At 38.7% G+C, this 288,358-nt stretch overlaps 2 protein-coding genes across 7 annotated transcripts; one reads left to right on the top strand and one right to left on the bottom strand.

Moving 5' to 3' along the window:
• Window positions 1–127,807: 127,807 nt before the first annotated feature.
• Window positions 127,808–144,089, top strand: PLAAT1 (phospholipase A and acyltransferase 1). Of its 3 annotated transcripts, none has more exons than XM_037838207.1 (5): window positions 127,808–128,082; window positions 133,698–133,737; window positions 134,217–134,355; window positions 137,633–137,901; window positions 142,993–144,089. In XM_037838207.1, the coding sequence occupies exons 3-5, from the start codon at window positions 134,217–134,219 to the stop codon at window positions 143,092–143,094; spliced, it is 510 nt and encodes a 169-aa protein (XP_037694135.1). In that variant the 5' UTR covers window positions 127,808–128,082; window positions 133,698–133,737; the 3' UTR covers window positions 143,095–144,089. The 3 variants fall into 3 exon arrangements, with proteins under 3 accessions (XP_037694135.1, XP_037694118.1, XP_037694127.1); XM_037838199.1 differs by lacking the exon at window positions 127,808–128,082 and adding an exon at window positions 130,115–130,212; XM_037838190.1 differs by lacking the exon at window positions 133,698–133,737.
• Window positions 144,090–148,673: 4,584 nt separating this feature from the next.
• Window positions 148,674–280,131, bottom strand: ATP13A5 (ATPase 13A5). 4 transcript variants are annotated; one of them, XM_037838149.1, is made up of 30 exons: window positions 280,001–280,131; window positions 245,185–245,358; window positions 244,109–244,255; window positions 243,819–243,889; window positions 243,648–243,728; window positions 229,542–229,611; window positions 226,867–227,001; window positions 213,476–213,548; window positions 212,407–212,535; window positions 205,441–205,611; window positions 203,902–204,059; window positions 201,063–201,251; window positions 197,260–197,321; window positions 195,128–195,278; window positions 192,948–193,034; window positions 191,664–191,820; window positions 189,577–189,694; window positions 185,608–185,732; window positions 184,618–184,778; window positions 182,411–182,536; window positions 181,260–181,339; window positions 178,852–178,894; window positions 176,842–176,951; window positions 172,634–172,730; window positions 170,758–170,830; window positions 163,620–163,794; window positions 160,691–160,893; window positions 153,993–154,081; window positions 151,565–151,645; window positions 148,674–149,832 (listed from the first exon to the last, which is right to left on the bottom strand). In XM_037838149.1, the coding sequence occupies exons 1-30, from the start codon at window positions 280,058–280,060 to the stop codon at window positions 149,575–149,577; spliced, it is 3,654 nt and encodes a 1,217-aa protein (XP_037694077.1). In that variant the 5' UTR covers window positions 280,061–280,131; the 3' UTR covers window positions 148,674–149,574. The 4 variants fall into 4 exon arrangements, with proteins under 4 accessions (XP_037694077.1, XP_037694087.1, XP_037694097.1 ...); XM_037838159.1 differs by having other exon boundaries at window positions 243,861–243,889; XM_037838169.1 differs by lacking the exon at window positions 226,867–227,001.
• Between the last annotated feature and the right edge of the window lie 8,227 nt (window positions 280,132–288,358).

Genomic DNA, 288,358 nt, shown 5'->3' with positions numbered 1-288,358 from the left:
AAATTTAAAGAAAATGGACCACCCAGAGGAATCAGGGTTGCTCTCTGTGCTGGTTTGGATGTATTATGTCCCCCAAAATGCCATGTTCTTTGATGTAATCTTGTGGGGGCAGACATATTAGTGTTGATTAGGTTGGAATCCTTTGATTGTTTCCATGGAGATGTGACTCAATCAACTGTGGGAGAGAACTTTGATTGGATAATTTCCATGGAGGTGTTACCCCACCCATTCAGGGTGGGTCTTAACTGAATCACTGGAGCCCTATAAAAGTGTTCACAGACAGAAGGAAGTGCTACAGCCAAGAGAGACACTTTGAAGAATGCACAGGAGCTGAAAATGGAGCTGGTACACAACCTGGAAGCAAGCTGACGTCAGCCACATGCCTTCCCAGCTAACAGACGTTTTCTGAATGCCAATGGCCTTTCTCCAGTGAAGGTACCCTATTGTTGATGTTTTACCTTGGACACTTTATGACCTTAAGATTGTAACTTTGTAACCATATAACCCCCTTTATAAAATCCAATCCATTTCTGGTGTTTTGCAAAACAGCAGCATTAGCAAACCAGGACACTCTCCAACTAAAATGGATGGCTTGGAAGGAACAAACACATTTGGAAAATATTTTGTTCATATTCTCAATAAAATTCAAAAGGGAACTCTATCTACAAAGCTAAAAAAATCCCAACAAGAGTCCTAAAGGAGGAACGAGCTGGTACCAGGCATAATATCAAGTGTGATGTCCATGTTAAAATCTGTGCTAGAAACAATAACAAGAAATGGATATTGGTAAATATTGCATATCTGAAGTGTTAGGGCAAATGCGATAATGTTTTCTCTTAACCTCACACGCAGCTTGACATGGCATATAGTTTGGAGGGATATAATCTTTTCCCTTCACAACTTTGTTGACATTGTCCCAAAAGGTTAATATCCTTGATATGTAAAACATTCATGGAAAACAATGAAAAAACCAATAAAACCAAAAGGCATAACTAATCAAAGGATAGTTTATAGATTTCTTACTCTCTGAAAGCAGAGGCTGGGAAGGACTTTTTGTGAGTAGTTTATTTGGGGCATGGACACAGCGGGTAGAGGTGAAGAACAATTCCAATTGAAATAGGGGAACAAGAAATAAGGGTGTGTAATTTAGTCGGCCACCACTATGGGCAAGTGTGGTTCAGTCCCACTGGGACATGCTAAGGAGTGCAGAGAATGCTACTCAAGAATTGTTGGACACCATGCGTCTATTCATTGTCTTTCATATCCCATTGGTAGAAAGTTGTCCCAGGGACAACTGTTGGAGCTGGGCATTCCTGTTTGCTGAGTGGAGTCCCACTGCCACTCTACTCCACAGGGTCTGAGAAGCCTGGGGACAGAAGCACAGTATGCATTTGAGGCAAGATCCTGTCAGTACCAAATGAGTCACCTGCATGGAACTGTAGGAATCAGAGATGAGGCTGAGAGGCATCTGATACAGTGAAAGATCAAATTTCATGAGAAAATACACATGGAAAGTGTTTACCTTCACAGCTAATCAAAGAAATGCAAATCATCATAACATTCAATATCTTTTCCTTTGATAAATTTAAAATAATTTTCAAAATATTAATTCTTAATGTTTTAAAGATACAGTAAAAGGGGAAGGGTTTATCCCTCCTACAGCTATAGAAATATATTTTATAAACTTTCTGGAACCAAAATAGTATTATAGACCATGAATCTGGAATATCTTCATATAGCATCACAAACCTGTGAGTTCCTCTCAATATTTATTTCCCCCTTCTTCCTAGAACCTAGGTGTTTTGTTTGCTTTTTTTTTTCCTCTTGGAGAGTATGGCAGTGTTCCTAGTGCTAGGCTATGGGTGAAGATAGGTCCTAACCAATTCTGAAAATTTTATTTCTTGTTTTCCCAGCATCCCCCAAAGTAGGGTTGACCAGTTTTGGGAAATGAGGCCAAAAGGAAGTCTGCAGCAGGGCTTCTGAGAGAGCTTTTGCTTTTCTGATTAAAGTAGATAGATGGAACTGGTATGCTCCCAACCCCTCCTGCTTTCTGCCGCAGACACAGATGTGATGTGAATAGTTGTAGTAGTCATACTGCAACTATGCCCTCATGGTGAAAGAGACAGCAACTCTGATGTCATTGAACCACTGAAGTCAGCAAACACTCCCTCTGGAGTTCATTTCATATGAGAAAAATGAAATCCTGTTGTCAAAATCTTTGTTAGTTGGGTTTTATGTTTTTTGCAGACAATTCCATTCTTAACGAGTACACATTTTGACCAATAATCTTATAGGAATTTTCTAAGAAAATGATTAGAAAGTGATCAAAGATTTATATACAAAAATGTTCACCATAGTAAATTTCCTAATGTCCCTGTTGGGAGTTGAATAATGTACTTCACAGAACAAAAACATGTTATCAATCTTAATCTTCATTTCTATGGGTGTGATTTATTATCAGTTAAGATGTGGCCAAATTGAATCAAGATGGGTCTTAATCCATATTACTAGAGGATATTCAGACACAGATAAGCCAGAAACTAGAGAAGTCAGAAGACAGAGAAAGCCACAAGAGGTGACCAAGGGTATTGCCATGTGACAGAGGGAGAGTTGCAAGCCTAGAAATCCCAAATATTGCAGGAAGTCATCACCAGAATGCTACCAACTCCAAAGGAAAGCATGACCTTGCTGATGTCTTGATTTGGGACTTCCAGTCTCTAAAACTATGAGCCAGTAAATTCATCTTGTTTAAGCCAACCTATGCAAGTACCACACAATTGCGTGATATCTGTCATAGCAGATCTGACATACTAAGACAGTCCTTTTGTACACTGTATTCTCTTTATCAAGAATGTTCTTTTTTCTCCCACGTTTGTCTGTTGTGTTGGCCAAGACTCTTTCAAATCAATTTAAAAAGTTAATTTGTTAAATTTTTGGTTCCTATAATTGAAGAATTAAGCTATGTCTTCAGACATAACTGATTCCAAGTTTTCAGAGTTGTAAGAAATCCATCTCTATCTCTTGGTTCTGCTTTCCTCTGTATTTACTTTATTTTCAGATATGCTTTCTGATTATGGTGGCAAATATAGGCATCCTTACATCCACTTGCTTGGCCGTTTTAGGGCATCAGAGAACTTGTCATCCAATAGTTCTAACATATGTCTTTAGAATCAGTTCCGGAGGACTACCTTGAGTAACATGCAAATGACTAAACCAAAAGGATGAACTACCCTGATTAACCAGATCTGAAAAATGTTCTGACCCCTAGAGTGTGGGTTTGAGGTCAGCCTTATCCAAATCTCATGGCTTGAAAGTTTGGCAGGGAGGCAGGGGGAGGAGTAGTTTCCCAAAGGAGAATCAGGGTGATGATATTAGAACATGGAGGAATATATGCCGATCAGGAAAAGGGAAAAACAATAGATGTCTGCTGACTAATTCCTACTCATCCTTCGGGTCTCAACTTGGATATTATTGCCACAATGAAGTTTTCTTGGTCACCACCACTGCATGAATTTTAGACTAGTTGCTCCTATTCTTTTCTCCCAGTCCACCCACCCTGTCCTTTCTCTAACATGACACTTTTTATATTGTGTTGTAACTTCGTGTTCAATTCTCTTTATACCTCATTAGGCTGTAAGCTCCATTATGGCAGAAATCTTGGTTATCATATTCATCACTGTATCTCTAGTGTCTACCAGAGTACAAAGCACATAATCAATACCTGATATATATTTGATGAATGAATAAATGAGTGCATGAATGAAAATCAATGCCTAAATACACGACATTGAAGACAAGTGTCATTGAAAATGCTTTCAAGCAAACGAACATTAATAGTTACAACACGGAGGGAAGGAAGTCCCTGATCTCCGCCTACCATGCCTACCATGGTCTCTTCTTTTTCCAAGGGAGAAAGAATTGATTCTTTCACTGGTCAGAATCTGGCACATTAATTGGGCTACATTTACCAATATTCCTTGTGGTAGTTTGGAGCTGCTATGTACCCCAGAAAAGCCTATGTTCCTTTAATCCAATCTTGTGGGGGTAGATCTATTGTGGGTGGGACCTTTTGGTTAGGTTGTTTCCATAGAGATATGACCCAGCCCTTTCAGGGTGGTTCTTAATCTTTTGCTGGCATCCTCTATGAGAGGATAAAAGGCAGAGGAAACTCAGAGAGCTCGGGGAATCTTAAAAACAAAATGCCCTGGGAGAAGCAAGTAGGAGCCATGGAAACTGAGAGAGCCATTTTGAAACCAGGGCCCAGGAGAGAAGGACAAGAAGACAATGCCATGTGCCTTCCCATGTGACAGAGGAACCCTGGATGCCAGCAGCCTTTTCTCACAGAAGATATAGTCCTCTGATGCTTAGTTCGGACATTTTCATGGCCTTAGAACTGTAAATTTGCAACCTAATAAAACTCCATTGGAAAGCGAACTCATTTCTGGTATATTGCATTTTGGCAGACTTAGCAAGCTAAAACATTCCTTAAAGATCAGAAACTCTGACTTTTGCAGTCCCATCCTTTCCCTTTTGCAAATAAACACAGGATATGCCCTTAGATGCAGACCTAACCAGGTCTCTCTCTTCTTTTTCAACCCTCTGAAAGCTGAACTGAATGGTAAGTTATGTCAGGGCCTGCCCTGCAGATCTGGCCATTATTTTCTCTCTTCCTGAAAGTATGTAACTGATCCCAGAATTCAGAGTGAAATTGGAGCCCCCATTCTGATCTTAAGTCATGACAATGTCTGTCAGCATGAGGAAGGCCCTGAACTGGGAATTACTGAATCCCCATATACCTACCCATAAAGTAGGATTTTGTTTCCCATTCTACTATTGTTCTTTGTACCTAGTTTCCTATTTGGGGAATGCTATAAATAGAGGTGACCATGAAAGAGTAGGACTTGGACATTTCTTATTTGGAGCTATAATAAGCATCACAAATACTATTCTAGACTTATTCCTAAGAGGTATTCTAAGAAGTATCACTCACATAGAACTTTCCATTTTCTTATAGAACCCCTCAAGCATGAATGAGATTCCTTACTGAGTAGAAAACTCTAGAAGGGATGGGTCTGGACTGAAAAAGAGATTGTTCAATTATTATAGGGCACTGGTTAGTCTCAGTTTTATACTGTCAGTGACCAGTACAGTACTATTCATAAGAAACATGATTATATTCCCCTTAAAATAAGAAAACAATGTGGGATTTATTTATTCTTCATAGACATAACAGATAAGGGTGAGTTTTTTTTACATGTTTTTTGTATTTTTAATTTTTTGAACATGTTTTTTGGTATAATTTTAGTGAAATGTCATTTAGCAACTCTTGAGTACAGATTCAATGGACATTAAAACTTTAGGAGCCCAATCCATCAATTGATTAATTCAAAGAATATTAACTGAGGACTTACAATGTTTCAGGACTTTGTTAGACTCTGGGAATGCACAAATGGGTAAGCCATGACCCTAGTCTGGAGGAGCTAATATTTGGGTGGAGGACAGAAACACTTACATAATTACATTATGATATGATACTGGTGTATATACTCCAATTTCCCTCTGCCAGGATTTCCTTGCCTCATACAATCTTGCAAATTCTTTAAGGCTAGCTCAAATCTTTCTTCCTCCAAGAATTCTTAAGTGCTGTTCAGTGAAAATAAATCTCTCTTTTCTCTCTCTCCCCATCTAGATTATGTATTATCTAATATCTCTGTATCTGTCTCTCATTTGATTTTAGTTTCTTGAAGGACAGAAGCTGTAATTTAGCCATTGTCACATCCTCCAATTTGACAAGCAATTTTCTTTTTGATGTAACAAATGCTGAATTTTATTTTAAGAATAAAATACAATTTATTAAATGAATATTGTTTACATAGACACTGGACATCTATTCTTAAGTATTTCTTCATGTATAAAATATGATGCACTGAAAGATGCATGCCTCATCAATTTTAATTTTATTAGGTGTGTCTTTAGGTGACATCCTTCCATATAAAAATAAATTGCACAGCATCACAGGGTATGCACATCTTAAGCTCATTCACACAATTTCTCCAAACTGCCCTTGAGAAATTTAAATCTCTGCTCAATTCTAAACATTCAGTGGAATGCTTGGGTTTCTTAGGAAACAGAAAGATACCTAATTCTTTTGTTTTTCTAGAAGTAACTTCCCATTTGTTAATGTATTTTGATATATTATAACCCCCACCTAAATTGCTAAAGGAATAGTTTACTTTAGGTTTAATCTTAAAATATTCAAGGCTCTAGTGTTTTTTGAGTGTTTAAGGCATTTGACAAAATCCAGCAACCCTTCTTGATAAAAAACACTTAGAAAACTAGGAATAAAAGGAAACATGATAAAGGGCACATATGAAACAGTCACAGCTAACCTCATACTTAATGGTGAAAGACAAAAAGCTTTCCCTCTCAGATCAGGAACAAGACAAGGATAATCATTGTCACCATTGTTATTTAACATTGTACTGGAAGTTCTAACAAGAGGAATTAGGCAAGAAAAAGAAATAAAAGACATCCACATTGGAAAGGAAGAAATAAAACTTTCCCTATGTATGGATGACATGATTCTATGCATGAAAAGTCCTGAAAAAATCCACAACAGAGTTCTTAGAACTAATAAATGAATTCAGAAAAGCGATGTTACAGATCAACACCCAATAATCAGTAGTGCTTCTATACACCAGTAATGAACAATCTGAAGAAGAAATAAACAAAATTCCATGTACAATAACAACTAAAAGAATAAAATATGTAGGAACAAATCTAACCAAGGATGGAAAGGACTTGTACACAGAAAACTATACAACATTGCTAAAGGAACCAAAGAAGGCCTAAAAAAATTCCATGTTCATGGATTGGAATACTATTTTAAGATGTCAGTTCTACCCAAAGTGATTTACAGATTCAATGCAATCTCAATTAAAATTCCAACAACATTCTTTGCAGAAATGGGAAAGACACTCATTGAATTTATATAGATTAGTAAGGGGCCCCAAAGCCAAAGCCATCTTGAAAAAGGAGAACAAAGAACACACTCCCCAATCTTAAAACTTATTACAAGCGGCAGGGCAAGATGGTGAGTGGTGAGGTGTAGGTTTTACTCTTCCAGGGCAGTAGGTAGAAAGCCAGGAACTGCGTGGACTGGACACTGGAGAGCAACTTGACTTTGGGCATACTTCATACAACACTCACGAACACACGGAACAGCTGAGATCAGCGAAATCTGAAGGTTTTAACGGCCAGGGGACCTGTGCCCCTCCTTGCCAGGCTCAGTCTCATGGGAGGAGGGGCCATCAGCACTGGGAATGAGGAGGGAGAACTGCAGTTGTGGCTCTTATTGAAACTCAGGCTGCTGATCCAAACTCCAAACATAGATAGACTGAGACCAGACACTGGAGAATCTGGGAGCAGTCAGCCCGGTGGAGAGGAGATAGGGATAGCAAAAACAGCAAGGAAAACTCAAAAATAAAAGTGGAGACTTTTTGGAGTTCTAGTGAACATAGAATGGGGAAGGGCAGGGCTCAGGCAGAGTCAGGCTCATATGCAAATCCAGAAGGCAAGTTTCCTTGTCTGAAGAGCCGGTTTCTCTGCTTTCTTGATTGTTCCTTAACGGCCCTAATTTCTTTGTCTCTCAGCATTTCAATATCTCATTAGATCTACAAGGAGGGCCCTTCTTCTTCTTCTTTTTTTTTTTTTAAATCTTTTTCTCTTTCTAAAACAATTACTCTAAGAAGCTCATTGCAGAAAGTCTCAAAGACTTGCAATTTGGGCCCAGACAAGAGCAGAGCTAAGAAAGCTCTGAGACACAAGGCAATATGTCCAGTGGCTGAGAAAATTTGCTAAACACCACAACTTCCCAAGAAAAGGGGGGTGTCTCCTTACAGCCATCTTCCCGGTGGGCTGGAAATGCTCCTGCCCTGCACCAGTGTCACAGCCCAGAGTTGCCCCAAACAACCCTGTGTGACAGGAAGTGTTTCCAACAACACACACATACACTACAATATCGGGCATGGGCAATAGCCTTTCCTGCACCCTCAGCTAATTTTCCTGGAGTTGGGAAGGCGGAACTGTGTGAAAAGGGGGAAATTAACACGCCCCATTCAGCCATTCTTTCAGCAGACTGGGAACGCCTCTACACAGGCCTGCAGCCCAAAACCTCCCTTGGGGGATGGTACTCACCTGCGATGTAGCACAGTCATCCCCCAGCAGAGGACCTAAGAGTGCATGGCTTGGAAGAGGGACCTATTCACAAGTCCTAGGGACCATATGCCAATACCAAGGACTTGTGGGTCAGTGGCAGAGACAAACTGTGGCAAGACTGAACTGAAGGATTAGACTATTGCATCAGCTTTAAATCTCCAGGAACACCTGGGAGATCTGATTATTAAAGCTGCCCTCCCTCCCCAACCTCTCAGACACACGCCCCATATGCAGGGCAGGCAACACCAACTACACACACAAGCTTAGTGCATCAATTGGACTCCACAAGACTCACACTCCCACTCACCACAAAGACGAAGTGGGAGAGAACTGGCTTGAGGGGAATAGGTGGCTCGTGGATGCCACCTGCTGGTTAGTTGGAGAAAGTATACTCCATGAAGCTGTAGATCTGACAAATTAGAGATAATGGTTTCAATTGGTCTACATATCCTAAAAGAACCCTATCAAGTAAAGCAAATGCCAAGAGGCAAAAAACAAAAGAAAAAATTTAAAGCATATGAAAAAACCAGATGATATGGGTAACCCAAACCCAAACACCCAAATCAAAAGATCAGAGGAAACACAGTACTTGGAGCAATTAATCAAAGAACAAAAGTAAAACAACGAGAGCATGGCATAAGATATAAAGGACACAAAGAAGAGCATGGCACAGGATATAAAGGACATGAAGAAAACCCTAGAAGAGCATAAAGAAGAAATTGCAAGAGTGAATAAAAAAATAGATGATCTTATGGAAAGAAAAGAAACTGTTGACCAAATTAAAAAGATACTGTATACTCATAATTCAAGACTAGAGGAGGCTGAACAGCGAACCAGTGACCCGGAGGATTACAGAATGGAAAACGAAAGAACAAAAGACAGAATAGGGAAAAAATTGAAAAAAATCTAAATGGACCTCAGGGATATGATAGATAAAATAAAACATCCAAATATAAGACTTATTGGTGTTCCAGAAGGAGATGAGAAGGGTAAAAGTCTAGGAAGAGTATTTAAATAAATTGTTGGGGAAAACTTCCCATATCTTCTAAACACCATAAATACACAAATCATAAATGCCCAGCAAACTTCAAATAGAATAAATCCAAATAAACCCACTCCAAGACATATTTTGATTACACTATCAAATACAGTAGAGAAGGAGCAAGTTCTGAAAGCAGCAAGAGAAAAGCAATTCACCACATACAAAGGAAACAGCATAAGACTAAGTAGAGACTACTCAGCAGCCACCATGGAGGCAAGAAGGCAGTGGCATGACATATTTAAAATTCTGAGAGAGAAAAATTGCCAACCAAGAATTCTTTATCCAGCAAAACTCTCCTTCAAATTTGAAGGAGAGCTTAAATTTTTCACAGACAAACAAATGCTGAGAGAATTTGCTAACAAGAGACCTGCCCTACTTGAGATACTAAAGGGAGCCCTACAGACAGAGAAACAAAGAAAGGAGAGCAAGATATGGAGAAAGGTTCAGTACTAAAGAGATTAAGTATGGGTACATTAAAGGACATTAAGAGAGACAGGGAAAAAAAATATCTGACAAACATAAACCAAAGGATAAGATGGCTGATTCAAGAAATGCCTTCACTGTAATAACATTGAATGTAAATGGATTAAACTCCCCAATTAAAAGATATAGATTGGCAGAATGGATCAAAAAAATGAACCATCAATATGTTGCATACAAGAGACTCATCTTAGACACAGGGACACAAAGACATTGAAAGTGAAAGGATGGAAAAAATATTTCATGCAAGCTACAGCCAAAAGAAAGCAGGTGTAACAATATTAATCTCAGATAAAACTTATTACAAAGCCACAGTAATCAAAACATCATGGTAGTGTCACAAGGGCAGGTATATAGGCCAATGGAATCCAACTGAGAATTCAGAAATTAACCCTTACATTTATGGCCAACTGATTTTTGACAAGGGTACCAAGTCTACATAAATAGGAAAGAATAGTCTTTTCAACAAATTGTGCTGGAAAAACTGGATGTCCATTTGCAGAAGAATGATGGTGGACCCTTACCTCACACTATATTTGAAAACCAACTCAAAACATATCAAAGACCTCAGTATGAGAACCAGAACTGTCAAACTCCTAGAAGAAAGCATAGGGAAGCATCTTCAGGACCTTGTTATGCAATGCTTGTTTAGATTTTATAACCAAAGAATAAGTAACAAAAGAAAAGATAGATGGGACTTCATCAAAATTAAAAAAACTTTTGTGCATCAAAGAGGACATCATCATGATAGTAAGACAACAGCCTACCCAATGGGAGAAAAATATTTGGAAACCACATATCTGATAAGTGTTTGATATCCAGAATATATAAGGAAATCCTACAACCCAACAACAGAAAGACAAACAACCCAGTTAAAAAATGGGTGAAAGACTTAAATAGAAATTTGTCCAAAGAAGATACACAAATGACCAAAAAAGCACATGAAAAAATGTTCAACATCATTAGCCATTAGGGAAATGCAGATCAAAACCACAATGAGATACCATTTCACACCCACTAGGATCACTACTATTAAAAAAACAAAAATTTACAAGTGTTGGAAAGAATGTGGAGAAATAGGAATACTCATTCATTGTTGGTGAGTATGTAAAATGGTGCAACCACTGTGGAAGACAGTTTGGTATTTACTCAGAAAGTTAAATAGAGAGTTACCTTATGATTTGGCAATTTCATTTCTAGGTATATAACCCAAATAGTTGAAATTAGTAACTGGAACAGATATTTGCACACCTATCTTCATAGAGGCATTATTCCATAGAGGCCAAAAGTTAGGATCAACCCAATTGTCCATCAATTGATGATTGGATAAACAAAATGTGATTCATACTCACGATACCCGTTCAGTTGTTAAAAGGAATGAAGTTCTGATAGATGCAATAAACATGGATGAACTTTGAAGACATCATATTATGCGAAATCCGCTAGACACGAAAGGACAAATTTTGTATGATATCATTGATATGAAATAATTAGAATAAGTAAATTTATGGAGTCAGAAACTAGAATATAGTTTACAAGGGGTTGGGGGAAATAAGAGTTTCTACTTGGGACAAGGAAAAGTTTTGGTAATGGATGGTGGTGAACGTGATTACCAGTACTAAAATTTATATTTGAATATGCTTAAAAGGAGAAATTTTAGATTGTATGTATGTTACTTGAATAAAAATTTAAAAAAATCCATAGGATGGTAGAGCACAATGAACCCTGAAGTAAACCATTATAATTAATAGTACAATCATAAAAATGTTCTTTCATCAATTGCAACAAATCTACCACACTAATGTAAAGTATTAATAATAGGGTGGCATATGGGAAGTCTGTGTTTTATGCATGATATTTCTGTAAACCTTAAACTGCTCTAATAAAAAAAAAGGGAAAAAACTCAAATTGGAAAAATAGGTTCATTCTGTTCAACAAGAAATCTGCTGATACTTAAACATGGTGACGTTTACACAGAAACTGTAGCCAGAAATTCATTTAGTGTTCTGTTTTTCTATTTAAGTTCATTGAATGTTTTGAAACAATCTTTATTACATTAATCAGATTAGTTGCCATAGAGTTTCTAAATGCATGTTTTTTTTCTTGCAGTCCAAAAAGGACCACAGATGCAATATATTTCTAGTTGATGGTCTTAATTTTCATGAGAAATTTCTTGTTGGGACCATAAGAAAACAGTACATGAGGGTTTCAATTTTAATATCATTGTAGTAAATGTAAGTTGTTTCCATTGAAAATAGGTGCAATAAAAGTTTTTAGACAGTATTTGTTGTCACTCAAAATTTTGAAAAAGATGTGTTATTTTGCACTTATACAAGTTGAATTCAAGTTATCCTGTAATGTGAATGAGTAGATGTTTTATAACAATGATTAATTGTTGATTGTATTTGAGGGAGTCTAGATGAGGGTTACAGTGTAGGAAAGCAGGAATGGGCCTATGGGATGTCGGAGATAGGAGACGAGATTACGGGAAGTAAAGTTGTAGAAATGTGGAGAGGGCAAGTGCATACAGAGACTTAATGATAGGAAGAATTTAACACCAGATATGTAACAGATAGTGTGAGTTCCTGGTGAGAGGACCCATGAGAGGACCTGCTGACTGTGTTTATAGTCATTTAATCACACCTCTCTGGGCTTCAGTGTAAAGTGAGGTTTAGCATGAGACAGCTCTCTGAAGATGGCTTAAAGTTGAAAAAAATCTAAATTAATAGTTGTAAAAATAAGATGGTGAAATATACTTTGGAAAAATTAATAAGGCATAAAATGGATTAGAAAGAAGAGATCTTGGAGACAGGAAGTCCAGTTAGAAGCAGTTGCATTTTTGCCAGGAAAAGGAGGTAAAGGCAGAGATTAGGATGGAGGTAGGGAGAAGGGATAGGAATTGAGATTCACAAAATCAAAGCTGCTCCATCTGCCAAGATGTCAGGTTACTTCTGAAAGCCTTTTTGTTTACCAATGACTCATTCTGTTTTGAGTTGTCTTTGGACTTTATCTTCCAATTGTTATTACTGAGTACAATAATGAAGCAGTGATTTAGCACCCTCACCATATGTTAGGGCCTTGGAAACAAACATAAATGACAAAGATTTTTCTTCTTTGAAAAATTCTTTGTGATTTTAATTTTTCAAACACTCATAAAATTTATGTGAAAGGGTTGGTGATTAAAATAATTTAGTATTGTTGTTTTCTCCCACTCTTCCATGGATTTTGAGTATACTTTGACAAGAATTATGCTACTCAGAATACTATGGTGTGAAAGATTTCTCCAGGACTAAAGAATAGTTTCCTAACAATGGCTGGAAAATATGTTCACCTAAGCCCAGCTAAGGGTTTTTTATCTTTTGTCCAGAAAAGCAAGCTTGTAATATACAAATGTTCTTGAGAAAACTGGGTCTTACCTTTAAAAAAAAAGAGAGAGGCAATTGTGACTGAAATTTTCTTACAGTATTTTGCAAATTTCACTTTAGTACCAGATAGAGTTAACTTGTTAGAAGTGTCTCAACTAAAACAGTTCATTTGAGGTAAAATTTTGGACCTATTTCATTTTAGTCCATTCCTTGGTTTTCCAAAAACAAAAGATACTAGAATATGTGAATAAAAGGAGAATATTCAAGACAACAATAATAAGGAACCAGCTGCATTCAATTTTGGATTTTGGATTTTTAAAAGACAAGTTGTTAAAGAGATTAAGTGAGAGGAAGAAGGAGCAACAAACAAGATAAGATTGAACAAAGGTCTATGAATACTGATACTTTATATAATTATACATATACATTTTTGGATTCTGGGATGTTGGAATGGCTGGAAGGAGGTAAATGACATGGTGGAACTGAAGCTATAGCATCCCTTGGGATTTGCTCTATAACTGCTATTGAATTGTGCCTTGAAGGTGCACACCTTTCTGTATATACCTTGTATTGTGTAATAAGGAAAGAACTCAAATTGTGGAACTGTAACCCATAACAAATTTTGAAATTACCTATATGACTGCTTGTTGAGCTGTACATTAAGAGATGACACCTTTCTGTAAGTATGTTATATTTTACAATAATAGAAAAGGCTGAAGTTGTGGAACTTTGACCCATGACATTCTTTGAGATTTGCTAACTACCTGAGAAATCATACATGGAAAGTTATCACTGTTATATATATACGCTAAAGTTATACAATTAAAAAAAAATGGAAAAAAATCTGGTTGCTCTTCTAGGCTACTGTTACAAAATAGAGTTTTGGGTTATTAAACTGAGAGCTGAAATTCTTTTCAAATCATTATTGTTCCACTATTCACAGTTCACTGAAAACATGCATGAAGCCTAAGATTTTCCCAGTAGCAGAAGGTAAAATGATAATATTCAGTAAATTATGATCCTGACATATTTAAACAGAAAGATATTTTCTTCTACCTTTGTTACTGTTGATTCACTATCTTGCACCAATAATTTTTCTCCAGCAAATATCCTTTGCCTGGGTTTATAGAGCTTTCTTTGGCAATATTCCTTGAGTTGTTAGTGAGTCACTTGAAGCATACAAACTCCAGTGTGACAGAATCATGTTACTTAAAGAAGATACATGTTATACAAGTTCAAGACTTGAACATTTCAAGATTTAACAACCCATAATTAGTGTGTCCTTATTTCTCCTATATTCTAAAGCCAATACTTTTTATTCTCCCTTTGAGATTCAGGCTTAATTTGGATTAAAATTATCCTGGAATCCATGGGAACTTGCTTTTATGGAATCTCCTCTTAAAATCCTATGGAAGGGAGGTGGGGCAAGATGGCGGATTGGTGAGCTGTATGTTTTAGTTACTCCTCCAGGAAAGTAGGTAGAAAGCCAGGAACTGCGTGGACTGGACACCACAGAGCAATTTGACTCTGGGCATACTTCATACAACACTCATGAACACGTCAAACTGCTGAGATCAGCAAAATCTGTAAGGTTTTGCGGCCAGGTGACCCGCGCCCCTCCCTGCCAGGCTCAGTCCCGTGGGAGGAGGGGCCATCAGCGCTGGGAAGGAAAAGAGAGAACTGCAGTGGCAGCTTTTATTGGAAACTCATTCTAGTGATCCAAACTCCAACCATAGATAGACTGAGACCAGACACCAGAGAATTGGAGAGCAGCCAGCCCAGCAGAGAAGAGACAGGCATAGCAAAAAACAGCAAGAAAAACTCCAAAATAAAATTGGAGGATTTTTGGAGTTCTGGTGAACATAGAAAGGGGAAGGGCAGAGCTCAGGCCCTGAGGCTCATATGCAAATCCCAAAGAAAAACTTATCTCTCTGCCCCCTGGATCTTTCTTTAATGGCCCTAATTGCTTTGTCTCTTAGCATTTCAATAACCCTTTAGAACTGTGAGGAGGGCTTTTTTTTTTTAATCTTTTTTTTTTCTCTGTTTCTAAAACAATTACTCTAAAAAGCCCAATACAGAAAGCCTCAAAGACATGCAGTTTGGGCAGGTCAAGACAAGAGCAGAACTAAGAGAGTTCTGAGACAAAAGGCAGTAATCCATTGGCTGAGAAAATTCACTAAACACCACAACTTCCCAAGAAAAGGGGGGTGTCTGCTCACAGCTATCATCCTGGTGGACATGAAACACTCCTGCCCGTCGCCAGCCCCATAGCCCAGAGCTGCCCAGACAACCCAGTGTGACGGAAGTGCTTCAAATAACAGGCACACACCACAAAACTGGGCGTGGACATTACCCTTCCCTGCAACCTCAGCTGGTTGTCCCAGAGTTGGGAAGGTGGAGCGGTGTGAATTAACAAAGCCCCATTCAGCCATCATTTCAGCAGACTGGGAGCCTCCCTACACAGCCCAGCAGCCCAGAACTGCCCTGGGGGGACGGCACTCACCTGTGACATAGCACAATCATCCCTCAACAGAGGACCAGGGGGTGCACGGCCTGGAAGAGGGGCCCACTTGCAAGTCTCAGGAGCCATACGCCAATACCAAGGACTTGTGGGTCAGTGGCAGAGACAAACTGTGGCAGGACTGAACTGAAGGATTAGACTATTGCAGCAGCTTTAAAACTCTAGGATCACCAGGGAGATTTGATTGTTAGGGCCAACCCCCCTCCCTGACTGCCCAGAAACACGCCCCATATACAGGGCAGGCAACAACAACTACACATGCAAGCTTGGTACACCAATTGGACCCCACAAGACTCACTCCCCCACTCACCACAAAGGCAAAGCAGGGGAGAACTGGTTTGTGGAGAACAGGTGGTTCGTGGACGCCACCTGCTGGTTAGTTAGAGAAAGTGTACTCCACGAAGCTGTAGATCTGATAAATTAGAGATAAGGACTTCAATTGGTCTACAAATCCTAAAAGAACCCTGTCAAGTTATGCAAATGCCAAGAGGCCAAAAACAACAGAAAATTATAAAGCATATGAAAAAACCAGGCGATATGGATAACCCAAGCCCAAGCACCCAAATCAAAAGACCAGAAGAGACACAGTACCTAGGGCAACTAATCAAAGAACTAAAGATGAACAATGAGACCATAGTATGGAATATGAACGATATCAAGAAGACCCTAGAAGAGCATAAAGAAGACATTGCAAGACTAAATAAAAAAATAGATGATCTTATGGAAATTAAAGAAAATGTTGACCAAACTAAAAAGATTCTGGATACTCATAGTACAAGACTAGAGGAAGTTGAACAACGAGTCAGTGACCTGGAAGATGACAGAATGGAAAATGAAAGCACAAAAGAAAGAATGGGGAAAAAAATCGAAAAAATTGAAATAGACTTTAGGGATACGATAAATAATACAAACCGTCTGAATATAAGACTCATTGGTATTCCAGAAGGGGAAGAAAAGGGTAAAGGTCTAGGAAGAGTATTCAAAGAAATTGTCGGGGAAAACTTCCCAAATCTTCTAAACACCATAAATACACAAATCATAAATGCCCAGCGAAATCCAAATAGAATAAATCCAAATAAACCCACTTCAAGACATATTCTGATCACACTGCCAAACACGGAAGAGAAGGAGCAAGTTCTGAAAGCAGCAAGAGAAAAGCAATTCACCACATACAAAGGAAACAGCATAAGACTAAGTAGTGACTACTCAGCAGCCACCATGGAGGCGAGAAGGCAGTGGCATGACACATTCAAAATTCTGAGTGAGAAAAATTTCCAACCAAGAATAATTTATCCAGCAAAGCTCTCCTTCAAATTTGAGGGAGAGCTTAAATTTTTCACAGACAAACAAATGCTGAGAGCATTTGCTAACAAGAGGCGTGCCCTACTGGAGATACTAAAGGGAGCCCTACAGACAGAGAAACAAAGAAAGGAGAGAGAGACTTGGAGAAAGGTTCAGTACTAAAGAGATTCGGTATGGGTACATTAAAGGATATTAATAGAGAGAGGGGAAAAATATATATGACAAACATAAACCAAAGGATAAGATGGCTGATTCAAGAAATGCCTTCACGGTTATAACGTTGAATGTAAATGGATTAAACTCCCCAATTAAAAGATATAGATTCACAGAATGGATTAAAAAAAAAATTGAACCATCAATATGTTGCATACAAGAGACTCATCTTAGACACAGGGACACAAAGAAATTGAAAGTGAAAGGATGGAAAAAATATTTCATGCAAGCTACAGCCAAAAGAAAGCAGGTGTAGCAATATTAATCTCAGATAAAATAAACTTTAAATGCAGGGATGTTTTGAGAGACAAAGAAGGCCACTACATACTAATAAAAGGGGCAATTCAACAAGAAGAAATAACAATCGTAAATGTTTATGCACCCAATCAAGGTGCCACAAAATACATGAGACAAACACTGGCAAAACTAAAGGAAGCAACTGATGTTTCCACAATAATTGTGGGAGACTTCAACACATCACTCTCTCCTATAGATAGATCAATCAGACAGAAGACCAATAAGAAAATTTAAAGCCTAAACAATCTGATAAATGAATTAGATTTAACAGACATACATAGAACATTACATCCCAAATCACCAGGATACACATTCTTCTCTAGTGCTCACGGAACTTTCTCCAGAATAAATCATATGCTGGGACATAAAACAAGCCTCAATAAATTTAAAAAGATTGAAATTATTCAAAGCACATTCTCTGACCACAATGGAATACAATTAGAAGTCAATAACCATCAGAGACTTAGAAAATTCACAAATACCTGGAGGTTAAACAACACACTCCTAAACAATCAGTGGGTTAAAGAAGAAATAGCAAGAGAAATTGCTAAATATATAGAGACGAATGAAAATGAGAACACAACATACCAAAACCTATGGGATGCAGCAAAAGCAGTACTGAGGGCGAAAGTTATAGCACTAAAAGCATATATTAAAAAGGAAGAAAGAGCCAAAATCAAAGAACTAATGTATCAACTGAAGTAGCTAGAAAATGAACAGCAAACCAATCCTAAACCAAGTAGAAGAAAAGAAATAACAAGGATTAAAGCAGAAATAAATGACATAGAGAACAAAAAAACAATAGAGAGGATAAATATCACCGAAAGTTGGTTCTTTGAGAAGATCAACAAGATTGACAAGCCCCTAGCTAGACTGACAAAATGAAAAAAGAGAGAAGACCCATATAAACAGAATAATGAATGAAAAAGGTGACATAACTGCAGATCTCAAAGAAATTAAAAAAATTATAAGAGGATACTATGAACAACTGTATGGCAACAAACTGGATAATGTAGAGGAAATGGACAATTTCCTGGGAACACATGAACAACCTAGACTGACCAGAGAAGAAATAGAAGACCTCAACCAACCCATCACAAGCAAAGAGATCCAATCAGTCATCAAAAATCTTCCCACAAATAAATGCCCAGGGCCAGACGGCTTCACAGGGGAATTCTACCAAACTTTCCAGAAAGAACCGACACCAATCTTACTTAAACTCTTTCAAAACATTGAAGAAAATGGAACACTACCTAACTCATTTTATGAAGCTAACATCAATCTAATACTGAAACCAGTCAAAGATGCTACAAAAAAGGAAAACTACCGGCCAATCTCCCTAATGAATATAGATGCAAAAATCCTCAACAAAATACTTGCAAATCGAATCCAAAGACACGTTAAAAAAATCATACACCATGACCAAGTGGGGTTCATTCCAGGCATGCAAGGATGGTTCAACATAAGAAAATCAATCAATGTATTACAACACATTAGCAATTTGAGAGGGAAAAATCAAATGATCATCTCAATAGATGCTGAAAAAGCATTTGACAAAATCCAACATCCGTTTTTGATAAAATCACTTCAAAAGGTAGGAACTGAAGGAAACTTCTTCAATATGATAAAGAGCATATATGAAAAACCCATAGCCAGCATAGTGCTCAATGGTGAGAGACTGAAAGCCTTCCCTCTAAGATCAGGAACAAGACAAGGATGCCCGCTGTCACCACTGTTATTCAACATTGTTCTGGAAGTGCTAGCCAGAGCAATCCAGCAAGACAAAGAAACAAAAGGCATCCAAATTGGAAAAGAAGAAGTAAAACTGTCATTGTTTGCAGATGATATGATCTTATATCTGGAAAACCCTGAGAAATTGACGATACAGCTACTAGAGCTAATAAACAAATTTAGCAAAGTAGCGGGATACAACGTTAATGCACATAAATCAGTAATGTTTCTATATGCTAGAAATGAACAAACTGAAGAGACACTCAAGAAAAAGATACAATTTTCAATAGCAACTAAAAAAATCAAGTACCTAGGAATAAACTTAACCAAAGATGTAAAAGACCTATACAAAGAAAACTACATAATTCTACTAAAAGAAATAGAAGGGGACCTTAAAAGATGGAAAAATATTCCATGTTCATGGATAGGAAGGCTAAATGTCATTAAGATGTCAATTCTACCCAAACTCATCTACTGATTCAATGCAGTCCCAATCAAAATTCCAACAACCTACTTTGCAGACTTGGAAAAGCTAGTTATCAAATTTATTTGGAAAGGGAAGGTGCCTTGAATTGCTAAAGACACTCTAAAAAAGAAAAACGAAGTGGGAGGACTTACACTCCCTGAGTTTGAAACTTATTATAAAGCCACAGTTGTCAAAACAGCATGGTACTGGCACAAAGATACACATATTGATCAATGGAATCAAATTGAGAATTCAGAGATAGACCCCCAGATCTATGGCCAACTGATCTTTGATAAGGCCCCCAAAGTTACTGAACTGGGTCATAATGGTCTTTTCAACAAATGGGGCTGGGAGAGTTGGATATCCATATCCAAAAGAATGAAAGAGGACTCCTACCTCACACCCTACACAAACATTAAGTCAAAGTGGATCAAAGATCTCAATAGAAAAGAAAGTACCATAAAACTCCTAGAAGATAATGTAGGAAAACATCTTCAAGACCTTGTATTAGGTGGACACTTCCTAGAGTTTACACCCAAAGCACAAGCAACAAAAGAGAAAATAGATAAAAGGGAACTCCTCAAGCTTAGAAGTTTCTGTACCTCAAAGGAATTTCTCAAAAAGGTAAAGAGGCAACTCAATGGGAAAAAATTTTTGGAAACCATGTATCTGACAAAAGACTGATATCTTGCATATATAAAGAAATCCTACAACTCAATGACAATAGTACAGACAGCCCAAGTATAAAATGGGCAAAAGATATGAAAAGACAGTTCTCTGAAGAGGAAATACAAATGGCCAAGAAACACATGAAAAAATGTTCAGCTTCACTAGCTATTAGAGAGATGCTAATTAAGCCCACAATGAGATACCATCTCACACCGATTAGAATGGCTGCCATTAAACAAACAGGAAACTACAAATGCTGGAGAGTATGTGGAGAAATTGGAACTCTTATTCATTGTTGGTGGGACTGTATAATGGTTCAGCCACTCTGGAAGTCAGTCTGGCAGTTCCTTAGAAAACTAGATATAGAGTTACCATTCGATCCAGCGATTGCACTTCTCAGTATATACCCAGAAGATTGGAAAGCAGTGACACGAACAGTTATCTGCACGCCAGTGTTCGTAGCAGCATTATTCACAATTGCCAAGAGATGGAAACAACCCAAATGTCCTTCAACAGATGAGTGGATAAATAAAATGTGGTATATACACATGATAGAATACTACACAGCAGTAAGAAGGAACGATCTCGTGAAACATTTGACAACATGGATGAACCTTGAAGGCATAATGCTGAGCGAAATAAGCCAGGCACCAAAAGAGAAATATTATATGCTACCACTAATGTGAAATTTGAAAAATGTAAAACAAACGGTTTATAATGTAGAATGTAGGGGAACTAGCAATAGAGAGCAATTAAGAAAGGGGTAACAATAATCCAAGAAGAACAGATAAGCTATCATGGGCAAATTTAACGTTCTGGGAATGCCCAGGAATGACTATGGTCTGTTAATTTCTGATGGGTATAGTAGGAACAAGTTCACAGAAATGTTGCTATATTAGGTAACTTTCTTGGGGGTAGAGTAGGAACATGTTGGAAGTAAAGTAGTTATCTTAGGTTGGTTGTCTTTTTCTTACTCCCTTGTTATGGTCTCTTTCAAATGTTCTTTTATTGTATGTTTTTTTTAAATTTTTTTATTTTTCATACAGTTGATTTAAAAAAAAAAGTTAAAAAAAAAACAAGGAAAAGAATATGTAGAGCCCCCTTGAGGAGCCTGTGGAGAATGCAGGGGTATTGGCCTACCCCACCTCGATGGTTGCTAACACGACCACAGACATAGGGGACTGGTGGTTTGATGGGTTGAGCCCTCTACCACAGGATTTACCCTTGGGAAGATGGTTGCTGCAAAGGAGAGGCTAGGCCTCCCTATAATTGTGCCTAAGAGCCTCCTCCAGAATGCCTCTTTGTTGCTCAGATATGGCCCTCTCTCTCTAGCTAAGCCAACTTGAAAGGTGAAATCACTGCCCTCCCCCCTACGTGGGATCAGACACCCAGGGGAGTAAATCTCCCTGGCAACGTGGAATATGACTCCCGGGGAGGAATGTAGCCCCGGCATAGTGGGATGGAGAACATCTTCTTAACCAAAAGGGGGATGTGAAAGGAAATGAAATAAGCTTCGGTGGCAGAGAGATTCCAAAAGGAGCCGAGACAAACCTTTTTAGGTTCTAAAGAATTGGGGTAGCTGGTGGTAGATACCTGAAACTATCAAACTATAACCCAGAACCCATGAATCTCGAAGACAGTTGTATAAAAATGTAGCTTATGAGGAGTGACAATGGGATTGGGAAAGACAAAAGGACCACACTCCCCTTTGTCTAGTTTATGGATGGATGAGTAGAAAAATAGGGGAAGGAAACAAATAAACAAACAGACAAAGGTACCCACTGTTCTTTTTTACTTTAATTGCCCTTTTTCACTTTAATTATTATTCTTGTTATTTTTGTGTGTGTGCTAATGAAGGTGTCAGGGATTGATTTAGGTGATGAATGTACAAGTATGTAATGGTACTGTGAACAATCGAATGTACGATTTGTTTTGTATGACTGCATGGTATGTGAATATATCTCAATAAAATGAAGATTAAAAAAAAAAATCCTATGGAACATAACTTTTCCACTGATAACGCATCCCAGGTTCCATTTACTTTCGCTCTAACCCAAGCTTTTCTTTTTCTTGAATCTACTATTTCTTTTAAAATGGCAAGCATTAATAAATTCAATTCTCTTGTCAGCTGTTCCAATCCCCCATCTTGAATATTCATATTTTCCTGAAAGAAATGTACTCTTTTACTTCTATATCTTGGTAACCAAAATGTAGAAACCAAAAGAAAATAAATTTTAACATGTCAAATTTCACAGTTACTACAATGCGAAAGTTCAAGTAAACTTTACTAGCACAATTCAATTTCATCTCAGTTTGTATTCTTCTGCCTGCTTAAACGCAGAAAATCTAGCCAAGCCAATCTAGTAATTTGCCAAACAAATATAGGTTAAGACTTCCTCAATTCAAGGTTTTACTCCTCTCCTCCTTCTTCAGGGCATGGCATTTGAATACAGAAGAGATTTACATCGCTAGCAGAGCCAGGAGTGAAGCTGTATCTGTGGTCCTTGACAACTTCTCTAACCCAATATATTTCTTCTTGGTTTTGCACAGTGACCGCTCTGAGGGGAGAATATCCTTCCTTGGTTCTATGCCAGGGATGATGCTTAAAAGATTTCAGCTGTACATTTCCCAGCTAGTGACTGAAATATCACTCTCTTTTTGATGTAAATTTCCTTAATTCTTTTAAGAAACTCCTTGTTCAGGTTCAGGCAGGTAATGGCTCTCCCCTTGAGCAAATTTTCATATTCTATTTATGGGCGCAAAATTTTTTGACTTTTTTTTTTTTTTTTTAACCATTTGTGACTCACCAGGAAAAATTCAGGACTGAGATTTCCTCAGGCCTTTCCCATCTGTAGCCATTATTCTGTCCCCTAACTGCTCTCTCCATGTAAGTTAGTGCAGGGAGAATTGACGGACAGGGACGTTGTTTACAAAAACGCTCAGCTGTGAGCAGAGCAATTACCTGGTTCTTGGATTCACAAAATTTCATAAGCAAGTTTGCTCCTCTGTCACCTCTAAATTTTTTTTTATACAGTCCCCATTTAAAATTTTCAATTATCTAAGCATCTAATCCTCTTCTTAACTCTCTGCTAGTCTCTCCCCAGCCATGGCATATATATTAAAGAAGGCTGGAAATGTGGTGGAAATATTGATAAAAGTGTTTGGTAATTCTCCACCTCACATTTAAATCCTTGACTGTTTATCTTAAACCTCTCCCTCCCAAGTTTGTTATTTTTGTTCATTGGTCTTGGCAACTTTTTCCCCACCTAGCAGAGGATCTTGCATGCTTTAGGGTTCAAATGAGATGGGTCATGGAGACATACATGCTGGTCAGTGTAATGAGGATGTATACTTGGGCCCCAGCAGGCTAAGTTTCATAATGGAACCATGTAAGATTATTGGTGGAAGTGCTGGTGATAGCAAAGACATATCACAGAGTTTAGCCCAATGTCTAAGCAGGTGTTCTAGTTTGCTAATGCTGCCAGAACACGAAACACCAGAGATGGACTGGCTTTTATAAAAGGGGGTTTACTTGGTTACACAGTTACAGTCTTAAGGCCATAAAGTGTCCAAGGTAACACATCAACAATCGGGTACCTTCACTGGAGGATGGCCAGTGGCGTCTGGAAAACCTCTGTTAGCTGGGAAGGCATGTGGCTGGTGTCTGCTCCAAAGTTCTGGTTTCAAAATGGCTTTCTCCCAGGATGTTCCTCTCTAGGCCACAGTTCCTCAAAACTGCCACTCTTAGTTGCTCTTGGGGTGTTTGTCCTCTCTTAGCTTCTCTGGAGCAAGAGTCTGCTTCCAACGGCCATCTTCAAACTGTCTCTCATCTGCAGCTACTCTCTCAGCTTCTGTGCATTCTTCAAAGTGTCCCTCTTGGCTGTAGCAAAGCTTGCTCCTTCTGTCTGAGCTTATATAGTACTCCAGTAAACTAACCAAGACCCATGCTGAATGGGCGGGGCCACACCTCTGTGGAAATTATCCAATGAAAGATCTTGCCCGCAGATCAGTGATCACATCTCCACAGAAACTTCCAATCAAAAGTCTGCAACCCTATCAACACCAATAAGTTTCCAGCCCACACAAGACTGCATCAAAGATAATGGCTTTTTTGGGGGAAATAATAATCCAAACCAGCATGACAGGTAATTGTTTCTTTGGATGAATGATGAGTTTTGATTGCATTTTAGTGTAGGAAAAATAAGTGTTTCTTTTTGGAGCTAAATTGTGTCTCATATCTAAAACTGTTAGCAGAGAGGAAGCTTTTGATCAGAGAACTAGAATATCATTTTGCATAGAACATCAAAGCAGACTGTACCTAGAGAATGGCAGAAAGGCTATTTGAATGAGAGGACATCGTAAATCCACTCAATGCTAATAGCATGCATTGAAAACTCCTTTCAGAAGAGAGATTTTACACACAAAGATCCTCGAGGGAAGAGATGGCAGTGGAAACACCCATCAAGTAAGGAAAGGGTGTTTAGAAAATCACCCTTCTTACTTCATCCATTTTACTACCAGAGACTGCTGTGTTAATCCATTTACCACCACTGAGCGTGAGCCCAAAGACAAAATGCAGAAGTATTCCTTGGGGAGACCTTTCAACATAACTTCTGTAGAGGCTAATGTGGACAATGGGGATAGTCCCCATGTCACATCCAAGGTGTATTGACGGCAACTTACACATCAACATGTGGCTGCAGGTGGTTTTACGGATGTGAGTCATGTTCTAATTCTTTGGTCTAGAAAGCATGTTTTTTTCCGTCCCTCATAGCAGAAGTTCTGAGTTATGAACACATGCTGTAACTGTATCTGTGCCTCTTCAATGGCATATGAACTTGCTATTATCCTAAGGGTTGAAACAAAATAGGGTCTTACTTCTCTGAATGTCACTGTAGTTTATTAGCTCTCTGTGTATACAGGAAAGGGTGTTCATTAGAAATGCTTCAATAATTATAGGAAATCTTTACAATATTACTTTCTTAGCTTTTATAATTGCACAAAGGAATAAAAGCAAATGTCAAGTGCTTACTGTGCTATTAAATGTTATCAATTTAAATATCAACACCTTGATAATGAAAATAATTCCTTTTGTTTTTTCAGTGCTTTTCTCTTTTTATGGAGCTTTCACTCACTTTATCACATTTGGTTCATTTATATGATTGTTCTGAAGGTTAAACACCTTCCTACTCTATCAACTACCTGTTCTATCAAACGATTGAAGAAATCCTATTTTGGGGGAAAATATGGACTTATATTTGAGAACAATTTTTAGGTACGTTATACTCTGGTGATTTCAATGGAATCATAGTTATGTGAGACATTGAGTGAAAGAGAAAGAAGTTCTGCCTTGTGAAATGATCACTAATATAACAGCAGCTTTGGAGAACAAACTTCTTAGCCTCTGTTAAACTATTAAATGAGATCGTTTCCCATAGAGAGTGGTATAAGTAAAATTCATTCATTGAATTATGAGTGCAGATTTGCAGAAAGGAGATTTAGCTTTAAATCTCTTGAAGAAATGTGTATGATCAGAACATTCTCTATTAAGGTTTTCAACCTTTTTGATTAGAACCTGTTTTTAATATAAAATATCACACACATGTTATAATCATTGTGTTTTTATTATTCATTGACTTGGAAAATTGTAAGGATCACAAGTCTTTATAAATTCAGCAGTAAATAGTTTTACATTAGCTTCTCTTCAAATAATACCACTGTAGTCTACATGTGTTTTGGGAAAAAGTATCTGTGTCCATGAAGCTGTTAGGTTAGCACATAAGTATCATCTAGTTTATGTCCATGAATTAATTCACTTATTTATTAATTCACCCATTCAACAATTTTTAAAGCTTCTCTCTAGGCATTTACCAGGTGATGGGGGGATAGAAATTTTAATCACATCTACTCTAGAGGAACTAAGGGTCCACTGACATACAAGTAATCATAACACTAGGTAGATAGTGATTTCAGGCCTTCATTTTCAGCAAAATGACAGAGTAGTTACCCTGAACAATGTTCTCTCATCTGCCAAATCATAGTAATATTCAAGTTTGGGTTTAAAAGTCAGACAGTGCTCAGGAGAGAAGAACAAAGCCAAAGGCCAGCCAAAACAGGAAATCTATAGGAAACCCCTCTGCATAAATCAGGAACCCTCTGAATGAAAGGGTGACTAGCAACAATTTATTTTAAAGTGGACCTAGATTTGTTGTGGTCCCTTGCATTTGGAAAAGAATTTAGAATACCTTTCTGTAGGATTCCACATTTAATCTAAGATTCCCACAGATAAGATTCCAGACTTACAGTCAGAGCCATAAAGTCTTCACAGAAAACAAGGCAAATCAAAGCCAGCACAAAATAAAAGATGATTGTATCAGAACAATGGAGATTTCGAATATTGGAAATATTCATCCTAGTAAATTTATGTTTAATATGTATAGCAAAATACATAGGGAATGAAAATATGACTAAGGAAAAAAAACTGTGAAACTGAACATTTAAATTTAGGAAAAAAACAATGAAATTTTGGGGATAAAAATATAATTCATATTTAATACTTAATACATGGATTACACAAAGGCTTAAGTCTTCAGGATCTTGGACTGGTTTCTTAGCTATGACATTTAACATGTGAGCAAAAAAGAAAAATTATAGATAGACTGGACTTCATCAAAATTAAAAAAAAATTATGCTTCTAAGGATACCATCAACAAAGTGAAAACAATGCAAAGAATGGGAGAAGATATTTGCAAATAATATATCTGATAAGGGTCTAGTATTCAGAATAAATAAAGAACTCTCACAATTCAACAATTAAAAGACAAATAGCTTATTAAAAATGGGCAAAAAATGTGAAGACATTTCTCCAAAGAAGATATACAAATGACCAATAAGCTTATGGAAAGATGCTCAATATCATTAGTCATTAGGGAAATGCAAATAAAAACTACAATGAGACACCACTTAACTAGAGTGACTATAATCAAGGAGACAGATAATAACAAGTGTTGGAAAGGATATGGAGTAATTGTCACCTGTTTCAGTTTGCTAAAGCTGCTGAAATGCAACCTCCAGAAAATGAGTTGGCTTTTAACAATGGGGATTTATTAAATTACAAGTTACAATTCTAAGGCTGTGAAAATGTCCAAATAAAGACGTCAACAAGAGGATGTCTTCTCTGAAGACAGGCTGCTGGCATCCAGGGGTCCCCCATCTCATGGGAAGGCACATGACAACATCTGCTAGTTCTTCTCTCCTGGGTTCTGGTTTCATTGGCTCTGTCTTAGCTTCTGTGGGTCTGTCTTGCTTCTCTGGGTGTTTCTCTCTCTGCTCTCTCTCCAAATGTCTCTGCCTTTTATCCTCTCAAAAAGGGCTTCAGGAGGAAGGGCGGGGCAAGATGGCAGACTGGTGAGCTGTATGTTTTAGTTACTCCTCCAGGAAAGTAGGTAAAAAGCCAGGAACTGCGTGGACTGGACACCACAGAGCAATCTGTCTTTGGGCATACTTCATACAACACTCATGAAAACGTGGAACTGCTGAGATCAGCGAAATCTGTAAGTTTTTGCGGCCAGGGGACCCGCGCCCCTCCCTGCCAGGCTCAGTCCCGGGGGAGGAGGGGCTGTCAGCTCCAGGAAGGAGAAGGGAGAACTGCAGTGGCTGCTCTTATCGGAAACTCATTCTACTGATTCAAACTCCAACCATAGATAGACTGAGACCAGACACCAGAGACTCTGAGAGCAGCCAGCCCAGCAGAGAGGAGACAGGCATAGAAAAAAAACAACACGAAAAACTCCAAAATAAAAGCAGAGGATTTTTGGAGTTCTGGTGAACACAGAAAGGGGAAGGGCGGAGATCAGGCCTTGAGGCGCATATGCAAATCCCAAAGCAAGGCTGATCTCTCTGCCCTGTGCACCTTTCCTTAATGGCCCTGGTTGCTTTGTCTATTAGCATTTCAATAACCCATTAGATCTCTGAGGAGGGCCGTTTTTTTTTTTTTTTTTTTTTAATCCTTTTTGCTTTTTCTAAAACAATTACTCTAAGAAGCTCAATACAGAAAGCTTCAAAGAATTGAAATTTGGGCATGTCAAGTCAAGAGCAGAACTAAGAGAGCTCTGAGACAAAAGGCAATAATCCACTGGCTGAGAAAATTCACTAAACAACACAACTTCCCAAGAAAAGGGGGGTGTCCGCTCACAGCCACCATCCTGGTGGACAGGAAACACTCCTGCCCATCGCCAGCCCCATAGCCCAGAGCTGCCCCAGACAACCCAGTGTGACGGAAGTGCTTCAAATAACAGGCACACACCACAAAACTGGGCGTGGACATTAGCCTTCCCTGCAACCTCAGCTGAATGTCCCAGAGCTGGGAAGGGGGAGCAGTGTGAATTAACAGAGCCCCATTCAGCCATCATTTGAGCAGACTGGGAGCCTCCCAACACAGCCCAGCAGCCCAGAACTGCCCTGGGGGGACGGCACTCACCTGTGACATAGCACAGTCATCCCTCAACAGAGGACCCGGGGTGCACAGCCTGGAAGAGGGGCCCACTTGCAAGTCTCAGGAGCCATACGCCAATACCAAAGACTTGTGGGTCAGTGGCAGAGACAAACTGTGGCAGAACTGAACTGAAGGATTAGACTATTGCAGTAGCTTTAAAACTCTAGGATCATCAGGGAGATTTGATTGTTAGGGCCACCCCCCCTCCCCAACTGCCCAGAAACACGCCCCACATACAGGGCAGGCAACACCAACTACACACGCAAGCTTGGGACACCAATTGGGCCCCACAAGACTCACTCCCCCACTCACCAAAAAGGCTAAACAGGGGAGATCTGGCTTGTGGAGAACAGGTGGCTCGTGGACGCCACCTGCTGGTTAGTTAGAGAAAGTGTACTCCACTAAGCTGTAGATCTGATAAATTAGAGATAAGGACTTCAACTGGTCTACAAACCCTAAAAGAACCCTATCAAGGTCAGCAAATGCCACGAGGCCAAAAATAACAGAAAATTATAAAGCATATGAAAAAACCAGACGATATGGATAACCCAAGCCCAAGCACCCAAATCAAAAGACCAGAAGAGACACACCTAGAGCAGCTACTCAAAGAACTAAAGATGAACAATGAGACCATAGTACGGGATATGAAGGAAATCAAGAAGACCCTAGAAGAGCATAAAGAAGACATTGCAAGACTAAATAAAAAAATAGATGATCTTATGGAAATTAAAGAAACTGTTGACCAAATTAAAAAGATTCTGGACACTCATAGTACAAGACTAGAGGAAGTTGAACAACGAATCAGTGACCTGGAAGATGACAGAATGGAAAATGAAAGCATAAAAGAAAGAATGGGGAAAAAAATTGAAAAACTCGAAATGGACCTCAGGGATATGATAGATAATATGAAACGTCCGAATATAAGACTTATTGGTGTCCCAGAAGGGGAAGAAAAGGGTAAAGGTCTAGGAAGAGTATTCAAAGAAATTGTTGGGGAAAACTTCCCAAATCTTCTAAACAACATAAATACACAAATCATAAATGCTCAGCGAACTCCAAATAGAATAAATCCAAAAAAACCCACTCCGAGACATATACTGATCACACTGTCAAACATAGAAGAGAAGGAGCAAGTTCTGAAAGCAGCAAGAGAAAAGCAATTCACCACATACAAAGGAAACAGCATAAGACTAAGTAGTGACTACTCAGCAGCCACCATGGAGGCCAGAAGGCAGTGGCACGATATATTTAAAATTCTGAGTGAGAGGAATTTCCAGCCACGAATACTTTATCCAGCAAAGCTCTCCTTCAAATTTGAGGGAGAGCTTAAATTTTTCACAGACAAAGAAATGCTGAGAGAATTTGCTAACAAGAGACCTGCCCTACTGGAGATACTAAAGGGAGCCCTACAGACAGAGAAACAAAGACAGGACAGAGAGACTTGGAGAAAGGTTCAGTACTAAAGAGATTCGGTATGGGTACAATAAAGGATATTAATAGAGAGAGGGAAAAATATGGCAAACATAATCCAAAGGATAAGATGGCCGATTCAAGAAATGCCTTCACGGTTTTAACGTTGAATGTAAATGGATTAAACTCCCCAATTAAAAGATATAGATTTGCAGAATGGATCAAAAAAAATGAACCATCAATATGTTGCATACAAGAGACTCATCTTAGACACAGGGACACAAAGAAACTGAAAGTGAAAGGATGGAAAAAAATATTTCATGCAAGCTACAGCCAAAAGAAAGCAGGTGTAGCAATATTAATCTCAGATAAAATAGACTTCAAATGCAGGGATGTTTTGAGAGACAAAGAAGGCCACTACATACTAATAAAAGGGGCAATTCAGCAAGAAGAAATAACAATCGTAAATGTCTATGCACCCAATCAAGGTGCCACAAAATACACGAGAGAAACATTGGCAAAACTAAAGGAAGCAATTGATGTTTCCACAATAATTGTGGGAGACTTCAACACATCACTCTCTCCTATAGATAGATCAACCAGACAGAAGACCAATAAGGAAATTGAAAACCTAAACAATCTGATAAATGAATTAGATTTAACAGACATCTACAGGACATTACATCCCAAATCACCAGGATACACATACTTTTCTAGTGCTCACGGAACTTTCTCCAGAATAGATCATATGCTGGGACATAAAACAAGCCTCAATAAATTTAAAAAGATTGAAATTATTCAAAGCACATTCTCTGACCACAATGGAATACAATTAGAAGTCAATAACCATCAGAGACTTAGAAAATTCACAAATACCTGGAGGTTAAACAACACACTCCTAAACAATCAGTGGGTTAAAGAAGAAATAGCAAGAGAAATTGCTAAATATATAGAGACGAATGAAAATGAGAACACAACATACCAAAACCTATGGGATGCAGCAAAAGCAGTGCTAACGGGGAAATTTATAGCACTAAACGCATATATAAAAAAGGAAGAAAGAGCCAAAATCAAAGAACTAATGGATCAACTGAAGAAGCTAGAAAATGAACAGCAAACCAATCCTAAACCAAGTAGAAGAAAAGAAATAACAAGGATTAAAGCAGAAATAAATGACATAGAGAACAAAAAAACAATAGAAAGGATAAATATCACCAAAAGTTGGTTCTTTGAGAAGATCAACAAGATTGACAAGCCCCTAGCTAGACTGACAAATCAAAAGAGAGAAGACCCATATAAACAAAATAATGAATGAAAAAGGTGACATAACTGCAGATCCTGAAGAAATTAAAAAAATTATAAGAGGATATTATGAACAACTGTATGGCAACAAACTGGATAATGTAGAAGAAATGGACAATTTCCTGGAAACATATGAACAACCTAGACTGACCAGAGAAGAAATAGAAGACCTCAACCAACCCATCACAAGCAAAGAGATCCAATCAGTCATCAAAAATCTTCCCACAAATAAATGCCCAGGGCCAGATGGCTTCACAGGGGAATTCTACCAAACTTTCCAGAAAGAACTGACACCAATCTTACTCAAACTCTTTCAAAACATTGAAAAAAATGGAACACTACCTAACTCATTTTATGAAGCTAACATCAATCTAATACCAAAACCAGGCAAAGAGGCTACAAAAAAGGAAAACTACCGGCCAATCTCCCTAATGAATATAGATGCAAAAATCCTCAACAAAATACTTGCAAATCGAATCCAAAGACACATTAAAAAAATCATACACCATGACCAAGTGGGGTTCATTCCAGGCATGCAAGGATGGTTCAACATAAGAAAAACAATCAATGTATTACAACACATTAAAAACTCGAAAGGGAAAAATCAATTGATCATCTCAATAGATGCTGAAAAAGCATTTGACAAAAGCCAACATCCCTTTTTGATAAAAACACTTCAAAAGGTAGGAATTGAAGGAAACTTCCTCAACATGATAAAGAGCATATATGAAAAACCCACAGCCAGCATAGTACTCAATGGTGAGAGACTGAAAGCCTTCCGTCTAAGATCAGGAACAAGACAAGGATGCCCGCTGTCACCACTGTTATTCAACATTGTGCTGGAAGTGCTAGCCAGGGCAATCCGGCAAGACAAAGAAATAAAAGGCATCCAAATTGGAAAAGAAGAAGTAAAACTGTCATTGTTTGCAGATGATATGATCTTATATCTAGAAAACCCTGAGAAATCAACGATACACCTACTAGAGCTAATAAACAAATTCAGCAAAGTAGCGGGATACAAGATTAATGCACATAAGTCAGTAATGTTTCTATATGCTAGAAATGAACAAACTGAAGAGACACTCAAGAAAAAGATACCATTTTCAATAGCAACTAAAAAAATCAAGTACCTAGGAATAAACTTAACCAAAGATGTAAAAGACCTATACAAAGAAAACTACATAACTCTACTAAAAGAAATAGAAGGGGACCTTAAAAGATGGAAAAATATTCCATGTTCATGGATAGGAAGGCTAAATGTCATTAATATGTCAATTCTACCCAAACTCATCTACAGATTCAATGCAATCCCAATCAAAATTCCAACAACCTACTTTGCAGACTTGGAAAAGCTAGTTATCAAATTTATTTGGAAAGGGAAGATGCCTCGAATTGCTAAAGACACTCTAAAAAAGAAAAACGAAGTGGGAGGACTTACACTCCCTGACTTTGAAGCTTATTATAAAGCCACAGTTGCCAAAACAGCATGGTACTGGCACAAAGATAGACATATAGATCAATGGAATCGAATTGAGAATTCAGAGATAGACCCTCAGATCTATGGCCGACTGATCTTTGATAAGGCCCCCAAAGTCACCGAACTGAGCCATAATGGTCTTTTCAACAAATGGGGCTGGGAGAGTTGGATATCCATATCCAAAAGAATGAAAGAGGACCCCTACCTCACCCCCTACACAAAAATTAACTCAAAATGGACCAAAGATCTCAATATAAAAGAAAGTACCATAAAACTCCTAGAAGATAATGTAGGAAAACATCTTCAAGACCTTGTATTAGGAGGCCACTTCCTAGACTTTACACCCAAAGCACAAGCAACAAAAGAGAAAATAGATAAATGGGAACTCCTCAAGCTTAGAAGTTTCTGCACCTCAAAGGAATTTCTCAAAAAGGTAAAGAGGCAGCCAACTCAATGGGAAAAAATTTTTGGAAACCATGTATCTGACAAAAGACTGATATCTTGCATATACAAAGAAATCCTACAACTCAATGACAATAGTACAGACAGCCCAATTATAAAATGGGCAAAAGATATGAAAAGACAGTTCTCTGAAGAGGAAATACAAATGGCCAAGAAACACATGAAAAATGTTCAGCTTCACTAGCTATTAGAGAGATGCAAATTAAGACCACAATGAGATACCATCTAACACCGGTTAGAATGGCTGCCATTAAACAAACAGGAAACTACAAATGCTGGAGGGGATGTGGAGAAATTGGAACTCTTATTCATTGTTGGTGGGACTGTATAATGGTTCAGCCACTCTGGAAGTCAGTCTGGCAGTTCCTTAGAAAACTAGATATAGAGCTACCATTCGATCCAGCGATTGCACTTCTCGGTATATACCCGGAAGATCGGAAAGCAGTGACACGAACAGATATCTGCACGCCAATGTTCATAGCAGCATTATTCACAATTGCCAAGAGATGGAAACAACCCAAATGTCCTCCAACAGATGAGTGGATAAATAAAATGTGGTATATACACACGATGGAATACTACGCGGCAGTAAGAAGGAACGATCTGGTGAAACATATGACAACATGGATGAACCTTGAAGACATAATGCTGAGCGAAATAAGCCAGGCACAAAAAGAGAAATATTATATGCTACCACTAATGTGAACTTTGAAAAATGTAAAACAAATGGTTTATAATGTAGAATGTAGGGGAACTAGCAGTAGAGAGCAATTAAGGAAGGGGGAACAATAATCCAAGAAGAACATATAAGCTATTTAACGTTCTGGGGATGCCCAGAATTGACTATGGTCTGTTAATTTCTGATGGAAGTAGTAGGAACAAGTTCACTGAAATGTTGCTATATTATGTAACTTTCTTGGGGTAAAGTAGGAACATGTTGGAAGTTAAGCAGTTATCTTAGGTTAGTTGTCTTTTTCTTACTCCCTTGCTATGGTCTCTTTGAAATGTTCTTTTATTGTATGTTTGTTTTCTTTTTAACTTTTTTTTTCATACAGTTGATTTGAAAAAAGAAGGGAAAGTTAAAAAAAAAAAAAAAGAAAAGAAAAAAGACAAACAAGGAAAAAAAAAAAAAAAAAAAAAAGATGTAGTGCCCCCTTGAGGAGCCTGTGGAGAATGCAGGGGTATTCGCCTACCCCACCTCCATGGTTGCTAACATGACCACAGACATAGGGGACTGGTGGTTTGATGGGTTGAGCCCTCTACCATAAGTTTTACCCTTGGGAAGACGGTTGCTGCAAAGGAGAGGCTAGGCCTCCCTGTATTTGTGCCTAAGAGTCTCCTCCTGAATGCCTCTTTGTTGCTCAGATGTGGCCCTCTCTCTCTGGCTAAGCCAACTTGAAAGGTGAAATCACTGCCCTCCCCCCTACGTGGGATCAGACACCCAGGGAAGTGAATCTCCCTGGCAACGTGGAATATGACTCCCGGGGAGGAATGTAGACCCGGCATCGTGGGATGGAGAACATCTTCTTGACCAAAAGGGGGATGTGAAAGGAAATGAGATAAGCTTCAGTGGCAGAGAGATTCCAAAACGAGCCGAGAGATCACTCTGGTGGGCACTCTTACGCACACTTTAGACAACCTTTTTTAGGTTCTAAAGAATTGGGGTAGCTGGTGGTGGATACCTGAAACTATTAAACTACAACCCAGAACCCATGAATCTCGAAGACAGTTGTATAAAAATGTAGCTTATGAGGGGTGACAGTGGGATTGGGAATGCCATAAGGACCAAACTCCACTTTGTCTAGTTTATGGATGGATGTGTAGAAAAGTAGGGGAAGCAAACAAACAGACAAAGGTACCTAGTGTTCTTTTTTACTTCAATTGCTCTTTTTCACTCTAATTATTATTCTTGTTATTTTTGTGTGTGTGCTAATGAAGGTGTCAGGGATTGATTTAGGTGATGAATGTACAACTATGTAATGGTACTGTAAACAATCGAAAGTACAATTTGTTTTGTATGACTGCGTGGTATGTGAATATATCTCAATAAAATGATGATTAAAAAAAAAAAAAAAAAAGGGCTTCAGTAAAGGAATAGGATCCACCTTGAAAGGACTGGGTCACATATCCATGTACACAATCCAATCAGAAGGTCCCACCCAAAATAGGTCTGCCTCCACAGGGATGGATTAAAAGAACATGGCATTTTCTAGGGTATCTTACAGTTCCCAACCAGCATAGTACCTTTATACATTGCTGGTGGGAATGTAAAATGGTGCAGCCGTATTGAGGAACAGTTTGATAGTTCCTTAAAATCCAGTTACAGTATGACGCAGCAATTCTACTCCTAACCCAAGAGAACTGATAACATATGTCCACACAAATGTATATGGCAGCATTATTCACTGTGGCTAAAAAGTGGAAGCAATCCAAATGTCCATCAATCAATGAATGGATGAACAAAATTGGTATATTCATACAATGCAATATTATTCAGAAATAAAAAGGAATGAAGTACTGATACATGCTATAACATGGATGAACCTTGAAAACATTTTGTTAAGTGAAAGAAGCCATACAAAAAAGACCCATATAATATGATTCAATTTATATGAAATGTGAAAAATAGGAAAATCCATAGAGACAGAAGTAGATTGTTGCCAGAAGATGAGGGAAGGGAGAATGAGGAAAGACTGCTAATGGGTATGGGGTTTCCTTTGAGAATGATGAAAATATTCCAGTATTCAATAGTGATGATGGTTGCACGACTTTGTGAATATACTAAAAAGTACTAAATCATACACTTTAAAATAGTGAATTTTATGGTTAAGTAAATTATACTGCAACTAATAATCTTAATATGTAAGTTAAATTAAATTTAACATAAATGGAGAATTAGTAAACTGGAAGATAGAAAAATTATTCAAAATGCTTTTCAGAAAGAAAAAGTAATGGCAAGAATGAAAGTGAAAGTAAGCAAAGTAGAAGAGAGTGAGGTTTGACATACTTCTAACTGGAGTTACAAAAGAAGAACATAGAAACAATAAGGAGAGAGGGAATATGTGAGGAGTTAATGGCCCCCAATTTTTCAAATGTATGAAAATACCAGTCATAATTTCAGGAAACAGAACAAATCCTAAAGAGTATAAATAATAATAAAAAAGAAATCCACTAGTAGACATAGTATAGCAGAACACAAAGACAAAGAGAGAAAAGACAGATTACCTGTACAGAGAAAAAAGACAAATTTTCTTCCAAGAAATAAAGATTAAAATAATAACTGGTTTCTGAAGAAAAATTAAAAATGTAAGCAGAAAAGAATGGAATATAATCTTTAGGGATTGAGAGGAAATAATTTATCAATCCAGATTTGTAATGCTAAGAAAAAAATATCTTCTAATAATGAGGAATATAATAAGTTCCAAATAAAACACTTTCAGAAAAAAACTGAGAGAATGTGCCAATAACCAATTCTCACTAAAAGACATTCCAAAAGTTGGAGGTATAAGAAGGTATGATGATTAAAGAGATAGATGCATGAATAAATCTAAACAGATTAAAAGTATAAAACAATAATTAATAGTAATTTGTAAAGTTAAAAACAAGGCAAAACCAAGATTCAAGGCAAAACAAGTAGCAGATAAATCGGGAGGAGGCTGATCAGAGGTAAAGCCATCTGAGACTCTTGCATTTTTTAGGAAGAAGGAAAACATAATGATTAGCTTTAGACTTTACTTATTAAAAATTTTAAAGTGAACACTATGGAATAAAATAGAGAGTAGTAGACAATATAAATTCCAACTACTAGAGGGAAGAATGAAATGATGGATAAAAAGCTCTCCGTCTCATTTAGCTACTGCTCTGTAACAAACTACTCTAAAATTTGGTGCCTAAAGGCAACAATCATTTATAATTGCTTATGAGCCTGCGAGCTAACCAGACAGTACTGCTAATCTGGGCTAGTTTTAGCTGTTCTTGGACGGGATTTCTCATGCAATGCAGTCAAGTGCTTGGTTACCAGGAGCTAGCTAGTCTAAAATGGATTTAAGTAGCACAGCTCTTCTCTGCTCCATATATGACTCAGCCTTCAGGAGATTAGCTTGGTTTTCTTCACATCGTAACTGGATTAGTCCAATAGAACAAGTGAAAGGCCCCTTGAGGCCTAAACCAGGGGTTGGTAGACTATATGTAAAGGCTCAGATGGTAAATACTTAAGGTTTTTTGGTCCGTACAGTTGCAGCTACTCAACTCTTCTATTGTTGCAAGAAGGTTTCCAAAACCAGTATGTAAAAAATGAGTGTGGCTGTGTTACTATAGATCTTAATTTACAAAAATAGACAGTGGGCATAGCTTCTCTTTTACCTCTTGATAAAAGATGCTTCAAAATCTTATTGCCAAAGTGGTTTCCTTTCTGGGAAAGAAATAGTTGCATCCAATTTTTAGGAAACAATTTACCATAATTTCAATAAATCAACAAGTCAAGAAAAAAGGGGAAAAGTTCATAGAAGCAGCAAAAATAAGATGATATAAGTGAATTCAAATAGATCAGAATTCACAAATTCACAATAAATGTGAAGATAATCATCTCTCAATTTAAAGCTAAAAAGGCAAACTTGTAAGAACTGCAAAGAGCAATTTTAAAATCCATCTTCACTGTGGGAGATTTTAGCCCATTTCTCTCAGTAATTGATTAAGTAAATGATATTACTGAGTGCAGCAAATGTTGTCCTGCATACATATCCTGAAGTTATACTTATGCATGTACACCAAGAATAATGCACAAGGCAGTTCACAGCTGCATGTTACATAAAGCAAAAAACTAGAAACAGCCAGAATACCAAGGAAAGTGAAAATGAACAAAGGAAATATGGAAGAGACACATAACAGAATTCTACACAATAAAGGAAATTAAAGAACTCCAGCTATCTGCAAGAATCTCAGGAATTGAGACTAGTGTGCATTACAGAAGACCATATCCACACAAATTTCATTTCCCTAATGGTCAAAAACATGCAAAACTAAGCAAGATATTTTTAGGAAAAATACATATATGATAAAACATGTGGTGTCTACCTTACATATATGGTGTTTAACTTTGTTACGGATGGGAATGGAATGGAGAAGGGTATACAGGGAGATTCAAATATATCTTTTAAGGAGGGGCTCCAGTTTGTATTATCTCTTTCCAGTATAAAGTAAGTAGGCTTCTCTGTGTTTCCTCTCCCCTCATTCCCTGCTTCATTTACATAATTTATACGGTGGGGGTGGGGGGAGGCTGAACACCTCTTGGAGGGGGAGAAGGAAAGGGGTTACGCAGCCTGGGACAGGTGAGTCCATGGATTCTTGTATATAAAAATTTCCCTTTCACCTTGCAATTGCATTACCAAGAAAGTGGAAGGTATATCTTATTCTACAAGACAGAAAAACTTTTACTGTTGTTTTTCAAATTCTTATTGTAAATATTATTTATGCTTACTAGAATATAATTAAGTTTTTATTCTTTATTGATTCAGGTCTTTATACTTGATTTTTAATAAATGTGCATTTAGAATTTTTTTTTATCACTCAAAAGACTCTTCAAATGAAAGATCACAGACCATGTGTGATTGTCTAATTCATCAAGTAAATTGTGTTACTGCAACTTTACTATGGTGCAGATATTTTCCCTAACCTGGTGTCATTAAACCAGGTGAACCACCTATGAACATTGAATCCTCTAGTAAATAAAGATGAGTCTTGGGAACTCTAGACCTATCCCTATTATTTGTTTGGGACTCTCTAACTCAGTGATCTGGATTGGGTGGAGCAGGGGGAGAGAGGGAAATTTTCCAATCTCAATCACAGCCTCTCTGCAGTGGTGACCCCAAGGGGAATATGGTCCTCGTTTGAGAATCACAGAGGCAAGAAACCATGGTGCTGAGAGGTGACTCATCTCCCAGATGAGAGGGGCAGACCAAAGCTTCACTCCTGCCCTTGCTCTGTCTGTAATCTAACAAGTGCCCACTCGGCTTTTGACCTTGTGGGCTGGACCCTTGTCCTGATTCATGTTTGCTGTGGGACTTGGTGGCAGAAATGAATTTCCATGGCTTTGCCGTTGGGCATACCCTAGCCCAGGACTTTCTCCTGCCCTCTGGCTCTCCCTACCAGGGGGTATTTCAAGACACAACCCTGCCTGACCCAGCCTCACCCCAGCCATCGTGAGCTAACAGATCCTCTGCATGAGAGGTTTACACATTGTTAAGGCTATTTGTCCACAAATATTAAGTCATCACTGGTAATTATGAATGTCATCTGTGGAGCAAGACTGCTTGGGTTCAAATCTCAGCACTATCACTGTAACAAATTACTTAATGTCTCTGTCCCTTGGTTTCCTTGTTGTAAAATGGATGTAATAAAAGTACCCACTTCATAGGTTTGTTTGTGAGGATTAAATTAGTTAAAATTTGTGAAGCACTTAGGACATGCCTGTAGTGTAGTAAGCACTCAATAAATGTTAGCAATGCTTACTGTTTTAAAGAAGCTTCTAGGTGATAAAGGGGATTTTATACCTAGAGATAAAGTAACAACTTCGAAAGTTCTTTAATCATCAACGCTAGAGCAGTAGCTCTCAAACTTTTTTTGGATAACTTTAAACCCTTAAAAATTATGGAAGATCCAAAGAAAAAAGTTATATCTATTGTTTTGGGGGTTATAGCTATTGATACTTAGCTTATTAGAAATCAATGCTGAGTAATTTTGAAAATATTTATTAATTTATTTAAAATAAAATTAATAACTCCCTTTCATGTTACCATAAATGTTACATTTGTGAAAAGAAATATTCTCAAAAATAAAAATATTTGAGAGAGAAGAAAGGTATTGCTTTACATTTTTTTCAAATCTCTTTAATATATGGCTTAATAGAAGATAGCTGCCTTCTCACGTCTGCTTTGCTTTCAGTCTGTTGCAATTATCATAAGTCTTATAGTCTCTGGAAAACTCCATTGTATACTTGTGAGAGTATTAGTGTGAAAAAAAAAATCTTAGTATCAGAATGAAACTAGTTTTGATCTCACGGACCCCCTGAAAGGGTCTCAGGGAACTCTGGAGACCACATATTACACCTTGAAAACTATTGAACTAGAGCGCCTAAGTGTTGAAAAAGTACAGGCTTAAGCGTTGCACAGACTGGTTTAACAATCAGCTTTTCAGACATGAGACCTCAGAGCTATTGTGCTTGTTGGAGCTTCTGCCTGGAACACTCTATCTCTGCATCTTTGCATGGTGAGTCCTTTCTCATTCCTCTGGCTTTAGATAAATACTATCTTGTTGGAGAATCTGTCCCTGACTACCCTACCGAAAGCAGGTCTAGCCTGCTGTATTTTATACAGCATAGCTCTCTGTTTATTTGCTTGATAGAGCTCACCACAAACTGTAATTATACTTTTTCTTTGTTTGCTAATTTATTGGCTGTCTATCCCACTATAAGGTAAACTCTGTGAGATTAGACCCCTTTCTATTCTGTTCGCCATTGTAACTCCAGCACCTGCCTTGCCATGATCCCTCTCTTTCTCTTATCCCTTGTGGTGCTTTGGAATTGTATGTACCCCAGAAAATCATGCTCTTAAAGCTAATCCATTCTTGTGGGTGCCGTGTGACAGGGGAATCCAGGATCAGCAGCAGCGGGTTCTCAGGAAGAAAGCATTGTCTTGATGATGCCTTGATTTGGACATTCTCATGGCCTCAAAACTGTAAGCTTGTAAGCTAATAAATTCCCATTGTTAAAAGCCAACCCATTTTATGGTTTCTGCTTTCAGCAACCTAGCAAACTAAAACATACCTCATATTAAATCCATCAGAAAATCTTGTTGACTTCACCACAAAACTATACTCAGAAGCAGACCATTTCTCACCTTCTTTACCGCTGCCTCTCTGTTAAAGTCTCATGATTCACAATATACCCGGTCTATTAGATAGCCTTCTGAATGGACCCTCCCCTCCTTTGCCTCTTACAATCTCTACATTTGGCAGCCAGAGTGATTCTTTCAAAACATAGGTGAAAGCAAATAACCCCTCTGCTTAAAACTTCCAATGGCTTCTGTTTCTGTTTGCTAAAGTTTCCGGAATGGAATATACCAGAAATGGGTTGGCTTTTTCAATGGGGTTTTATTAGGTTACAAATTTGCAGTTCTAAGGCCATGAAAATGTCAAAATTAAGGCATCAAGAGGAGGATACCTTCTCTGAGGAAAGGCTGCTGGCGTCCAGGTTTCCTCTGTCACATGGGAAGGCACTCAGTGACATCTGCTGGTCCTTCTCTTCTGGTTCTGGTTCCAATGGCTGTCTCAAAATATCTCTGGGTGTTTCTCACTCAGCCCTCTGGGCTTTTACTATCTTTTATCCTCTTCACAAAGGGCTCCAATAAAGGATTAAGACCCACCTCAAATGGGCTAGGTCACATCTCAACTGAAATAGCCTAACAAAAGGTCCCACCTACAATTAGGTCTGCCCCCACAAGGATTTATTAAAAGAACATGGCATTTTCTGGGGTACATAACAGCTCCAAAACAGCCCAGCTTCTAATCCTACTGAAAGTAAAATCTAAAACCACAATCATTCCTACAAGGACCAACATGATCTATTTCCCATATCTTTCTTTACTTGAGCCATAATGATCTTCTTACTGTTATTCAAACACATCAAGCATACTGGGAGTCTTTGTACTCTGAAATGCTATTCCTCTAAATGATTTATTCCCTCACTTCCTTCAGGTCTCAGTTCAAATGTCATCTTGCTTTAAAGGCCTCCGTCACCACTAGCAACCAACCTAATTTTCAATACATCTTAATTTGTTTTAGTTTTATTCCCAGAGTTTATCAACATCCAACATGTTGTATACATATTTGTTCATATATCACCTCTCCAGTAAGAATGTAAATTTTCTGAGCACAGAGATTTCATCTTTTCTATTCACTACTGAATCCTCTGTGCCAAGAACAGGCAGTCAAATTTTTGTTGCATGAATGAATGTTTATTAAATGAACGAATGAGTGAATAAGGTCACTTAAACTTTGGGAAACTCAGTTTCTTCTTCTGGACAATGGGGAAATATCAAAGCTATTTTGCAACCAGTTGCAGAATCAGAATAACAGAAAAGTCGAGATCAGAGGTTCCCCCTAAATTCTCCTCCAGCACTCAGAGATTATCTTTATGGTGGCATTTATTACACAGGGTGAAAAGAGCTTGCTTATTTGTCTCTGTAAGCGAGCACTATGTCTTGTTCACGCTCATCCCCCAGTGCCTTACACACTGCCTTATCATGTAGCGGGCACTCAGAATTTGAGGAATGAATTCATGAATGAGCTGACCCAAGACTGCCACCATTATACTTTTTTTGGGTAGCAGCTGTTCTTTTTAGGAGCATATCCTATTCCAGTTCTGTCAGTTTTTACTTGTTATAAGGGAATTATTAATTAAACCCCAAAGCAAAATGACTTGCTCTCAGCAATATATATTCCTAATTGGCTGAGCTGGCTAAGTAAAATTTTCCCACTCCAGCATAGGCCAACTGATTCTGTGAATACACCTCAGTGAGAAAAATCTGGATGGATCCAATGTAATCTATACTGTTTTATTGAAATGTGATGATACAAGTTTCTTACCCAACAGTTTCAAGCCTATCAAACTATAGGTTCATATCAGGAAAACACTGTCAGATTTGCTTTTACTCTTATGAAAGAGGCAACCTGTTATAATGGAAAAATCTACTAATCCAGGAGCGCAAGTCCTGCCTGGCTCTGCAATTTAGTAGTCATGCGATTCTTAGTTAAATTATATAATCTCTCTGTGCTATAATTTCTGCTTCTGGTGGGACTGTGAGAGATGATCCCTGAAGTTCTGTGGCTCACCTATCCTTTTCTCCAGCCCCTAAATAAGTGCCTGGCACCTAGAGAATGCTTAATAACTAATTCAGAGGATTATGATGCATGATATTGAGAAATTATGATCTTCCATCTTTAATATTTCCATAGAGTATCAGCTCCTAGCACATGAGTGGAAGTCAGTACATGTTTAGTAAAAAGAAAATTATTCCTTTTTTAATAGGAAAAACTTTAATTTGAAAAAAAGTTTAAAATAATGTAATTCAAATTGTGGATAACCCACGTTAAAATTTTTTAATATATTACTTAAAATGAATAAACAAATATAAGAAAATCAGTAATTGTGACTTGTCTTTTCCCAATCTTCCCTCAAGAACCTGGCCGTGTGGGTTCTGGTAAATTGCTCTAATAAAAGGATTTTTCACACAAAGTGACAGCACAGAGGAGCATGCCAATTGAGCTCAAAACTGAAGATCTCAGGAGACAGGTTTTGACACAGGAAGTGAGGAGGTGAGATTTCGACTCACTTGGTGCTTTCAGTCAATAATACAAATGTCAAATCAATAAGGAAGCTCTCACACCAGCAAGACTAGAAGAAGATAACTCTTATGATGGTTGTTTCCTCCAGGAGAAGAGGGTCTCCTGTAGCATTGGTAAAAGTCATCTACTGTCCAGCCCAGCAGCAAACCATAGTCTGTGAGGTTGTGACCAGAATCACCAATTTACAGTGGATCTGTGGACAAGTACTTTTCTTCTTTATGTCTTGATTTCTTAACATGACATATGAGATATCTGTTGATGTCAATCTGTTACACAAACACAGTTTCCCTAATGATGACTTGCCCACTTGCAGAAATAAATCAGGTGGAATCTGTGGGGACATCAACACAAAACCATTAATCTTGCTGGAAAAAGAATTCCCTGTGCGTGCTCTGTAGACAGAACATGCCATCCCCTAAGAAGAGCACAGTTTTGGAATAAGCTACTTTCTTCTATTTCTGTGAATCCAACTACTGCTCCTCACTCAAGTTCCAGCTCTCAGGTCACCTCTTCCACTGAACCTGTGCTGATTTCCTGGGTGAAAGTGAGTTTTCTCTGCTCTTAGAACTCTGTTTGGTTTTCTCTTGTGGCATTGACAATTCCTTCCTTCCATTACAGTCATTTGGACCTGTGTTTTCACTTGTCCACTAGCCAGAGGCGCCAGCACTGCTGTGACTGTCATGGCCTCCCCGGCAGATTTTAGTACAGATGTTTGGCTAGTAATAAATTGTAAAAAAAAAAAAAAAGAAAGAAAGAAAGAAAGAGAAAAAAAGAAAAGTTGGTGAAAGGAATGAATGAAGCATTAATCTAATATTTCAAAATTATCATCTCCTTATATGAATAAATTTTGTTTGATTCAGCTTTAGAAACTAATGTATACAGAAGCCCTATGATTCAGTAGATGGAGTTAGTTCTGGAAGTTGGCAGATAATTCTTTCCACTCATTTACTAAAGACCCTTGGGGGGAAATACCTCACTTATAATTTCTCTCTTGGAACAGGAGAACTGAAAGGGTCCTTAAAGGTCATGTAATACATTTCCTGAGAGACACAGAGGAAGAGAGACTTGTCTGAATTGGCACTGTACATTACCGGTGAAGTCAGAGCTAGAGCCTTCTTCCTGACCCTGATCTATGCTGTAGAAATCAGGTCAGCAATTATTTTGGTGGGGGATTGGCTGAGAAGAGGTACAAGGGAACCTTCTTGAATAAAAGAAATATTCTTTATCTTGGTCAGGACAGTATTTACTTGAGTGCATACATATGCAAAAATTTACCCAGTTTTACATTTAAGATTTGTACATTTTACTGAATGGAAATTGTACCTCAGGGAAAAAGAAAACCCCTAAATGCATATCATAATGAAACTACCTAGTTCCTCATCCATTATCTTACTATTTATATTTCTTACATGTTTACAATTTTTCTGTTTCCCAAATAATATATATTTAGTGAAAATTCCATCCATGTCAGAGATGTGAAAAACTAGAAAATGAATATCTTTCAAAATATCATTCCCCAGAAAGAAAACATTGTTAAAAATGTATTATACCCTAGTTGTATTTTTATATGAGAAGCAGCAGTCTTGGGAGTGTGGCAGTGCTACGTGTTATCACCTGGCTCATAATCACTAGGAAATTGTGTGAACGGTCAAAAGTTGTAAAGTGATGGTTTCAGAGCTGACATTTCTGCCTTCTTCCTAAGCCTCCAGGTTTCCCTTTGGGGCCAGGACAATTTTTGGTTTGCTCCATCTTTTACTTTCCCCACACTCCAGAGATTTTGGCCCATTTCCCTTTCAGGAGACTGCTTTTCAAGAACTCAGGGCCCTCCTTCTGTGGTTCCCGCACCACAAACTGACTGTCCTGGTTTCCTAGCACTGTTGTAAGGAAGTACCACAAACTGAGTGGCTTAAAACAGTTGACACTTAGTGTCTCGTGGTTCTGGAGGTTAGAAGTCCGAAATCAAGGTGTAGGTAGGGCCGTGCTCCCTCTGAAGTCTGCAGGGAAGAATCTGGTTCAGGCCTTTCTCCCGGCTTCTGTCAGGGGCTTGTTGGCAATCCACGCCATGGCATTCTCTGTCTCAGCCTCCACGTGGCATTGTCCCCCCATGTCTGTGTGTGTCCAATTCTTCCCTTCTTATAAGGACCACAGTCCTATTGAATTAGCGCCCACCCTAATCTAGTTTGGCCTCATCTTAATAAATCTTTAGAGAGTCTGTTTACAAATACAGTCACATTCACAGGACCTGGGGTTAGGGCTTGAACATCTGTTTTGGGGGGATACACTTCAAACAAAACACTGACTTTAGAAAAACATTAAACTTTCACAAGTTCTTCCATGATGGAGGATCCTGGAGCAGGTCCATGTTAGTGCACTCCTTCACAGATTTGTCGCAAGACACTATAGGGAAGCAGCTAATCCAGGGAATTGACCAAGTTTCAGGAGCTATGAGCACAAGTCTTACAGCACTTCTCCCTGATAAGATAGATGTACAGGATTTATTTTTTATTTTTTATTCAGTTTTATTGAGATATATTCACATGCCATAGAATCATCCACGGTGTACAATCAACTGTTCACAGTACCATCATATAGTTGTGCATTCATCACCACAATCAATTTTTGAACACTTTCCTTACTCTAAAAAAATAAAAATGAGAATAAAATTAAAAGTAAAAAAGAACACCCAAAGCATTCCTTTCTCCCCCCATCCCACCCTATTTTTCATTTAGTTTTTGTCCCCATTTTTTTTACTTATTCATCCATACCTTGGATAAAGGGAGTGTGAGCCACAAGGTTTTCACAATCACACCATCACACCATGTAAGCTACATAGTTATACAATTGTTTTCAAGAATCAAGGTTACTGGGTTGCAGTTCGATAGTTTCAGGTGTTTCCTTCTAGCTATTCCAATACACTAAAACCTAAAAAAGGGATTTCTATATAGCACATAAGAATGCCGTTCAGAATGACCTCTCAACTTCAATTGAGGTCTCTCAGCTACTGAAACCTTATTTTGTTTCATTTCGATTCCCCCTTTTTGTCAAGAAGATTTTCTCAATCCCTTGATGCCAGGTCCAGGCTCATCCCTGTGAGTCATATCCCACATTGCCAGGGAGATTTACACCCCTGGGAGTCAAGTCCCAGATAGTGGTGAGGTTAGTGAGTTCACCTGCTGAGTGGGCTTAGAGAACGAGAGAGAGGGCCACACCTGAGCAACAAAGAAGTTGTCTTGGGGAGACTCCTAGGCACAATTATAAGTAGGCTTAGCCTCTCCTTTGTAGTAACAAGCTTCATAAGGGCAAGGCCCAAGATCGAGGGCTTGGCCTACTAAATTGTTAGTCCTCAATGTTTGTGGGAATATCAATAATAACTCAAGTGAGGATGTCCAACATTTCCACATTTTCCCCCAGTTTCTCAGGGGGTCCTACAAATATATTTTAATTCTCTGCCCAAATTACTTTGGGATATATCAGTATTTCACAATAACCTGTACAAACCTACCAGATCTCACTTCCTATTCAAAGTTCCATGTAATTATGGTGTTTGAATAAAATGACCATACAAGTTAAATTATTTGGTGTATAGGGTTTTAAATTCTCTCACACTACCACTCAGATTAGCAATGGGCAAGCAGTTTACTTTGTCTTTCTTTTATGTCCCACACACTGGATAGGGAAATAGAGAGGACAGAAATTAACTTTTCTGCATGAGCTTAAGTCTTTGTCGGCATTCCTTTTCCCTTCTCTTTCCTTCCTGAACAATTCAGTCCTGAAACCCTTACATGGGCTGAGCAAGGCAGGTGTCCCAGCTTGAAACTCCTGGTTGTGCCAGAAAGCTAAGGAGGTGCTCAAAGAATGATAGTGACATATCAAATGGACACAGAGCATCAAAATAAACAATGACAGAAAAGAATTATAACCCACTGAAAAAATTAGGAAACTGTATGTCCCTACTGACATAAATCAATCAATAAACAAACTGAAAGTATGATAAAAAACAGGATATTGACTTGGTTTTGAAGTACCTCCCCACAAAATGTCTGCTAATTAGAAAGGGAATAGAGAGTAACTTTACAGTGGGTAGTTCTAGCAGACTTTAATCAAATGCTCAAAATGAACATCATCAGTAAAGGAACACATCGAAATTGCATGACACCTGATCAGATGCAATGAGAACATAGCATCATATCTGGGATGTTCCCACTAGAGATAAATACCCTAGATCTAAATGTGGAGAAGTGTCAGAAAACCTAAATCAAGGGGTATACTACAAAATAACTAGCCTGTAATCTTCAAAAACTTCAAGGCCATGGAAGTGTTCCAAATTGAAATTAAAGAAACATAACATTGTGTTATTCTGAAATTTGTGACAATTGGTGAAATTTCAATGGGGACTGAGGATAAAATAGTAGAAAGTTATCAATGCTAATTTCCTGGTTTTAATGACTGTATTGTGGTTATGGAGGAGAAATTTGATTTTTGGAAATATGCCTTAAAGTACTGGGGGGCTATAGGGTGTCACGTCAGCAACTTATTCATAAATGATTCAAAGGGGAGAAAGGGGGTTTTGTACTGTACTTCCAACTGTTCTGTAATTTTGAGATTGTTTCAAACTTAAAAGTAAAATCCTAGTCTAGAGCAATGATTTAACAGTCTCTTCAGTAACATTCTACTTTAGGGCAAAATACATTATCTTCCTCCCCCTTCTTTCTGTTCTTTTTCTTAAGATTGTTTGGGAGTCTTAAGTGCTGGTGTATGTGGAGGGAAGGGGGACATGTAAGTCATGATTTTGAAGAAAGTAGGAGAATCAGATTCTCTTCACATCCTTGTACCATCTGCTGGCTCCTCTGGTCTCTGAGCCATTGTCTCTTGTCACTCGGTTGCAGCTAATGTCTACCATCATCTGGTCTCTCTCTCTTGGCTTGGTCACAGTCTAGTGATGCTCCCTGGCTACCTCAACCTTATCTCTTGTATCATTTTAGACCCTTCTACGTCTCTGCCATGCCCTCTCTTTGGCCTTCTGACACAACAGTCCACCCCCAGGATCTACCACAAGCTTACCCTGCCCGTCGCTGTAGGGCCCTATGGCAAGCCAGCTGCCTCTCACATCAGCTATTATTGAGACCTCCTTCTAGGAGGAAGGGCAAGCCTCTGTCTATATGAGCCTCTGGCCTCCTGGGCCTCCTGGGCCTTTTAATATTATCTAAAATTGCTTAGCATTTAGGTGGAAATAGTGTGGTGTATTTTAAATGAGGATTTAGAGCTACTCAGGAAAACTAAATTTCAAGGCCTTTTTCTGTCTAATTGTTGCCAAATTTGTTTTAATGTGGCTGCCCCCAGATTGGTATGGGAAATTCAGCCCTCCAGGAAATCTCTTTCCAGAATCCTAAACGGGAATTGGGACAGTGTTTGTTCTGCTTTCAGGCTCCACCATAATTTATCTAATGCACCTGTCTTCCTGCAGCCTAAAGCCCAGCCAGAGCTGAGAAGTCAGGAAATCTGGATCTGTCCACTACCCGCATCTCCATCCCTGCCCTGTATACCTTCCTTTCCCCACCATCCCTTTAAGCTGAGAAGGGCAGATTTTCCTCTAGGCCACATCCTCCTGCTTTCTCACTCCTGTCTCAAGTCTAAGCTTTTATGGTAGGCCAGGGTCTTTCATCCACACAATGAGATAAACTTTCAGGCTTAATTAGCCAAGTCTTCTGTCTTGGTATAGAACTCAACTTTAGGCCTGGGAGAAGAAAAGACAGCTTGCTATAAAAAGAGGAAGGCAGTAAAGGAGATAAAATTTTAGGCAGAAATGAAAAGATATCAATTTAATATTTGCAAAAATATCATGCCTAATACCTTTAAAATATAAATAGGGCTAGGATAGTCCTAATTCATTCTTGGGTTTCCATCCTCTGAAGATATCATTAGATGTAATCATCTTATATAATGTTTATTTTATGACTCTGTTATGGGCGTAATGTTCTCTTTCACTAGGACTTGTGGGCACCAGTGCTTACATTGGAGCCAGAGCCCAGGTTGGTCAAGGTGCAATGAATAAAGGGAAGAATGTGGACCGTGTTCGCTCTGCTGCCCCTGAACCATCTATCTCGGGCAAGTTGGTTAACATTCCTGAACCTTGGCTTTCCTTTTGGTTAAATGGGAATACTAAAGATAAAAATCTAAATTTCCAAAAAAATTGGAAGTAGTCTTTTATTAAAAGGCATAATTAACTTGAACAGACATATGAATGCCACTAACAAATGCATAATTCAGTGAAAAGAAAAGAGTTGGGCAAAGGGAGAATGGAGTCTAGTCCCCTCACTGTCACTAACAAACTGTGATTTTAGACAATTCACTTTATGGGCCTTAGTTTCCTCATGTGTTAAATGAAATAATAATATTCATCTGTGTCCTCGAGGATACAACAGCAATAAGAGATTTAAATGAAAATTGAATTAAAAAATGACTTAGTGGCCATGTAAATAAAACATTATTTAATTTACCAGATAATTCTATAAAATCATCCTTAGAGCCTATGCACAGGAACACATTATCTGTTGGTGACAACTAAAAATAGGCCCATATAACGTACAATTAAAGTCTCGGTTTCTTAATGAATTCTGCTGTAGAGCAACAAGTATAAGAGCAGTATTCTAATTGACTGTTTTATGGTTGATTAAATAAAGAAAAATAAACTATCAAAGTAATGACAAGAATGTTCAGACAGTGGTACATGTTGGGAAGGGAGGGGGCAGTGGAAGTGACCCCTATAGAAAATTTTTAAACAACAGATCAACCAGAAGTTGATCCATTTTAAAATATTACCATGTACTGGTGATTGTTAACAATGTCAGTGATAAGATAATACTCCCTTCCAGAATGGACCACAGCTCTGCATCCCCTCCCCCTTGTTATGTCAACGTGTTCAGAAATAAAGAAGGAGAATCCACAAGTTACAGGAAATAACTCATCTTTACACACACACACACCATTTAGCAAAGCTTGCTTTACCTTCCTAAGCAGGTTCTTATGAAATTTCTGATGGAAGATATGTTATAAATAAGTTCATACTCAGCCATGCTAACTTGCAGGAAAAGATAAAATCAAGAGAGGCAAATGTCTCCTGGAAATGTGAAGAACTGGCTTTGATTGAAGACGAAATGACATAGAACTCCTTTTATGTGGGTGACCGTCTTTATCTATGACTTGCTTTTGCTATGTATTTTAGTTTTGAAATATTTTCTTCATTGTTTCTCACCAATGAAACTATTCTTTGTGACTTCTTTGTGACTCCTGACAGTTAAGCCAGATAATGAATAATTTATAACTTGCTATTAACAGCCAAATTCTACTTTTTATATCTTGATATAATTTCTGTCTTTTTAAGTCACAGCTTATAGGATTTTAAACTGCTCCTTTAAATCTCCAGAACCTGCAAAATTTAAGTGCAGAATCTAGACATGTAACTGAAAACTTCATTATAGAATTTAAAAAATTTTTAATCTAGTAACATATATACAATATAAAATTTCTCCATGTAATCGCATTCAAATATATAATTCAGTGCTGTTAATTACGTTCACAATGTTGTGCTACCATCACTGCCATCCATTATCAAAACTTATCCATCGACCCAAATAGAATCTCTGTACAATTTAAGCATTAACCCCCTATTCCCTACCCCCACCCTGGTCCCTGATAACTTATATACTAAATTCTGACCCAATGAGTTTGCTTATTTGAATTATTTCATATCAGTGAGATCATATTTTTCCTTTTGTGTCTGACTTATTTCACTCAACATGATGTCTTCAAGGTTCATCTATTTTGTTGCATGTATCAGGACTTCATTCCTTTTTGTCTGTTGATGGACAAATGGGTTGGTTTCAACTTTTGGCAATTGTGAATAATTCTACTATGAATATCGGTGCACAAATATCTATTCGCGTCCCTGCTTTCAGTTCTTTTGGGTGTATACCTAGAAGTGGGATTACCAGGTCATATGGTAATTCTATATTTAACTTTCTGAGGAACTGCCAAACTGTCTTCCACAGTGGCTGAAACATTTTTCTTTTCCATCAACAATAAATGAATGTTCTTATTTCTCCACATCCTCTTCAACACTTTTAATTTTCTGTTTTTTTTGATAGTAGCCATTCTAGTGGGTGTAGAATGTTATTTCATTGGGGTTTTGATTTGCGTTTCTCTAATGGCTAACGATGTTGAGCATTTTTTCATGTGCTTTTTGGCCATTTGTATATCTTTGAAGAATGTCTATTCAAGTCTATTGCTCATTTTTTAACTGGGTTGTGTGTCTTTTTGTTACTGAGTAGTAGGATTTCTTCATATATTCCAAAAATTAAACTCTTATCAGATACGTGGTTTCCAAATATTTTCTCCCATTGTATAGGTTGTCATTTTACTTTCATGATAAAGTCCTTTGATGCACAAAAGTTTATAATTTTGAGGAGATCCCATTTATCTATTTTTGTTTTTTGTTGCTTGTGCTTTATAGTTTTGGCTCTTCCATTCAGAACTTTGAACCATTTTGAGTTAATTTTTGTATATGATGTGAGGCAGGGGTCCACCTTCATTCTTTTGCATATGGAGATCTAGTTTTCCCAGCACCATTTATTGAAGAGACAATTCTTTCCCATGTGAGTGGTCTTCACCCCCTTGTCACAAAATCAGTTGGCCATAAACATGAAGGTTGATTTCTGAACTCTCAATTCTATTCCATTGGTCTATGTATCTGTCCTTTTGCCAGTACCATGCTGGATTTTTTTGTTTGTTTTTCTTGCAATTTTATTGAGATACAGTCATACACCATACAATCATCCAAATTGTTCAAAGTATCATCATATAGTTGTACATTCATCAAGTCAATTTTTAAACATTTTCATTGATCCAAAAAAAAAGAATAAAAATAAAAGTAAAAAAGAACACTCTAAACAACCATCCCCTTCAATCCCCACTATTATTCATTTACTTTTTTGTTTCCATTTTTCTACTCATCTTTCCATACACTGGACAAATGGAGTGTGAGACACAAGGTTCTCTACAACCACAATCACACCGTACAAGCTATACAGTTATACACTCATTTGCAAGAATCAAGGCTACTGGGTTGCAGTTCGTTTCACGTATTTCCTTCTACCACGTGGTTTTGATTGCTGTGGCTTTGTAATAAGTTTTTAGATCAGGAAGTGTGAGTTCCCCAACTTGTTCTTCTTTTTCAAAATGACTTTGGTTATTTGGAGCCTCTTACTGTTCCATATAAATGTTCCATTTCTGCAAAGGCAGCTTTTGGAATTTTGATGTAATTTGTATATAGCTTTGGATGGAATTGATATCTTAACAAAATTTAGTCTTCCAACTCATGGGCATAGAATATCCTTCAATTTATTTAGGTCTTTTTGATTTTTTTAGCAATGTTTTGCAGTTGTCTGTTTACAGGTCCTTTACATCCTTGGTTAAATTTATTCCTAGATATTTGATTCTATCAGTTGCTATTGTAAATGGATTTTTGTTCTTGATTTCTTCTCCAATTGTTTATAACCAGTATATAGAAACACTACTGATTTTTGGATTCTGATCTTGAACCCTGCCACAATTAAATTAAATTGAATTAATTTATTAACTCTGGTAACTTTGTTGTGGATTTTTCAGGATTTTCTGTATATAAGATCATACCATCTGCAAATAGGGAAAGTTATATTTCTTCCCTTCCAATCTGGATGCCTTTTATTTCTTTTGCTGCCTAACTGTTCTTGCCAGAACGTCCAATACAATGTTGAATAACAGTGGTGACAGTGAGCATCCTTGTCTTATTCCTAATCTTAGAGGAAAAGTTTTCAGTCTTTCATCATTAAGTAGGATGTTAGCTGTGGGTTTTTCATATGTTCCCTTTATCATATTGAGGAAGTTTTTTTTAAGTTCAAAGTGTTTTTCTAAGATGACCCAGGACACTGGGTCATCAATTGAGATGATCATTTAGTTTTTTTCCCTTCATCCTGTTAATGAGTATTACATTCACTGATTTTCTTTTTTGAACTACCCTTGAATACCAGGAACAAAACCCACTTGATTGTGCTATTGGATTTGGTTTGTTCATGTTTTGTTGAGGATTTTTGCTTCTATATTCGTAAGAGATATCGGTCTGTCATTTTTTGTGGTTTCTTTATCTGGCTTTGGTATGAGGGTGATGATGACCTGATGTAATGAATTTGGGAGTGTCCCTTCTTCTTCAATTTTCTGGAAGAGTTTGAGCAGAATTGGTGTTAATTATCCTTGGAATGTTTGGTAAAATTCCCCTGTGAAGCCATCTCATCCTGTTGGGAGGTTTTAAATAACTGATTCAATCTCTTTACTAATTATTCATTTGTTGAGATCTCCTATTTCTTCTAGAGTCATTGTAGGTAGATTGTGTGTTTCTAGGTATTTGTCCATTTCATTGAAGTTTTCTAATTTGCATTTTCCTCTTATAGTCCTTTTTATTTCTGTGGATTCTGTAGTAATGCTCCCTTTTTCATTTCTGATTTTAGTTGTGTCCTCTCTTTTTTTCTTCATCAGTTTAGCTAAAGGTTTGTCAATTTTATTAATCTTTTCAAAGAAACAACTTTTGGTTTTGTTGATTATTTATTTTTTGTATTCCTTAGGTCATTTATCTCCACTCTGATCTTTGTTATTTCCTTCCTTCTGCTCATTTAAAAAATTTGGTTTGTTCTTAATTTTTTGTTTCTCCAGTTTTGAGGTTAACGCTATGAATTGAAGTCTTTCTTCTTTTTCAATTAAGCATTAAAGGCTATAAATTTCCCTTTCAGCATTGCCATTGCTGCATCCCATAAGTTTTGAAATGTGTTTGCATTTTCAATCACTTAAAATAACTGCCTAATTTCCCTTATGTGTCAGTTTGAATGTATTATGTCCCCCCAAACATCATAATCTTTGATGCAATCTTGTGTAGGCAGACTTACTAGTGTTGATTAGATTGTAATTCTTTGATTGAGTGTTTCCATGGCGAAGAAATGCACCCAACTGTAGGTGAGAACTCTGATTGGATAATTTCCGTGGAGGTGTTACCCCACACATTCAGGGTGCATCTGAATTAAATCATTGGAGCCATATTAAAAGCTCAGACAGGAGTTCACTGCTTGCTACAGCCAAGAGGGACACTTTGAAGAATGCACAGGAGCTGAGAGAGGAGCTGCAGTTTACAGAGACATTTTGGAGACAGCCTTTGAAAGCAGACTTTTGCTCCGGAGAAGCTAAGAGAGGACAAATGCCCCAAGAGCAACTAAGAGTGACATTTTTGAGGAACTGCAGCCTAGAGAGGAACATCCTGGGAGAAAGCTATTTTGAAACCAGAACTCTGGAGCAGATGCCAGCCACGTGCCTTCCCAGCTAACAGAGGTTTTCTGGGTGCCATTGGCCATCCTTCAGTGAAGGTACCCAATTGTTGATGACTTCCCTTGGGCACTTTATGGCCTTAAGACTATAACTTTGTAACCAAATAAACCCCGTTTATAAAAGTCAATCCATTTCTGGTGTTTTACCAAAAGGCAGCATTAGTAAACCAGAACACCTTTTAATTTCCTATTTAACCCTATGTTGTTTAAGAGCACTTTGTTTAATTTCCACATATGTTTTAATTATCCATTTCTCCCTCTGGTATTGATTTCTAGCTTCATATCATTGTGGCTGGAGAAGGTATATAGTATGATTTCAATATTTTTTAGTTTACTGAGACTTGTTTTGTGACCTAATTTATGTCTATCCTGGAGAATGATTCATTTGCACTAGAGAAGAATGTCTATTTTGCTGCTATTGGGTGAAATGTTCTATATATGTCTGTTAGGTCTAGTTGGATTAAAATATCATTCAAGTCTTCTATTTCTTTATTGATCTTCTGTCTAGATATTCCATTCATTATTGAAAGTGGTTTATTAAATTCTCCTACTATTAATGTATAACTGTCTATTTCTCCCTTCAAATCTGTCAATATTTGCTTCATATATTTCATGGCTCTGCTATTATGTGCATATATATTTATAATTGTTATGTATTCTGGTTGAATTGACCCCTTATCATTATATAATGGCCTTCTTTTTCCCTCATAAGAGTTTTTTGACTTAAAATCTATTTATCTGGTATTGATATAGCTACTTCACCTCTTTTTTAGTTACAAATTACATGGTATATTTTTTTCCACCCTTTCACTTCCAACTTACTTATGTCTTTGAATTTAAGTGAGTCTTTTGTAGTCAGCAAATAGTTGAGTCATGCTTTTTTTTTTTTTTTTCCTTAATTCAACTGCCAACCTCTGTGTTTTGAATGGAGAGTTTAATACATTTACATTTAAAGTCACTACTGATAATGCAGGACTTTCTCCTGCCATTTTCTTATTTAGTCTTACTTTCTTCTTTATTTTGCTTTTTCTATTGTACCATATTGCATCCCTTCTCAGTTCTTTCTGGATATATTTTTATTATATTTTCTGTGTGGTTAACCATGGGGTTAAAATTTAACCTCCCAAATATGTAACTATCACATATGATTAGACGCCAACTTGATTTCAATTGCACACACATTCCCTATTCCTATTCCTCTCTGTCCCCCTACCTTTTTTGCATTTGTTGTAAATTATATCTTTGTACATTATGTGTCTAAACCATAGATTTATTATTACTTTTATGCATTTGCATTTTAACACTTGTAAGAAGAAATGGGGTTACAAACCAAAAAATGCAATGCAATAATACTGGCATTTATAATTCATAGCGTTAACTCTTTTAGATTTCTGATAGAGTAAGTCTGGTGGTAATGAACTCTCTCAGCTTTTGTTAATCTGGGAATGTCTTAATTTCTCCCTCATTTTTGAATGAAAGTCACACGATATAAAATTCTTAATTAGGAAATTACTTTATCTTAGCATTTTAAGTATTTCAAACCACTACGGAAAGTGAAATTCAGTGGTGTTCACCGCAGTTTAGCAGCCTCTTCCTCCTGCTCTTCCCTGGATGCTGCACAGTGTTCTATTGAACTCGGGAGTTTCAAAATATGATTCAGACAGTTCCTGAATTTACAAATATTAATAGTTATTCTAGTGGAGGAATTATTTCATTTGTTGAAACAGTAATATATATTTCCTAACTTGGTGAAGCGCCTTGTTTTTATTTCAGACATCTTATTTTTCAGTTTGAGAATCTGCATTTGTTCACTTGTTATGTCCAGCTTTTCTTTTACATCTATAAACATAAAGCTGTTTTAACTACTTATTGGCTAATTCCAGCACCTCAGTCATCTCTGGGTCTGTTTCTATTGACCACCCTCTGCTTGCTTTTACACACCAACCCCAATTATAGGTCACATCTTTTGATTTCTTCAAGATATGTATCTAGTAATTTTTTATGTGTTGGACATTGAAAATGCTTAGGTTTTGAGAGGCTGGAGTTTTTTCTTCCTTTAAGGAGTGTTAATTTGTCATGGCAAGTAGTAATTTACTGGCAGATCAGCTTGATTCTTTGGGGCTTGTTTTTAAGCTTTGTTATGGTGAGTCTAGAATAGCCCTCATTCTAGAGCTGAGGTCTTTCTGGTCTCTTAATTGAAAGCCCACAATGTTCAGCATGGTTTTCTCATTCTGATATTTAGAACTCCTATGTCCCCCCCCCCACACACAATATTCAATTTCCAAAATCTCCCTTAAGCCAACAGCAACCCAGTAGCTGTTTTCTGCCAGGCCTCACCAAGTCTCACTCTGCACATATGTAACAACGGATTTGTCCAAAGGCAAGGACCTCACTGTACAGATTTCTGGAACTCCTTTCCCATGCAAATCTCTCCTTTCTGGTACCCTGCCCCTCAAGTTCCAACTGCCTCAGCATCCCCAGATTCTGATAGCTGCCCCCTTGGCTTCATGAAGCTGCTTACCTTGGGCTCCATCTCCCAGCACCTAGGTCCATACAGTGCTCCCAGGCTAAAGGCTGGTGATTATGGGGCTCAGAATGCATTTTCTTCTCTTAAAGGCCACATTCCTGTGCTGCCTGTTGTCCAACATCTGAACAGTCATTTCATTTATACTGTCCAGTTCTGTATTTGTTTTAAGCATGAAGTCTAGACTGCTACCTGTTACTCTGTCAGGGCTAGAAGCCAAAAACTAGATTTCTTTATAAGTGTCTTTATATTTTAAAGAATGCTTCTCATTGGTCTTTTTTTAGAAGCACTATCTATGGAATTATTTCCCAAAATGTGTTCTGTAAAAAAGTAAAATGGTTTGTGGTAAAATAGTTTTGAAAATGCATTTTTCTAAACAGCAGGATACTTCAGGCCATCAACAGCTGATATGGGCTATAAATTCTCAAGGGACTATATTATTTGCATTTTGCAAGTTCATTGGACTACAGAATCAATTTTTTTTTAAAGATTATCTAATGGGAGTAGTAGCCAATGGACCACTTTTTGGGAATGCTACCCTGTGGTTGCTATTTATTAACTGTATTAAAAATTTAAAGCATGCATGGTTATAATTATCTTTTAAATTAATTTTAGATGGAAATTAAGCTCTGTTTCTCCTTCTTCTCTCTTCCACTCAAAAGTATTCCAGGAAGTTCTCTAAAATATATGGAGATACATGTGTTCATATACATAAGAGTCCCATGTGGTATGTTTACAGGTTGGGTTCTTTAAACATTGTCTGTATTATAGAAAAAGGAGAGTTTCTAAAGAGAGAGGTACAATTTTACATTATAAAAACAGGTATTTCATTTTGACATTTTTTCCAAAATAAAAAGGAATTTTTTAGACAGTATGAAATAAAGTCATCATTTTTCATCTTATCATGCTGTTTGATAAATGAGATGCTGCTAAAGATGTGAGAGTGATGAGTCTTCAGTAGCAGCAGCAACTAGATCTTTTCTTTACCATTAATAATTAAATTATTTTAAGTGTTTCTTGCAAAGCAACCCTCCTCTTCCAACATACTAACAAAAAGCCCTGGGTACAGCTGATTAGTGTCTAAGATTTTTATAGAAACAGAAAGGTAACAGATGCAAGAAGGGTGAGATTGAAGAATGATTCAAGATTCGGAATGTAATTTGGCTCTTCCATTATCTCTGCCAAGCAGCTTTCCTCTTTGGACCTCAGTTTTTCCAACAGGAAAATGAATTCTTTGGATTAGGTGATTTCAGTTTCCTTCTAGCTATTCCATTCTATGAATCATTTTGGATAACACTACATTGACTAAAAAGTAGTAAGAATGTCAGATCTACAAAACGTAGACTTTCTGGCTAGGAGAAGGAGAGGTGTTATGATGAACAATAGAAAATATGACCACCAAGCAATTTGTGGGTTCATTTTACCTTTACACTTGTAAACAAGTTCAAGTTTGGCCTTTATCACTTAGAAAATAATTCCCCTCATCACGATCAGTTTGTCCTCTGTCAAAACCCCACATTTTAGTTCTTGTCAAGTGACAAAAAGCGAGAGCTTTTTCTTCTGGAACTTTATTCAGAGTTAGCTTCCTGCTGAAAAGAGAAGATTATAAGGCACAAGACATTTTCCCCAAAGAGACAATGGAGTTTTGCAGAGAGTCAGAACAAAAGATTTGTGAATCCTTAAATGAAACCACGAAGGAAAGAAATGAGTCATTCAGATTTTAGTTGGTAACAAAGGCAGAGAAAGAAAAGTTCAGTTGCTAAGTAACTTCTCCATAAGCCAAGTTCAGTACAAAGTAAAAAAGGATTTCCTGATGCTGCTTTACATTAACTTTAATTGCATTGTTGGGTTAGATTATAGCAGAAAGGAAAAATCAAATGTCAAAGACTTTCTTTTCCTTGGGGCCTATCTATCTGCACATTACAGATTGACACCCATAGGGATGCTCTGTATTCTTGCCCTGCAGGGCAGCCAGGTGATCTGCTAGGTGTGGTCCTGGGTCTGTGCTACGTTCACCTAGAGCTAGCGAGAGGAGTGCCAGAGGGCGATTCAGAAGGGAAACTGGGTGGAGATGCAGCAGGAATGCCAGACCTGAGGGGCGAGGTGAGTTCATGAAGGAGAGAAGGGGACTTGAAGTCTAAAGCAAGGAAGATTAGTAACAGAGTGGAAAGTGGAACATGAGACAGGTCAGGGCAAGTGGTTCAGGAAGGAACTGTGAGGAACATGCAGGGGCCTGATGCCTATTTCTGTATTTTACTAGGCTGGCCAGTCATGTTGCTTTTGTGGGACCCCCCATGTCTTCCAATCTTTACACACCTCTTTTGGTCTTAGAAATGGAGGCAGAGATGTGCTTTCCCTTTGCTGGATGATTGGTTTTGGCATCCTCATTTTTTAAATTAAACTATTTATTTTGAAATAATTATAAACTTACAGGAAAGTCACAAACATAGAACTCCAATATATCCCTTACTCAGATACCCAGATTTACTAAGCTTTAATATTGTGCCACATTTGTTATATCATTCTTTCTACTTCTACCCTATCATCCCTATCTATCTATCCATATATCAATTATCTATCTATCATCTATCTGTTTTCTAAACATTTTAGAGAAGGTTGCATGCATCAACAACATCCTCATTTTTGAACCTTCATAAAACATAGGCTTTGGCAAAGACCAACAGGTACTAGCTATGTGATCTGGGACAAGTTGCTTAATCCCTTTGAGCTTCATGTTCCTCCTTTATATGATGGGGATAATACAGCTAATAAAAATAAAATAGATGAAGATAATAACCTTAACCCCAAGGTAATATTTATTATGAAAATAATTGAATACCAGTAAAACACTTAGAAGAGTACCCAGCACACCAAATTTCCCCCTGACTTTGCCTACTTCCAGCTATTCTAAATAACTACTAGAATATAAGCTCCAAGATGGCAGGGATCAAGATCTTCAAATTTGCTGCTGTATCTCCAGCCTAGCAGAGTGCCTGGCATATGGTAGGAACTCCACAAATACTTGTTGAATGAATAAATGAATAAACCAATAAAAGAATTACTGAAACTCCTTCCTGACCAGGTTCAAGACCCAGGGACCCCCTGAGAGTACTGACTTACCTGATCGGTTCTCCTGGATGGCCTGTGCAGGTCCCTGTGAGGGAGGGTTATGCAGCTACCAAAATACTGGGGCACTCCAAGGTGAAGGGCTCTGACTGCTTGGTTTGGCCAGAGATTCTGGCACAAGCCTAAACATTCATACTATATGGCTCCATTTACGTAGGGAAATGAGTGTACTTTTTATTACTGTTTTCAGCATTTTGGTGCAAATTTTTTAAAAATATGTGTGTGGGAGTGTAACGTATCCTTATTTGGTATTCCCACATAAACATTTTTAAATTCATGATGCTAGGCCTATAGAATAGTAATAGCACTTTGTCCTACCTCCCATATTATTCCTCAAAGAGAGCAATGATGGCAGGCATTGTACTTCATCTATGCTTCTACAATAGGTAGTATATGTTCACATACAATTCATAATTCAGACACAAATTAATCATACTGGGATTCAGTCACTCAAAATCTGGTTTAAGTCCTTTACCATGAAACAAATGACACATTTGAATGTATCTCTTGAGGGGCTTCATTTCATATTCAAGGAGAAGAGAGCAGCAATGGAAAGAGAGAAGGAGGCAGGTCGGAGGTGGTGTGAACAAAAGGCTAAGGAGTTGAAGAGTGTGTTGGAGGAGAAAGAGGTAGAAGATCAGAGAGGAGTCAGAAAAATGAAGGAGGTGGGAAGGAAGACAGCTAGTTACAACCAAGCTCCCACAACATGCTGTTCATACTTCTTATTATAGCATATACCATATTTTATGCAATGTATCTTTTTTACAAGTTACTCTCCATCACTTGTTTATAGGTCCCAGGATGATGTGGACCCTGCCTTATTTATCTTTATAATCCACAAGTCTAAAACAGTCTTTGGCATATAGCAAATTACTTAAAAATGTTTTAAAGCAGTATGTAACTATATATTCACATACCATACAGTCCATCCAAAGTGTACAATGCATGACTCGCAGTATATTCACAGAGTTGTATATTCATCACCACAATCGATTTTAGAACATTTTCATTACTCCAAAAAGAAAACCCCATACTCCATATACTCCCTTATTATTGACACTCAGCATTGGTGTGGTACCTTTGTTATAACTGATGAAAGAATATGAAAAGATTACTGTTAGCTACAGTCCGTAGTTTGCATTATGTGTATTTTTCCCCATATACCACCTATTGTTAACACATTGCAATCATGATGAATATTTGTTCTAGTTTATGAAAGAACAAATATATTTGTACTATTAACCCAAGTCATCATCCACAAAAAGTTCACTATGCTATACAGTCCCATGTTTTATCCTCTAGCTTTCCTTCTGGTAACATACCTGACCGTAAACTTCCCCTTTCAGCCACATTCACACACATAATTCAGCACTGTTAATAAAACAGTAATGTGCTACCATCACCTATATTCATCTCCAAACATTTACTATCAACCTAATCAAAAATTCTGCACGAATTAAGCATTACCTTCTCATTCTCTATCCTCATTCTATCTCCTAGTGACCTCTATTCTAGAGTTTAATTCTATAAGTTTGCTTACTATAATTAGATCATATTAGTGAGATCATACAGTATTTGTCTTTTGTGTCTGGCTTATTTCAATCCAAATAATGTCCTCAAGCTTCATCCATATTGTCATATGCATCAGGATTTCATTTCTTCTTATAGCTGAATAATGTTTTATCATATGTATGTATCACATTTTGTTAATTCATTCATTGGTTGATGGACACTTGGGTTGCTTCCATCTTTTGAAAATTGTGAATATTGCCACTAAGAACATTGGTATGCAAATGTCTCTGTGTCTCTCCTTTCAGTTCTTCAGGGTATATACCTAATAGCAGGATTGCTGGGTCATATGGCAATTCTATACTTAGCCTCCTGAGGAACCACCAAACTGTCTTCCAGAGCAGCTGCACCATTCTACATTCCCACCAGCAGTGAATGACAGTTCACATTTCTCCACACCTCTCTAACATTGTAGTTTTTTGTTTTTTTTTTTTTAACAGTGACCGTTCTAGTAGGTATGAAATGGTATCTCATTGTGGTTTTGATTTGCGTTTCCCTGATAGCTATTGATGTTGAACATCTTTGCTTTTTTCAGTCATGTGTATTTCCTCTTTGGAAAAATGTCTATTCAAGTCTTTTGCCCATGTTTTAATCGGTTTGTTTGTCTTTTTATTGTTGAGTTGCAGGATTTCTTTATATAGTCTGGATATTAAACACTTATCAGATATGTGGTTTCCAAATAGTTTCTCCCATTGGGTAAGCTGTCTTTTCACTTTCTTAACAAAGTCCTTTGAAGCACAAAATTATTTAATTTTGAGGAGGTCCTATCTATCTATTTTTTCTTTCATTGCTTATGCTTTGGGTATAAAGTCTAAGAAACCTATTGCTTAGCAGAAGATCTTAAAGATGCTTCTGTATATTTTCTACTAGGAATTTCATGGTTCTGGCTCTTATATTTAGGTCTTTAATCCACTTTGAGTCAATTTTTATATAAGATATGAGGTAGGGGTCCTCTTTCATTCTCTTGGATATGGATATCCAGGTCTCCCAGTACCATTTGTTGAAGATACTGTTCTGTCCCAGTTAAGTGGATTTGGAAGCTTTGTCAAAAATCAATTGACCATAGATGTGAGGGTCTATTTCTGAATTCTCAATTCAATTCCATTGGTCAATATATCCATCTTGATGCCAGTACCAAGCCTTTGACAACTGTGGCTTTGTAATATGCTTTAAAGCCAAGAAGTATGACACCTCCAACTTCTTTCTTCTTTTTCAAGATGTTTTTGACTATTCAGGGCCACTTACCCTTCCAAATAAATTTGATGATGGGCTCTTTTATTTCTGCAAAGTAGGCTATTAGAATTTTGATTAGGGTTTCATTGACTCTGTAAATTAATTTGGGTAGAATTGACATCTTAATATCTTAATGATATTTAGTCTTCCAATCCATGAACACAGAATGTCTTTCTATTTATGTCTTCTTTGATTTCTTTTAGCAAGGTTTTGTTTTCTGTGTATAGGTCCTTTACATCCTTGGTTAAATTTATTCCTAAATATTTCATTCTTTTAGCTACTATTGTAAATGGATTTTTTAAAATTTCCTCTTCAGATTGCTCAATATAATATATAGAAGCACTACTGATTTTTGTGTGCCGATCATGCGTCCTGCCACATTGCTGAACTCATTTACTGGCTTAGTAGTTTTGTTGGTAGATTTTTCATTATATTCTATACATAGGATCATGTCGTCTGCGAATAGTGAAAGTTTTACTTCTTCCTTTCCAATTTCAATGCCTTTTACTTTTCTTGCCTAACTGCTCTAGCTAGAACTTCTAGCACAGTACTGAGTAACAATGGTGAGAGTGGGCATCCTTGTCTTGCTCCAGATCCTAGAGGGAAGGCTTTCAGTCTCTCACCATTGAGTGCAATGTTAGCTGTGGGTTTCTTATATACACTGTTTATCATATTGAGGAAGTTTCCTTCTATTCCTGTCTTTCAAATTGTTTGTGCAAAGAATGGATGCTGGAGTTTGTCAAATGACTTTTCTGTGTCAATCAATATGGTCATGTGATTTTTCCCTTTCATTTTTTAAATGTGGTGCATTACATTATTGGTTTTCTTGTGTTGAACTATCCTTTCATACCTGGAATGAAACCCAGTTGATCATGGTGAACAATTCTTTTAATGTGCTGTTGGATTCGATTTGCAAGTATTTTATTGAATATTTTTACATCTATATTCACTAGAGAAAATGGTCTGTAATTTTCTTTTCTTTTCTTTTCTTTTTTTTTTTTTTTTGTAGTATCTTCACCTGGCTTTGCTATGATGGTGTTGTTGGCTTCATAGAATGAGTTAGGTAGTGTTACCTCCTCTTAAATTTTTTGGAAGAGTTTGAGCAGGATTGGTATTAATTCTTGGAATGATAGGTAGAATTCATCAATGAAGCCATCTGGTCCTGGGCTTTCTTTGTTCGGGGTTTTTTAATGACTGATTCATTCTCTTTACTTCTAACTGGTCTGGTGAAGTCTTCTATTTCTTCTAGAGTTAGTATAGGTTGTTCATGTGTTTCTAGGAATTTTTCTATTTCATCTAAGTTATCTGATTTATTGACATACAGTTGTTAATAGTGTCTTCTTATGATCCTTTTTATTTCTATGGGGTCAGTAATGCCCCCCTCTCTTATTTCTGATTTAATTTATTTACATCTTCTCTTTTTTTCTTTTTAAGTCTAGCTGAGTGTATTTCAATTTTATTGATATTCTCAAAGGACCAACTTTTGGTTTTGTTGATTTTCTCTATCGTTTTTGTTTTATTCTCAATTTCATCTATTTTTTTTCTTTCCTTTTGCTTTGTTTGGGATTAGTTTGCTGTTCTTTTTCTAGTTCCTCCAGGTATGTAGTTAGGTCTTTGATTTTAGCTCTTTCTTCTTTTTAAATGTAGGCTTTTAGGGCTATAAATTTCTCTTGCAGCACTGCCTTCACTGCATCCCACAAGTTTTGATATTATGTTTTCTTGATTTCATTTTTCTCCAGATATTTACTTATTTCTCTTGCAATTTCTTCTTTGACCCACTGATTATTTAAGAGTGTGTTCTTTAATGTCCATATACTTGTGAATTTTATGGTTTTCTGCCTGTTACTGGTTTCCAGCTTCCTTCCTTCCTTCAGGGAGGGAGGGAGGGAGGGGGAGAGAGAGAGAAAGAGAGAGAGAGAGAGATGCTTTGTATAATATCCATCATTTTAAATTTATTGAGTCTTTTTTTGTGACCCAACATGTGGTCTGTGCTGGAGAATGATCCATGAGCACTTGAATGTATATCCTGCTGTTTTGGGTGTGCAATGTTCTGTATATGTCTGTTATGTCTAGTTAATTTATCATATTATTCAAGAAATCTTTGTCCTTATTGATTCTCTATCTATATGTTCTATCTATTGATGAGAGTGGTGTACGGAAGTCTCTAACTATTGTTGTTGAGATGTCTATTTCTCCCTTTAGTTTGTCAGTGTTTGCTTCATGTACTTTGGCATTGTGGTTAGATGCATAAATATTTATTATTGTTATCTCTTCTTGGTAGATTGCCCCTTTTATTAATATAGTGTCTTTCTTTGTCTCTTATGACAGTTTTGCATTTAAAGTTATTTTGTCTGATATTAGTATTGCTACCCCAGATCTTTTTTGTTTACTGTTTGTGTAGAATATCTTTTTCCAACTTTTCACATTCAACCTATTTGTAACCTCAGGTTTAAGGTGAATCTCTTGTAAACAGCATATAGATGGAGCACACTTTTTCTTTATCCATTCTGCCAATCTGTGTCTTTTGATTGGGGAGTCTTATCCATTAGCATTCAGTGATGTTACTGTATAGGCAGTACTTACTTCAACCATTTTATCCTTTTGGTTTTAAATGTCATATCTTAATTTTTGTCTCTTTTTTTATCCTTTTAGTTATCTTTACTGATAATCTTCATTTCTACACTCTCCTCCAACACTCTCTCTTCTGTCTGTCCTTTCAGCCTGCGGAACTCTCTTCAGTATTCCTTATAGGGTGGGTCTCTTGTTGACAAACTCTCTCAGTTTCTGTTTGTGAATATTTTAAATCCTCCCTCATTTCTGAAGGAAGCTTTTGCCAGATAAAGAGTTTTGCACTGGCAGTTTTACTTCTTCAGTATCTTAAATATATTGTACCACTGCTTTCTTGCCTCCATGGTTTCTGATGAGAAATTGCTTTTCTTTTGTCGTTTTCAGATTCTCTTTTTCTTTGGAATTTGACATTCTTATTAGTATATGTCTGGGAGTAGTTCTATTAGGATTGATTGTGTTTGGAGTATATTTTGCTTCTTGAAAATGTATGTTCATGTCATTCATAATAGTTGGGAAATTTTCAGCCATTATTTCCTCAAATATTCTTTCTTCCCCCTTTCCCTTCTTTTCTCTTTCTGGGACACCCACAATGCATATATTTGTATGCTTTCTGCTGCCATTAAAGTCCCTGGGAGCCTGTGCAATTTTTCTCATTCTTTTCTTTACCTGTTCTTCTGTCTGTAAGATTTAAACTGTCCTCTTCTAGTTAACTGATTCTTTCTTCTGTTTATTCAAATCTGCTGTTGCATGCCTCTAGTTATTTTTTTTATTTCTTCTTTTGCATCTTTCATTCCCATCATTTGTTATGTTTTTTTGTTTGTTTGTTTTCAAATTCTTCTTTGTTTTTTTACAGTGTCTTCTTAATATCCTTTATCTCATTAGCTCTATTTTCCTTCATCTCCTTGAATTGATTTAGGAGATTTATTTGAACATCTTTGATTAGTTGTTCCAAATTCTGTGTCTCCTCTGAAGTTTCAATTTGTTCATTTGACTGGGCCATATCTTTTGGTTTCTTAGTATGGCTTGTAATTTTTTAGTATGGCTGGTGTCTAAGCATCTGATTATCTTGATGAATTTACTCTAGAGGTCAGTTTCCCTCTCTTGCCTAGGGATTTCTTATTGACTGGCCCTGTGTTAAGGCACTTCTTTGACACTTGACTGAACTTATTACAGACTTTAAGAATAGCTCATGTTTAACTGCTCAAATGGTTTCAGCTCTTATTCATCTGATTCTTACCCTGGATATGTGGTACAATTTTTGATATTGCACTTCTTGTGCAATTGTTTCAGCCCTAGGAGAAAGCTTCTTTTTCCCTGTTCCTTCTCCAAGAATGTTGATCTGTTCTATTTGCTTTTGGTTTGCCTCTATAGTTTTTAACACTCCTTTTATTATCTCTAGCTGCTTCATCTAGAGAGCAAATTCTGGAGACGACTTTCCCAAATCAGTATCTCCCAGTCAAAACAGGGCCAGGGACCCATGCATAGGGTGTAGCTCAGTTCCATTGTGCCCTGGAAGGATTCCTGGAAATATACCAAATTTCTCTTTGACATATCCCTGATTTTGTGATTTCCTGACCTGCATAGCTGGTGGTGCTTTTCAGCAAACTATTCCCTGCAGTCCTAAGAAGTCATTGTGTATTTAACCCCTGTGGAGGTGGGATTGAAACAGAGGCTGCTGAACAACTTTTGTTCTGGGTGGGTTGAAACTGTAGTTTCCCTCAGAGCTCCCAGCATTCTGAATTCACTAATCAAAGGCCACGATAGGTGCTCAGCCACCCCCACACCCCCATTCTTGGGGAAGAGGACTTTTATTTCCAGTCAGGGACTGGATTCTAGGGTGGCCTGCTGCAAGAGGAGGGGATGGGTACCTGCCTCCGCAGTATGGAGAGTTTTACTCACAGCTCTTCATTGCAGGTTAACAGTGTCTTCCTTCTGCTTTTCCCTGGATGTTATACAGTGTTCATCTGGTCTCTGGAGCCCCTGAATGGTTGTTTCAGAGAGTTCTTGGCTGTTTGCTAGCTGCCCTGAAGGATGAACTGCATCTTGAAACTTCCTATTCCACCATCTTATTTGGAAACTCTACCCTCCAGAAATTCCTAACATTTTTGAATGGATGATTGATTGGATGGATGGATGAATGGATGATCAGAATTAAGAGAGAAGGAAGAAGAGTGGAGGTTATTATATAGGAGCTATTCAAGTTTCTAATTCCCCAGCTGTGCACAAGGATAACTCCAGCTGCAGAGTTCAGTTGGGTTCTTGGATTGAGGGATCCTCTCCTGTGAAAAGCAGAGGATGGAGGGCAGCATAGCATTCAGTCAAAGGGCTGAGTTCAGATGGTAGATGGGGAAGTCCAAATAGATCTCCAGTTAGGGACCAGAATCAATGCCCATGTATGGGTTTGGAGATAGGAAAGGAAGAAAGGAGAAAACAACCCATGGCAGATATTGCTATCTCCCTAGATTTGATATGTCTAACTTGGGAACATGGAAGGATGGGTAATTTTTATAGGGTGAGAAGTAAGATAGTCTCTTCTATACTCAGAACATTTCTTCAGGTTCATCTGAGAGGGCAGCAAATTCCAGGAGACATCTTCTAGCCCAAATACTCTAACCATCGAGGAATTCAAAGTCCTGAGGCTGAATATGATTGTGGCAAGAGTCTATAATGTCTTTGAGAACATTTTCAGGACATCCATCTCAGATTCTGGGGTGTGGGAGATATGCAGAACAGTGTCTTGACTTGCAAAAAGGAGCAGAGGATGGTGATAACAGAGTGGACAAAATAACAAAGGATGATGATTGGATCTCAAACTTCAAAACCACAGGGTTGATGTGAGGTTGTAGTCCTCTAGTTTTTAGCAGATATAAAGGGGATTTGCGTCTAATCCCTCTTTCTAGGTTCCCCATGGCACATTCCCTATTCTTTGATGCAAGACAGAGTAACTTTTATGTCCTTTTGAATATTCTAAGGCTACTTCAGGAACTACCTGGCTACTGAGGAGGTGGATGTACTTGGTGTAGGGAGCTTGGGGGCAGAATCAACAGTTTTGAAAGACAATGGTCTGTGTAGGGGAGCAGGATGTGTTTATATAGCCAAAACAAACATGCAGGATCTGGATTGATTGACTAGTCCTATTGACTACAAAATTATAAGGCTCAGTTGATCATTTCAGGTTGTTGTTGACCTAGGAGAGGTAGGTGATGGACAGGTTGGTATGGATGTGTAATCCCTTGGAGAGTGCTTTCCAAAACCAGAATTTAAACCAAGGAGCACAGTCAGAGATCAGATAGCTGGGTAGTCTGTGAAAGTAGAAGCTCTTTTGGTTGAAGAGAATTGAGATAAATGATATAGGTGGGCATGGGGTAGTAGTATCTATAAAATATACCACTTTGGTAAGATCTTTTAACATTACTGGAGAGGTATCTTGGCCATCAGGAAGCAGAGTGCCTGAAATGTATCCTTTATGAGAATATCAAGGTGTTTGAGATGAGTAAAAAGTCAGTAGGTCTTTAGGTTTCCCAAGACCATCACAAATGTAGGAGCAACTATTACAGATACTTCTGTGTTTTTCTGATGCCCATATGAGCTACCAGAAGAACATAAGATCAGGTTTAGGGCTTTCAATGAGCTTTGGTGGTCTGACATGTTGATACAGTGTCACAGCTCCTAAATTGGTATATCTTCCATTGCCAGTTTTGCCTGCACTCCATCCCCTAGAGCTGCCTTTGAGTGGCTGTGAATTCCCATTAGGCATTGCTTTGCACATGCATCCATGGTGGTCTGGTTTGGATTCTTTGGTGGTTTGGAGCTATGTAACCCAGAAAAACATGTTCTGAAACAATCCATTCTTAGGTTGTGCACTTACTATGCACAGGACTTTTTGATGAGGTTACTTCAGTTAAGGTGTTAAGGCCCAACACAGTCAGGATGGGTCTTATTTCTATTACTGGCATCCTTTATAAGAAGAAAGAAATTCAGAGAGAAAGTCACAGAGCGAGCAGCCAGAAGCTGAAAGTCAATGGAACCCAGAAGAGAAGGAAGGGGCAAGGAGAGGCTGGCTGCCATGTTCATTGCCATGTGACAGAAGAGCCCAGGTCCAAGAATCATTGGCAGCCAACCCTAGTATGCCAGTCTTTGGGAAAAAAGCATTGCCTAAATGATGACTTTATTTAGACTTCTCCTATCTTCGAAAGTGTGAGCCAGTAAATTCCCATTATTTAAGCCAACCCATTGCATCATATTTGCTTTGACAGACAGAAAACTAAAATAGATATATTACTTTCGTAGAATTAGGGCTAGATGACTTTAGAATTTCCAGAAGAAGAATTTCTCCAAGGGTAGGAACCTCAGCCACCTCCTAGTTGAAAGACTTTTTAATAGGGCTTCTGACTGTCAATTTTTCTTGGAACAAAGATAACGAAGAATTTGAATCAAATAATTCAAACCATGTGGTACAGGTAGTTTTCAGGGCCAATACTCTATAGTCAAAGACTGCCAGGACAGAGCCCTAGTTGAACAAATTGGGATTAATATTTACTGAATTGAAGGAGAACACACACCATGGAGAATTGTGGAGTATGTCAGTAAGAGGGTGTTAGAAAAGACTTATAGGATTTGGGCTTTTGTTAGGTGATTTTGAAGACAGTCCAAGGATTGAAGGCTGTCAGGAAAAGTGAGAACAATTCTATGACTGGGTATCTTAAGAAATTTTGCCTAGAAGGAGGGCAGACTAAAGCAAGCTGAAATTGTAATTAGTAAAGAAGTGGCAATCACTCAGATTAGCAAGGAGAGAGGGTTGTTTGGTATTCTGTAGGTTTGCACAGTGACCTGTTTCTGTCTGTGATAAGGATTATTTTGTCTCATTTCATTACTTTCACAAAGTGACCCAGTCTGATGCTAGTGTTCTGTGAGATTGTTTGTGTCCATCAGGAGAACATATAGCTTAGCTGTGAGCACTAGTCCAGCTTCTAAAAACAGTGGGGCTTTGCTGTGTCAAGCCAGTGCCCCCATGTCAGTAGCTGCTATTTTCTTTCTCACCATGCTTGTTACAACTGCTATAGGTTGCAAAAGCTCTCTTTGACCCAGGGATCATAATTCACTCAGATGTTTCAAATGACGAGACTTTAATGGACTACTAGAGATATGACTTAGGTTAAGGAAACAATCAAATCAAAGTAAGGTACCCAGAGGCAATCAGCAAGGGCAAGCCATTACTGCAATTTCTCTCCCTCCAAACTCCCCAGAATTGAAAGGGAAAGGGGAGTAATTATTTTTATTGGAATGCAGTGAGTACTGAACTGTAGAGGAGGGGCTGCTTTTCATAAATTAGAGTTATAGAGATGTGAAGCAACTGCCAGAACTGGTTTGGTAAAGCAGGGAGAGATGGAGGAGGAAATATCCAACCCTTCTCTCCTTCTTCCTTTCTATCTCCTACTATTACCTTCCACTGACTGAATAAAAACAGAAGCAAGTGTGCAAGGGAGCTTAGGTTATGCAGTCAGAATCTCCTGGGACATGTGGCAGGGCAATAAAAGAGCAAAGAATCAGTATGGGATTGGGACTGGAAAATTACTGGCAGAGGCCCTGTATCAGGAGGCAGCAAGGTGGATTGGGGAAGGCAAAGAATGACCAAGACATGATCCAACTGTATAAATCATGGGGAAGGTATTGAGAAGGATGATGGCATGTATCTAGAGCTGTCATAAATCTAGGCTTCAGAGATACAGAGATGGTGTGATGGCCTGAGTTGGTAAGGTCACTTATTCAGGTTCAAATGTAGCAACCAATGTTCCCCTGACAATCCCTTGATAATTAAAAACATAAGCTTCAAATTTGAAGGGATGAGGATGGGGCCTGAATAATACCTCCATAAAGCTCTTTCTTATAGAAAAATGAGGCCATTGGGAGAATTAGCTAATTATATTTAAAGGGTGAAGAGGTTGAGGGCTTCAAGATGGCTTTAAAAATTAGGAGAGAGAAGAGTTCTGGGAAGATGGTGGAATAGGATAGACAGAACTCACTCCTCCACCATAAAACATCTAGAGAACAAGCAGAAAGCAGAGTCTGGGTGAGCAGGAAGGACCTCTGCATTATATAAGGAAGACCTGGATGGAAAAGCAGAGAATCTACAACTGAGAAATCAGGGTGAGTGTACTCAATTGTGACCACCTCTAAGGTCTACCACTGTGCAACGGCTGGATCAGGCAGCTGAAAAGTGACAAACCCCTACTTTGGAGAGGTAGGGGAAGCAATCATCTCAGTCCTACAGCCTAGCATTCCTGTGAGGAACTCAGGAGACAGTTGACTCATTTTAGCCACACAGAGAGACTGTACTGTGGTGCCCAGTGCCTACCCACATCCATGACACAGGCCACTGCTGATGTCTCATCTTGGGGGAGTCTGGGAAGCCCTCCCCTCAGGAGCAGAGCTGATCTGACAATTAGCCAGTGTGAGAGACACTCTGGGTCCTGCTGTCCTGATATTTTCTACACAAGGGCTTGGGACACTCACTATGTACATGAGAAGAAAGGTGGGCATGAGGGAACTGCATTGCAATGCTAAGCACCCTTCCCCCACCCCCAAGGCAGTCTTGTTGACCAGTGAAAAACAGTGCACACCTGGGACAGCTGCTGGCTGGAGAAGTTGAACCTCCCAGTCCCACAGCCCAGAGTCTTCCCACACAGGAGTCTGGAATCTCCAGAGCCATCACACTTATAAGCTGGAGTCTTTGCCATGGTGCACAGTGCCCATCCCAACCCCCAGAGCAAGCCTGGAGGCCTGCAGCCTTGACTGAATTTTCACCTGGTCTGGAGTTTGCCCAGCCAGCTGCCACAGTCAGGGAGAACAGGGCTGAGAGGAAGAAGTGGCTCAAGAGTGCCATCTGCTGGGAAAGTGTGGACTGGCAAGCTGCTTCTCTGCTCAGCCTCCAACAGACATCTGAAAAGGGCTGCACCCCCTGAATTAGGCACTGGCCTTGGTTTGGCTGGGAATTACTTACAAACCAAGTGCCAGAGGAAACCTTCAATGCAAAACCAAGCAAAAACTAAATATTAGACAAGCGAGGGAAACCAACTTTCAAAATAACCTTATCAAGATAATCAAATGCCAAGAAGCAAGCAGAAAATCACCATATGAAGAAGCAAGAAGATATGGCCAAGCTATATGATCAAATTAAAAAGCTGGAGGAGACACATAATTTGGAACAACTAATTAAAGATGCTTAAACAAATATCCTAAAATTTCAATGAGGAGGCTAAAGAGATAAAGGGTATCAAGAAGACACTAGAAGAGCATAAGGAAGAATTTGAAAGAATAAATAGAAAAATAGCAGATTTTACAGAAATGAAAGATACTAGAGCAAGTAAAAATTTCAAGACACACACAATACAGATTTGAGGGGGCAGAAGAAAGAACTAGTGAACTAGAGGAGACAGCAACTGAATTTGAATGCACAAAAGAATAATTGGGGGAAATGATGGAAAAATTTGAATTGGAACTCAGGGAAATTATGGAAAACATGAAGTGCACAAATATAAGAATCAATGGTGTCCCAGTAATAGAAGAGAAGAGTAAAGGGCTAGGAAGATTGACGAGCTAATTGGGGAAAACTTCCCAACCCTTAAAAAGACATAAATATACAAACCAAAGAAGCCCAGAGAACTCCAAATAGAATAAATCCAAATAGTCCCACTCCAAGATACATACTAATCAGACTGCCAAATGCTGAAAAGAAGGAGAGAGTCCTGAGAGCAGTAAGAGAAAAGCAATTTATGACATACAAGGGAAGCCACATAAGACTAAGTACTGACTGCTTGTCGGCCACCAGGGATACAAGAGGCAGTGGTATGATATATGTAACAGTCTGAAAGAGAAAAATTGCCATAGAAGAATTCTTTATCCAGCAAAGCTATCCTTCAAAAGTGAGGGAGAGTTTAAAATTTTCAAAGACAAACAAATGGTGAGAGAATTTGTTGAAAAGAGAGCTGCCCTGAAAGAAATACTAAAAGGAGTTTTGTTGGCTGAAAAAAAGAGAGACAGGAGAGAGAGAGAAAGAGACTTGGAGGGGAGTATAGAAATGATGATTTCCAGTAAGGATAATTAAAAGGATAAAAAGAAGGAAAACTACTAGATCTGACAAATAAAAGCCAAGGGATAAAATGGTTGAAGTTAGGACAGCTTTTACAGTAATAACATTGAATGTTAATGGATTAAATTCCCCAAAACAAAGACACAGATATGAAGAATGGATAAAAAAAAAATATGATCCATCTATATGCTACTTACAAGAGACTCACTTTAGACCTAAAGATATGTTCTAGTTTGCTAATGTTGCTGGAATGCAAAACACCAGAGATGGATTGACTTTTAAAAAAGGAGGTTTATTTGGTTACACAGTTACAGTCTTAAGGCCATAAAGCGTCCAAGGTGATGCATCAACAATTGTGTACCTTTGCTGGAGGATGGCCAATGCCACCCAGAAAACATCTGTTAGCTGGGAAGGCATGTTGGTGGCATCTGCTCCAAGTTCTGGTTTCAAATGACTTTCTCCCAGGATGTTCCTCTCTAGGCTTCAGCTCCTCAAAAATGTCACCTTAGTTGCTCTTGGGGCATTTGTCCTCTCTTAACCTCTCTGGAGCAAAAGTCTGCTTTCCAAGGCTGTCTCCAAAATGTAAGCTGACACTCCTCTCTCAGTTCTAGAGCATTCTTCAAACTGTCCCTCTTGGCTGTAGCAGCTTGCTCCTTCTGTCTGATTTTATATAGTACTCTAGTAATTTAATTCAGACCCACCCTGAATGGGTGGGGCCAACACATCCATGGAAATTATCCAGAGTAATCACCCACAGTTGGGTGGGGCACATCTCCATGGAAACACTCAAAGAATTACAATCTAATCATCACTGATAGGTCTGCCCACACAAGATTACATCAAAGATAATGGCATTTGGGGGGACATAATACATTCATACTGGCACATTCCACCCCCTGGACCCCAAAATGACATTATCTTTCCATATACAAAATATATTCATCCCACAACAATATCACAGAAACTTAAATCATTTCAGTAAAAAATAGTTAAGTACAAGATTCCATCAAAATCAATTATAGGCATGGTTAGTCCTAAAGCATAATTTTCCTTTAGCTGTGGATCTGTGAACGTAGAACAAGTTACGTGCTTCCAATATACAAAGGAGGGACATTCATAGGGTAAACATTCCCATTGCCATAAGAAGAAAGAGTAAGGAAAACAGGGTTAACAGGACCAAAACAGTTCCTAAAACCCACAGGACAAACTCCATTAGATTTCAAAGTCTGAAGGTCATTAACAGAATGACATTGCATCCTTGGGGCTTGAAAGAGTGGGAGTCTAACCCATCCTAAGTGCCTTTGTGGTAGTCCTTTCCTCTCCAAACACTTGGGTGAGTGCTCCAACATATCCACACATTGGGAAGACCATCTTCTTGGCCCCACCCTCCTCAAACATTGGGGCAGCATCTGGATTCCCTACCATCTCCGGGCCACATGCTCAACCCCTTTAGAACAGTGGCGTGGCAGCCAGGATCTCCCCAATTCCCTGGCTCCACCCTCTTAGGGGCTTGGGGTGGCAGAACATTTCCTGAGCATCGAGGTGGAAGGCCTGCCCTCAACCTCCACAGCAAACTCACCCTTTCCATGCATGTGGGCTGCTCTGTTCTCCCAGCCTGAGACCTTTTGACTCCAGACCTCAATCTCCATGGCTCTGTCTTTGAAGAATTTTTTCCTTCAACTTGTTCCTTCTCTGGCTCCTCCAGTCCAGACCGGCAATGGCTCTGTATATAAAGATCTTGCAAAAATTCTGTTGGCTTTGCATGAAGCACACAGGGGTCAAAGCTGTCAGAAAATAGGAGTTTCCACAAATCCTTTCTGCTTAACTCCTTTTCCACTCTTGGCTTGTACTGAAATGGTGGCTAAATCCTCATGTTGGGCTGTAGCTTCTGGGATTCCACCCCTGGAAGCCTGTAATTTTCAAAACCATCAGCTTCTGGTTTCTTTGAATCCAAGAGTTCAGTTCTAAGTTTATCTCTCTTCGCTCGCATTTTACTATAAGCTGCAAGGAGAAGCCAGAGTACATCCTCCACACATAGTCTGGAGATCTCCTCAGCTAAGTATTCCAGTTGCCACTTTCAAATTCTTCCTTTTATCTGACACCAGGACTCAATTTTGCCCAATTCTCTGCCACTTTAAAACAAGGATTGCCTTTCTTCCAGTTCACAACAACACATTCATTATTTCTGTTCAAGTCCTCATCAGAAGTATCTTTAGAGTCCATATTTCCACAAACAGTCTCGTCAAAGCAGTTTAGGCCTTTTCTATCAAGCTCCTTACAATTCTTCCAGAATCTTCCCCATATCCATTTAAAAAGCCATTTCAACATGTTTGGTATTTGCAAACTCAGCAGCAAAAGCATCCCACTCCTGGTACCAAAATCTCTTCTGGTTTGCTAATGCTGCCAGAATGCAAAACACCAGAAATGGATTGGCTTTTATAAAAGGGGGTTTATTGGGTTACACAGTTACAGTCTTAAGGCCATAAAGTGTCCAAGGTAATGCGTCAACAATTGTGTACCTTCACTGGAGGATGGCCAATGGCATCCAGAAACTTCTGTTAGCTGGGAAGGCATGTTGCTGGTGTCTGCTCCAAGTTCTGTTTCAAATGACTTTCTCCCAGGACGTTCCTCTCTAGGCTTCAGCTCCTCAAAAATGTCACTCTTAGTTGCTCTTGGGGTGTTTGTCCCCTCAGCCTCTCCAGAGTGAAAGTCTGCTTTCCAAGGCCGTCTCCAAAATGTCTCTGTAAGCTGAAGCTCCTCTCTCAGTTCTGGAGCATTCTTCAAAGTATCCTTCTTGGCTGTAGCAGCTTGCTCCTTCTGTCTGATCTTATATGGTGCTCCCATAATTTAATTCAGACCCACCCTGAATGGGTGGGGCAAACACCTCCATGGAAATTACCCAGAGTCATCACCCACAGTTGGGTGGGGCGCATCTCCATGGAAACACTCAAAGAATTACAATCTTATCATCACTGATAGGTCTGCCCATGCAAGATTACATCAAAGATAATGGTGTTTGGGGGGACATAATACATTCAAACCGGCACAAGATACAAATAGGTTTAAAGTGGCTAGATGGACAAAGATATTCCAAGCAAGCAATAACCAAAAAAGTGGGAGTAGCCATACTAATATCAGAAAAAAATAGACTTTTAAATGCAAAGATGTTATAAGAGACAAGAAAAGACTATATAATAATAAAAGGGCAATCCACCAAGAAGAAATAACAATCATAAATGTTTATGCACCCAAACAAGGTGCTCCAAAGTACATGAGGCAAACACTGGCAAAACTGAAGGGAGCAATAGATGTTTTACCAGCACTTTTAAAATGGCTTTTTAAATGGATAAGGGGACGACTTCAACATACTACTCTCTTCAATAGATAGAACAACTAGACAGAGTATCAATAAGGAAATAGTGAACCTAAATAATATGATAAATGAATTAGACCTAAGAGACATATATAGATTGTTGTATCCCTAAACAGCCGGATATACATTCTTCTCAAGAGCTCATGGAACATTATTGAGGATAGATCATATGCTGGGGCACAAAACTGGTCTTAGTAATTTTAAAAATTTGCAATTATTCAAAGAATGTTCTCTGACCACAATGGAATGAAATGGGAAATGAATAACCACCAAAGAACTGGAACTTTCACAAAAATATGGAGGTTAAACAACACACCATTAAACAATCAGTGAGTCAAAGAAGAAATTGCAAGAGAAATCATTAAGTATCTGGAGACAACTGAAAACAAGAGTAAAACATATCAAAATTTATGGGATGCAGTGAAGGTGGTGCTGAGAGGGAAATTTATAGCTCTAAACACATACATTAAGAAAAGAAAGAGCTAAAATCAAAGGTCTAACTGACAAACTTAGGAAATTAGAGAAAGACTGGCAAACTAACACTAAAGCAAGTAGAAGAAAAGAAATAACAAAGATTAAAATGGAAATAAATGAATTGAAGAACAAAAAACCAATAGAGACAATCAATAAAATTAAAAGTTGGTTCTTTGAAAAGATCAACAAGATTGACTAATCCTTAGCTAGACTGATAGAGTCGAAAAGAGAAGATGCAAATAAATAAAATCAGAAATGAGAGGGGGATCATTACCACAGATCCTGAAGGAAAGAAAAAGATCATAAGAGAATACTATGTACAATAGTATGCCAACCAACTAGACAACTTGGATGAATGGACAACTTAGAAACACATGAACATTTGACTTGAGAAGAAATAGAAGACTTCAACAAACCAAAAACAAGTAAAGAGATTCAACCAGTCATCAAAAACCTCCCTAAAAAGAAAAGCTCAGGGCAAGATGGCTTCATAGGGGAATTTCACCAAACATTCCAAGAAGAATTAACACCATTTCTGCTCAAACTCTTCCAAAAAATTGAAGAACAGGGAACACTACCAAACTAATTCTACCAAGCTAGTATCATTCTAATACCAAAACCTAATAAAGATAATATATGAAAGGAAAACTACAGACCAATCTCCCTAACAAATATAGATGCAAAAATTCTCAACTAAACACTTGAAAATCAAATCCAATGGCACACTAAAAAATTATACACCATGACCAAGTGGGGTTAATTCCAGACATGCAAGAGTGGTTCAACACAACAAAATCAATTAATGTAATATACCATATTAATTAATTGAAAGGGAAAATTATACGATCATCTTGATTGATGCTGAAAAGGCATTTGACAATAGTTAGCATCCTTTCTTGATAAAAACACTTCAAAAGTCAGGAATTGAAGGAAACCTCCTCAATATGATAAAAGGCATATATGAAAAACCCACAACTAACATCATGCTCATTGGGAAGAGACTGAAAGCTTTTCCTCTAAGATCAGGAATGTGAGGAGGATGCCCACTGTCACCACTGTTATTCAACATTGTGCTAGAGGTTCTAGCAAGAGCAATTATTGGTCAAGAAAAAGAAATAAAAGGCACCCAAATTGGAAGGAAGAAGTAACACTATCATTATTTGCAGACATGATCCTATTTTTGGAAAATCCCAAGAAACGTACAACAAAGCTACCTGAGCGAATAAACAAATTCAGCAATGTGGCAGGATATAATATCAATCCACAAAAATCAGTTGTGTTTCTATACACTAGGAATGAGCTAACTGAGGAGACAGTTAAGAAAAATATTCCATTCACAATAGTAACTAAAAGAATCAGGTACCTAGGAATAGACTTAACCAAGGATGTAAAGGACCTATACTCAGAAAACTACAAAACATTGCTTAAAGAAATCAAAGAAGAAATAAATAGGTGGAAAGACATTTTGTGTTCATGGATAGGAATGCCACATGTCATTGAGATGTCAGTGCTACCCAAATTTATCTACAGATCCAATGCAATACCAATCAAAATTCCCATACCTTACTTTGCAGAATTGGAAAAGTTAGCTATAAAGTTTATTTGGAAGGGAAAGGGGTCTTGAATAGCCAAAAACATCCTGAAAAAAAAGAATGAAGTGGGAGGCCGTCCACTTCCTGACTTTCAAGCTTATTTTAAAGCCACAGTGGTCAAAATAGTGTAGTCCTGGCACAAAGATAGACATATTGATCAATGGAATCCAACAGAGAGTTCAGAAAGAGATCCTCAGATCTAGGGTCATTTAATTTTTGACAAGGCCACCAAATCCACTGAACGGGGACAGAATAGTCTCTTCAATAGATGGTGCTGGGAGAACTGGATATACATATCCAAAGGAAGGAAAGAGGACCCCTATCTCACACCTTATATAAAACTTAACTCATAGTGGATCAAAGACCTACTATAAGAGCCAGTACCATAAAACTCCTAGAAAAAAATATAAGGAAACATCCTCAAGACTTAGTGATAGGAGGTAGCTTCTTAGACCTTATACCCAAAGTGCAAGAAATGAAAGAAAAAATAGATAAATGGGAAATCCTCAAGATTGAACACCTCTGTGCTTCAAAGGACTTTGTCAAAAGGGTGAAAAGGCAGCTAACTCAATGGGAGAGAATATTTGGTAACCATATCACTGACAAGGGTTTGATATCTAGTGTGTATAAAGAAATCCTATGACTCAACAATAAAAGGACAAACAACCCTATTATAAAATGGGCAAAAGATATGAACAGACATTTCTCCAAAGTGGAAGTACAAATGACTAAAAAGCGCATGAAAAGATGTTCATGTTCATTAGCTATTAGGAAAATGCAAATCAAAACCACAATGACATATCATTTCACACCAATAAGAATGGCTGACTTTAAACAAACAGGAAACTACAAATGCTGGAGAGGATATGGAGAAATTGGAATTCTTTTCATGGCTGGGGGGAATGTATAACAGTTACAGCCGCTGTGGAAGACAGTTTGGCGGTTCCTCAGAAAACTAAACATTGAGTTACCTTGTGATCTGGGAATTACACTACTCGGTATGTACCCAGAAGATCTGAATGCAGTGACATGAACAAATATTTGCACACTGATATTCATAGCAACATTTTTCACAATTGCCAAAAGATGGAAACAATCCAAATATCCTTCAACAGACAAGTCAATAAACAAAATGTGGTATATATGTACGATGGAATACTATGCAGCAGTAAGAAGGAATGAGGTCCTGAAACATGTGGCAACATGGATGAAACCTGGGGATATAATGCTGAGTGAAATAAGTCAGACACAAAAGGAGAGACGTAATATGTTATCACTAATATGAACTCCCTGAATAATGTAAAATCAGTGTCTTTTAGTGTGGAATATAGAGGACCTAGAGATAGACACAAGTTAGGGAAAGGGGAATGATTACCTAATATGTACAGATCTGTTAACAAGGTTGAATTTAAGGGTATGAAAATGGACATGGGTGATGATGGTTCTTTAATAGGATTATAACTATCAGTGCCATATTGAAGGTGAACATGACTGAAAGGGGTTGTTTAAAGGCATGTATCCCATTTACTAGCACTACAAGTATTAATAAGTGCTTTTATGATCTACTTCTAAGGTATGACACTGGTACAAAGAGTTAACAACAGAGTGGTATATGGGAAAAGCTACCTATTGCATACAATGGACTATATTTAATAGGAATACCTTATTAGTACCACACTAATGCTCAAGATAAATAATTAGGGGGTGATAAGGGCTTTGGGGTGTTTAGGGTTATGATAATTGTTTATAAATGGACAGTGATGATGATTGTACAACTAAGTGAAGATGTTGTGAGACACTATTTACCTTGGACAGAACATATGTTATGTGAAATTAGGAACCCCTACTTAATAATCAGGCCCTCGGTCTTGAGGCTTGCTCTCGTGAAACTTATGGCTGTAAAGGGGAAGCTAAGTTTACCCATAATTATGCCTAAAAGTCACTTCCAGAGAACCTCTTCTGTTGCTCAGATGTGGCCTTGCTCTCTCTAAGCCCAACTCTACATATACACTCATTACCCTCCCCCTACATGGGACATGACTCCCAGGGGAATGAGTCTCCCTGGCGACATGGGACACAAATCCCAGGAATGAGCCTGACCTTGTCATCGAGGGATTGAGAATGACTTCTTGGCCAAAATGGGGGAAAGAAAGGTGTGCTGGTTTGAATGTATTATGTACACCAGAAAAAGCCATATTCTTTTGTGCAATCTTGTGGGGCAGACGTTTTAGTGCTGAATAGATTGGAATCCTTTGGGTGTTTGCATGGAAATGTGCCCCACCCAACTGTAGGTGATAACTCTGATGAGATATTTCCATGGAGGCATGGCCCCACCCATTCAGAGTGGGCCTTGATCAGTGGAGCCATATAAATGAGCTGATGGGCAGAGGGAACACAGTGCAGCTGAAAGTGACATTTTGAAGAGGAGCTACAGCCAAGAGGGACACTTTGAAGAATGCACTGGAACTGAGAGAGGAGCTTCAGTTTACAGAGACAGCTTGAAGACAGCCGTTGAAAGCAGACTCTTGCTCCGGAGAAACTAGGAGAGGACAAATGCCCCAACAGCAATGGAGAGTCACATTTTGAAGAGGAGCTGTGGTCTAGAAAGGAATACCCTGAAAGAAAGCCATTTTTTTTTAATATTCATTTTATTGAGATGTATTCACATACCACGCAGTCATACAAAACAAACCGTACATTCGACTGTTCACAGTACCGTTACATAGTTGTACATTCATCACCAAAATCAATCCCTGACACCTTCATTACCACACACACAAAAATAACAAAAATAATAATTAAAGTGAAAAAGAGCAATTAAAGTAAAAAAGAACACTGGGTGCCTTTGTCTGTTTGTTTGTTTGTTTGTTTCCTTCCCCTATTTTTCTACTCTTCCATCCATAAACTAGACCAAGGGGAGTGTGGTCCTTATGGTTGAGAGAAAGCCATTTTGAAACAAGAACTTGGAGCAGACACCAGCCACGTGCCTTCCCAGCTAACAGAGGTTTTCCGGACACCATTGGCCATCCTCCAGTTGAAGTTACCTGATTGTTGACGTGTTACCTTGGACATTTTATGGCCTTAAGACTGCAACTTTGTAACCAAATAAAACCCCTTTATAAAAGCCAATCCATTTCTGGTGTTTTGCGTTCTGGCAGCATCAGCAAACTAGAACAGAAGGTAACAAAATAAGGTTTTAATGTCTAAGAGATTTCAAATAGAGTTGAGAGGCCATCTTGGAGGTTACTCTTACGCAAGCTTCAGCTAGATATTCCAAATGGCCACAGTATGCCAAGCCCAAATCAACAGTAGTCCCCCAAATCCTAAAGAATACCCAGGTCCCTCTCTGAGACTCTATGAAAGTTTCACTCACTAAGTTTATTTCTCAGAAACTTAAATCCTCCAGAATGTTCCTATGTCAGATAAGTTCCAAAACCCAGAGGCAACAGTGTCTGTGAGAACACCAACTAGGTGCATCCTTCTTCCCCATAATGTTGACACCCCTTTTCAATATGAACAATTTAGGTGGTCACTGCCCAGATATCCCTGAAGATTGAGACAGTGATCAAACGAAAGGGAGTAGTAGCAACAGACAAGATAGGATTTAACAAAGGATTACAAATACTGAACCTTTATATAAATATATATATTTTTTAGGCTCTAGGGTATTAGAACACCTAGAAGGAAATAACTGAACTGGTGAAACTGTAATCCATAACATTCTTTGAAATTTGCTCTATAAATACTTGTTAAATCATACTTTGAAAGTTATCACTTTTCCATATATATGTTATATTTAACAACCAAAAATGTTAAAAAAAAACACAAGATATCATTTTACACCTATAAGAATGGCCCCTATTAAACAAGCAGGAAACTATAAGTGTTCGAGAGGATGTGGAAAAATACAAACACTTATTCACTGCTGGTGGGAGTGTAAAATGGTACAGCCACTGTGGAAGACAGTTTGGCAGTTCCTCAGAAAATAAATATTGGGTTGTCCTATGACCCAGCAATTCTGCTACTTGGGATATTCGCCAAAGACCAGAAAGCAAGGACACAAGCAGACATTTGCACACCGATGTTCATAGCTGCCTTGTCCACAACTGCCTAAAGACAGAAACAATCCAACTGCCCATCAACAGATGAATGGATAAATAAAGTATGGTATATACCTACGATGGAATATACAGCAGTGAGAAGAAATAAGCTCCTGAAGCATGTGAAATGGATGAATCTTGAGGACATAATGCTGAGTGAAATAAGTCAGACACAAAAGGACAGATATTGCATGATTGCCACTAATATGAACTAAATAGAATATGTAAACTCAGAGTCTTAAAATATAGAATATAGGCTACCTAGATATAGAAGCTAGAGAAGGGGGAGTGGTTACCTAATATGTTCAGAATGTATAATGAAGTTAAATTTAAAATGTTTGGAATTACAAATTGAGTGAGGGAATATAAAGAATAGTGCTGTAGTATAGGTGAATTTGGTTGAAAGGGGTTGTTTACAGTCACGTATGCCACTGATTAACACTACAAATTTATATAACTTCTTGCATGAACTGGTACAAATGTACGACACTGGTACAAAGACTTAACAGTAGAGTTTTGTAGGGGAGGAAAATACCTATTTCAAGCTACAGATTGTAGCTAACAGTAGTATCTTAAAATTCTTTCATCTACAGTAACTGGTGTACTCCCTCAATAATAGGGGGAGATAAGGGATATGGGGTGTTTTGGGTTTTCTTTTTTTGTGTCTATTGGATAATTTTCTTTGTGAAGTAATGAAAATGGTCTAAACGTGAGTGTGATGACTGCACAACTAAGTGATGATACTGTGAGATATTGATTGTATAATTTGGATGAAATATATGATAAATGAATATATCAATAAAATCTGCAAAAAAACATAAACAGAAGAAAATAGGAGAGATCAGGGTCAAGATAGAGTGAGAAGCTTCAGAGCTCCATTCCCCAACAGAACCTTTGATTAACCAGTAAGTACCGGAAGACACATTTTCCTGAAAGATCCAGAAAAGAATTAAAGGAGCACAGTAACAGGGCAAGCGCAGAATCAAGGAAAAGCCTACTTAAAAGAGGTAGGATCCTCTGGTGCCCAGGCTGGCCTCTTCCTTACTTCTTACCGGCTTGGCATATACCTAGACATGCTCCCAGTGAAGATCCTTGGTCCTGATTCCAGAGGGAGCAGAGTAAATTTTCATGGCCATATTGGGAGCATGTAGGTCTTGCCCAATCTGTCTAGTGGTGGCCTGCCAGAAGGTAGATTATCAAGCTCTCCTACAAAATGTTACGGGAGAGTAATCAAGTCATGCTCCCTGGGACAAGAGATTGCTGGCTGTAGGACATACAGTACAGTGCCCAGGACCATGAGGAAACTGTTTCCTAGGGAACAGGAAGACATTTGGGACATCATATGTGGGGAAATTCCTAGGGCCCAAGTGCCCAAGATAAGACACATGTGCGATAAGGTTCAGGGAGGCCCCCATGATTTGACTGAGAGTTGGTCTCTAAATTTCTTGTATGGATAAGCTCTGAAGGAGAGCACTTGCTTAGGTCAATATGCAAAGACTGAGAAAGATGTTTCTTTTTCTCCTCCTCCTCCTCCCCCTCTCCATTCCCCTCCTTCTCCCCTCTACCTCCTTCTCTTCATTTTGTTAGCTCCTGGCATTCAAGGAAACCTCTGTCATAACACCATCTGGATACAAGCTTAAGTAGATATTCAGAATCTAGATTTCAGTGATAAACATATTAAAATATCAAAATGTCCAGGTTTCAACAAAAGGCTACAAAACATACAAAGAAATAGAAAGTGATGGCCCAGGCAAAGGAGAAGATTAAAACATCGGAAACCATCAATTAGGAGGACCAGACTTGGGGCATACCAGACAAAGATTTTAAATAAATGGCCCTAAATAGGCTCAAAGTGTTAAAGAAAACATGGACAAAGAACTAAAGGAAATCAGGAAAATGATAGATAAATACAAAGGGAGTATCAAAAGAGAGATGGAAATTATGAAAAGGAACCAAACAGAGCTGAAGACCACAGTAACAGAAATTAAAAATTCCTTAGAGGGATTCAAGAGCACATTGAAGTTGGCAGAGGAAAGCATCAGATAACTTGAAGATAAGACAATTAAAATCATTCAGTATGAGGATCAGTGTGCTGGTTTAAATAGATTACGTCCCCCAAAATGCCATTATCTTTGATGCAATCTTGTGTGGGCAGACGTATCAGTGTTGATTAGATTGCAATTCTTTGAGTGTTTCTGTGGAGATGTGCCCCACCCAACTGTGGGTGATGACTCTGATTGCCCCAACTGTCGGTGATGACTCTGATTGCATAATTCCCATGGAGGTGTTACCCCACCCATTCAGAGTGGGTCTAAATTTAATCACTGGAGCCATATAAATGAGCTGACAAACAGAAGGAACTCAGTGCCACTGAGAGTGTCATTTTGAAGAGGAGCTACAGCTAAAAGGGACACTTTGAAGAATGCACTGGAACTGAGAGAGGAGCTTCAGTTTACAGAGCTATTTTGGAGACCTTTGAAAGCAGACTTTTGCTCTGGAGAAGCTAAGAGAGGACAAACACCCCAAGAGCAACTAAGAGTGACATTTTTGAGGAACTGCGGCCTAGAGAGGAATGTCCTGTGAGAAAGCCATTTTGAAACCAGAACTTGGAGCAGACACCAGCCACATGCCTTCCCAGCTAACAGAGGTTTTCCGGACGCCATTGGCCATCCTCCAATGAAGGTACCTGATTGCTGATGTGTTACCTTGGACACTTTATGGTCTTAAGACTGTAACTGTGTAATCAAATAAACCCTTTTTATAAAAGCCAATCCATTTCTGGTGTTTTGCATTCCAGCAGCATTTGCAAACTAAAACAATCAGAAAGAAGAATGGAGAAAAGTGACCAGAGCCTGAGGAACCTGTGGTGATCATCAAGTATACCAATATTTGCATTCTAGGAGTCCCAGGAGAAGAACAGGGGCAGAGAGGATATTCAAAGAAATAATGGCTGAAAACATCCCAAATTTAATGAAAGACACAGAAGGTAGACATTTAAGATGTTCAACAAACTCCAAACAGGATAAACTCAAATAGACCCATGCCATGCCATATTATAATCAAACTGTTGAATGCCAAAGACAGAGAGTTCGGAAAGCCACAAGAGAGAAGCAGTGTGGCACATAAAATGGAGCATCAATAAGATTGTGTTGATTTCTCATCAGAAACCGTGTAGGCAAGAAGGCAGTGAGTGGGATGATATATTTAAAGTGCTAAAAGCAAAATATTGTTAACTAAGAATTTTATATCTAGTAAAACCAACTTTCAAAAATGAGAGAAAGATTAGGACATTCCCAGATAAACAAGCTGAGGGAGTTTGTCACCAGTATACCGGTCCTACAAGAGATGCTAAAGAGGATTCAGGTTGTAGGGAAAGGGCTATAAATAATAGACTGAAGCCACGTATAGAAATAAAGATCTCCAGGAAGTGTAATGACATGGGTAAATATAAATGCTAGTGCTGTTGTATTTTTGGTTTGTAGCTCCACTTTTTATTTCCTACAGGATCTAAAAGGCAAATGTTTAAAATATAATGATAAATCAGTGGTTTTTGACTCATAATGAAGAAATATGTAATTTGTGACAAGAGCTACACAAAAGGTGGGGGAACAGAGGGGCATAGGAGCATAGTTTGTGTATACTATTGAAGGAAATTGGTATCCAAGCAAATGAGATTGTCATAGACTTAGTGTGTTAAATTTAAGCTCCAGGGTAACTACAAAGAAAGTATCAGAGAATATGCAAGCTCATAGAGATAAAAATTAGAGTACAGGTTTCCAGGGGTGGGAGTTAGGGGGAATGGCAAGTTAATGCAAGTGGGTACAGGGTTTCTGTTTGGAGAGATGGGAAAGTTTTAGGATGGAAGGTGGTGTTGGAGTGTGGTAAATCCCATTGAATGTTATACACAGGAGTGGTTCAGATGGGAAAGTTTACATTTTCTATATATTCTCACAATTTTTTTAAAAGAAAGAACAACTAAAAGGACAATGACAATTAAATGTAATACATGATTCTGGATGGGATCTAGCAAGGGAGGAGAAAAGACTAAAAGGGACATTACTGGGACAAGTGAAAGATTGGAATATATACTGTATAGTTTACGTCAATGTTAAATTTCTTGAACTTGGTAACTGCACTGAAGGTAGTTACATAAGCAAATATCCTTGTTCTTAGGAAAGGTACATGACAGTATTAGGTGTTCAAGGAGCACGAGGTATACAACCTATATTCAATTGTTCAAAAAATGGATTGATAGACAGATGGATAGATGGATGGATGGATAGAATGATACTGCAAATGTTAAACTAAAATACTAAAACTGGCAGATATGGTTATTGGGGGAGAGTGTAGGGGAATGTGAGAGTTCTTTTTATGAGGTTTGTACAATTTTTGTAACTGTCCTGTAAGTTTAAAAGTATTCCAAAAATTTAAGAAATAAAAAAAGATTGAATAGGGGTATGGCTGGGCATCAGAGCATGACTCTTCATGGAGAAGGAGAAGCACATGGTGGCCGATTTTGCCCTCATACAGGAGTACTAGATGCCACTATGTTGTCAGTCTGAAGATGTGAGGCTCAGGAGCAGGAGCTGACACATTAGGGTAAAGCAGGAATGCCATGAAAGCTGTGATAGAGAAGAGGAGGATTTTGAAATCTAAAATTCTATATAATTTTCCAGGAATAAAGTTTTCACTGTAGGAAAAATGAAATTTGTATTTTGCCTGGAGAATCTTATTTAGTGAGAAAAAGGGGGAAGCTATGGAAACTGATGGAATAGATTGGGAGCCAGTCATATCTCTAAATAAAAGTGCTTGATTAGCTGTGGCTGAGAAACACCTACATGATATGTCCCTGCTCTCAATGCTCTTATGTTAGAATTGAATGTATGTCTGAAGATAAGCAATGGACATTTTTGAATCTAAAAATCCTACCAAAAGGCTGGCAAAAATATATATATATATAATGTGTTGTCCATATACTAAGAATGGTACCTGGAGTTGGGAGGGCCTTGGCCAGGAGAATATACATTCTGGGAATTTAGAGCAGACACATTTAGAACAGGTGTTGGCAGGGCTATCTTGAGTGACTCCCTCAGCAATAAATTCTCCTGACCCAGATCGACTTCTTCTAAATGAGCAAGGAGAACTAGGCACCAAAGGGACTGTTTCAGTGGCACTAACAGAAGTGCTGCCAGATTGTAACCCTATGAGGAGTGAAGGAGGGTGGGGGAGTTGGGAGGCTGCGCAAGCAGTTGATAAAGTGAACAATTTTAAAAAGCAATGCCTTTTTCAAATGCAATTTTATTGAAATAAATTCACATACCATACAATCATCCAAAGCGTACAATTGTTCACAGTACCATCATATAATTGCACATTCATCACCACAATCAATTTTTGAACATTTTTATCACTCTAAAAAATAAAAATAGGAATAAAAAGAAAAGTAAAAAAGAACACCCAAAACATACCATACCCCCTCCCCCACCCATTATTCATTTACTTTTTGTCCCCATTTTTCTACTCATTTGTTCATACACTGCGTAAAGGGAATTTGAGCCACAAGGTTTCACAATCACACAGTCATCCCGAATAAGCTTTATAGTTAGATGCTTGTCTTCAAGAATCAAGGATATTGGATTTCAGTGCAACAGTTTCAAGTATTTCTTTCTAACTATTCTAATAAACTAAAAAGTAAAAAAGGGATATCTGTATAATGCATAAGAGTTACCTCCAGAGTGACCTCTCAACTCCATTTGAAATCTCTCAGCGACTGAAACTTTATTTTGTTTCATTTGTCTTCCCCTTTTTGGTCCAGAAGGCTTTCTCAATCCTACGAAGCTGGGTCCAAGCTCATCCCCAGGAGTCACGTCCCACATTGCCAGGGCGATTCACCCCTGGGAGTCAAGTCCCATGTGGTTGGGGGTGGGCAGAAAAGCACTGCCTTTTAACTAATTTATCTACAGGTCCTGTGGTCTTGTGTTCTTGTTGCATCTTCTAATCTCTTGTGATATACTTGGTTAGTTGTTCACCCAATTAATTTCCCCTGGCAATAATTTTCCTGGGCACAACTAGGCCATACTACCCAGACTCATTTGCAGATAAGTGTGGTCATATGATTGTGTTTTTGGTCAATGGAATGTGAGTGTAAGTGATGGGTAATATTTCTTGGCTAAGGGTTTTAAGAAACAGGAGTACCTCCTCCATGACCTTTTCCCTTGACGACTAAGTGGGATGGCAGCCCCCAGGGTGATGTTGCAATCCACAGGTTGAAGATGGCAGAGTTATGGTCAGCATGGGTCCTGAATGACTGTGTGGCAAAGAGCTGACTTCCTGATCAGGAATACCTACCCTGGGTTATTATGTGAACAAGAAATAAACTACTGTTTTGGAGCTCTCATCTATGTGAAATCTATTTGTTATCATGACCCTATCTAATGTAAAGGTAAATGAAAATGATTTTCTCCATTTATAAAGGGCAAAGAGACCATTTCCCCCTTTTTTCCTTTTCTTGATGTTTCCTTGGAAACATAATAAATCTGAGTTTTTACTTTAACCTTTTGAATAAAGAGAAATCTATCTAGGGATTAAACCAAGTGTCTTAGTTTGCTAATGCTGCAGAATGCAAAACACCAGAGACAGATAGGCTTTTATAAAATGGGGGTTTATTTTGCTACACAGTTACAGTCTTAAGGCCACAAAGCGTCCAAGGTAACACCTCAGCAATCAGGTACCTTCACTGGAGGATGGCCAATGGCGTCCGGAAAACCTCTGTTAGCTGGGAAGGCAGCCGGCGTCTGCTCCAAAGCTCCGGCCTCAAAACGGCTTTCTCCCAGGACGTTCCTCTCTAGCAAGCTTGCTCCTTTTCAAAACATCACTCCCAGCTGCATTCAGTTTCCTCTCTTTGAGTCAGCTCATTTTTATAGCTCCACGGATCAAGGCCCACCCTGAATGGGTGGGGCCACACCTCCATGGGAACATCTCATCAGAATCATCTCCCACAGCTGGGTGGGGCACAATCCAAGCAAATCCAACCAGCACCAAAAACGTCTGTCCCACAAGACCACAAAGATAATGGCATTTGGGGGACACAATACATTCAAACCGGCACACCAAGTCTCCAGTTTTTATAATGCATAGATATCTTCAATGTTGTGAGCTAGATAACCTCTCTATATGTAAAACCATACCTCCAGAATTAGGTCAGTCTTCTCTTGCAAAATGTATAGGAGACTGCTATAAGGTACAGCCTCTTTTTCTCCCAAGGAGTTAAAAGAAGTTGTTCTTTCTTCTACTTTATTATATAAATTTGTGTAAAATTCGGTCTGACTTTTAAGTTACTTTTGTGCTCCCCTACATGCAGATAAATTTGTTAATACTTACCCCAAATTATGTTCTCCCTCTTTCATCTGTATTAGTTTGGAGAGCTCTTTTCATTGGTAGGATTGTTTGTTTTATTTTCCCAATACTACTCAGAAATAGTTTTCAGAAGTGGGTAATGTTATAACAAAAACCTAATTTGTGTAGTATTGGCTTAGTGGTCAAGTAGCAGCTGGTGAGGAAAGAGATACCAGAGGTTTGAAAGATGAAGACCCTGTTTATACAGTGACAAAACTTTTGGTAATATAGTCACCTGTCATAACTTGGAAGGAAAACAAGGGCCAGCTGAGTATAGTTCTAGAGGAATAGGTTGGAAAAGCTAGAATATGTGTGTTGTGAATGTACTGTGTGTTAATGTTTTTAGCCAGGTATTTTAAAGAGATAGGCTCATGCAAGGATTGGCTGGTTTGAAAGCAGAAATGAGAAGTAAAAGGAATCTAGAAAAGTGGGTCTGAAAAGCCAACTGGTTCTGTACTCCATCCAACAAGGAATAGAAAAACTGTGAGAAAAAAGACTCATGAGGACTTACCTATTAAATGAACAGTCAATCCTGGAGCACAGATCAGATGAATCCTGTTGCTTTCCTGTTCACGTCTATTGTTTTCGATGGCCTCAAAGTAGCTGTAAGTTGAGAGAGTTCAGCACTGGGGTGAGAAAGCAAAGAAATACAGCAGACTTGAGCACTACATCCAGGAAAGAACTTTGGGTATGGCAATTGGCATATGGAATTGACTGGTAGCAAATAGGTCAGAAGCCTACAGTATTTTTGAGGGTAATGTATTTGCCCCCAGAAACTGTAAGTCTGACCTTAAAAATTTTTATCTGCAAAAGCCCTGGAGATCCCAACTTCCCAGAGGACAGAACCAGGACTACATAAAATAATGGACAAGTGAGTTCCCCCAGAAGCAGGTCCAAGGTTTATTAAGGAATTTTTTCTACTGCAGAGCAAGAGTTTTCACAAGGCCCATCCAGCATGATACAATCTTTGCCATGGACCAGTGGCTGCTGAGTTTCTCATACCTCCTTTTCCAGCAGGGTAGCTTTTATTTTGATACCCTGTCCTAACCCATCCATGTATGCTGGGTTTGTCCTTTCTAGTTGCCAAATCACAAGTTGTGATATCTAGAATTGGTGGAAAGGACCAAACATCACCAAGAGATCCAGGAACTAGAGATGGACATGGAAACTAGATGGGACTTCGAGTTGTCTTCGTTTAGGAGGATGGCAACTGAAACTTTGGGGAACAGATGGGTAAAGAAGATTTTAGGAAGTTTTGCTCTATATTATCTCTAAGTTCTCCTTTATCTCCTCTTCAAGAATATTCAGCAAAAACTTAAAATATTTTTAAGATTTTCAGAGGTAGACTTTTTTTTCCAGACAGAGATAGGCTTTAGAGCAGGATCAAAGGGTAGAGATGTAACTGAATTACATACACATCACATTTATTTGGCTAAATAAGTACAGCATAGGAAAGACACCACCTCTAAGGAGTCCTCTTTAATGAACATTATGCTATCATTTCTAACAAGCTTTAACTCTAAGTCCCGAAATTAATTTATTTCTTTTCCCCATTTTCTGCTTCCATGAAGGATTCTAGTTTACTCAGTATATATATATATATATACATACACACATAATTATTATGTATTTTAATTCCAGGGTGTTTATGTCATGAGCTGCAAAGCTGCAAATAAAGCTACAGTGTCCTCCTAACCAATGTGTACTTGTGCTTCACTTCTTCTGTGCTGGGAGTAGGGTGACTAGATTAATCAAGCCTGTACCTGGCAATCATTCTTCTAGAGACTGCATCCCAATAGGCACACGAAAAAAGGCTCATGCCAAAGAAGAACAGGGGCAGAAAATGCAATCCTGGGCCCTGACGGTGATTGAACATAGACAATGCCAAATCTTTGCCTGGCATCCCTGGATGTGAAACTTTCACAGAAAAAGGTACAGATCGAGTGACTCATGCTTCCTTCAGAACAAAGCAGCCATGATCTTTCATTACATAATTTATCCACTGCAAGCACATGGGGCACAAAGCTAGAGTTTTATGTTCCCTGGAAGAGGTATAATGAAATTCAGAGGCCTATTCCAAGTAGCCAGTTTGATGATAAAGAACTGGGCCCTGAAAGCCCCCATCCATATGCACCTTAGGATAGTTTTCTAAGAGTAGATTTAAATCTGCAGATTTAACCCTCTCCTCTTTCATTTAATCTCTCAACAGCCCACCTCATTTTGTCCCCTTCCCCAAAGGGTTAATTTATGTATAGTCCAAATAGATCCTTCCTCAAATCACAAAATCTCAGAACATTGGCATAGGAAAGCCCCATGTGTAATCTCACTTTTCTCCTTGTTTAAGGACTGGGAAACTAAGCCCAAGAGTGTTGAATCAATTTATCCAAGTTCAAAACACCAGGAAGTGGCAGACTCAGGTTTAGAACCACAGGCTCCCATCTCGTAGTCTAGAGCTTTTCTCTTCTTGACAGGTCCTTTTCCATTTACCTTCAGATTCCTGCAAGCTGGTAGACACTTTATCAACTCAATCCAGTAGGTATTGAACTACAGTTCCAAATTTTAATGCCGCTACAAATACATATAAGAGATTACTTCAATGCTCTATTTGAAGAGAAACAAATAGTGTTCTTTGGATTCTTTTAAGAACTACATCCTTTATATTGATAGATCTTCTGACAAAGAGTTGTTGCTTGATAATTTGGATTGAGAAGTATTGGCTTGTCAAAAGAAGGAATTTATCCTAGGGAGAGGGGATTTAGCAATTATAAAGCTACAAATAAATGACAGCTGTTTAAAGGCTGTTACTGTTGATAGTTAATTATTCAATTAATTAATTAATTCATCACTTGTTTAATGTGTGTATATGTTCCTCTGGTGCTTGCAAGATATTGTGCTAAGGGCGATGAAAAACAGAATGTAAGAAAGGCTATTTCTGTCCTCAAAAAATTAGCTTCTAGTCTCTTAAGAGGAACTAAGTCATGGATTTTAAACAAGTTGTTTTCAGTGGGTAGGAGGGGAAAGCCTTCAGATGTTTCTGGAGAAAATGGATAGGCAATACATTTCCTCTTTGTATCCTCTTCCTAATAACAGTTTTATTGAGTGACTGACGTACAACATACCATATATATTTAAAGTGAACAATTTGATACATTTTGATATTTCATGTTACCCATGAAACCATCACTATAATCAAGATGATGAACATATCAATCATCCCCCAATATTTGCTAGTGCCTTTTGTATTCTCTCTCTTCCACCATTCCTTGAACCAACTACCCAATCCTCAGGAAACCACTGATCTGCTTACTGTTGCTATAGATTGGTTTGCATTTTTGAGAATTTTATTTAAATAATATAATTCAATATATACTTCTTTTTGTCTGACTTCTTTCATTTGGCATAATTATTTTGAGATTCATTAATATGATTAGTTTGGTTTATTGCTGAGTAGTATTCTATTTTATAGGTATACCACCATTTGTTTATCCATTTGTCTGTTGTTAAAAATTTAGGTTATTTCCAGTTTGGGGCTATTATAAATAAAGCTGTGAAAATCTGTGTACAAGTATTTTTGTGAACATATGCTTTCATTTACCATTAGGAAATACTTAGGAGTGAAATGGCTGGGTCATACATTAAATACGTGTCTAACATTTTAAGAAAATGCCAAACCATTTTCCAGAATGGCTATACCATTTTGCATTCTCACTAGTGATGTATGAGAGTTCCATTTATCCCACATCCTTGACAACACTTGGTATGGTCAGTCTTTTTAATTTTAGCCATTACCAAAGTGTCCTTACATATCCATTTTTCCCACTGGTTTACAGAGAGGACAGGAGAGTCTATGGAAAAAAACCTTGAACCCTATCTACAGTTCATGTTTAGACATATAATGCCTGACACTTTGCAGGGAGAAACAAATGGGCCATTGGAAAGAATTTATCATAAAGCAGACTATCACAGGGATCCAGACTTAGCAACAGGGTCAGGGGAGAATGGCAGTGCTGGGGACCTCGCGGTCAGACCAGAACTCACCTTGCTCTGTTTTGCTGACTTTGTGTATATGCACAGGGAGGTTTGTTACGTCCCGAAAGGCTAAAATTCTTGCTGTACGCAGACAACTTAGCTGAGGGTCTCTTCTATGCCCAGGCATCACACAGAAGGTGTGTCATCCTTTCCACTTCTTAAGGGTGATAGCAGGGATGTCTGTAGTAGGCTCACACTGCCTGTGGTGTGTTCCCAGCTCCACCGGGTCTTAGGTGTTGGCAGCGGCATTGGTGGGTGCAGATTTCCAACTCCTAGTGACACCACTGAGCAACTGTTGGTGTTCAGGTGATTGAGGGAGTGATTTCTAATCAGGAGTTAATTGTGAAAACTAATCAGGAGTTAATTGTGACAGCATTGAGGATTCCTGGAAGTAATCAAGAGGGGACTGTGATTTTTCTGTTGCATTTATAAAATAATCAGGAAGGGGATCAGAGTCCTGATTTTGGGTAGCATAAATGGGACTACATCTATAATCACTGACTGCTGAAGCCTGAGATATTCAAGTAATATACACAAGAAGCCATGAAGTCAGGTAGAATTTAAAAGGAATGTAGGAGATAGACAGACATTTATTGAGAGTTTAACGATGTGTCAGGCAGTTTTCAGTGTGCTCTAAGTGGATGAACTCATTTGATCTCATAACTCAGGGTGTTTATGTTGTGGGCTACAAAGTCAAAGAAATCTTCAGTGTCCTCAGAGGAAGTGTGTTTTCTTGAAGAACTATGAGGGTGGAGTGACATGTAAGTGCATTCGCTTTATCACGGCTGCACCTATGAATTGTTGTAATTATCTCCATTTTAGAGGTGAGGAAACAGAGGCCCAATGAGCTAAGAAAATTGCCCAAGGTTACAGAACTAAGAAACAGCAGAGACAAGATTAGAATCAAGACATTTTGGCTCCAGAATGCAAAGTTTGCATTCTTTGCAGAATTATGAAGGCAGAGAAATGGGGGTTTTAATGGTTAGGTCAAGATGGAAAGCATTTCTATCTGATACATTAAATTATGCCAATGATTTTAGGTACATTTTTTGTTCACTCTATATTTGACCATAATTACAGTGGAGGCAGACTGTATCAAATCCAGTACTAACTTATTAAAGAATACAGTAATAGTTTACCCTGGAGCAGCTAAGAGAGGACCCACAGATGCTTAGAGAGAAAACACTCAGGAGAAGCAAGGAGGACCCACAGCTGCTGAGAGAGAGAGACATTGAAACCAGAGCCCAGGAGAGAAGGACCAGCAGATGTCACCATGTGCCTTCCCATGTGACAAAGGAACCCCGGATGCCAGCAGCCTTTCCTTTCCTCCGAGAAGGTATCTTCCTCTTGATGCTTTAATTTGGACATTTTCATGGCCTTAGAATTGTAAGTTGTAGCTTAATAAATCCCCATTGTTAAAAGCCAACCCATTTCTGGTATATTGCATTCTGGCAAACCAGAAGTGGTACTGATAATGATGGTAGCTGCTATTTATTGGCTGCTTATTATGCTTAGTCATGGTGCTGGGAAATTTAGTTTCTGGGGGTTTTACTTCATTTGAGACTCACATTCACTTAGCTCTAAGATTCTTGTATCCAAGTAAAAGGGAGGAAATGTAATGGGCAGGAGGTGAATATAATTCAGGCATTTAAAAACAGAATTGGTATTTGTGGCAAGAAACAATCTGCCCAAAATAAACATTTCCCCAGGTTAATAATATACTTAGATAAATGATAGTTGACTCTTATTATTCAGAATGTGTCTGTGTGTGCGTACGATATTTCATATAAAGATCTATGGAAGCCACAAATTATGATTAAATAATTTAAGCATTTATAAAAAGAACATCCCTATCAGATGATCCCACAAATTCATTAAAGAAAGACATGGCTTATAAAGACCTGTTATAACAGTATCCTTAAAATATGATAAAATTAAAGCCACAATATTAAGTAGAGCTCTTCTGCCTTGTTACCATAGGTTAAAAAAAGTACGGAGCCATTCCTTTCCTCATTTTAGTTGGTCTCCAATAGCAGTGGTGGAAAATGCAAAAGTCAATTGTTTTCTCTCCATCTCTTCCAGTGGTTCTCAAAGTGTGGTTGCAGGACTAGGAGTATCAGCATCACCTGGAAACATGTTGGAAATGCAAATTTTTGACCCCTATTCCAGACCTACTGAATCAGAAACTCCAGGGATAGGGCCCAAGAACCTGTGTTTTAACAATTTCTCCAGGTGATTCTGATCCACATACAAGTCTGAGAACCACTAATCTAAGTGTGAGTTTTTGCATAATGCTACAGAGCCCAAAGAGGAAAGGAAACATCTATGAAAGTGGTAAATTTAACACATGAAAAATTACACACTGCCATTTTCCTCAAAAACTAAGTCTTGTTAGCTGAAGACAAATAGAAAACTGGAAAAGCAATTCAAAGCACTTTTAAATGGATATATTTCACAGGATTCTGAAACAAAAAGTTGATGGTGCTTCAGAAATGTACTTGGGCTTCATCAGTTTCATAATTTATCCTAGGGCCAGACAAATTCCATTTGGACTTTCTGGCCTGCAGCAATCAATTTACATAAACAGGCTCAATTTGGGTGATTTGGCTGATTTATTAAAGTACTACAGAAAATGCATTTGACCTGAGATATAGGGAAGAGCAAACCTTCTTTCATGTTCCTATCTTAGAGAATATTGAGGATAAGAAGAGGCTGTCTCTCTCTTTGTTAGATTCAAATTCAATTAGCTCTTGACTGGTTATTTTAATTAGCATTAAGAAAAGCATTGGATCTCCAGGTGTCATTTTACTCAATAAATTCAGCTTTTTTCCTAAGATTTCTTTTTCTCATTTTTATTAAAACCAAAATAAATGGTTTTAGTTATGTAATTTCTCTGTAGTTGGGGTGCTAATTTGCAGCAAAATGTCTATGAAGCAGAAAGGGAAAACAGAAAATTTCCAGTTAGGGCTAATTTTGCTTGAATATAAAAGAAAAAACAAAATAATTTTGTTTAAACATTGAGATTTTATTTTTTTAATGTAAAAGAAGTTAGAGTAGGTTGTCCAGGAGTGACATGAATGCTCCAAAAAATAATTTGGAACTCAGGTTCCTTCTCTCTTTCTGCATCTGGCTTCCATTGTCAAGGCTACATCTTGGTCCAAACAGGCTATTGGAGCTCCAGCCATTGTGTCTATATCTTATGCAACAAAAATGAAGAAGTGGGGAGGAAAGAAGGGTATGTCTCCCAGTTGTGTCAACTCCCTTTTCTGGAAATACTGCAAAATGCTTCCATGGTAACGCTACTATTACCATCTCATTGTTCAAAACCTAGCCATGTGGCCACACATAGGAGAGGAGGCTGGGAAATAGAAATTTTAAATGGGTATATTGCCAGTTCACATAAAACTATTTTTTTTTTTTTAACTGAGAAAGAAGTGGAGAAAGTTTATTGTATAGGCAACTAGACATCCTAGAACAATCTGAGCAGCCAGGCTACAGAGTCAGGCAAGTCACTTGCTCTCTTAGCAGGTGTGTGATTTTGTTTCATCACCTCTAAAATAGGGCTACTAAGAGAAGCCACCTCAAAGAATTGCTGTGGCATTGTATGAAAGAACATAAAAAAAAGTCCTGAGAACAGTGCTTGGGACATAGTGACAACTCTATAAATGTTAGCTGATATTATTCTCCTTTCCACACCTTTCCTTGTCATTTATCCCACATGGCTTTTAATGATTTTATTCAAAATAGATTTATAGTCCTATGCCCAGTAGAACATATAGGATTTATAGTCCTGCTGCTCAAGGGCTATGTTTTAGTTTCCTATGCTGCTTAAAGCAAATGCCATAAAATGGATCAGATTGAACAATGGGAATTTATTGGCTCATGATTTTGAGGCTAAAAGAAAGTCCAAATCAAGGTGTCATCAAAGTGATGCTTTCTTCCTGAAGACGGGTGTTCTGGTGCTGGCTGCTGGTGATCCTTGGCTCCTCTGTCACATGGCAAGACACATGGCAGCATCTGCTGGTCTCTCCCTTCTCTTCTGGGTTCCATTTCAGTTTCATGCTTCCTGTGGCTTTCTCTGTCTTTGTCTGAATTTCTTTTTGTTATAGAGGACTCCAGTAATAGGACTAAGACACATCCTGACTGAGGTGTGTCACACCTTAACTGAAGTAGCCTAATCAAAAGGCCCTAGTTACAATGGGTTCAAACCCACAAGAATGGGTTACCTTTAAGAACATATTTTTTCTGGGGTATATACAGTTCCAAATCATCACAGGCTATAATTAGAAATATTCATGCAGGTTAGTTAGTTGCTTTTCATCATAGACACACAGCTATTTCTAGCAGATGGCTTTTATTTGACTTGTAGTCAATGCCCAACAATGCCTATGTGGCTAAAATGAGCTTAGACATGTGGTCTCACATATAAGTGTTCCCAATGGTGACAACCGGTCAGTATACTTCGAATGAAGAGTATCCAGGAAAAATCCCAGGCTACTGGTGGTAGAGGCTCGTCTTTCACTTGGACAAGAAAATATGTCTCAGTTGTTTCAGGCATTGCACTTAATATGATCCTCCTTAAGAAGATAGTTGCAGGAAAACTATGACAGCCAGGGTTGAGGTATAAATAATAATATATTACTCATGATGTAATGCTATATTACATCATGAATTTTCTATTTTGTAAAGTGATTTCAAATTCTTTACATCCTCTGAACTTCTTAAGAATCCAGTAAGGTCAGCAGTGCTTGAGAAAGGATTATTTTCTTTATTTTGTCCATCAAAAAACAAAGACTCAGCTCTCAGTGTTGTACATGAAGTCATATGGATTTCAAGCTGCAGAGCCAAGACCAGGATTGAGACCTTACGACTACAAGCTGGTAACTTTTCAGCTCCTCCAGAAAGCAAGTCAGTAGGGAGGCTTCTGAATAGCTTCTGAGTTGTCAGAAAACTGAATTGCAAGCAGCTTCTGGAACACTACTGATGACAGCAGGTGAGGCAGGGCAGCTGTTTTTATCAGTTTATAATTTTTTGTCAGAAGCTTCTATAGAACATCCTTCATTTACCCTTGAGTAGTCAGTGAGATGCATCTTACTTTCATTCATATCTGAGGCGGGGACATGGTGTCAGAGCAGTGAGAACTGGCGCTTGTGATTAGCAAAATGACTCCCTGGTGAGAAGTGCCAAATGATAGTAAAGGGCAACAGAAAATAAGAAAGGAAAGCACATTTTTTTCTTCAATCCTCTAAGGTATATTTAACCACCATGAACCTGCTGTCCTGAGTTAGATACTGGGGCGCAAATGTGAATAACATCCAATCTTGCTACTGAGGAAGGAGTTCACAATCTTCTACGGAAGAGAGAAAAGCACATACCATAAGTCTTGTTTTAGGAAGCTATGAATGAAAGGCAATGAGAGAAAAAAGAGGGAAAAGCTGATTTGTTTTGGGGATGGTAGCATTTGAATTGGACCTTGAAATATGAGGTGCTTACATCAGTGGAACAGGAGGCATAAAAGGACATAATGGACATAGAGACAAGATGACATCTGTCATGGTCAGGGAATTTTAAGTAGTTCAATGTGACTGGAACATATGGTGTGGGACTGGGTGGTTGGTTGGAGAGGGAGGTAGAAATGGGTGATGAAGTCTAAAAGGAATAATGGGATCTCATATTGAGCCCACAGTGAAGGGCTGAGGAATTTACACTTTATCTTGTAGGTGGTAGAGAAAGGTTTAATCAGGGAGTGACATGATCAGATCTGCATTAGACAGTTTGGTGGCCCTGTGGGGGTTGAACTAGGAAAGGTGGTGCTCGGTGGGGGAAAAAGCAACTTGGCAAAATAATGGATGCTTGGCTGGTGGCAGAGCTCCTTTTGTATTTCTGTTCTCTTAAATTTGCTTCTACTCTTTGACATATGTTTTTCAGCAGTTTTCAGGCATTTTAGAGATATTGGTGATATTTCCAACCTGTCCAGGTGTTACTACAAATTGTTAATCTGGATATTCATGACCGAGTACGATAATACCAGTATTAACATTAAACATGTTAATTAACATTAAATATAGAGTCCAAGGAGAACTGGGGCAGGCACTGCAAAAGTCCCTCATGCAGATCTGGGGGGGAACTGGTGTGCTGCAGCTGTGTCACGGGACACAGCACTTTCAGGCAGGGCTCTGCCACTGGGTCCACTGGGGGCCAATTTATATGCAGAATCCCAGGCTCTGGCCTCTAAGCTGACAGCATTAGCTGGATAAGGCAGATATTGAGAATCAGTCACCCAAAGATTCTTGATATTTCTTACAGCAATAAGCCACAGAGAATCACTCTTCAAAGTTTAACATTAAGAAGTTATCTGCTTAAAAAAAAAAAAAAAAAAAAGGGAGGCTGTTCCAAGCAGCCTAGAAAGCAGCTTTGTGACCAGTTTCAAGGTTCTTATGGAATCAGTCAGTCGATTTGGGCAGATGAAAAAAAGATAATTTGAGCTAAAAACTTGGTTTCACCAAGTTATTTTCCAGGACTGAATTGATACCTATTATATCTTTTGAAATAAATATAATGCTATAATTTCTCACTAATGGGTTTTGGTTTTATATTTTTACTTAGAAATAAAATATTTACTTTTCTCCCAAGCCTTTAAATCTACTTCCTTGAAGATTCATTTCTCACATATTCATCCCAGTTTCCCCTCACTGACCTCATGTATACTTTGGGGTAGCAACAATAGCAATAATAGCTAACATATACATAGGATTTACCAGGCATTATTCTATGTATTTGTTATTTACTTATTAACTTGTTTAATCCTCACATTAACCTGAAAATGGGGGACCTTATGAGAGATGAGAAAATTGGGGAACAGAGAGGTTAAGTAACCTGCCCCAGTCTCTTTGCGGCTGAGCTGGCATGCAAAACCAGGCAAACTGTACTTCCACCTCTTGGGAAGAGCCTGGACAAGAGCTCAGACATGACAATTGCTGGAATTTGACTGAGAATCAAATTATCTCAAGAACGATGTGTTCACCTTTAATGGCCAATCTCTTCTTATTTTCTTTTGATAACCTAACAGAAAGAACTGTAAGCTGCTTTCTAATAGATTGGAAAACCTGCCAATTTTATATAAAAATCTACTGTTTCTTCATATCGGATTTATAAACCCATGATTGCATTTGTCATGAATGGGATCCAAGAGTGAGGTTTTTTTTTTTTTAATTTTTATTGTGGTAGCATATATACAAGGTAACGTTTCTCATTTTAACCACTTTCCAGTGTACAAATCAGTGGTGTTAATTGCACTCATGATGGTGTGCTACCATCGCCATCATCCATAGTAAAACATGCCAATTCAGTTAAGACACACTGTATGAGAACCTGGGGAAAGAGATCTGTGTCCTTATCCCAGATGCCATATTTGATAAAAGATTTCACTGTCAGTAGTGACTTTAATTAATTCTATTTCACCTTGTTCCAGTTTGCTAATGCTGCTGGAACACAAAACACCATAAATGGATTGGCTTTTATAAAGGTGGTTTATTTGGTTACACAGTTACAGTCTTAAGGCCATAAAGTGTCCATCAACAAAGGGTACCTTCACTGGAGGATGCCCAATGGTGTCCAGAAAATCTCTGTTAGCTGGGAAGGCACGTGGCTGGTGTCTGCTCTAAAGTTCTGGTTTCAAAATGGCTTTCTCCCAAGATGCTCCTCTCTACGCTGCAGTTCCTCAAAAATGTCACTCTTAGTTGTACTTGGGATATTTGTCCTCTCTTAGCCTCTCTGGAGCAAGAGTCTGCTTCCAATAGCCATCTTCAAACTGTCTCTCATCTGCAGCTCCTGTGCTTTCTTCAAAGTGCCCCTCTTGGCTGTAGCAGCTTGCTCATTCTGTCTAATCTTATATAGTGCTCCAGAAATTTAATTTAGATCCACTCTGAATGGGTGGGCCAACACCTCCATGGAAATTATCCAATCAGAGACATCACCCACAGTTAGGTGGGGTGCATCTCCATGGAAACCCTCAAAGATTACAATCTAATTAACACTGATAGGTCTGCCCACACAAGATTACATCAAAGATAATGGTGTTTGGGGGGACATAATACATTCAAACTGGCACACACCTATTTCTCATACATGCTTTGTTGAAAAAGATGAGTGGCTAGGCTTCAGATGTGAGCCGTTTTTAAATGACTGCCTCACAAGCCATCCTTAATATCATTACAAAATGTGAAAAACTCTCCTTGCTCTTTAAGTGGTTACACAAGAAAACAGTGGGGTTTTGTAATGTCTGTGTGATAATATAACCCAGGGCTTCCTTGAAAGTCTGGTAGTTCAGGCATCAGTACCTTAAGAGCCATGCTTTCAGACCCTCTGATTCTAGGGCTCTGGGATTCTGAGCCATTACTTACACTTTTATTTATTTATTTATTTATTTCAGTAATGAAAACGTTCTAAAATTGATTGTGGTGATGAATGCATTACTTTCTCTTTTGTCAGACATTTGAAGGCAGGAGACACAGAATGCTTAAGATTAAAAGGTAAGGAAGGCCTGCTCACTTCTCTCTCCACTCTGCAGTCCTGTACAGGTTGCTTTCTCATCTACTGTTCCATATGACACATCTAAAATATGTGTTGTCACTTTGAGCCATTGCTGGCTCATGGAAGAGCAGGAGCCTGTTTGGGGCATCCTAATCCAATGCCTTTTCTAGGCTCCTTCAGAACTTAGAGGACACCATCATGGGTCAGAGCACAAACCCAGCTTTTATAAATTATTTAGAAGGGAAAATAAATTCCTATGCAACATTCTGAGTATCTGATTTACAACTGTTACATAAAAACCCAATCCTGGTTATTCTGCAAGGCATGAAAAAAGATATGAAACCAAGAAGGAAAGTCTTGCCTATGGCTCCTGTACTCCCACCTCTTGCCTCACCAACCCCCTGCACTGGTCTTTCAGTCTCAGTTTCTGAGCATTCTTACTCTTGTACCATTCTGAGAGATTCATGCCTTTGGTCATTTTTCTTCATCTGTCCACACAGCTCTCCCATTGATTTACCTTACTATCAACCTCCCCAATTATAGACTTAATTACTTGAAAATGTTTTCATTAATAAAACAATAATTAAATTGGAAAGATAAGTCATATAAATAACTATGTTTTCAAGATGTGATGGGTGGAAAAAACAGAAGCATTACAGGGAGAAAGCAAATCTGTGAGTCTTTCTGAATCTCATGGTTTACCAAACCTCTAATCAACCATGTGATATAACTGGGGTGTACTAAGCATAGAATTTCATTGGCATGCCAGTGTCATTAATCATACTATTCTCCCTTGCTTGTTTCCCACTCTAAAGGCTAGAAAAGTCAAATACTCATTTTCCTAGCATCTCTTGCAGATGGGGTGGCCACTGACCCAGTTCTAGTTAATAAAATGTATGGGGGAGGTCTCTTGGAGGATTCTAGGAGAATTGTTTCTCTTCTGCTAAGAGGTAAGTACAGGAAGAGAAAGACTACCATTTCCAAAGATGGTTGTGTGAGGATTTGATGGTGGGAGATGCTGCAGCCATCTTACAAAAAGGAGGAGAAGGCCAAGGAAATTGCCCAGACATTGACATGGGGACTTGATGTCATTCAGTTGCTGAAATAGTTATTCAGCATCTATGTACTGAATGCTTCTTGTGTTCTAGGCATAATGCTAGTAGTCAGGAGTCAGGATTCATATATACAAACTGAACAATGCCCCTTCTTACAAGGAGCTTACATTTTTAAAAAAAATTCAATTTTATTGAGATATATTCATATACCATACAATCATCTGAAGTGTACAAACAATTGCTCACAGTACCATTACATACTTGTGCATTATATAGCTGTACATTCATCACCACAATTAATTTTTGAACATTTTCATTACTGCAAAAAAATAAGAGTAAGAATAATGCTTGTGAGAATATCAGTCATTCCCCAGTTGGGGAAATGTAATATTTCCACATTTTCCCCAGTCCCTCAAGGGGATTTTGCAAATACATCTTTATTCTCTGCCCAAATTACTCTGGGATGTATTGGAGCTTCACAATAACCTGTACAAACTAACCAGATCTCACTCCCTATTCAAAGTCCCATGTAATTATGGTGTTTGAATAAACTGACCCTACAAGTTAAACTACATACTGTGCTACAGAAAATATAGATTTTGCACTGAATAAACATCTCTTCCTTTGTTCTCCCACAGAAGCTGAAGTTTTAAAACACCGTTAATATCACCCTTTACAGAGGCAAGGTACATGGTGGAGTGGTGAGGTGTGGAATCTAGTTACTCCTCTAGGGAAGCTGGTACAAAGCCAGGAACTGTCTGGAACAGCCATGTTTTCGGGGACTTCTGTGACCAGTCATGTACTGTACACCAATGTGGAATGGGTGGAATGGCTGAGATCCCAGAGGAAAATTGTAAATTTCCCCGGCCAGGGAGTTGGTGCCCCACCCCCCAACCCCAGGCATGGCAGACTGTCTTGGAGCTGATTCCCCAAAGGAAAAAGAAACAATCTGTGCTGGGAGCAAGTAGAGGGGCTCAACCCAGATTCAGTTGAATAATTAATTAACCAATTTGGACTGCTGAGTAAAAGCCCCAAGCACAGATAATCCAGGAGTGGGCAAACAAGGAGCAGAGGAATCCATCCCACAGAGAGGAGGCAGGGCTGACAACAGCAAAAACAAACAAACAAACAAGAAACAGAGACTTTTGGAGTTGGAGGTGTTCAGATTACTGGAAAAGGGCTGAGCTCCAAGAAAAAGGGGCATATAGAAATGGGTACCAATTGGGGCTCTGGCTCCCAAACCCAGGAGCTGGGATCCAGATCTGAAAAGGGTGTTGTTTTCTTTCCCTTTTTTTTTCTCCTTTACTTTCTGGCTCTTTGACTCTTCATCTTTTTATTTTCAATAGCCATCAGAGCTCCTGCTTCAGCACTGCCACAGGCAAGGGCAGAATTAAGAATTAAAGTTGTTTGATAGTAACTGTTCATGTGAAAGAGTTAAAAGCCTAAAGGGCTTATCTTTAAATAGCACATACTAGGACTGAGAAAACCGGAGCTGGGGAAAGGCCTTGAAAAGAGTTTTCTTTCTTTCTTTTTTACTTTTTATTGGAATAACTATTCCAAATAGCTCATTACAGAAAGCCTCAGATATTTGCAATTGGCCCTTGGACTTGGGCAAGGGTGGGGCTAAGATAGGTCTGAGAGACAAGGCAATGAGTCCAGTGGGGGAGACAATTCCTTAAAGGGCCTAACATCCCCAGGAAAAGAGGGGGCAGGGCCCAGCTCAATGGCAGCCCTCCCTCAGAGAACTCAGACACCAGGGGCTGGAAAATGGAAACCAGCTTGAGCCAGCCATGCTGCTGGCAGGGACAGGGCTTGTGGAAAATTAAAGGTACCTGTGGCAACTCTTTGCACTGGTGGGGAGCTGTGGGCTGACAAGCACCACCTGCTGGACAGGATAGGAAAAGCACAGAGTCTAGAGGCTTCACAGGAGGGTCTCATTCTCAGGGAAATCAATACCCTCCTCCTGAGATCTGGGCATGTGTGGACTGGGAAAATCTGATTGGGGTTGATCATATCTGAGGAGACTCTCTTACAAAAAGGTTACATAGAGGCAGGATAAGAACCAGAAAAACAAGAGGTGAAAAATTCTGATCAGCTAAACAGAAACTATGTTAGAGGTCTAGAATAAGTTGAACTGAACACCAAAGGATAGAGAACAAAGACAGCCAACAAGAAAACACTAGGTAAGAGAGAGAAAATGAGCTCCAGAATAAAGTAAACAAGAAAATCAGATGCCTAGACAGCTAAAAATAACAAGCCATACTAGGAAATATGAAAATATGCCCCAGCCTAAGGAACAAACTAACACTTCAACCGAGAAACAGGAATTGAAACAACTAATTAATAATCAAACAAATCTCTTGAATCAATTCAGAAATCAAATCAATGAGTTGAGGGAAGATATGGCAAAATAGATGAAGGATACAAAGAAGACATTGGGTGAACATAAAGAGGAACTCAAAAGTATGAAAAAATAAATGGCAGAACTTATGGGAATTAAAGGCACAATATAAGAGATGAAAAACATGATGGAGACACACAATGTCAGATTTGAAGAGGCAGAAGAAAGGATAAGTGAACTAGAATATAGCACATCTAAAGTCCTACACACAAAAGAACGGATAGGGAAAAGAATGGGAAAATATGAGCAGGGTCTTAGGGAATTGAATGACAACATGAAGTGTATGAATATATATGTTTTGGGTGTCCCAGAAGGAGAAGAGAAGGGAAAAGGGGCAGAAACAATAACAGAAGAAATAATCACTGAAAATTTCTCAACTCTTATGAAAGACATAAAATTATGGATTCAAGAAGTACAGCATACCTCAAATAGAATAGATCCCAATAGACTTACTTCAAGATACTTATTGATCAGACTATCCAGTGTCAAAGAAAGAGAATTCTGAAAGCAGCAAGAGAAAAGCAATCCATCACATACAAGAGAAGCTCCATAAGACTATGTACAGATTGCTCCGCAGAACCCATGTAGGTGAGAAGGCAGTGGTACTATATATTTAAGATACTGAAAGAGAAAAACCGCCAACCAAGAATTCTATATCTGGCAACACTGCCTTTCAAAAATGAGAGAGAGATTAAAATATTTTCAGACAGACACTGGGAGAGTTTGTGAATAAAAGATCTGCACTTCTGGAAATACTAAAGGGAATGCTACAGGCTGGTAGGAAAAGACAGGAGGGAGATTTGGAGAAGAGTGTAGCAATTAAGACTATCAGAAAGGGTAAAAGGAGAGAGAAAAAAAATAAGATATGACATTGTTCTAGTTTGCTAATGCTGCCAGAATGCAAAACACCAGAAATGGACTGGCTTTTATAAAAGGGGATTTATTTGGTTACACAGTTACAGTCTTAAGGCCATAAAGCATCCATCAACAAAGGGTACCTTCACTGGAGAAAGGCCATTGGCATCTGGAAAGCCTCTGTTAGCTGGGAAGGCATGTGCCTGGCGTCTACTTGTTCCAAGGTTGTGTTTCAAAATGGCATTCTCCAAAATGTCTGCGACAGCTTCCAATGGCCATCTTCAAAATGTCTGTCTCAGCTGCAGCTAGTTATGAGCTCTTTCTGTCTCATCTTATATAGTGTTCCAGTAAACTAAACGAGGCCCAAGCTGAATGGGTGGGGCCATGCCTCCAAGGAAATTACCCAATCAGAGTTATCACCTGCAGTTGGGTAGGTCACATCTCCATGGACACTGAACCAATAGGTTCCAACCCAATCCACACTAATATGTCTGCCCCCACAAGAATGCATTAAATAATATGGCTTTTTCTGGGGCACATATATACACAAACCGGCACTGACATTTAATCCAAAAGACAAAATGGTAGAAGAAAGTACTGCCCTTACAGTAATAACACTAAATGTTAATGGATTAAACTCTCCAAGAAAATGAGATGGACTGGCAGAATGGATTAAAAAACAAGACGCATCTATATGCTGTCTACAAGAAATTCACTTTAGACACATGGACAAAAATAGGCTGCAAGTGAAAGGTTGGAAAAAGATATTTCATGCAAACAACCAGAAAAAAAGCAGGAGTAGCTATATTAATAACAGACAAATTACATTTCAAATGTAAAACAATTAACAGAGACAAAGAAAAATACTATATATTAATAAAAGGGGCAATTCACCAAGAAAACAAATCAATCAAATATTTGTGCTGAGCCAGGGTGCATTGAAATACATGAGGCAAACACTGACAACACTGAAAGGAGAAGTAGATACCTCTACAATAATAGTTGGAGACTTCAATACACCACTCTCATCAATGGACAGAACATCTAGACAGAAGTTCAATAAGGAAACAGAGATGTTGAACTGTACAATAAATGAACTAGACTTGACAGACATTTATAGAACACTATACCCCACAACAGCAGGATACACATTTTTCTCAAGTGCTCATGGATCATTCTCTATGGATAGACCACATATTGGGTCACAAAGCAAGTCTCAAGAAATTAAAAAAAAATGATATTATACAAAGCACCTTCTCAGATCATAATGGAATGAAGTTGGAAATCAATAAGAGACAGAAGGTCAGATAATTCACAAATATATGGAGGCTAAATAATACACTCTTAGACAACCAGTGGGTAAAGGAAGAAATTACTAGAGAAATTAGTAAACATCTCGAGGCAAATAAAAATGCAAACACAACATATCAAAACTTATGGGATGCAGCAAAGGTAGTGCTGAGGGTGAAATTTATTGTCCTAAATGCATATATTAGAAGAAAGAGCAAAAATTGAGGAATTAATTGTTCACCTGCAGGAACAAGAGAAAGAACAGCAAACTAACCCCAAAGCAAACAGAAGGAAAGAAATAACAGAGGTTAGAGCAGAAATAAATGAAATTGAGAGCAGGAAAACAATATGGAGTATTAACAAAACCAGAAATTGGTTATTTGAGAAAAGCAATCAAATCAAATCAAAGTGGGAAAGGGGACATAACTACTGACCCTGCAGAAATAAAGGAGATAATGAGAGGACACTTGTGCTGGTTTGAATGTATTATGTCCCCCAAATGCCATTATCTTTGATGCAATCTTGTGGGGCAGACATTTTAGTGTTGATTAGATTGTAATTCTTTGAGTGTTTGCATGGAAATGCACCCCACCCAACTGTAGGTGATAACTCTGATTAGATATTTCCATGGAGGCACCCATTCAGGGTGGGCCTTGATCAGTGGAGCTATATAAATGAACTGATGGGCAGAGGGAACTCAGTGCAGCTGAGGGTGAACTTTTGAAGAGGTGTTACAGCCAAGAGGGACACTTTGAAGAAAGCACAGGAGCTGCAGATGAGAGACAGTTTGAAGACAGCCATTGAAAGCAGACTCTTGCTCCAGAGAAGCTGAGAGAGGACAAATATCCCAAGTGCAACTAAGAGTGACATTTTTGAGGAACTGCAGCCTAGAGAAGAACGTCCTGGGAGAAAGCCATTTTGAAACCAGAACTTTGGAGCAGACGCCAGTCAGGTGCCTTCCCAGCTAAAAGAGGTTTTCCGGACACCATTGGCCATCCTCCAGTGAAGGTACCCAATTGCTGATGTGTTACCTTGGACACTTTATGGCCTTAAGACTGTAACTGTGTAACCAAATAAACCCCCTTTTATAAAAGCCAATCCGTCTCTGGTGTTTTGCGTTCTGGCAGCATTAGCAAAGTAGAACAATACTACAAACAACTATATTCTAATAAACTGTTAGACAACATAGATGAAATGGACAACTTCCTAGAAGAGCATAAACAACCAACACTGACTCAAGAAGAAATAGACAACCTCAAAAACCTAATAACAAGTAAAGAGATTGAGTCAGTAATCAAAAAGCTCCAAAAAAAGAAAAGCCCAGGACCAGATGGCTTCACATGTGAATTCTACCAAGGATTCAAGAAAGAATTAGTACCAATCCTGCTCAAGCTCTTCAAAAAAACTGAAGGGAGGGAAAGCTACTCAACTCATTCTATGAAGCCAACATCACCCTAATACCAAAGTCAGACAAAGATACTACCAAAAAAAAAAAAAAAAACACACAGAAATTATAGACCAATCTCTTTAATGAATATAGATCCAAAAATTCTCAACAAAATACTCATAAATCAAATCCAGTGGCACATTAAAAGAATTAAACATCATGAACAAGTGAGATTTATTCCAGGTATCCAGGACGTTTAAACACAAGAAAATCAATTAATGTAATACACAACATCAGTGAATCAAAGCAGAAGAACCATATGATCATCTTGATTGATGCAGAAAAGGCATTTGACAAAATTCAACATCCTTTCTTGATGAAAACACTTCAAAGGATAGGAATAGAAGGGAAATTTCTCAATATGACAAAGGCAATATATGAAAAACCCACAGCTAACATCATGCTCAATGGGGAAAGACTGAAAGCTTTCCCTCTAAGATCAGGAACAAGGCAGGGATCCCCACTGTCACCACTGTTATTCAACATTGTGCCGGAAGTTCTAGCTAGAGCAATTAGGCAAGAAAAAGAAATAAAAGGCATCCAAATTGGAAAGGAAGAAGTAAAACTTCCACTGTTTGCATATGACATGATCCTATATTTAGAAAATCCAGAAAAATCTATAGCAAGGCTACTAGAGCTAATCAATGAATACAGCAAATGGCAGGCTACAAGATCAACATGCAAAAATCAGTAGTTTTCCTATAAACAAGTAATGAGCAACAGGAGGAAGAAATCAAGAAAAAAATTCCATTTACAATAGCAATCAAAAGAATCAACTATTTAGGAATAAACTTAACCAAGGCCACAAAAGGCCTATAGAGAGAAAACTACAAGAAACTGCTAAAAGAAATTAAATAGGACCTAAAAAAATAAAAAGGAAGAACATACATTGTTCATGGATTAGAAGACTAAATATAGTTAATATGTCAATTCTACCTAAACTGATTTATAGATTCAATGCAATACCAATTAAAATCCCAACAACTTACTTTGCAGAAATACAAAAAACAATAACCAAATTTATTTGGAAGGGCAGAGTGCCCCAAATAGCCAAAAATATCTTGAGAAAGAGGAACAAAGTGGAGGTCTCACACTACCTGACTTTGAAGCAGACTGTAAAACTACAGTGGTCAAAACAGCATGGTACTGGCATAAAGATAGATATACTGACAAATGGAGTCAAATTGGGTGTTCAGAAAGACCCTCTAATCTATGGACAAGTGATCTTTGATAAGGCAGTCAAGGCAAAGCAACTGGGGCAGAACAGCCTCTTCAATAAATGGTGTTTGGAGAACTAGACGTCCATATCCAAAATAATGAAAGAGGACTCCTATCTCACACCTTATACAAAAAATTAACTCAAAATGATTCAAAGCCCTAAACATTAGCACTAAGTCCATAAGACTTTTAGAAGAAAATGTAGGGAAATATCTTAAAGATCTTGTGATAGGAGATGGTTTCCTAGACTTTACAACTAAAGCGCAAGCAATCAAAGAAGAACTAGACAAATGGGATCTCCTCAAAATCAGACACTTCAGTACATCAAAGGATTTTGCCAGAAAAGTAAAAAGGCAGCCTATGCAATGGGAGACAATATTGCGAAACCACATATCAGGTAGGGGTTTAGTATCTAAAATATATAAAGTGAACCTACAACTTAATAACAGAAAGACAAACAACCTGATTAAAAAATGGACAAAAGACATTGACAGACAATTTTCTGAAGAGGAAATACAAATGGCTCAAAAACATGAAAAGATGCTTAACTTCACTGGCTGTTAGGGAAATGCAAATAAAACCACAATGAGCTATCATCTCACATTTACTAGAATGGCCATTAGCCAAAAAACAAAAAAAAACTACAAGTGCTGGAGAGGATGTGGAGAAAGAGGCACACTTATTCACTGTTGGTGGGAATGTAGAATGGTGCAGCCATTCTGGCAGGCAGTGTGGTGGTTCCTCAGGAAGCTAAGTATAGAATTTCCATGTGATCCAGCAATTCCAATACTAGGTATATACTGAGAGGAACTGAAAGCTAAGACACAAATGGACATTTGTAAACTGATGTTTATAGTGGCATTATTCATGATTGCCAAGAGACGGAAACAGCCCAAATAAATGTCCATCAATGGATGAGTAGATAAATAAACTGTTATATACCCATGAAGGAATATTATGCAGCTGTAACACAGAACAAAGTCATGGAGCATACAATAACATGGATGAACCTTGAGGACATTATGTTGAGTGAAGTTATCCAGAAACAAAAGGACAAATACTGTATGGTCTCACTAGTATGAACTAACGGTAATGAGCTAACGTTGAGAGTTAAAAGCTGAGAACACAAGTTGTCAGGAGACAGAAAGAGGGTAGAGATCAGGCATTTGATGCTGAAGGACTACAGAATGTTCAACAGGATTCATTGTATAGATCCAGAATTGGATAGCATAGTACTGTGTGATGGTAGCACAATATTGTAAGTATACTGAACAAAGATGTCTGTGAGTAAAGCTGAAAGAGGAGGGCTAGTGGCATGAATGACACCAGAAGGAAAGATAGGCGATAAAGACTGGGACTGTATAACTTAGTGAAACCTAGAGTGGTCAAAGATTGTGACTAAATGTACAAATATAAAAATGTTTTTTCATGTGGGAGAACAAATGAATGTCAACCTTGCAAGGTGTTGAAAAAGGGATGGTATTGGGGAAAAAAATATAATCAAAGCAAATGGGAGTCTATGGTTAACAGTAACATTGTAATATGTTCCATTAAAAGTAACAAAGGCAATATACCAAAGCTAAATGTCTATGAGAGGGGGATATAAGGGAGGGGTATGGAATTCTTGGTAGTGGTGGTGTTGTATGACATTATTATATTGTTTTGAATGGTGTTTTAATTTTTTTTATTTTATACTACTTCATTGAGAACTTTATCAAAAAATTTAAACACACAAACACCAAAATAACACTGTATTTACAACACAAACCAAAGATTAAATAATCAAAATACCTAAAAAAATCTAATTTTTGTATGATTCATGTTCCCAGATGGAATTTTTGCTTCATCTCCATGCAGTTAATTAATTCTGACATTATAAAATGTACTGTTAATTCAGGCCATGTATTTTCTGACAGTCATGTGTATTGTGGCACACTCTTTTTTTTTAAATTTCCTCACATTTTTCTTTTTACATTCACAAAATTCCATTTCCCAGTTACCCAGTTTCAAATAAAGATGCCTCTACTGAACCATATGTGAAGCATTCACTGCAGTGAACACAAGTATTTCCTGAAACTCTTCCTTCTCACCAAATAGGATTTCCTTTTCCAATAGGCGCACAATAAACAGCAGGATACCCCAGTGATAAGAAACTTCAGGGAAGAAACCCATTTTAACAGGAACAGAGAAGACAGACTCAGATCAGGTCCTCAAAGAGGCCTAGATTTCATGCAGTGCCTCTGCATGTGCATGTACATGCACAGTTCTATCCACCCATGTCACAATTAGAAGCAGATTGCTAAGTGACAGGTATCAAAAACATAGGCTCCCCCTGAGGTCTGGAAATTTAAAGGGCCCCAATGTGGATCAGCAGTAGAAGGAGGAATTGGGGCCACAAATGCCTGGTGTAGGTACATGAGGATGCTTCTGCAGCCAAGAATATCTACACAAATTTTGGGAGATGAGCTTTTGACTCTCCCTGGAATATTCTATGCCACAACCCCATGTTCCCTTTCTGGTTGGTTTCACTGCTTTTGCCTTTAAGAAAAGTGAACATGGCCAAGAACTGGCCAAACTATTTTTACACTAGCTCAGAATATACCAGTGGATTTGGGGCAGGGATCACAGAATCCCTGATGCTCACAGTGGCGTGGGCTCATGAGGTAGCACGGACATGCACATTCCAAGTAATGCATGAAATCAAGGAAAATATGAGCACCTGTGATGAGACCCCCGTCCAAAGTTTCTAATTGAAGTGAGGCTTGATTCCATTGCTATCTTAAACGTGAAAATGCTGCTGTTTATTTTGACCACCAGGCATCTCTTGCAGTGCATAAATACTGAGAGACCATAAAGGAGTCCAATGTTGCAGAGCCAAAATTCTGATTATATCTTTGGGTCCATCTGATCCAGAATGTGCTGATTCCCAAGTGTCTGGTTCCAGTTGGCACTGATACTGAATATATTTCTGACAGGGCAGGTGAGGAGCATGGCTCAGTGAGGGTACACAGTGGGAGCTCTTCTGTCAGTGGAATCTCTGCAAGGGGGTCAGCATGTCCACACCCAGCCTCTTCCTCTCCATGTTGTAGTGGATGTTATTCCAGAGCTGCTTTAACTCCTGGCTGCTTTCTGCTGACGCCCAACAACCCGCGGTTTAGGATGTCCGCACTTCTGTTCAATTCAGGGAGCTAAGAATGCAGCTTCCACCCACAGGATTCTGACCTCAGAGGACTCAGGGGTTCGCAGGGTGGGGATGCAGAGAGGGCGCAGTGTCCAGGGGCTCTGGCGGAAAGCGGCTGACCCCTTCCAGACCGAAACCCAACTCCCAGTATTTTAATTTTTTAAATCTTTTTTATTATTCTTAAAAAATTTTTTTGGAGTAATGATTATGTTCAAGTGCTGACTGTGGTGATGAATGCACAACTACATGATGATACTGTGAACAATTTATTGTACACTGTGGATGATTGTATGGTATGTGAATATATCTATAAAATTGCAGGGAAAAATACAAACAGGGATACAAGTACTGGAGAAAACATGGAGAGAGGGATGTACCAATTTACTGTTGGTGGGGAAGTAGAACGGTGTAGCCTATCTGGAGGACAGTGTGGTGGTTTCACAAGATGCTAAGTATGTGGGTGTCATAAGGTCCTGCAACCTCATCATGTGGTATATACTTGGAAGATCTGAGACTAGGGACACAAATGGACATAGGCGCACCGGTGTTTATGGTGGCAGTATTCACGATTTGCAATGGATGGAGGTTTCCTAAGGGTACATCGTCTGATAAACAGAATTGTGAACTGTTATGTATGAATGCAATAGAGTACTGAGTAGCTGCAAGAAGGTGTGAAGCTGTGAGACACACAACTAGGTGAATGGTTCTTGAGGACAGCATTTTGAATGAAGTATGCCAGAAATGAAAAGGTAAACATTATAATGCCTCACTAATATGGACTAACTATAATGTGTAAACTCGAATTGAATCTGAGAACATAGGTTATCAGGGGAAGGCTTATGGTAAAGGTTCCTAGATTGTAAGCTCATACAGCAGTCACATCTATTCCTGAGTGGTAGTGCTTATCTCCAAATTCTGAGATGCTGAGCCGGTTGTGTATAACCTGGTTGGTCTCTGGAAATTTGGGTGTCTGTGCAACTCCTGAAACTCAGAGCTAGAGCTCGGCAGCTATGAATGTCAGTATTGCCTCATACAGCAACTGTTTACAAAAAAGCTGAAAAAGAGTTCAGACTTCATTTAGAGTTATAAATGAAGAGAATATGGTTAGGACTAGGGCAAATAAGGCCAAAGATTAAAGGATGATATTGTGTTTTAAAACTTCAAGTTCTGTGTGAGACCAAGGGAAGAGATGTTTATTTGGTGCAGGATCTATAATTTCTGCAGCACAATAAACAATTTAACTTGCACAGTCAAACACCATAATTACATGGAACTTTGAATAGGAAGTGAGATCTGGTAAGTTTGTACAGGTTTGTGTGAAATCGCAATACATCCCAAAGTAATTTCAGCAGAGAATAAAAATATATTTGCAGGGCCCCCCTGAGGAACTGGGGAAAAATGTGGAAATGTTGTACTTCCCACCTGGCTTATTACTGATATTATCACAAACATTGAGGACTAACAATTTAGTAGGATGAGCCCTCAATCTTGGGGCTTGCCCTTATGAAGCTTGTTACTGCAAAGGAGAGTCTAAGCCTACTTATAATTGTGCCTAAGACTCTCCCCCAGAGAACCTCTTTGTTGCTCAGATGTTGCCCTCTCTCTCTCTAAGCCCACTTGGCAGGTGAACTGGCTGCCCTCCCCCCTACATGGGACATGACTCCCAGGGGTGGAAATTTCCCTGGTAACATGGGACATGACTGGGGTGAGCCTGGACCTGGCATTGTGGGATTGAGAACATCTTCTTGACCAAAAGGGCAAAGCAAAATGAAACAAAATAAAGTTTCAGTGGCTGAGAGATTTCAAATGGAGTTGAGAGGTCACCCTGGAGGGCATTCTTATGTACTATATAGATATCCTTCTTTAGTTTTTAGTATATTAGAATAGCTAGAAGGAAATACCTGTAACTGTCAAACTGCAACCAAGTAGCCTTGATTCTTGGAGGCAATTGCATAACTACGTAGCTTACATGGTGACTGTGTGATTGCGAAAACCTGTTGCCTCACACTCCCTTTATCCAGTGTATGGACAGATGAGTAGAAAAATGGAGACAAAAACTAAATGAAAACTAGGATGGGATGGGTGGGATAGAATGTTTTAGGTATTCTTTTTAGCTTTTATTTTTCTTTCTTTTGGAATAAGAAAAATGTTCAAAGATTGAGTCTGGTAATGAATGCACACTATATGATGGTACTGTGAATAACTGTACACTGTGGATGATTGTAGGGATGTGAATATACCTCAAAAAAAAACTGTATTTAAAAAATACGTATCATCCTTTACCCTTTAGTCTGATTTACTTTAGTCCTAACCAAGTCCATTTTGTCCATATCTCTGTGTGGGGTAATGCTGACATTCATAGCTGCCAAAATCTGGCTCTGAGTCTCGGGTGTCACATCACATACCCAAAGTTCCAAGGACCAACAAGGTTATTCACAAGAACTCAGCATCCCAGAATTTAGAAATAGCTCTTACAACTCAGGAATAGATGTAACTGTTGTAAGAGCTTACACAATCTAGGAACCTTTACCATAAGCCTTCCCCTGATAACCTATGTTCTCAGATTCAGTTCTCAGAGTTTGCATATTATAGTTAGTCCATATTAGTGAAGCATTATAATGTTTTTCTCTTCATTTCTGGTTTATTTCACTCAACATGCTGTCATCAAGGTCCATTCACCTAGCTGCATACCTCACAATTTCATTCCTTCTCATAGTCGCTCAATATTCCATTGTGTGTATATACCACAGTTTGCCATTCAGTTAATCAGTCATTGTACCCTTAGGCCACCTCCATCCATTGTGAATCATGAATATTGCCACCATAAACCCCACTGTGCAAATGTCCATTCATGTCCCCATTCTCAGTTCTTCTAAGTATATACCCAATAACAGGGTTGCAGGACCGTATGGCAACCCCATACTTAGCTTCCTGTGGAAGCACCACACTGCCCTCCAGTTGGACTGCACCATTCTACTTCCTCACCAACAGTGATTAGGTATATCCCTCTCTCCACATTTTCTCCAGCACTTATATCTGTCTGTTCATTTTTTTAAACAATTTTATTCACACACCATGCATTTCCTCCTAAATAAACAATCAGTGGTTCCTGGTATAACCACACAGTTATGCATTCACCACCACAATCTATATGAGGACATTTCCATTTATTCTGCAAAGAAAGAGGAAGAGGAGAAAAAAAAGAAAAAGAAAATATGACAACTAAAAAAAAGAAAAAAGAAAATAAAAATAAAATAAAATACAGTAAAAAGTTCAGACACCACCACCAATGCCAAGAAGCCCATACTCCTTCCTTATATCCCCCTCTTAGAGACATTTAGTTTTGATATATTGCCTTTGTTACAATTGATGGCAACATATTACAATGTTACTGCTAACTATAGACTCTAGTTTGCATTGATTGCATTTTTCCCCATGCCATCCCATTTTCAACACCTTGCAAAATTTACATTCATTTGTTCTCCCTCATGTAAAAACATTCTTATATCTGTATATTTAATCACAATCATTGACCACTCTATGTTTCACTAAGTTATACAGTCCCAGTCTTTATCTTCTATCTCTACTTCTGATATCATACATACCCCTAACCTTCCTCTTTGTCATCTTTGTTTAGTATACTTACAGTCATCTTTGCTTAGTGTACTTAAAATATAGTGTGACCATCACCCAGTATGGTGCTATCCATTTCTGGATCTATACAATCAATCCTCTTGAACATTCATATTCTTTCAGCATCAAATGTCCAATCTCTACTCTCTATCTCCTGATATCTTCATTTCTACACTCTTCTCCAAACCTCTCTCTCTCTCCTGTCTTTTTCTATCTGTCTGTAGCACTTCCTTTAGTATTTATTGTAGAGTAGGTGTCCTGTTAATGAACTCTCTCAGTGACTGTTTATCCAAAAATATCTCAAACTCTCCCTCATTTTTGAAGGAGTTTTTCTGGATATAGGATTCTTGTTTGGCAGTTTTCCTATTTCAGTATCTTGAATATATCCTACCACTGCCTTCTCACCTCCATGGTTTCTGCTGAGAGATCCATGCTTAGTCTTATTGAGCTTCCCTTGCATGTGATGGATTGCTTTTCTCTTGCTGTGTTCAGAATTCTCTCTTTGTCTTTGACATTTGAAAATCTGATTTGTAAGTGTCTTGGGATAGGTCTATTTGGACCAATTCTGTTTGGGGTATGCTGTGCTTCTTGGACCTGTAGTTTTATGTCTTTCATAAGAGTTGGGAAATTTTCATTGATTATTTCCTCTACTATTCTTTCTGCACCATTTCCCTTCTCTTCTCCTTCTGGGACACCTATAACATGTATATTCATGTGCTTCATGTTGTCATTCAATTCCCTAAGACCCTGCTCATATTTTCCATTGTTTTCCCTATCTGTTCTTTTGTGTGTAGGATTTCAGATGTTCTCTCCTCTAGTTCACTAGCCCTTTCTTCTGCCTTTCCAAATCTGCTGTTGTGTTTTTCATCTCTTCTATTGTGCCTTTCATTTCCATAAGTTCTGCCATTTGTTGTTTCAAGCTTACAAATTCTTCCTTATGGTCACCCACTGTCTTATTCATATTCTCCATCTCTTTTGTCACATTTTCTTTCAATCCATTGATTTGATTTAGAAAATTTGTTTGAACATCTTTAATTAGTTGTTTCAACTCCTGAATCTCAGTTGAGGTGTTAGTTTGTTCCTTTGACTGGGCCATATCTTCATGCTTCCTGGTGGTGTGCCTGATGATTTTTTGCTGTCTAGGCATCTGATTTTCTTGATTAATTTATTAATTTATTCTGGAGATTGCTTTCTATTTCCCAGGGTTTTCTTGTTGGCTGCTTTTGATCTCTATCTTTTCTTTGTTTCTTTCACTGGTCAGTTGTCAGATTGGCTCTGCACCTCAGTCTTTCCCCAAAAATCAGGTGCCCACTGTGGCCTGCCACAGGGATGGGATGTAGGCACTGGGCATCCCAGCAAGTTCACTGTGTGTCACAGTAATGCAAATCTGCTGGCCTTCAGTGGTGCTCTGTTTTCCACTGGCCAGCCAGACCTGGGTTTGTTTTAGAGCCCTGCTTTAACAGTTGGGTCTTCTGTGTTTCTCAGCTAAAACAGGGCTGAGTTTCTGTATAGGGCATATAGACCAGTTCCTGTGGCCCTAAGAAAGGGTCTGGGGCATCTTTTTAAGTGTTTCAATTCCTTTGCACCTTCCAGACTGCCCAACAGGTGGTGCTGTTGAGTAACTTAATCATCCTCAGAGGCTGCTATGCCCTCACTTTGCCAGCCAAAATCTGGTTTGATGTGGAGCTACACCTGTGGCAAAGTACTCTCTCAGCTGACCCAATACTCCACTGACCCCAAAGCAAACAGCTACTGGCTATTTCCCTTAAGGGTGGGGGAAGCGCTTTCAGAATAAGGGCTGGAAACACAGTCTCTGTCCATGTTTTCTCAGTCTCTTTGTTGCTTTCTGACCTGGGCCTTGAAATGGTCTTCAAACAGTGGGGGTATATCTCATTGCTGTGAGAGATTTTATAGACTGCCCCTGGTAGGAGGGGTCCCGTCTGCTGATTCTGTGGTTTTCCCATACTGAGACCAAGTGAGGGGGAGGAGAGAAGACTGGCTGGTCTGGAACAGAAGATTCCTACCTGATATCTCTTCTCTTTCTTCAATTCAGCATTTTCAGGGTCTTTCTCCAGTCTATATCCTCCTCTGGAGTGTCAAACAATTCAGAATTGTCCTTTTTTTCATTGAATCTCTGGAGAGAAGTTTTCAGTAGCTGTTTATGTCACCATGTTGATCATGTCACTGCCAGGAGCTTACATTTTAGTGGTGGGCAGGGGAGACACGCAAGAATAAATACACACTATATCTAGTCAAGTTGAGAGCTATGGCAAAAAATAAAAAATAAAATAAAAGGGTAAGAGAGATGGAGATTGATGGGATGATATTTTATATAGGGTGACAAAAGGCCTGATAAAGTGACACTTAAGAGACTTGCAGGATGTGAGGGAGCAAGTCATGCAGATATTTGGGGGCAAGTAAGGGGAAGAATGGTCTAGGAAGAAGGAACAGCAAATGCAAAACCCTGTGGGAAGAACATGCTCAGCATTTCAAGGAGCAGCTGGAAGACCAGAGAGGCTAGAATGGAGTGGGCACTGGGGAAAACAATTGGGAATAACATAAGAGAGGTCACAGTAGTCCAGGTATTCTAAGGACTGTAAGCTATGCTAAGGATTTTAGATTTTATTCTGCAAGAGATGAGAAACTTTGGAGGATTTTGAGCAGGAGAGTAGCATGGTGATTAAATTCTAACGAAACCTTTCAGTCTTCCTCATTCAGAAAATTTGAAAGGGGAGCAAGAGAGGAAGCAGGGAAATAAGTTAAAAAATATTGTAATAATTCAGGTAAGAGATGAAGTGGCTGACAGAGGTGGAAGTGATGAAGGTAGAGAGAAAGTCTAGGTTCTAGATAGACTCTGAAGGTCAAACAAACAGGATTTGCTGCTGGATTTGATGCAAGGTGTCATTCCAGCAATGTCTGGAAAAGTCTATTTCCAGACTTCTTAATGTATGAGAAAAATAAACTCCTCATGTTTAAGCCACTATTAATGTGTTCTCTTACTTGCAGCTGAAAGTATTCCTAATAGAATCAGAAGCAAAAGTGTTTATATCTTCATATGTTTTTTTCTTCTCAGTTTTATAAGCTCAAACTGAATGATTGGAGTTTTGGATCATTAAATTCTTAGATGATCACCTATCAAATTTACTTAATTATTAGACTTATTTAAAGACATAACAGAATAAAAAGAAAATTAAAGCCCAAAAGGTTTAATGATTTGACAAAAATTACACAGCCAGTTAGTGAGGGTTGAGATTGCAACTCAGATTGTAATCTGAATTCAGATTACAACAATTACTACAAAATGATCTCAGCTACTTTGCCATTGTAGTAGGAAATGGCTGAGCCAATTTCAATACAGGGCAGCATTCCTGTCAGCTGTCAGGCTTTGTCTATCATCTACTATGCTGAGAGTTGTACCTAGGTGGGGCTCCCTGGGCTTCACAGGAGCAGGGACACTGCCTCACTGCCTCTCTGGAAGTAAAGATAAAAGAGAAGAGGATCCAATTTGCTCACTGGAATTTTAGCATGCAGAATTGTATGACGGGAAAAAGAGAAAACCGGCCCACAAAGAGAAGAATAATTAAAAGTACTCCTCTTAGGTGAAAGCAAAGAGTGTTTCTAATCTCCTTTTTCTGGTAAAGAATATGGAGAATCAATTGCAAGACAGAGCAAGTCTGGCATATGCCAAATGATCAAATACAGACCCTTTTTGAAAGCTCTGGACAGTTTCATTAGAATAGGGCTGTCGAATAGAAATTTAATGCTAACCACATATGTAATTAAAAACATTTTTAGTAAGCATATTACAAAAGTAAAAGGAAACAGGTGAAATTAATTAAGTAATGTATTTTCTTTAAGCCAATATATCCAATAAGTCATTTCAACATATGGCACTAGCCACATTTCTAGGGATCAATAGCACATTTGTCTAGTGGCTACTGCATTGGACACTGCATCTTCAGAGGAACAAACATGAAAACAATTTTAAAGAGAAAACTTCTATAGGGGTAGCACAAAGTATTTTTAAGAATCCCAATAATTTTATCTGTTTCAACATGTTTCAGTCAAATTAAAAACCATTTCCAAGTTACTAAAGTCTAGAATAATGTTTGAGAAAGAATCCAGACTCAGCATTGGAAGGGAAAATGGGGATAATAAAACCCATCAAGATTGTTGCAAGGACAAAACAGGATGATATATATGCTTTATAAACCATTGAAAGCTGTGTGACTATGCATTTATGGACGATATAACTTCTTTACTTTGTTAGAAGGTTGGCCCTTGGTTATATAAATGTCTCAGATATCTGCAGATAATTCTTTTCCCCCAATATTGTAATGCTCTTTGATTATTTTAAAGCCTGTATACATTAAGAAATACTGATAAAGAACACACTTAAATTCCTAGGAACAGTTTGATAAAAACTCGTGGCATTCTCTCCTATCATTCAAGAACTATCTGGAGCTGCACACATTGGAAATCTAGATAGTTTCTGAATGTCACTACAAATGGGGGGCAAGACTCATGGGGGGCAAGACTCATGGCTTTTCAAGCCTTTTCTGATTAAAAAGCTGATTTAAGGACACTATTCTGAGAGATAAAAATACATGTAAATATACAAACATGTTTTTTCTCAGGAATGTCTGAGATATCTGAATTTCTCAGTATAATTACATTTAGGAGGGAAAAACAACCTCACTCATGCTTGTTCTGAGTAGCTCCCAGCGATCTGTCAGCTTTTCACAGCATAGTAACCCACTGATCACTGCCTCAGCCCTTCAATAAATACTGCAGGCCATGTGTGCGCTTACAGATCTTTACAGGTTTCCATGGATACGTGAATTTTAGTGCTAAAGCACATTTACTATTGCTTTTCTTGTCACCAAGAGTCCTGTAAACACTTGTGCTTTAAGATTTTGTGCAGAAATTTAGCATTTTATAGAGGACAAGACAGAGTTACCTTTTCCCAGATGCACTGTATGATTTTTCCCTTAGGGCGAAGTCCCTGAAACCATTTATATTTGTGGTCTCATTTTAGTGATGCGTTTTTATTTATTAGGCTAATAAAAGACAATAAAGGCTTAACTACATTGTCATTACTTTTAAGACACATATTTAATAAGACAGACATTTACACTATACAAATGTTACAATTAATAGATGGGACAACTTGCCCAGAATTTAAAATGGAAAGATGCAAATAGGGAAAGCAAGGACTTACTATGCAAGGAATGTTGTTATATGTTTAGCATTTACCTTCCTGAACATAATGGAATTTAAGTGTTATTTTCAAGGATATCCTTGTGTTATATCTATCAAAAATCATAGTTTGCATTTATTCCTTCTTATACCTGCTATGCTTTTTATATATTTAAAAGGCCTCTTCATAACTGTGAGGATGACATAGTATGTTAACTATTTTTCCCATTTCATTCATGTATAAACTGGAGCTCACAAGTGTTAAGTGTTAAGGAATATGCAAGTGGTAGAACTGGGATTAGAACCCAAGACCCCTGACTCTCTCTCCTTTGCTTTTCCATTGTCTTTTTCCTGGGCCAAATGCAGGCAAGTCTTCCTCTATAGAAGACATGTCCATTTCCTTCCTCCTTGCCATATGCTGATAGTTTTCTGTGCCTCTGACTTGGGCTCCTTTAAATCACCCATTCCCTTGACTACTCCAGAGACTTGGCTCAGCCTAATTTACCAAAGCTCTGTAATTTCAAATTTCAGATTGGGAAGCAGCAGTCACGGAGACAGCACGCAGCCTGGATGTGCAATACATGAAGAATCCCGTAAGGAAACAGATTTCTAGTTCCAATCATATTGATCAGGAATGTACAAAGCAAATTGAATGAGAGGCTTGAGCAATTTGTACAAAAATATAATCTGAGCAGACACATTGCCTGAAATTCGAGTCGAGAAAAACAGCTTTTACTTTAATAGAACGGATTTGGGGGTTGCAGTTGGAATGATCTGAATAACTGTCTCAACTCCCCCTTATATAGACAACAATCTCTGTATTATTACAGCAAACATTTCAAAAAAGCCACAAGATCTTCAGGCAGACTGTTTTTCATAACAGGTCCCCTCCACCTTCTATGTGTTCAAGGTGTTTTTTTTGTTGTTAATTTTTTTAATTAGAGAAGTGGTAGGTTTATAGAAAAATCACGTAATAAAACACAGCATTCCCATATACCCCTTGTGAAAGGGCTGTGTGTGTGTTTTCTTAACGTAAATGGAGGACAGTGCTTTTACTGTCTAATAAAAGAGGGAGTCTGTGCAGTAGAAGTCCTCTCTACTTTAAGTTCCATCCCTGTGCAAGGAGCTCCACACCTCGGGCCTCAGAGCTAGATTTGCTGTGAAGGTCAAATGTGACAAAGGACATGAGTGCTTTTCTAATTATAAAATGCACATGTAAAATACAGGGTTGTTTTGAGAACTCTTGTCTAATACCATACAATGCCAATTGGTTTGAGCCTCCATGTGTTAAACAGGCAAATAACAACCCTTGTTACCTCACAGGGCTTTTACTGGAACGTGAACTTTACTCACTTAACAATAAACGTGACTAAATCATCTCTATTACAGTTATTTCAATATGTTTCAACCTTTATTACCAAACCAGGCAGCAACTGAGAGTGTTGTCCACATGGTGATTCACTTAATACAATAGCCAAAATTACGGGAATTAGGTATTTTTTGGTTGTAATCTAACATCTGCCTCAGTCACATTCCATGTGCAGCCCTTGAGATCTCAGGATTACAGCTCTAGATTCAGACACACGTTGGCTCCTACTGCTGGAGGCTAATTCCCCATTCTTTCTGAATGGAAATTTTAATTCTGTGCTGCTCACCCATGGAGTACCACTAAGTGATTAACTCTCCCTGCAATCTGCAGAGAAGAAGGGAGAACTAGGGCTCTCCTGAACTACAAAGCTTCCTCTGTTTCATCTACAAATTCCATTCATGCATTGAATTGAATTTATTGTTAACTAAATGCATTTTATCTATACCTGGCAGGGCTCTAGCAGTAAAATTACAAGATTTATTTCATTTTAATTCTATTATGAAGCATTTAATCACAAATACCCCCAAAATGAAAAGATAATTTATCATCTTGCCCTGACTGAATAAGTCTCCTCGGTTCACATTCATGAATACATAATACAGGGAGGAGACTGGATGATTAAGTGTCTGATTAGAGAAAACAGATTAACCTGGCAAATATAATAAATTTAGCTCATAAGCAGGATGACTTTATAAATGCTCACAATAACTCTCCTGTATAAAATCATGAACCACTTTCTTCAGCGATGACTCAATTGAAATAGTTGAGGAACATAAAGCAAATGCATGTTTATGGCTTTTTCTCTGAGACATTAAAAGGGTATTGGAAGGCATATCTGATTCAGTTCATAACTCTAAATATATATTAAATAGGGAACATGAAAGAAAAAATTAACTCATAAAAAAACGAAGCTACAACCTCTCAAGTGTTTGTCTCCACTTTTCCAATAATTATATCTAGATTCCAAATGCTTTCAGTAATGATCTTCTCTGCACTCTTCAAAGGTGCCATAGCCAGACCCATAGTTTCACAATATGCAGATTCACCCGGCCTTCATAACAGAGCCCGGTTCCTTTGTATAAACCACTCTTTATTTAGGTAGTTTCTATCCTATTGTGCACAAACACATGAAATTAGTGAATCAGTGGGAAAATTCCTTCCTTTTAGCGGAGACTCCATTTACACCCAGGTAAGAACCTAGGCTATGACTTTTTTAAGGAAGGTCCTGTGCAGTGCTCCAAAAAAGTTCACTTAACTTGAGGTCTGCCTGGCCTTCCTCATAAAAAAAACACTTAGATGGTTAGTATTCCTGGCCTCTCTTTCTTAGCAGTGAGAAAAAGGATACTCTCCATTCCCCAGCTGTATTTTTAAACTCACATGCTGCATTTCTGAAGGCCTCTGCCGCCTGCCTGGTCTGAAAGAGTCTGTCAGGCCCGGCTCACATGCATTCAGTCCCACTGCACAAGAAAAGCTGCTCATCTATCTAGAGCCAGAGCCCTTTTCCCGGGCAGGGCAGGGCACAGGGGGTGGGGAGGGAAATGGGCGGGCTGAGAGAGTCTTGAATGAAGATCCTTCCTCACCTTCATCAGGAGCCAGGTAAATTTTCTGCTGGGGGAAACTAGTACCTGGAATTCTATGGGCTGGCGTTTATATGCCCTTCCTTTTTCCGTTCTCCGTTTTCCCCTCTCAAGTTGGATTATAGGCTGGCGGTGGTCACAGGGAGAGGTGCAAAGGGAGTGGGGCCCATGTGTGTCTTCAGAGTCTCTGGTCGCTGGATTAGGCTTATAAGCTCATAGTGTGTGTGTGTGTGTGTATGTATGTGTGTCTGTATTGGAAGTTTTTTTAAGGCCACTTTTCCTTCCCACTTTTGCTGAGTTGAAGACCCAAATGCCTCTCCAGGGCACAGGGACTAGACTCCCTTCTGTCTATAAGAATTTGTGTAGAGCTAGAAGGGGGGGTATTTCATGCGTGATGAGTATACATGAACATTTCTGGGCACAACAAGACGGTTTATTTTTATAACTGCAGCGCATAGCAGAGCCTCTGGTACCATGAAAATTTGTCACAGGAATGTAGAAGTGGCTGGGTGTAGGGTAATGGGTAAGGCATCTTGGTTGTGGCTATGGTTCGATCGTTGGATTATTTATGTTTGTGTAGGCGGGCGTGTGGAGGACAGGTGTTGTGTTCGTGTTCTCTGGCACGATGAGGGTGCGTGTCCATGTGTACGTGCGCGCGCCTGAGGGTGAACGCCCGGGATGGGCGTGTCTGCCTGGGCGGAGGGGCTCCTCCCAGCAGCGCGGGGCCGAATTTGGGCTTCCATTCCCGTCCCCGGGGTGAGAGGCCCAGAGGGCGGGAGCCGCGGGCTTGTGCTCCCGCGTCCCGTTCTCCGGGCCTTGCGCGTTGGCGCCGCTGCACGCGTGGCGCGCGCGGGGCTGACCTCGGTCCCTGCGCTGCGTCCTCTCAGGCTGCCTCCGCGAAGCGGGGCTGTCGTTGGCGCTGGAGGGAGGCACTGAGCCGCGGTTGGTTGCTGCGGCCTTGGCTTCTCCCGTGTGCGGATGGAGTCCTTCCGGGGCCGCGGGAAGGTCAGTAGCTGTGAAGCCAGGGAGACCCCAAGACACCGGAGGCTGCCGCCGGATGGGGAAAGACTACTGGGGCTTAAGAGTGAGGTGTGCTAGGGAGTGGAGGAAGGTACTGCTGGGTGCCCAGAGAAGCCTATTTTAACGAACTATCAAACAAGAAAAGTCCAAAGGACTATTATAGAGCATCTAATCTAACCCAAGCCCCTTTTTAAAATTTTTACTGTATTTTTTACACATGAGGGACTGAGGTCCACAGAGAGAGAGAATCTTGCCTCCCCAAGTCACACAGCTATTAAGTGGCAGAACTGTATTCTCAGACCAAGACTTTTAAAATCTATGGCCCTTACTGAAAGGAATATGAATATTAATAAAGTTTTAGTCTTAGAAAAAGGACATTCAGGATTACTGATATGGCTCGTGTCTGGAAAAATCGAGCTACTCAAATCTTCCCTGGGCCTGGTTTCTCTTCCTTCATTCATTAAACATTTGCTTAGCATTATTTGTGCCAGGCATTCTGCTAGAAACTCAAGTTATGGAGATAAACCAGCCCTCTGTACTGAAGAGAAAATTCCCCGGACACCGGTAGCTAATGCAGGTTTGGAAAATGGAATGGGGCTTAGATATAAAGCGCTATGGAAACTAGAAGTCATTTCCAACTGACTGGGAGAGGACATGGGTGAGGAGGTGATCGTCTGAGGTGGACGTTTGAAATGGAGTCATTTGGGTCATTTGGAAATGGTGGGTAGCACGTTCCAGGGAGAAGTTTCAATATTAACAAACAACTTAAAACTCTGTACTGGGGGGCAGGGGGGTGGAGTTTGGTGAGCTTAGAACATTGTGATGTATAAAGGGGGTAGGATGAGGAGCCTTGGAAGGATTCCAAGGAGAGAATGACAGTGCTGTGGCTGAGGATGATTCACTTGGTCTGTGAGTGGAACCCTCAGCTGTCGAGTGAGCTATTGGACCAAGGTTCCTTGCAGCCTTAAGGATCTCTGAATTAGCCAGTGTGGGAGCACAGGGCCTCACTGAAGGCATTTCATTGTAGCAAGATTTTGGATGAAAATGTAACTGGAGCAGGAAAACATCCAATTCAAATTGGGAGACTGTTGGACTAGGGGTACCATGCTGGGGGTAGTGGACAAAAATATGCATTTGGAATTCCTGTAACACAGGTGGCCTCGCAGAGGTGAGCAGCAGTTGATCAGCCTGTCCCTCTCCATGCAGGGAGCAGTAATTTCTTTTGATGCATCCTCTGGGACCAACGTTGGGCTATAAACATGGCAGCTTGTTTTGGCAGTTGAAAGGGAAAATGTCTTTACAAAGTTTACATACTTATCTTCATGCCACTGTCTATTATAAGCTGGTCAAACAATTCTGTGCAGGTGAACTATTAAAATGAAATCTTAAAAGGACACACATACTGCATTAGAAGATTTTATAAATGTGTCTTTAATCGTTTCTGTGTTATTTCATATTTATGAAGCACTGAAATATACTTGTGCCTGAATAAAACTGGTAGATGTGGTCCATGCGAGTCACATTATCCTGGCAGACAGGCTATAGTCATCTGCCTTAGGTCTGAGTCTGAGTACTTTAAAGACGCTCCCAGCACACCTTGACACATCCCCTGGAGGAGAGGAGCAGAGGTTCCCTGGCAAGGATCCACTTACCATTACTTACTTGTTCTCCAAATGAATGATTAAAAACTCCCTGTGTTGTTATATGAAATGTATAGGCAGTGTGCTTTCAGAGCATCTTCTAATGTTGAGGTGAGAAGAGGGAAAGATGAAATGTTGTTTAGTAACAGTTCCTTTGGTTAATGATGTTAATCAGTGGTTTAAAGAAGGAACATGGGGCTTAAAGCCAGATGACAGATCTGGATTTGTATTCTAGTTCTGTCACTTACTACTTGTGTGACTTTAGGTCTGACACTTAACTCTTCTGCTAAATGAGTTAAAATGGTGATCAGCTCACAGTTGTTAACAAGTCACACAGTGAATACAAAAGGCTGTGGAAAATCTCAGTGAGAGAGGCAGTATAGTGTAGACGGGGAGTAGTAAGGAACCTGACGTTGAAGGCAGGCTTATCTGAGTTCTGGTGTGGGCTCTGCCCTTTCCATCTGTGTGACCTTGGGTAAGTGCCTCATCATTAAAATGGGACAATAATTATATCTACTTTATGTCATTGATATGAGGACTACATGTAACAGTTCCTGGGACATAGAGTGAGAGAACATTCGAGTTGAAAGAGACTTCAGAAGGCCTCCCTCTTATGGGAATTCTGTTTTTATCAACCTTGACTGTTTAAACATTCCAAGTGACAGATTGCCATGTCCACAATGCACCCCATTCTGTGGTTGGGTTGCCTTCCATGAAAGAATGTTTTTCTTCATATATACAAACACCTTCACTGTAACTTCCACATACTGATCCTCATCTCTTGTCCTGTAAAAAAAGCATTGGCTTACGTTTTTAAAAAAATTATTAAATTTGTAATTTTGAGATGATCATAGATTCACATGTAGTTGTAAGAAATAATATAGAGAGATCCTTTGTAACTTTACCCAGTTTTCTCCAGTGGTGACATCTTGCAGAATTTCTGTGGGGTGAGTGCCCAGAAGTGTAATTGCTGAGTGGTATGGTAGTTGCAAATTTATTTTTTAAAGAAATTGCCAAACTGTTTACATTCCCACCAGCAAAGTATGAGTGATCCAGTTGCTCTACATCCTTTCTAGCATTTGTTGTTGTCACTGTTTTTCCACTATAGCCATTCTGATAGGTTTGTAGTGATATCTCATTCTGGTTTTAATTTTCATTTCCCTAATGGCTAATGATGTTGGACATCTTTTCATGTGTTTACCTGCCACCTGTATATTTCTTTTTTGGTGAAATGATTCTTCATGTCTTTTGCCCATGTTGAAATTGGATTGTTTGCTTTTTTACTGTTGAGTTTTGAGAATCCTTTACATGTTCTAGATATTAGTTGTTTTTCTCAGATACGTGGTTTGAAAATATTTTTTCTCATGCTATAGCTTTTCTTTTCATCCTTTTAACAGGATCTTTTGCAGTGCGGAGTTTTTATTTTGAGGAAGTCCAGTTTATGAATTTTTTCTTTTATGGATGGTTCTTTTGGTGTCAAGTCGAAGAACACTTTGCCTAGCCCTAGAGCTTGAAGATTTTTCTGTTTTTTCCTAAAAGTTTTATAGTTTTATATTTTATTTTTAAGTCCATGATCCATTTTGAATTAATTTTTGTATAAAGTGTGACATGTTGAGGTTCCTGTTTTTTCTTTTGCCTATGGATGTCTGATTCCTCCAGCACTGTTTGTTGAAATCTTTTGTAAGATAGCACATGAACTTGGGAAAGTCAAATTACCTGCCTGCTTCTGGTCCCTCTATCTTAAAAATGAAGAGGTTGGACTCGGATTAGATGGGTGTTACTCGGGCTACATTTCTAGAAGCTTTGGGGTCCCAGGGAGCTTCAGAAACAGCAGAGATGGGGACACAGAGCAGGTGGAGCTCTCATGCCCCTCTCTGACTTCATCCAGAGTAGTGCTGCTTTTTATGTTTTAAATTTTGTGGTCCATCTGATTTTTGGTTCACTCTGAGACCAGCTACTAAAAACAAGTTTGGAGACCATGGGACTAGATATCCAAAGCAGCTTTTAGCAGTAAATTGCTGTGATTCTGAATATTCAGTGTAGACCTCACTATTCCCCTTACATATTAGCCTTCAGACTCCTTCCTTACTCTTTCCTTGTTATCCTGTCATTTCTCTTTATAGCTATGATAAGCTTTTCATAAATTTCATGTCAATGAACTTACACTTCATAAATCAGTTTATGAACTAAAAGTAAGAAATTCAAAATATATTACATATGTAAAAATTTTGCAGTGGGATCATCCATCCCACAGAATTATAGTGACTATAGGAGAGAATAAGGAACCAAAACCATATGTTGGCTATGAACCAGTATCTCAACCCTTATCTTCATAAAAAGCCACCTCCTCTTACCATCCACCTCTCTAGCTCTTGCCAGTTCAGAAAGCACTTGCCAACAGCTTTTTGCCACTTCACAAAGGGTTACTTGCAGCAGCTTTTTGATATAAATAAGTCAGTGCTATATTCTTATGCCCATCTTACAGATGAGGAAACCAAGACTCAGACAGTTTGAGCAGCTTCACGCAAGGTCACGAAACTAGCAAGTGGAAGACCTGAGACAAGCTCACATCTTTAACCCTAATCTAGTTATTTTTTCCCTCTATATTTTATAGCATAAAGGTTTCAGTGGTTATTTTTCCAAAAGCTAGCATTTTCCACTTGAGCTTTACATCTGGAAAATGGGATAACATATTTAACACAAGTATTGTTTTATTTTTAATTAAATGGAGTTAATTGAGAAAAAATTGTTAAACTACTAAGTGCCCTATGTTCAAATAGTGATTATTATAAGCTTGGCTGGGTCTCAGAATTCTAGTGGGCAGTTGTGTGTGCTTGCTGATTCGTATTCATTGGAAATGTGTTTGTTTTTAACATAGTATATTATCCATTTTTCCTTTTGTACCCATGTGGCCAAATTGTGAACTGCCGTATTAATAAGATTCAAACATATTTGAGAGGGTGGTTAGACTTAATGGTTTCCATAAAGTTGTTTTAATAGTTATTTTTCAACAGATGGACAGCTTACACTTGGCCATGTCTCTGTGAGAGTGTGTGATTGAAGTTTTCAACAGATGGCATACAAATAGTTGGGAAAAACACCCTTCCAATATTAATTGTTGTAAAAAAGACCTTCAGAGTGGCAGAAAATGATAGTTTGTATTCCCAAGTCCTTAGCCTGTACTATTATAATTATAATTTAGATAATTTGGAAGTTTCCATTTCTGGCACCTGGATTTATTTTGTAAATGAGTATACATATCTGCATTAGTGTGGGAGATGAAGAGCACTCTGTTGTCAATTAGAGATTCAACATGGATATAGAAATAAATATCCCCTTGATTGTTAATGGCAGACATAAATAGCTTCCTCTTGCTGAGTCATTCTACTTCTATGCCATACATAGAAAATGTTACATTCCATAAAAATCAACTATCAGAGATGTATGTATTCTTTCTGAAAGGTACTGATTTAAAAAAACATACTCTTCCATGTCCACCAAACTGAAAATGTTGAGACAATTCATCAATATGATGAACTCCCCAAACTTCCAAGTTGTCCCACTTCTATTCTTGACCACCTTGCACTGTTTCTGGAACCAGTAAATGAGGAATCAGACAGCAAGTAGGACAGTAGGGCACTGGTGGGAAACTGTGGGGACATTTGTGATGTAACAATGAACAAGGGCATTTATTTACTCATGGTTAGTGGGTATAGCCCAGAGTTCCTAGACAAGCTGCAATGTACAGCACAGTTCTGAACAAGTAAACAATGTCCTTTAGCCTACATTATGCCTGAATGTTTGGCTAGACATTCATCTGAGACTGGAACCTATCTCTTTCAGTAAAATGACAGAGTATGCTTTGCAGTAGTGCTTTTTTTTGCAGTTCTAATATCCACAGAATATTAGTCTCCATCCATATCTCTGCTCTTTGATTTTACTATGCTGCTGAATGGAAAGCTTCTGATCTTCCACTCCTGAATCCTGACTTTCGTGCTGAGTAAGTGCAAGCATACAGACACTTCATTATGTGTTTTAGTGTAGTTTTGGACTGAGCATTTGCATAGAAAAACATGTTCTTTTTATAAATTTAATTTCCTTTTATTTCTCCTTGTTGTTACAAATAGGGCATCATCTTAATATTTGTGAAATTTTGTATATACGCAGTTTATATTATCAGTGAATTTCTGGGTCTAAGGCAAAAATTGTAAAATGCTTGTTGTAATAAAGGGGTGCTGGGATTGATCAGAGAATATAGCGATAACAAATTCTTTCTCACTTTTCACTTGTGCACATGTAATCCAAAATTGGAATCATTCACAGAAAAGGTGGTATAAGTCTAAGTTATTAATAAGATTATTAATAAGTTATTAATAAACCCCAATAAATTCTGTAGCTCCCTGTTTCTGTGAAAGTCTTAAACCAGTTCTGTTTTGGCAAGTTGTATCAGTTAGATCCTCTTTGTGTCTGTCATTACAGATGGCGTTTAATGGTTGCTTTACTTTGGACTACCCTGGCAACCACCAGCCAGGAGACTTGATTGAAGTGTTCCGTTCTGGCTACCAGCACTGGGCGCTGTATTTAGGTGATGGTTATGTTGTCAACATAGCACCTCTAGGTAAGGTTTGTTTCCAGAGTTTACTGGGAGCCTTTTAGTTTCCTTGTTGTAAGAAGAACTTGTGAACAAAATCATAAACAAAAAAGCCAAGCAAAGCAGAACTACAATGTAGAAAGTAGCTAATCCAACTGATCTAGGTTTAGTGAAAGGCATTCTAAACCTAAAATAGTATTAAAGAAATTACAAAGGCTAATTAACATTACAAATTTAAACCTCTGGATTAAAAAAAATTGTAATTAAAAAGTACATAGCCATCTGGGAAAATATTGCCATAAACAGGACAGTGGTCAGTATCTTTATATATCACATAAATAGATGTGGCGCTTACATTCTAATAGGAAGAGATAGACCATGAACTAAGTAAATAAATGTTAGAATGGAGATAATGTGAGATAGGGTAAAATAAATCAGAAGCAGGATGGGTGGTGCAGGGGTGGAGGAGGGGAGTGCTGTGGTTTTAAATAAGGTGATCAGGAGAATTTTATAAGAAAGTAGCATTTGACAGAAAACTTGTAAGTAATGAGAAACACACTATTTATGGAAAGAGTGTTCTAGGCTCAGGGAACAGTAAACACCTAAAGCCCAACAAACAAATGGGTAAAGAATTGTGAATGGTTTGTAGAAGAAGAAAAGCAAATAGTAATAAACATTTTCAAAAATTTCAATCCTCTAGTCATCTAGGAATTGTAAAATAAAGCAATGACAGATTTTATACCTATCACATTCACAAAGATTCAAAAAGTAAAACACAAGTATACTATTGATGGAGATATAAATTTTTGAAATCGTTCTCAAAAACAGTTTAACAGTATGCTTTAAGAGTCTAAAAAGAGTTTTATGCTCTAACCCTATAATTGTACTTCTAGGAATCTATTCTTGGGAAATATTTAGAGATGTGGACAAAGATTTTTGTTTATGGGTATTTACTTCTATTTCATTTATAATGGTTTAAAAAAGTGAACAATGGCTTAATGTTCAATAAGGGAATGCTTAAACAAATTATGATTTAGGCACAGACTGTTAGGTATCTATATTTATCAAGACCCTATACTTGGCAATAATAGAATTCAAACTAGAAATATCTTAAGGAAAAAGGCAAATTCAATGCTTACCTGAGGGAAACTGCCAAAAGGTTGCTGGCTTTGGGGATGCCTGGATCTAGGGGTTTGAACACTCTCAAGGCTCTCTGTCTCCCAGCTGCATTTATTTCTGTGTGTTGTCTCAGGCTGTGAGACAACACACAGCGTTGATAGCCTTAAGCAGCCTGAGCTCTCATTTTTATAGCCTTGTAACCCAACAAGAGAGCTATTCCCTGCTTGTTGCAGTTAGAGAAATCATGGAGAATGACTCTTTTTGGCCCAATGTGGGTCCCTTTCCTGTTGTTGGACTATCACTGTGCCCAGGAGGATGGGATACAGTGATTGGCCCACATTGGGATGATGTGCTGGATAGACAAAAACAATAGCTATTACGACAGCCATTAAAAATAATATTTCTGAAAGTGCTTATTGGCATGGGAAATGGGCTTGATATAATATTTGTTGGAAAATTCCAGATTAAAAATTGCAATATATAATATATCTGGTTCACTATATATATATATATTAGTAGCTATATGTTGGTGGAGAGGTAATGGGTGATTTCTTTTTTCATGTTTATGCTTTTTATATTCTACATGTTTAAAAACTGAGCACAAATTTATTTATTAGAAAAAAATGTTTATAATTAACAAATAACCTGGGGTCTTTTCTCCTCAAGATGCTTTTAAAGAAAAGTGATTATAGGAACTTCTGAGAATTTTTAATGGAGTGGATTTGCCAACATTTTGAGATACTTGCCTCTGGTTCTGGAATATTGCAAATGAAAAGGGCAAATAAGTGATATTTACGATTCAGAGGTGTTAGTTTCTGCAAAGTCTAGTGATTAACAGTATACATATAAACTGTATTATCTCTGCAGTTTTCACATCTGGGAAATAATATGACATTTTGGTGCTGTTTCCTTATTTTCATATGTCTTATACTTCATATTAATGTGGTTCAGGCACTGAACTTCAATCCTGTAGACCGAAATGCTAATCCTGCTTCTACTGTTAACTACTTGTGTGATGTTTTGCAAGGCAATTTTCCTCTCCAAGCTTCAATTTCTTTATCTGCAAATTGCTGATTGGGCTAGTAAAAAAAAAAAGGAAGAAAAAAAGAAGAAAGTTTAGTAATTCTAAATAGGATATGTTATGCTCTAAGATCTTCTAATACATGAGATGTGAGCTGGAAATGCTGCTCCAATGAGGAGGAGTTTTAGAGGATATAAAAAAGAGGAGTGGAAAAGAAAGTTTGCTTTTAGTCATTACTAAAAAGGAAAGTTCTAAACACGGGTTACGCAGAGACTCTTATTCACTTAAGCATGGCCAGGCATGGACACTTGGAGAGGAACCAGGGCTTGCCATTCGAACTGCCCACTGAGGAATTAACTATCCAGCCTCAGGTAATGACAGTGGCAAGCCAGGGCCCAGGGCTCCCTGTCAGTGTAGGTAAATATTAACCAATAGAGTCAACCTAAGATGGAGTGGTTAGGCATGGGACATTGAAATAGGTGGATAGGGCATACCATGCGGCCATGACTGGTGGACAGTCTAGGTTAGGTTCAAGGTCAGAATTTAGTTTCTTGGCCAAAGGAACTGGCAAGAGAAAATCAGGGCCCCAGCCTGACCACAGCTGACCCCTCACAGGACTGGAATACTCTGCAGGTTTCAAAACAGGAAACGGGGACCCAAGTTGAAAGAGCAAGTGTAAAAGGTGGAGGTGGGGATGAGGAATACAGTTGAAACACTAAGAAGAGCCTACTAATCATAGTGCATGACTACTAAACCCCACAACACTAGTTCAGAAGTGTTCAGATACTGAAAAAGGAGATTGCTTTATTGAAAAAGTGGGTAATAAGCTTATCTGCTCTATGTTAGAAGCATAAACCAAGATCTCTAATGATAATACCAATTGATAGTCAACTTATTCCCCAGTAAATAAGTTGACCCTATTTGTTCTATGGGGAGGTCATAAAATTTTAAAAAGTTTTCTTATATTTACACTCATGCAGTGTTGAATAAGTGTTATTGATACATTACAGAATGATGCTCAAGGGTGGTAAGATTAAGTGACTTCTTGTTTGATAAGTTGCCAGCAGAGCTGAGTTTAGACATCCCAGGACTTCCAACATCTTTAGATGACACTGGAGTTCCTGGGCCATCACTGTATGTTGCTAATCAGAATTCTCTTCATAGAGGATGGCATCCCTGCATCGTTTACAAGTGCCAAGTCTATATTCAGCAGAAAGGCTCTGGTGAAGATGCAGCTCCTGAAGGATGTTGTGGGAAATGACACCTATAGAATAAACAATAAATACGATGATGCATACCCCCCTCTCCCTGTGGAAGAAGTCATACAACGGTCAGAGCTTGTTATTGGACAGGAGGTGGCGTATGACATACTTGTCAACAATTGTGAACATTTTGTGACTTTGCTTCGCTATGGAGAAGGAATTTCAGAGCAGGTGAGCTTTCTTTTGGAGATATTAGAAGCTTCTTACACTGGGAACACAATAACTAATGATTATGACAGGAGTTCCCAGGCCTCCAGCCAAATGAATAGAACAAGAAAATACAATGATACTGAAGGATGGAGAAAGGAATTGAGTTGTTCAAGGTGATGCAGCAAGTTAATGACCAAACAGAGACTAGAATGTGACTTGCATGAATTTTGGTCTAGAAGGGACATTAAATAGAATCAAGACCGTATGTTTCTTTTTGTCAGTCTTATTGCCATTCGTCCTTCATTGTTTTTTTCCCATTACCATACCATAAAGCATTCTCAAATCAGTACCCTCATATACTGAAAGAATATGCTGAAAATAATTTTTTTGAGTAGGTATTCATTTGCCAAAAACATAGATGGCAAGATTCTTTACATGTAGATGTATGTATAGGATAAACATAGATGGTCTGAGATTCTTTTCCATTAGCTGACCGAGGTTGACTGATGACTTATCATGGCAGGTTTATAAATGATTTCTGTCCTTGCTCTGCTAGTTCCAAGGAGATGTTATGCTTTTAAGTAGATTCCTTGGTTAAGTGAGCTTCTGGATAAGATTTTTTAAATGATTCAATTAACTTTATCTTTAAGGTAGCCTGCAATTTTGTCAGTCACTACTACTATTTTTTAGTATGGCAGATTCCTAGCTAAAAGAGTAATTGATTCAATTGCCCTTCCCCACCTAGGGTCTCACCAATCCAAATTCATCATTTATGTTTTAACCCAAAGACTTATTGCCATGTTTTAAGAGACTGAATATGTAAAATTATTATCAAGAGGAAGTTTTCTTTACCCAAAATTGAAAATATCAAAAATAATTTAACAGATTTTAAATTCTGGGTAGTTCTTGCCTTTACAAACTGAAAAAAGGAGACTTTGAAATTTCAAAGAATGATACCATCATATTTTAATACCTAAGATTTACACACGATTTCCAGTATTTCAGAATGATGAATCAGGTATATAAATTTCTATTCTAAGGAGTGGTGTTAATAATTCTTCTCATGAAAGCTTGGAAAAATGGGTGATGGAACGTAATGAAAAGATACATTTTTTTTTAATTAGGAAATAATTTAATTGGAAATTCATTTTTATTAGGAAATATATTAACATACTGAATGTTCTCTTCACATATAACAATAAATTGCTTTTGAGCTGGAATTGAATGTGGCACATAGGGCACACACAAACACAAATTCCTGCTCACCTTTGCACTGAAACCTAGTGACTAGTGGTCGCTAGTAGCTAGGAAATAGGTTCCCCTTTTCTTTTTTGTTAATGATAAAGACATTCACTGTACTCAATAAGCATTGTGTTAAAATGTGGCTAGATAAAAAGGGATCAGAACCGTCTTCTGTTTTGACTCTAACTTGCAATCCATCATCTTTTCACCATTGATACCCAGAATCAAGACCCAGGAAAAATTATTTCTCAATAAATAGTAGAAATTATCTTCAACAGTTCTGCTGAAGAGGATGCCTTATGAACTTATCCAAGCATTGAAGTTATACAGACCTGGCCTAGAATTCTGTCTTTACCACTTTCAGCTGAGTGATCTTAGGCGTGTTGTTTAATTCCCTAAATCAGTTTCCTAATCTATAAGATGAGATTTTTTTTAAAGATAATATGAGATGTTTGATACCACTTAGCAAAGCTTTTACATATCTATCCCAATGAATAGCATGCTAAGATGGGCATTATTTTTAATTTATAGATCTTTGTTGACACACTTCAAAAAAATCTTTTGTTGAACTAGCAGAAACATCAGCACTTGGATTACTATTTTTATTACTATCTATAATTAATAGTACTACTGCTCATAATAACTAGTGTTGGATTAGTTTTTTAGGTCCCACTAAGTCTTAGGGGCCTTGAGCTTAGAACTAAGTTTTCTTGGGTGAATGACTATATATTGCTCCAGCTTAAAAAATTGTAAATTTGTAAATGCATAAGAAAGATTAGAAGAGTGGAAAGAACACTGGATGACTTTCTTCCTCTTTGTGCCTTTCTTTTTTTTCAAAATTTCTTAAAACAATATTTGTTACTGTTGAGGTTCTTAAAGTGTCTCTGTTTGTGAAAGATGGTCGTGCCCCTGAGTAGGCCTGGACATGTCGTCCCACAATCACACCCTGGCTGTGCTTCAGTGCATATCTGTGCAGACTTAGTCACTCAGGGCAGAGGCACTTTTAATAAACCCTGTAGTCATCTTGACAGTTACAGACACATCCACTCCAGATTTGGCTAACATTTCATTAGGCATGCACAGAGCCTCTGAATGAGGCCTTTATTATGGCCTATTGGGAAGCCTTGTAAAGGATGAAGTGTGCAGAGTTGGATTTGGTGATCTTAGAATCCTAGGTAAGCTGTGAAGTAAAGGCTCACATTCATGCTGGTACCCCAAGAACATTCGGGGGTATTACAGTCTCGCAGGTCAGATCCCACAACCTTTAACTCCAAGGGATTGTCCAGTTGCATGGGATTTTGTCATCTAGGATGGAAATAAATAGCATTTTGGGATTTGGGAAACTTAAGCAGTGCTGGAAGTAGCATTATTATAATAGTATTTGGCCTTAAGTTACCTCAGGGGATTTGGGTTTGACTTCAAGTCATCTGCCCCTCTCCTCTGCGGTCGCAGTTGACTCGTCTGGGGGAGGGTGGCGGCCGGTTGCTAAATCCTAGGCTCTCAGGATTGCTCCGAGGGTACCGGCGGCGGGGGCTCTTTCCCGGAGGCGAGGGCGAGGCAGGGGACTTGGCCAGGTCCCCGGCGGGGGGCGTGCAAAGTATGGAGGGCGGCGAGAAAGGAACAGGCGGGACACGGTTCTTTTAGGGTGAAGAAACCAAGAGAGAGAGCTTTATTAGGGGAGAGTACAAGTTTATATCGGGCTGTTTAGAGGGCGGGGTAGCTGTAGGGGTTAAAGGCTTGGATTGGTTCTGAGAGGGCGCGGAGGTTGATTGAAAAGGGGCGAGAGTTGCTCCGGTAACGGTGTCTGGCAACAATGTATGCGCACTGGTGGTAATGGGAGTTGGACTGGCAACGGGGAGTGTCCGGGCAAGATAAGGGGGTGGGGAAAAGGCGGTTCCCTCCGGCAAGCCTCCCCTAACACTGGTATTTTGGGAGAGGAAATGGGGCCTGCCTCCGGCCTCACTTTCCCAGGCCCGGGGGGCTGTAGAGGGCGCTGTCGCCCGTGCCCACTACCCTCCCCAGGGGTGGATCCGGTCCCCCAGCCCAGGCCCGCCAAGTTGAAGCACGTAATCAGTGTCCCGCACTCCTCGCCTATTCTTGGGCTTCTAGTGGCTGAAGGATACCACCAAGTCAGGCCTACATCTATCTTGGGTCACCCTATCCACAGGATCCTGCCATTTTCTCAGGGCTGTACCTGCTGCCATTTTGACACCTCTGTTTAGAGACACCAACTGCACCTTCATAATTTTTCACTGCGTGCTGCATTTCCCTTTATCAGACCTTCTTGGGATCTCAGCAGCTGTCTGGAATTGTGCTAGGGTTGGGCATGATTTTTAATTCCTGATCCCTGTCTGATTATTGATTCTGCTCCCTTGGGATTTTATATCTTATACCTTCCTGCCAGTTTTATTTCCCCACATGCTATAAGGTTAGCTCTGTGCTGCAGTGAATTCTGGCTCTCTCACAGAAGATAATTTAGATAGCCACTAATTTAAAATTGCAAACAACAAAAATATAAAGTAAATGAATAAGCAAATAAATATAATTTAAATTATAAACCACAGTAAGATTTGTCATGGAAAAAAACACTGTTTGCTAGTGCCATTCTCCCTGGCAGCAGGGGTGGGGACAGAGGCAGAAAGTCACAGTGACAGGCCTCGTCCCTGTAGACTGCAGGATGACATTAAGGAGTGAATACATGCTGCAAGCCAACTCCTACCATTTTGCCTCTCTCCTGGCTGTGGTCCTTACTGCCTATTCCCAAGAGACTAGTGACAGGGAGGTCACACTGTGTTGCAGTAATGTGTGGGTGGCACGCACAGTAGTTGAAGCCTATGGGTCAGATAGAGGGCATGCTCAAATGTGACCTGGGTCAGGCCTTCTGGCTCTTGTGTTGGTCCTCAGAGTCATTCGGGAAAAATGTTTGCTTTATTTGAAAGCCTGATTCTTAAATCCCAGAGAACAAATGCTGTTTTTAGAATACCTGATGATTCTAAAGTGTCTGAATGCGACCTTTGGGTCATACAATTGCCCTCAAACCATGTGGATGGAAGGCAATATTAGATGTGTGCCATGGAAGTCATGACTATTCATTAAATCCCTCATCATGATGATGATTAATGTCCTTAAAGCTATAAATGTCTGAACCCCTCTACAGACATTGAGCTTATTTCAGTTTGTCTACATGAAAAATTAACTTTGACACTGTAGCGAAATTCAGTATTGACTTCTCTTGAAGTTTGTTTATCAGTATAGAACTTATATTATCAAATAAGGACCCATAAGTATTTAGCGCTGATTACATCCCTGAGTTACTTTACTGGTAGACCTTTAGTTAGACCCCCCCCCCCCCAAAAAAACAAGATATAAACCTAGTATAGACCCAACCAAAACAAAGTTTGTGTTTAGGGGTTGGAATTGGGTAGGCGGAGAACACATAGTTCCGAAGACCCAACCTATCCCTAGACATCCTGGTGGTATGTATGACCTTGGGCAAATCACTTATAACTTCCCTAAAGCCAAGTTTTGCAAAACAGGAGTAATGTTACATCTCTTACAGCTGTACTATGATAATTAATTGGAACTGTAAGCATAATGAGTTTATAAACTATTGGGTGCTATATAATATAAGAGTTATAAGCTAAAATATAAAAATATAAGGTTATATGCATCCATCTATATATTTGGCCTAATTATAACATTTATAAACTTATTTCTTCATCTTCATTCATATCAAATTTTAATTTTGCATTGAGCTTTAAATTTTACATTGTACATTAAAGCGGTTCTTTGGTTTAAGAAACAAACCCAATGGGCATTGAGATATGCCTTTAGAATAAGATCTATTTTTTGTTTCTTGTTTTCTTAAAGGCCAACCGAGCAATAAGTACCATTGGGTTTGTGACAGCTGCTGCTGGTGCTTTCTCATTCCTGGGCTTGTTTCCAAGAAGGCAACAAGGAAAATACTATTAACAATTTACTGAAGAGACATTGGGACCGAAGAATTTTGCAAAGAGGAAAAAAAGAAAACCCTGGAATGAATATTTTCAGTGGGTCATTATTGCTCCAAATTCCAATGATAGATTGTAGGCTCTTTAATAAATTGCTTACTAATATTATTTCATCATTGAGCCAAGGAAATTTTTCTTCCTCCTAGCATAGATTTGCTGTGGCAGCTTGAACAAGAAGCAGTAGACTTTTGAATGAGCCAGTAGAGAATCTTAACAAAATCACATCAAATTTTATCTTCTACTGTATTTCTTTCCTTTTCCCTAAAGGTTGCTATTTTGTATTTGTCAAATTATTCAAATAATTTGAAGAATTATTTGTATATGATTTTGAAAGAAAGGTTAAGTGCCCCATATTGTTAGGGCTGACATGTAAATTCATGTTCTTTGCTGGTCAGAAAAGAACCTGGACAATTCAGTGTTTGATTAGGCAGTTTGAAGGACTCTGATAAGCCATTTGTGGATGAGCTCCCACCTTCCTGCACCTGTGTGGAGGGAGGTGGGGTGGGAGGAGGGGCTCTTTGCTCCAGTGTTTCAGACCCAGTGTGATTTCCCTGGAAGCTACTCATTTGTCAAGTGTATGTGGCCAGCGATAGTAGGCTGTTATTTCTAAAGAATTACATTGTTCCTTTTGGATTTTGAATTGTTTCAAGGGTTTCACCTTTTAATACTGACAGCAGATTGTTAAATGTATTCCATATTTAGAAAACAGTATTCCACGTTACTTTTTTCAGGCCTTAAAGGGTTGTGATTTTATTCTTGCATTTTACTGATTATGTTTTGAATTAAACAACTTTTTAATACATGTCCAATGTAATTCTTATTAGCAGCAGGGAGGTTAGGTTGGTTGCATGTCTCTATACTCTAGGATTGTGTCAGACATTATAGCATAACCCCACAAACCACAGTACCAGCCAATGACATCCTTCTTTGCCATCACCAAAACCATGGCATCAAATAAAGGGAACATTCAAATAAATATTGGGGTGGGTGGGTGGGGTACAACGAGGGAACTAGGAAAATGGTAGATAAATAACTAACCAGAAGACTCAGTGGAAGTTCTGGACGTATTACACTGATTTAGATTTTACCCCAGGACCAGAAATGTTTTACAGTCTAATTGCAGGGTTAAGAATAAGAGAGTGGAAGTCTATCATGTCTTCCTTCCAGGGCCAGTGGAGACCCTGTTTTTCTTCCCTCCTTTTCTTCTGACGGATCTTGTCCCTTATGGCACCAACTCTGTCTCCAGAGAACCCCCAACACTCTCTCTTCCTCCACTGGTTTGCTGGGGAGATGCATCTCCTGTGAGGTACCAAGATTCAAAATTACCCTTTCATTTTTACTTTAAATTGTTTCCTGTTCCTTTTATTCCCTGCTTCCAAGAAGTTGTCAAAAAGTGAGTAGTTTTCTAGTATTTTTAAAATAAAGTGAGACCATCAGCAGCTTAATGTGTTACCATTTGCAGGATGTGCTTACCTTCAAAAAAGGATACCTGCAAAGGGCAAGTCTAGTTCAAGGCAGGGTACTCGAGTGTAGTGGAATTCCAACACAGTGGCCAGTGTGAGACGGAGCAAAATTGGGCACAAAGAGGACTTTCCAAGGATCTGCAAGTCAAACCTTTCTAGAGAATTCTGAATGTCTCCATTCCAGAAGACAGTCCTAGCTAAGCTGGATAATCTCACAAATGCACATTTAAATTAAATTCATGGATTCATTTTTCACAGAGGTAGTCCTCCGGGCTACAGTAGTTTTCACCCTCCCAAAGTTAGTCATCACCTTTCCCATAAAAATGGCCCTCTTGACGATGGTAGCTTAAGACTGATTCCAGTTTGGCAGCTGTTCCAAGAGGTTAACATTTGATATGTGGTCATGTCATTGTGCTTTTATTGAACACCTTTGCCTAGACTATTAAACCTTTCTCTGAGGATATTTTTAGCAAAGTCAAGTATAGGGTTTAACTTTATCATATTTCAAGAAAAAGATGTGCAAAATAAAGGTCATCATCCACCAGATACCTAATAGATTGTTAGAAAAACTGGGGATAAAAGCTGTAAATTTATTGAATCAAGATTTTAAAAATCTTTTAATACTGTCTAAATGTCATCATGTATCAATTGAATCTTATTCTAAAAGTCAAATTACTAAATACAGCTATGTCAGCTCAAGGAACCAGAGCTACCATATTTTTTTTAGGTTGACATGCATATCTTAATCATAAGCTAAAAAATTCTTTTTTAATCTTTTTTGTCAGTAGCCATTGAATTAGACAAATTTTGAAAATTATCACTTCCCAAAGAGCTGTGAAGCCTAGAAAAGGTTAAAAAGCAAACAAATTTAAATATAGACTGCTTTATAGAGATTTGCATTTATGCTGCTGGTTTGTATAACAAAGTATGTAATAAAATTTATAGCAGCAAATTGCAGCATATGGTTTGTTGAAAACATTTGTCAATCCTAAAGCTTTCAGAATTGTAAACTCAAGCCTTTCTTATATTGAAATCTACATATCACACAGTATAGGCATACCTTGCTTTATTGCATTTCACAGATATTCCATTTTTTACAAATTGAGGGTTGTGGCGATCTCACATTGAACAACTCGAGCAGCGCAATTTTTCCAACAACCTGTGCTCACTTCGTGTCTCTGTGTCACATTTTGTTAATTCCTGCAATATTTCAAACATTTTCATTTTTATTGTATCTGTTATGGTGATCTGTGATCAGTGATCTTTGATGTTACTATTATAATTGTTTTGAGGCACCACGAACTGCAACCATATAAAACAGTACATTAAATTGATAAATGTGGTATGTGTTCTGACTGCACCACTGACAAGCTGTTCCCTCATCTCTCTCCTCTCTCCTTGGGCCTCCCTATTCCCTGAGACACAACAATATTAAAATTAGATGAATTAATAATCCTACAATGGCCTCTAAGTGTTTAAGTAAAAGGAAGAGTTGCATGTGTCTCACTTTAAATCGAAAACTGCATATTGAGAGCTGACATGGGTCAAAAGCTAGGTCTTTTGCACCAAATAGTCAAGTTGTGAATGCAAAGGAAAAGTTCATGAAGGAAATTAAAAGTGCTACTCCAGAGAACACGAATGCTAAGAAAATGAAACAGGCTTATTGCTGATAGAAAGTTTTAATTGTCTGGATAGAAGATCAAACCAGCCACAGCATTCCCTTAAGCCAGAGCAAGGCCCTTAAGTGTCTTCAATTTTATGAAGGTCAAGTGAGGTGAGGAAGCTGAAGAAGAAAAGTTTGAAGGAAAGAGATTTAAGGAAAGAAAGCCATCTCTGTAACAACGTGAAGCAGCAGGTGCTGATGCAGAAGCTGCAGCAAGTTATCCAGAAGGTCTAGCTGAGATAATTGACGAAGGCAGCTACACTAATCAAGAAATTTTCAATGTGGATAAAACAGCTCATATTGCAAGAAGATGCCATCTAGGATTTTCAAGGTTAGAGAGAAGTCAATATCTGGCTTCAAAGCTTCAAAGGACAAGCTAACTTTCTTGTTAGTGGTTAATGCAGCTGGTGACTTTAAACTGAAGCTAATACTTAGTTAGCATTAGAACGATCCTAGGGCCCTTAAGAATGATGCTAAATCTACTCTGCCTGTGCTCTGTAAATGGAACAACAAACCCTGGCTGAAGTACATCTGTTTGCAGCATGGTTTACTGAATATTTTAAGCCCACTGTTGAGACCTACTGCTTAGAAAAAAAAGATTCCTTTCAAAATATTACTGCTCATTGACAATGCACCTGGTCCCCCAAGAGCGCTGATGAAGATGTGCAACGAGATTAATGTTTTCATGCCTGTTAATATAACATCCATTCTGCATGCTATGGATCAAGGAGTCATTTTGACTTCCCAGTCTTATTATTTAAGATACATATTTTGTAAGGTTTCAGCCATAGATTGTGATTCCTCTGATGGATTTGGGCAAAGAAAATTGAAAACCTGGAAAGTTTTCACCATTCTAGACATCATCAAGGACATTCATGATTTATGGGAGGTCAAAATATCAACATGAACAAGAGTTTGGAAGTTGATTCCGACCCTCATGGGAAACTCTGAGGGGTTCAAGACTTCAGTGGAGAAAGTAACTGCAGATGTGGTAGAATTAGCAAGAGAACTAGAATTAAAAGTGGAGCCTGAAGATGTGACTGAATTGATGCAATCTCATGGTAAAACTTGAACAAATGTGTGGCTTCTTATGGATGAGCAAGGAAAGTGATTTCTTGAGATAGAATCTACTTCTGGTAAAGATGCTGTGAACATTGTTGAAATGACAACAAAGGATTTGGAATATTACATAAACTTAATGGATAAAGCAGCAGCAGGGTTTGAGAGGATTGACTCTAATTTTAAAAGAAATTCTGTGGGTAAAATGCTATCAAATAGCACCACATGCTACAGAGAAATCTTTCATCAAAGGAAGAGCCAACTGATGTGGCAGACTTCATTGTTGTATTATTTTAAGAAATTGCCACAGCCACCCCAACATTTAGCAACCACCATCTTGATCAGTCAGCAGCCATCAACAGCAAGGCCAGACCCTCCACCAGCAAAAACATTGTGGCTTGCTGAAGGCTCAGATGATGGTTAGCATTTTTAGCAATAAAGTATTTTTTAATTAAGGTATATTACTGTTTTTAAGACATTATACTGTGCACACTTAATAAACTATACTGTAGTATTATAAGGCCACAAACCAGAGAAGCCATAAATTCCTAGGTAACACCAAAAAAAAAAAAAATTTTTCACCCCTCTGTAAGTACATCGTAAAACACATGTGCACATTCTGAAGCAAAAGCTATCTGTACGAAACTGCTCCTGTTACATATCACTAACTTCAAAGAGACATAAGAGACATGTTTACAATCTTGCAAATCCTGACTTGGTTCTGTGCCTGCTTTGTTCTTCCCCTGTATAACCTTCTGTAACTCCTGGGTGGTGTGGAGTGCTAATCTGAATGTCCTGCAGCTACCCAGGACCAGTTTCCTGGTCTGTAAGCACCCTAATAAACTGCTACTATTTTTTGTTATATGGAGTAGCCTGCTTTGTTTTTCAGTCTTAAGTGCCCATTGAACTTTGATGGATCCTATTCTGTAGATTCATGGTCAGACAAGTGTAAACATAACTTGTAAACATGTGCTGGGAAACCCCAAAATTTGTGTGATCCCTTTTATTGCAATATTTGCTTTATTGCAGTGGTCTGAAATCAAACCTGAAATATCTTTGAGGTATGCATGTATTAGGCACATAAATTGGTACTCATGGAATGAGACTGACTAATAAATTAGCAAAACTAGATTTATTATTATAAGCAAATCCTAGTAGGTAATTTATTCATTAGGAATAAATGTCCTTGGTTAAGTTCTTGATGAGGTTGATAAAGATTAAAGGTAATAGTGTACAAAATAAATTTGTAAAGAATGTACCCTTTCTCGTCTGTATTTTGCATTTCATTAGAAAATGTAGAAAATGAAAAGATGAAATAGAACTTGTTTACTAAGCTGAGAATTGTCATGCTGTAGATACAATCATTATGGGTCCCTTCCCATATGGGATTATTTTTTTAAGAAGCAATTCTGAGTTCTGACCAACTTAGAGAGTTATAGATTGAAGTTTCCTTATGTCAGTAATAAAGAGTAAATAAAGGTACTATTCTTTAAGTGAAGGATAAGTTTTAACAGTTTATTCCTTTATCTTTGTGATCTGCTCTAGACCTAGCTCACTGGCCCCAAATAATATACTTTGGGAGATGCCCAACTTTGGTGGAGTTTGATTCATGCCAAGATTATAGGCAATTTACAAAAGCCTACCTTATTTTCCACTCCCACAATTCTGGCTTACTAGAGTCAGGGTTGAATTTTATGACATTAGTATCAATTCTTGTTTCTCTACTAGAATCATACAAAAGAAATGAAAAAGATCTTTGTGACTTTTGGAAAAGATGTATACAAAAATGTTCTTCATAAGTGGACATGTAAGTAATCTTGTGACAATTTATTGGGAAGAGTTTTTTCCCTCCATTTCTTTTAGTTCTGTAGATGAAAATAAAAATATATTCATGAAATTTTCAAAGGCCAAAGTCTCCCTCAGTCTTCCTTTTTTCTATTGATGTTCATAACACTAATTTCACTACCTTAAAAGACTGTGAAATCTAAACAGAATAATGTTATGCAATGTGAATAACATTTATTAGAAAAAATGATAATCCATGAGAAGCATTTTTCCTCAGTGGTAGCGGATACAGCCAAAATAAGTAAAGTTAATGTCCTGTATATTCAAGTCTTAATCATATAGAAACATGCTTTGTAACCTAGGCTGGAGAGAAAAAAGATGAAGTTAGATTATCATTTCCTCTCCACTCTGTTTTAGTTTCTTAGAAGAGAAAAAGGATGATGCTGTTAAGCATGTATGACAACAATTATGATTAAAGTCTAGTCCAGAAATGTTCTGTAGTTTGGCCTCTCAGTTCGAGTTTTCCTCTTGGAATCTGTTCAGAGCTTTCATAGCCTTGGTTGATGTAGAATCCGTTTTTGCCATCACCTGAATAATCTGTCCTATTTCTGGGAGGCCAGGTGGAGTCTTCTGCCAGCTTTCTTTGCCAGCTCTTATATTGACTTTTAGAGTAGAATCCAGATTTTTTCTTGATCAACAACCAGAGCTCTCGATTTTGAAGGATGGCATCCTAGAAAATCACGTAGGAAAAAACAATCAAACCGTCAACCACTTCTCCCAGCAACCAGTTTACTTATATCTACACCGCACTTCCCCAGCCCTTCCTCTAAGACGTGCTTATTGCTGCTGCTTCTGCAGCACCTGCTCCACCCTGCAGGCTCCAGGAAGTCCAGCAGCTCCCCTGCTCTTTCCTTTGAGAAATGAGAGGGCTTTGTGTTCCCAGAAACCTGCTGAAAGCTAATAGCATTTCATTTCCACACTTCCTAGTTGAATCCTGGCTAGTGATTCACTTAAAATTATTTTACTGCCAGACTGAAATGATAACAATAATGTACTCAAAATTTAGAAAAGGGGAAAAATTCATTATTAGTTTTGCTTCCTGCCACATGCCACACACAAGGTGCCAAATAAACATTTGTTGAATGAATAGTTGAACCCTGGAAAACAAACAGTTTTTATTGTCCTTTTTTAGGTCCTCTTTTTTTTCCTTATTGTGCACACACAATTTTTATGCATTTATAATAGGATTGGTAAAATTTTTTATTCTGCTTTTGTTTATACTAGACATTGTCATACATAATTTTTAATGTTGCTATGTTTTTCTTAATAATCAGTGCTTGATAGCATTTCTTCAAATTGCTGTACAACCATTTATTTAAACAAACAGCATCTCAATTATTGGACAGTTGAGGCTAATATTTTGCCAGTATAGGTAACACGATGATGAATATCTTTATACATCAAGGTGTTTTCTTCTTGTTTTGTGTTACATTTTTAGATATAGCCTTAAAAATGGAATTCCTAAGTTAAAGGGTAAGAAAAATGTTATGCTCATTGTTATATATTGCAAAATTGGTTTCTGCAGGGTTTATATTGATTTTCACTGGACAAATCACTTGTACAATTTTTTGAGGCCTGCTTATCAACATAGTGCCCTTTTAAGATTCAGTATAATAAAGTTGCTTAAGAGCTAAGATAATCCTGGTTAAGTCTAAAAAATAAAAATCTTTCCCTAAAGGATTCTTCTCAGAGTGAGAAACTGGATTAAAAAAAAAAAAATAACCCACCATAATTCTCAGTTGTAGTATCTCAAAACATTAAGAAAGTTTTATATATGTTTTTAAAATTTTGGGTTGATTCCTTTCCCCCAAGGAGCTTGCATTCATGAATTTTTAAAAATTCTTACAATAACTCCTCCTTAAAACAGTAGCACTCAAACCTTTCATTGAGTGGGTAAAGTTAGTGAGTGACACTGAGTAGAAGAGAAATGCTATAGGGGAAGATATTCAAAGGTAGGGATTGACTAGAATGAGCAACGGTTTCCCGTCCCCTTAGTTAGGAAAGCTCTCAGGATCATGGCTCTTCTGCGAAGCTTTATTTTAAAAGGTCTCCTTGAATTTTAGAGTTGGACAGTCACCTTGTCCAGTCTCTATTAGATTACGGGGAATGTTAAAAAAGTACAATTCCACACCTCCACATAAACCAATGTTAGAGCTAATTCGATGCTTTGCTTTCTGGGCTGAAGATACTGGGAGCCTTTCTATGCAGGCTTCAAGGAACTTGAAATCATTCTCCAAGGAATTTGCCCCAAAGAGAATATGTGCATTATTTATAAATCCTTAACAACTGTCATTTCTAGGGATCAAAGTGGTTGCTCTAAAAATGAATATCTGTTGAGAATGAGACCCTTTTTGGTTTATCCCTTGAGAAAAATAGTAAGAGCCATTCAGAAATGAGTTCACCTCTACAAAGTAGGCCACACAGAATTGGATAAGAGCTGCCACCAAAATCAAAACCCTCCATGATGTGATGGTTGGGATGAACTGTAGAAAAAGAAACACCACCATTATGCTTTGCATAGCTTATGCCTAACACATATTAATGATCTTATTTAATATTTATAGTAACTCTCTGAGCTTGGAGGGCAGGCATTATTTTCTCCACCTTTCAGATGAGAAAACTGAAGGTCAGTGCCTTGCCCAAGCACCCAAAGACTAAATAAATGGCAGAGCCAGAATTCAAACGAGGACTGACTGCCACTCGGCCTGTGCTCCCTCCGCTGCCGGACATCGTCTATAGAGTAAACGTTGGTCGCGGAGGTAAGACAGAGGACACTTTGCAGCCTGTGTGTCTCTCATAATTTTTTTTTTTTTTCTTTTCAAAGGGGAGAGAGTATAAGATTAAATCACTCATGTAATAATATTATTACTTCTAATTCCCCCAAAGCAAATTCTACTGAGACTTCTATTTTTTTTTTTAGTAAAATTGACAGCAGGGTGAGACAGGGTAGCAGAGGTGCAAGTTTACTTTTATTTAAACTGGGTGCAAAATTTCTGAACGTTCCCAGTCCTAACTCTAATGACTTGATGAAAGTCAAACCCACCAAGCCAGCATCTACTTTTAAAGATTGAAGGGTGTACATTGACCTCCCAATGGATGTATTTAATTATTAAATTATGTAAGTATTTAATTAGATGTGAGGACCAGAAACTCCCATGGCTGCATCCACAGCAAAAGAGCAGTTACACAGACCCCTTCTGGACCCTCCCTCAGGGTAGAATTCTGATGACTTGTGTGTGAGACTGAGCTTCCTTGAGGACTGAAAAATCACAGACCCTCTATAGTGTTGAAATGCTCACCTTTGATACTCATCCCTAATATGGGATATTTCAAAGTAATATTTTATTTGCCATTTTTTCCCTCAAGTGGAGACAGCCTTTATCAGAGTTGTGAAATACAGTGACCTGGGTGGCAGGATTACCTGGCCAAGGCTGTAAGATATGGCCATGGTCCAGGTCACAGTGCAGAACCTGAGCCTTTCCCTCATCGGCCACACCCTGATCCAGGAGGGCGCTTCTTCATCCCTTAGTTTGGATGGCACTTGTCACACCAATCTGTCATTATTTGCTGATACTATTGCCTTCCCCACTGGCTTCTGAACTCCTTGAGAGCAGTGACCGTGTCTTACTTGTCTTTGCAACCCTAGTGCCAAGTACACCCTGGAGCTTCATAATGTTTGATAAATGAATGAAGGGTTTAGGTTTTCATTTCCTAACTGCTGTTTTCTCCACAGCTGCTCTGCTCTCACAGATAGCTTCCCTGCCATCATCCAATTAATCTGTCTTAACTGCCCTGCTGAAAAACATGCTAGAATATCTTCAGTGACTCCCTGTTGCTCTTGGCATAAAGTCCAAACTCCACTGGCTGCCTTCATCCATCCATCCCTTCCTTCATGTTTCGTTCTTGTTTCTCACACTCCACTGCACACTGCCTCCATTTTTGCCAATCTTCTAGGTGTGAAATAAGCTTTGCATTTGTTTTTTATATCTGCCAACCTACACTTTTTTGCATTTCCAAATCAAGAGACTCAGTCTTCTCTGCTTGTGTGTAGGTGGTTCTCCTTGTTAGGAATACTCCTACCTCCTGCTGAGCCAAATCTGGCCTATCCTTTGATCCCAAACTAAGTTGCCATCTCCTTCATAAAGCCTCTCATGACAGCTGCTGGCCATAGTGAGAGCTCTTCCTTCCCATTTCTCTCTCTCCGTACACTTTCTTTCAAGCATGAATGAATGGCTTTAGGTAACCATTTCATCATTTCACTTGCATATGGCTTGTTTTTGCAACAAAACTATAGCTAAGAGGTCACGAGCTAGTCCTCTTTCTTTTATTTTCCTCATCTTCTTGAGTCTAATAGTGAATTCAATAATCTCTTGATGAACTGAATTTTAACCCAGTGCACTTTGGATCAAATGATATCTCGTAAAATAAAACTCCCCATAGTCAGTATCACAGACAGAGCACGATTGCCCTTTAAATCTACTTTTTCTTTCCTTTGACAACTAAGTTATAAATAATTTCTACTATATTTTTTAGAAACTTAAACTTGGGGGATTAATTATTGTATTAATTTTATTGGGTTAGTAGAACATGGCAGAACAAAATATCCGGACATAATATATCAGGCATGAACAGGATATAAAGTCCCCAACTGATAATAATAATATGAAAATAATCAGAGGCTAGCATATTTGAGATCCATAAGTATTATTTGCCATTCTATTAAATGGGAATAGTCTCACAATACTAGTGGTCACAGAGGATGTAATAATAACTGGCTTGCAATACAAACATGGTCCTATTGCACCAGATATGCCAAAGATTACCACTTACCTCCATTCCACGGTATACAACTTGAGAATCAGTAAACAGAATGAAAATTGTGAGACCCAAGGCAGATATCAGAAGAAATGAGAACACATCTGAAGAAACACCAAACGTTATTTTTAGATGCTAAAAGAACATTTCATATAATTTGGCGCACATTGCAGAAACACTTTTCTCTGTTGGGCAAATAACAGATAAATCTTCAGATGTTTTGATATATTCTCATATGTTTTAAAATATGTTCTAATGCTTATAAGATAAAGGTGATATCCTAAAATCTTTCCTTGAAAGGCTGGGTGTAGAAAATTGTTAATCACATGCATTACAGCATCCTCCATAAAGGTGTTAACCTTAATGACGATTCCTAGGGCATCCTGCAGTGACTGGCCCATCTAAACGTCACCAGAGAGGCCCTGCTGCATTATCACCTGCATGTCTCATGAGCCCTGTATGCCTGGTTGAACAGTCTTCAAGGCAGTACCTCGTTCCTCCTTGCTGCCTACAGAATAAAGTACAAGGCGCTTTTATTGACACTCAAGGCCTTTCAAAATCTAGTCCCCATTGCCTTTCTAAACTGACCTCCTATTGCTCTCCCTTATAGGCAATAGGAAAATGAGATCACAATACCTGCTTTTTCCTCAGAGGCCTAACTCTTTCCAGCTTCTATGGCTTTCTTCACAAAATATTCAGTGTAGATAATATTTTTCCTCTGTCTTGTGATGTTCCAATTTTCCTTAACTTAAAAAGCCCAGTTCAAATGCCACTTTCTCTTTAAAGACCCTCTAGTCCTCCCTCACAATATTATATTTCATATGTGTATCACACTCTGCTTTGACATCATCTTATGTATCAAATAGACTATAATGACTTGAACATGACCTTGTCTCTGGTTGTCTGAGACCCTTAATAGGAGTAAGTGAGAAACACTATGTACATCTGTTGGGTTCTTTTTTTCCAATCTGCCCAAACTGGCTTTACTTCTGAGAGCTGAACTTCCCAGGATGCAATGTGCTGACTTCACTGTTCTTATCCCCCCAACCCCATCCACTCTTGCATTCTTCAGAGCTTTAGCAGGGCTCTTAGTAGATGGCGATTTATAGATGTTCTGTGATAGGATTATCACCTTCAGTTCAAAACAGGAACATTTAATCAGTGTTACCAGGAGATAAATGATTCTTACAACCCTCAAATGTTATTAAAAAACAAACTAGGCTGAATAACATTCCATTGTATGGATCGAACACATTTTATTTCTCCATTCATCAGTTGATGGGCACTTGCAGATAATGCTGCTATGAATACTGGTGTGCAAATACCTGTTTGAGTTCCTGCTTTCAATTCTTTTGGGTATATACCTAGTAGTGGGGTTGCCAGGCCACATGGTGGTTCTATACGTAGCTTTGTGAGGAACCACCAAACTGTTTTCCACAGCGGCTGCACCATTTTACATTGCCACCAGCAATGAATGAATGTTCCTATCTCTCCGCATCCTCTCCAACACTTGTTATTTTCTGTTTTTCTTTTTTTTTTAATAGCAGCAATTCTAATGGGTGTGAAACGGTATCTTATTGTGGTTTTAATATGCATTTCCCTGATGGCTAATAATGTTGAATGTGCTATCATCAATTTTAACAAATGTTCCACACCAGTGCAAGTTGATGTTGGTGGGATGGTGTATAGGAATCCTGCATTTTGTGCATGATTGGTCTTAAACCCACAACTTCTCTAATAAAAAGAAAACTAGTTTTTTTCTCTTATACTCCCTCTACCTATTTATTTCAGTATTGGTAGTCTACTGGCTCCCCAACTCTATTCAGGTCTATACCAACCTGAAATCTAAGGCAATTGCCTGTCTACAGCAGGTTCTATTTTTCAGCCACACGAAGTTCTCTTGTCATCCCTGAGTACCTACACCCACCCTCTTACTCATCCATGCATCAATTTATATATATACAACGAGAGGCAGTGCATCCCAGAAGAATAATCAGGTTTGCTTGGGCAGGATGTGAGGCAGAGTAGAAGAGTGGGAAGTGCAGCTCCCATAATAAAGCACTGTGAGTAGTTTGGTGGTGAGAAACCCTCAGAAGATGTCTGTGTGGATTTTTCGTTATTTCCTTTTTTGGAGTCCATGAACCCAGACACCAGGGAAGAAGAGGCTCCCATAAATGTCCCTCCTGATGAAGCTTGATACTCACAAGCAACTGGGCTGTATGCTGTGTACATCATTCTGTCCTCAGACTAGTGATCTAAAAGCAGGCCAGTCCAGGCCAGTGCACAGATGAACAGTGTAGAGACAAAATTATAAAGCCCTCCCTCTTCTTTAATTCAGCTTTGACTGAAAAACATAATGAAGAATTGAATGTTGCCCTCCTCAGTTAGCTGCTGCTGATGAGGAAACTTAAAAGACTAGGGCTCTGTTGACACAGGTGATTTGGGAAAACAAGTCCAGTGTAAGCCATTACTTCTTTTTAGATGAGGAGAGGGTTACTGAATATTCATTGATCTGTTTCCATAAAATTTAAATCTATGCTTTTTCTATATCTTGTCCTAGAAAAGTTGAATTTCTGTCAAGGTTAAGAAAAAAGTTAAGAAGAGCAAAAACTTTCCTGTGATATTAAAATAAAATTACTTGTTTTCAAAGTCTGTTGACTTGTGACCTTGAGATTACATGATTTATTGTAAGTTTACAATTGTTGGAATCTTTGTTTATAGAACTTTTTTCATTTGAATTATCAATTTATGTTTGATACAGGAGTTTGAGCTTATCTACAACCTATTTTAAGTCACTATGATGTAAATAATATAGCTTTAAGTGACACAATTATATAAAAAGGCTTTGCAGCCATGATTGAAATTACTAGCCAACACCTATATAGGGCCTTGTAAAATGTATTCACAATGAAGAACTAAAAGAGGTTAATTTTAAAACATAGGGCAAACTCTTGATTTGCTGTGACAAGAGCCAAAGGTATCAACAAATATTTTATCAAAATTAAGAAATTTATAAGAAATTCAGGAAGTTTATAGGAAATATAAAATTAGAAGACCTTAGCATGCTTTTAAAACCTTTATCAGACCAGCTATACCAAAAAGTGAGGCAAGAACATAGAGAATCTGAATATATAATTGTATATATAATACACACATAATATGTATAGTTGCTGAGACTGATTTAATATAGTAAATGGACATTTGTAACTTAGGAATACTAACTTAGGATACTTTTCTAATATCTATGACTCATTTAGAAGAACAGAGTTCAGGGTTTATGCTATGTGATGTAGAAAACTACGGTAAATTCTCCAAAGAAGAAATTTTCTAATTTCACAAGAATGGAAAACATTCATGTATTACAAAGTCAACTCAAACATTTACAAAATAAATTCAAATAAAGTAAAAGAGAGACAATGGATAAAGCAAAAGGCAAAAATTAATAAATTAGAAAATAGAAAAAACATGGAATTATTATATCTGAAAGCTGGTTCTTTAAAGAAAACCAGTAAAAAATAAATTTCTGGTAAGAATAAGTGAAAAATAACACATATAAACAAATTAGAATGAAGACATAGTAAGAGTTACAGAAAGCATTAAAAATTACAGAAAAGTAACTTCAAAACTCTATGCTAATATTTGGTAATCTCAATGAAATGGGATTATCTGTACAAAAAATGAATGTTTTTTTAAAAAAAAAACAAGTTATAGAAGAAGATAACCTCAACCAAACCTTAAAAAAATAATTCTCTCAAAGGAAGGATTTGGAACCAAATGAATTTACTAAAATTTTCAAGGACTATATAATTCCTGTCTATAAAACTTTTTCTAAGGAAAGAAGTCAGAGTTTTCAAGTCTAATACACAAACTAGCAAAGCACTACACAAAAAACTGCATACAAATCCCACATGAAATATAGATGTTTAAAAAACTATAAAGTTCCATTTAGTAAAAATATAATCTTCCACAAACAAGTAAGATTTGCTCAATAATATGAGGATTACTTAATATTAAGAAGTTTATTTAACATGACATATTCTGGCAGTAGGTCAAAGAAGAAAAGTAGTAAAGTCATCTCACTAGATGATGGGAAGGCATATGATGAAATACATCTCCCATTCTTGATTTTTTTAAAATACTGTTGATTAACTGTGAATAGAAGGGTGTTTTCTTTGTTTGATGTAGCCCTATCTTGAATCATATTTACAAGTGAAAATGTTAAGAGTATTCTTAATAAAGAGTGGAATAACTGTTTTTACCACCATTATTTAACATTGTTCTGGAAATTCTGGATTATACACCAAGAAAATATGAATGAAAATTTTAGCTATTGGAAAGGAGGAAGGAACATTATTACTTGCAGGTGATATTAACTGACTCTCTAGGACACCAGAGAATCAAGGATTAATAGCAAAGTTCAGAAAGGGTTCTGGATATAAAATAAATGTAAATTATATTACAACTCTCCTATACATTCATGACAACCAGTTATAAAATACAATGGGAAAAATCATTCACAATACAAACAAAAACATAAACTACACAGGATTAATTTTTAAAATAAATATGGAAGATTCACAATGGAGATAACTACAAAGATTTACAAAGAGACATCAAGGAAAGCATGAATAAATGGAGACCTGACACATTCCTCAATGGGAAGACTAAACTATGTAAACATATAAATTCTCCCCAAAGTATCAAAATCCCAAAAGGAACACTTTAAAAGCCTGACAATATATTCTAGAGTTTATTTGGGAAAATGTACAGAAAAGGAAAGTAAGAGATTTTGAAGAAAGACAAATAACAAGGATACACTAATCTTGCCAGTTACCAATCTTATTATAAGACTACAATTTTTAAGGAATAGTGGCAGATCAAGAATGTGTTGGCATATCAATGGCACAGAAAAGTTAGTCTATAAATAAATTATACATGTATATATATTTATACACACATACACATTTATAATATATAATATAAATTATGTATATAATAAATCATAAATATAGGTATGATAAAGGTAGCATTACAAACAGTTGGGGAATAACTGGAAAGAAGATAAAATACTCAATGATCAATAAACTGCTGGGAAAACCGTTTGACTAATTGGATGAACCAGGTTGATGCCTATCTGAAACTGTACACCAAAATTAATATTAGATTTTAAAAAGAATTAAACAAAAATAAAAAGCTAAATAAGTGACAGTATATCTGATTTTGTAATTAGAAAAAAACTTTTTCTGCATGGGGCATAATACCACCAACCAACAGAAAAAAATGAGAAAAGAATATAAAGAGACAATTCACAGAAGAAGAAATGTCTCATAGCATGAAAATCTGTTCATCCTCACTGGCGATCAAAGAAATTCGAATTAAAACCGAATGAGAAGTTTTGATAGTGGATGGTGATGATAGCACAACATTGTGAACGTAATTAAGAGCACTGATTTATCTATTTGAAAGTGGTTAAAAAGGAAAATTTTATGTTCCATATATGTTACTAGAATAAACAATAAAAAACAAAAAACATAGGACTGTACAACAGAGTGAACTCTATTGTAAATGATGGACTGTAGTTAACAGGACAATTATAAAAATATTCCTTCATGAATTATAACAAATGTAGCACACTATATTGCAAGGTGTTAATAATAGGGTGGTTTATGGGAACTCTGTATTTTATGCATGCTTTTCTGTAAACCTGTAAGTTCTCTAATAAAAAACAAACAAATGAGATTTCATTTTTTATCTTATCAGATCAGCAAAATTTCATTTATGTAGTACCCAGTGTTGGACATGTTATTATCAAGCAACTTCTTTCAAAAATAGATGATAGGAGTGAGAATTGGTACAAACTTTCTAGAAAGCAATTTAAATTGTATGTCAAAAACCTAACATTTTCACATGCTTTCACCAAATAATTGAACTTGGTTATCCTAAGGAAATCAGAGGCTAGGTCAAAGTGATTTTCCAAGTATGTTTTCCACAGCATTATTTATAATATTAAAATACCAAAACCAATTGCCTGATGGATAGAGTGACCACATTCCTAGTTTGCCATGATACTCCCTGTTTGTCTGGTACAATTGCTGTCATTCTCCAAAGTGTCCCAGTGTGGTCGGTAACAACAAGGCATCTTCTCTGGCTTTTCTGGCTTGAGACCTCAATTGTAGCTTCTAAGAGCTGTTGCTTTTTTGTTGTTGTTTTCTTTGTTTTATTTTAAAATTCTACTTTGATCAATACATTGGGAGTGTAAGTAGGAATTTTTGAGCAGGTAGTATTCGGCCATTTGTATAAAATGCCTCATTTGGTTCTCCTCACAGGACTGGGAGGTGTGTAATTTTACAGTGAGGAAATAGGGGGCATAGAATGGTTAAAGTAACTTGCCTAATGTTATAAGGCTGTAAAGTGGTCAATTTGTATTTGAATTGGTTAGAAAGGTTTTTATGAAATATACTGATATATATACACATACATACATAGGTATATATGTGTATCTTAAGTGGCTCATTCAGTAATGTCTGAGCTTGTCTGTAAACAGATTTCTGCCCGTGGCCTCTATCACCTATGACCATTAAAATTCAATAACCATTTTGGAGTAATGTACTGTATTCTTCTCAGCTAATCACTTCACCAGTGGGTTGCAACCATGAGGAGGGTGGGGAAGGGCAAAGAATATTCAGAAAGAAATATTAAATTCATATACTTACAGTTTGTGTAGATGGGTTTTCGAAATGGCTTCCCCTTAGAAAAGACAAATGCTGTTGTGATACAGTTGACGGTGGCGATGGGCCACAGAGTAGTAGTCTCAAAACTTAAAATTGAACCAGGAATCAGAGTTGCATTTCCAGTCCAGTTTCTTTCCAAGCTCACATTTGTTGAGAAATTATTTTGGTTAGCCAGAAAGCACTCCCTACAAAAGAATCACCAGCATTCGTGGGACTTTTCACTCTGTTTTCATTCATCCGGCATGGGCGTGGTAGTTAATCACTCCCAGGGACCTCAGCTCTTGCAAACTGTTCTGGCCAGTAACTACCAACACATTTTATTCACCCCTTGCAGAAATGAAATTCAGAGAAAGTCAAGATTGTTCTTTGTCCAGCCCTCCACTCAGGGCAAGTGACCTGTCCTGAAAGGGCCTGGATGACAATTTTCTATGGCATGCCTTCCAATTCAAGGGGTAAGTTAACCATGTGAGTGAGTGAGTGTGTATATGTGTGTGTGTGTGCATATGCTGCTTTCTCTTTTCATGGACTCATGCAAGCTTCCAAACTTGGGTTCTGAATTTGAGTCTCCTCTCTGTTCTCACCAGACAACCAAAGGATTGTCCTACAGATCTGAACATGATACTCTCCTGCTGAAGATGGGTCTATGGCTTTACTTTGCTAATAAATTAAGTTGAAACTTCTCAGCCTGGCAAAAAGGCCCTTCGCTCTCTGATTTCAATCAGCCTTTCTCATCTCGTCTCTTGCCATGCTCCCATGCTCCTTGTATTTCAAACATATAGGATTATTCCCTTTCCCCCATAATTGGACATGCTATTCCCTCTACCTGCAATGCTTTACTCGGGATAATGTTCACCTCTCAAACATTATTACATCTAAAATATCTTTGCTTTGGCTGGCAAGTGGAGCTAGTGCCCAGTGTTCTTCCCTCTCCTGCCTCGTTGAGCTCAAAGTTTGTAATTATTAGTTTACAGAATTTTTATTTTCCACCCCTGTGATGTGAGGTCCTTGAATGTGGAAGTTGTTTTTTGGTTTTTTTATTTTCCTCAAATTTACAATAAATCCTTAGCACCTAGCACAGTGGAGGCCACATAATTTTTTCTCAGACAAATGTTTGTTTACGATATGGGCTTTCCAAGTCCTGATTAATCTACTTGCAATGTTCATTTTCTTCAATAATAAAACCCACAAATAAGTTTCCTGACAGCTTCCTGTTGGGCTTGACACTTAACCACCGTTACACTGTTTATAGATAAGACTCATTTTCCAACTGTGAACTCAAATGCAGACATACGTCTTATTTTCCTTGGCTTCCCAGGGTCCAGAAAAGTGTTTTGCAGATAGTAGATGTTCAGTTAGGGTTTGCTGAATTAATTAGGGAAACAAGAAATCAGTAGTCACAAAGCATTCTTGCACAAAGGGCACAGAGAGATTAGATGGCCTAAACCGTAGCATTTAACATCAAAGAGTATATGGTCCAATTCGCTTACACTGTGGATAAGAAAGTTGGGGCCTAGCATGGCCCAGCTCGTTAGTGATAGAGGCAGGACTACCCAGAACTCCTCATTTCCTAGATTACACTATGGCAGCTCCTAGATGCAATCAGAACTTTACCTTTTTGAATAGAATCACTCCAATTTGGAGAAAAATCTGGTTTTGAAACTAAAGAAATTTTATATTCCAGGTAATATTTGAATCACTGTATTTTTGGATCTAAATGAGAATCTTAGACATCATCCGGTAGTTGTCAATATGTTTTTTACTGAATTCTGGGGCTCTGCTGCCTTCATGATCACAATGAAGTGAGGGGGAATTTGTACATGCCTTACTTCAAAAGATTAGGTCTCTTCCCATCTTTTTTTTTGGTGGGGGATGGAAGGAAAATTTGTCAGAAAAAAAAAGTTTGGACACTTATGGTATAGTTTACCTTAAGTCACCCTTACTTTATAGTTAAAGAAATTAAAGCCCAAAGAGGTGAAGAAACTTGCTGAGTCCCATTGATAGAAACAAAGCCAGGATCAGGACCTCGGCCCAATGACTGGCTGTGGACTGTTCCGTCCCAGTCATATCAATGACACTGTTATGGACTGAATCATGTCCTCCACAAAGACAAGTTCCAGTCCAGACTCCTGGTCCTGTGGATGTGAACCCATTTGTAAACAGAAAATTTGAAGATGGTATTAGTTAAGGTGAGGCCAAACCGAATCATGGTGGCCTTAATCCAATATGACTGGAGTCCTTTTAAGCAGAGGAAATTTAGACACAGTGGGAGAGCAGGAGCCAGTATGGCCAGGTGACGGAGGCAGCGACTGAGTCAGGGATCACCAACAAGTCACCACCAGAAGGCCACAGATTTCAGAGAGAGCGTGAGCCTACTGACACCTTGATTTTGGACTTCCAGCTGCTAAAACTATAAGACAATAAATTCCTATTATTTAAGCCAGCCAATCTGTGGTACTTTGTTATAGCAGCCCTGGCAAACTAAGACAGACACCATCAGCTAACATTTTTATTTTAACATGTACTTAAAAAAACCAAAGTAGTTTAAGCAAATCTTTCTTGTTATATGTCTATGTCAGGAATAGCGAATTGCAGCCCACCAGCCAAATCTGGCCCTCAACAGGAAATGTATGGCAATGCCTGGTCTTTATGATACCCAAACCACCAAGAAATTAATATATTCAGTCAGTCAACCAGCTAAAAGCCAGTGTGATAGCTCTTTTACTACCCATTCCACAGCACTCCAGCCAGTAACTGTATCCTGTGTTCTGTCCTATCATTTAGATTTTTCAGTGCACAGATGCAACTTTTTAAACTAAAATTTTAGGGTATTTTTTCAAACCAATTTGTACAATTTCATTGGCTACTCATTGTATAACCCCTCCAAAAGGAAAACTAAGAAACTGAGCTTTACCTGTATCTGGAGACATCACAATACCAGGGTTGCTGCTTCACACAGAGAAATGCACAGATCTGGACAATTAAGGTGAAACAGGAATTCAAAAAGATTGACAGCAGCAAAGGAGGAGAGAGGAGGTGTCCTGCCGGCCGATATGGAGCCAGCTTTGGATGGGCATGCGTTGAACTCACTGAAAGACAAATGCATTTTTTTCTGTTACCATTTCATCATTGAGAATAAAGGTTGAGCTGCATATTATCTTGAACCTTATACCAGAATTTCAGTTTCACAAATGTGATTTGAAGGTTTACATCTAGACAAGCATATTGCCTGGTTGCAGACCTGGTTCTACCATGTTTTGGTTTCACTTTCAGAAATGAAAAGTGATAGGTTCAAAAGTTCTGTAATTAATAAATTTATCATATTGCATGGCGCAAATTTTTTTCCACAATCAGACTGAACAGCAATGGTATATTAAAGAGAATGTTGGCCTTCCACATGAGAGAAGCAATACTAATATTGCTTCTCGGTGGTGATGGGAAAGTAGAGAGTTAGGTTGAGGAGAGTAAGGAACCACCTAGCTAGACTATGCATCATATGCTGAGTGGTTTAAAAAAAAAAAAAGCATTCATTCTGTTATTCATTCAGCTAACATTCATGAGCACTTCAATATGCCAGGAACTGCGTGAGATACTAGAGGTGTGTTCTGTTCCCTCATGGCTGTTTGTAAATGGTTGACTGGTAGTACACATTATACTTGGTTTGGAAAAAGAGCTCATAAAAAGCTTTGCTTCCAGATGGTAGTGTTAAAATATATTGCATTTTTGATCTTAGAAATTATTTTTTGAAATCAAAGTGGTTGGCAATGAACAGAGAGTAAAAAGAAGAACTCCAAAAAAAAAAAAAAAAAAAAAAAAGGATGATTATATCCTTCAAAGAAGCTACACATTCTAACAAGTTGATGAAAATGAAACACACCATTTTCCAGAACAGGAAAGGAGCATGGGAGGTCAGGAATTAGAAACACCACATTTAAAGGTTTGCACTATAATCTTCCCTTTTCACTGGTCTTTATAACTATCACTTCTTCCATTTTTCATCGGTTTTTTTGTTTTTTTGTTTTTACTGTAGAAAGGGAAGTAGGGTGTGTATGCTTAGGTTTGTGTTCATACATTCTGGGGAGGGGTGGCAGGGAGTGGGTATGCAGTTTAGGATAATGAAACGTGAAACAGGTATTCAGCTTGCTCAGTGTGTGTTCTGGGGGCAATCACATAAACTCTCTGGTCCTTTGCTTTGCCATGTGTAAAATGAGTGTGTTGAAATGTCTAAATGGTCTTAAAAGGCTCTCCTAACTCAGTTATTCTTATGTTCTGTGAAAATTTAAGGGATTGTCCTCAATAATTCAATCAGTGCTTCCCCAGGAGGGGGCTGAACTAGAAGCTGTGGGGGTTGCAGAGATGAGGAAGACAGCTCTCCTGCCCTGAAAGAGCTTGAAGTCCAGTGGAGGGCAAGGGTGGGTATACAAAGAAGGGGGATACAATGTGTACTGTGGTCAGTGCTGAGGAGAGGAGCAAAGAAACTGCCCTCTGAGGTCACAGAAGGCAGAGGCATCAGGGCTTGGGGTTCTCTCTGCCTTCCAGCATCCAAGGTAGAATGTGGCCCTAGAGTTCATAAAGAGGCTATCAGTAGAAGAGGGACAGATATAATTCCATCTCTGACCTCTACTTTGATCATCTCTTGCTCACATGCTTGTGGTAGTTTCTGGCCTTTCTTTTATACAGGGACTGTGGTGAAGTGAATTATTGGCCTCATATTGGTGAAATGTACTTCACTACCCCTTAAGTTTGGGGGTCACCATGTGACTTGCTCAGGCCAAAGAGATGTTAGCAGAGGCTTGAAGCATGCTTGCAAGGCTGGGCTTGCTCTCTGGATCTCCTGTAATCTGCAATGAGAAGATTATGCCCTGGGTTCTGTCCGTTCAATCTGGACCCCAGAATGAAAAATGTGGCACAGACTTGAATCAAACCCAGAGCTTGGATCAAGACCAAGTGATCCATATTCTAGAGGAGAGCTGCTCATCTGAGCCACCTAGGTCAGCTGAACCACAGTCAATTATAGACTTACAGATGGGGAGAATACATGCTTGGTGTAGTAAGCCACTAAGTTTTAGGGTGGTTTGTTGTGCAGCATTATTGTGGCAGAGAATATTTTAACTTTTTCCATATTACAGACTCAATAGTTCCTGAAAGGGAATCTGTGTACCTGACTATAAATAAAAATAAAAATAACACCTACTATTTTAGGGCACCTACTAGGTTCCAGAATCTGTACTAAGTGTTTTAAAAACATTATCTTTAAGCCCAGACTTCAATTAGTGATATGAATGAAGCAGGTCTGGTTAAGACCAGGGCAAGCCAGGCCAAAGGGTAAAGGTTGAAACGGATTGTGTTTTAAAACTTCAACTTCCATATGAGACCAAGGGAAGAGATATCTATTTGGTACAGGATCTAAATTTTCTAAACAGTACAACTCTACAGTCGATTTGTTCAAACACCACAATTGCATGGAACTTTGAATAGGAAGTGAGATATGGTAGGTTAGTATAGGCTGGAGTGAAATAGTGACACATCCCAGAGAAATTTGGGCAGATAATAAAAAATATATTTACAGCCTCCCCCACCCCTGCCCCGAGGATCTGGGGGAAGGTGTGGATGTGTTGGACATCCTCACCTGGACTGCTGTTGATGTTGTCATAAACATTGGGACTGGCGGTTTGATGTGCTGAGCCCTCGAGCATGGAACTTGCCCTTATGAAGCTCGTTACTGCAAAGGAGAGTCTAAACTTGCATGTAATTGTGCCTAAGAGTCTCCCCCTGCGCACCTCTTTGTTGCTCATATGTGGCTCTCTCTCTCTCTAACTGAGTCATCTCGACAGGTGAACTCGCTGCCCTCCCCGCTACGTGGGACCCGACTCCCAGGGGTGTAAATCTCCCTGGCAATGCAGAATATGACTCCCGGGGATGAATGTGGACCTGGCATCGTGGGACTGAGAGTATCTTCTTGACCAAAAGGGGGATGCAAAATGAGACGAAATAGTTTCAGTGGCTGAGAGATTTCAAATGGAGTCGAGAGGTCACTCTGGTGGACATTCTTATGCACTATATAGATAACACCTCTTAGGTTTTAATGTATTGGAATAGCTAGAAGTAAATACCTGAAACTACCAAACTCCAACCCAGCAGTCTGGACTCCTGAAGACAATTATATGATAATGTAGATTACAAGGGGTGACAGTGTGATTGTGAAGACCTTGTGGATCACACCCCCTTTATCTAGTGTATGGATGAGTAGAAAAATGGGGATAAAAGCTAAAGGACAAATGGAGTGGGATGGGGGGATGATTTGGGTGTTCTTTTTTCACTTTTATTTTTTATTCTTGTTCTGGTTCTTTCTGATGTAAGGAAAATGTTCAGAGAGAGATTGTGGTGATGAACGCATAACTATGTTATCATACTGTGGACAGTGGATTGTATACCATGGATGATTGTATGGTGTGTGAATGTATTTCAATAAAACTGAATTTAATAAAAAAAAAAACATTATCTTTATTTACTTAAAAAGCAAAGAAAAATAGGTATCTAGCTTCCATTCTAGAGGTGAAGAACTGATGTTCAGAGAATTAGCATACCTTGCTTAAGGACCGATAGTGAGTGACAGGTGGGTTGATGTAAACCCAAATCTATCTGATGGCAAAGCCGCATGTTCTCTGCTCTACAGCATATTCCAGTATCATGGATCCCATTATTAAAGAGAGTAAAATGAGAACCCTGAAATACAAGCATGGCTGCTACTATTTATCAGCAGCCAGAGGAACTTAATTTGAATTGTCCAGGTTTCTTTCAAATGTTGATGATGTATTTTATCAGACTGCATGCAGAGGAATGCAAACTTGTGAAGTGTTATATCTTTTTCAGGATTAATCATTCCCTCCTCTGAGTTCCACAGCACATTGCTCATATCACTGCTATAATGCAGGGTGTCTTGCATTACATCTAGTCTTTTCCACATGCATTTAGCAGACCGTGAGCTGCCTGAGGGAAGAAACCTCGTCTCATTCCACTTTCTGTCTCTTACTGAACTTAGCACAGGGCCTGATGCCTGAGAGTACTTAGCCATTTTCAATTCTATTCTCAAAGAATAGTTTGAAATTGTTCAGCATCATTTGGCTATAATGTCATTGTGCTTTTCCTGAGTGATTGGTCAACTCTATTTTGTGGACATTGTGAGTCACATAAATCAAGTTTCAGGAGGATCATGAACCCACCTAATTTATGGGCAAAAGTTTGAGGGTGCATCAGGAAATTTCCAAAGTGAAAAGATCTGCATCTTTCATTAGAATCTCAAAGGGGACCAAGACACAGGAAAGGTTATAGAGTCATTGAAGCAGGAATGGAATTTATGTAAGAGATATATTTATATCCTCCACAGGCTCCTTTTCTGGAAACTCCCTCCTCCCACATGCTGGAGTGCTTGGCCTAAATGGATCACATGACACCACTCCCATCCACAGAAATAATTGGCCAAGAGGTGGGTATCTTATCCAACTTGGATCAATACATTTTCTCACTCAAAGCCTTGCAACTGGGACACTGAAAGACCAAACTAATTAGCTGTGGGAAGATGAGCAGAAAGGTCATAGAGACTCAGAACCAGGGCCACCATTTGTGATCATTTGCAAAATGAATAAATAGATGAAGTCAGACATAACATTAACAATGGAGAGAAAAAGAAAGAGACAAGAAGTTCTCTTGGAAATAAAGTGGTCTCTATTTTTAACCTTTCTGTGTTCTAGCCCTTCTAAAGTCCAAGTGCTTCAATGTTCCTGTTCTCAACTTATTTTGAGAATTATATTCTTTAACAACTGCCATCTTCCTACCCTCTATTTTCTTCATCTAGTTTGAGTGATTTTTCCCTGAAGATAACAGAGATGTGACTAGAATTCCTTTGAAAATGACTGCTATATAGATTAGGGTCAAATGCCTGGGCCACTTTCAGTAGTAATTGGACTTTAAAGCATGTGTTTTCTTAACTGACCTCCCTCTTGGCTTCATCTTACTTTTCTCCTTGACTTTCTCTTTAAGGTATTGTATCTTGACCTCCCAGCTGACTTTGTACATTGCCTTAAAATGAACAAGAAAGCAGGGGTATAAAGAAGTAAGTAATAAATAAATACTTTAAATTTGTGATGGTAATGTCTTTTCCTCTTACTAACTCAGGCTAACGGCCACAAGACTTAACCTGGGAACCTGGAAATGTAGGAGCCTTGGTGAAAACGATTTTATATTCATCATCTATGGTGGACTGATTTGTGTACCCCAGTTTGGATTGTTCTTGGTCTTGGTCCACATTCTGGTGGGGGGGGACCCACTGTAAATAAGATCTCTCCAAGATGTTACTTCAATTAAGGTGTGGCCCAAAAGAATCAAGCTGAGTTTTAATCTGGATTACTGGAATTCCTTATAAGCAGAGGGAAAGTCAGAGGGAGAAAGAAGCCACTGAGAAGGAAGAAGTTGGAAGCCAATGGAATCCGGAAGAGAAAGGAGAAGATGCTACAATGTACATTGCTATGTGAAAGGAAAGCTAAGGGACCCCAAAGATTGCCAGCCAGCCAGAAGATATCAACCCCAGGAAGAAGCAAGACTCTGGCCTCTGAAACCATAATCCAGAAAGTCCTGTTGCTAAGACAAAGTCCTGTTGCTTGGTATTTGTTTTAGCAGCTAGTAAACTAAAACATTGTCCAATTGTCATTGACTCCTAATGGCAGCAGATGAATGTCCATAATTCTCAGCCTGGCAGTCAAGATTCTCTGTGATATGGTTCCACTTACTTTTTCAAATTGTATCTCCTGCTATTTCTTTTCACATACCCCACAGTGTTATTAAAATTAAAAACCCATATCCCATATTTATCAGTTCTCTCTTGCTCAGGCTGCTTCCTTCTACTTCATATGCCCTTCTTTTAGCAACAGAGATTCGAAATTATCCATCCTTCTCGTTTTGTGCAAATGCTATATCTTCCATGAAGCCATCACTGGTATCTCTCTCTTTACTCCATTGCTATCTCCTCCCTAAAACCCCTTGACAGAAACAATGTCTCCTTTCTCTGAACTGCGAAAGCATCTGCTGGTTCTGGCACCACATTTGACTTGCTATCACCTGTCTTTATGCTGAATTGGCACTTACCATTTGTTGTCCTTAAATATGAGGCTCAACCAAGTTCTCTGGATAACAAAGCCCCATTCAATATCCTCTTACAGTGTTCATCTCGAACTATGTGTATGGAAAAAATATTTTCATGCTATGAACATTTCAATCTTAACAATCAAATTTGATGTCACCTACATCTCTGACTGATACTGATAAATTTTGTTATTGGGTTGGTACAATAAATGACTTCAGTATCAGTTTTATGTTTTAAGATGCTACCTGAAATTCTCAAGGTTATTAATATCCTGCACTGCCTGATGAGTTATATGTTATTTTTCATAGTACTCCCATTGTTGAACAAGGAAAAAGAGACAAGCCATGCCATTATTTTTCTTTGCACTCTGTTTCTCACTTATTAAGAGTTAGTATCAAGCCCTAAGTTCCTTGATAGAAAATACTTTATCAGTGTCATCTCAGAGGAAGGAGATGAGCAATAGCTGCTGTAGGCCACACGTTGCTTTGAGAGAATTCCACTAGAACAAAAGACTAGCACTTTTCTCAAATGTCAAGACCTAACAAAAATCTGGTTTCATGTCAATGTGAAGCATAGCTGAATACTGAAAAGTGACTTTTGGGTTTAAAAAATTTTTCTTTCTAGATTTCTTGTACATTTCCCTCTCAGACACAAACCTCCAAAGAACTCCAAATACACTGACAATTTCATGAGGCTAAAATCTATTTGCTATCAAGATATTTTAATCCCAAGTCTGGAGCCTTCCAGGCTAAACTCATCCCCAGTACCAACTTTCCAAAAAAAAAAAAAAAATCCACAAATAAACAGATATTATTAGTTATGGTGCATCTTTCTCAAAATCTCCTATTTTTATGAGTATCTCTAGAATTTTTCATAGATAAATACAAATAATACAGTTTACTAAAGAGCTTACTTGTTAAGCAGACCATCAAAGTGATGGCTACATCTTGCATGAGATACTGATAATTCCCAAAGAGTTGCAGTTGCTGAAAAGAAAAGAAAAGTGAATATAAGCATGGCTTCTGCCATCATAGCATTTTTTTTTTATCATTTCTACCACTTAAAATAGGAAGAAACTGTTACTTTTCTTCCCTCTTTATGAAGTGAAAGGCCAGTTACTTACCTAGGATCGTTAGCACCTCATTAGATAGAATGGAATCAGATCACTATTCCCAATGTTTAACTTAATTCCATATTAACAACAAGAGGCAATCAATCAGGTTCCACCCTTCTACTGGCCATGGTAATTCTGGCAACTGTAATCTCAGCCTTGACAGCTAAATTCTCGTAAGAAGGTATTAAAGCCTGAAAGTACCTCTGGGAACTTCCAACCACTTAAAACTTGAAGTCAGCGCCTTGAATCATTCAGCGGGTGTTCTCCATCCTCATCCATGGACTACGTTCAGGACATAGTTCACTTGGAGATCACTTACTCTCACGAACTGTATGAGGGCCCCTACACTAAGACCGTTATGGCCTGCAGCCTGGTACACCTGATTTTCTAAGATGTGTGCAGACAAAGAACTTCTTTTAAGCCCCTATTTATGAAGTTGAAGTTTTTGAATGTAAAAGTCAAATTATTACTCTCCAGCCAGTCCTGTTTCTCTGTTTCAAAGCTGTGAACTAAGTACTAACTTCCATCCATGGAGATTTTGGAACTGAAATTCTGCATTCACATTTTGAGAAGCTGCGAACGGTTCCTAAGTGTCCCTCTCATCTTCCATTTCTTTCTCTGACTTCTTTATTTTTCTTTCTCATATCCTTTCCCCTTCTTTTCACTCAAGTGGTAAGATTAAATATATGCAGGGAAAAGTTTCCAATGGCAGCTTTAATTTTCATTCTAGGCATAACTTTCACAGAAGTATGGAGGGCTCTGGAACTCAGTCAGCTCAACTTCTCAGAGGTAAGTATAGGCTTGGAAAGGGCAAGACCTAACTTGTCCTTAGTGATGGTAGCAGGACTTAAATCAAGGTCTCCTGATTCCCAGTCCAGTTCTTCTGTCACCCCACTTGACTGCCTTTCAGCCTTCTGTATGCCATCCTTGCAAGCAGTAGCCCACCAGATGCTGGAGTCTTGCTGTTTTCTCATTCACCTCTCAATTCTCCCCAGAAAGCAGTAAAATAATTCCCTTCCTGAGGTGTTCCCTGAGCCCACTGGATCGTTTTACTATAGATCCTGTTATGACTGGATTAATGAAGATTATTTTCAACTATACACATTTCTTCCACACAGCTAGTTAATTCTTAAATTATTATTCAATTTTGCGTTTTTTTTTTTTTAATTAATCCTGTACTAACGGCATCTCTAAGGGTATATAAGTTCTGTGCACGTTCAGAAATAAAGCTGTATCTAACAGGGGGACTTTTTTAGCTTTCTAGTCCTTAGCAGTCAACTTCAATGACTTGTCTTCCTTTTTTTCTCCTCTTAATCTTTTGCCAAAAATATTCCACAGTTGGAGACTGATGCATTTCCTGCTGAGTTATATTTAGGCTGCACTGAAGCTCTCTTCATATGCTAAGTGAAGAAATAGCAGCTTGGAGAGGTCAAGTGTCTCAGGTTATCTAGAGAAACACAATACTCCTAGAAATCTGATCCACATCTATTTATTTCCAGCTCCATGTTTTACACACAGTTATACCAGGTTCTCAAGTTTGCAGACGTCTATTTTGAAAATGTCATTTATCTATAAAACATTAAATCTTGCATAGAAGCCACACTCCACCCCAAAAGAATAAACCAGAATAAACCAAATGCAATTATAACTGAGAAGAAATGAGTATGGCTCATACCCAGTAAAGCAGTGATGTGCCAATAAACTGGATTATGGCGTACATGGTCAAGTACTTAAATACCCCAAAGGATGAAACCAGAGCAGCCCGACCTTCTCTGTTTCAGAAAAAAAAAGATAAAAAAAAGATGGTTATGTATGATTCACATCTCCCAATCTCTTTTATATTTCAAAAAGAGTTCTATTTTTAATAGCCTGTTGATATTGATTCACTTAACCATTGATTCATCCTCTCAATTATTTATTTAACCATCCATTCATTCATTCATTCACTCCTTCAACCATTCCCTCAGTCATTGATTCATTCACTCACTTTTATTTAGGATTTATGAAGTACCATATTCTAAGAGTTATGGAAGATATAAAATGAATCAGGCACAGTCTTTACTTTCAACAAGCTTTCAGTGAAGTAAGAAGATTATACATGTACATTATAAATACAGTACTACATTATGATAAGGTGCAAAATATTAAGGATTGACTTAATTGTAACCCATTGCATCCTAACAACATACCCTTCCTGAGAATTGTGCTGTGGAGTGTCTTAGAGACCCTTGGAGACAAAAAGCTAAAGAACATTTTAGGAAGTGTGGATGTAACTCTGATATTAGAGATGAAATGGGTTTTGTTGGCTTCAGTACTCCAGGAGGAACACAGACATTAGCTGAAGTGGACATCGAAAGAAATAAAATTACAGTTAAAACTGCAGCTTTAAAAGCAGTTATTTCTCCATTAAAAGAAAATTCTATTTGAACTTTGTCCCCTCTAATTAAGACCTAGTTGGGTGGTACTTATAACAGGCCAAAGAAGACAATGTGAGGTAAAAGCACGCAATGGGTGAGTGGAGAACTCGGCGAACAACCCCTCCTGCAGATCCTCTGGTCAAGGTAGAAGCTAGCCCACACGGGAGGAGGCCGGCATCCCCTTCTTTCCAGACTCCGGAGACACTGACACCTACTTTGCTCAAAGGTTTTGTAGACAGAACAGGGAAATGAAAAGGAAAACCTAAAAAGCCAAACTAGTAACAACTTTGCCTCAGGCAAGATGAGAATGGTAGAGTGGTAGAAGGGCAGATGGTTTTCACCCGGCTGTGAGGTGCTGCCATTTGCTTCAACACAGAAGACAAGGCAAAAGACACGCTGAGAAGGAGGCAAGCAAGTTAAGTCTGCACAGTTTTCCTGAGTCTGACATAAACTTTGTAACCTCAGTCTTTTTTTCTGCAGTTGTGTGCATTTCCAGAAAAAATTAAGACACCTCAATTCAAATGAATGCACATGAAAACCATTCTAAGTAAAGCATAAATGATGTTTGTGTGGGCCTCCAAAATTACCTGTATTCCTAATGATTTTGAATTTTATGTACCTCACTCATTTATGTATGCATTATACAAATGTTCATCCAATGCTCTGATGTACCCCCCCCCCCCTTAGTACTAGGCACAGTGCTTATACAGAAATGAGTAAGATGCAGTCTTTCCCCTAAAGGACTTGAACTATAACAACATGTAAATCATTTTTCAAAGTATAAAAATGGTATCTGTGAATCTGAAACAATGTACCTAAAACTATGCCTCATTGTACTTCTGGAGGGTGCCTTCTCAGTAATTAGCATGCATCAAGAATAGCAAGGGCAAAATGATCCTAACAGAACTGAACTACATCTAATTTTTATGAATTGATGAAATATAAAAGCAAAGACTTTCTTCCCTGAAATCGTACTAAACCATCTGCCACTAGAGAAATTTTGCATCATGACTTGTGTTTTAAAATGGTATACTGCATTCATAAACATACATTGGGCTATGCACATGAAGAGGAAGCATCTAAATTTCAAATGTCACTGCCTTTTGGATGGACTAAGTAAGCATTTTGTATCAACAATGGGAGGCCAAACTCTAGCTGCCATGGGAGGCCTCCTCAAACTGGTTTTCTAGTCTTATCTCCATGATGCCACTCTGAAAAGCCTTCCAGCCCAACTGGGCTAAATGACCTCTGCACTGTCTAATTACAACCCCATTTCTAAATGTGGCTCTCCTGTTTTCCACAACTGGAATTCTCTCTTACCTCCTTTCTGTTTCTATTAGTCCTATCCATCTTTCAAGTTGCAACACCCCACTGAAGCCTTCTCTCCTGGCTTGAGTTCTCACACTGAACCACCAGAACATTTATTAATTTATTTAAAATGAATTTGAGTACTTTTCACATGTCTGGCCTAAGATTCTCTGTGTTGTGATGATAGATGATAAATAGATAATAGATAGATAGGTAGATAGATAGATAGATAGATAGATAGATAGATGATAGATAGATATAGATAGATGATAGAGAGAGAAAGAGAGAGAGAGAGAGAGAGTTTCTTTTACTGGCTCTGGTAGATTGAAGCTGTATGTGCCCCAGAAAAGGCCATGTTCTTTTAATCCATTCCTGTGGGTGCAAACTTATTGTGGGTGGGATCTTTTGGTTAGGTTGTTTCAATAGGTGGGTCATTCAAAGTCGGTCTTAATCCCCCTATGGAGTCCTTTATAAGAGGGTAAGGGACACAAAGGAAAAGCCCAGAGAGCTCAGAGAAGCCCCAGAGAAGCTGGGAGACAAGGATGCACCCACAGAAGCTCAGAGAGGAAGCCACTGAAGCCAGAAGCCGAAAGCAATGAAACCCAGGAGAGAAGGACCAGCACATGCCGGCCATGTGCCTTCCCAACATGACAGAGGTGGCCCTGATGCCGGCAGCCTTTCTTCAGAGAAGGTATCATCCTGTTGATGCCTTAATGTGGACATTTGCATGGCCTGCCTTACAACTGCAAATTTGTAAGCCAATAAACTCCCATTGTACAAGCCAAACCATTTTTGGTATATTGCATTCCAGCAACCTTAGCAAACCAAAACACTGGCATATATGTCTCCCAGGGCAGGGCCTCTGCCTCATTCTTTATACACCACATTTCCAAGCACAAAATGTAAAAAGAGCTCAAGGAGTTGTGTGGATGATGGAAAGCATGAAATAGACCAGGATCCCAAGCACTTTCGTCTTCTAGTCACCATGACATGAACCAGAGTTAAGGTAATAGAGATAGTAAGCAAAGGGCTTAGAGGGACTCTGCAAAGGACAAATCAGTAAAACATCATGCCTGATGGACTATGAGTGAAAAAGAAAAAAGTTAAAAGCACTCTGAGGTTCTGTGCTTTGATGACTGACTGCAAGGATCAAATCCTTCTTAAAGGCAAGAATATGGGAGTTGGGAAGAGAAGCTGCTTTGGAGGCAGGGAAGGTGATGATGTTTGAGGGTGTGGAAGGACACATAGAAGCGCTGATCAGGGATATGTGAGTGCAAAGCTGCCTTGCAGAAATGTAGCTAGACGGGCACAGAATTTCAGGCTGGCACCGTTAAGCCAGACCCAGTGCGATTCCCGCCAGTAAGCTGCCTGATGAGTAGCATCAAAGGACATGCTGTAGAACTCATGGTAGTGCTCTTTAACATAAACCTTAAATTTTGATGATGTCTCCCAGAACATTTCCTTTGAAGTCATTTAGTTTTGTATAAGAACATGAAGATGGCCAGAAGGTACCCTACAGAGTTATGGGAAACAACAAGGGAATAAAATGTATTTATAACTATATTACAATTATGTATGTAATCTAATGTTTTATTCTTAACAATATGTAAAATATAAATAAAGATAAGATCAGAAATGAAAGCAGAGTGGAGGTGAGGGAGTTATGTGGGGGATATAAATAGTTCTTTCCTTTCCCTTCCCTAAACATTGCCAAACAGCTGTCGAAGTCTTTTATACAAACATTTTGGATATTCATTAATTGGCATTTTAGAGCCATCCACTATTTTGGGGAGCTATCTAATAGAATCTCCTCTTTCTGCTTCCTCACCAATCCCCAACTCTTGGGATAAAGTTTCCAGGAAACAATGAAATATCTGACATAAAGAAGTAAGAAATGTAATCAATTTTTAAATATCAAGTCAAGATTTCAACTGCCACCTGACACACCCACATATCCTTTAAACCTCAGCAAAAGTCACTTTTTTGTGGCTTTTACCAGCACTCTCAAGCAGCACTAATGGCCTCCTTAATAGGTGCTCCAGTAGCACTTTACCTATACCTCTGTTGATGCATTTCTCACTTTATTGGATTCTGTCTGTCCCCAGAGCCATTCAGCAAGAAAGTTGCTCATGGGGGTGGAGGAGAGGAGGTGGCTTACTTGATGAGATGAGGCACACACTCGATGTTGGCTGTTTTCGAGGTGAAAGGGGATGCCACGGATGCCTCCTGCTCTGACAGTGAGATGCCTGCATGAGCCATTTTCAGTGCCTAGAATGATAAATTCATTTTACAGCCATGACATCTCTGGTTGGCTCTAACTTCAAACACCAGGAGGCTATCTTCTATATTGTAGATGATAACACTGCATCCTTTCACCCCTGGGTCTCTATTTCTGCTGTCCCCTCACCCAAGGGGGAATAACCTCCCTCCACTGAGCCACAAAGTCACCACCTAAAAAGACACCAAAGATCCAGAGATGGAAGAGTAGAGTGTGTGTGTGCATGTGGATTGGTGCTGGGGGTGTGGATGTGATAAGAAAGTAGAACATTCATTCAAGAAATCTAAAAAAGGACAGACAATTTGGATGGACCTTGGTGGGGGGCCTTGACCATCACAGTTCTTACTCTTAGCAGGTCATCTTGATGAACAATGAGGAAAGAAATCGAATCCCCCTTTCCCTGGATGCCTGATCCAGCCAGCTAAGCTAACTGCAGGGACTGGAACGAGGATCATGGAGTATGGGCCATCCAGCATCTTCATCAGAGACGAGAACCAGATAATGCTCATTACAGATTCATTCCAGGATTATGTTGCTTACTGAAATAAGAGCTAATTTGTTTCTCATCAAGACTGGAAACTGTTCAGAGAGTGCATATAGCAGTCAATAGCCAACAAGGCAGCCGAGCAAGTGTCTAATCCTACAAGAACTGTTTGTGTATAAATAAGATTTTGTATTTCTGTAATTATGTAGTATATGGTATTGTGACAGGTACATACTAGATCCATGCTCAATAAATACTAGATCATTTCCTTTTTCCTCTTTTCTCCCTTATTATTTTGTACAATTACATAATCTAGGACCATTTACTTTATGTTAGATTTAGTTTTATGCATGGTTCTTTCCCCACCAGACATGAATTGTTGGAGGCAGAGACAATGTCCTTTTTAGTACCCGATTTCTTTTTCTTCTAAACTCCATGTAATTAATGGAAATAGGTACTCCTTCCATATTTTAAAGGCCAGACTAGCAACTAGTTTCTTCTCATGAAGCATAATGCAGAAGATTGCATAACAAATCTATAAGCATGAATAGTTTTTCACAAAACTTTGAAGAAAATATTTAAAAGGGAAGTAAAACAAATAACCAGATCTCAGATATCTAACAGCCTTTGGAAACACAAACCATTCTTCTTTGCTTCTTGTCCCACAAATTAGCTCTGGAAACATTTTCCTCTGTACATGATTTTCAAAATCAACTACTGATTCAACCATATCTTCAAAACTCATATTATAAAACATGTACTGCCTTCTATTATATATAAAAAGCAATCTGTTGAGAATCACTTAATTTTAAAGGTAATTATATCTGCTTGGACAATAGATTTAGCTATCATACATAAAAATCAAATACTTTGGTCTAGAATTTCACTGAGTATAACAGGTTTTTGGGTAAAACCAACTTTAAAAATTAATCTTGGAGTGGAGGTTTGGTAGGAATAAACAAAATTTACAAATAATCTAAAATCTTTAATCATCAGATTCAAACTTTTCCTTCACTAAGATTTTACCAGCTGCATGACCTCAGCAAAAAATAAAAGAAAAAAAAGTCCACCTCTCTGAGACTTCATTTCCTTATTGATAACATGAGAGATTTAAATCAGCTGATCTTGTAAAGTCCCTTCTGATTTTGAAACGTAGGTGTCTCTGCAGCCCTCTGTCTTTATTATTTTAAGAGGTTCCAGGAAAACAGCCAAAGGGACTCATTTCACTTTACTCCTCTCCACTTCCAACCCACACTCAGGTAGAGGAGGATACAGACAGCAAAACAATCAAGTGATTGCAGGTGATTGCAGGTGGGACGGTGGAGAGGCAGACCCCAGGGGACGGTGGTGTACTCTGGAAGGACATTGCCACACTGCTTGCATTAGTAAGAGTCATTTCTACTCACCCCACAGTCATTAGCTCCATCTCCACACATGCCCACATAATAACTGGAGGGGAAAGAGGAGAAAAATTAACAGCTTCACACCTCCCTTGAATTATTTCTGTCATCACTAATTCACATGTGGTATAGGCATGTGTGTGTTTCCTGAACACGTGAAATCAGGCTAAAGGGAAACAATCAGGGGAGAAGCATCCCCAGAGGAGGAAGGCCATCACATTATTTATATTGTTGCAACCGATCACACTGATGGTGATCCCATCAAGGATGTCACAAAGAGGGTAATCACACCTCTATAAAGGTCCTGTCTGCTCGTTCTTTATCAGGGCACTCCCCACACAGCTGAATCCTGAGATCCTAACCTGATCCAGCTGTGCTTTGGTTGCTGACCATCTCTCAAAGTTCAGAGTCCAGACACTAGAGTGAGAGGATCTTGAGAAGCAGTTTAACAGACATAATCACAGATGTAGACACATATTCTTGATGCATCGGTGAGTGAAAATGAGAAAATATGCTTCCCATCTATACCAGTTTGATGTGCAAACACAGGATATTAATAAATATACCTGTTGGCAAAGAAAGGGAAACTGCGATGCAAGACAAATCTGGAAATTCAGCCTTCTGTTATAAGTAAACCTTTCATATAGGTATTGGTTAATGGCAAAGCTTTTAAAGGCCCAGCAGAAAATGACAAAATCAATAAAGAGACAAAAGTAAGTTCTCATAGAATTTCCTTATTATTAATTGACATATAAAAATGATCAATGGCAGACAAATTCATATGGTTCTATCTACTGTCAGGCAATTTTGGATGAAAATCACCTATAAACATTTCATGAGCACTTGTATGTGTCATGATGATATGCATTTATTGAAAAATGTCTTCTTTTCTTCAGGCTTAAAACACATATCCAGCCTCTACCACAGGAGGGATCTCAACACCTAATGTTCTCTGAATTCAGAAAGGGAATTCAGACAGCCTTACACACACTGGCAATGATAAAGACATGAAGATGAAGATCATGAAGTCATTGGAGGGGCAGCTCATTCTGAGATGTATGTCTTCCTGAATTGATTTTTCTTTAGAGAATATAGCTTTTTGAAATTAAGCATTTAAGTTGGCAAAATTTTTCAGGCATTTGAGAAGGATAAACTTACTTTCTTCAGCCAGTATCATATAATGACCATGTTAGTGAAGCAGTCTTATTAGATGCTGGCTACTAACTCAACCTCTGGGCATTCTAGGAATTTACTAGGCACATTCTGAGACTTTTGTAAGAATGCTTGGGCAACAAAAAAATAGTAAAAGACAGTCTCCTGATTTTACCTACTACTTATCAGCAATTACCTAAAATTCCACCACTCTATTCCTTTGCACTTTCCAGAAACTGACAGCCCCTCAGACTGTAACATTCCCAGCAAGGAATAAGTTGCTCTGGTCTCAAAGAACCATTTTACTCCAATGCTACTTGGTCATTTGTATTTGTGAAGGAGATAAGAAAGGGCTCTTCCTTGACTTTGTCTCTATATCCAATGTCTCCCAGAGTGAAAATACTATTCCATTTCCTTCCAGAAGGACCTGAAATTATTCAGATATCCTCTAATAGAGCAACGTCAAATAATTCCATCAAATAGAGCAACATCAAATAATTCCAAGTGATAACACACACTTTCCCACTTTCCCATTTTTCCAGTTATGAACTATACGAACCACCCACTATTTCTTTTCTCTACATTTAAGCAGGGGAACTTCCTCTCAGATATGTTTAAGGGCCACAGAACAAATGCTCTCTGTGGTAGGCAGCCTCTAAAATGGTCCCCAGTGATCTCTGCCTCCTGGTATTCATGCCATTGTGTAATCCACTCCCCCTGAGTGTGGACTACACCGGGTGACATGCTTAAAATGAGGAGAACATAGCAAAAGTAACATGATGTCAAATCTAAGATTAGGTTATAAAAAATGGTGACATCTACTTTGCTCTCTCTCTCTTTCTCTCTCTGGCTCTTCTTACTTCCTCAGTATTGTGGAAGCCGGACACCATGTTGTGAGCTTCCTTATGAAATGGCCTATGTGGGAAGGAAATGAGGGTGGCCTCCATCCAACAGCAAGTGAAAAACAGGCCCCTAGTCTGACAGCCCACCAGGGACTGAGTCCTGCCAACAACCAGGTAAGTGGGTTTGTTAGCAGATCCTTCCCCAGTCAAGTGCTGAGATGACAGCAGTGCTGGCTGATACCTTGATTGTAGCTTGGTGAGAGATGCTGAGCCAGAGGACTCAGCCAAGCTACACCCGATTCCTGACCTACAAAGCCTGGGATGTAATAAATGTTGTTGTTATAAGCCACTAAGTGTGGGGTGATTTGTTATGCAGCAATAAACAATGAATACACTCTCCTTTCACTCAATGAAACCTACTTTAATTTCTGGAATTCTTCAACAAGACTTGATTTCTGCCCAGGAGACATTCTTGCAAAAATAGTTCCATTCACCAGAATCTACAAAGAAAAATAGCAGTGCGATAAAATAAAAGAACAGCTCTGAAAAGTCACCCCTAGCCACCACTTTAATCCAGCATCAGGTCATGTGTCACTAGATCAAATGTCAGGAAAGATAATAGGAGGATCTAACACTTTAATATTTAACTTTCACTTTAAATCCTCCATTACATTTCTATTACGTCTTTCCAGAGCACTTTTCCAAGATGGTGTAACCTACAATTAATAATAATGATAAAAAGCAGCAGACCATATGGAATAAAAATGCTTAAGGAAATGCAGTTCTTTTTTACTTAACACTCTCTCCATAATTGCAGGGTAGGCAGAGAAAAGAGCAACAGACCGCAAGTTGGGAAACAAGGTTCTGTTCCCAACTCTGTCCCAACTAGCTGTGCAAACCTTAGTCGAGTCACTTAACCTGAGTCTCAGTTTCTCCATCTCTAAAATGAGGGTCTAGGAGTTTTCAAGGAAGCCTTTAGGGTCTAGAGTCTATAGTCTTTGACAGACTGTCCAAAACACTGCAGACAGATGGATGCTATGCTCAACTTTTGCTCCAATTATCTCCTCCATACCAACAGCAAAACCCAGTACAGCACTATTTTAAAATAGGACACACAGACGAGAGGATAACAAATGAGTCTGAAAATAAACTGAGGGCCTTTTGTTTCTTCCTCCTGCGGTTTAAGAATTCAGACAGGAAGGGGAATAGAGCCCAGCCTGATGTGATTTGGTGGCTTTCAGAGGGAAGATGATTCACAAAACAGGTAGCATGTTTGGAAGTAACTGGAGGTTGTCTTTAGTGGAGAGGGGATGAAGGAGGGAGTTGGGATTGGACTGGCCACAGGGGTAGGGGATATGCCAGAACTCAAAGTCTAAAGGGAAGGCCGCTAGGCATGAATGGAACCAGATAGGCATAGGCAGGGCCAGGGAACTTCTGAAGGAGCAGTGCCTCCTTGGGAGGTGTTTATTCTCTTAACTCGTAGACAACCTCACCGATCACTTTCACTATCCTCTTCTTTGTCTCACTAATTTGAGGAACAAAACAAAACACTTCTGTTCTTAAGCACTTACTTTTGGAAGCAAGCTGTTGAAATGCTGAAATATCACTTGGTATGATTTCCCAGTCATTGCAAAATGGTAACAGCTCCCTCCTTCCCCAGCAGGGACTGAATTGCTTCCAATATTAATGTAGGTTTCCTAAAATCAAAAGGGCATCATTTCTACATAGGCTTTTGAAGAATGTGTCTATTTTCCTGTGTTTTATGGAAGGAAGATTATTTGTGTTACATAACAGTGTAAGAGTTAGTAAATATATAATGTGAAATTTGCTCATGGAACTTAGACCCATATGCAGAAGGTACTCATATATAATCTCCGCAAATTATACAAACATCTGATACTTTTGACCACACCATGTTCTGGCCCTGTTCTGGAAGACAATATATACAATACAAGTCTACTGTGGAAATCATTCCAAGATACCAATTAGTGATGCCAAGGAAGAACAGGAAACATTATTCTCTCCTCTTGCTTCTCTTCTTCACACCACCTTACATTTCCTAAGATCTTTACCATTCATTCAAACATTATGCCCCATCCCTTCACTATAAGTAGGCAGATGCTTCAGGGTCTAACTCTCTATTAGCACTTTCCACTCCCCCCTACTCCATCAGGTACCCCATTCTCATGGTGCCAGAATCTTCTTCCATATCCTGTGTTCCATTGCAGTAGCACTACTTTCCTGAAAACTCTTTCCTTCCTACCTTTCACCAGTCAATGTACTATACGGCTGTGTTCTAGCCCTACCTGGCTCCTACCTAGAGGAAAAATTACCTGATGAATGCATACGTGCAAACATGTCAATGGCCAATAATGATTTTCCACGCAACATTTCTCAAAGGCCTTCGGTTTTTGTGGGACTCAGAATTAAATTAGTATAGAAGATAAGCCTTTTTTTTTCATTAGAGGAATTTCTCTTAGGGGAAACATTATACTTGGAAGAAATGCTGAATTGGGAGGCAAAGTGAGACATCCCTTTCTGCCCACCCCTCACCCAACCACAAAACAACCAACAAAACTCATCCCCTAAAGCATGCTTCAAGAAACAAAGACAAGAATTCCTTTTGTTGTACCAGGAAGAAAGTGAGCAGAGTTTGGAAGGAGAGAGCCGGGGAGGAGGAAGAAGGCCAGAGATAGCAATGTAACTTCTCCTGGCAATCACCAAAATGTCAGTAAAAATATTAAACTCATGAATGGAGAGCATGAATTGATGGTGTGTTAAAATTAGTGAAGGATCTGAGTTTTATCACACAATGAAATCAAGACAATGTGCACTGATGCAGAAGCAAGTGGGCTTGTAAAGAAATAAGCAGCACAAATCTGCTGACGGCGTAGAAAGAGCAACCACCTTTCACAGCCCATGCAATGGGGTTTGAGCAAAGTTAACCCACCCATTCACAGGACAGGGCCAAGGCCACTCTATACACAGTTGTTCAGTTTATGGACTGCACTAAGGCACCTGACAGCTTAAAGGCCCACTCTACACTTAATCTGGAGGGCTGGTCAGCCTGAAAGAAGGGGTGTACTTCTGTAATTCATCCTCTTGAAGGACCAACTCTTTGAATTCAACAAAAGCCCCCTAAGTGCTAGCTTTAGTGGTGGAATGTCAAGCTGCAGCCCATTCTCATCATATGAAAGAGCAGTCCTGTGGCAAGTGTACATTGGAGCTTGTTATCTAGAGAAGCCCAATGCTTGTCAAATTCATGTCATAGATACAGTGTGAACTAAATGCCCATGGATTTGGGTGGAATCAAACAGACCTTCGTTTAATTTCCTGTTCTGCCACTTGCCAGTTGTCTGTCTTGGGCAAGCTTAACCATTCTGAGCCTCAGTTTTCTCATTTGTAAAATGTTTGCCCAACTGCGTAGGGTTATTGTGAGGCTCAAACAAGAAATACGCTTGTATATCAGTAGTTCTCAACCATGACTGCACATTGAAATCACCAGGAAAAGTGACTACTATGTCAGGTTCCACCTCACAGATTCTGACTAAATTGGTGAAGTCTGGGCATCTGGAGTCTTACAAATTCCCCCAGGTGATTTTCATGTGTAGCTGGGGCTGAGAAATGCCAGTTGAAATGTTTTGCAAACTGTAGAACTCTGCACAGATGTGAGGGATTATTACTGTGATGACATCTAAAACCAAGAAAAGACTGCTCAGTGCCAGCAGGGCTGTATTCCTCCAGCCCAGAACCACAGACGGGCTTAACATTTTCTCACATTCTTCCCAGGTCCGTTCTCTTGGCTCTCTACCAGCTGCCAGGTCACAGAGGCAGGAACAAATTCTTCTGGCTCATTGGCTTCGACAAGGATCACTTGGCTCCCTCGAGGAATCATTTCAGAATTCTTTGCAACAGTAATGGCCGTTTGAAGGTTGTCACCTAGATGACAAAGAAAGTCCGCTTGCTTTATATATAAACACCCCCTCGGCAACCAGAATTAGGCTCTCCCTCCTCTGAGAGTGTCCACAGAACTTTGCTCAGTGCTCTTTGGAGGTATTTATCCTTTTCTGCGTTATTTTAAAACCACTTATCTTCCTTTCTGCCCAAGACTGTCTGCCTCTAGTTGGCCCACACTATGTCTGCATCTCCCTCCATGCATCATGTCTGGCCCATTGCTTATTTCCAAAACACGAATGGATGAATAAATAAATGCATTTTCAAGCACTTTATGACTAATCCTCAGGAGACAGACACTTGTGTATGGCAAATGTAGTAAGGGCCCATCTGATAACCAAAAACCATCATCAGAATCTGGATCCCAGTAAAGCAGAGAAAAGAACACTTAGTGCCAGGCCAGGCTTGGGTTTGGAGATCATACACCACTCGTGGCCTCGCTGCCCTGAAGGACAGTGGGCCAGAGCCACATGCCCTTTACATGGAGGTCTCACTGGAATTCTTGGAGAGAACATCCATTCTTATGCTTAAACATACACTCCTTAAACATTTACTGTGGGATCCTGTGAGTATCCTGAACACAGCACTGTAGACATTAGACAAAAAGAATGAGATATGGTCCCTGCCTCTAAAGTCTGTGGTCCTCTAGGGGAGTTACACGTGCTCCCAGGTAATTGGACCCCAGGGTACTAAACTCTATAGCAGAGCATGTTCTTTTCTTCTTCAGTCATTTGAACTCACTCACTTATCGCTACATAGTCTTATTCTTATGACTGCGATACATTCCATCAGTCAGGCCTCCAGAAACACATACCTGTAATCATCACAGTCCTGATACAGGCCTCACTCAGTTCCTTCAAGACTGGTTTGGTTTCCTTTTTCAAGCGATTCTCCATTATGAGAAGTCCCAGAAATGTTAACTCTGACTCCACCTTATCCCTTTGGATTCAGGAGAAGCATCAATATTAAAGTGTATCTCTCCAGCATCAAGAGTTGAATTTGTTTCTTCTTTTTCAAATTTGTTTCTAATTTTTATCAATGTCATATATACATATTTTAAAAAGCAAAAGGATCCAAAAAATTTATAATGAAAACTAATAGTTTTTTCTGTATGCCACCTCACCTCTCTTCTCCTTCCCAGAGGCAACCACTTTTAAATCTTTTAGCTGCTTCTTGTTTCCAACACCATTTTAAAAACAATGTGCTTGAGGTGTTGGACTTCCTCACCTGGATTGTTGCTGATGTTCTTACAAACATTGAGGACTGATGGCTTGTTGTGCTGAGCCCTCTGTCTTGGAGCTGGCCCCTATGAAGCTTGTTGCTGCAAGGAGAGGCTAAACCTGCTTATAATTGTGCCTTAGTCTCCCCCTGAGTGCCTCTTTGTTGCTCAGATGTGGCCCTCTCTCTCTCTCTAGCTAAGCCACCTGGGCGGGTAACCTGGCTGCCCTCCCCCCTATGTGGGACCTGACTCCCAGGGGTGTAAATCCCCCTGGCAACACAGGATATGACTCCTGGGGATAAATCTGGACCTGGCACCATAGGATTGAGAACATCTTCTTGACCAAAAGGGGGATATGAAATGAAACGAAATAAAGCTTCAGTGGCTGAGAGATTTCAAATGGAGTTGAGAGGTCACTCTGGTGGACATTCTTATGCACTATATACATAACACTTTTTAGGTTTTAATATATTGGAATAGCTAGAAATAAATACCTGAAACTACCAAACTCCAACCCAGTAGCTTGGACTCTTGAAGACGATTGTATAACAATGTAGCTTACAATGGGTGACAGTGTGATTGTGAAAACCCTGTGGATGGCACTCCCTTTATCCAGTGTATGGATGGATGAGTAGAATAATGGGGACAAAACCTAAATGAAAAATGGGTTTTCATTTTTTTTTTAATTTTTATTTTTTATTATGGTTCTGATTCTTTCTGGTGTAAGGAAAATGTTCAAAAATAGATTGGGGTGATGAATGCACAACCATAAGATGGTACTGTGAACAGTTGATTTTACACCATGGATGATTATATGCTATGTGAATATTTCTCAATAAAACTGAATTAAAAAAAAACAAAACAATGTGCTTATATTACAACTCTTCTGTTTTTGTTTTGTTAATTATATATTTTTAAAATTATAAGAGCTGTTTCTTGATCTTTCATTGTTCCTTATTCTATGCAGAGGCTGGGGTGGGTTTGTAGGGAAAGGAAAGGGGAGGAGAGAGAGACCTGAGTCTCACCTCCACCTGCTAGCATATCTAACATAGCTGAGTCCTGTCCTCTTGCCCTCTCTCTCTCTGCCCACGGTGTAGGCAGTATCTTCTTCTAGCCTACAATTCAGCTACCAGTTCCCCACCTATTTTACATCTTTGAGAAATGTGTTGCAATTGCTAATCTGTACTTGTCCCTTCTCTAGTTGCCTTTGATATTGTTTCTTAACTATCATGTTAGTAGGACTTGGGAGGAGAGGAAGTATGTGTTCAGTAAGCCTTCTTTGAGAAAGATCAGAGTTGAATTTCTTGATGGAAAATACAATTCCAACTTGCGTGGAAACATAATGAAGAAATCTCTCTAGAACTGAGTACAAGTTGCTAAATCATTCATCCGAAAATCCATTTACTAAGTAATTACTTTGTTTTAGATCTTATACCAGGCATTTTGGTGACTACTCAGACTCAGATATGAATCCTAACATTAGGCATCTCAGAGTACAATATAAAAGAAAATCTACCTTATACAGAGTTTGCTAAAGATTTTCCCCACCACTTAATTTCATATTTTTTATGGTAACTTAGATTAAAATTTTCTCATTACCTAGAACTAAAAGGAAAATCCCCCAATTTTCTCATCCATTTATTCTGTTTTTGGTCAGGGCTATACCCACTCTATTTTAGGACTTTTCCCCCTCATTCAGTGCTCCAGGCATGCTGGCTTCTTTGCTACTCTACAACATTCCTAGCACAATCCAGTGTTGAATTTGCATACCTATACTTCCTATTTTCTGCAGTGTTTTTCCTCTGGATAGCTGCAGGCTTTTATCCCTTACTTTATTCACATCTCTGTTCAAACGTCACCTCCTAGGAGGACTTCCCTGATCACCCTATATAAAATAGTTCCCTCTGTCTTCTTTATCCTCTTAATTTGCTTTATTTTATCTTCATGGCATTTATCACTACTTGGCAATGTTTTATAGATGTATTTTATTAGCTATTTCCCCCAATTAGGACATAAGCCATTTGAGGTCAAGGACTTTATTCACTTGACTTTTCAGTGCTTTGAAGAACATGCTAAAGCTCAATGGATATTTGCTAAACCAATGGAGGGGTAAATCTTGATAAGGTATCTCTTCTGTTTTCTAGGTGGGGTTTTGTTTGAAGTCATCTGAAGAAACTTCTATTTAGGTCCCCTGTTTTTTTGTTTTTTGCTTTTATTTTTATTTTTTTTTAATTTTTTTATATTCCCTGTTGAAAACTCTTCTAAATGTAATTTGATTCTGAGAAAAATCAAAACCCTATTCCTTTACCCTGTTTGAAAATAATAACTAAATTCTAAGAAGCATAATAGGCTCCTGACATTTTCTGCAAAAGCCTGAGATGGTTGGAAATCTAGAAAACATTTTATCATTGCTTTCTTATTTTATTGTGTTTATAATAATGTCTACCTCACCAGTGGCTCTTAATGAGAACAACACAGCTGCATTTGTATCTGGCAGCTGGGTGGTGGCTATACTCCATCCCTAGCTATGTAATCTTTTCTTTTCACATGACCTTAACATACACTATTCAAATTTGTATCTTGAAAGATTGTAAACTCGCATGTTATATGAACCTTTATGCTTGGTCATAAGCATAAATTTAACATTGCTTGTTAAATCTGAGAATGCCATTCATATATTTCAAAATGAATTTTGTGATTCCAGGTAGATTAAAATGTTAGGTCTGAAAGTCCCCTTTGAGATCATCCAATCCTATATTTTATTGATGGGAAGTAGGCAGAGAGTACAGAAAGGACAATGATTATTGATTATTTTACTGTAGATGGACTTAGGTTGCAAATAGTAATGTTGAACAAAGAATATCAGTACCTTACACAAAGAGGCTAACAAATGAGGATCTCTCTAATAATGTATTGATTATTTGTTTTATTTTTTTCAATTTTCCATAGTATTTTTCTACTCAAAGAAATAATTTATGACAACCTTAAAAAAAACTGAGAACACTGAAAGGAAAAAAAAAATCTATAGAATATCTAATGGGGACAATTTATCCCCCCCGCCCCACAATGTAATTAAGAATACTGAATTTTTTTTGGTATAAGGGACTAAATTTGTACTCATTTCTTCCCCAGATCCAAGGGAGGTGTAGTATTCAGTCTTGAAAGAAGCCAAGTGACAGCTGTCTCCTTCCCTCAATCCCCTTATAAGTGAGACACTCAGTAAGTCACATAATGTTCTGAAATTGAAAGAGGGTTTGGTTGGCTTTGGTGGAATGAGAGCTGAGACTGAGGTAGGCATGGTATAGCATAGGAGGAAGATAACTCACCAGCATCTGGGAAGCAGGTGATCTTAACTCCCACCCCTGTTCTGCCATTGATCAGCACTGTGACCTGAGCAAGTCCTCCCCAGTCTGGCTTATTGTTGCTCATCTCAGAATCAGGGGACAGGAAGGGATTGATTCTCCATGTCCGAGAGCCTTCGCAGGGATTTGAGCCATCCATCTTAAGGTTCTTTCACTTCATGCACACAGATCCTGCCCCAATGCCAAAATACGAATTCCTTACCTGGCTATACTTTCCACTTCTGAAATCTTCCCCATCTTCAAGGCCTTATGGGCAAGGGCAATAACACGGAAGCCTTGTATTGTGTAATTCCTTAGCTCCTGTGAGAAATTTTGGGGCACTGTAAGGAAAAAAGGTAGGGGTAAATGTAAGGTCATGTCAAAGGCCATCCAGCTCGTAAGTGAGACTACAGGATGCAGTCTCTCAATTCTGTTTTAACTTTCACTCCATGAAAGTCCTTTAATAGAAAAACCACAGCCTCAGCCCAAGGCCACAAACAACTTTATCAGTATATTCTTACTACTCTGATGGAAATGAATGCTAAAGATGTGCTGGTCATCAACTGGGTGTCAAATACACTGACTGGGACCACTGAGGAAGGACCTCAGGATTATGTCATCCTGGCATTTTGTATACTTTGATGAAATGAGGCAAATGGTCAGTCTTCTAGATCAGGGGTTGGCAAACCATAGTGCACAGGCCAAATTCAGCCCACCACCTGTTTTTGTAAATAAAGTTTTATTGGGACACAGCCATGCTTATTCATTTGCATATTGCCTATGGCTGCCTTTGCACTACAATGGCAGAGTTGAGTAGTTGAGTCTCTGTGCAGCCTGCAAAGTCTAAAATATTCACTATCTGACTCTTTAAAGGAAAAGTTTGCCAACCCCTGCTCTAGAAGATAGACGACATAATGCCAATGTTCGTGTATTTTGGTATGGCCATCTTAACTAATGTTTATCTTTTTGTAAAATCTTTGTGGTTTATAATGTTCCTGCAAAGGTATTAGGAGAAATTACAGTGTAATGGGAGCTGTGCTGGCTTAGGTGCCAAAACACCTGAGTTCTAGTCTCCACTCTACTACCACCAGCTCTCTGACCTTGGGCATGTTAAAACTGAGGGGATTGCATGGCTCCATTCAACTCAGACTTTTTATAATTCTAAAGTTATCCTGTATATGGGATTCTCATTTGAGAAATTTCCCAGCTCTCTATTTCTTAAATACAGAAGAAAAAAAGTCACTGAAGATTGTTATCAGTGTGGGTCAAGGATCAGAGGTTAGGGCAAAAGGAAGAATTGGAACAGGTGCCAGAAGAATTAGAAGGTAGGCAAGTGAGAGGCCTAAATCCTTATGGATACAGCAGGGACAATAGATATCAGTTAAATTTTCAGGAAGGTGCTCACTTGTGCCTGTGTGCCCTCTCCTCCCCCCACCAAAAAAAGAGAAGTATCATCTGTTGATCTGGGAAGGATAAGGTTAACACAGCTTTGAGAAAGGTCAAAGTCGGAAAAAAGGGGTATTTCTAAAGTATAAAACTACTCCAAATAGAAAAGTTAAAGTTAAAGCAATCATTTGACAAATCAAAAATTCTGTGCACAAGTTGATGGCTATCAGCAATCATAGGGAGAATATAGATGAAAATCAGGAGAAAAAAGGCCAATTTTATCCAAATGAACTCATTTGAATGCAACAATATTCTTATAAATCTGGGCTGCTGCTTAGAGAGTGCATATGTTGACAAGACTAAGAAACAATACAAATCAGCTCAAAATCTGGCCCAGAAAGATGAAATTGCTGTGAAAATGATCAATCACTAGCTCTAATGCCATCTAATTTACTTTAATCACATTTGTTTTTCTAAAAAGATTCATCTTTTCTTCATTTCCCTTTCATAGGTCTGTCTGAACCCCCATAAATGGACCAGCCTCCAGGAGGTGAGGCAGTACCCTTCTCTACAGTGTTAGTCTAGTGCCCTGACCATTCCTTTCAGTTCCCTTTGATGTCCTTATTCTCACTCTCCCCTTCCTGGCTGTCTCACCCCTCCGGGGAGCTCCCTATTCTGGCTCCCCATTCTTGCTTCTTTTCTTGGCATCCCACTTTGTTTATGCTTTTCTGGCTGGAACACAGCCTGATATTGACTCTCTGCCTTGAAATCATCACCTCTGCCTTTTGGAACCAACTGGGCCCAATTCCCACCCAACAAGAAAATGGTTCATCCCCACAGTCACTGATTTAGGTTTGTTTGCTTTTATGTACCGGTGCTTTTAAAATGTTTCACATCCTGAAACAGAAAATTGTCAGCTGGTACCTGTTTCAGATCTGCAGAACCTGGTTACCATCTCTGGAGCACCCTTCATGTAGACATGGAAGTGATCCTCCCCAGTCAGCTGAGCAATCACAGACATCCTCTGCAGACTCGAAGAAAATGGAAACTGGCGCAAGATGGTGATGGCTTTCACGGGACTCTGTGAGTGCATCCAACAAAGCGGAAGTTTTAAGAAGCCTTTTTAAATTAACTTTATTTGTCAAAAACTTAAAAAGACATTTCTAAACAAAATAAAACACAGGAATAGGAAAAACAAATATCCTAAAATAACTTCATTGCTTCCAATATGCTGCTACCATACCACAAGAAAATTAACAAACCATAGTCATTCCTGAGCGTTCCCATATCGTTAAGATTACCCCCAATACCTTATCTGTTCTTATTAGATTATGGTTCCCCCTTCACTAGCTGCTATCTATCTCTAGGTCCCTTATATTCTACAATGTAAGACACTTGTTTTACGTTTTTCACAGAGTTCATGTTAGTGGTAACATAAAAAGTTTCTCCTTTTGTATCTGACTTATTTCATTCGATATTATGTTCTCAGGGTTCATCAATATTGTCATATGCTTCACAACCTCTTTCCTTCTCACTGCTGCTTAATATTCCATCGTCTGTATGTACCACATTTTGTTTATCTTCAAAAGTTTATTAAAAGAAGTTTTAAGTGAGATTTAGCAAATGTGCACCAACAAACCGGGGTTACTCTGCAATATGATGTGATCCCGAGGAGCCCAGGGACATTGTAAAGCAGACTTGCCACAACATTGATATTTTGGGGGCTGGATCTAAGGTGACTCCTTCCCCTTGACTGCCAGGAGAAATCCTAATCACTTTCCAAGCAAAACACATGGGTCACCTCCTCTGTGTGCTTCTGTTTCCCAGGAACAGCATTCACTCCCTCCTCTGGATTCCCAGGGCTCTTTCTTCCACCCTTTTCATGGAACTTAGCACATTGTATTGCACTTATTTGTACATATTTTGATTTTTCTACCAGACTATGTTCTCCTCCAGTACAAAGCACAGCACATCTCATTTTAAAATTTCTCTACCCACTCGCACCTAGCAAGTGTTCTAGAATACATAGATAATTCGTGTTTGTTGAACAAACTAATGGATACATTCAGGAGTGAAGAAATGACTAAACCAACTATGGAAACTGTCAGGATTAGGAGGAAGAATAGGAATATAAAAATTTGTGAAAGTCAGGAAAGTTTAACCAGCTTTAAGGGGAAAGAGCTAAAGATTTAAAGAAGCAAATCATACCTGACTGGCTTTTGGTCCTGGTTTTATTATTGTGCTTGAATCTGACATCCCAAATTTACAGTAGTCTACATTGCAGTCTTCCATTTTCTGTTTTAAAATGAAAGCATTCATAAGACTCCTTAGAGAAAAATAATAAGAAAGAAATATCTTATATGCTAGCACTCTAATCTTTTCAAAGCCCTTTTTCACATTTTTTCTCTTCTAGTCCAATTATCTTAATACCTTCATTGTCAAATTCCTATTGTGTTGATTTATATTAAAGACCTTATTGTAGAATGCCAAATAGCCAGAGATATTGTGAATTCATTTAAGTAGCAATTGATAGAAGTGCTAGCTACAAGTCAATGGTGCTTCCTAAATGGTTATGTCTAGTAATTGGAAATGGGTTTAAAAGGAGATCTACTCTCCAATATAGATGAGCACATTAGCTCTCAGGTGAGGTAGGATTGTGTCCTGAGATAAACATGGGACTACTTCTTATGCCATATTTATGCCACTAGCCTAGTTTGTTAGCTAGATATTTAGCATGTTAACTTCTAGCAAGTTAGAAAACACGTTTGAAAATGATTTGTATTTTTTGCTGTTACAACAGTAGTAATCATACCATCTGAGAAGCCAGTATTAATCTAAAATATGGAGAATGCAGTAGGATATGTAAATAGAAGAGGACAGAAAATATGAGACAGCATCTGGTCTCTACTCTGTCACTTACTTGTTTAAACTTGGAGACATCTCTTCATTTCTTCTGCAAAATATTCTGACATCCTTTCTAATGCTAAAATTCTTAGTGTCTCTAGGGACATTTCCACTCCCTCTTCTGTTTAGTGGAGGCCTTCAAATTACCAGAAGATATTCAATCCACGTCTGCTTCTGACCCAGCATTAATGTTTATCCTGATTGTCTAAAACACAATGAACTATCTAATATTTTTATGTTGTTTTTTGTTTGGTAGTGGTGGATACACTGTTCTTATGGATACTTCTTATAGAGTTAATACTCAAAATTTATGCTCCAAGACAAGACCTAGACTTGTACGTCATTTGTACAGATTGACTGACCTTCCTCTGATGGAGAAAGGGACACTGTGAGGACCAGGACAAAGGTCGCGCGTAATAACAATGACCCTGTGTTGACTCCAATGCTGCTGGTAAGCATATTGCTTATAGTAAGTACACTGATTTCTTTCTCCTTTGATTCCTATCTTTGTAGGAACTTTGTTGAGACCTTTTTGGAGGGCAATAGCTGTGTTTAATTAATTACTTAGTGAATACCTTCCCCTCATTTGGCATTCTATAGTACTCAATACCCCTGTAGGTTCACCGACTCAATGCTCACCACAACTCCATGAACGAGACATTATTATCCCAAATGTACAGACGAGGTAACAGACTCAGAGTTTTGGTTCCAGACATGCGGTCACATAGCCAGAGACAAGGGGAGTAGAGAATTCTTCCCACTGTGTCTTACTGGCCTCCAGGGCAGGTTTAGACCCTTTGACTGTCACTCATGCTCAGTGCAGAGCAGTGAACTGGTTGGACCCAGGATCTTTCAGTTTGGTAACTAGATTTAGGCTCTCTAAAATAGTAGCCTCCAGCCACTTGTGGTTATTTAATTTTAAGTTAATTAAAATTAAATAAAATTAAAAGTGCAGTTCCTCAATTGCATAGCCACATTTCAAGTGCTCAACAGCCACATATGACTGGTGGCTTCTGCATAGGACAGCACAGATGGAGAACATCTTCATCTTTGCAGAAAGTTCTATTGGATAGCACTGCTCCAGGTTACTTCCCCTGAGGTATTCTGGAGAACATCTGGACAATGATGTGGCCTGTCAATTAGGTGTCTGTGGTCAAATAGGTTTGGTAAATGCTGCATAGTATATTTGCTTCCTGAACATTCACAATGCTTCACAATAAATTGAAGTAATCCCACAGTCAAGAAATCAATATAATATTGTTTAAGCAGAAGTTCCCCAATTTATTTGATTGTTTCCTTTTTCATGTTAACAGGGTACATTGGAAAAGAGGTTGGGAAATTCTGGTAGGATCAGACCTCCATTCATGCATGCTATTTCTGAATCTTCTCTGGGATTTCAACAAAGTTAGAAAAATTTGAACGCTCCCAGTAAGTATTTCTTCACGTTTTCCTCATTCAATTAAAGCAAGAAACTATCACCTTACCCAAGCGGTGCCCTCAAACATTTTGAGGTCCAAAGGGTCTCCCTGGATGGTCCCCTCGAGAAGTATCAGAGAGTGGCAGCTGGCCATGGCCGCGCACAGCGGGCTCCACGGCAAAGCCCTGCCCGAGGCAAAGCTGTGGACTTCCTGGAAACTAGTGGAGAAGATAATCAGTAAGTTAAGGTCTACAGTAAAATAATTTTTGCACACTCTGTCCCATAACTCTTTCTAAGGTAGTGCTACAGTCATGGAACCCTTATGCTCAAAATTCTTCACTGGCTCCCCATGCCCTGTATGATAAAGTCCAAACTCCTTTGCTGGGTGTTCAAGACCCTGCCTGCTCCACTTCTAACTAGCCTTACAGCTTCCACTTCTACAAATATCTTTGATGCTATGGATTCTACGGCCAAATTAAACTACTTGTCCAGGGACTTCCATGCCCTTGAGCCTCTGCTCACTGATTCCTCATTTTCTAATTGGAGTATTCAGCCTGCAGAGTGATTTTTATAAAACCCTCCTTTGAGTTAGATGTGAATGTCCTTCTCAACAGTTTGCCACTGGCCAATCAATACTATAATTTCAGAGGGCTTGGATATAATCACAGGGAATGTTGTCATGTTATTTGCAGCCAGCCTGCAGAGTAGCAGAATCATGGGAAAGCTGATGAGCAGACAACTCTGAGCTAAAACCTTCCAAATCCACAGAGATGGCTCTAGAAAGCTACCCCCACCCCCCCAGGCAAGAAGTGTCAAGGCTAAGGACATAGCAGGGTGGAAAAGAAGCCTACCAGGTGGTTCCAGTCAAGTAAAAGCATGCGTGGACTGGAGTATTTCTCACTATTCAGCCCTTGGGAGTTTGCCTCCATTTCCTGAAACTCTTGGCCTAGACATGCCACTTCTAAAGCCCATTTTCCTCTTTGACTGTATAGACTGGTTTGGTTTACCCGCATCTCCTCCCACTTTAGAGCAGAATAGTAATTGTGCTTAGTTGTTTCTATTCCCCCAAAAGCTTCAGAGTGCTAGGAGCAAGGTAGGGAGAGGAAGGATGGAAACTGCAAACACCGTTCCTCTTTCACACCATATGAAGGCCTGCCCAGGGCATCTGAGCAGCCAGAAGCAGACACACAGTGAGTGGGGTTAGAGCCAGTAGTTCCTGGAGGCCTGGCCCAGGGTTTCTTCTGCAACAGCTTCTGGTCTGTGGCTCCTGCTGCACCTGGCCCCATCACTGTCTTAGAAGCCCGTACACAGCTCCTCCTCTAACTGACAGTCTCAGCCACTGTTTGTAGCGAAGGTGGGGAACCAGCGCTTAAGAGCAGAGCCCACCTCTGCACTCAGACTGAGAAGGCAGGTCTCAGCCCCACAGGGAAGGGAGCCAGGAGCTCGGGGCACTCTCTCAGGAAGAGCAGCCCTCTCGGCTCCAGCTCTGCTCTGGGGTAGGCATCTATGCCTTCAGCCTCTCCCTTCCTTAGTGCCAGCTTGTCATATCTGCCTGTCAAAGTTCTAGCCATACACCCTTCAAAACCCATCTCAAATACCATCTCTTTCATGTGGTTTTCCTTAAGCCACTCATTTTCAGAATTAATTTCCACCTTTTACCTGCCATGTTATAAAAATCAGCACTCCATATTATATCAGGAAATCATTATTATTTCTCCTTTGCTCTGATATTTGTGCCTTAAAATTAATATTTTTTATGTCCTGTGATGTATATTGAATGTGGGTGCATTTGCATCTTTTTTATCCTACTAGCCTGAACTCTGTAGAGAGGAGACGGAGCCCTTCTTTTCTGATTCCCCCACCATACCTGCCCAAACTAGCTTCCCAAGAAGTCTTTGCACAGTCCTGATTTCATTCTTTGCTCCTCTGTTTCATTCATTCAGCTTCTTAATCATCCACATCATTGTATCCCTTTTTGTATTTTTTCATTTGGAATTTAAAGACTACTTTCCCTGTCTAATTTTGAACTTAGGACTCATTTAGTTAAACAAGTTAGAATAATTGGGAGCTGGTTCCAGCCCATTTATATATACACATATACATTGATGCAACATTCCCCTCTCACCACTGGACAAATGGAACTGAGTATCACCAAGGTAACCACACCAACTGTACACGGCATTCACATAAGGGGCCTACCAGTTGTCAGCAGTAGGAACCGTCCCCCAGAGGTCCAGCCCATCTTCTGTAAGAGTCCCAGTCTAAATAAAATTAGAATTGGTATTAGCATCTGCTTTAAAGCTCTGCACGATATCATGATTTAAAAAACACCAAGGTTCCAAGAAATCCTAGCTGTTCAAAGCTTCTTTGGAAGCATCAAACTTTAAATCAGACAGAAAGATTAGGCAGGTGATAAATTATCTCTAAAAGACCATGTTGATAGTTAAATGATTTACATTACCAATTATGACAATGAAATGCAAGTGTTTTGTTTAATTTTGTTTTTGTTTGTTTATTGTTGTAACTGGTTGTTGTTAAATGGGCAAAGTTCAGTGAGTGGCAATCCAACAAGAACAAGCTTGGGTTTGACTTTCCGGTTGGCACCTGCTGTCATTCTAAAACAGAGCTCAGAATTTTTTTCTTTCTTTTCAAGACTATTTAGTTCACAGTTTGCCATCTGGTTCACAGTAATTTTCTAAAAATATGGGTGACATGGTGGCTGTCCAGATTGATAATGAAATGTTGATATGGGGATTTGAGACTATAGAGAGAAACTGAGTGCTAATAATAAATATTAATTAAAGCCCATGAATGGGTTTTGTTGTTAGATTGAGAGGAAAATGGTCAGGAGATTTGATTTGCTGTTATTGGAGAGTATTTGTCAGATAATGTAACAGAGAAAGCAAGATGGAACAGAGTAGTATCACAGTGCTTTTAATTTCCTCAATGCTTCACAGTCATTCATTAATTACAGACCCTGGTGTCTTTATGAGGCAGGCTAACAACATTAGTCCTGCTTAACATCGAGTAAGTGTAAGTGGAGTTGGCTATGAGCCACTTTAGCACTGTCAGGGAGCATGGAGCATTACAAAACACTACACAATATCCTCTTTCAACACTGCCAGCCAGGTCTCTGACACTTTTTTTTAAGGTCACCTCTAAATAAGTCATTGAATTTTCTAGTTTTCTCTCAAATGACATCTTCTACCATCACAACACATTACATTAGCATAATCCTTTAAAGTGAAGTAAATGCTTTCCATTCTTATAACTGAGTCAGCAGGGTAGAGACATTCTCACCTTAGAGGTGAAATGAGCGGCCCAAGGGCACAGGGCATAACCAGAACCATGGCCTTTTGGAGTCTCCCACCAGATTAGAAATACTAAGTGAATTCTGCAAGGTGTGTGGAAAGACAACATCCATTCTGCATTTCCAGATTAAAGCCATAAGGAATCTTTGTTTCATTAATACACTTGGACTTCACAGAATGCAAACGAGCTTGTGTGAGTTATTTCTTGGAAAACCACTGCAACAAAAAAGCTATTTGCTTCACTTCCCTCCTGTATTTTTTAAGCGCCCAACCCATGTATTTAGATTCCAAATCCCCTAGAGTTGGTCCATTTCAAAAAGAGTTAGTAACTTAATTCAAACTGAAATGATTTCCTAATGATTTGATTATGTTTTCAAACATCAATATTTTGAACATGAAAACAGATGATACTGTAGCAAAACAGAAATGGGACCATGTTATTTCTCTATGAGAAAATGACCTTTATACAATAAAGCTAGCCATAAGTAGAAAGAAAACAGAATTATATTTGAGATTCTAAAGGGAATAAGATAGAAAATGAAAACTTCTTAGCATAAATACAAGTCCAGGCTTGGGCTGAATTGAATAGAAAAGAAGGAAAGAAGTTGTTTTAGAGAACTTGATAACAAAACCAACCCAAACTAGAAATATATATGGCAATAAAAGTACTCAGAAGCCCAGTGGTAGAGATCTTCTAAATTGAAATAACTCTAGATGGAAATCCCATTAATTGTGGAGTGTTTTATTCCAACATCATGTTGATAGAGTTTTATAATGTAAAAGCTGGAAGGAAATTTAGGGATTAATTGTAATTCAACCTTTTTATCTTAAAAAGTCACAAAGAAACTTAGTGTCAAGTTCGGGATTAGACTTCTCATTTTGCTGATGCCCAACCAAGAGTTCTTTGCATTATGCCGTGCTGCCGTGCCATACAGAATTGGGCCAAGTATGCCTAGAAAGGCCCCTCAGGCAATCTAGTAAAGGAGTACATGAGGATGCAGAGGACAAGGTTTTATACAGGAAATAAACTAAATGCCCTTTGGAAAAAATTAGTTTATAAAACAGACGAAGATATGATGAACATGTTTTATAAATCTTCCTCCCATATTCCAGGCCTAGTGAGGCTGATGGGTAAGTCATAGGAGTCCCTATCAGAAAACTTCCAAGGGGTTGTCATTGGGCCCTGAATCCAAAATGAAGCTTTTGTTAACTCTACTGGTTTTTGACTGCTGGCAGTGGAGGAACTTCTCTGCCAGACAAAGCACAATAGAGTAAAACTGAAATAATCAAAGATATATGCCGCATCTGATTGGTGACCAATGAGTCAATTCTACCTCATGGGTCTCTCCAGTTTGTCCTCTACTCTCCACTCTTGCCCTCATGGTCTTGGGCAATGAATTAGCTCTTCAGTTGGCCCTGGATGTCCTCCAGACAGGGCTTCTGCCGCAGTCCTGTCTCCTTCCCATCCTTCCTTTCTCACCAGTTCTCCCAGATGCACTATATAAAACACATCTATAAAAATGTCATTGGCACTCCTTTTCCTTCAAGACAAGGCCCCACTCAGCTTGGCACAGCAGGCCCTTACCTATTGGTGTCTCCCTCTCTAGCTTCACTTCCTACCCAACAGCCTACTCTCCGGCCACACCCTGCTGCCCTCTGCTCCCCACCTGCCCCAGGCCCTTCACACCCATGTGCTTCTGACCTGCTGTCCTCCAATGCTGGGGCCCATTCCCTCCCCTCAGTCCACCCAACAACCAAAGCCACAGCTCAGTAGCAGGTAACTATGCCCTGAAGCTTTGCTCAGACTTCTAGGAAGCAGGCATCTCATGGCATTCCAGTGTTTACACCCTCATTTTCCCTGCTTCCTCAGGTAGACCATGAGCTTCCCAAGAGCAAGGAACATCTCAATGGGGCTTTCTAACAGCACGGGGCATGGCTCACCACCTATGTGGGTTAATTAAGAAAATGGCAAAAGATGCTTCCTTTATCAGTTATTCAAGCGCAAATGAACCAAAGACACTGCATTAAGCAGTTCGGCTGTTGGATCTGAACACAGGGGCTTACTCTGAAGTCCCTCTGGGTCCCCATAGGAAAGCCAGGGGACAAGGTCTCAGGACCCACCTGCAGCAGCAGCCCTCCCCATCTGGAATATTCTCCTCCTCTGCCACCTTTCCAGCTCCCTAAGCACCCCCAAGACCTTCCCAAGCCCTGAACCTTGATCTTTGGGGTCGCAAAAGGGAAAAGAGGAGCCAAACTGTTAAAATACTTGTAATTGTCCACTCCCCTCCTCGCCTTCCTAAAGAAGCAAAGGAGGAGAAAGCAATGTGTTCACTCAAGCTCTGGGACACAGCATTTCAGGGAACAGAAATTTTCTTTGAATTCTTTTTGCCTGAAAAAAATCCAGTCACTCAAATTATGACAGGAAGAGATTGTTTGAAACACAAAACCCAAAGCAGAAACAAAAATATTAAATTTCACAGAGCAAAGTTCATGATGTGATGGCTAACTCTTTACTTGGTGAAGTGGGCTTCTAGACCATGGCCTCACTCCAGCTCAAGGTGGGGCCTTCTCTGGCCTCAGTGTCTCATCTGTAAAATGAGGGCGCTGGACTAGACATTCTCTGAGACCCTTCCTGGCCAGCTCTGCCATGTTTGAAATCATTAACCTCCAACCTGGAAATTTGGATCATACTTTGTCAAAGCACACGAGGTTTATTTGCCCGCACATATTGATCCTCTGTGGGGAAATACAGAAGATTTTCTTTTTCTTCAGCCTCTTCTGTGCATACACGATGCCTGTGGTGAGGGCGGCTGGCAGCACGGGTGGGACAGTCACAGTCAAGAGGAGCAGGGACATGGTCGCAGTGTCTCTTGGAGGGACCTGGAGAGGAGAGGGATGTAAAGATCAGTCCAGCAGAGCAGGCTGGCAGCTCTCCTGGCAACATTATCCTGTGACAACATAGAAGCCCCAGACCCTTTGGCTCAGAATGCTCTTGGGACTGTGCCTAAGGAATAAACAAATTGTCTCCCATTGCAGAAGAAAGCAGACGCCAAATCCCTATTCCATATCCATCCCGACCTTTCCTGAATCTGTTTTCTCTCCCCTTAACACCTCTGCCCAGATAGCCCATCCTTTCTCTGCCCATCACATCCTCTGGGCTCCCCGGACACTTGGTCTGGTCTTTGATTATAACAGCTTACATACAGCCTTGACTTTTGGCTTATAAATCTCTCTACCCCACTAGTCTACAAATTCCTCAGATGCAGCAGCTGTGGCTTATTCCTCTTTGAAGTCCCAGAGCCCAGCACAGTATCTGTTCCAGAGGAGAGGCTGACTTCACATATTGAATGAATGGCAACCTGATAAAAAATATGACCAAGATTCTGCCAAGATCCCTTCATATATTATTATCTATAGGGAAATCAATAATAAAAATAGCTTGCTGTATTGGACACTTACTGTGGAGCAGGCAGTGTGCTAGGGTACATGCATTGTTTCATTTACTCCTTATGACGTGATGTGAATGCTGTTATTTTCTCCATTTAACAGATGAGGATACTGAGGCTTAAAAACATAAATAACTTTCCCAAGACCCCATGCTAAGTAAGTGGTGAGGATCTGAAACCTTGTCCGTCCTACTTCTAGTACCCAATAAAACACTGACCTCAATGTTATATTATTGCACCAATTCTCAGTGAGTTTGGATCCCAAGCAGGTTTGCAGAGGGGGCTCACACAGCTCATTCATAGGCGAATCAGATCACATCATTGCCTGTTTTATTTTTCACATGCCCTAGATATTAATGGCTCTACCTTCTACCACCTTTCATGAAAGAAACCACTATTTTGGTCACTGAGTCCTCTTTTGAACAATGGAAACATAGATTCAAGTTCAGTACAGTGGCTGCTAGCTTTTGTCCAATCTCAGTTTATCACAAAGCCCTCATTCCTGCTTTTCCCCACCAGGGCCACAGAGGAAGTGTGACCCTGAGGACTCAGCCCTGTCTCATCCTGAACCAGTGCACACAGAGACAGCCAATAGGCCCACAGTCTCTGACCCATAAGAAAACGGGGCTTGGGATTAGTCTTGTTGCCTTAGTGTATATTAGATGTTGACTCCTGCCCAGGAAACCTTCATTCCCAGCGACTGCCAACTTCCCTGCTTCCCAGATGAAACTGGCACAAATGCCTCAAATTCCAGCTCCACTGGCCTTGATATTCTGCCTAGCTCTTTCCAGGATCCATTCAACTAGTGACAGGATGCCCTGCCCTCCTCCACTGTCCCCTACCCTGGAAATGCTCCCTGGAGACTTATTTCAAATTGAAATGACTACTTGGTGCTTACACATAAGCATGAATATTGCCTAGAAATTCTTGCTACTGTGTCTTTGTTCAACAATACTTAACTTTCCCCAACACACACACACACACACACACACACACACACACACACACAGAAAGAGAAAGAACATACACATGCCACCAGTTTTGGCATTGTAATTAGGCCAGGCCTGTCTAGTTTGGACTCTTAGAAACCCATGTTTAGACCCTTTTATTCACAATTTCCTCTCTTTTCCTACCCACCCTCACTGCTAAAATTCACCATATGTTACAGTGAGACTGCATGGTTCACGACAGAATCAGACTTTCACAGCCAGAAAGGACCTCAGAGGACATTTGTGACAACCCTCCCCTTCCCCAGCCATCTCTGCTATGAAGAGATGCATCTAAATGAAACTCAACTCCCTGAAGCTTAAAAGGAAGTGGTGTTCCATGCTGCATACAGCCCTGTAACACTAGAAAGTTAATTTCATTTCAGAACCCAACCAGAACACGTCAGCAATTCATTGACTGCATGATGTGTTAGGCATTACGTGGGGGCAAGGTGCATCAAATACTTTAGAAAAAAGTTCAAACTTCTAGACATGGCATTCAAGATCCCCTTGAATCTGATCTACTTTTATTTTGCTAGATTTATCTCTTAATTGCTTGTTAGTCCCAGAAGACCCCTGTGCATTTTTTCCTCTGTCTTTTGCTGACTCAAATTAACATGCCCTTCCCATTCTCTGATATGATTGATGAAATCCTCCCTGCCCCACATTGTATCAGGCTTGAGAAAAGCATTATTTACTCTGAGACTGTTTGGGTGTGGGGATCACACATAAGTCATAACCCCTTGTCCCCATCCAAGGGGTTAAACGAGCTGATGAATTTCACAGATTTTTTCATAGTTGCATTATCCAACGTGATTGCCACTAACCAAATATGGCTATTTAAATTTAAATGCAAATTAGTTAAAAGGAAATAGAATTAAAAATTCATTTCCTCAAGTACACCAGCCACATGTGGCTAAGGGCTACCATATTGGACAGTGTAGATATGGAATATTTCTTGCATTTGAGAAAGCTCTATTGGACAGTGCGAATTCACAGAATGGTGGTACTATGAGGTAAACTCATCTAACCCTCCTGAGTTAGGTCAGGTTCTTAAAGAAAGCTGTGCTATTGAAAAGCATTACTCCCAGTACTTACTCCATGGTACATGTATACTCCAAGGGCATAGAGAAAACCCACAACACCAAGACAGGCCAGGAACACCATGAACTTGAAGGCATCACTATACAGTTTGAAGTTCAGAGGCCGGGGGTAGAGGATGGATCTCACCAAGTCACCTTTGGCTGTATTGTAACCTACATGAAGATAATCACAGGTGCAGTACGTTTCTTTAATACAGTTTCCCCCCAAAACCAAAAGTGGTTTGGAGCAAATTAAGGATTGGTTAAAAGGGTTTGAATATGGAGTGAAAAATAGCCCTGCTGTGACCTGACACAGTGTGCTGGTTTGTATATATTATGCCCGCCAGAAAAAGCCATATTCTTTACTACATTCTTGCAGAGGCAGACATATTAGTGTTGATTAAGTTGGAACCTTTGGATTGGTTGTGTCCATGGAGATGGGACCCACCCAACTGTAGGTGATAACTCTGATTAGATAATTTCCATGGAGGCGTGGCCCTGCCCATTCAGCGTGGGCCTTGATTAGTTCACTGGAGCTTTATAAAAGCTCAGACAGAAGGAGCTCATAGCTAGCTGAAGCTGAGAGAGACATTTTGAAGACAGCTGTTGGAAGCTGATGCAGACATTTTGGAGAACGCCATTTTGAAATCCAACCTGGGAGCAAGCAGACACCAGCCACGTGCCTTCCCAGCTAACAGAGGTTTTCTGGATGCCAATAGCCTTTCTCGAGTGAAGGTAGCCAATTGTTTATGCCTTACCTTGGACATTTTATGGCCTTAAGATTGTAACTGTGTAACCATATAAACCCCCTTTATAAAGCCAATCCATCTCTGGTGTTTTGCAAACAGGCAGCATTAGCAAAGCGGAACACAGGTATTTGCATTTATTGTTCTTATAATTTGCCAGGAGCAATAAATGGCATCCATTTAGCTGTTTAATTTCTCTTGCTCTTGGAGTAAGTGTTTCGGTGGCTCACACAATGCAGCAACCTATTCACCCATGAAGCTGAGGGAAAGAGGACTAAGGAACTGAAGAACGCAGTGACCAGAGAAGATGAACCACTGAGAGAAGGGTTTAAAGTGCAGATACGTGTTGAAAAATAATACAAAAATAAGAGAAATGGAAAGCAAGAGGGCAAGTAATTTTTTAAAAATATATACATGTATCTGTAGTTGGCACAGCAGGGAGTTTGAAATAACGGCCCAGCAAGCAACTCTTTGAAAGAAAAAAAGCACTCATAGTGTTGAAACGATTTTCTTGGATATCAGTCAGAGGACATGTAGAGAGAAAAGAGAAGCAGCCTATGGACACAAGCAAAAGCAAAAACAGTTTTGCCTTCGAGGAGATTTGCTTCATCCTTCATCACATACAAGGGTTTAACAATGAACCATTCAGTTGGAAATGGTGGTAACTTAGAAAAACAGGAGTCTGATTGGAAAACAGTATGACTGATTACCAGAATGTGACAAGTTCCATAGTCCTAAACAAAATTTTTCTAACCCAACTCCCCTCACCCCAATCTTGGACTAAATTTACAAAAGTGGATTCCACTTACCTGTTTGCAAAACGACTGCTCTTACAGGCCCCTGACCAGAGGGCTTCACCTGAATAACTTCTGTTCCACAAAAGAGCACGTGTCTCCGGTAATCCTCCAGGCTGTGGGATTTCCAAGGCATGGTGTTCTCTGTTTGGGGCAATGGCGTCTTTGCAACAGGTATACTTTCTCCTAAATGAGATTGCATTTTGTTGACTCCACATGAACTCAGGTAATTATTTAGAGCTGGTACTTTCCAGCTTCAAGAAATTATGCAAACCATAACCCATCCAGTCTCAATGCCCATCCCATGAGTTAGATGGTGGTACAAGAAATGGAAAAATTGATTATTATATTTCTAATACTTATGAAGATCTGCCTATCATTTCCATAACTGGTCTGCCTGGTAAGATTTTATTTTAAAGGAGCTTATTTTAGCTAAGAGAGTTGTTTAAGCCCAGGAAGGTTTTAGGCTATGAAGGAGCTAGGAAGCATATGAACAGCTGTTACTATTTGCCTTTCATTCCCTCATTTGTCCATTCATCCTCCCATTCATCCATTCATTTGCCAAATATTTTGACATGCTTATTCTGTGAGGCAGAGAATAATGATGAATGAGAGAGACAGGAATCTTGGCCTTGTAAAATTCAGGGAGCCAAGCTAGTAAATAGCACATAAAATATAATAATGTAAGTATTTTGGTGGTAGTACCAGGTAACTTGGGGATCTAACCCAAAACAGAGGATCAGGAAAGATTTCCTGGGCAATTTATAAATGACAACTTGAAAGGAGAGTAAGATCAGCCAGCCCAGGAAGGAGAGAAGAGTGTTCATGGAAGAGGTAAGCGATAGAGCACCATGTGCTCTGGGCACTAAAAAGAGTTGAGGATAGTTGAGACCTTGGGTGCGAGGGTAGAGGTAAGCAGTTCTAGAAATACAATGACGAATGAGAAATTTTTCCTCTATAAAGTCTATAAAATATTCCTTGTGATCCTTTTGGAGCTTTCATTTGAGACAGAAGTTAATATAACAGGACAGGATCTCTCCTTTCTCTTCCTGAATCAGCTCAGCTTTCACTCCCATTAATTAGCACTTCTAAATAGATAAGTACATCACTAAGATCTATCATCATCTTTCTTCCTTCCTGGGTTTTGTTCTGTATTTCCCTCTTGTTGGCTATTCATCCCAACCTGGATATCCCACTAGCCTTTCCAACTCAACATATCTGAAATCCATATCAAATATTTCATCCCTAAACCTCCTCTAATCTTTCCTATTCCTCTTATGATACCACCATTTTGCTGAGTCACAGACTTGATATTCAGCATCATCTCTGAGTCCTCCTCTACCCATATTCTGCCTACTCATGGAAAGATTCTTGAAGTCCTATTGTTTCTTCCTTTTGAGTGTGCCTCTTGGAGTCATTCTGGGACTCTTATCTCTGGACCCCAGTTGCCTCACTGGCAATCAGCATCTGAGTCACGGTGGCTGCACTAACAGTGGCTTAGCTGTGATTTGTTTAGCTCTTTGAAGTGCAAACATATTCTCTGGATAATTATTTGAAGCTACAATGGAACTAATGAATCATTTTTATGAATATGTATCTCAACCACAATCTGCCTTCATCTCCTAGTTGATCTCTTCCCTCCAGCCTACCCTCCCTTCAATTATCCCACACAATGTCCAGATAAATCCTTTCAAAGTCCCCTTTTTGTCATCCCATTCTCTTGGTCAAAATTCCTTAGTCTTCCCCATTGTCATTACTAAATAGAGCCCAGACTCTCTTGCTTGATTGTCAAAGCCCACCATAATTGGAGCATCAAAACCTGCTATTTCCCTACACAAACTCCTGCTAAACTAGGCTACTCACATTTCCTATCACTGATTTCCCTTTCCCCATACCAGTCTTCTGCCTTTCCCTGATGGCTGGAGGGCAGGATATCTAAGGTACAAAGAAAATTAGTACAGAGTGCAAAAGGGGTAAATTTCAGAGACAAAATTAAAGTGTCAATAACACTTCCTGGCTCCCAGATTTGAAGTACTCTAGAATGAATTTAAAATTCCATCAGTCATTTGCTAAATGTACAATTAGCATGATAACTTGCCATATTTCTAATTTGAAAATAGTATTATATGGATTATAATTATACAAATTTATGTCTTCTCTCTCTCTTTCTAGGTATAACTGAGGACAAGGAATTTCAGATGTATACCTTTTTATATCCCTCATTTTCCCTAGTGGTATATAGTAGTTTCACAGCACATATTTTTGGTGAATGCATGGATGAATTAAACAAAAACAATTACCCAGGCTTTTCTGTGATTGGGTTTTGCAAAACTAGTTTAATACTGTGGTGAATATTTGGCATCCTAAGGTGTAAGAAGCTATAACATTTTTATTAAGTGATCTCAAATATTCTTCAGGAAATTCCTTTAGTCAGACATTGTCCCTAAATCATTTTTCTTAAAAGGATTATGATATTTCATCCAACTTATCAATTGCATTCTAAACAGCCTTGTGAAAAGAACAGAACCTTTAGAAAAGTCTCAAAATCTTTGTAACACATTGTTTTGAAATCACTTTTTTAACTTAAGTATTAAATTCTTCCTAATTGTGAATGCTAATGAATAAAAAAATTGTGCTAAAACTTGATACCTACAAGTAATTTCAAATATTTTTCTGTCTTTGGATCACAGAATAATAATCCACAATGTAGATTTAGACTAATATTAGTAAACATTTCCTGTGTATACAACTGAAGATATCAGGAAACATTCATGTATTTGGTCAATGAGAGAGGGAGACAATATTGGAGACAATATGTCTTGTAGATAATTCTCAAATCAAATGATTATACACTGAGATGATTTTCAAGTTTCTTTTATACTATTCACATTTAATAAGGAGCCTCATGTCTGGGCCTTTCTTGGGAACTCCAGAAAGCAGAGATTCGTCTATAAAAGGCGGGGGGATTAAGAGGACTGGAGAGGGTTTCAGAAGGAAGCGTGCTCATCATTAGCTATTCTCTTAGTTCTGGGACCTGGAGCTCTTGTCCAATGTGCAGTAGAGGTTCTCTCTTTTGTCCCCAATGAGCCAGGTGATAGTGTTTGAAATGCCATGCCCTTGTTTATTTATATTTCCAAGACTACTAGATTGTAAACTCCTTGAGGGCGGGGGACATCTCATTTGTCTTGGTGACTCCAGCACACAACACAGTGTGTGGTACACAGTAGATGTTTCTGAACTTTTATTGAGTAAATAGCTAAATGAATGAATAAACAAGTGAAAGCTAGAGAGAAAGGAGACGAGAGAAAAGAGAAAGAAAGGAAAATAAAAGGAAAAGAGGAAAAGATCTGTCCTAGCTGCTGATTATGAGCTTATCTGACAGGATTTAAATCTGAAATGACCTCCTAGGAAAATTCGTTTGTGTCCAACTCAGGTCATTGCATCCTTCACACATAAATGTTTCCAGAAAAACCACTGATCCCAGTAATTAGAGGGAAAGCGAAGTGGATTGTGGCAGAGTGAGTGACATGCTCTCCTCTTCCCCATAGTTACCCCTATATAACATAGGCTCTGGGAGCAAAGGCCTGGGTTTAAGTGTTTTCCTTTCTTCATGGCACTTATAACTATTGGAAAGTTATATTATTTATCCACTTTCATGTTATGTCTCCCCCTCTAGAAATTTTATCTGCCTTGTTTCCCCAGCATCTGATAGAGTTCCTGGTTCCAGAGCAGGGGCTAATAAACATTTGTGGAATGAGTGAGTGAATGAATAAACAATGAATCCAAATCCCATCTCCATAGCTTTTAAGCTGTTAGGTAAGATATGTAACAACAACAACAAAAATTATCTCTTCTGTCAAGACAGATTTTCAAACTATTAATACCTCTCTCCTTCCTGCTCCCCCCACCCCCAATGGCAATCCTTTTGCCTCTGGATCCCTCCCCTTTTGGAGAGCTAGATCTCGAGGCCATCACTGCCTCAGTAAAGGGGGCAGAAATAAAGGACAGGGGAGTTGATAACCAGCTTTGAGTTCAAAAGTCATTTACAGTTGTGATCATGGATTTGGGATTCTACCTGGGAGAAAGAACAAAGCTTTCCTGCTTACCAAGTCTTCCCTCAGCTTCTTCTCTAGCTAAATCATAGTCCCAGAACTGGGAGTTGGAAGAAAATCCAAAGGAAATTTTGTATGTCCCTGAGAAAAGGGTTGCCTACCAAAGTAGCGTATGGAAACATGCAATGAGTTTGTGTAAAGGAGGGCAGAAAGTACCTGGGTCTACCTTTCTTCCCAGGCAGGGAGGCCTCCGCTGGTTTCCTCAAGCCCAAAGCAGAGTGGGAGCAACAGAAAGAGGAGCTGACCTAGAGCAGATGCCCCTCCCAGTACTTTCAGCACCTTAAATTGGCCAGACAAGGAACGAGGGAGGACCTTCTAATTGATAGGGGATAACTTACACTGGATTCTTCACCATGGATACTTTCAAAGTTGGAAAAAATTGGAGCCAAAATACAAACATGTGTAGTTATAAAATAAAGTTAAGCTTCTTGCATAACTGAGTTTATAGCAATAGGATGAGGCTGAGGAGATGAGGAGGAGGAGTCTCCCACCAGTGGACACATGCTATAGATGGGAACATCAAGGAGAGATGAAAATGTGACAAGGCCCTGAAATAAAAGCAACAGCTTTGCGGTGACAGTGCGATGATGGTGAAACCTTGTGGATCACACTCTCTTTTACCCAGTGTATGGGTGAATGAGCAGAAAAATGGGGATGGGGACTAAATGAAAATTGGGGTGGCATGGGAGGGATGACTTGGATGTTTTTTTTTTTTTTTACTTTTGTTTTCCATTCTTATTTTTATTCTTTCTGGTGAAAAGAAAATGTTCAAAAATGGATTGGGGTGATGAATGCATAACTATATGATGGTACTGTGAACAACTGATTGTACACCATGGATGACTGTATGGTATGTGAATGTATCTCAGTAAAACTGAACGTAAAAAAAAAAAAGCAACAGCTTTGCCCACCTTAGAATCGTCTTTCCCATCTCTATGGTCCCTTATATTTGGGAGCCAACATGACCTCCAATTCTGGTTCTTTCACTTGCTACCTGAGCATTCCCAGTCTCTTTTCACCTCAGTTTCCTCATGGGTAAACTGGATGTCGTAACAGCAACTAGTCTAATTTGTTTATTGCCATGATGAAGTGAGACATAAAAGTTATTTATAAAATCTAAATTGTCATAGAGGTACTAGGAATATTTGTTCTTACATAATAAAGACTTCTATATATGCAAAGGACTATTTTGCAGAGGGGAGAAAAGCATATCTGGGTCACATTTGTGGACAAATACCCTAGCAAGACATTTCAGGAATATGACCTAATCTTCTGGTTGTTCAATCAAGATCCCTTCTACAAATACGTACGTGAGTGGGATTATCTACGTAGGCTGCATAATAAAGTATTTAGTTAGAGCTTGCTTGCACAAGCTGTTTTTGAAGAAATTAATGAGAAGTATACATATATCTGTTTTATGCATCTCTCTCTAAAATTGTAACTTAATTTTAGGTTACACAAATATTAGCACTGGTGACTATATTGTTCCAGAAACAGACCCTAGGAAAGATCACTTAGTATTTGAGGTCATTTTAGGACAACTGTTGCACATTTGTTGAAAGGCAGTGCTGTTTGCCTTTTCTCTGTCTCTGGAACTCTCTGAGTTTTCTTGGGAATCAAGGCAAGTACTGTACACCCTAGGCAGTCAGAGGAGAGTAAACCTTTCCTTGTTCTCTCACTCCCCCTGTTTTCTCACTGTCATGCTCTCTGTTGCCAAAAAGAGAAGCCATTTTTCATAGTCAGGCAGCTGGGAGATGTGAAGCAGTTGCTGGGTTCCAACGAGGAAGACAGTTTTCCTTGGGCTTGGGTTTGCACGTTGGGTACTATAGCAACATTCTGGGTGAAAGATGTGATCAGTATGCAAATCCTCATCATTATCATTTAAGGCAGTTAGATTTCAGCACATTAAAGGGGTATTTTGTAATTATACTGAACATATTTAAGTTTACTGCATTTTCTGGTCTCAATTTTAAATTAAGCAGACTCATTTTTAATGTGAAATCTGCTTGTGTTGAACAATTTAGGAATAGATAATGAATTCCCTTCACACTTAGGTGATGTTTTAAAGTTTTATGGTTTTTTTACCTCTTTCTTCACACCATTTGGAAACAGAAAAATTCAACAATTTGTAAGCACAGAAAAAGGCAAATTGTTTCTATTTTTGTGTTTCAGTGTAGTTTCTTCTCATTATCATGGACTGTGTATTTTTTTTTGCTAAAGAATATTTTATAAATAGTACCTTACTAATTACGCAAATTCAAGCAGACTTTACAGAGTACAAATGAGAACTAAGTTCGAACTCTATCTAGAAGACTGGTTTTCTGCCATGAGATCAACTGGAAAGATGAATCTCAAGGAAAGCAGAACTGATATACTGACTTTCCCCTAAGGCTCAACTCAAGCTCCTTTCCAGGAGCTTCAGCTTTCCATCCATTGAGTGTAAGGCTAGATAAAATCTCTACACCCTTCCAAGTGTGGGAGTTAGTGGCTTTTAAAGGTGTGTCTTGTCTGGGTATGTTAATAAACCATAAAAAGATTGTGTTTCAAACAGTTGCGTGTCCTCCTCCTCCTCTGAACCCAAAGCACTCAATTCACTTCGCCCATCTGGCAATTAATCATGTGTTGAATTAGACATTTCTTCTGGTTTCATATTTATTGTGGCTTAATTCTTATATTGCTAAACTTTTCCTGTTTGTGTATATTGTATCTCCATTCAGATGAAAACTCTGGGCATGTCCCTATTGATTTCTCAAAGTTCTTAGCATGGGGCCTGGTATAAAGCAGGTAAATAGATGTTGATCTGATTTGCTAACACTTGGCCTGGATGCTGGACAAGGAAGAGGAAGCTCCATCATAGCTGCCTACCTACCTGTGAGCATGCTTTCATTCACCACGCAGCTTCCATCAATCAGAACAGCATCACATGGCAGTGAAAATTTTCCTGGGAGAATAAGAGCATCTCCGGGAACCAAGAGACGGGACTCCAAATGCTGTAAACCTACAGAACAGCAAAGTTTCATGATTAGCTGTTCCTCTTCCTCTATTTACTTGATGAAGGTAACTGGGAATTCTTATCAACCTATTGGCCAAAAACTACTCCACATCTCACCTGCTTAAACCTCTCTCTGCTCAATTGCAAATTCCAGGAGAACCAGGGTTAGGGAATTGGTTCCTGGGACATAGCAAAGGATTAGCTTAGCCACAAAATGCCATCTGGACCCTTGTAGCTGGTTCAGGGCTCTGTTCACAGTGGATACCCAAGAGCATTGGCCGACCAAGAAGTGTGCCCTTTTGCTTCTGTTTGCTCTCTTTGGCTGGGTTCCTGACTCTATAGCACACTGTCTCCTTGCATTGGGGCCTTATGCAAACCATTCAGACAGGTCTGCTCTGGGGCACACTCCATTTCTTGCAGAGAGCCATGGGCACCCCATTCCAGGCTAACTTAGAGCAAATGCCGAGTGTTTAGTCAGCCATCTGTAGGCCCTGTTCAGTCCGAGGACAAGGATGGCAGTGTGAAATCTATAATGCAGCAGCTGTTTGAAATGGTTAGTTGGGGAATAAAAGAAGAGCCTGAAGAAGGCTCACCTAGTAATATTCTAATGAATAAAATATGGAGGGAAGAATGAATTTTAACTAACCCAGATATTAGATAGGAATGGCTCAATCAGCCTTGGTACTAGAGGGAGGCAAGCAAGCTGCCTAGTAGCAAAATTTAGGAGATGCTCATTCTGAGGGTGCTACTAGTGCAGGGTCAACATTGGCATGACCTTGCCTTCTTAAATTTTGGATAATAGATACCTTGTTTGCCTCACTTCAGTCCCAGTTCTGAGTCCAACCAGAAAAGACTTTTTTTCTTCTTGACTAATAATCAAGGACAAATGAGACTGATTCCACCCTTCAGTATGAGGATGCTGAAGATGGCAGAACATATCACTTACCTTTATCTTTTATGTTGATTGTGACCTGGACTTTGTTGTGATCCTCCACTAGGTTGTGCAGCTTAACCGATTGCTACCAATTTAAAGTCAATATTTAAACATTAGATCATACATATCCTGAAAACTACATAATCTCAATTCGGTAAATGCTGAGCCTCTGGTCACAATGAAACTGGTTCTGGGCAAAGGACTCAACTTCCCCTTTGGATGTTCCCACTTCTATACCCCAACCCATCCCCACCCGACCCCCTACTAGTAGCAGCAATTAAGCTCATTAGTTTAATGCTATTTTACTCCCAGGAAAAGTCATGCACAGCCACTGCCCCAAGGACCTAAGCAAATGAACCAAGGCTTCACATCTTGAGGATGCACCATTGGACTGGAGAAAACAAGGGGAACACGAACAGTTTACTTCTTTCTGTTTCCCAGGCTGTAAACAACAGGCTGGATTTATCTGTAAGTGGCTTTCCATTATAAGAATCCGTGAATATCTAGGTTGTGTTCTGATTGCATGTGGAACAGCCATCCTCTCTTTTCTGAATTGGTTTTTGTTTGTTTGTTTTTTCGTACTGGAGAAGACTGTAGCCTGGAGTCATTGCTACTTATTTTGAATCTTGGTGCTACCACTAATGAGTTATTTAGCCTCTTGAACTCTTTTCCTCATCTGAAATTGGAGATAATAGCAATAACTGTTTTATATGGCTATTTTACATTTTAAATTAGTTAATTCTTTTTTTTTTTTTTGAGAAGGGTTACTTTTTTTATTAGAGCAATTGTAGGTTAATTCTTATAAAGCCCTTTATATGGTACTCAATACTACACTGAGCTTAATGAATGTTAAGTGATTAATAAGAAAGCTGTTTTCAGTGTTGGCTGTTGGGAAAATATCTGTCTGAGTATATCTACTGGAAAGATTCACTTGAGGTAGGTTTTATTGAGAGATGACTCTGTGAAAAGCAGAAGAAGTGAAAGGAGTGCAGGCAGCATCTCTTTAGATAACTCAGGAGACAGGAAGACAGAGGCGAGCGGGATGTTTGTACACGCAGTTCCCCATACTGACCGTCGGAGGCGCTGTGAGCCAAAAAGTGCACCATGCTCAGCCTGCTGGGGCACAGCTGAGCAGCTGAGATGGCACCACCCCTCTCTATATGAAGGTCTGTTACTTGCAAGAGGGTTTAAATACTGTCAACAATACTTAAACACAGCCTACCCTAACTCAAATGTAACGGTTTTTTCTTTCAGATGCTAGAACAAATTATTTTCATCTGTTCTGTTGATGGTTTTTAATGTTACAGATATCACCAGGCTAAGACAAGATTTAGACATAGCTACGCAACTTTCCCTTTGAGAGAACATAATGAAATTGGTGCTACTGTTTACATAGAAAATTTTATTATTTACTTCAGTTTTGCACAAAAGGCTAAACTTGAATAATTTGGATCAACTGAATGGAAAAAGTGATATTACTGCTGGGTACATAGTCATTTCCCTAACTTGATTTCCTGAGATTTGCCTGATGCGGCATCCATTTTAACGATGGGTAGTAGTGAGAAACCAGCCGTGGTTCTGTGGCGGAACACTGGATTCAGTCAGGATTCTGAGCTCTAGGTCAGGTTTGCTCACTAACCAGCCATGAACCCATATTTAAGAAGTTTCATCTTATAGGTTTATTGCTTCTTCTTTAAACAGATGGCATTGAATTGGATAATTTTCAAGTCAATGTCCAACTCTAAAATGGTATGATACTGATTTGCTTTGCATATGAAAGGTTTATTAAAAACTCCTAAGGCTTCATTGAAGAAATATGCAAGTATACAATGATTAAAATTACTATTGTTTTTAAATAGTTTAAAACATTGAACAGTTATTTTATGACAGGCACTGCTGTAGGCACTTGGAATATATTGTTTGATATTTTTTAATCCTCAAACTAATCCTATGATATAAAAGTTATTATCTCTAATGTACATACAAAAAAATGAAGCTTGAAAATAATAAAGTAAGTTGCCCATAATCATATACTAAGTAAGAAGGAAGATTAATGATCAAATTCTAGTTTGTTTGATTCTATAGCCTTTTCTGTTGATACATATGTTCCCCTAAAGTGCTCATAAATGACTTTTTTGCTTTAAGAAGGTAAACATCCTTCCTTACAAATTTCTTTATTTGCTTGCTTAGTAAACTCTATTAATCAATGCAAAGATAACATCAGCCTAGCTCAAGAGGATGATAATCAATACATTTGGAAGTGGTGAAGTATGAGTTAATAATCCTAGAATGCAAAGCTCAAAGCTCATTACACCATAAAGCTGAATTTGTTTATCAGCTTAGCATTCTGTCTAACCTGCCTTGCATTTGCATGCTTCCATGACTTTGCTCAAGCTATTCTCGGAATGTTCACCCTGTTTTTTTTCTGGCATACTCTTCCTAATCTTTCACATAAAGCCCTGCTCAAATGTCACCTCCACTGCAGAAGACTCTAACATCCCCAGGAAGAATGGATTATTCTGCTCACTGTGTTTCCACCTGTTATTGCACTGATCACATTCCACTGTAGCTGTCTGTTTTCTTGTCAAGTCTCCCTGCTAATCAGGCCATTCCCAACAGACTGGGACCAAGTATCCATCTATGTACTTCCCAGTGTCTATCATATAGTAGACCCTCATCACATATTTATTTCATAATACAAAATTATTCTACTTTTCCCAGCAACATTGGAGTAGGATAATGTAAGCATCCTCTTTGAGCTAATGTACTCAGAAGCTCTACAAACACAGGTTTCTATGACAACCAAACAGCCAGGAGAAGGCAAGTGCTGTGATGCTTGCCATGTTTGTGAAGCTCACTGCCTGATTTTCATTAGGCCCCCTCTGGTTTCTCCAGCGCCTGATCAGTGGGACCAGGATCAGTTTCCAAGACTGATTTGCATATTATTATTATTCAGCATCTGTTGCTACGTGTCCTTGTGTTTGCTGTGGCTAGATTTCCTCTAGAGATGACTAATGGGGGCTTTAACTCAGGTGTCTCTTGAGCCCCACTCAGTCATGACAAGGTAAAGCACTGTGGGCCAGATACTCTCAGTATTTGAGCAGCCGCCTATGGAGCCCAGTGATAAGAGTATGTAAATACAGTCCAATGTAAATACTGTTGCATGCTGAGGTTTGCACTCATACCTGCACCACACTTATTAGAAAGGAACTGTAGCGGGTGCTTTCTCGTTTAGGAAAGGGAGGTTCTTTCTGAGTAGCATGTGGCATATCTGATTCACCTCCTGCCAGCACCCCTCTTCTAATGTTCAAAAGCATGTGTTTGTTTAGCTAAGTCTTTAATTCAGTGAAATAATTAACACCAACACAGCTTAATAGGATGATGTGTGGGGCAGAGATGGCAGTAGATGTTCCTTGTTTCATTTCTGCCAATCCCCTACCCAAATCCACTTTGTGCTATAGAATTATCAAACAATCATTCACTGCCAGAAGGAAGCTCACAGGTTAGTTTGAGACTTTGTCCAGTGGACAGTGTTGGGTACTTGACTTCAAGGAAGGAAACCTGGGGGTAAGGTCTATGGCCACTGTTACGGGTGAGCTTGAACCAGTCATTTCACCTCCCAGAATGTCTCTTTCCTTCACCCTCCGGTGGTGGGAGGGTATATCATCTGTATCATTTTGCAGTTTGCCATGCCCCATACAAGCATGTACATAACAGATGTGGAAGCCCTTGAAAACTGTAAAGTGCTAAATGGATATTGATTGTTGAGGACTTGTGAGTTAAGCTGCAAAAATACAATTTCAAGATATTGCCTGGTTTTGTATAGTGTTAAAAGCTACCTTACAGATTATAGGAAAGACTTTGGAACAAGGGCTAGAGAAGTTTAATGGCCTTTTCCATGTCAGACATTGAGATAGACAGCTGAGTGTTTGACTCCAACAAACACAAGTTTACTAGGCCATAGACAAACATATCCTCTGGCCTGAAAGGACCTTAGATTGCCTATTTTGTGCCAAGGCCCTCATTCTTCAGATTAGGAAACCAAGGCACAAAGTGGGTAGTTGGTTGTCCAAAGCTATGGAATCCTACACTCTTAGAATCCTATATTCTATGCCTTTTGTTACCTAGTTTTGCCACCCATGCAAAGGAGAAACACTAGCCACACACTCACTGCCAGATGATCAACCAGCCTTTTGAACACTTCTGGTGATGGGGAGTGCTTGTTTTTTTTGCGGTCCATTACATTTACAGACATGTCTAATTGTTGTAAAGCTCTTTCCTATAATCAGAGGAAATCTGGTTTCCTGCTGCATTCACTGACAGCTGCCTTCTCTAGCTACCAGAACAAAACCACCATAGTCTTCTGGGCTCCAGGAACGATGCTCTCCCCTTGGCTCCTCTTTACCCAACAGGATTATTTAAGCTCTCCTTGCTTTAGTTTTCCCTGGAGGGTTCAGTCCAGACTGACTTTCCAAGTTCAGTGTGTTGATTTATTTTGCTTTCATTTACTAACGATAACCATCACCTTCTATAAGTCAGAAGCATTTCCCCCTCTTTTCTGAGGTGCAGAAGGCTCTCTCTCATTAGAACATCAATGATTTCATTGTACTTTTTAAAATCAGGGCAATATAAAAAGCTTGAGTATGCTTCTTTTGGCAAGGCTGCTTAAATATAATCATAGATATGTCCCAAAATATGTAGGCTTATGAGGGGTTGTCTAAAAAAAAAAAAAAAAAAAAAACTACCTTACATGTTGGGTCAGATCAGCTTTTATTATCACATACTAGGTGCTAATAATATGAGTGTTTGTCCTCTGATTTTATTTTTCTTTTTAAAGCAATCTTTTGTAATAAGTGTCATCAAGTCTGAGGTTCCCATATTAATCACTGTTTTCAACAAAAGAATTAGGGGTTCTATTAAGATGCAGAAACTGCATGCTTATATTACATTAAGTTGATATACATATATAATCCAGATGAATTTAAAAATAAATATTAAGGAAATTAAAAATAGAAAAACCTTATGAAATACCTAGCTTTGGAAAGGGGCACCTTCTTAAGCAAATAGGAAACCCAGTGTTTTCATTTTCCAGGCTGCTCAAGCAAATCCCATGCAAAAGGATGGCTTAAATAATGGGAATTTAATGGCTCATGGTTTTGAAACTAGGAAAAATGTCCAAATCAAGGCATCATCAAGGTGATGCTTTCTCTGTGAAGACTGTGGCATTCTGGGGCTGTCTGCAGGCAATCCTTGGTCCTTAGCTTGTCACATGGCAAGGCACATGGCACCATCTCCTGGTCTCTTCGTACTCTTCAGGGTTCCATTGATGTTCAGATTCTGGCTACTCCCTCTGTGGCTTTCCCTCTGTCTGTCTGAATTTCATTCTGCTTATAAAGGACTCCAGTAATAAAATTAAGACCCATCCTGATTGGGTTGGGCCACACTTTAACTAAAGTAACCTCATCAAAAAGTCCTGCTTACAATGGGTTCACACCCACAGGAATGGATTGAGTTTAAGAATATGTTTTTGGGGTACATACAGCTCCAAGCCATCAGGTTCCAATCTCTGGGCCCCAAAAGACATGTTCTTTCTATATGCAAAATGAATTTATTCCATCACAACATCCCAAAAGCCTTAAGGCATTTCAGTAACAATGCTAAGTACAATGTCTCATCAAAATTGGTTATGGGTGTGGTCTGTCCTGGGGCAAAATTCCCCTGTCTGTGAAACTGTGAAATCTAGAAAGCAATTTATCTGCTTCCAATGTACAAGGGAGGAACAAGCATAGGATAGATACCCCATTCTAACAGGGAGAAATTGGAAGGGAAAACAGGGGTCTCAGGTCTCTAACAATTCTGAAACCCAGCAGGGCAAACTCCATTAGATTTCAAGGTCTGAGAGTCATCTATGGTCTGATGCTCTGTCCTCTGGATCTGATAGAGCAGCAGCTCCACCCCTTCAAAGTGCTTGGACAGTGTCTATGCTCTCCCAGAACACTGGAGTAAAGGCTCCACCATCTCCAAGAATAGAGATGGTAGCCAGTCTCTCTGCAAACCCAGGGACACAGGCCCCATCCTCTCCAAGCATGAGGATGACAGCTAGGATCTACATAAATGCTGGGACATAGGCCTTACCCTCTCTGAGTATTGGGATGGCTGCACTGTCCCTGAATGATGGGGTGGAAGGCCTGCCCCCTCCAAGCACAGGGGTAGACCTGCATGTCACACATGGGTGGATCTGCTCTTTTGGCCCAAAGAGATCTCTACAAAACAGAACATGGCTTCCATGGTCTGGAAGAAGTTATTCTTGATGTTCTTCTTCCTTCAATGTGTCCCTTCTCTGTCCTTTTCAGTCCAGTCTGGCAGTGGTTCCATTCATACAAATCTTGCAAAAAAACTTGTTGGCTTTGCATATAATTCACAGAGATCCAAACCATTAGACAGAAGGATTTTCCACAGATCCTTCGTGGGTAACTGAATTTCCAGTCCTGGCTTCCATGGATATTACTGATGTTGCCATGTTCAGCTAAACCCTCACATGGAGTCCTATTCTCTGGGGACTCGTTTTCTGGAAGCTCAGAGAGGTTCCTGATAGAGCCACCTCTGTCCCCAGTCTCAGAGCACACTATCTGGATAGGCTCAGAATTTTCCAAACCATCAATTTCTGGTTTCTTTGTTTCCAAGAGTTGATTTCTCAGTTAATCCCTTTCCTCTCTCATTTCACTATAAACTGCAAGGAGAAACCAGGCTACACCTTCCACACTGAGCTTGGAAATCTCAGCTAAATAGCCAAGTTCATCTCTTTCACATTCTACCCTCCATCCATCATCAGAGCTCAATTTCACCAAGTTCTCTGCACTTTAAAACAAGGATCGCCTTTCCTCCAGTTTCCAATAACACATTCATCATTTCCTTCTAAGGCCTCATCTCACATATATTTAGCATCCATATTTCTACCAACAGACTTTTCAAAACAATCCAAGCTTTTTCTATCAAGTGCCTTACAATTCTTCCAGTCTCTACCCATGACCCAATTTTAAGGCTGTTTACACATTTTTTGATAGTTAGAGAAGTAACACCCTACTCTTGTTACCAAAATCTGTTTCAGGTTCCTAGGCTTCCCAAGCAAATAAATGCAATGGTATAGCTTCAACACTGAGAATTTAACAGCTCACAGTTTTGAGGTTAGAAAAAAAGCCCAAATCAAGGCATCATCAAGATGATGCTTTCTCTCTAAAGAGAGGGCTGGCTGCTGGTGATCCTTGGTGCTTCGCTTGTCACATGGCAAGGCACATGGCAGCATCTCTTGATCTCTCCCTTCTCTTCCAGGTTACTTTGATGTTCAGCTTCTGGCTGCTCCCTTTGTGACTTTCTCTCCATCTGGATTTCTTTCACATATAAAGGACTCCAGTAATAAGATAAAGGCCCACCCTGATTGGGTTGGGTCACACCTTAACTGAAGTAACCTCATCAAAAGGTCATACTAACAGTGGGTTCATAGCCACAGGAATGGATTGAGTTTAAGAACATGTTTTTCTGGGGTACATACAGCTCCAAACCACCACACACAGAAGCCATACATGAAAAGATAAGTATGTTTAAATGTAGACTTTTCTAATGTCTGATACTGTTAAAAGTCAAGGTTAAGAGACAAATGATAGACTATAAAATAAAATGTTTTCTCATATATGATGGATATAAATAGGTAGTTATTAGAAAAGAAAAATGAGAATCTCTAGTAAATATTAAAAAGATTCCTAATCTCACTGATTATCAGGGAATTATAAATTAAAACAGCAATGATACACAATTTTTAAAAACTTATCCTGTTGTAAAAAATTTAAATATCAATATTTAACACCCAATGCTGGTGAGGATCTGGTGAAATGGGTACTTTCATATGTTGCTGATGGGAGAAAATATAAAGCAGCATCTTTTAATATTCAAAATATACAGATCCTTTGATTCAGCAATCTGGCTTTTGATTGCTATGCTAAAAAAAATGGAAGCATCAATATGTAAGGACACACCTATACTGTAACTATATTTAAGACAACAGTGTACAGGGTGGAAAAAATTGGGAATAAAATCCCCTAATATCATTAATAAATTTATTCAACCTTAAATTATTATATACCGTGGATATCATATCATTATTTTAAAAATGATTTAGAATTATTTATTTACCTGAGGGATGACTATGATGTATATATAGTAAAGTGAATAACACAAGCTCCAGATTCAAGTTTATAGTAAGATCCTATTTTAGTAAAACGGATTGATAAATATGTAAATAAATCCCCACATAAACGTGTATGTGCTCCTAATAGAGCAGAAATAATGAATTATATGTTCAGCTGATTATGACATGAATAAATAAATACTAGTTTTTGTGACTTTGTTCTTTGAATTTATGCTTTTGTGGATTCCCCTGTAACAATAGCACTTAAGCCTTTAGAATGCTTAACAATCATATTAAGAAACTCTTAAAACATGCGGATTCTTATTATTGCCCCAGACATTTTGATTCAATAGATCAAAGGCTCAAGAATCTGCATTTTAAAACAAGCATCTCAGGTAATTCTTTTGCTGCAGCAATGCTGTTTAGAGTATAGAATTAAACCCAATGTTTCTGCAACCCTTCCCCTGACTCTCACACAGGAATTTCTATGGCATTTCTTTTGGGTTTCCTTAAAGAAAGGTATACTTGAATTCCAAGTGAAGAAATAGACATCGTAATGGAATTCTAAGAGAAAGACTGAAATTTATTGTAAATATGTAGATGGGAAATGTGTAGGAAAAATACAGTATTTAAGTCAGCAGAAACAGTCGAAACATTCTAGGGAGGACAGCACATTAAACAGTAAGATTACATTTATTTGGGACTCATTTGATTGCAAGTTATAGAAATTTGTCAAGCTGACCTAAGCAGAAGACGGGAATTTATGAAGATGCGGGGATGTCTTCAGAAACCTAAGGTGGAAGTGCAGCCAGGTCCCCTGAGGTCTCCAAATAGGAACAGGAAATGCTCTGAGGAACAAGTTAATCAGTCTATCTCTGCAGCATTGCATATTGCTCACCTCTGCTTCTCGTTGTATATTTTGTTCATTCTTTTGCTCTCTTTCTCTGCAGTTTTTTTCTGTTTGCCTATGAACAGGGATCAAGGACAGCCACCGGTCCCAGCTATTCATCATTGCCCAGGTCATGTGCCTAACAGAGGATGATCGGCATCTTCAAGTCCTTATTCCAGAATCCCAGGCAAAAAGATATATTTGCATCACCCCAGTTGATGGATTGGCTTCTAGTAGGTGAGGTGCCCCCTGCTCCAACTAACTGTGCCACATGGCACAAACCTAGCTTCAGACTGCCACATCTGTGAGGGCACTAGGTTCTCAGAGGAGTAGGGGTGGAGCACTCATCTCAGAATGTGTCTACTTCATTCCAGACATGACAGGGAATAGGAAGCTGGAGAAAGTAACCTGAGTTCCTGGGTCCAGCCCCTTGTAAAGTCCTCTACACTTCAGGCCCTTGGATTTCATAAGCTACTGGTATATATATTTCATATCTCTTTTATGATTAAGGTAGTTTAAATAGGTTTCTCTTATTTATACCCATTCTGACTGAGTAGTTTATCTGGCTAGTCAAGCCAACAACTAATAGGGTCCTAATAGGAATGAACTCCAGCCTATAAAACATGCTTCCAGATTTCTGGTGGTCAGAGAGTTTCTTATTAGTTTTTTTTTTTTTTTTTTAAACATTTTCTAGGATTCCTTTTCATTCCTATTGGCAATGGGCCAAATGACAGACTCCTATAAAGGCAGGACTAGAGAACCAGAGTTCAACCCCCATCATTTACAGGTAAGTAAACCACGGCCCAGGGAAGGAAAGGGAGTCTCAGAGTCAGGTAATGAGTCAGCAGCAGTTTGGAGTCCTGTCCAGAGCTACAGCTCCTCCCTTCAATCTCTGAATCCCCGACCATCTTTCCACCACCCACTTCCCTACCCCCAGAAATAATAATCAAAACAGCAACAGCCATGATCACCACTACTATTTGGTAAGTGCCTACTATGTGCCAGGTACATTAGTATTTCAAATTCATTGTTTCATTTCATTCTTTCAACTATAATGTTGGACACACACACACACATTTGTACTGTATATACACATATACATAGATGCATATATATAACAGATGAGGAAGCTGATTATTAAAGCATTAAATAACCCAAGTAGAAGATTTGAGTCTTTAAACTTTGACTAGATGAGGTCTTCCCATCAAAGATTCTCATAGTTCTCTCTGTATTTCTCTTCAGAACACCTCCATGGTTTGTAATTATACATTGGGGTGCTTGTGTGATAGACGTCTTCTTAATAGAATGAGGCCCACAGGGAAAAAGAATATATTCACTGGTGTTTAATATAAGCCAGAGAGCATATGAGTGGCTTGCAAGTATTTTTGGTGCCTTGAGCACAGTATGCATTCAATAAACATTTATTAAATGAATGTTTGTCAGTCTGATTCAAAGTTCAAGTTTTTAATTAACTACCATACTATGCTGATTATCTGGAAGCAATGTTAATATGAATATAGTTAAATAAATTTTGAGAAATCTACTTTATGGAATATTGTGAAAACATTTTAATAATGCTATGAAGACAAGACAGCAACAGAGAAAAGTGTTCATGTTATGTCATGTTAATATATTATAGCCACAGTTTTTCCCTCTATGTTTCCAAATTTTAAAAATATGGCTAATCTAATCACATTAATATAATTTTATAATTATAAAATAAAATTCTTAGAGGTGAATTTCCTGAGGGAAAACAGCCAAAAAAGTGGCAGAAAGATGATTTTAAAGTAAATATTTGAATTCTGAGGCTTATGTTCTCAGTTTGCTTACTGTCAACTAAGCAGATATCATATGGAGACCATATTAAAAGGCAAACATAGGAATTAAAGTATTAAATTAGATAGTCTATTAAAACAAAGATTTTTCAAACACCAGAGTCTAGAAATTCCATTTGGGGGCTTCACATCACCCAACTTTATCAAATGACAAAGGTAAAAGTTTGGGACACTATCTGTTTCCTGGTATGACTGGAAAGAATGCGTCAGATCCTTTATGATCCTGGTTCCTATTTTAATGCTTGGAGGTCATAAGAAGAGCCAGCTCTTTTCCCTCTGATCTGGCAGCCAAATCAAATGAGTTGCCACCTTCAAAAGAAGGCTGCTGGCCACTGTTAGTTTTTATGTTAATGATCTAAATTAGTTCGTGTAGAAACATTTTATAATATACTTCAGATCAGACACTCGTGGAAAAAAAAAAAGAAAAGAAAATTAAGCCCTTCTAGTCCTCCCTCTCTTGCCCAAAATATCTGCAAACATTTAAACTTTCATTTTAGGTCCTGTTGTCTAATGCTTTAATACATAGTGTGTTTCTTTAATTTCTCTTCAAACACTTTATAACTCAAAAGTTGCAGCATATAAAACCAGACAAAAAGCCAATAGTAGAACTAATATTTGTTGAATGACTGAAACATAGTAGCAATGAAAGGTCTTTTTTGGTGAGACGTCTGCCTTACTGACATGCGCCCAGATTATACTCTGTCGACAATCTTACAGACTTCATTGGCTGAGAGTGACACCGCTAGAATTCATCTGTCATCTCGTGTTGATATTTGATTTTCATCCCCAGCCATGGTGGTGCCTTGGAAGCAGCTTTATGCCAAGGAAGCATTGCACAGAAAGTAGAATTTCATCTGATGAGCAGCCCTGACTCTGTCATAAACCCACTTGACGACCTTGGACAATCTCCCTGTGTCTTAGCTTCCTCTGCTCTAGGGGAAGGATGAGGCTTGAGACTGGATGGCTTCAATATTTCAACAGAGTTGACAGGCTGACACAGGACCATCACTCTCAGTGCCTAATAAGCTAATTCTACAGGACAAGTTTCCAAAAATATACAACAAATACAATGAGGCATCCTTTTGGAGTTGCTTCATGATTTAGTCTAATGAATCTAAGCAAAGTAGTAGAGCATTTTTTAGAAAGATGTGGGGAACTGCGACTTAAAGGAGCTGAGAAATTAGAGATAGTATTCAGGTAAATTTTATTTCAGAATGTGCTCTTATATCATTTAGAAGAATGATAAAAGAGAAAGATTTAAATGGACATAAAATGAATCATGATGTCAGAAGAGAGAGAAAGATTATGGACAACGAACTTATTATAATCAGTGAGAAGGATTTGTATTATAAAAGAGCCTAGGAATTAGCAGAACTGCTTAAGATGGGCTTTAGGGGGAAAGGGAACTATGAAGCTCTGAAAAACCATGCTCCAAACAAGACTGTGCTCCAATGAAAAAGAGATGGAGAATCCAGCAAAAACTAAATTGGAGCCTGGAATGGGGAGAACACTTAGGAACAAGGGAAAATAGAGTGTCTTCAACATGAAGGAACGTGGATCAAAGTACTGAATTAAAAGAGCTCAAGGAAGGTTTGGAGGCAAATGAGAGCACATGGGCTCTGCCATCTTCTGCCTCCTGCTGGCACAGCCAGGGTCCTTTGGGGGCTATTGATATAGAACTGGTAAAAAGTGGATTTCTTTTTCCACCTGAAATCATGGACTCTGAAGAAAATGTGTGGCCAAGACTGCTGTGGCCATTTTTGCCACCATAGGGAGAGTCACTGCCTGGTTATGAAGACCACACAATGAAACACTGCTTCTCAAAAGATAATTTCTAGAAAACTGATCAATGCTTGGATGGTGTGGCAATGTCAAATGCTATAAACATTTCTAAATGCTTACTCTTAAGTTCTATAGGACTTATTTCATCACAGACAGACAACAGACAGTTTTCAGACCAATACCAGTCAACAGACCACACTTTGAGTAACACTGCAGTAAGGTAGTGTTAAGAGATAAAGAGGGAAAGATTCCTAATGATTGTTTGAATATCTGGATCCAGCCATGCCACAGTGAAAACATCCCTGAATTTTGCTATATGAATTGCTTAATTTAGCTCAAGTTAGGCTCTGTCACTCCAATTGCATGAGTCTTGACTAATACACATGGCCAGGATGTTACCCCTCCATTCTCCTAAAACCATGGCTGACACTCTTAATCCATCACAAGATTCTTTCCCACTATATCCAGACACAACCTCAAGTTCCTTCCAAACACTGTATTCAAGGCAGACTTTTGGTCAATAACGAGAATTTCAAAGACATTGAAATCTACCTGGTATTCCAGAAACCCTCCTCCTGAGATCCCACATGTAGTTAAGTCCTTGTTTTTTGCTTTGATACATGACTTAAGTCTGACAAAGCCACTCCTTGATGTCAGTGGAAATTCTTGTTCAGCCAGAAGCTAAAAAGAATCCAGTTATGATTTCAGCTCTTACCTGTCGCAGATCATATACAGTTAAGACGATGGAGATAACAGACAAGATGATGATGGCCACAGAGTATTCTATGTAACCTTGAGACAGCCACAAAGTTAGAGTAAAGGCTTGGAACACATAGAATGGATTTAATACCTGTAAGTACAAAAACAGCATTTGGTTCACTCTCATGGATCTTAGTAGCAGTCAAGATGATGTAATTCTTTATAGAATGTCAGTGATATTTTCCCATTTTTTTAAACAATAGAAAATAACTCAATATTTAAGAATTTCCCTTAGAACTTCATTAACTTGGTAGAGACAATGTCAAGCCCAGAGAATGAGGTATGGTGGAAGCAAATTTATTGTAAGCTCTCAAAGCCATGCCCACATATGGATCATTCTTATTTATTTCAAATTTTCAAAAAACCTTTTACCAATAACAAATATCCAACAATTTACCTTTTAAAATGGAGTTACCCATTATGGAGGAGAAACATGATTCAGTCTCTTTTTGAAACCAACTTCAGTTTTGAGCAATATTATTGCAGACTTCTTTTTGCACGTTAGCACATGCTGCAGATTTAGTCAAGTTGTGTGATGAAAACTGGAGACTGTACTTTCATCCAGGTCATTTAAAAATAACATATTCTTTCTGTCACAGGTCTTAGCAAGATCTTCTGAGAATCAGCTGGATCAGCATGACCCTTCCCTTGAGCAAGGAGAGACACTGAAGAGAAATGTCTTACCCAAGACTGCATTGAAAGCCATGGGCAGGATGTATTCCCCGCCCTGAGGCTTGTCACTCATGCATGCATTTTTTTTTTTTTTTTTGGTCTCTTGAGAATATCTTCAACTTTTTCTATTCCCTCAATTTTCCCCATTTTGGTCCTGCTGACTCCACTATTAATAATTATAGACGAGAGGGCAAACCTGAGGGAGCTAAATAACTGTTACGTGATGTACCTGCATAGCATGAATTAAAGAGTCCATCTGAACAAAGCAATGATTCTTTTCTTGAGGAAGTGCCCTTTATAATTATGAAGTATATGAAATATTGGCTAAAACCAATGCCATTCCTTTCTTAACTCAACTTTCTGTAATTTTCTAGTGTATTAAATGAAATTCAATTTTAATTCTAAAAAATGAACTGACATCTGGTTAATAAGCCAATAAGCTGCATCGCAAGGGTTTCTTAAAATTTTGAGTATATTTTGTACATTAAAAAAGCTTTTCTTCCTTAATGTTTCTTCTTATTTCCATTCTAACATGCTTTACTAACAAATTACAGTTCTTCTGTTTGCTTGGCTTAAAATGCTTTAATTGTAGATTATGCAGTAATGATAATATGATTTTGAATTTATATAAACCCAGTGGAAAATTGGTTAAATACTTCTTACAGAAGGAAAAACACCATCATAATTTATTTAGCTTCTTTATTCAAGATTCTTTTGAAACTAAATGCAAAGAAAGGCATAGTTTTACTTATTTATTTATTTATTTATTTGTTACTCTACTAAAGGCCTAGCAAATAGATGTTTGAAAAATACCAGCACAACTCTCCACATAGACCAAATTGACATCTGGGAGAGGATCTGGCAAATTGAAAATGTGCTTGAATAAGAAGCTTAAACAGCACCAAGCCTAATGCTCCACACGCTGAGAAATAAACAATAGATTAGAAATTTTTTAACATTAAAAATATATGATCATGCTCAAAAACAAAATGACCATCTTTATGGATTAGAAATAGACTAGAAACATGCAGCATTAACTGAGAATGGGCACAACAAGCTTAGTGCATTCCAGATAAGGATTAGACAGTGGCAGCTAGGAGTTTAATTCTAGGGGGAATGGAGATAGGGGACAAAATGGCAGGGGATAGAAACTAGGCTTACTGTGCAAAACAGGGGTGACTATGGGCTTTTCCTCCCCAGGGAAGAGGCTGAGAAATGTCATAACCAGTGGCTGAGTGGCCAAGGGTGGGGTGGGAGAGAAGAGAGTCCATGGGACAACTGTGAACAGGGGATCCCAGGTGGGCCAGTTAGAGGTAAACACAGAGCCACCAAGGAGGGAGAGTGAGCACAGGGAGAAAGGGAAAAAGAGAGAGAAAAATGTCCCACTTAAAGTGAAATTACAACAGAAAAAAAATTCAAAGCATGCAAAGAAACAATCGTTAAAAAACAAGAACACTAATAAAGGAAGGAGTCACTCCCAAGAAATGGAAATAATAGAGCAATATGAAAAAGACTAAAATAACTATGTTAGAAATCCTCAAAGAGAACACAGAAGTAATAACATTGCCCCCCTCCCCCAAAAAACTTAAGAAAACAAAACAGAACAAACAGAAGACTGTGAAACAGCAATCTGTCCCTCACAGTGGAAAGGAATTTTAAAGTGGATTTGAATTTAAAACAAGTGGTTATTGAAAGAGATCAGTTAGAAATCCTGGAACAATATATATATATATATATATACATATTCATTGAAATATATATATTCATTGAAATAAAATTTAAAACCTCAATAGACAGGAAAAACATAAAGCCAAAGAGGGAGTAACAAAAGGAAGTTGCATGAAACACAGATTTCATTCACATCAAAGTATCCATGTGCTGCTTTAGATTCCCCTGAGTACTAAGAATAAGAAGGAGAAAAAATTATTATTTTTTTTCAAAAAGAAAACAGTTAGTTACCTGTTTAACAAGCAGCTTCCAAATGGGTTGGATTTCAACCTCGATGGCATTGGGTCCACACACCAATCGTCTGTAAAGATCGGGCATCCATTAGTGTCACATCTACAAGCTCACTGATTAGTGAGTTCAGACCAAACTAAGCAGAAGTCATTTCTCCACACTTTAGGGATTTTGTGGCTTCAGTTTAAAAAAAGTAATGTGAAAATAAATTTAAAACATAATCCTAAACTACTAATATGTTTTTTAAGTGAAAGTCATTCTATGTTGAACAAATTGTTCTGGTGAAAAGAATATCTTAAGTATAGTACAATCCAAATGAAGTTAGTAAGGCATTTTGAGTTGGATTATTTTTTTAAAAATAATTTGTTTATCCTCTAAGAGCAGCTAAAGAGACACGGACATGAAGATGTTCCTAGACTTCTCAGGTATTCTAGGTTGCTCTTGATGTTAGAGATCATCTCTACCTTGTTTGGGTAACTCCAGCACCGAGGACAGGCCCACTGTAGACTAACTGAATGAATGAACCCAAAAATGGAAAACGGTAACTGATCTGGTTGACTAAGGCATGGTAAATCCGTATATATATATATCACCATAAGAAGCTTTCATGTTGGAATAGTGTTTTACAATTTTCTTACAAAAAGAATCTCTCATTTCATGCTTACAATAGTGGAAAGGGCTAATAGTCCCATTTTACCAATGGGAAAAACTATTTAGAGTGGTCAAATGTTTTGCCAAAGGTGCAGATATCTAAAATTAATCATGATAATATAATTTTAAGCACAGATGACTGTTCCAGAAACTGAATTTAGCCTTTTATATATATCATTTCCTTTAAACATCACATTGTCCCTATGGAATTTCATATTATCATCTCTATTGTAGGGAAAACTGAAGTTCAGATAAACTAACTTTCCCAGCCTAGAAAAGAGGCAGAGTCAGGTTTTGTAGCCTGGTCTCCATGACTTTAGCTCACAACACTGACTCTGTAGGTACTAATGGTGAGAATCTGCATAATGAACCTTTGTTCTAACTCAGGTATAACAGAGTTGAGCTCAAGTTCATCTGGCTTCTAAACCCCTGCTTTTCCAAGTAAAATTACCACTTGCAGGGGCAGAGGAGACTCACATCAAGGTCTTCTGACTCCACCATGAAAATGCTGAGGCTTAGAGAGATTGGAGAGGAGAGAGGTCAAATAGCATGTCCTTTGATTTGGTTTCACACTGGGAAGGGGACCTGAGTCAATCCATGGGGATGCTCAGGATTCCTTTCCAGAACCCATGGAAGTAGCCTGCTCTTGGCCAAGTGTCAGAACTTTTCAGGACCCCAGACATGGTCCTCTCTCTGTGCTTGGAATGCCCTTCTGACATTCCTCATTTTGTAAACCCACACTCAGCATTCAAGGGCCAAATCTGACACTCAAGTCTAGTGGTTAAAAAATTTCAGATTATACTGACCAGGGTTTGAAGCTAGCTAAGCCTTTGCATTAGCTGTTCCCTCTACCTGGAATCCACATCTCCCATTTCTTTGCACAGCTTATTCTGTCATTTCATTCAGGTCTCTGTTCAAACAGCACCTCCTTGTTGAAGCTTTCCCTAAAAATTCTATCTAAGATAAATACCCTAGCTACAACCTGAGTCTCTTTACCTCCTCACCCTACCTTATTTTTCTTTATAGTAACAACCTAAAATTATTCCTTACATTTTTATATGTTAATAAGCATAAAAACAATAGTATGCATCCTCCACTGTAATACAAGTTTCGAAAGGGCACTAAGGTATCCTAATTGCCTAAAACAGGGCCTAGAACATATAATGCATCAATAATTATTTGTTGAATGAATGAATAAATGAACGAAAGGGTGAACTTCAATTCTCTCATCTGTAAAATGGGGTTGATAATACCTGTCTAATAAGACTGCAACCAGGATCATAGGAGATAATTATGCAATCTATATGCCCCCATGCCTGGTACACGACAAGTTCTCAATAAATTGCTACTATCTTGGAAGTCTTCCCTACTCTCTCAAGAATAGTTAACTGCATTTTTCTTTCCTCCAGTAGCCCTTCCTTTCTTAATACAGCACATCATTCATTGAATTGTAACACGTATTTATAGGTCTTTCTCCTTGAGTTTTCTAGACCCTCTAGAAAGGCAAGGCTGGAGCTTTTCAATTGTGTTTTTCTACCATCTGGGGGTACGGTGTCTGACACAGAGACTGTTCCCTAAATATCGGAATGAATTAATGGAGACCCTTGTGACACATTTCTAGAACCCTCTCTTTTGACAACTACATCAGCATACAGGTGGTGAGAAGTGAGTTTAAGATGTGAGCCAGGGGTCCAGCTGTGCTTTCAGCTTTCCATGTTTGGTGTGATGGTTTCTGATATTGCTGTTAAGAGAGAGGTGCTTGGATCCCACGAGCACTGGGATCCAGTCAATCAATACTTGCATGCAGATCACCCCACCTAATGCTCATCTGGGTCATGTTTGAATCACAGCCTGGCACATGCCACACTGTTTTATCCTTTCTACCATCTCTTGCCAAAAGGTATTGCGTGCTTTGGTAAAATGAACCTCGTCTCAATCTCAGTGCCAGCCAGGTCACATGAGGAAAGTTCCAAGGAACAAGGGAGAATATATGCCATGATTTTAAAAATCTGAAGAGCTGTCAGGAAAAAAGAGGTCCTGAAATAGTTCCAGGTGGACTCACAGAACTGAACAGACTGAATAAAATGAAGTCGACTTGTCTAATACTCAGAAATATTCCCCAGCATATTCAGAAATATTCACCAACAATAATGGAATAGCCACTTTGGAGGTGGAAGGTCCCTCCCAGAAGAGATTGAACAGTTTCTCTACAGGGTAGTTGTAGAGGGAATTTCTGTATTGGTGATGGGCTGAATTTAAGAGAACACTGAGGTTTCCTCCAGCCCTGAGATAATAATGATATTAGGAGATCTACTGGAATATATTTATATCTGAGAAGCCAAACGTGAATGATTAGGAATATCTTTGTTTGTGGGTGGTACAGATCCCTGTTCAATTTGGTTATTTGTTCAATCATTCATTTTTTTCAAGTTATTCATCAAATAAATACTGGTAATAAGTTGTATGCTAGGCACTTTGGGTTCCAAAAGATGATTGGAATGGGGTTTTCAAGGTGGCAGAAGGATCACAGGTAGCTTTTTCAAATTAAACATCACCATGCTGCTGCTCAACCACTGCTTCTATTCTGATAAGCCTCCAAAATGGTCTCTGATGGAGAGAGAGACATAGTTTTCCAAATAATTGGGCCAAACCAAGGGATTCTGGCATGACCCACTTATAGGGATTTTGCAGTTTTCAGGGAGCAGACATGTAAAGTTTAGAAAAAATTCCTGGTAATTTTGCTGGCCAACCCATCACCCCATATCACTCCTGCCTCAAAAACAGAGGGAGATATGGGGCAAGATGGCAGCATAGGGAGGTGTGGAATTTAGTTAGTCCTCTAGAGAAACTAGTAAATAACCAGGAACAATTAGCAAATAGTCTGGAACAACTGCTGGGGGACATCCATGACTGTCCACACATCATACACCAGTCTGGAATGGGTGGAATGGCTGAGATCATCACATAGAACTGTAAGTAAAGCTACCCAAACTGTGGAGCTGGTACCCCTTCCCTCCTGGCCACAGCAGGCTGAATTGGAACTCTCTCTGTGGGAAAAAGAAGCAATTTACTAGGTGCAAGGGAAAAATAACTCAACCAAGCTCCAATTATGGTTTTCTTAACAAATCTGGACAACTGAATACAAGCTATGAGCACAGATAAACCTGGAGCAAGCAGGAAAGGAAACCTGAGGTCTTTCCTGGGAGAGAGGAGCTTGTAAAATGGCAAAATAAATAAATAAAAACAGAGGCTTTTGGAGATGGGTGAGCGCAGAATATTGGAAAATGGCTGTGTCCCAAGAAAAGTGGCACATAGACCAGGTACCAACTCTGGCCAGTGAAACTGGGGGGCTGGAGACTGGCTTTGAAAGGGGGATTTCTTTCTTTTTTCTTTTTTTTTCCTCTGTCTAGATAGCTCATTAGAGATAGCAGCAGGCATTTTCAGTTGTCAGCACTGACCCAAGTAAGGGTGAAGTTAAGATTGTTAGAGAGACAAAGGATGAAGCAAATGAGAGAATTTCCTAAAGGGCATATCTTCCCTAAGAAAATGGGGGGGGGGCAGGGCAGCACCCAGTTCAAGTGTCGGCCCTCCCTTAGAGAATTCAGACCCCAAGGCCTGGAGGGAATGGGAACAGAAACAACTTAAGCTTAGCTTCTAACACCTTGGCCTCTGGCTGGGACAGGGTCTGCTGGAATTAAAGGTATAGCACCTCCTTACACCAGTGGGGAACTGTGGGCTGACAAGCACCACCTGTTGGGCAGGATAGGAAAACACAGAGACTAGAGGCCTCACAGGAAAGTCAGAAAACCTTCTGAGTTGCATCCTCAGGGAAACCTGATACTGATTACACCCTCCTCCTGAGACCTGGGCCTGTCTGGTGTGACAAATATGAATAGGGTAATCAAGGAAACCAGCTGCCTAGAAAACAAAAAATTATGAGTCACACTAGGAAAAATGAAGATATGGCCCAGTCAAAGGAACAAACTAACACTTCAAATGAGATACAGGAGTTGAAACAACTAATTAAATATGTTCAAACAAATCTTCTAAACCAAATCAACAAGCTGAAGAAAAATGTGGCAAAAGTGATTAAGGATATAAAGAAGACACTGAGTGACCATAAAGAAGAATTTGTAAACTTGAAAAGCAAATGGCAGAACTTATGGGAATGAGAGGCACAAAAGTTGAGATGAAAAACCCAATGGAGACATACAACAGCAGATTTGAAGAAGCAGAAGAAAGGACTCTATGAACTGGAGGGCAGGACATTTGAAATCCTACACACAAAGGAACAGAAGGGAAAAGAATGGAAAAATATGAGCAGCATCTCAGGGAATTGAAGGACGACATGAAGTGCATGAATATATGTGTCATTAGTGTCCTAGAAGGAGAAGAGAAGGGAAAAGGGGCAGAAACAACAATGGAGGAAATAATCAATGAAAATTTCCCATCACTTATAAAAGACATAAAATTACAGATCCAAGAAGCACAGCATGCCCCAAACAGAATGGATCCAAATAGATCTACTTCAATATACTTAATAATCAGATTATCAAATGTCAAAGACAAAGAGAGAATTCTGAAAGCAGCAAGAGAAAAGCAATTCATCACGTACAAGGGCACCTCAATAAGACTATGTGTGGATTTCTCAGTAGAAACCATGGAGGAGAGAAGGCAGTGGTATGGTATATTTAAGATACTGAAAGAAAAGAACAGCCAGCCCAGAATTCTATATTTGACAAAACTGTCCTTCAAAAATAAGGGAGAATTTAAAATATTTTCAGACAAACAGACACTGAGAGAGTTTGTGAACAAGATACCAGGTCTACAAGAAATACTAAGCGCTACAGGCAAATAGGAAAAGAGAGAAGAGAGAGGTTCAGAGAAAAGTGCAGAAATGAAGACTATCAGTAAGGATAAAGAGAGAGAGAGAAAAAAAAAGAAAAATAAAATAAGGTATGACATATAAAATCCAAAGGATAAAATGTAGGCAGTAGACATTATGTTGAGTGAAATTAGCCAGAAACAAAAGCACAAATACTGTATGGTTTCATTAATATGAACTAACATTAATAAGCAAAGCTTGAAAGTTAAAGTTGAGAACACAGGTTATCAGGCAATAGAAAGTGGTAGAGATCAGGCATCTGATGCTGAAGGAGTATAGAATGTTTAACAGGATTGATTGCATAGATCCAGAAATAGATAGCACAATATTGTGTGATGGTAGCATAATATTGTAAGTACTCTGAACAAAGATGAGTATGTGTATGGGTGAAAGGGGAAGGTGAGGGGCATATATGATACCAGAAAGAAAAATAAAAGATCAAGACTGGGATTGTATAACTTAGTTAAACCTAGAGTGGTCATTAAGTGTACTAATCGCAAGACTATTTTTACATGAGGGAGAATAAATGAATGTCAACACTGCAAGGTGTTGAAAACTGGATGGTATAGGAGAAACAATACAATCAATGCAAACTAGAGTCTATAGTTAACAGTAACATTGCAATGTGCTTCCACTAATTGTAATAAAAGCAATATACCAAAGCTAAATGTCTATAAGAGGGGAATATAAGGGAGTGGTATGGATTCTTGGTGATGTTTTTGTTGCATGATCTTTACATTGTATTCTTGTTTTTATTTTGTTTTATTATTTTCTTCTATCTTTTTTTTTATTCTTCATTTTTTTGTCTCCTCTTCTTCTTTCGCTGCGGAAGAAATGGAAATGTCCTCATGTGGACTGTGGTGGTAAATGCATAACTATGTGATTGTACCAGGAATCATTGATTGTTTTCTTAAGATGGATTGTATGGTGTGTGAATAAAACTGTTTAAAAAATAAACAGAGTGATATGGGTGCTAGAGACAATGTAGAGAGGGGTATACCTATTCACTGTTGGTGGGGAAGTAGATAGGTGCAGCCCATCTGGAGGGTCATGTGGTATTTCCACAGGAAGCTAAGTATGGAGTTGCCATATGGTTCTGCAATCCTGTTATTGGTTGTGTACTTGAGGAACTGAGAGTGGGGACATGAGTGGGCATTTGCACACTGGTGCCTATGGCAGCCATATTCATGATTTGCAATGGATGGAGGTGACCTAATGGTACATTGACTGATAAAAGGAGTGGTGAACTGTGGTGTATACATACAATGGAATATTGAGAGTGGCAAGAAGGAATGAAGTTGAGGTATGCAACTAGATGAACAGATCTTGAGGACAGTAGGTTGAATGAAATAAGCCAGAAATGAAAAGACAAACATTATAACACCTCACTAATATGGACTAACAATAATATGCAAACTCTGAGAATTGAAACTAGGAGCATGGGTTATTAGGGGAAAGCTTATGTAAAGGTTCCTAGATTGTAAGCTCTTACAGCAGTCACATACATTCATGAGTATTAACAGTTATTTCTAAATTCTGAGATGTTGAACTGTTTGTGTGTGACCTGGTTGGTCCCTGGAGCTTCGGGGGTCTGTGAGGTGCCTGGGGCTTGGAGCCAGAGTTCATCAGCTGTGAGTGTTGGCATTGCCCCATGCAGCAAACATTAAAGAGGCTGTAAAGGAATTCGGACTTCCTTTGGAGCTATGAATGAAATGGACTTGGTTGAGATTGGGGTAGATCAGACCAAAGGGTAGAGGATGATATTAACTGTGTTAAAACTTCAGCTTCTGTTTGGGCTTATTTGGTGCAAAATCTGTATTTTCTGTAGCACACTACATAATTTAACTTTTATGGTCAGTTTACTCAAACACCATAGTTACATGGAACCTTGAATAGGGAGTGAGATCCGGTTGGTTTGTACAGGTTAGTGTGAAGCCCCGATACATCCCAGGGTAATTTGGGCAGAGAATAAAAAGTATTTGCAAAGCCCTTGAGGGACTGGGGGAAAATGTGGAAATATTAAACTTCCCCACCTGGGGAATCCCTGATATTCTCACAAGCATTGGGGAATACCAGTTTAGTAGGCCGAACCCTCAGTCTTGGGGTTTGCCCTTATAAAGCTTGTTACTACAGAGGAGAGCCTAAGCCTACTTATAATTGTGCCTGAGACTCACCCCCCAGAGAACCTCCTTTGTTGCTCAGATGTGGCCTCCCTCTCTAAACTCACTGCCCGCACCCCTACAAAGGACATGACTCCCAGGGGTATAAATCTCTCTGGCAACATGGGACATGAATGACTCTGGGGATAAGCTTGGACCTGGCATCATAGGATTGAGAATGCCTTCTTGACCAAAAGGGGGAAAAGAAATGAAACAAAATAAAGTTTCAGTGGCTGAGAGATTTCAAATGAAGTTGAGAAGTCATTCTGGAGGTAACTCATGCATTAAATAGACATCCCTTTTTAGATTTTACTTTATTATAATAGCTAGAAGGAAATATCTGAAACCCTTGAACTGCAATTCAGTATCCTTGATTCTTGAAGACGAACCTATAGCTATATAGCTTATATAGTGTAACCGTGTGATTGTGAAAACATTATGAATTACACTTCCTTTACCCAGTGTATAGACAAATGAGTAGAAATATGGAGAAAAAAAGTAAATGAATATGGGGGGGGAGGATGGATATTTTGGGTGTTTTTATTTTTATTTTTATTTTTTGGAGTAATGAAATGTTCAAAAATTGTGTGAAAAATGCACAACTATATGATGATACTGTAAACAATTGTTGTATACTTTCAAAAGAATGAGCAAAGCCCCTTCTCCACTCTCTCCTCTGACCACTCCTTCTGTGCTTCTTCCAGAAGAGCTGATCTGATCTGTGAGTATTTATGATTGGGCTGTCTTCTAGGGGTGGAGCTTTTTAAAAAGATTTCAAAAGATTATGGTATATAAGCATACTTTCTTTTCTGACTTTTGCTCCCCCACACCTAAGGAGTGAGAGAGTAGGATCTCACAGCACCCTCAATTTCTCTCTTACTCCTGCCTCCTTCTCCCTTCTTTCTCTCCAGTTGTTCACTTCTCTAGGGACAGCTTTGCCAGCTTGGGAGCTGGGCATTGATAGCTAACCTACTCTCCCTTATCACCTGTCAATCAGATTCCTTTTCTCTGGTGCTGGCAAGCATGCCTTTTTTTCCTCAGTGGTGTGGGAAATGCTCAGAATTCTGTTTGGCCCTTTAGTGATACACTGGAGCCAATTCTGAGCATCTCTTTCCAGCTCAATGTTCAGTGATGTCATATCAATAGCTTGAAATCAGCCACTATAAACATTGGCAAACTACAAATCTCAAAGCTGTTTTTCTTCCAAAGAGCTGGATTACCAGCAAAGTGATTATTCTGGAACTAACCTCTGTTATAAGTTGCCTGCTACTCTCCGCTGCCAGGAGCAGGGTGGGCTGAGTGAAAAGAAGTTTAAGAGACATTCAACTTAAAAACTGTCCAAATAGAAAGATTACTTGGATGATGGGAATGAGGTAGCTGTTTTTTAAATTGGGCCCTATTTTCATAAGATAAGAGAAGTACCTCAAGTGTCTAGGGACAGATACTAAGATGAAAAGTTGAGTTCTGTTCATGGGTGAAGAAAGCTAAGAGCTTGTAACCTCCTGGAACATTTTACATGCTTGCTTCCCAACAGACTTCTGATCGTTTCTCTACTGGGCAAAGTTCTCTCTTCTGATGTTCTGATTTGATTTTTGCTACTGCAAAGTGAGAGTTATATAAACCTGTTCATTTTCCCTCTTTACCTGGCTGCTGGTAAAACCAGAAAAGTTTGTGTTCAGACTCCATAACTTTTCATATCAGAATTACTAACAGAAATTTTTTATATCCCCCTTTATTTATTTTTCATATTATGCCCTTGCTTTTATTGCAAGTAAACTCAAACCCATTTGGGAAATTATAAGATATCACCCAATCAATCAATCATATTTAATAAAGTGGACTTTGTTCTTCCACTCTAAAAATGGGGAGAAAAAATTAGAGGAAAAAACACTCTCTATTCTACCTACTCTCTTCTCCCAGTAAACTTCTCTGAGTAAACAAGTCCATAAAATAAAATATGCTTAAATTTATAAGTAGATTATCTCCTCTTTTCTTTGTGCTTGGGAAAGTACTCTTTTTGTCTTATTAGATTGTCAGCTTCTTTTTTGTGTGGAACAGATTTAAGGTTAATTATGTATGATGTATATTAAAGCTTGGCCCTTGATAAATAAGGACATGCATGAGGTAGCTACATGGATGGAAAATCTTTGCCATGTAAATGGTTTCCTAGGCAGGGTATATCTATATATATAAACTAGATTTTTTAAATGCCCTAGATTAATCCTTTAAGTGTTCTGTGCTTAAGTCTATTAAAGCAATATGTTTTTAATGACTGAAAACTTCTGTATTCCAATGTATTGAGCATTATATTTGAAATCTTATATAATGATGCCATTTATAAGGCATTCTGCAGTGTAGTCATAATCTAGATGCCTGCTTCATTTTTCATAATGTTCAGGCAAAAGGAAAACTGAAAAACATAAACAGATTAGCAATTCTTAAACTTGGTATGCACATTGGGCATTGCTTGCTAAAAATGCAGTTACTTCCCTTACTATCACCCTTTGCTAATAACTACTAAAGCAGAATTCTAGGGGTGCAGTCCAATACTCTATATTTCGAGCTACCAGAATGCATCTTAAGCTTGAGAATTGTTGTTTCTTGCTGATAGCAAAGAAGTTAGGCACGTAATGTTCCTAAAAATAGGCAGGAAACAAAGGTTATCACTAAGCCTCTGGGGGACCAGATGGCTTCATGGGTGAATTTTACAATTATTCCAGGAAGAATTAATACCAATCCTGTTCAAAGTCTTGAAAGAAAATTGAAGAGGAAGAACAATCACTAACTCATTCTATGAGGCCAACATCACCCTAATACTAGATAAAGATACTACAAGAAAAGAAAATTACAGACCAATTTATCTTATGACTATAGATGCAAAAATCCTCAATTTGCAAATTGAATCCAACAGCACATTAAAAGAATTATACACCATGAACAGGTGTTTTATCCCCCAGGTATGCAAGGGTGGTTCAATATAAGAAAGTCAATTAATGTAATACACCACATTAACAAAATGAAGGGAAAACACTGCATGATCATCTCATTTGATGCAAAACGGCATTTGACAAAACCCAACATCCTTTTCTTGATAAAAACACTTAGAAAAACAGGAATAGAAGGAAATATCCTCAACATGATAAAGGGCCTATATGAAAAACCCGCAGCTAGCATCATACTCAATGGTGAAAGATTCAAAGCTTTCTAAGATCTGGAGCAAGACAAGGATGCCCACTGTCACCACTGTTATTCAACATTGTACTGGAAGTTCTAGCCAGAGCAATTAGACAAGAAAAAGAAATAAAAGGCCTTCAAATTGGAAAGGAAGAATTAAAGCTTTCACTACTTGCAGTTGGCATGATCCTGTATATGGAAGGTCCTGAAAAACCGTAACAAAGCTAACCAGAACTAATAAATGACTTCAGCAAAGAGGCAGTGTACAAGATCAACAGGTAAAAACCAGTAGTGTTTCTATACACAAGCAATGAGCAATCTAAGGAGGAAATCAAGAAAAAAGTTCCATTTACAATAGCAAATAAAAGAATGAAAATATCTAGAAATAAATTTAGCTAAGTATATAAAAGTATATACATGGAAAACTACAAAATTTTGCTTAAAAAAATCAAAGAATTTCTTAATAAAAGGAAGGACATTCCATGCTCATAGATTGGAAGACTAAATACCATTAAGTTGTCAATTATATCCAAAATGATTTACAGATTCAATGCAATACCAATCAAAATTCCAACAGCCTACTTTGCAGAAATGGAAAAGTCAATTAGCAAATCTATTTAGAAGGGCAAGGGGACTGAAACAGCCAAAAACATCTTGAAAAATAAGAACAAAGTTGGAGGACTCACACTTCCTGAGTTCAAAGCTACAGAGGTCAAAACAGCATGGTTTCTGCACAAGGATAAATATATAGACCAATGAAATAGAATTGAGAGTTCAGAAATAGACCTTCACATCTATAGCAAACTGATTTTTGACAAGGCTGCCAAGTCCACTCAACTGGGAAAAAATAGTGTCTTCAACAGATGGTGCTAGAAGAACTGGATATCCATATGCAAAAGAATGAAGAAGGACCCCTGTCTCACACTATATACCAAAATTAACTCAAAGTGGATCAAAGACATAAATATAACAACCAGAACTATAAAACTCCTGCAAGAAAATATAGGGAAGCATCTTCAGAATCTTGTGTACGCAGTGGTTCCTTAGGCTTCATACCCAAAGCACAAGCAACAAAAGAAAAAATAGGAAAATGAGACCACATCATGTGCTTCAAAGGAGTTTATTATGAAAATCAAAAGACAGCCTACATAGTGGGAAAAAATAGTTGGAAACCACATATCCAATAAGGGTTTGATATCCAGAATATATAAAGTAATATACCACTTAATAAAAAGACAAACAACCCAATTTAAAAATGGACAAAAGACTTGCATAGACATTTCTCCAAAGAGGATATACAAGTGGCTAAAAAAGCACATGAAAAGATGCTCAACATCACTAGCTATTAGGAAAATGCTAATCAAAACCACAATGAACTACCCTTTCACTCTCACTAGAATGGCTACTATTAGAAAAAATAGAACATTACAAGTGTCGGAGAGGATGTCAAGAAATAGGAACACTCATTTATTGCTGGTGGAAATGTAAAATGGTGCAGCCACTGTGGAAGACAGTTTGACAGTTCCTCAAAACGCTAAGAATAGAATGACCATATGACCAATCCCTCTACTGGACATATACCCAAAAGAATTGAAAGCAGAGACTTGAACAGATATTTGCACACCAGTGTTCATAGCAGCATTATTCACAATTGCCCAAATATGGGAGCAACCCAAGTGTCCACCAACTGATGAATGGATGGATAAATTGTGGTATATATATACAGTCATATAAAGGAATGGAATTTATACAGTCATATAAAGGAATGAAGTCCTGATACATGTGACAACAAGGATGAACCTTGAAGACATTATACTGAATGAAATAAGTCAGACACAAAAGGACAAATATCGTATGATCTTACTGATATGAAATAATTAGAATAAGCAAACTCATAGAGTTAGAATCTAGAATATAGGTAACCCCCAGTTTGGGGGTAAGGAATGGGAAGTTAATGCTTAATTTATACAGAATTTCTATTTAGGTTGATTGTAAAGTTTTGGAAATGGATGGTGGTGATGGTAGCACAATAATGTGAGTGTAATTAATAGAACTGAATTGTATTTATGGATGTGATTAAAAGGGAAATTTTGTGTCATATGTATGTTACTAGAAGAAAAATTAAAAGATGAAACAGGACTGTACTTATTATAAATGATGGACTATAGTTAATAGCCAATTATAAAAATGATCTTTCATGAATTATAACAAATGTACCACCACACTAATGCTTGGTGTTAATAATAGGGTGGTAAATGGGAAAAATATACACCCTAATGTAAACTATGTACTGTAGTTAATAGTACAATTTTAGTATTCTTTCATCAATTGTAACAAAGGGACCACACTAATGCAAAGTGTTAACAATAGCGGGGTATGTGGGAATGCTGTCTTTTTTACATGACTTCTCTGTAAACCTATTTCTCTAATTAAAAAAAAAAAATTAAATCCCGGTAAAGATTTGCATTGGTTTCCTTTTGCATTCCCCAGAAGGATGTAAGATTTCAAATAATGATTGAGGGAAGCAAGGTTTCTAGATCACTGTGAGTTAATGAGTAGCATAAGCATTTCCTAAGCTATGTGCTTCTATGGGTTCCATTCTCTCTGTTGGGCCATTATTCCTGGTCTCTCTCTCCCACTACTCTGTCTCTGGAGCAATGACTAAGTTGTGTTTATCTTTAGATCCCCAGTGCTTTTCAAAGTATCTGGCATATTAGAGGCATTGAGTTAATAGACCAATGAATGCATTCATTTAATCGTTTATTCCACAAATATTTCTAGAGCTCCTACCATGAATCACTGTCCTAGGTGCTGCAGATACAGTGGTGAATAACACAGCTAATTGAGCAAGTAAAATCCTCATCTCCTAAGCTGCTTCTCCATAGTAAAATGCAATCATAATATTGTCTTTCTATCTCTCAGAAGATTTAGAGGATTAAGAACATGATGCTTAGGAATGACTCAACATTTTTTGAGGAGAGGATTAAAAAGACAACAGAGAAGACTGTTATCAGGCTCGAGAGAAAAGATAGAGTTTCCTTTGGTTGCACTCTTCTTTTAGTCTTCTCTTTCATAAGTTTGTTTAAGAAGAGAACAATTTACAATATACCTCTGTTGTCAGTGAATGAATTGACAAGTTGATGAAGCATTATGTCAGCAATTCACTGATCATAAGCTATTTTAATACTTCATTTTCCACTGGCAGAGTGCACTCTCAGGGAGTGCTACAAACCCTACCTGACCTCTTGCTCTTCACTGGTCAGGCCCAGTCCAAAGGTGTGGTGGATGTCATAGCAGGAGTTGCTGTCTTCCAGCAATCTAGGATGTGGCAAGGACAGGAACCACACTTAAGTTGACGGACTCAACAAATCAGTGCTCTACCCCTATATGAGAAAAAGTCAGACTTACCCAACTTTCTTAAACTGCTTCTCTGAGTTGTCCCAAACATACCTGATTTTCTGCACTTGGATACATCGCAGCTGCAAGTACAAATGTGATAGAACAGATGTCATTCACGAGGTAAAGATGATCAAGGGAAGTGAGAGTTTTTAAATGCAAGTCCCCGTGCCATTATCACTTTCCTTGCTAGATGTTATTCCCAGCCTGACAGTGTGATATTCAGAACTTTCATCCAATGAACAATATTATTCTTCCTCTGCAAAAATATGCCATAAAATTGCACTCTTAAAATCGCTTACTTTTAATTCTGGTTTCAATACAGCTTGATTGATGATGGAGTGGTGATCAGCCACAAGGGGTTCTTCTGGGTTCTTGCTTAGAGGAAACTTCAATGTGGATAAGCAGAGGCAAATCACCTTCTTCCTAATATATCTTTGAAACTCATCCTAGAAAAGACAGTCCAAACCATGAAATTCTCCAATGTTACTCAATAAAGCACTCAATCAACCAAAAACCTACCCCGAACTCAATCAGTAGTTACCAAAGTTTGTGCTCCAGACAAGAGCACCAGCATCAGCATCAACTTGGAACTTGTTAGAATTGCAAATTCTCAGGCCCCATTCCAGACTTCTGAATCAGAAACTCAGAGGATGGGGCCAGCAATCTTTTTTTTAACAAGTCCTCCAGGTGATTCTAATTTGCACTAAATTTGAGAACACCTGTGCTAGACAATAAAGAGGAAGACACACTTTGCAGTAAAGCTTTATATCCAGAGAAAAGTTTGACAATTTAAAAATGACATCTAAATTTTAATATGTCTAATTTACCCCAAATATATATTTTTTAAAAATTGAATGGTTATCCCATGTTATACTCTAAGAGTTGTAACACTGACAACCACTGCTCATGTAATGGCTAAGAGCACTACCAATTAGCTGACATGGTAGAAAATTCTCTAAGTAGATGTGGAAGAAGTTTCCTTCACTCTTGGATCACTGCATACGTAGCAAAACTATTCCTGTAATCTGCTTACCATCTCTCCTACTTTGGTCTGGTGAAACTCTTTAAAAGAGGAAGATCTAACCTCCAGAATGTTGAAGAGTCATTGGCCAGTTTTATAGCTATGTCACAGATGCGGTAGAGAAGACATGCTCATGGCAATTGAATTTTTTTTTTTTTTAGAAAACACAACAGTTCGTATTTCCTCAACTAGTAAAATGAGCCAGTGAGACCCCAAAGGACAGGATGCCAGGGCTACCTCCCTAGGCCACACTTCTAACTCATCTTGGTCTAGCATCACCGTAAACAATGAGGAAATTTCATATGGACGTGCAAATGTTGATGGCACTTGAATTTGAAAAAGAAGAGCACCCACCACTGTCCTCAGCAAAACCGTGTCTGCTTCTTGCAAGGGACAAGGAATACAGTGGGCCCACACACTCCACTGAGGCCTCCAGTAGAACACGAGCAGAAGGGCCCCACCGGTCAGCACTGAGGCCAGAAGGCAGAGAGCCCTCCGTAGCTTCTGGGTTCGGTAACCAAATACCTCCTGGAGAGAAAATAAAAGATTGCTCTATTTTTCTCCTTTCATATAAACACATTTTGTTACAAGAATAATCCACTTTAGATGCAGGGGTTTTGGTTGGGAGAGAAATCTGGTTTCAGCTGATTGAATCAGGTTAACTGCAGCTGTCAGCTGACAAGAAAAAAAGGACTCAATTTAGTACCCTGGCATAGGGAATTAAAACATTAGACAGGAGGAACAAGGAATGGGCAGACTTATCTGGTTCTATATAGTCACATTTTTACAAAATACTTAATGTTTTGGACCAGATTTATTTTCTTTAGATAAAAGATTTTTTTTTAAATGTAGGTATGAATTTACTAAAGGAAAACAATGAGAATATGGCAAGTGTGACCCATACTTATATATTTAGCTTTATTCAAATTCAGCTTTGTTTTATAATAATATTATTGAAAATGATTGAAAGTATGAATAAATTTACTGGTCTCTGAAAGAGTTAGAGAAAGTCTGTGAATATGAAAGACTTTCAAAAGACAGCTTACATGTATTTACATGAGAGTAACATGCTGAAATATTTGTATTTTTAGTAGTAGGTTAGGTAATATTTATCATAATTGGAAAAAAGATTGAGATGTGATTTCAGGAAAAACAAAAGTCCTGAAAAATGGACTTGTTTGTTTAAAGCCAATTTCTAGTTTCCATCATCAACAATGATGTTTCATAGGATTACATTTTACGTTTCAAAAACTAATTTTTTAAGTGTATTTTGAAGACCATGGGATGCTGATTAGGAGTGGCATCTTCATTATGCTATTAGCATAGGTTCTGCCATTGTTGCTTCTTGGTGTTTTATTTTATTTTATTTTATTTTTTCCCTGTAGTGGTTAACTCCTGTGTCCAGGTCACAGATATGTAATGCCAACAAGTGGGTTTTTAATTAGTTTCTATGGCACTTTACATGATGGAATCTCCTGAATTTTTTGCCATTTTAGATCATTTTGTAGCAAATCTCTTGGCTTAATTCTTTGGAAGAGTTTTCATGTTCAATATGGTCACTTTCATTAATGTTTTTAAATAAAGAACCCTCTGTGATAGATTAAGATCGTAATAACAATTGTTGAAAATAATCCTTAAACATGGTGGAAAGGGCTTATGAAGCAGAAGTCATAGGATTCGGTATTGCTTTGCTAGTAATCAGCTGTGTAACCTTAGGTAAATCGTTTCACCTCTAGGAAATCCCAGTTTACTGCTCTACAAAACACAATTAGAAATGCATGCCTTACAGGATAGTTGTGCTCAAATGAGATAATGTCTACTTAAGTGCTTTGTAAAGTAATTACAATTGTAAGAGTTCCTTTCCACTGCTCTTCAACATCATTGCCCACTTGGGGGGAAGTGTTCATTAGATTTAGTGAGGCAGTCACTCTATATTGAGATTATTTGTGATAAGGTTTAAAGGTAACTTAGAAACATGTTTTAATTAGCTTTTAAGCATATAGTTGGATGTCCTCTCTCTTTTCCTATCTTCCCTCTGTTTTTATAAACTTGTTTTAGTTTTATTTGGGAATTATGGTTTCAGTAGACCCAAATAAAATGTATATTCCAATTCATGTATTATATCATACACATAAATTATTTTACCAAGAGTTATTTACAGGGGCTTATTGTCAAAGTCCAAGTGTGTTCAGAATAAAAGCAGAAGAATTTTAGTTCAGCTTGTAGCTTAAATCAGAATATTCATAAATGGTTTTCCCTTTTTCTGTATATTTACACAGAGTAGTGGCATTAGTATTCATAATTCTGATCCCCCCTTCAGTTCTTCTCTATACAACAATTTTTTTATTAAAAAAAGAACTCACAATGCTAGCAATTCTGCAATGAAATCACTCCAGCTACGTACTACTAATAACCTTGCAAACTGAAATGATTCTTTAAGGAACACAATATAGCAAATTGTATCAAGAGGCATAAAGATTCTTCCATCCTTTGAACCAGTAATTCTATACATAGAAATATACTCTAAGGAAATAAAACAGTAAAAAGAAGAAAGCTATACATATGAAGGTGTAGAGTGCAGCACTGTCTGAAATAGCAAATGTACTGAAAGAAACAAAATGATAGCTAGCGGTTCAGTAAGTTGTGAGAAATTTAAAACAATGGACTATGATGGAGCCATTCAAAACAAAATGTTTTCAGTAGATGTAGAAACATAGAACATTTTATGATATAATGTTAAATAAGGAAAATAACTGAGTAAGTGGAAAACAAATAATGACATTGTGGACTTTCACCCAATTACATCAGTAAATACATTAAATGTAGTTTTACTGCAATTGAAAGTAAAGATTGTCAGACTGGAAATAAAAGAAGACCCACTATAAGCTGTTTACAAGAAACAAGCTTTAAATATAAAGACATGAATAGGTTAAAAGGCAAAAGAAGGGGGACTATGTCATGCAAACACTAACAAAAAGAAAGCTGATGAAGCTATATTAATACTAGGAGAAACAGATATTAAGGAAAGAGATATCAGGAGAGAAAAAGAATGATGTTTCATAATGCTACAAAAGGTCAATTCAACAGGAAGACATAATAATCCTAAATCTTTATCCACCTAAAAACATTGTTTTGAAATTTGTAAAGCAAAATTGATAGCACTTAAAGCCACTGTCATCACTGGAGATTTTAACACATCTCTCTCACTTACTGATTAAACAAGCAGACAAAAAAATCGGTAAGAATATATACAATTTGAACAACCCCATCATCTAAATTGTCATAATTGACAAATACAGAAAATTGCAGCCAACAACTGCAGCATTCAAATTCTTTTCAAGTACATATAAAATACTTACTGACATTGACCTTTATTATGGGCCAAAAAGTATTATAATTAAACTAGAAATTAACAAGAGAATGATAACTAAAGAACCCCAAATATTTGGAAATTAAGCAACACATTTATAAACAACAAATGTGAGTCATGTAAGAAATTAAAATGGTCATTAGGAAATATTTTGAACTGAATGAAAAACTGAAAACATGACAAATAAATGTGTGGGATACAGCTAAGTTGGCTCTTAGAGGAAAATTTATAGCTTTGCATTCATATGTTAGAAAAAGGGGGGAAAAGATTAAAATCAAATTGTATACTTCCAGTGCAAGAAAGAGGAGACACAGAATTTGGAACAACTGATCAAAGATATTCATACAAATCTTCTAAATAATTTTAATGAGTTGACTAAAGAGGTAAAGTGTATCAAGAAGACACTAGAAGAGCGTAAAGAAGAATTTGAATGAATAAATAGAAAAAGTGCAGATCTTATGTAAGTGAAAGATACTGTAGATCAAATAAAAAATACACTAGAGACACATGGCAGCAGATTTTAAAAGGCAGAAGAAAGAATTCATAAACTAGAGGATAGAACAACTGAATTTGAATGAACAAAAGATGGAAAAATTTGAATTTGATCTCAGGGAAATGATGAACAACATGAAGTGCACAAATATAAGAATCACTGGTTTCCCAGAAGGAGAAGAAAAAAGGGCTAGGAAGATTATTTGAGGAGATAATTGGGGAAAACTTCCCAATCCTTACAAAATAGAAATATGCAAATAAAAGAAGCCCAATGAACTCCAGATAGAATAAATCCAAATAGACTCACTCCAAAACACATACTAAGTAGACTATGTAATGCTGAAGACAAGGAGACAGTCCTGAGAGCAACAAGAGAAAAGCTATTCACCACATACAAGGGAAGTCACATAAAAATAAGTTCTGATTATTCATTGGCCACCATGGAGGTGAGAAGGCAGTAGTATGATATATGTAAGATTCTGAAAGAGAAAAATTGCTAGTCAAGAATTCTTTAACCAGCAAAGCTGTCCTTCAAAAGTAAGGGAGAGTTTAAAATTTCACAGATAAACAAATGCTGAGATAATTTGCTAACAAGAGACCTACTCTACAGGAAATACTAAGGGGGATTCTGTTAGCTGAAAAAAAAAAAAAAGACAGGAGAGAGAGACTTGGAGGAGAGTATAGATGTGATGATTATCAGAAGGGTAACTAAAAGGATAAAAAGAGAAAAATACTAATCTGACAAATAAAAACAAGGAATAAAATGGATGAAGCAAGGATTGCTTTTACAGTAATAACGTTGAATGTTAATTTATTAAACTCCAAAATAGAAAGATACAGATATGCAGAATGGATTAAAAAAAAATGATCCATCTATATGCTATTTACAAGAGACTCACTTTAGACCCAAAGATCCAAATAAGTTGAAAATGGATGGATAGAAAAAGATATTCAAAGCAAATAATAACCAAAAGAAAGCAGGAGTAGGTATACTAATATCAGATAAAATAGAACTTAAATGAAAAAAAGTTATAAGAGATAAGGAAGGGCACTATGTATTAATAAAAGGGAAAATCCACCAAAAGGAAATATCATAAATGTCTATGCATCCAATCAAAATGCCCGAAAGTACATGAGGCAAACACTGGCAAAACTGAAGGGAACAATAGATGTTTCTCCGTTAATAGTGGAAGACTTCAACAAACCATTCTCTTCAATAGATAGAACAACTAGATAAAGGATCAACAAGGAAATGGTGAGCCTAATAATACAATAAATGAACTAGACCTAACAGACATATGTAGATTGTTGCATCCCTAAATAGCAGGATATATGTTCTTCTCAAGCACTCATGGAATATTATTTTATTAATAAATTAAAAAAAGACTGAACTCATTCAAAGCACATTCTCCAATCACAATGGAATGAAGTTGGAAGTCAATAACCACCAAAGAACTGGAACTGGTTAATCAATGGGTCAAAGAAGGAATTGCAAGAGAAATTAGTAAGTGTCTGGAGATGAGTGAAAATGAGAATACAACATATGACAACTTATGGGATGTAGCAAAGGCAGTGCTGAGGGGGAAATTTGTAGCTCTAATGCCTACTTTAAAAAAGATTAAAGAGCTGAAACCAAAGGCCTAAGTGACTAACTTAAGATACTAGAGAAAGGGCAGCAAACTAACCATATAGCAAGTAGAAGAAAAGAAATAACAAAGATTAAAGTGGAAATAAATGAATTGGAGAACAAAAAAAAAAAAATAGAGAATCAATAAAACTGAAAGTTGATTCTTTGGAAATATCAACAAGATTGACAAACCCTTAACTAGATTGACAAATCAAAAAGAGAGAAGATGCAAATAAATAATAACAGAAATGAGAGGGGGATCTTTACCACACATCCCAAAGAAATAAAAAAGATCATAAGAGGATGGCTGCATACAACCATATGCCAAAAAACTAGACAACTTAGATGAAATGTACATTTTTTAGAAAACATACAAACATCCTATACTGACTTGAGAAGAAACAGAAGACCTCAACAAACCAATCACAAGTAAAGATATTCAATCAGTCATCAAACCTCCCTACAAAGAAAACCCCAGGGCCAAATGGCTTCACAGGGGAATTTTATCAAACATTCCAAGAAGAATTAACACCATTTCTGCTCAAACTCTTCCAAAAAATTGAAAAAAAGGGAAGACTACCTTCCATTCTATTAAGCTAAAACCAAAAACCTAACAAAGGAAAACTACAGGCCAATCTCCCTAATGAATATAGATGCAAAAATTCTTGACAAAAATGCTTGCAAATCAAATCCAAAGGTACATCAAAAGAATTATACACCACTACTGTGCCAATTTGAATGTATTATGGCCCCCAAAACACCATTATCTTTGCTGCAATCTTGTGGGGCCAGATGAATTAGTATTGATTAGGTGAATCTTTGATTGAGTGTTTCCATGGAAATGTGACTCAAGCAACTGTGAGCAAGACCTTTCTTTGGATTGTTTCCATGGAGGTGTTGGCCCACCCATTCAGGGTGGGTCTTTATTGGATCACTGGAGTACTTTAAAAGAGCCACACAGGCCCAGACATGGAGCGAAGGAGAGTGACATTTTGGAGAGAAGCTACAGCTGAGAGACATATTTTGAAGATGGCCATTGGAAGCTGACACTGACATTTGGAAAATACCATTTTGAAACACAACCTGGGAGCAAGGAGATGCCAGCCACATGCCTTCCCAGCTAACAGAGGTTTTCTGGATGCCAATGGCTTTTCTCCAGTGAAGGTACCCTGTAGTTGATGCCTTACCTTGGATACTTTATGGCCTTAAGATTATAACTTTGTAACCAAATAAACCCCCTTTATAAAAGCCAATCCATTTCTGGTGTTTTGCAAAATGGCAGCATTAGCAAACTAGAACAACTACCAAGTGGGATTTATTCCAAGCATGCAAGGTGGTTCAATACAAGAAAATCAGTTACTATAATACATCACATTAACAAATTGAAAAGGAAAAATTCCATGTTCATCTCAATTGATGCTGAAAAAGAATTTGACAAGATTCAACATCTTTTCTTGATAAAAACACTTCAAATGGTAGGAATTGAAGGAAAGTTCCTCAATATGAAAAAGGCATTTTTGAAAAACCCACAGCCAGCATAATGCTCAATGGGGAGAGACTGAAAACCTTCCCACCAAGATCAGAACTGAGACAAAGATGCCCACTGTCATCACCGTAATTCAACATTGTGCTACAGGTTCTAGCGAGAGAAATCAGGCAAGAAAAATAAATAAATAAATAAATAAATAAAAGGCATCCAAATTGGAAAGGAAGAATTAACACTCTTATTATGAGCAGATGACATGATCCCATATTTGGAAAATCCTGAGGAGTCCTCAACAAAGCTACTTGAGCTAAAAAACAAATTTTGAAATGTGGTGGCATACAAGATCAATGTACAAAGATCAGTAGTATTTCTTTTAATTTTTTTTTAAAGGGAGAGATGAAACCATTTTATGTAATATATTTTAGAAAGAGGAGAAGGGAAACAGTCTTATCCTAATTGTAAAACAGAGAAAGATGATTCAGGAATAGAAAAGTACAGACCAATATTTCACATGAACATAGACATCTAAAAGTGTAATAAACTACAACCAAGTGGTTTTCACAAAAATTAAAAGAATATTTGACTTTTTTATAATGGTACAATGAAAAATAATGGGAAAATACAGCACTTCAGACTCTGATAAAGATATTTCCAAAAACCCACAGCTAGCACCATACTTAATGTGAAAGACTGAATGCTTTTTTTTAATTCATTTTATTGAGATATATTCACATACCATGCAGTCATACAAAACAAAGTGTACATTTGATTGTTCACAGTACCATTACATAGTTGTGCATTTATCCCCCATATCAATCCCTGACACCTTCATTACCACACACACAAAAATAACAAGAATAATAATTAAAGTGAAAAAGAGCAATTAAAGTAAAAAAGAACACCCCACGGTGCCTTTGTTTGTTTGTTTGTTTGTTTGTTTGTTTTCCTTCCCCCATTTTTCTACTCATCCATCCATAAACTAGACAAAGGGGATTGTGGTCCTTATGGCTTTCCCAATCACATTGTCACCCCTCATAAGCTACATTTTTATACAATCATCTTCAAGATTCATGGGTTCTGGGTTGTAGTTTGATAGTTTCAGGTATCTACCACCAGCTACCTCAATTCATTAGAACCTAAAAAGTTGTCTATATTGGGCATAAGAGTGCCCAGCAGAGTGACCTCTTGGCTCCTTTTGGAATCTCTCTGCCACTGAAGCTTATTTCATTTCTTTTCACTTCCCCTTTTGGTCAAGTAGATGTTCTCCATCCCACGATGCCGGGTCTACATTCCTCCCTGGGAGTTATATTCCACATTGCCAGGGAGATTCACTCCCCTGGGTGTCTAATCCCACGTAGAGGGGAGGGCAGTGATTTCACCTGCCAAGTTGGCTTAGCTAGAGAGAGAGGGCCACATCTGAGCAACAAAGAGGCATTCGGGAGGAGGCTCTTGGGCACAATTATAGGGAGGCCCAGCCTCTCCTTTGCAGCAACAGTCTTCCCAAGGGCAAGTCCTGCGGTAGAGGGCTCAACCTATCAAACCACCAGTCCCCTAAGTCTGTGAGAAAATTAGCAACCGTCGAGGTGGGGCAGCCCAATATCCCTGCATTCTCCACCAGCTCCTCAAGGGGGCTCTGCATATTATTTTTCCATTTTATTATTTTTTTAATTACCTCTTTTTTTAAAATCAACTGTATAAAAAAAATAAAAAAAAAAACATACACTAAAAGAACATTTCAAACAGACCATAACAAGGGAGTAAGAAAAAGACAACTAACCCAAGATAACACTTTACTTCCAACATGTTCCTACTCTACCCCAAGAAAGTAATCTAATATAGCAACATTTCTGTGAACTTGTTCCTACTATAACCATCAGAAATTAACAGACCATAGTCATTCCTGGGCATTCCCAGAACGTTAATTTTACCCATGATAGCTTATCTGTTATTGGATTATCATTCTGCCTTCCTTAAATGCTCTCTATCACTTTTTCCCCTACATTATACATTATGAACCATTCATTTTACATTTTTCAATGTTCACATTAGTGGTAGCATATAATATTTCTCTTTTTGTGCCTGGCTTATTTCACTCAGCATTATGTCTTCAAGATTCATCCATGTTGTCATATGTTTCACGACACCGTTCGTTCTTACTGCCGTGTAGTATTCCATCATTGTATATACCACATTTTATTTATCCACTCATCTGTTGAAGGACATTTGGGTTGCTTCCATCTCTTGGCAATTGTGAATAATGCTGCTATGAACATTGGCGTGCAGATACCTGTTCATGTCACTGCTTTCAGATCTTCTGGGTATATACCAAGAAGTGTGATCGCTGGATTGAAGGGTAGCTCTATATCTAGTTTTCTAAGGAACTGCCAGACTGACTTCCAGAGTGGCTGAACCATTATACAGTCCCACCAACAATGAATAAGAGTTCCAATTTCTCTACATCCCCTCCAGCATTTGTAGTTTCCTGTTTGTTTAATGGCAGCCATTCTAATTGGTGTGAGATGGTATCTCATTGTGGTCTTAATTTGCATCTCTCTAATAGCTAGTGAAGCTGACATTTTTTCATGTGTTTCTTGGCCATTTGTATTTCCTCTTCAGAGAACTGTCTTTTCATACCTTTTGCCCATTTTGTAATTGGGCTGTCTGCACTATCGTCATTGAGTTGTAAGATTTCTTTATATATGCAAGATATCAATCTTTTGTCAGACACATGGTTTCCAAAAATTTTTTCCCATTGAGTTGGCTGCCTCTTTACCTTTTTGAGAAATTCCTTTGAGGTACAGAAACTTCTAAGCTTGAGGAGTTCCCATTTATCTATTTTTGTTTTTGTTGTTGCTTGTGCTTTGGGTGTAAAGTCTAGGAAGTGGCCACCTAATACAAGGTCTTGAAGACATTTCCCTACATTATCTTCTAGGAGTTTTATGGTACTTTCTTTTATATTGAGATCTTTGATCCATTTTGAGTGAATTGTTGTGTAGGGTGTGAGGTAGGGGTCCTCTTTCATTCTTTTGGATAGCCTTGATTCTTGAAGATGATTGCATAACTATATAGCTTGTATAGTGTTACTGTGTGATGGTGAAAGCATTACAGCTCACACTCCCTTTATCCAATGCATGGACAGATGAGTATAAAAAAGGTGGACAAAAAGTAAGTGAATAATGGGGGGAGAGTATGAAATGTTTTGGGTATTCTTTTGTACTTTTATTTTTATTCTTATTTTCATTTTTATTTCTTGGAGAAATGAAAATGTTCAAAAAATTGATTGTGGTGATGAATGCACAACTATATGATGATACTGTGAACAACTGATTGTATACTTTGGATGACTGTATAGTATGTGAATACATATCAATAAAATTGCTTTAAAAAAAACCACAGTGAGAGATCATCTCACACCTATATAAGAATGGTTGCTATTAAACAAACAGGAAACTACAAGTTTCGGGGAGGATGTGGAAAACAGGGACACTTATTCAGTGCTGGTGGGAGTGTAAAATGGTACAGACAGTGTGGAAGACAGTTTGATGGTTTCTCAGAAAACTAAATATTGAGTTGCCATATAACCTGGCAATTCTGCTACTTGGTGTATACCCAGAAGATAAGAAAACAAGGACATGAACAGACATTTGCACACAGATGCTTGTAGCTGTGTTGCTCACAATTGCCAAAAGATGGACAATCCAAACACCCATCAACAGATGAATAGCTAAAGAAAATGTGGTATACACATATGATGGGATTTTGTCCAGCAGTAAGAAGGAAGGAGATCCTGAAGCATGCTACAACATGGATGAAACTTGAGGACATAATGCTGAGTGAACAAGTCAGACACAAAGGATAGATATTGTATGATTTCACTAATATGAACTAACTAGAATATGTAAACTCAGAATCTTAAGATGTAGAATATAGGTTACTAAAAATAGAAGTTAGAGAGGATGGAGTGGTAACAAAATATGTCCAGAATATATAACAAGAGTGAACTTAAAATGTTTGGAAATAGATATGGTGTGAGGATAGCTTGTTATTGGGAATATAAGGAATTCCTGTATTGTAGATGACTTTGTTTGAAAGGGGTTGTTTAGAGTCATGTATGTCACCAATTAACACTACAAATTTAAATAAGTACTTGCATAAACTGGTACAAATGTATGACACTGAGTACAGAGAGTTAATAGTAGAGTGGAATGTGGGGGGAAATACCTATTGCAAGCTATGGACTATAGTTAACAGAAATACTTTAAAATTCTTTCATCAACAGTAAATGGTGTATCACACCAATACAAGGGGTCAATAATAGTGGGAGATAAGGGATATGGGGTGTTTTGGACTTTCTTTTTTGTGTCTATCTGATAATTTTCTTTTTGGAATAATGAAAATGGTCTAAAACTGAATATGATGGTTGCATAACTGATGATACTGTGAGACACTGATTCTACAATTTGAATGGAATATAGGATAAATGAATATATCAATAAAATATGAAAAAATCTCATCAGACTTTTCTTGTGGTTAATTGATCAGATCATTCTAAAATTTCTATTGAAATGCAAAGGACCTAGAATGATTAAATCAATTTTGAGAAAGAACAAAGTGAGAGGAGTTACATCACCAGAATTGAAGACTTAAAATAAAGCCACAGTAATTAAGACAATGAAGTAAATGTAAGTACAGAAAAAAAGAGCAATTAAGTAAAGTAATGAGTCCAGAAAGAGACACAAGCATATATGGTCACTTGATTTACAGTAAAGAAACCATTGCATTTCAGTGGACAAAAATATGGTTTGCTCAATAAACAGTGCTAGAATAAATGAATAGAGCTGAAAAAAAATGAGCTTGACCCTGACTTTACACCATACTCTAAAATTCATTACAGATGGCACATATACTTAAATGTAAAAACCAAAATAATAAATCATCTGAAAGAAAACATAGGAGAAATTTTTCAGGAACTTGGAGGAGACAAATATTTCTTAAACAGGAAACAAAAAGAAAAGATGAAAAATAAATTCAACTTTATTAAAATTAAGAGCTTCTGTTCATCAAAAGATCTCTGGAAAAAGACATTAGCTATCTCTTTGTCTATACATATATGTAAAGGACTCGTATTTGCCATATACAGAAGAATTACTGCAAAACAATAAAAAATAAACACTCAATAAAAGTTGGCAAAAGACTTGGCAATTTACAAAAGATTTCCAAATGGTCTATACCGTTTAAGAAAGTGCTCAACATTATGTCATCGAGGAAATGCAAAATATAACTACAATGCTATGTCACAGCCAAGACTAGCCTAGATAATCCTAAAATGGAAGAAAGTTGGAACATTTACACAATTAGCTTTGAGGACTTACTCTAAAGTTATGCAATGATAAAATGATACAATGATGCAGTCACAGAATAGCTCAAATTAAAAAGTCTAAATAGAGCAATTATGGGTAAGGCTGTAGTGCAACAAGATGTCCCCATATACTGATGGTGGGAGTAAACAGGTACAGTTTTAATAATTGTGTTGCTAAAAATACAACTACTCTATGAGCCACTAACCCCACTCTTAGGTTTTTACATAAGGGAAATGAATGTATATGTCCACCAAAATATTTGTACAAAATATTCAGAGCAGCTTTACTCACAAGAGCAAAAATTGGAAACAACCTAAAGGTCCATCAACAGGAGAAAGATAAATAAATAGTGGTATTTTCATACAATGGAATACTACACAGCAATAAGAAAAAGGAACTTCTGATGCACAAAACAGTGGGGATGAATTTCACAGACATTATACTGAGTAAAGAAGAACCACAAAGCAATACCCAATTCTATTTATATCAAGGTCAAAAACGGGCAAAAGTAACTGATGATAGAAGTTGAACTATACACTGAAGATTAGTGCACTTTATGGACATCAATGAATTTATATATGTTAATAAAAAGTGAAAAAAGTGGGGTGAATTTATTTACTAGACACTTCTAAGCAAGTGATATGTAATTTAATTATTTTAATGGCAATATATTAAGAGAAAATAGCAGAAAATTTTAAGAAGTAAATAAAAAAAAAGATAAGAGCCATAGAAAGGGGATTTCTATGGGAAATGGGAGATTTGGTGACCTGGGTAAACTGTAGCCATCCTCTGGTGGGGATGCTTGGTAAGAGTTGAATTCCAACTGAGTAGAGGTAAAATCACATCCCTAATAAAGACACTACCAAAGATAGGTGAAGAGGTTTCTATGAAAGACATTGCTAATGGCTGGGGACGCCTTATTATCAAAAGGTCCACAGATTCCCATCTGCCCTCCCATTTGTTAAAAATAATAAACAAGTGAACAAAGGAGCTCATAAATGTCAGAGTAACTTTTTGAGATGTGTAGCTCTTTGAGCAAAGATGAATAGGAGCAACATTTTGCTTCCTTGATAAATTGGCTTCATAAACTTTGGTAGAATTCTTTCTAGATCATTTTTCAGTTTTCCCAGAGGAACAGGGCTGGGTATGAGAGTTGAGATTTTGGCTAAAAGACTCACCGTTTTATCTGACATTCTTTTAATACTCTCTATTGGCTTGCCAGTGTTGCTGTGATAAGAGTTTATTACAGTGAATTATCTATTATGACCAATTAAATTCAAGTATGATTAGATTTTTTCTAAATGATTATTCTTCAATGTACCCAGTAAAATCCACTAAGAAATTCAAGGTAGATGAGGGAGCCAGAAGAGGAAGTCAAGTAGAATCCTGAGATCTTGTAAACATAAAGACACTTGGAATAGGAGTGAGAGGATCAGAATCTCAAACCCATTCGTGATGGTTAGGTTCATGTGTCAAGTTGGCCAGGTGATGGTGTCCAGGTGTCTGCTCAAGCAAGCACTGGCCTAACCATTACTGCAAGGGCATTTGTGGTTGGTTAATAAACCAGAAGGCTGGTCTATTAAATCATCAGTCAACTGGCTGCAGCTGTGACTGATTACATCAACAAAGGGTGGGTCTTCCACAATGAGGGAATTCAATCAACTGGATTTAATCCAATCAGCTGAAGACTTTTAAGTGAGATAGATAGAGGACCTTCACTTCTTTTTCAGCTAGTCAGTGAAGCATTTCCTGAGGAGTTCATCAAATACCTTCATCAGAGTTGCCAGTTCACTGTCTGAGGACTTCATCAAACACCTTCATTGGAGTTGCCTGTTTGCTACCTGTCCTATGAAATTTGGACTCATGAATACACACAGTTGCATGAGACACTTCTATAAAATCTTATATTTATAGATATCTCCCATTGATTTTGTTTCCCTAGAGAACCCTAACTAATGCAACTTGGTACTAGGAGTGATTCTTGAGAAACAGAATCTTAAAAGGGGCTTTTACAGTTGGTTTCCTAGTCTGATTAGATTCAAAGGCACTAATGACTCCATTTCCAGTAATCAAGATGGCACTGACAGTCCATGGCGTGAGTTGGCAATGGAGATATGCAAAGTATCACCGCTTGATTCTTCTAATCATACTCTTGACAAAGCAAGGCTCTGAGTGGCAGTGTTTTTGACACCTTAACAGAGTTTTGCAGATTAAGAGGTATAATGATGTTGGCTGGCTGCTCTTAGATACACTAGATAAGGTTATAAGAGAAAGGGAGGAGCTAAAGTCTTCAAATTTAAAACTAAAGCACTGATTGGCAGATGTGAAGGCTTCTATGTGTGCCCCAAAAGAAAATCTTATTTCCTGTGGCTGCAGACTTGAGATTTCTGAAAACCAGACCAGAGTCTCATTGTGTGAGTAGCAGATTTACAATGTATACTAAACTCTCAACCTCACAGGGTGTCTGCTGTTAAAGTAAAGGCATTGGTTGGAAAAGAATGAGATCCAGAAACTTGGGATGGGGACATATGGATTGATAATAATGGCGGTGAGGACACTGGGACCCTGTATTCTGCTGAGTCTTTGTTAAATCTACCTGTAGTGGTCCTGAGGAAACAGTGCCCAACCTCCAGTCTGTCCTGAGGAGACAGCTACCCAACCTCCAGCCTGCTTTGTGGAAACAGCTTCCTGACCTCCAGTCTGCTCTGAGGAGCCTGCCATCCAACTTCCATCTAAAGAGATTAACCCTTCAGTGCCTGCTGATCCTATAATCACCTCCCCTGAGGAAGCAGCCCTCACTCCTCTGTCTGGAGAGATTAATCCTCCTTTATGAGATGAAATTGTAACAGAATGTCCTGAGGCAAATGGCTTGAGGGATTCTTCTAATTCTTTTCATGACCCATCCCCACCACCAGTGTGCCGTTTTGAATGTATTATGTCCCCCAGAAAAAGCCATATTCTTTGATGCAATCTTGTGGGGCAGACATAATAGTGGGGATTAAGTTGGAACGTTTGGATTAGGTTGTTTGCATGGAGATGTGCCCCACCCAACTGTAGATGATAACTGATGGGATATTTCCATGGAGGCATGGCCCCTCCCATTCAGGGTGGGCCTTGATCAGTGGAGCCATATAAATGAGCTGACTCAAAGAGAAGGAACTTGGTGTAGCTGTGAGTGACGTTTTGAAGAGGAGCAAGCTTGCTAGGGAGGAACGTCCTGGGAGAAAGCCATTTTGAAACCAGAACTTTGGAGCAGACGCCAGCCACATGCCTTCCCAGCTAACAGAGGTTTTCCGGATGCCATTGGCCATCCTCCAGTGAAGGTACCCGATCACTGATGTGTTACCTTGGATGCTTTATGGCCTTAAGACTGTAACTGTGTAGCCAAATAAACTCCCTTTTTATAAAAGCCAATCCATCTCTGGTGTTTTGCATTCTGCAGCATTAGCAAACTAGAACCAGTCTTTGCTTCAAGACCTATAACTAGACTAAAGTCCCAACAGGCCCTGAAGAATGCCGTACAAAGTGTGACCCATGAGGAAGTACACCATACTCCAAAAGAATTGTATGAGTTTTCCAATTTATACAGACAGAAATCAGGGGAATATGCGTGGGAATGGATATTAAGGATGTGGGATAATGGTGGAAGGAATAAAAAGTTGGATCAGGCTGAATTTAATGATATGGGCCCACTAAGCAGAGATTCTGCATTTGATGTTGTAGCTCAAGGGGTTAGAAAGTGCATTAACAGTTTGTATGTGTGGTTGGCTGAAACATGGATCAAAAGGAGGCCAGCATTACCAGAGGTTGAAATGCCAGAACTGCCCTGGTATGATGTAGAGGAGGGGATTCAAAGGCTTAGATAGATTGGAATGTTAGAGTGGATTTATCATGTAAGACCTTCTCACACACCCCTGGAATGTCCAGAGGGCACACCTTTTACCAGGACTGTGAGGAATAAATTTGTAAGACTAGCTCCATCATCCCTGAAGAGCTCTGTTGCCCTTCTCTGTAGGGCAGATATTACTGCAGGAATGGCTGTCACTGAGATGGCATCCTTAAACACAATGGGGATGATCAGATCCTGAGTAGGCAGAAGCCACATGGCAGCAGTTAATTACCAAAGACAAGGTGGGCATGGCTGCCATAATGGAAAACAGGCTCAAAGCAGCAGTCAAAATAATCTGACTGGCAGAGACTTATGGCATTGGCTAGCAGATCATGGAGTACCTAGTAGTAAAATAGATGGGCAGTCTACTAAATTCTTGTTTGATCTATATAAGTAGAAGAATTCTAGGTCAAGTGAACAAAAGTCTAACTTGAATTATGAAAATAGAGTCAATCAATCAATTCCCAGAATTGAGACAGTTTACAGATCCAGAGCCCCTTGAATGAGAGGAAGGCCGGTACCCTTGAGGAAGGACCCTGTTACACTGCCAAAATTTTATACTGTTAATCTTCCTCCCATCCTTCCCCAGGGGGGCCTATGGGTTTTTACCAAGGTAACTGTGCATTGGAGAAAATGAAATGATCAGATATTTCAGGGATTATTAGACACTAGTTCAGAAGTGACATTAATTTCAGGAGACCCAAAACATCACTCTGGTCTGCCAGTCAGAGTAGGGGCTTATGAAAATCAGGTGAACGATGGAGTTTTAGCTCAGACCCATCTCATGGTGGGTCCAGTGGGTCCGGAGACCCATTCTGTGGTTTTTTCACCAGTTCCAGAATGCATAATTGAAATAGACATACTCAGCAACTGGCAGAATCCTCACATTGGTACTCTGACTCATGGAGTGAGGGCTATTATGGTGGGAAAGGCCAAGTGGAAGCCACTGGAACTGCCCCTGCTTAGCAAAATAGTAAATCAGAAGCAATACTGGATACCTGGAGGGATTGAAGAGATTAATGCCACTCTTATGGACTTGAAGGATGTAGGGGTGGTGATTCGTACCACATGCCCATTCAGCTCTCCTATTTGGCCTGTGCAGAAAACAGATGGGTCTCGGAGGATTACAGTGGATTATTATAAGCTTAACCAGGTGGTGATTCCAATTGCAGCTGCTGTTCCAGATGTGGTATCATTGCTTGAGCAAATAAACACTTCCCCTGGTACCTGGTATGCAGCTATTGATCTGGAAAATGTTTTTTCTAATCAATAGCTGTTAGTAAGGACCACCAGGAACAGTTTTATTCAGCTGGCAAGGCAAGCAGTGTACATTCACAGTGCTATTTCAGGGGTATATCAACTCTCCAGCCCTATGTCATAATATTGTCTGCAAGGATCTTGATTGTTTCTCCCTCCCATAAGACATCACACTGGTCCATTAAATTGATGATATCATGTTGATTGGACCTAGTGAGCAAGAAGTAGCAACTAATCTATATTTGTTAGTAAGATATTTGCATGGCAAAGGAGATATCCCTTCTAAGGTGAAAAGCTGTTGCATCTGGCCCCTCCTATGACCAAAAAAGAGGCACAAGGCTTAGTTAGCCTCTCTGGATTTTGGAGACAACATACTCCTCATTTGGGTGTGCTACTCCAGCCCATTTACCGAGTGACCAGAAAAGCTGGGTTTTGAGTGGGGACCGGAACAAGATGAGGCTCTGTGACAGGTCCAGGCTGCTGTGCTGAACTGTATGAACTAGCACCAGGTGATCCAATGGTTCTGGAAGTGTCAGTGGCAAATAGAGATGCTGTTTGGAGCCTTTGGCAGGCTCCTATAGGAGAGTCGCAATGCAGGCCTTTAGGATTTTGGAGTAAAGCCTTACCATCCTCTGTAGATAACTACTCTCCATTTGAGAAACAGCTTTTGGCCTGCTATTGGGCCTTAGTAAGGACAGAATGCTTAACCATGGGCCACCAAGTTACCATGAGACCTGAGTTACCTATCATTAGCTGGGTGTTTCTGACCCACCAAGCCATAAAGTTGGGCGTGCACAGCAGCACTCCATCATAAAATGGAAATGGTATATATGAGATAGAACTCAAGAGGGTCCTGAAGGCACAAGTAAGTTACATGAGGAAGTGGCCCAAATGCCCATGGCCCCCACTCCTTCCACCTTACCTTTCTTTTCCCAGCCCATAGCTATGGCGTCTTGGGGAGCTCCTTACAATCTGTTGACTGAGGAAGAGAAAACTCAGGCCTGGCTTACAGATGGAGTTGCACAATATGCAGGCACCACCTGAAAGTGGACAGTTGCAGCACTGCAGCCCCTTTCTGGGATGTCCCTGAAGGACAATGGTGAGGGGAAATACTCCCAGTGGGTGGAACTTCAAGCAGTACACCTGATTGTTCACTTTGCTTAGAAGGAGAACTGGCCAGAGGTGCATTTGTATACTGATTCATGGCTATTACTAATGGTTTGGCTGGATGGTCAGGGACTTGGAATGAGCATGATTGGAAAATTGGTGACAAAGAAGTCTGGGGAAGAGGTATGTGGATAGACCTTTCTGAGTGGGCAAAAAAACATGAAGATATTTGTGGCTCATGTGAATGCTCACCAGAGGGTGACTTTAGCAGCAGCAGATTTTAATGATCAAGTGGATAAGATGACCCATTTGGTGGATACCAATCAGCCTCTTTCCCCAGCCAATCCTGTCATTTCCCAATGGGCTCATGTACAAAGTGGTCATGGTGGTAGAGATGGAGGTTATGCATGGGCTCAGCAACATGGACTTCCACTCACCAAGGCTGACCTGGCCACAGCCACTATTTAGTGCCCAATCTGCCAGCAATAGAAACTCACACTCAGCCCCTGATATGGCACCATTCCCCAAGGTGATCACTCTGCTACCTGGTGGCAGGTTGATTACATTGGACCACTTCTGTCATGGAAGGGGCAACAATTTGTTCTCACTGGAATAGACACATACTCCAGATATGGGTTTGCCTTCACTGGATGCAATGCTTCTGCCAAAACTACCATCTGTGGACTTACAGAATGCCTTATCCACCATAATGGTATTCCACACAGCATTGCTTCTGACCAAGGAACCCACTTCACAGCAAATGAAGTGAAGGAATGGGCACATGTTCATGGAATTCTCTGGTCTTACCATGTTCCCCACCATCCAGAGGCAGCTGGGTTGATAGAATGGTGGTATGGCCCGTTGAAGACTCAATTACAGTGCCAACTAGCTGGCGGTACCTTGCAGGGCTGGGACAGTGTTCTGCAGGAGGCTGTGTGTGCTCTGAATCACCATTCAGTCTTAGCCAGTATTCATGGGTCCAGGAATCAAGGGATGGAAATGGGAGTGGCACCACTTGCTATCACTCCTAGTGATCCACTAGGAAAATTTTTGCTTCCTGTCCCTGCAAGCTTAAGCTCTGCTGGTCTACAAGTCTTAGTTCCAAGAGGAGGAGTGCTTCCACCAGGAAGTACAACTATAATTCCATTGAACTGGAAGTTAAAACTGCCATCTGGCCACTGTGGGCTTCTTATGCCTCTGAATCAACAGGCAAGGAAGGGGATTACTGTACTGGCTGAGGTGATTGATCCTGACTATCAAGGAGAAACAGCACTCCAACTATATACTGGAGGTAAAGAAGAGTTTTCCTGGAATACAGGGGACCCCCTAGGGTGTCTCTTAGTACTACCATGCCCTGTGATAAAACTCAATGGAAAACTGCAACAACCCCATCCAGGCAGGACTACCAATGGTCCAGAAACTTCAGGAATAAAGGTTTGGGTCACCCCACCAGGCAAAGAACCATGGCCAGCTGAAGTGCTTGCTGAGGGTAAAGGGAACATGGAATGGCTAGTGGAAGAAGTTAGTGATAAATATGAACTATGACCATGTGACCAGTTACAGAAATGAGGACTATGATGGCATGAATATTTCCTCCTTGATTGTTTAATGAGTATGTTTGTATTTGTCTGTAAAGCAAATATCTTTGTTTTCTTCTCTATCTTATCCTCTTAGCATATGACAAAAGCTGTATTGTTCATTTTGCAGTATGTAAGTTAAAGGAAATCAAGTTTAAGAGTTAATGTCACCCAAAGACTTGCCCCCTATTCTGTAGAGATTTAGTGTGTTTCCAGTTGTACTCAGGACAGTGGAGTATTGTTAGGTGAAATATATGTCTGTTATTGTTCTCTACTTAGAGATAAAGTATGGTTTAAGGTGATGTGTATAACTGTCAAATTGACAAGGGGTGGACTGTGATGGTTAGGTTCATGTGTCAACTTGGCCAGGTGATGGTGTCCAGGTGTCTGCTCAAGCAAGCACTGGCCTGTTACTGCAAGAACATTTGTGGCTAGTTAATAAACCAGAGGGCTGGTTTATTAAATCATCTATCAATTGGCTGCAGCTGTGACTGATTACATCAATGACGGGCATGTCTTCCACAAAGAGAGAATTCAATCAGCTGGACTGAATCCAATCAGTTGAAGACTTGTAAGCGAGACAGACAGAAGACCTTCACTTCTTCTTCAGCTAGCCAGTGAAGGGTTTCTTGAGGAGTTCATTAAATACCTTCATCAGAATCGCCAGTTCACTGCTTGAGGAGTTCATAGAACACCTTCACTGGAGTTGCCTGTTTGCTGCCTGCCTTATGAAATTTTGACTCATGAATACTCACAGATGCATGAGACACTTTTATAAAATCTTGTATTTATAGATGTCTCCTGTTGATTCTATTTTCCTTGAGAACCCTAACTAGTACACCATTATTCATAATGTTTTCTTGTGGTAAAGTGAATTTTGCCACCTTTAACTTCTCCTAAGTCTCCATTCCCACATCTGCTATTAGGGGAATATTAATAGCACACACCTGGAGGAGTAGCTGTGAAGGTAAAATGAGAATTGTAAGGTGTTGAGCACAAAGTAAGCTCTCAGCAAATGTTAGCAGGTAGTTTGACAGTAAGTCCAATCAAAGGAAGAGAGAGGTGACTATTTCAGTCTTATGCTACAGTATGCTGGATCAGGGTTAATAAAGGAAACAGGATGTGTCTCCTTGAGGTAAGGGACCTGCCACCACCCACTAATTGAAATGAATAGCACAGAGGTTGTGCCCATCTCCACATTAACTTGATTTGTATTTCTCTAAGAAGTGATATTCTTTCACTTTTTATTTTCCTGCTGGAATTCTGTATTCTAGATACCAGAAGAAGTACCGCAGTCCTAATGTTCTTTTTCTAGGTCCAGAACACAGAGGAAACAGCTTGGATTAGGAGTGACAAAGAAAGACACACAAGTTTTGACAGAGATTGTTGCCAAAGGTCACAAGTTAGAGCCAAGGTCTGACACCCTCTGTTCCTTACACTCCACCCCACTGCCTTCTAGCAACCCCAGTTCTGTTCCTTGTTCCAGCACATACTCGCCATATGAGCTGGATGAATGACATAAATTTTCTGAATCTTAGATTCCTCATGTGAAAAATGTGGATACCTTATCTGTCTCGGGAGCGGGTTGTAAACACAATGGAAGTAGTCTGGTATAGCTGTTAAAAGTAGGGGATATGGAGGGAGAAAACCAAGTTCAAATCCTACCTCTATCACTTAACTAGATATATGACCTTGGGCAATGAACTTTACATTTTCTGAAGCCTTAATTTCCTCCTTTATAAATGGGAATAATAACAATAACTATCTTCCAGGGTTGTTGTGAGAAACTAATGAGATAATGCATTCAAAGCATTTAGCATAGTTCCTGAAACATTTTAAGCACTCAATATGTGTTAAGTATTAATATTATCTTGAGTAATATATAGTTCAACAAAATTTCAGTAGATTAAATGTGGCTAGTCCCACTGGATTCACTGTAAAATGATTTTACTGCAGGCAATATTCAGAACTAAATGTTATTTGCCAACACTATAAATTGTATTTCTAAGAGTGATTGATCCAATGGCTTAAAAGGAGTTTTTGCTTTTCCCAAAGAGCACAAGTTGTCGAAATTGAAGTCAAATAGAGATGTAAAGGAAAACTGCTCACCTTTGTAATATGAAATCCTGGGGAAAGGGGCTTTAGGATAAACACCAAACTGATTAGAAGATTAGCTAGATGCAGAAACTATACACACACACACACACCAGTCCAATAATTGTTCAATCATACAGGAGGAAAGCAAAGTGACATAAAAGAGCATCCTGCCTCTGTACTTATGTACTGTGACCTTAGACACATTATTTAACTGAGCCTCGATGCCCTCAGTTGCAAAATGGATACTGAGTGCCTACCTCATAGATAGTAAATGAGAACATACATGAAGTACTAAGATGTAGATGGCACTCACATTATTTCCCTTCCTTCCTTTTCTTTATAGGGAGCTCTAACAGTCAAGAGATATAACTAAGATAGGCCAAATTACTCAGGAAAGGAGAATTAAAGGGTGCAGCTTTGTACAAACATGGTTACTTCCCCAAATTCCCTTTTCATGAGACCCTTTCAGTCTTGTGGAACCAGCCCCTGGGGTCTCCTCTGTCACTGTTCCTGAATTTTCACTGCATCTGGAGCACTAGCATTTATGCAGTGCTGTATTGTGACCAGGTCCTTTTCAGTTTTTGTAAGTCCTTTTATTCTTATGTTTACCATTCATGTGTTTATCCATCTAAAATATTCATTGAGTCCCCACCATTCACGGGAACAGTAGCATGTAATTCAAATCCTTTGAAATGGATATTTTGGGTTATAGTTCATAACACTTTCACTTACTCAAACCAAGATTCTTATATGGCACAAAGTTACAAATTTATTTACTCAACCAAGATATAACATAAATAACATTTGGTATTACAATGAACTTCTGTAAATGTCAAGGCCAGTTTTTGCTGGGGCTTTTCCAAGGGTGAGAATGTTCCAATCGCCTTAGAGCAATTTGTTTTTTTCTTTTGGTCCCTTGATTCATGGCCAAGGAGATGATCTCTCTGTGTCCTTCCATGAGACTAGAATTTATCATGTTTTATTTTCTTGTTGTTTTTTTTTAAACAATAATCACAGCAACAATTTTCTATTTATTATTAACAATCTACCCTTTGTTATTTTATCTGAACATGACAAATTGTGGTTTTTATGTGATGGATGGGAGAACATCCTTAAAACTCTGCTCTCTTATCTCTAACTCTGTCATGCTTCAAGGTTACTATAGCCATGTCTAGTTTGGTTTGACCAAATGTAATGCTTTGTATTGGTTATCACTAATTAGTAAGTATTCTTAATTAATGTTTCACATATTATGTCCTAGAGGAATAATAATCATCTTATGGAGTGTCCTTTGGGTAGGCAGAAGATGTCTTGAATCACTTTGATTTTTGTCTATGTTTGACAATAAGAATTAACCGTAATTGAGCACTTACTTAGGTGTCATTTAATCCTCATGACTATCCTATGAGATAGGCATTATTCCAATTTGCAGATCAAAGAAACTGAATTTTGTAGAGGTTCAAAATAACTATTAAAGTAGACCAAATATTAAATTTTTCCTCATGCGTTGAAGTCAGAAAGGCCCTTCACCATTTAGCAAAACCCAGTACCAAAGAGATGAACTTATCACTCTCAACTAAAGACATTCCATAATGACAACCAGTAATACTATAAATAAAAGAGTGAATGTGTGCTCTTCCTGGAAGTTGAAGTACAACTGATGACCCTTGTTTGTTGAGGCCAACAGCAAGAGAACATGGTAGATGTGGATCAAAAGACAATGAGATGCATGATCTGATCAGCGGGGATAATTTCTGGAGCCAGAATTCTTGCCCCAGATCAAAGACATGCACAACATGGCCTATACTCTTAAAGGTCATTGGTAGAATAAGCACATCACTAATAAGGAGGGGGCATCAGAGATTTTTTAGTTCAGATTCTTCTCTAGGAAGAAATAGCTGCATATCATCCTTCACAGGTGAGTATCTGTTATTTGCTTAAGGTAGGCTGCTCATTATCTTATAAGGCACAATATCTGTTGGACAGCTATGACAGTGTATTAGTTTTCTATTGCTGCATAACAAATTACCATAAACTTAGTAGCTCAAAACAGTACAAAGTTATTATTTTACAGTTTCTGTGAGTCAGAAATCTGTTTAGCTGTATCCTCTGCTCAGGATCTCACAAGGCTGGAATCAAGGTGTTGGCTAAGGTGTGTTCCTTTCTGAATTTGGGTACTTATTTCAAGCTCACATTGTACTGAGAAGTTAGGAATTAACAAATTATTATAATTATTAAATTATAAATTAGATATTTCTTTTTTACTTTCTAAGTGTATTAGAATAGCCAGAAGGAAATACCTGAAATTGTCAAACTATAATCAAACCACCTTGATCTTTGATGATTGTATAACTTTTATCTTGTGCCCTTGTGATTGTAAAAACCTTGTGACCTTGTGACTAACCTTCACTTGTACCCATTTAATCCAGTTTTTCAACTTTAGAGTCTTATGGTCATTAAAGACAGCCCCTAATGTTTATTAAAGGAGGGTCTTGGATCGGCCCAGAACTAACCTACTCCAAGTCCAAACTTATCTCTTTTTTTAATGCAATTTATTGAGATGTATTCACATTCCATACAGTCATCTAAAGTGTACCATAAATTGTTCACAGTGTCATCATATAGTTGTGCATTCATCACCACAGTCAATTTTTTAACATTTTCATTACTCCAAAATTAAAAAAAAAAGAATAAAAGTAAAAAAGAACACTGAAAACATCCCATAGGCCTCCTCCCTCCCTATTATTCATTTACTTTTTGACCCCATTTTTCTACTCATCTATCCATACACTGGATAAAGGGAATGTGAGCCACAGGCTTCTCACAATCACACAGTCACACCATGTAAGCTACATAGTTATGCAATCATCTTCAAGAATCAAGGCTACTGGGAGGAGGGGCCACCTGCTGGGCAGGTTAGGAAAATCAAGGTGACTGGAGACCTCACAGGGTGTGTCAATCTTCTAAGACACACCCTCAGGGAAACCCTTCTGAGACCTGAGCCTGTTCTGGTCTGGGAAAACCTGATTGGGGTAACCAAGTAAATCAGATGCCTAGACAACAGAAAACTACAACCTACACTAAGGAAAATGAAGATACGGCCCAGTCAAGGAAACAAACTTACACCTCAATCAAGGTACAGTTGAGATACCATTTCAGTTTAATGAAACAATCTATTAAAGATTTTCAAAGAAATGTGCTAAACCAAATTAACAAACTCAGGGAAGATACAACAAAAGAGATGAAGGCCATAAAGAAAACACTAGGCAAACATAAGTAGAAATTGAAAGTTTGAAAAAACAACTGGCAGAATCTATCGAATGAAAGGCACAATACAAGAGATGAAAAACACAATAGAGACATACAACAGCAGATCTCAAGAGGCAGAAGAAAACACTCAGGAACTGGAGAACAAGACAACTGAAAGCCTACACACAAAAGAACAGATAGGGAAAAGAATGGAAAAATATGAGCAATGTCTCAGGGAAATGAATGACAACATGAAACACATGAATATGTATGTCATGGATTTCCCAGAAGGAGAAGAGAATGGAAAAGGGGCAGAAGCAATAATAGAGGAAATAATCAATGAAAATTTCCCATTTCTTATGAAAGACATAAAATTACAGATCCAAGAAGCACAGCATACCCCAAACAGAATAGATCTGAATAGACCTGTGCCAAGACACATAATTATCATACCATCAAATGTCAAAGACAGAGAGAATCCTGAAAGCAGCAAGAGAAAAGTGATCCATCACATACAAAGGAAGCTTGATAAGACTGTGTGGATTTCTCAGTCAAAACCATGGAGGCAAACAGAAAGTGGTGTGTTATATTTAAGATACTGAAAGAGAAAAACCGTCAACTTAGAATCCTATACCCGGCAATACTGTCCTTCATATATGAGGGAGAGTTTAAAATATTCTCTGACAAACAATGAGAGAATTTGTGAACAAGATACCTGTGCTACAGGAAGTACTAAAGGGAGCACTACAGACAGATAATAAAAGATGGGAGTGAGAAGTTTGGAACACAATTTTGGGTGATGGGCAATGTAAGTACACTGAACAAAGATGACTGTGAGTATGGTTGAAAGAGGAAGGTTAGGAGCATGTGGGACACCAGAAGGAAAGAGGAAAGATAAAGACTGGGACTTTATAATACAGTGAAACCTAGAATATTTGACAATTGTGATAAAGTGTACAAATATGTTTTTACATGAGGGAGAACAAATGAGTGTCAACCTTGCACAGTGTTAAAAATAGGTGGTATTGGGGAAAAAATACAATCAATGCAAACTAGAAAAAAAAACATTGCTGGGTGGAAAAAAACTACTTATAACATTTATGAGACAATTAGATATTTGAAAACTGAATGGATATTTGATTATGTTAAGAAATAATTATCACCATGGTGATTAATGTACAACTATGTGATGATATTGTGAGCCACTGATTGTATACTTTGGGTGGATCATATGGTGAGTCAATATATCTCAATAAAATTGCATTAAAAAGTGATAATTATTGATATTTTATGTGTGATAATAGTATTGTAGCTATGGTTTTAAAAGCGTCCTCCAGAGAATAAAAATATACATGCAGGGCCCCCCTGAGGAGCTGGGAGAAAATGCTGAAGTGTTGGGCTTCCTCACCTGGATTGTTGCTGATGTTCTCACAAACATTGAGGACTGGTGGTTTGATGTGCCAAGCACTCCATCACAGGACTTGCCCATATGAAGCTTCTTACTGCAGAGGAGAGGCTATCCTCTCAAATGCCTCTTTGTTGCTCAGATGTGGCCCTCTTTCTCTAGCTAAGCCAACTTGGCAGGTGAAATCACTGCCTCCCCCCACCCCCACATAGGATCTGGCACCCAGGGAAGTGAATCTCCCTGGCAACATGGAATATGACTCCTGGGGAGGAATCCAGACCTGGCATCATGGGATGGAGAACATCTTCTTGACCAAAAGGGGGATGTGAAAGGAAATGAAATAAGCTTCAGTGGCAGAGAGATTCCAAAAGGAGCCGAGAGGTCACTCTGGTGGGCACTCTTATGCACAATTTAGACAACCCTTTTTAGGTTCTAAAGAATTGGGGTAGCTGGTGGTGGATACCTGAAACTATCAAACTACAACCCAGAACCCATGAATCTCGAAGACAATTGTATAAAAATGTAGCTTATGAGGGGTGACAATGGGATTGGGAAAGCCATAAGGACCACACTCCACTTTGTCTAGTTTATGGATGGATGAGTAGAAAAATAGGGGAAGGAAACAAACAGACAAAGGTACCCAGTGTTCTTTTTTACTTTAATTGCTCTTTTTCACTTTAATTATTATTCTTGTTATTTTTGTGTGTGTGCTAATGAAGGTGTCTGGGATTGATTTAGGTGATGAATGTACAACTATGTAATGGTACTTTGAACAATCAAATGTAAGATTTGTTTTGTATGACTGCATGGTATGTGAATATATCTCAATAAAATGAAGATTTAAAAAAAAAAAAAAAAGAAAAAGGAGAGGCTAAACCTGCTTATAACTGTGCCTAAGAGTCTCCCCCTGAGTACCTCTTTGTTGCTCAGATGTGGCCCTCTCTCTCTAGCTAAGCCAACTCAGTGGGTGAACTCACTGCCCCTCCCCCCCAACATGGGATCTGACTCTCAGGGTTATAAATCTCCCTGGCAATGTGGGATATGATTCCCAAGAATGAATCTGGATCTGACATCATGGGATTGAGAACATCTTCTTGACCAAAAGGGGGATGCAAAATGAAATGGAGTAAAGTTTCAGTGGCTGAGAGATTCCAAACAGAGTCGAGAGGTTACTCTGGTGGGCATTCTTGGGCACTATATAGATATCCCTTTTTAGGTTTTAATGCATTGGAATAGTTAGAAGTAAATACCTGAAACTATCAAACTGCAACCCAGTAGCCTTGACTCTTGAAGACAATTGTATAGCAATGTAGCCTACAAGAGCTGACACCGTGATTGTGAAAGCCTGTGGATCACACTCCCTTTATCCAGTGTATGGATGGATAAGTAGAAAAATGGGGACAAAAAAATAAATGAAAAATAGGGTGGGGGGGTGATTTGGGTGTTCTTTTTTACTTTTATAGTTTATTCTTATTTTCACTTTTTCTGGTACAAGGCAAATGTTCAAAAAACAGATTGGGGTGATGAATGCACAACTATATGATGGTACTGTGAACAATTGATTGTACACTGGATGATTGTATGGTATGTGAATATATCTCAATAAAACTGAATTAAAAAAAAAGAATCAAGGTTACTGGGTTGCAGTGTTTCAGTTTCAGGTATTTCCTTCTAGCTATTCTAATACACTACAAACTAAAAGGGATAACTATATAATGCATAAGAATAACCTCCAGAATGACCTCTCAGCTCCATTTGAAATCTCTCAGCCACTGAAACTTCATTTTGTTTCATTTCTCTTCCCCTTTTTGATACAGGAAGCCCAAGTTATCTTAGTAACTAAAGGTAGATCTAACTAAAATGGGCTGCCTGACATATGCAGTAGCCTAGACTTTGACCTAAAAGTGACCTATACTTCAGCATAATACGAAAAATAACACCCATCATCATATTAAGGCCACCATTTTCTTACACATGTTCTGTGATTAAGCATGTAATCAATCTGTGCATGCTCAATAATTAAATCACCTCTAATTACATCATGTGGAGCCATTGTGCTCATTATCCTGAAACCTGCCCGTCTTTTGATACTATGAAACTATCAGAATTACTGCAGTTTGGGGAGACTGCAGTTTGTTAGGCCATCAGCTCTCCTGCTTTGTGCCTGGCAATAAACTCTTTCTTCCTTTGAAATCTTGGTGTCTTAGGAATTGGTCATTTGAATGCATCGGGCAGAGAATCCACCACCTTGATCCACTAACAACATGGATATTGGCAGAATTCAGCTTAAGGACAAAGGCCAACCTTCTCTTGCCAGTTGTCGGCTGGAAGCTACTCTAAGTTCCTGAGGTCACTCACAGGTCCTTGTTGTATTGGGTCCTCTGTCTTCAAATGAGAACCTCCCTTGCATCAAATCTCTCTTGCTCTTTGAAGTTTCTGACTTCAGGAAGGGCCCAGACCCTTTTAAGGTCTCACCCAATTAGGTCAGGGCCACCCAGACAGTCTCCCTTTTGATCAACTCAACTGAGTACATTTCATTATATCTGTAAAATCCCTTTTGCCATAAAATATAACATAATCACAGGACCTGTATCTTATCATATTCACAGGTTCTGCCCACATTCAATGGGAGGAGAATGGCAAAGGTCACTGAAGGGAATCATATTACAATTCTGCCATTATTGATGATTCAGAAAGTTCTTCCATAAGGAAACAGATCAGGATGGAATATGCCAACCTGTAGTTCGTTCTCAGCAACAGCCATTCTACTTTTGGAAGACACCCATGCCATTCCTCCAGAGCATAATGAGTGAACCATGATTGTTCTTTGGGAAAATGTCCCCAATTTATTTTGAACGGTTTTTATTTGTGATATGCAGATATACCTCCAAATACACTATACTTACTGAAATGTCTCTGAAAGCATGAGATTAGCATTAAATATAACTTCCTGGAGATTTCCTAAACAGTCCAGAGTATAACAGAACTATTATTTCTTCTATTGTGCCAAATAGACTTCTATTTAAGGTATCCCAGGATGGATTTTTTTTAATAGCCACACCACCCTGGCAACTAAATTCAGCCATATTAAAAAAGCACTCCAACTTCTTTTTCATGCATAGCTACCAACTCCAAGTTGTTGATATCTTCACTTTGTATTCTGGTAATAATCTAAAACAAAAACTCAATACTGAGTCCTGTTACCTTGCATCTTGCCAATGTCTGTCCTATCATTCCAGCCCAGAGAAATTTTGGAATCTTGATTCTGTCATCTATAATGTTATCTCTCCTTCATAGCAAGATAAAAGATTAGATAAGCTCATTTTTGTCTAAGCTATTAAAATAAATGTTGAACAAAAAACAGGGGAGAGCCAATAGGACATGAACTTTTCAATTTTAATTTTTTGAGTTTTTTAAATTATTTGGGGGGGCCTTTAATGGAGGAGTTCATGACATCTCAGTATTCGTGATTATTCTAAAACTGTGGCTCAAAATTCATGAGTTTTCTTACTAACTCTTCATACAAAAATTTGTTCTTGTAGTGGTAGGCCTCCAACAATTCTCTTTCCCCAAGTTTTAATAAAACAAAGGGGAACTATTCCTCAAATCAATATAACTTAATTATTTTTACATTTCTCAAATTGTACATCATGACTTCCAACTCCTTTTATGCAAGTGAATCCCATATATTTTCATAGTACTTTCCCTCATGTGACCCTAATAAATCTTTTGAGTCAGGAGGGTAAGTGGTGTAATTCCCAGGCAACCAGAAAGTTCCAAAGAGCAGAAAGCACTTATCCACACTGCATGGTTAGGTTCCAAAGAGCAGAAAGCACTTATCCACACTACATGGTTAGGAGCAGATCCTTCACTAAAGCCCAGATCTGCCCTCTCACAGTCCAAGTCTCCTAATAATTCAATGTCCACAACGCTAAGAGGGTATCTTTCCTTCTGGGGTTCCTCCCTATCTTAATTCTGACACTTAGCCAGTGCATATCTGTGCAGAAGGGGAGAATCAATGGAATGGCTGTGCTTTGCAAGATATGAATAAAACAGTACCACACTTGTGGCTCACAGGCAGAAGCAGGACCTTGTCCAGAAAGTAAATGTGACCAGAGGGTACCTGAAACTGGAGCAGAGGCTGATGAGCTCATAGGGTGCCTCCAGACATGCCCAGTCGGGAGAGAGGACATTTTTCTCCCAGAAGGCTAACAATGATCAAACAAGCCTGTATCAGTGTCTCAGGCTGCGGTAACAAATTACCAGAAACTCTGTGGCTCAAAACAACAGACATTTATTCTCTCGCAGATCTGGAGCCAGAAGTCTGAAATCAAGGACTGGCAGGGCCACACTCCCCCTGAGGGCTCTAGAGGAGAACTCTTCCTCCTCTCTTCCAGCTTTGGGTGGCTGTCACCCACATCACTGCACTGTCCGCCTCTCTGGCCACACCGCCTCCTCCCCCATGCATCTCCTCCACATATAATCCATGATGATCTCATCTTGAGAGCCTCAACTTAATTACATCTGTAAAGATCCCTTTCCAAATAAGGTCACTCTGATGGTTAAGTTCATGTGTCAACTTGGCGGGGTTATAGTGTCCAGTTGTTTGGTCAAGCAAGTACTGACCTGATTGTTACTGTGAGGGTATTTTGTGGATTTAAATCTTTAATCAGATGCATCTATGGCTGATTACATCTGCAATCAATAAAGGAGCTTGCCCTCAGCAATGAGAGAAGTCTTTTCCAATCAGTTGAAGGCCTTAACAGGAGAACTGATGAATTTAGCAGTCCGAAAGAATTTCCATTTCAACTTTAGGCAGCCAGATTCTCCTGGGGAATTTGTCAAAACCTTCATTGGAGCTCCCAGTTTACAGCCTGCCCTGAAGAATTTGGATTTGCCAATTGCCATGGTCACGTGAGCCTATATCTCATTATATTTACGTGTTTGTATGTCCTGTTAGTCCTGTTTCTCTGGATAACCCGGACTAATATGGTCACATTCTACAGGTACAGGTTCCAGGTAGACATACTTTTTGGAGGGCCACCATTCACCTCACTATAAATGACTATAATTCATTGAGAATATAACAATTTTTTCCTATGGTGGTAGTCATGAGAGAATCTGCACATGCAAACATATGCAAGGATTCCGTGAATGCCTAAGTGTGGGAAGCAGCACACTATACTGCCCATCCTAGAGATTCTTAAAGAACTGAAATTATTAAAATCTTGGAGAAGCGCTGCTTTACCTGCTGACCTCCATTTCACCTAGTGTTTTACAAACCTACTTGGTAAGGGAAAAAAGGGGACATTTAGTCACATAATGCCTATTAACAATATTGTTGTCCAGAAGACAGTTTTGGAAAAGCTAGTATTACCTCATTTAATCCTCACTGCAACTCTGAATTGTAGGTATTATTATCCCCATTTTTACAAACATGCAGAGAGGTAAACAGCTTGCCTGACAGAACCAGAATTCATGTCTAGGTCTGTGTGGGGCCAAATCCCATTCCATTAGAAATTGAGCTATACAACCTGAAGTCTCCAGCTTCATTTAGAGTCTGGAGTTGTGAAGGATTCTGTGGGATTTTTCGTGAAGCTATGGGTTCAAGAGAAGACAGTAAACCTGAGCATGAATGGAGGGGCAGAGTAGAACACCTGGTCAAGGCAAATTTTTAGAAAAAAGTCAGGTAAAAGGAAAGGAGACTATGAGAGTTGAATAATAATGGAGAGGGTGGGCAAAGGAGGTAAATCAAGAAGTTCAATGCAGGACTGTACAGTGAGCATATCTATTGCACAGGCTGGGTGAAATAAAATACTGCTTGTCCAGTGCCCAGCCTCATGCTTGGAACAGTAAATATTTGCTCCGCCACCCCCATCCCAAGGAGTTAGGACCTGAGTGGCAACAGAACTCAACTCCTGGAGGCTAATGCAGTGCTTCATATCCCTGTGGAGCTCAGCAAGGTAACCTAAGTGTGTGTTTGAATAACCTCACAGGCCTTCCCCATCCTCTCAGGTTCCTAGTGTGTGTTTGATTAAAGGAATTTATTATTTGCCCCAACCATATGGAGTTTTTACCTCCAAGTCTCTCACCACATTAAGAAGTGATTGCTCACTTGAAATGATGAAAGCTAGAAGATATCAGATCGTGCCATGGGAAAGAACTTCAGGGAAAGAAGAGAAAAAGTGGGAAAAGGCTGTTAAAAGTCACAGACCAACAATCCCCAAGGCTGGGACTAGACCACACCCAGGTTTGGTTTGACATTGGGACTGTTTTAAAAAGAAAAATGAATTTGTTTGCGAGATTTAAAATCAGGCTATTTAAAAATTTTAAGTCAGTTTCCCTTCAGGCCTACCCAACTCACCAAGTTATATGATAGCAGGAGAGGATTTGCATCTTGTTTTTTCCGCCCAAACTCATGAGAAGATTTGAGAAGGAGAGATTTACCACCCTTCCCAGCATGCCCGGATGACATGAAGTAAACAACGGCGGGGATTCCTAATGGGGATTTTTGATGGATGTTCTAAATGTATTTGATCACCCACAAGAAAAAGGAAACTGGAAACTGACACGTTTTATAATCCTTTGATACCCCACCCCCTCCACTGTGATTAAGAGAATTAAAAGACTTGGTTATAAATTTTACAAATACATACAGCACCTAGTTGGAGAATAATAAAGAGCAACATGAATTTCTTCATGATTACTCATCTGCATGTTGACTAAAGCAGGGTTGTTCAGCAGTGAACACAGGTGAGTAGATCTGAATTCTTTAAATCCTGACAGTCTGAAGACTTGAGAGCACTGTAACATTGTGGAGATGAGTACTGTCCAATCATGCAAGTCACAAATGTGATCCATACTTGTACTTTGAAATTTCCTAATAGCTACACTGGAAAGGTAAAAAGAAGCAGGTGAAAATAATTTTAATAATATGTTTTGTTTAAACCCAACCTATCCAAACTATTGTCATTTCAACGTGAAATCAATATAGAAATTCTTAATGAGATTTTTACTTTTTTCATTCATGTTACGTCTTTGAAATCTGAGGTGCATTTTACACTTACAGAACATTTCAGTTTGGCTTGGCTACTTTCCTAGTACTCAGAAACCTCACATAGTCAGTGTCTGCTTTAGTGGGTAGCTGAAGTCACTTATTTTCCTTATGTTAACAAACAAGGTAAATGGAGAGAGGGTGTGTTTGGATTTCCCACAGATCTCATAAGAAACTTTAGAGGGAGGAAGAAACTGTTAGCTTCTGACATATGAAACTATGTTTGCTTGTGTTATTTTCAGCCGCCCAGTGCTCTCTCTCTTCCTCTTTGCCTCCCTCCTGCCCCTCTCTCTCTAGGTCTCTTTTGCTTATTGCCTCCCCAGAGACAATGTTGTAGTGTAAAAGCCTGGGCTGGGGTTGGCAGGGGGAAGCACTGGGCTGGATTCCCAGCCCTGTCTCCTGCAGCCTGGATGACAGTGGCCAAGCTACTTAACCTGCCTGGTCTCAGCTTTCTTTCCTATGAAATAAGATTAGCTCTTTCATCATCAGATTGTGAGGATTACATATCATACTAAATGTAAACTCCCTGGCACCAAATACACACTGTAGGCGTTTTCAATGCTTTTAGTGATTATTCTTCAAGATTTATACATGTTGATCAAAGGAGCAATGGGGGAAAATGAATTGGAGAGGAAAGAGAACTTTTCTTTTTATATGCGCGCTAAAATCCCAGGACATATGGTATCCCTTCTTCAATACTCGGTGCTTAAAACCTTTCTGTGCTCTTAGTAAAAAGCATGACTTGAGCTAAAAGCACCCTGTTCCTAGGCAATGCAAACATACCCAAAATAAAAAAATGAAAAAAGAAACAATTTCATTTTTCAACAACTTTAGAGGCCAATTACACAGTGACCCAGATAATAAGGGGGGGAGACTTCAATGAACATCATGTAGGACCATATTCTGATTATTCTAGAAAATGTCTGAGGAAGAAACTTCATGTGGTCTGCTGCATATAAGGAAGAAAAGGCAAGAACTATACCATCCCGCGGACACAACCTTCTTAGCTACTGCAGGTTACTCTGCAATAAAACAGCGGCTCACTGCTCTCCAAGGAGCCTTGCCAGACTTAAACTTTTCCAGGCTTTAAAGCCAGTAACATCAGTGCTAGAGTCTCTCATAAATTAGTTGAAAACAATGGTCACTGCCCACAGTCTGGGCACACTGAGAAGACTGTAATAAAAAGAAGGGAAGACTCACCAGTTCATTCTCGTCTCCTTGGTTGAGCAACGCCTGATGGTCCCCCTTAGAGTTCTCCATCTAACCTGGACAGCCTCACCTGTTAAGAGTCCCTCCTGGCTAAAGCTCCAGCGAAATGTCAAAGCCACCTGGGCTTATGTGAATGCAGAACAATCCCTACTTGTTATTGCTTTTAAAATCTTAGCACACACCTTCTTATTAGGATATGAAAGGAGAATAAATCTCCTTAGTCATAGGATTGCAATTTGTTAATCTGCCTGTTTCCAGTTTGGGTTTTTTTTTCTTCCTGGTGTTTATTTACTGAGCTAAATGTGAGTGCCTGCAGCCTTGAGGAAGGATGGCACTGCATGAAAAAAGTTGTTGAACTAAAGAGACTAAGGATTTCAGGTTCTATTCATAGATGTCTCAGCCAATGAATGGGGATGACAAACAAATAAACAACAAAAAAACCCAAGACAGAAGGGTTAACCAGTGCAAGCTTGATAAAAACATGTGGACATTGGAAAAATAATAAGCATATTGGGGTAGCAATGAGAATTGGAAGAAAGTGTCCCAGCCCCACCTCTACTACTCAGTACCTCAGTGACTGGACAAATAATATCTGAATTTTAGGTTTCTAATATTAAAATGGCAAAAATAATTATAGGGTTGATGTAAGTATTTAAGGTGATATTTGTAAAAGGCCAACTATAGTACCTGCCACACTCAATAAATGATAGTTCATCATCATCATGACACTAATGAAGAAGAGAAAGACTTAAAAATAAACAATAATAATTTGAGTCCTTTCATTTTCCCATAGTTTGTGTGGTGGTTTGGAGCTGTATGTAACCAAAAAAACTGTGTTCTGAAACAATTGATTCCTGTGGGTTTGAACTCATTGTAAGTGAGAACTTTTTTTCTTTTTTTTTTTTATTGATTGTTCAGACACCATACAACTATCCAAAGATCCAAAGTGTACAATCAGCTGCCCATGGCACCACCATACAGCGGTGCATCCATCAACACAATTAATTTTTTTTTCAATTTTTAGAACATTTTCACTGCTCCGGACAAAAAAATAAAGACAACAATAAAGGAAACTCAGATTTTCCCATACCCCTAACCATGCCCCACTCCATTATTGATTCATAGTTTTGGTATAGTACATTTGTTACTGTTGATGAAAGAATGTTAAAATACTACTAACTGTAGTATATAGTTTGCAATAGGTATATATTTTTCCCTATATGCCTCTCTATTATTAACTTCTAGTTACAGTGACATACATTTGTTCTAGTTCTTAAGAGAGATTTCTAATATTTTCTAATATTTTTCTAATATTTGTATAGTTAATCACGGACATTGTCCACCACAAAATTCACTGTTTTATACATTCCCATCTTTCAACCTCCAACTTTCCTTCTGGTGACATGCGTGACTCTGAGCTTAGCCTTCGCACCACCTTCACACACCTTTCAACACTGTTAGTTATTCTCACAACATGTTTATACATTTCCAGTCATTTAAGTTCACCCTAGTTGAACATTCTGCTCATAATAAGCAACTGCTCCCCATTCTTTAGCCTCATTTCTATATCCTGGTAACTTATATTTCATGTCTGTGAGTTTATATATTATAATCAGTTCATATCAGTGAGACCCTGTAATATTTGCCTTAATGTGTCTGTCTTATTTGACTTAATATAGTGCCCTCAAGTTTTCTTCATCAACCCATTTCTTTTAAAATGGTTTTGTTCACACACCATACATTCTGTCCTAAGTAAACAATCATTGGTTCCCCATATAGTCAGGTATTTATGTACTGAGCACCTTCAGCGCTCTCTATATAAAGACATCTCCATTTCTTCCACAGAGACAGAGGAAGAGTCAAAGAAGGCAGAGAGGCAAAAGAAAAAGAAAAGAGAAAGAGAGAAAAACAAACAAGCAAACAAAAACTTGATAGCTAGAAAGCAACGAAAGGAAAGGAGCATAAACCTAAAGTACAGTAAAGAGTCAGACAACATCACCAATGCCAGGAGTCCCACACCTTCCCCTATTCCCCAACCATAAGCATTTAGCTTTGGTACACTGCCCTTGCTACATCAAAGGAAGCATAACACAATGTTTCTGTTAATACTAGCCTCTAGTTTGCATTGATTGTATTTCCCCTCAATCCCACCCTATTTTTAACACCTTGCAATGTTGACATTCATTTGTTCCACCTCATGTAAAAACATATTTGTAGCTTTTATTACAATAGTTGAGCACCCCAGGTTTCCCTGAGTTACAAAGTCCCTATCTTTCCTCTTTTGTTCTGGTGTCCCACATGGTACCAGCCTTCCTCCTTCAACCATACTCACAGTCATCTTTGTTCAGTGTACTTACATTGCTGTGCTACTATCTCCCAAAATTGTTTTCCAAACCTTTCACTCCTGTCATTTCCTTTCTGTCTGCAATGCTTCCTTTAATGTTTCCTGTAGAGCAGGTATCTTGTTCACAAACTCTGTCATTGTCTGTTTGTCAGAGAATATTTTAAGCTCTCTCTCATATCTGAAGGATAGTTTTGCCAGATATAGGATTCTTGGTTGGTGGTTTTTCTCTTTCAGTATCTTAAATATATCACACCACTTCCTTCTTGCCTCCAGGGCTTCTCTTGAGCAATCCACACATAGTCTTATCAAGCTTCCTTTGTATGTGATAGATCTCTTTTCTCTTGCTGCTTTCAGGATTCTCTCTTTATCTTTGATATTTGATAATGTGATTATTAAGTGTCTTGACATAGGCCTATTCAGATCTATTCTATTTGGGGTACGCTGCACTTCTTGGATCCGTAATTTTATGTCTTTCATAAGAGATGGGAAATTTTCATTGATTATTTCCTCTATTATTGCTTCTGCCCCTTTTCCCTTCTCTTCTCCTTCTGGGACACCAAAGACATGTAAATTCTTGCTTTTCATTTTGTCTTTAAGTTCCTGGGGACGTTGCTCGTGTTTTTTCATTCTTTTCTCTACCCGTTCCTCTGTGTGTAGGCTTTCAGGTGCCTTGTTCTCCAGTTCCTGAGTGTTTTCTTCTGCATCTTGTTGTATGTTTCCAGTGTGTCTTTCATCTCTTGTGTTGTGCCTTTCATTTCCATAGATTCTGCCAGTTGGTTTTTTGAACTTTCAATTTCTACCTTATGTATGTCCTGTGTTTTCATTACACGGTTCAGTTCTTTTGCCATATCTTCCCTAAACTTTTTGAATTGACTTATTATTAGTTGTTTCAATTCCTGTATCACAGTTGAAGTATAAGTCTGTTCCTTTGACTGGGTCATAATTTCATTTTTCTTAGTATAGGTGTAGTTTTCTATTGTCTAGGCATGGTTTCCTTGGTTACCCCAATCAGGTTTTCCCAGACCAGAATAGGCTCAGGTCCCAGAAGGAAGAAATATTCAGTAGCCAGTTTCCCTGAGGGTATATCCTAGAAAATTGGTACACCCTGTGATGACTCAGGTCTCTGTGTTTTTCTGCCCAGCAGGTGGCATGTGTCAGCCTGTAATTCTTGACTGGTGTAAGGAGGTGTGGCTCTTTTTCCCAAATTTCTGAATGAAAGGCAGGTAGTAGAGCTGGACCCCACCCCTTTCCTCTTAGAGAAGATAGATGTCCTAGGGGGAGGTCATTAGCATTTCAATGGTCTCTCTCTCCCTGTGCTATACCCTTGTCTGGGTCACAGCACTGGGAACTGAAAATGGCTGAGGCTTTCTCCACTGAGCAAAAAAGAAACATAAAGTCCCCTTCAGAGATAGTCTGAGGTGACCCTCCAGCACTTCAAGGTCAGTCGTCACCCAAAGCCTCTGTCTGCTTGTTGGGGATTCATACCTCGTAGGGAGCAGTTCACACTTGCTAATTAAAATCCCAGTTGGAGCTCAGCTGAGCTATATTTGCTTGCTGGGAGAGAGCTTCTCTCTGGCACCACAAGGCTTTGCAGCTCAGGCTGTGGTGGGAGGGGTCTCCCAGCTTGGATCTGCAGTTTTTACTTACAGATTTTATGCTGTGATCTCGGGCATTCCTCCCAATTCAGGTTGGCGTATGATGAGTAGATGGTCTCGTTTGTCCCCCTGCAGTTATTCCAGATTATTTACTAGTTGTTTCTGGTTTTTTTTCAGTTGTTCCAGGAGGACTACTTAGCTTCTACTCCTCTCTATGCTGCCATCTTAGATCCTCTGTAAGTAAGGCCTTTTGATGAGGTTACTTCAGTGAAGCTGTGGCCCAGGATGGGTCTTCATCCTGTTACTGGAGTCCTTTCTAAGCAGAACGAAATTCAGTTAGAGAGAAAGCCTTGGGAAACAAGAAGCTGAAGGTCAGCGGAAGCCAGAAGAGAAGGAAGAGGCCGCCATGTGCATCACCATGTGACACAGAGGGCCCAGGCCAAGGATCACTAGCAGCCAACCCCAGAATGCCAGTCTTCAGGAAGAAAGCTTCACCTTGATGATGACTCGATTTGATTTTTTCCCAACCTCAAAACTGTGAACTAATAAATTCCTATTGTTTAAGCCAGCCCATAGCATGGTATTTGCTCAAGTGGCCTAGGAAACTAAAGAAGTTTACAAGGACTTTTCAGATAAGTATATGGAAGGAGGAGGAGCTAGAAAAGCTGAGTATTGGGGATATAACCAAAATTTCCACAAATGTATAATCCCTGCTGAATTTATCATCAAGTAACTGGATAAACTGTGATCCATTCAGGAGTTGCTAATTTGTTCACAATAAAAACTTTTATCATTTTATTGTATTTTATTGCATTCAATCCACTGAACAAAACTCTTGCCACTTTGGCCATGCAAGAAAAGTTACTAGACATGAAAACTACCAGAGGATGATGTTAGACCCCTCCCAGTGCCTGACATAGTCATCAGTTGCTTTGAGAGGGCATCAATGTTCACCTTGAAGTTCAGGAGAGGTCAAAGTTTCTCTCTGGCTCAGGAGAAACTGGCTGATGAGAATAAACATACAACACAGCTTTGCATGACAAACAGGCTACCAAAGTGCTTGTTCAAAAGAATCACATGCCACTGCAAATGTTGCACTTTAAGTAGTACCAATCTAAGTTAGAGCTCAAATTTGGAGAAATGGGTTCTGGATTTTAGTAAAATGTAATGAAATGAAAAATATGAGTGACAGACATCATGAGCTTCTTACTTCATCAGCTATTCACTCATATTTCTTGCCAAGAGAAATCTAGTTTTGTCTGGGCAGCATGACTTCTGCTCAAAGCACCGGGGTTGAATTATGATTTGTCTAGGAGTGGGCATGTGGCCCAATTTTAAATATTGACATTCAAGGGGAAAAAAATAGCCAGCAGGAGGGGTCTTCTGAGAAACAGTATACTATGAATGGAGAGAGAGAACTTTTTTCCTCTTCCTCTCTTCCTCTCTTCCTTTCTTTGAAAGTTATGCATGAGGATGCGATGCTTGGATATGGCAGCCATCATTAGATCATGGGAACAATGAAAGCCACTGAGCTAATGGTGGTGGAAAATAGGATAAAAGAGCTTCCATCCATATGATACAACAAAGCCATTGCACCAAGCCTGGGACTGCCTAACTCCAGATTCTTATTAAATAAACAATTAAATGTTTTTAATGAAGCCACTCTTATTTGGGTTTTCTATTCATTACAGCCCAAATTTTCTCACTGATGCAATGCAGAACACTCATGGCAAGTTTGTTCAACTTTCACTTGGCAATTATTTATTGAACAACAGCTCTGTTGCAGACATCATGCTAGGCCTGTGGAATACAACAATGAAAAGGAGAGAGCCACTTCCCTGAGTGGGTTTACTGTTGTTTAGGAAAGACAAAGTTTAAACAGCTTCTTAAATAAGAAAGGCAGTGAACTCAGACTTGGGTTAGGAACAGCTTCCCAAAGGAAGTGGCATATAAGCTGATACCTTCAAGAGGAGCAGAAGTCAACCAAGTGAAAAGACTGGGGGAGAGTGGCAGGTGGTGAGCACGTTGTAGGCCGAGGAAGAGAACATATGAGGATGGTCAAGAAAGACGAGAAAATGTGGCCCGCTGGAGGTATTAAGAGAAATCAAAGTGAAACTTGAGAATAGAGAGAAAGAGGGGGAGTGATGAGTGATGATGACGGAGATGTGAACAGAGTTCTGCCAGGCTGTGAGGAGCTTGCAAACCATGTTGAGCTGGTTGATCCCTTCTTTGGGTTGTTATTTTTTGACTTTGTATGTGACAGACGGTCTGTAAATCCACTAGCCAAGAGCCCACACCCTGACTCTTCTACACAGACTGTAGATTAATCACAGTGAGGGGTAAAGGGATAGATCAGGATGGATCCTCTATCAAGGGACTCACAGTCTGGTGTAAGAGGCAAAACCATGCAGAGGTGACTGATCTGCAAGGCAGATGTGATGAAGGACTGCATTATTCCAGGCTAAGCCTTCAGAACCTGCAAGGCTCTAATATTGGGTGATGGTGTAGAATGGCCTATGACATCTGATTGCATGACCTCGTGAGCTCACTGCAACAACCAAAGGTAAGGAAGATACTTGAATTTCGATACATGACTAATCCTTGACAGGAAATATGGATTCAAAGATGTGGGCAAATACCCACTCTTTAATTGCACTCAGACTGTTTATGAGTGGAACCAACCAACCCTTACCTCTACCACTCCTAACCAGCACTGGACCAAAATAACCCATACATTGGAACAGAGCAGAGAGAGCTCTCTTTAGGAAACAAAAATATGGGCTGTTCAAATAAAGCCTGGTTGTGGCCTTTCCCATTCTCCACCTCAAATTTCTATTTAGGAAATCAGCATCTTGAGAATGTGGTAGATGTGTCAAACCTCAGATGAGCAGAAGTGAAATCGTATCTTAACTGGGACAAAAGGAAGGTCCAAACTTAAAAGGAGCTGTTTCAGTTTGCTAAAGCTGCCAAAACGCAATAGACCAGAAATGGGTTGGCTTTTTCAATGGGGATTTATTGGGTTGCAAATTTACACTTCTAAGTCCATGAAAATGTCCAAATTAAAGCATTAAGGAAATTGAGGAAAAGCTGATGGTATCAGGGTTCCTCTGTCACATGGGAAGGCACATGGCGACTTCTGCTGGTCCTTCTTCTCCTGGGTTCTGGTTTCAGAATGGCTTTCTCCAAAATGTCTCTGGGCTTCTGTCTCTCTCAGCTTCTCCTGTGGGTCCTTCTTGCTTCTCCCAGGGTATTTACTTTCTAAACTTCTCTCTCTCCATGAGCTCTCTTAAAAGACTCTAGTACAGGATTAAGACCCACCTTGAATGGGCTGGGTCACATCTTCATGGAAACAACCTAATCCAAAGTCCCCTCCCCACCACAATAAGTCTGCACCCACAAGAATGGATTAAAAGAACATAGTCTTTTCTGGGGTACATAACATTCCAAACCAGCACAGGACTCTTCCTTTATTACTTCCTAATTTCTTTCTGTCTGTTTCATTCTTTTAGCCAATAGGTTCTCAGCTCTCAGACCAGTGTTAGGACTTAAAGGTGGATAGAAATAAATCAGACACTAATCCTGGCATTTTGAGTCTACAGTCTAGTAAAGAGATAAGACAAGAATATGACTCTGCTATAGGGGAAAAATGGAATGGGCCAGTGGAGAAAAAGCTCTGGGAATTCAGAAGAGGGAGAGGAGCTCAAAATGCAGCAGCTCAAAGTACTTAAAAGAGAATCTGATCCAGTGGCTATTCACCTTTGTGAGGTTACAAAGAATGCTGAGAATCCCACGAAATTTGCAGATTTTCCCCTCTCAAGAATAATGCACATATGCACATGTGTTTAAAATTTTATTTACATGGTGGTGGTGGTGGGGTGTTAAAGAATAAGAACCACTTATCCAGTTCAATCATTTCATTGCATAGTTCTTATTAAGGTGTTTAACAAATATTTATTGACCACTTACATTCTGTCATGTACTACTCATGGTGTTGGGAGGAGAGATAAAGTCGCTACCCCCACAGAGCTGACTTCCATGGCAGGAGATTAACAAAACAAGTAAAATTCAATTTGCCAGATAGTGCTATTGCTGTGAGAGAAGGAAGGCTAAGAAGGTTAACAGGAAAAAGGTATGGTGGGTGGGAGTGTTGCATTTTAAATACAGTGCTCAGGAAGGCAAAGGCATGAGGCCATCTGGGCAAACATGGGTCCAGGCAGACATTCCAGAGAATATCAAGTGTAAAAACTCTGCAGTGAGGGCCAGGAAGGAAGCCAGTGAGTTAGGGTGGCATAAACAAATGACAAAGTCACAGAATTTGAGGTCAGAGAGGAAGTGGGGTGGACCGAGTGTACTTAGCACCTAGAGTGGCTCATTTTTTAGCACTCCCCTCCTTTATATGACAAACGTTTT

This window comes from Choloepus didactylus, chromosome 1, assembly GCF_015220235.1.
Source record: "Choloepus didactylus isolate mChoDid1 chromosome 1, mChoDid1.pri, whole genome shotgun sequence".
Classification (NCBI taxonomy): Eukaryota; Metazoa; Chordata; class Mammalia; order Pilosa; family Megalonychidae; genus Choloepus; species Choloepus didactylus.
This window is presented reverse-complemented; position numbering and strand designations above follow the sequence as displayed.

Coding starts and splice junctions, on each gene's coding strand:
- PLAAT1 (XM_037838190.1), top strand. CDS start 128,056: ATGGAGTCCTTCCGGGGCCGCGGGAAG. Junction 128,083..134,216: donor CCTTCCGGGGCCGCGGGAAG/GTCAGTAGCTGT, acceptor CTGTCATTACAG/ATGGCGTTTAATGGTTGCTT. Junction 134,356..137,632: donor TGTCAACATAGCACCTCTAG/GTAAGGTTTGTT, acceptor TTCTCTTCATAG/AGGATGGCATCCCTGCATCG.
- ATP13A5 (XM_037838149.1), bottom strand. CDS start 280,060: ATGGAGAACTCTAAGGGGGACCATCAGGCGTTGCTCAACCAAGGAGAC. Junction 243,729..243,818: donor AAGCAGTTTAAGAAAGTTGG/GTAAGTCTGACT, acceptor GCCACATCCTAG/ATTGCTGGAAGACAGCAACT. Junction 227,002..229,541: donor GGAAGCTGCTTGTTAAACAG/GTAACTAACTGT, acceptor TTGTACTTACAG/GTATTAAATCCATTCTATGT.